We start from the raw sequence: 288,358 nt of genomic DNA on the forward strand, positions 1-288,358 counted from the left end.
TATTTAGATGGTAATAAGAAGGGACAGAGGTGCCAAGGTACACACATTTCTGGAGAGGGACCTGAGCACCCATATAGTCCCTATTAAGAATACTAAGTATTGGAGCCAGATAGAAATGCTGAAGTGGTGACAGAGGCATGATGGGGAGCAGCAATTCCTTGCCCTTGCTGGCACTAGAGAAATAGTTACTACAGGGATTTATATACACTAAAGAGCAACTTTGACTCGTTCTGTGAGTCATGTACACAGTATAGATTCTGAGGGAAGGTGGAATCTACCACAGGTAGCAGTCTTCCTAATACTCAGATTTGAGCCCCCTTCTATGATTCTCGTTGGGCTAAATAAAATCTGTCCTATAGTTGATGTCTAGTTTTCCTGAGTACTTGCAGAGGAACTGAGGGAACACCTTGGGGGAACATCAAATAGATACTGAGGTTCTCAGGTTTTCCTGAGCTGGGAACATAAAACTAGCTGATCTGGCATCTGACTTTCCAGCAATAACTTCTCTGAACTTAGCTAGGATGGTTCTCAGATAACAGGCATGCAGACCATCGCCTGGCTCATACTCTAAACAGCTGGTTAGGAACTGCTAGACCATTGTCACAACCTTCAGGAGCCCATCATCATGTCCACATAATAATGTGGCATGAGGAGAATGTTAGAATATCCATATAATTGGATATCAACTTGGAGAAATAAGGCATGGTTAGATTATGGAAGGCCTTGAATGACAGGCTAAAGAGTTTGTATCTAGGATGATTTATACTTGTAGGCTCTTGAGCGTGGAAGTGACAAGATGAAATAAGGATTTCAAGAAGATTAATATGTCAGTGTCATGAAGGATGGATCTGAGGAGCCAGAAACTATAGGTTCCAAGATCAGTCTGTTAGGAGGCCGCTGAATCAGCCTTGGTCAAGAGTTCTTAACTCAGGGAGTCTATGACCTTTCCTGTAGCTTTTTGATAACCATATTTCCATATAATTAGTTTGCTTTGTAATTGTTCATTTAAAAATATTATTCTGAGATGGGATCCACATGTTTTTGCAGACAGCCAAGGGGGTCCATGACATTAAAAAAAAGGCTTAGAGTGCTTCATGTGAAGACAACCTATAAAGAGAGGTTGTCACAAGAATGGAGATCCCATATATCCAAAAGAGTCTTCAAAAAAAAATAGCTTGCCTTTTTATCATGCCTTAAGGTTTGCAAAGTACTTTGTCTACATTCTCTGAGATGTGGGTGCTATTATGATCCCCTTTTTATAGACTGCAAAACTGAGGTAGATAGAGGTTAAGTGACTTGCCCAAGGTCATACAGGTAGTAAAAGTCAAAGGTAAGATTTGAAACCAGATCCTCTGATCCCAGAGTCATCATTCTTTCTATTGTACCATTGTCCTATCCATTGTATAGAGTGCCTATACTAGATGAACACAGTGATCAGCTAACACCCAAGTGGAGTTATCTTGAAGGTAGCAATAAAGCCAAGACTAGGGCTCAACGAGAGGTCAAAACTGAAGATCTTGTAGTCATTAATTGTAATAATAACTAATAATAATAGCACTTATATAACATTTTAAGGTTTGCAAAGCACATAGCATTTAATCCTCATAACAACCTTGGGAGATTGGTGCTACTATTATCCTCATTTTACAGATGAGTAAACTGAGGCAGGCAGAGGCTAACTGGCTCACCCAAGATCACACAGCTAGTAAGTGTCTGAGGCAGGATTTGAACTCAGATCTCCAGACTCCAAGTTCCACATGCTATCCACTCTACCACCTAGATGATAGCTGAAACCCTTAGAGTAGAACCCTCAGAAAGAGGATACTTGGGCAAAAGCAGCACGCTGGGGACTGGAACCTTGAAAGGGCTGGGGGATGGGGGAGGGTGCCCCAGCTGTGAACAGGAAGAAGAAGGACCAGCAAGACACAGTCAGGGAAGTCAAAAGACAACCAGGAGAGGGTAGCACCATGGAAACTAAAGGAGGGGAGTTTCCATAAGGAGGTGGCCAAATGCCACAATATGGACCACTACAGTGATTTCCATCTTCTCTCTCTTCTCTGTATGCCCACACATAGCTGGATTCCAGACTTTGGTGCTCCATGGTGAGTTTGCCCCATTTGTCATTTCTCTCTGTGGTTTTACCACTTAACAGGGCCTCCAATCTGACCCCAAGAGCAAAAATAAAATCAATTTGAGAAGGGAATTGGAAGCAAAGATGTTTCAATTGACCTTTGAAGGGGTTTTAATTTGCTTTATTACCATCAAATGGTCCTAAGTGAAGAGTCCATTGAGACTGCTTTTATCTCCTAATGCATGCGTTAGCTCATCCTGGCTACTTCCTGAAGCCCAGATTGCTACATGAGGGAGCTGGGCAGCAGGTGGGGAGAGAGACCAGGAGAAAGCAGAACTCCTGGGTCCCATTGCTATCCTAACACTTAGCACAGTCTCTGAAGTAGAGCTGGAGGTCACATAGCCTATTACGAGCTGTGAAACAGAAAACAGAGTCTCAGTGTTGAAAGAGACAAAAGAAAGGAAAGAAGAAAAGAAGAAAGAAGGAACTGAACCTATGCAATTATAATGATCAAGAAGCTTGGCCCCAAGGAATAGAAGAGAAAATGTACTTTCCTTCCTTCTTTGAATAAGTAGAGGACTATGGATTTGACACATGGCACATGTTAGACTTATTTGATATGTTGGTTAGTGTCCCCTCCCAAAATTAGCATGTTTGTATATGTATGTATATGTATGTGTATATATGTGTATATATACTCATACACATGTACCCATGTAAAGGAGAGAACAGATTAGGAGTCCCTCCCTCTGACCCCTACCTTTGGAAAGCAGGTATTGCCAATCTTTTCCTACCACTTCTCTTCCAGTAGTGTGACTTTCTGTCTAGTCTCTACCCTTGGGTCTTCCTCTCTACCCCCCACCAAAGGAGGGTTTCTTTCTGAGCCTGGGCAGAGTAGAACAATGGGAAAGGCCACATGCCCCACCCCTGTGGCTTGCCCAGTCCCCTACCAAAGAAAACTATTGCTCAAATCACCTTTTTCTTAAGGAGAAATTGGACTCATGCTTTTACCCACCAAGAATTTATAAAATAAAAATCAATAGCGTAATCTTTCATTTAGCCCCAGAGTCCTCAGGAAAAATCTTAGCAGCATAAAACAGAATCTAGTCCTCTGCGTCCTTCTCTTTGTGTGTGTGTGTGTGTGTGTGTGTGTGTGTATGAGAGATCGAGAGAGAGAGAGAGAGAGAGAGAGAGAGAGATGCCAGCCATTGTCCTTCTCTCTTGAATCCCATTCCCAATAATGGACTATATGAAAGTCAAAAATTGCTGTTGCCAAGGCCACTTTCATTCTATACTGGCTTTTAATACTAATTGAACAGAAATGTAAACAAACTTCAGAGGTAAGCTTTGGACTTAATATACACTCTACTTAGCAGGGGGATGGGGAAGGGAGGGAGGAGGGACAAGCAAACCACTATCTAGTATAAGTTCTCCTGAATAAAAAAATTAGTAGATTGGTCTGCCTAGACCTGACTCTTAACAACCTCAAATTGTTCTCCTGACCACCATGGGACTTCTGGTGATTTCTCAAACAAGAACTGCCTTCCAAGAGTCTGAGCCCACTCTAATCTCAGTCAAAAGTTATGCATAGGGTGTCCCAGTTCACCCCATTACTCATTCACCAAACCAGAGCTGTGCTGAAGCCAGCTTGAACAGGCTCATGAGAGCAGATTGTTAAATTTTCGGTGTAAGCAGCCTCTTCAAGCTGTCTAAACTTCATGATTCTATGACCTCAGCTAAGATTCTAGCCCTTCTATTTACTACCTGTGGACCTTTGACAATCATGTAACATCCTTGGTCCTCAGTTTTCCCAACTGTAAATTGCAGGGTTTGAATTAGATGGTTTTAAAAGTCCTTTCCACCTTTAAATCCTATATACCTAATGAAAGCACCTTGCAAGTGGTAAGCCCAGGATTTGGACTGGGCTTGTTGTTTTGTTTTATTTTGGTTCCAAATACAGTCTGCTTTCCACTTTGGTTATGTTTGTTCAGGAAGAGTTCCTAGGAGAAAGTGGACTTAGAATGACAGGGGAAGGAGCTTTGGGCACATAAGGGGATTGAAGGATATTTAGTGGGGATACCACAGAGAGGTAACTACCAGGATCTTCCACATTACATATGATGGTGCAGGCATCTAATTTGGGAGAACAGGAGATAATACTAGATAGAGAACATTCTAATAGCATACCTTTGTCAGTGGAGTTCCACCTACCTGTCTTACCATTCCTCAGTCTCCCTCTATTGATTCACCTCCCATGTCATGCTTACTAACTTTGGGTGTGCTCCCCAAAGCTCTTTCCTGAACCCTCTTCTCCTCTCCCTTCATACTCCCTCACTTGGTGAACTCTTCAACTCTCCTAGGTTCAATGGCTGTTTTATGCAGATAACTCTGAAATCAATCGAGCTATCTGTCTAGTCACTTAACCTCTCTGGATCTTACTTTCTTTATCTCTAAGATGAGGGTATTTAACTAGGCAGCCTCCATGGTCCCTGTATGTGTATGCATACACACATACACATGCACATATATACATATATGGATATGTACATGAACATGTATATGGATATGTACATGAACATGTATATGTATATGTACATGTATGCACACAATATATATAAATATATACGCATATAGGACATCCAATTTGATTTCAGACTGTGTGTGCATAGTGGGTATGTGGCTTGACCCTCTCCACTCTCTTTGGCTTCAAGATGAGACCCAAACTCTCTTCTGGCTTTTCTTTCCCAGAAGCCCACAAAAACCCAGTCCCAGTAATCCAAATTCAGAGAAATCATTATCTGATAAACTCTAGAATAATTAAGTCTTAAGTCTCTGGTCTCCTTAGCAGCAGTATGCTACATATGTATGTACTTAGGCACACGATGTCTTCCCCAACGTAATGGAAATTCCTCGTGGGCAGGCAGAGATGATTTCACTTTTGTCTCACCCAGTATAGTGTCTAGCACAGAGTAATGCCTTAATAAATGTTTGTTTATTGATTGATAGCACAATCCTTGGCACAGTATTTGGTTAATTGAAAGGAATTGACTAATGGATCAAATCAAGGCCCGCCTGAAGATTTTCAGGATTGAAATTTTACCTTCAATCTTAGTCTCCCTGAAAAGAGGGATTTTATTCTTGTTTAGGTCTGGGTAATCATAATGCATGCACATACACTTGTATATGAGGTAAGATTTATAAAAGGATGGAAGTGGCTTCATTAATGGACCAGAATTTAAACAGAAAAATTAATGCTATCTCTTCAATGTTTTACCTTTGCAAACTAAACATTTATTCCAACAATGCCCAAGACAGTTCCTCTTTTGGAAATGCTTCTCCTCTGAGCCTCGGTTTTCTCACTTGTAAAACAGGGTTAATGATACCTGCCTTGCCTACCTTAGCATGGTTATTCTGAGACTAAAACGAGCTAAGGTGTCATTGAGAATGAGAACCTATGTTGCATTGAAAAATTCTGCTAATTATAGCCAATGTATCGGTGAATATATATATATATATATATATCAATATATCCATGGAAAAACATCAACTATAATAAACATATTAAACTATGAAATATACTATCTCAGAGGGAAAGCACCAACACAAGTATAAAATATTATTATTTACATCACCTTGTATATATACATATATATATACATATACATATATCATCAAATGAATGAATGACCCACTGTGAGAAACATATACTTCCCAAGGCTATGTGTTCTCAAGGATCCCTGTTTGTTAATTTCACTCACTCATTTGATTAATTTCAAAAGGGTCCCTGAGGCCCTTGGTGTATGAGTACAGATAACAGCCTTTAAATGAAATTTGGCAGCTCAAGTTTCCCTTCCAGGAAAGCCAGATGGTTACTATATGAATCCTTCTTTTAAACTGAAGCTCAGCCCCTGGGGGCTCTGCAAAACAGCAGCAGCTTACCATTCCGGGATTGTACATTCAGAGCTGAAAGAGACCTTAAAGTCCATCTCTTCCAGCCCCCACATTTTACATGTCATGGAGGATTATTTTTTTGCCCTATCTGAGGAGCCGCCAGTTCCATGTTTTGGGTCACCAGCCCCTCCACATAAAGTCAAAGAGATAAGAAGAGCCCAAGGGGCTAAGGCAGAAATTGTCTGTCCTTCAGTCAATAAGAATTTATTAAGTGCTGACTACATAGTAAATATTGTACTAAGAACTGGGGACAGATTTAGCACTCTGATCTTTCATGGCACTTGATTTGTTCCTTGCTTTGGACAATTATCACATTTGGTCCAATTTATAGTTATTTGTGTATATGGCGTATCTCCCTTATTAGATTTGTGAGCTCTGGGAGGACAGAAATGTTATCTCATAGAATCAATCACTGGGTCTCAGTTGGAAGGAACTTCAGAGGTCATCTAGTTCAACCTATCCCTGAAAAAAAAACCCTTTTCAACTAACCCTACAAGTGATCATCTAGCCTTTGCTGAATAGGTGCTACACTCCATAAAGTCTTCATAATCATTGCACTTTTCTCCCTCTTCTCTAGTGACCCGTCTATAGGTATGTGAGTTGGGAGGATTTACCCAATGAGAACTCAACTTTAAGGCCCCCACCCACTGGTGAACCTCACTTCCTGTCTGATCTCACTATATTTCAGTGAATTGGGGCCATGTGACTTTGCCATCAAGAAATAGGCTCTCCACAGAGGCAAATACATATTCTTGGATATCACAAACAATTGCTTTTCATCTTAGCATCAAATCAATCAGGAAATAAATAATAAATATTATCTAACATGAGAGGCAGCATGGCATAGTGAATAGAACACTGGCCTCCTGGTCAGGAAGACCCAAATTTAATTTCTACCTGTGACACACATCATTTATGTGACACTAGGCAAATCACTTAACCTCTCAGTGCCTGCCAAGGCAATTCTCTCAGGCTATAAGTTTCCTATAATTTCCTCTTTTAGAGTTCCTTAAGTCAATCAAATCACAGGACCAGATCAAAACAAAACAAAATAAAATCCTACTAGATGGGGTGAAATAATTTTCCAGCTAAAGAAATTTAGAAAATCAGCAGGAAAGGTCTGTCACACCTGGGTGAGAGTAGAGCACAGTACAGTGCAGGTGCACCAGCACAGACCCAGCCCCAGCAAAACAGGAGCAGGCCTTGGGAGCCTTTGGAACAGCAGGGGTAGAACCTTCTTGCAGAGTTCTCAGCCCATAGATGTTAAGAGTCAGAAGGAGACTACAGGGGTCTCTTTGCTAGCACTGAGGCAGGACTCTGTTGCTTTGCCCATACACAGATCCAGGTCACAGTCTTGGGTATCAGTCCCAGGGCCAGGAAGAGCACTAGCACACTGGAGCTTGTCACAGTGGAATGGGGACCCTTGTCAGAGAAAAGAGTACCTGTGGTTACTCATAGACCACAACATAGGTCAGGAGAGTACTAAACACACCTCTTCTTAGCTCATACCTCCTTGGAAGAACTGAAAATTTACAGGTCCCTAGAAGTATCTCGGAAAACAACTGTGCAAAACCCTTGAAGCTTGGGACAGTGCCCTCCACCCTGGAAGCAGAGCCCTACTTTAACAAAAAATTAAAAGTCAAAAAATAGGCTGGGAAAATGGGCAAAGAACAGAAAAAATTCTGACCATAGAAAGTTATTATGGCAACAAGGAAGATGAAGACACATATTCAGAAGAAGATAACAAAGTCAAAGCTCCTAAATCCAAAGCCTCCAAGAAAAATATGAATTGGTCTTAGGCCATGGAAGAGCTCAAAAAGGATTTTGAAAATCAAATAAGATAGGTAAAGGAAAAATTGGGAAGAGAAATGAGAGTGATGCAAGAAAACAATGAAAAATGAGTCAACAGCTTGGTAAAGGAGACACAAAATAAAGTACTGAAGAAAATAACACCTTACAAAATAGACTCGGCGAAATGGTAGAAGAGATACCAAAGCTCACTGAAGAAAATAATTCCTTGAAAATTAGAATGGAGCAAATAGAAGTTAATGACTTTATGAGAAATCAAGAAGCAATAAAACAAAACCAAAAGAATGAAAAATAGAAAAGAATGTGAAATAATGGAAAAAAACTGCCCTGGAAAATAGATCCAGGAGACATAGTTTTTAAATTATTAGACTACCTGAAAGCCATGATCAAAAAAGAGTCTAGACATCATCTTTCAAGAGATTACCAAGGAAAACTTCCCTAATATTCTAGAGCCAGAAGGTAAAATAGAAATTGAAAGAATCCACTGATCACCTCCTGAAAGAGATTCCAAAATGAAAACTCCCAATAATATTATAGGCAAATTCTGGAGCTCCCAAATCAAGGAGAAAATGTTGCAAGCAGCCAGAAAGAAACACTTCAAATACTGTGGAGCCATAGTCAGGATAACACAAGATTTAGCAGCTTCTATATTAAAGGATTGGAGGGCTTGGAATATGATATTCTAGAGGGCAAAGGAGCTAGAATTACAACCAAAAATCACCTACCCAGCAAAACTAATTATAATCCTTCAAGATAAAAAATGGATATTCAATGAAATAGAGGACTTTCAAGAATTCTTGATGAAAAGACCAGAGCTGAATAGAAAATTTGACTTTTTTTGGATTAATTTATTTTTAGTTTTCAACATTCATTTCCACAAGATTTCAAGTTACAGATATTCTCCCCATCTCTCCCCTACCCCCACCCCAAGATGGCATGCATTCTATTACTCTTATTCCCAGTCTGCCCTCCTTTCTATTACCCCACTCCCCCACTTACCCCTTTCCCCCTAACTTTCTTGTGGGGCAAGATAGATTTCTATACCCCATTGCCCGTATATCTTGGAAAATTTGACTTTCAAATACAAGAGTTAAGGGAAACATAAAAAGGTATATAGGAAAGGGAAATCATAAGGGACTTAATAAGGTTAAACTATTTACATCCCTACATGAGAAGATGATACTTTTAACTCATAAGTACTTTCTCACTACTAGGGCAGATAGAAGGCATATACATAGACAGAGGGCACAGGTGTGGAGTTGGATGTGAAGGGATGATATCTAAAAAAAATTAAGGGGTGAGAGAGGAATGTACTAGGAGAAAGAGAAAGGGAGAGGTAGAATGGGATAAATTATCTCACATAAAAGAGGAAAGAAAAAGCTTTTATGGTATAGGGGAAGAGCAGGAGGGTGAGGGGGAGTGAGTAAACCTTACTCTCATCAGAACTGGCTCAAAGAGAGAATAACAAGCACACTCAATTGGGTATAGAAATCTATCTTATTTACCCTACAGGAAAGTAGGAGAGGGAGGGGATAAGAGAATGAGTGTGTGTGATAGAATGGAGGGCAGATTGGGGGAAGGAGCAGTCAGAAGCAAAACACTTTTGAGGAGGGACAAGGTGAAAGGAGAGAGAGAATAGAATAAATGGGCAGAGATAGGATGGAGGGAAATACAGTTAGCAATAGTAACTGGGAAAAAAATTTTCAGAGCAAGTTTCTCTGATAAAGGCCTCATTTCTCAAACATATAGAGAATTGAGTCAAATTTATAAAAATAAGAGCCATTCCCCAATTGATAAATGATCAAAAGATAGGAATAGCTTTCAGATGAAGTAATCAGAGCTATCTATAGTCATATGAAAAATACTCTAACGCACTATTGATTGGAGAAATGCAGATTAAAGCAATTCTGAAGTACTAGCTCATACCTATTAGTTGGGCTAATAGGACAGAAAAGGAAAATGACAAATGTTGGAGGGGATGTGGGAAAAATGAGACATTAATGCACTGTTGGTGGAGTTGTGAACTGATTCAACCTTTCTGTAGAGCAATTTGGAACTATGCCCGAAGGGCTATAAAACCATGCATACCTTTTGACCTAGCAATATCACTTCTAGGTCTGTCTCACAAAAGAGATAAAAAACAAAAAAGAAAAGGACTTATATGCAGAAAAATATTTATAGCAGCTCTTTTCTGGGGGTAAAGAATTGGAAATTGAGGGAATGCCCATCAACTGGGGAATGGCTGAACAAATTGTGGTATGTGATTATGACGGAACATTATTGTGCTGTAAGAAATGATGAGCAGAATGCTCTCAGGAAAACCTGGAATGACTTACATTAGCTTACGCAAAGTGAAATGTACTGTGTACAAAGTAACAGCAATATTGCGAGATGATCAGCTGTAAATGACTTAGCCATTCTCAGCAATACAGTGATCCAAGAGAACTCTGAAGGACTTAGGATGAAAAATGCTATCCATCCCCAGAGAAAGAACTCATGTCTAAATACAGAATGAAGCATACTTTTTTTACTTTATTTTTCTTGAGGGTTGGCTTATTTTGGGGTTTATGTTTTCTTTCACAACATGACTAATATGGAAATGTTTTGCATGACTGAACATGTATAACTTATATTGAATTGCTTGCCTTCACAATGGGGGTGGGGTGGGGGTGGGAAGGGAGGAAGAGAGAGAATTTGAAACTCACAGTTTTAAAAACGAATGTTAAAAATTGTTTTTAACATGTAACTGGGGGAAAATAAAATAATAAATTCAAAATATAATAAAACTCTCCACCCCCAAAAAATAATCAAGCAGTGTGGCGTAATGGCAGCGACGAGGTATAACAGCAGCAATGAGGTGTAAGGGCAGCAACATGGCAAGTTTGCCTGGTGACAAAAAGTCTATTCATGGCAGGGTTTCATGATGTGGTTCCTGCAGATGCTTGCCCAAGCTCAGGGAGCACCTAGGACTAGTTTGAGCCAATTCTGTGACTTAGCTTCTGCAGATTTCATCCAGAGAGGGAGCACAAAGGACTGTTGTCATGTCAAGCTCAGGGCACAGCTTGTTTGCTGGGCTTTAACCCTGGAAAATAAGGTGTCTCACAATAATAAGAAAAGAGGGGAAGGGTCTTGACACCTTCCACTTCTCCCCCCCTTCCATTTATCTATTCTTCCTTCCTTCTTCCCTCCCTCCTTCCATCTATCCTTCCTTCCTTTCTTCCTACACCTAACCTATCATAGAGCTGGGTTAGTGAACTAGCAGCTGGCCTAGCAAGAAACCTTCCCTCACCATCACTAGGGCATCACTCTTTCAGCCCTTGAGCATGGCATCTCTGCTCCCAAAGCTGTCGTATCACTTCCTGTTCCCAACTCCTCTCACTCCCAGCACTAACTGTGGCCCCCTTCCCCGTCCCATGCAAGGGCACTATTATCCTCTCTGCTTCTCCTAACCTTTGCTCTTAATTACACCCCATTGTGACTAGCTGAACAATTCTACTTCTTCTTTCATGTGACATCCCTTCAAATACTTGAATGCAGAGATGTTCAATATTTATCTTCATATTCTTCACTATGCCTTCATCACCAGCAGCTCGAGAATGTTTGAATAAAGGAACAAATGAAATAACTGATTAAAAAACAGTGATAATACTATGCAGAGATCCACTGGGGACATTTCTCAGGTCTCCTATGGTCCCTGGGACAGGTTTGGTTCAGGAAGAGGCCTGGGAGACTCCCAAGTAGCAATTTTGTATTAGTTTGCTATGCTTCACTCCAATGGCTGGGATTATGTCCTTGTGGGGTTGCTTCAAAGATGTCTGCATTGCTTTCCATTCTGCTGCTCTTGGGTCCATCTCCTGGAATGGTTACATTGTTCCTCATTCCTGCTACCCCCAGAACTATGTCCTGTTTAGTGAAGTTTCCAGGCACCAAGGGATACTTTGCAGGAGAATTTAGACCTTCAGAGCCAACTGATTATTTACGATTTACTTAGCAGTCTTTTTCCTAACCCTAAGTTGCCAAAATAGAGGTCTCTTCCACTGAGGCTATCCCATGATATCTGATGACAGCTCCATTGCCTTTTAATGTGATGGTCTCTCCCAAGGCTCAAATCATTTTCCTCACACAGGACATCTCCTCCTACTCTGGAGTTTTGCCCCATTCTGGAGAAAAGGGCTTATGACTAATGCTACATAGTTCATAGGGATCCCAACTAAGCCCTGTCCTGGTATCCTTCAAATACCCCCAGAATAAGCTTGAACAACTGTCTTCAATGTACTCTTCTATTTGTTGAAGGGTTAACAAGGATATGTCAGTTTATTCACAAAGCACGTGGTAGCAGTCAGACTGTGCACCATTATGATACTTTAAGTATCAGAGGAGTGCTGCTAGTGCCTAATCTGATGCCATTCAATGGTAAGAATCAGTTTGAGTCTAGCTCTCACTCTGGAGGTTACAGGACTCCATCCCAGGACTGAAGGAAAATAGGGAATTTCCAAGCTTTTCACGGTTCTTAGAAAGCAGATGACCTATCTCCTAGCTGCACCTCCCTCCGGGTGAATAAGTCCATTCGCTATGTAAAGGGATGGGCATTACTGTGTCATTTATCCAACAGAATCAACTCTGGGTCTCTATCCTACCACAAAGCCCTGTATTTCACTGAACTTTGATTATGTGACCTTGGCATTGGTCAAAAGGAATAGACAAAATGTGCTTAGATACCGTATACATTGTTTTACTCTCGCCATAGAATCAGTAAAGGCAATAAAACAATCCATAGCAAAACAGCTTCTCCCAGGGAATTCTCAGGTGTTACATATGCTACTTGAAATGTAGGAAATAAGGAAGTCAACAAGCATTTGTTAAGTGCCTACCATGTGCCAGGCACTGTGCTGAGTGCTTTATAAATGTTATGTCATTGAATCCTCACGACATTCCTGTGAAGGAGGTGCAGTATGATGCCCATTTTACAGTTGAGGAAAATGAGGCAGCATTTAAGTGAATTATCCAGTGTCACATAATCATTAAGGGTCTGAAGATAGATTTGAACTTAGATCTTGCTGACTCTAGATCTAGCACTCAATATACTGCGATATCTAGCTGCTTCACAAGTGCAAAGAAAAACACAGTTTGGTTTGCTTAGCCCCCATGGTGGCTCCTTCTGCAAACAGGCAAAGGAGCATAGACAGTACAACACACGTTTTCAAGTTACAGAAGACAAATAAGGAATTTCCAAATTCTCTACAATTCTCAGAGAGTATTGCAAGTGATGTCTGATGCATACACCCACGGGGCCCTTTAGATGAAGACTCAGGCACTTGGGATATGAGACCTTTCACAGGATGGGGCTTAGACTCCAGTTTCAGTGGGAACTAGAACTCTTTTATTTATGCTTGTTTATTTATTTTTAGTTTTCAACATTCACTTCCATAAGATTTTGAGTTCTAAATTTTCTCCCCCTCTCTGCCCTCCCCCCTCCCCAAGATGGCATGCAATCTGATATAAGCTATATACATTCATATTAAAATATTTTCACATTAGTTAGGTTGTGAAGGAAGAATCAGAACAAAAGGGAAGCACAAGAAAGAAAAAATAAAAATTTTTTGAAGTGAAAATAGTATGCTTTGTTCTACAGACTTCATAGTTCTTTTTCTGGATGTAGATAGCATTTTCTATCATAAATCTTTTGAAGTTGTCTTAGATCCTTGCATTGCTGAGAAGAGCTAAGTCTATCAAAGTCAGTCATTGCACAATGTGGCTGTTACTATGTACAATGTTCTCCTGCTTCTGCTCATTTCACTCAGCATCAGTTCATGCAAGTCTTTCCAGGTTTTTGTGAAGTCCACCTGCTCAACATTTGTTATAGCACAATAGTATTCCATCACATTCATATACCACAACTTGTTCAGCCACTCCCCAGTTGATGGGCATCCCCTCAATTTCCAATTCTCGACCACCACAAAAAGAGCTGCTATAAATATTTTTGTACGTGCGGGTCCCTTTCCCACTTGTGTGATCTCTTTGGGATACAGCCCTAGAAGTGGTACTGCTGGGTCAAAGGGTATGCATGGTTTTATAGCCCTTTGGGCATAGGGAACTAGAACTCTCGAGGGCCTCTGAATTTCTATTCAGGGTACATCAGAAGCAGGGACTTCTGGCTCCTTTTCATTGGGGCCAGTTCATCTCCCATAGACCAGGATGAGTGAAGCCAATAGTTGGTGCCACCAAGGTCATCCCTCCCACTGCCATGTCCTTGTGTCTAGCTGATCTTCCTTGAGGCCTCTTTCCTAGGCCCATTTCACGTACTTCCTATTGTACAGTTCCTCTTAGTCCCCACAAGGCCCACGCCTCTCCACTCTACACGACAAGGCTGTTACAATAACAATATTGTATTAATGAATATCTCTATAGCGCTTTAAAGTTTGCAACTCCCTTTGCCTCATAGCAACTCTGTGAATTAGACACTAGAGGTATCACTTCCCCCATTTTATAGATGAAGAAACTGAGGTTCATATTGGGGAAACTGACTTGCCCCTGAACACAAAGCTAGCCAGTGTCAGAAGCAGGGTTTGAACCCAGGTCTTCCTGACTTCTTGTCTGACACTTTCCATTATGTCACATTGCCTCTATACAATGAGAAAGGTATTGCCCTAGTTCAGCTCTCTGAGGAAATCATGGACTTATAGATCTCAAGAGTTCTATTTTGTTGTTTTTATTTTATTTAATATTTTAGTTTTCAACATTGATTTCCACAAGATTTTGAGTTACAAATTTTCTCCCCATTTCTACCCTCCCCGCCATCCCAAGATGGCATATATTCTGATTGCCTCATTCCCCAGTCAGCTCTCCCCTCTTTCATCCCACTCCCCACCCCATCCCCTTTCCCTTTACTTTCTTGTAGGGCAGGATAGATTTCTATGCCCCATTCCCTGTATATCTTGTTTCCCAGCTGTATGCAAGAAAAAAAAACCAACTTTTTTTAAGCATCTGCTTTTAAAACTTTGAGTTCCAAATTCTCTCCCCTCTTCCCTTCCTACCCACACTCCCTAGGAAGACAAGCAATTCAACATAGATCACACATGTATCATTATGTAAAACACTTCCACAATGCTCATGTTGTGAAAGCCCAACTATATTTCCTTCCATCCTATCCTGTCCCCCTTTATTCAGTTTTCTCCCTTGACCCTGTCCCTTTTCAAAGGTGTTTGCTTTTGATTACCTCTTCCCCCTATCTGCCCTCCCTTCTATCATCCCCCTTTTTTTGTCCCCTTCCCCTTACTTTCCTGTGGAGTAAAATATGCAATTGAGTGTGTATGTTTTTCCCTCCTCAAGTTGAATCTGATGAGAGTAAGAATCACTCATTCCCCCTCATCTGCCCCCTCTTCTCTTCCAACAGAACTGCTTTTTCTTGCCACTTTTTGTGAGATAATTTACCCCATTCTATCTCTCCCTTTCTCCCTCTCTCAATATATTCCTCTCTCATCCCTTAAATTTATTTCATTTTTCTAGATATCACCCCTTCATATTCAACTCATCCTGTGCCCTCTGTCTATATTCCCTTCAACTCCCATAAAACTGAGAAAGGTCTCATGAATTACACACACCATCTTTCCATGTAGGAGTGTGAACATAACAGTTCTCAACTTTATTAAGTCCCTTATGAATTCTCTTTCTTGTTTACCTTTTCATGCTTCTCTTGATTGTTGTATCTGAAAGTCAAATTTTCTATTCAGCTCTGGTCTTTTCATTGAGAAAGCTTGAAAGTCCTCTATTTTATTGAAAATCCATATTTTGCCTTGGAACATTATACTCTGTTTTGCTGGGTAGGTGCTTCTTGGTTTTAATCTTAGCTCCTTTGACCTCCAGAATATCACATTCCAAGCCCTTCGATCCCTTAATGTAGAAGCTGCTAGATCTTATATTATTCTGACTGTGTTTCCACAATATTCAAATTGTTTCTTTCTGGCTGCTTACAGTATTTTCTCCTTGACCTGGAAACTCTGGAATTTGGTGACAATATTCCTAGGAGTTTTCTTTTTGGGATCTTTTTCAAGAGGTGATCGGTGAATTTTTTCAATTTCTATTTTACCCTCTGGTTCTAGAATATCAGAGCAGTTTTCTTTGATAATTTCTTGAAAGATGATGTCTAGGCTTTTTTTTAATCATGGCTTTCAGGTAGTGTAATAATTTTAAAATTATCTCTCCTGGATCTCTTCTCCAGGTTACTGTTTTTTCCAATGAGGTATTTCACATCGTCTTCCATTTTTTCATTCCTTTGCTTCTGTTTTATAATATCTTGGTTTTTCATAAAGTCACTAGCTTCCACTTGCTCCAATCTAATTTTTAAGATGGTATTTTCTTCAGTGGTCTTTTGGGCCTCCTTTTCCATTTGGCTAATTCTGCCTTTCAAGGCATTCTTCTCCTCATTGGCTTTTTGGAGATCTTTTGATATTTGGGTTAGTCTGTTCTTTAAGGTATTATTTTCTTCAGTATTGTTGGGTCTCCTTTAGCAAGTTGTTGACTTGTTTTTCATGGTTTTCTTGCAACATCCTCATTTCTTGTCCCAATTTTTCCTCTATTTCTCTTAGTTGCTTTTCCAAATCCTTTTTGAGCTCTTCCATGGCCTGAGCCCAATTCATATTTTTCTTGGAGGTTTTTGATGTAGGCTTTTTGACTTTTTTGACTTCTGGCTGTATGTTTTGGTCTTCTTTGTCACCAAAAAAGTAATCTAGAGTTTGAGTTTGAGTCTGAGTTCATTTTCGTTGCCTGTTCATGTTCCCAGCCAACTACTTGACCCTTGAGCTTTTTGCCTGGATATGACTGCTTGTAGAGTACAGAGTACTTTGTCCCGAGCTTTAGGGTCCAAGCACTGCTGTTTTCAGAGCTACTTCTACTCCACTGTCATCCCAGGCTCTGTCACAACAGCGCTCCTCCTCCTCCAAGAACTGCCAACCAGGACCACAATACAGATCTGAGCAGCAAGACAATCTGCCTTTGTGCCCACAAAGCACTCCTTGCATTCCCGCTCTGATCCGCTGCTAGATTCCTCTCACCTTGTGAGCCAAGGACTCAGGAAGCAGCTGATGCTGGAGCTCCTGGAGCAACCTCAGGAACTTCCTGCTGCTGCTATGGCCACCACTGCACCACTTCGTCCACCTCCAGAGCTGGTAGCTGGACCGCTCTGATCTCGATCCTGCAGTTTCCCTCTAACCTGCTCTTTGGCATTTGTGGGTTGAGAAGTCTGGTAACTGCCACAGCTCACTGTTTCATGGCCCCAAGGCCTGTTCCAGCTGGCTGATTCCAGGTCTGGTCTGTCCTGGCATGGCCCACGCTGCACTGCCCTCCACTCCCAGCATGCGATTGAGCCCTCCCGGTGAACATCCAGGCTCTCCTGGGCTGGACACCTGTTTCCCTCTGCTATTTTGTGGGTTCCACAGCTCTAGAATTTGTTCAGAGCCATTCTTACAGGTGTTTGGAGGAATTTGGGGGAGAACTTAGGCAAGTCCCTGCTTTCTAGCCACCATCTTGTCTCTGTCCCCATCTCAAGAGTTCCAAGTCAGCAGTCCTCCACCTTGTTGGCATCAGGTTTCCTTTACACTCTTTAAATTGTCAAGGACAATCCCCTCCCCCACCCCATTGAGAGCTTTCTTTTATATACTTTATATCTATCTATGTTTGCCATATTTGAAATCAAAATATCTTATATAAAAATAGTTTTAACCTCATGGAACCCCACCCCCAAAAGATTCTCAGAATCCCCCATGGATCCTCAGATTACACTTGAAGAACCACTATTTCAGGTCAAAGTAAGGTAGGAAGTCCTGACATAGGAGGAGCCCATGGAGGTAGAGGCAGCCAGGATTGCAGTTCAAGGAAATCTCCAGTTTAGATACTTTAATTAACTGAGTCAGTATTAAAGCTTTCAAGGGTCTGGCCTCAGGAGGGCTCTGGTACCTTCTAATATTTGTGAATGATGAACAGATAAACATTATTATCCAGCTGCTAATCCCCATGTCAGAGCACCAGCTCAGGCCTAATATTTGCATTCGATGCTGATTCCTTAGCCCTGTTTCCCAAAGGCTTAACAGACCTTCTCAGCTCAATAATACTTTTCACTGCCATGAAGTGGGTGAGGAATGGACTGACCTAGTTAAATCATGAAAAAAGAACTGGCGAGCAGGAAAGGGCCTTAGACATGATGCCATCTAAGTCCTAATATTATAGGTGAGGAAATGAATGCCCAAAGTGTTTGAGAAACTTGTCCAAGGCCACTCAGCAAGCATGTCAATGGCAGAAGGGGCAAAAGGTAGGTCTCCTGATCTAAAGTCTGGAACACTTTCTCCTCTACCAGGGCTGACTCTAAATTTTAGCTCTAGAAATTCAAACTAGTATTCACACTGGTATTAGTCCCATAATGCGCTAACATTCAAGTAGCAATAGAGATTTTTTACAAACCAAAACCTAATGCAAAACGCTTGCCTAAGCATCCTCAAATATTATTCCTTCCTTCACTTTTTTTCTGTAGCTAGGTAGCAAAGTGGATAGATTTCTGAACCTGGAATCAGGAAGACCTAAATTCAAATACGCCTTCAGGCACTTAATAGCTATGTGACCCTAAGCAAGTCATTTTTCTGTTTTCTTTCTTTTTAAAAAAATAATACTTTATTTTGCCCCAGTTACATGTAAAGACAATTTTAACATTCATTTTATTTTAATACTATTTTTCTTATTACATGTAAAGACAATTTTTAATATTCATCTTTTAAATAAAATTTTGAGTTCCAAATTTTCTCCCTTCTTCCTTCTCCTCCTTTCTCCCTATGATGGTAAACAATTTGATATGGATTATTCTAAAAATTTTGAGTTCCAAATTTTCTCTCTCCCTCCCCCACTTCCCCCTTTCCTGAGACAACAAGCAATTTGATATAGGTTATACATGTTCAATCATGCAAAACATATTACCATAGTAGTCATGTTGTGAAAGAGGACACAAACCCAAAGGGAGAAAAAGACATGAAAAAATATAGAAAATAAAAAAATAGTATGCTTCAATCTTCATTCAGACTCCATCAGTTCTTTCTCTAGGGGTGGATAGCATCTTTCATCATGAGTCCTTTGAAATTGTCTTAGATCATTGTATTACTGAAAATAGCTAAGTCATTCACAGTTGATCATTGTGCAATATTGCTGTTATTGTGTACTATGTCCTCTTGGTTCTGCTTACTTCACTTTGTATCAGTTCATGTAAGTCTTTCCAGGTTTTTCTGAAATCCACCTGCTCATAATTTCTTATTGCACAGTAATATTCCATTACAATAATATACCACAGCTTGTTCAGCCATTCCTCAATTGACAGGTATCCCCTCAATTTCCAATTTCTTCTTTTTTGGAGAGGGGAAGGCAAGGCAATTGGGGTTAAGTGACTTGCCTAAGGTCACACAGCTAGTAAATGTGTCAAATGTCTGAGGCCAGATTTGAACTCAGGTCCTCCTGACTCCAGGATGGGTGCTTTACTCACTGCACCACCTAGCTGCCCCCAGTTTCCAATTTTTAAGCACCTCATTTAACCTCTTTTTGCCTCAGTTCCCTCAATTGTAAAATGATAGCATCTACCTCGCAGGATAGTTGTGAGGATCAACTTTCTTTAAATTTGTAAAATGCTTAGCATAATGCCAGACACATATTTTTTTTTTGTAGATCTAAGCATGTTTATTTTTTTTATTTTTTTATATATTTTTAAATTTTTTTTATTTTTAGTTTACAACACACGGTTCTACATAATTTTGAGATCCAGATTTTCTTCCCTCCCTCCCCCTTCCTCCCCAAGATGGCATATTTGACACTTAATAAATTCTTATTCTTTCTTTCCCCATCTTCCCCTTATTCCTCTCAGAACAAAACTGGTTTGTTCTGCAGAGCCACGTTAATATGTTTTCTCTGACTCTTAGTTACTTAAGACAATTCCTCCATAAAGGACAATGTTGAATAAAAGTTCATTTCAAGAAAGGATCATTTCATTCTTTTTACTTGTATCCCCAGTACCTGGCACATAGTAGGTGTTCAATAAATACTCATTGATTATTGTTGATTGATGAAGTTCTGATCAACATCAGCCAGAAGTGATTTTTCTGTACTCCCCTATTACCCTATTCACACTTTTCTTGTGGTAATTACCACAATTTTCCTCATCTTAAAGTCATTTATGGGCCAGACACTACAGAGTATACAGAAAAGTATAAGACAAAATTCCTGCCTTTAAGGGATGAATTGATCTAATCTTTCTGGACAATAATTTAGAGCTATTCAAGAAAAGTTAACCAATGGTTCATATCTGTTTAACTAATGATCCCATTACCAGGCATATAGTCCTAAGGAAACAAATAAACATCCATATATATGAAAATATTCATAGCAGCCTTTTCTGTGACAAAAAAAAACTAGAATGAAAATAGGAAACAATAGACTGGAGTGAATAAACAAATTGTGACATGGGAATGAAATGGATTACCACACTATAAGAAATGGTAGGTATGTATGCCCAAAAGGCTAGAAAACTGTGCATACCCTTTGATGCAGCAATACCACTACTAGGTCTGTATCCCAAAGAAATCATAAAAATGGGGAAAGGACTCACATGTATAAAAATATTTAGAGCAGCTCTTTTTATGGTGGCAAAGAACTGGAAACTGAGGGGATGCACATCAATTGGGGAATGACTGAACAAGTTGTAGTATATGAATGTAATGGAATACAGTTGTTCTATAAGAAATGATGAGCTGATAGATTTCAGAAAAACCTGGAAAGACTTATATGAACTGATACTGAGTGAAGTGAACAGAACTAGGAGAACACTGTACACAGCAACAGCAACTATGACAGACTTAGCTCTTCTCAGCAATACAATGATCCAAGACAGCTCTGAAAGACTCATGATGAAAAATGCTAACTGCATCCAGAAAAAGAAGTATGGAGTCTGAATGCAGATCACAGCATGCTATTTTCCCTTATTTTTTGTTTTTTCTTTCTCATGGTTTTTCCCTTTTTTTCTGATTCTTCCTTCATGTGGAAATATGCTTAACATGATTATACATGCAGAACCTATATCAGATTGCTTGTTGTCTTGGGAAGGTGGGAGGGAGAGAAATTTAGAACTCAAAATCTTACAAAAATGACTGTTGAAAACTATCTTCACGTGTAACTGAAAGTGCAAAAAAGATAGGCATGAAGAATTCAGAGAAACATGGGAAAACCATAGGGTATGATTAATCTAGAAAAGAAAATACTTAGAGGTCACAATTACCTGTGTGACCTTTGACAAGTCCCTTATTCTCTCTGAGCCTCAGTTTCCTCAACTGTGAAATGAAGGTTTGGTCTGAATGACCACCAAAGTCCAAGATCCCAGGATTTGCATATACTAATGCAGAGTAAAGAAAATAGAACCATGAAAATAATCTGTCATGAAGAAACTCTGAAAACCTAGCTGAGAAACTAGTCCAGCAGAGATGATACAGCGAAGGAAATCTTCATAAGTACTGTTAAGAGAGAAATTACTTCCAGGACCTACAATATCAGGAGTTGTGAATTGCCCTGGACACATGTTTCACCTACATTTGTCACATGCGTATCCTACATTCGTGCCTCACTACCACTCCACTCTAAATTTAAGCCCATTCTTCCCGGAGATGTTGTACGTTTTTTATGGAAGACTGCCATAAGTTTTAGGCAAAATGTTTTTATAGCTACTATTTCTTATTATAGCATCCTAGTAAATAAATATCTTTATTGAAAGCTAATGGCATCTATTAGCTAGCTGTTAATGGGAAACATACTAATGGGGGCTCATCATGACCTATAGTGTTAGAAATGCAACCTCAGAGAGTTACTCCTAAAACTCAAGATAGCAATCACCCACAGGTGATCTTTTCAAGGATCATTCAAGTCTGAAATGCAACAGGATCAATCACACTAAAGCACAAAGGAAAAGTTGTCAGAAAAATGAAACAATAATAAGACATGACAAACTATACATTGCTGCTGCAAAATCAGCTAATTAATCTTCAGAAAACAAGCAGAGACCTCCAGAGGGATCTGGCAGCTGAAGGAGTTGTTAAGAACATCAAGAAGACCAGTCAAAAAACACCTGCTAACCATTGTTATAAAACAAAAAAATGTATGTCATAAAGCAAGTCAATACAAAGACTGGAGTAGTGACAATTGGAAAAACGGCAATCAAAATCATTTTGTCATTCAAGGCTATACCAAAGTCATGTCAGAAATCTAAGTGAGCCTGTAAGATTTGGGCATCTTCAGCATGCCACAAAATAAGTACCCTAAAAAAGTGTTTTGAAGATTTTATTTCCAAAGGATATAGAAGTTTTATTTCCATTAAAATAGTGATGAACTCTGAAAAATATGTTGATATACGGAAATGCATACTTGTTCTTGAATTAAATTCTCAAAAGAGGGTGGAAGATGACAACATGACCTTGTAACATACCACATATCATGAAAGGTTAAGAAATTTATTCCAAAAAATGGAGATAATATTCCCCAATGGCCTGAGAAATCGCCAGATTTTAATCCTGTTTAAAGCCTATGGACAAGCAAGGGAGAAATTATCTTTCAGATCTATGGATAAAGGAAGAGTTCATGACTAAACAAGTGATAGAGAGGATCACATAAGATAAAATGGACAATTCTGATGATATAAAACAATTAACAAATAAATCTAATTGCAATTAGAAAGGAAATAGGCAACTCGGAAAAAAATCTTTGCAACAAGTTTCTCTGATAAAGGTCTTATATCCAAAATACTTCAAATTTCTAAGATAAAGGGCCTTTCCTCCTCAAGAAAGAAATGATGGAAGAATATAAACAGGTAGTTAGTTTCACTTCATATCCATCAGATTGGCAAAGATGACAAAAGAGGAAAATATTGGAAAGGCTGTAGGAAAACAGGTATACTATTGTACTATTAGCAAAACTGTGTCTTGGCCTAGCTGTTATAGAAAGCAACTTGGAATTATGCCCCCAAAGTTATTAAACTGTGCAACTAAATTGTTATTAACCTTTTGACCCAGTTTACCACTGCTAGGCATATATCCCTAATGAAATCAAAGAAAGAAAAAAAGGACCTATCTTCATAAACACACAAACACACACACACACACACACACACTATTTACAGCAGCTATTTTAGTGGTAATCAAACATTGGAAACCAAGGGAGTTTCCTTCTAATAGGGAATGGCTAGACAAGTTGTGGTATAAAAATGTAATGGAATATTATTGTGCCAAAAGAAATGATTAAATGGACAATTTCAAACTGGGAAGACCTCTATGAGCCAATGCAGAGTGGAGAGAGAGGAACTAGGAGATTAATTTATAAAATGATAATAACATTATAGAGAAAAACAATACAATGACAAATCTTGAGTAAAAAAGAATGAAGATGAAACAGCCCATTAGCCTCTTGACAGAGAGAGATGATAAAAAAGACATACATTTTCAGACATGGGGAATGTGAGGATTTATTTTGCCAGACTATGCAGCTATATATTGAGAGTTTTATTTGTTATTTTAAATTTTTGTTCATTGAGGGGAGAGAGAAATTGTGTTAAGAACAGATTAATTTTAAAAAAAGAATAAAATGAAAATCTATGGATATTTTATCTCTCTTTGGTTACATTCAAGTGAAGAGGGTGAACTGCTGTGAACCTTAGCATAAGGGAAGAGCCTTGAATCCTCTCTCACCCAGAATCACCAAGAAGCCATGGGCATATGGTCCTACCATTGCTTCTGTCTCTGTCACATCTCTGTCATACTAGGTCCTGCACTTAATGAAAGGAGTATTAGAAATGGCTATGACCATGTAAACTTTGAAAGTTTGGAAGAGTGAGCTGTCAGATGGCCAGGAATTGGAGTCCATACAGAAGTTCCTGGAAACTGAGTTGAGTGAGAAATGCCAAGGATTCAAGCCAGTAATTAACGTGTTCAACAACCAAGGCCGTTTTCCACAAGCAAGGGAATAAGTTTGTCCATCAGCCATGCAGTATTTGGAAATGAACTTGGTGGTAGTGAAAGCTTTGTAGTAACCTCTTTATATTTGAGCCTACTTTCCTCAAGGACTAAGAAGAGAGTGTGCCCTGGTTGGAGGGGAGGGGTGGTATTTTGTATCTCTGTTTTTGCTGTATTTTCTCTTTTCTTTCTTTCTTCCTTTTTTTTTGGTGAGGCAATTGGGGTTAAGTGACTTGCCCAGGGTCACACAGCTAGTAAGTGTTGAGTATCTGATACCAGATTTGAACTCAGGTCCTCCTGATTCCAGGGCCAGTGCTCTATCCAGTGTGCCACTAGCTGCCTTTTTTTGCTCTATTTTCTCAGTTAATATACCTTTGTAGAAGCTTTAAAAAAGAAAAAAAAAGAAAACCTTCATTGAAGGATAGATTTGAGAAAAATGGATTATTTGTAAAAATTACTCTTAATTTTCATTGTGATAAAAGCAGAATTTCATAATGAAGAATTAAATTATTAAAGAATTAAAGAATAAATGTCAAAATGTTGTGAATCTAATGCTAAATCATGTAAAAAAAGCAACTGAAAAGGACAATATTGAATATTAAAAGTATTTTAATGTTAAAAGTTGTGAGGTTTATTGTATGTCAATAAACTTAATTATTTTCTTTTGTCTCATTTCATTTGCAAACCACTAATGACATACTGCCTTTCTCTAAGCTCAAGGAAGACAGTACATGCACTGATATGGGTTACTTAGCATTACTGCAGTGTCCCATGGTGTACACAGAAATGTCACACACTATCTATAAATGTCACAACATAATAAATAAAATAATGTAAGTGAAAACAACATTAAAAGACTGCTAAACTTATACTAAATGCAATTATCTATATCAGTTCCAGAACACAGATGCTTGCTCTCTTCTTAGTCAAGAGGTAGAGGGGCTATGAGCACAGAACATTGTGTACTCTGTCAGACACAGTCACAATGTTGCTTGGTTTTGCTTTATTGTTTTTCTATGACATAAGGGAGGGCTGGGGTGGAGGGGATGGAGAAAAGAAAGAGGTATCGGGAAGTAACTGTGGCATTTTTAAAAAATCAACCAAATATTAGCAATTAAAATAAAAAATTTTAAAGTGGGAATCTCTGATGAGACAGAGACAGAGACAAAGAGAGAAAGACAGACAGAGAGCACTTACAGTTTAATTAAGTAGACTAGGTTATTCAGAAAATTAATCTTTTTTGCTCTGAATGCCAAATATGGCAAAAAAGATAATAAAATATCTTAACAACTGAACATTATCTATCATTTTTATTCCTTTAAATTTTACCTTATGGCATAAATCAAGTATTTTCATAATAGTATAATGAAAAAGATAATTGCACATGAAACTGTAAATCTATTATGTACAACTTGCTATTCCCTTTAAATATATAATAGTAATCATGTAAGTTTTTTTCCCCTTCCCTCCCTGAGATGGTTACTGTTAGACACAAATATGTATAAATTTGTAAAATCATACTATACGTACTTCTTTTTATCAGTTCTTTCTCTGGATGCAGATAGCGTCTTCCTTCATATGTCTTTTGTAGTTAATTTGGGTATTTATGATAAACAAAACGACTTATTCACTGAAAGTCACCCTTGTTGGGTTTTTTTTTTGGAGGGGGAGGTCAGGGCAATTGGGGTTAAGTGACTTGCCCAAGGTAACACAGCTAGTAAATGTGTCAAGCGTCTGAGGCTGGATTTGAACTCAGGTCCTCCTGACTCCAGAGCCAGTGCTCTACTCACTGTGCCACCTAGCCGCCCCTCAAAGTCATTCTTAAAACAACATTGCTATTAATGTGTACAACATTCTCTTGGTTCTGCGCATTTTGCTCTTCATTATTTCATGCAAGTCTATCCATGTTTAAAATGAGAAGAATAGTCCCTATCTCCCAGGACTGTTGTGAAGGCCAAATGAAAAAGCATATATAGAGCTTTGCAAACCTTAATGAAATATATAAATGCTATAGCCGCTGTTACCCTCTAACTAAAAGGAACTTCTCCTATTAAACTAGCTTTAGGACCATCACTGGACAGTCTCCTTCTTGGGGATGAGGGAAGCCTTGTGTAGCCAGCACTGGAGAAGGAGCTTAGTCAAGATGAAAGAAAATAGTTGAAGAAGAGGAAGAAGAGAAGGAGGAGAGAGGAGGAGGAGGAGGAGGAAGAGGAGGAAGAGGAATAGGAAAAGAGCAAGGAGAAGGAAGAGCAGGAGGAGAAGGAGAAGAAGAAGAAAGAAGAGGAGAAGGAGGAGGCAGAGGAGGAGGAAGAGGAGGAGGAGAAGGAGAACAAGAAGAAAGAAGAGGAGAAGGAGGAGGCAGAGGAGGAGGAAGAGGAGGAGGAGAAGGAGAACAAGAAGAAAGAAGAGGAGAAGGAGGAGGAGGAGGAAGAGGAGGAGAAGGAGGAGGAGAAAGAGGAGAAGGAGGAGGAGAAAAGCAATGTAACTCGGATTTTAACTATTTGCTCCATGTAGATGCTGGAAGATGCTGGAGTGATACTAAATCTTTGCAGTTCACAGTAGTTGTCTCAGTGTGAGGAGGTGGCAATAAACAGGAGTAGTACAAGGAACACTACAACCAGAGAACCAAAGATTTCACTTCCAACAGTTATTCATCCTCATCATGGGTCAGGTGTCTATGCAGGGAAGCAACAAAGATGTTGTTACCCTCTTGCCTGCAGCCTGTCCCAATTGCCAGTGTCAATACCAAGACTTTCCCTTTACCACCACATCCTTCCTATTCCCTAGCCCACCAGTTAGAACATCTGTCTCCCTAGAGAACCCCCTAAAGGGGGAGAAGATACCAAATCTGTGCCCCTTTAGAGGCCTCTGATGAGAGGTTGCCCATTTCTTCCATGGAGGGGCTGGATAAGGACTCTCCCTCATCTAAGAATTCAGGATTGCCACGAAGGCAACTATTGGGGGGGTCCCCTTTCTTCTACATAAGTAAAAGGTAGAGGTAATATTACCTCCCTCAAATCTTTAGAAAGCAACGCATTTCTCAACAATGACATAAATTGGTCTCACCCTTTTATGAAGGAACTATCTGAACCATACTGGCGGAAAGTATCACTGCCAACTTTGCAGAAAGAGTAGCTTACACTCTTTACCTCCATTTCCTTATCACCAACTAACTCCACAGCTCTCTGAAATCTGGCTTTGATTCCCATCACTCTATGGAAAGTCTTTCCAAGGCCATTGTTTACTTTGTTTTCCATAAATCTATTGGCCTTTAGTCTGTCCTCATAATAGTAACTTTTATAAAGTTGGAGGGTAGAGGGTCCACCAAAAACCTGGCCGTGACCAAAGGGAGAACATAACTCAAAAAACAGAATCATAGAATCATAGAAGAAATCTCAAAGGCTACTTAGATCAGCCTGTACCTTAAAAAAAGTCTCTACAACACATCTGACAAGTTTTTAAAAAAATAAATTTTATCAGTACCTTATGTGTTTACATCACCTACAGTTACCAACCTATCCTCACCTCCTTTTCTTCCAAGAGTACCATCCGTTATAGTTCATCGAAACTAAGAAACCCTGAAAAAATCTGAAGGTATTTTAAAAGCATTAATAATCCCATTTTATAAATATGAAAACTGATATTCAAAGAGGTTGTGACTCATGTATGGTCACATAGCTATTAAGTATTGGAACCAGGAATCTAACTCGTGTCTTCTGACTCCAACACTAACACTCTTTCCATAACTAGATCATCCTGCTTCATCTGTATTGGCCTCTATATAGAGTCTGACAGTCTTCCTGAATCCATCCCTCTTAATTCCCTCACCTTCTCTGAAAGAGAATTCATTAATTCCCTTAATTCCCTCACTTCCATGGTTCTCCTCCTACGTCATCTGACTGCTCCTTTGTATTTTTTTTTTTGCTAGCTTCCCCTCTTTCCTGCAAATCATTAACAGGGCACTTTCAAAGGTTCTGTCCTTGGTCCTCTTTTCTTTTGGAAGTCCCTAATAATAAGTCAATGGGGAGTCACCCTCTCACATGATTCCAATGGTCATTTCCTGAGGGTATTCAGTACACACGTCCATCCAAAACCAGAGCTGTAGCATGAGATACTGGTGCCTTTCCCCTGCCCACTGTTAGTGATGCCTGCGTACCAGGCTGTTAGGACCTAAGGTCCCCCAATCCTTTATTTCTCATATTGCAAAAATGAACATTTAAATATGTATTACATTTATTTGCATATACTTAAATTTATATACTTATTTACATATATTTATATGTTTACATATTTTATATAGTTATTTACATATGTTTATATTTTTACACATATTTATTATATGTATACAGCAAAGTGAAAAAAATTTCAGCTGAAGGAAAATGTCTGCCACCCCCACTATGGTATATCACTCATTTTGAATGAATCCACACAAACTCTCCACTGACTTTTCATTAGGACTTTCCATTTCCTCTTCCTCAAATGGGCATACCTCCAATTTGACGTGTATTGTGCTCATGTGGATGCTGGAGGATGGCTTGGACCAATGTGACAGTATGAGCAGGATCTGAGGAGTCAATGAGGGCATCATTGAGATGAACCACTACCTTCTGGTCCAGCAGGTCTCAAAGCTTCAAAGTCAGGAACCTCTGAAAGTCTAGAGGAGCACCAGTCCATGGGGACTTTGCCATGAGTCTATACAAATTAAGTTATTGCTGTTTTTCTGAACGGTTTCTCATGCTTATACAATGCTTGGTTCCCCTGCTGCTATTAATGAAGTGTTGACTTTCACCTACACAACCATGTTTGCTTCCTTTCTGGTTATTCTCTTGTGTTGTGACTGAGAAAAGAGTTACACTAGCAATTGTTCCTCAACACCACCCCACCCTTTGTCAATGAAACTTCCTATTTGGCAACCCTATGCCAGATTTGGGGAGCACGGGAACCCCAACAGTGACTGTATAGGCAACAAAGGGCTTACGTGTTTTTATATGTAGTCTGACTAATAAATCAGCATTAGCAAATAAGAAATCTCTACTGGCATGTTCTCTGATTCAACCTCCAACACCTGAAAAAGCCCATGAGCCCCTATCATATTGCTAATGCAGTCAGACCCTACAATGGTCTGAATATTGGACATAACCCAATATTCATACAGGCCTTAAGAGATCTGGCAGGCCATCTTCCAATCATTACCTCCTTTATATCTCGACCAAATTGTATGCCCCCTTGAGGTTGATTATCTTATAATTTATCCCATCTATAGCTTGCTTGTACTTGGTTTTTTGCATGTTTTTCTTCCTCATTAGACTGTGAGCTCTTTGAGAAAGACAGGGCCATCTTTTACCTTTCTTTTTATCTCCAGTGATTAGCACAATGCCTGGCACGTTGTAGTAGGCACTTGATGTCTATTGACTAGCTGACTAAGAAGGGAAGAGAACAGGTCATGTTTGGGCTGAGCATCTAGAAATGTTTTCCCCTCTTAGATGCACAGCAGGTCTGTTTGTAGGTTTCCTGATCCGTATTGATGTGGCTGCCCAGGGTAGCATGGTATTACTGGGGAACAGTCAAGATCAGCAAGCTTAGGAAAGCCCTGGAGGCCACCATAGCTTGTACCTACACTGCATGAGAGCCTGGAGTTTATTGCAAGAGTCAGGAAAATGTGGCCCGTTGGCCAGAAGGCGAAAGGTAGTCGAGGGCAGAGCTGAAGATGCAGAATAAGACATTTATTTTTCAGATACAGACAGTGTGGAAATTTGTTTAGCTTAACTATGCATATTTATTACAAAAATATTGTCTTTCTTTTTTTAATTTAGGGGGAGGGGAACGAGAGGGAGAAGAGGGCTAGGGCTAGGGTGGGGGGGAAGAAAATTTTAAAAAGCAAAAGAAGGTTAATAAAGCATTTTTAAGTGGATGGAAGAGAACAGAAGGAAGGCCAGAAAGAATCACAAACAGGACAGCTTTTAGCATTATGTGTTGAATTTATTATATACTTAGAAAGAAATACAAGCTGGACATAATAGAAATTTGCTGTTTCTCATACAGTCCTCTTTTTCTGTTCTAATATGTATAGAAAAATACCGATTTTAGGGGATATTTGTTAAGTTCAGAATTTTTAAAAAGAAATTTAGTCCAGTATTTGTCCAGGGATCACAAAGCGTCAGACATGCCTGAAATAACTGAACAATAACAACTGTCTAGCCACCTATCTATATATCATGTCTAGCTATATGCATGTATGTGTGTATGTGTATGTATATGAAACCTTCACACACATACATACATATAAACATCAATGAAACTTTCATATATACACACCTATGCATATATAGTCTAAATAGGGGAGATTGTATATGCATGTGTGTATGTATGAGAGCCTACTGAGAGCAGGGACTACCAGACTTTTCTATTTGTATACCCAGCTATTAGCTTGCCACATAGTAAGAACTGAATAACTGCTTCCTTATCCATTCACTCACTCCTAGTGTGTAGGCCAGGAGAACGAGGGAGGAGCCACCTCAAATCTGGCCATGACCAAAGAGAGGACATAACTCAAACACAGAATCACAGAACCATAGAAGAAGTCTCAGAGGCTGCTTAGATCAACCTACATCTTAAAAAAAAAGTCTCCACAATACATCTGACGAGTGATTATCCAGCCTCTGCTTGAAGACATCTGGTGAGGAACTCACTACCTCCAAGGCAATCAATTCTGATTTTGGATAGCTTTAATTTTTAGAAAATTTTTCTTTATTTGAAGTTTTGAGAGAAATTAATATCATATCATTATATTGATAACTAATTATTAATTTGTGATCCACTCTTTTTCTATCTATTTCCTATAAAGGCCCAACTCCCATTAAGTTTCTGAAGGGCACAGCTGATTGACGAGATTGCTCCTAGTCCTCGAGGAACATGCTCGTTAATTTTGGGTGGGACCCCACCCAACTAGGAGACCTGTTTTCTGTTTAGAGTATAAATAGAATCCAGTCTGGGGGAGCCCTTACCCTGAGGAAAGGAACCACTGTCCTTGATCTCCTCCATTAGAGTTTAGGGCAGGGGTGGGGAACCTGCGGTCTTAAGGCCACATGTGGCCTTCTAGGTCATTAAGTGCAGCCTTTTGACCAAGTCCAAATTTTACAGAACATGGACATCTATTATCCTAAAGGATTGATCATGATCAAATTAACTATGATCAAACCATGGTCTCAGTGGGAGGAGCTGAAGACTTTTAGCCCACCACCTCATTATTATATCCACCAATCACAGCTGATTTTCACTTGTCAGGGGAGTCTCCTTTCAGAAGGGATTTAAGGCATTTCAGGGTCTCCCTTAATGTCTTTGGTTGCCTAGAGAAGGCACTGACCATCAATTTATTGATTGTGAGCTAGCCTAATTAATAAATTGGTTATTAATTACCCAGAAACTCTGTCTCTCTGGATTTTCCTTCATCTCAGTTTGAATTTTCCTCTCTACAGCCTCCAAATATTGTTTCTAGCTCTAATCTCTGGGGTCAAACAGAATAACTCTAATCCTTTTTCATAACTACCCTGAAGGCAGTCTCCATCACCCCGAGCTTCTTCCTTCAACTGAGCCTTCCATTCTAGTAGTTCTCTGTACATTCTCCAGCTTATCATTAGATTGTAAACCCTTCAAGGGCAGAGATTGTCTTTTGCCTCTTTTTGTATTCCCTGCACAATTCCTGGCCTATAGTAAGTGCTTAATAAATGTTTATTGAATAGAATTATCATTATCCTTCCTATCCTGCCCCAAACTGAACACAAAATTCCAGATGTGGCCTAATTAGGGCAGAGTACATCAGATAAGTGTGGACAAGTCAATACCCACATCCACCCATACTAACTCACCGTGGATGGATGTGGCCATGGGCTCCAAAAATTGATCCACCTGAACAGGAATTTTCCCTGCCAAGTCCTTACTTCGGTTTGAAAGAAGATGACATATTCTGTAATAGTTCCAAGCCCCCACAGGAACCAAATAATCAATCAAGTTGCTGAACAGTTTTGGCTCTGAGGAGTTCAGAAGTATCCTTGAACTCCTGAAGAAGTATTTCTGCCATCACTAGATTATTTCCGCAGAGCTAGGGACTAGCCCAGCAAGCAGCCTCCCTGACAGATGGGACAACCCAGGGTCTACCTTGGCCTCCATGTGGATACATTAGGGGTGGGCATTCACCGGCAGATTGCACTGGGCTAGGAGCCCTAGGAGACCTTCCATCTACCGAGCAACAGAGTCGGACTAATATGAGATGCTACCTAAAGTCAGAGCCACCAATTTCAAGTTCTGCCTGAGCTAGAAGATTGTTGCCTCTAAAAAGATGATAATGTATCTTGGAGCATTATTAGGTTCTTTGAGGCCCTGATCAACAACCACTATGGTTCCATGGTCTATGACAACTTCCTGTTTGGGGAAAGGGAAGGAAAGGCGGACAAACATTTATTAAGTACCTTCTATGATCCAGGAAAAATACTGTCTCATTTGATTCTCACAACAACCCTGGGAGGTAGGTGCTATTATAACCCCCATTTTACTGTTAAGAAAAATGAGGAAGGGGGCAGCTAGGTGGCGCAATGAGAAGAGCACTGGCCGTGGAGTCAGGAGGACCTGAATTCAAATCCGGCCTCAGACACTTGACACACTTACTAGCTGTGTGACCTTGGGCAAGTCACTTAACCCCAATTGCTCTGCCAAAAACAAACAGAAAAATGAGGAAGGCAGAGGTTAAGTGACTTTCCCAGGGTCAAACAGCTACTAACTGTCTAAGGCTGGAATTGAACTCGGGTCTTCCTGACTCCAGGCCCAGCACTCTCCCCACTGTGCCACCTAGTTTGAAGCTTGGTAAGTGGCCCTGCCACTGTCGGCCAGATGCTTTTAGAGTCGGTCGACATTGAGATATCCCTGAGCCGAGGCAGGTGGGTGGTATAGCACACACACCTGGGCAAGGACAAGAGTATTGGCTCTGAATCCGAGGAACTGAGTTCAAATTTCAATTCTGACACTTATGTACTGTGTGACCTTGGACAAATCTCTTCATCTCCAGGGGTCTCTGTTTCCTCAGTTGTAAAATAAGAAGGTTGGACTAGGGGGCCTCTGAGGTCTCTTCCAGCTCTTGGTCTATCCGTGCTTAGGTGGAGAGGGGCAGAGGTCCCTAGCATAAACCAAAAGCCAAGCCAGGTGGACACCAAGAATTTAGCAGCGGAAAGCTACCTGACACTGAAAAGAGAAGGAAAATCATCAGCTGGTTCAGATTTAGCCTGGGGGAGAAATGGGGATGGGGGGGTGTGTGGAACCAAACTAACATTAAGAGACAAAATGCAAAGATTGACAAGCAACTCACTTTTGGCTGCAGGTGATAGAATGCTGAGCCCAGAGTCAGGAAGTCTGAGTTCAAATCCAGCCTTAGCCATTTACTAACTGTGTGTCCTGGGAAAGCCCCTTCACCTCTGCCTATCTCAGTTTCCTCAACTGTAAAAAGGGGATCATAATAGCACCCACCTCCCAGGGTTGCTGTGAGGGTCAAGTGAGATTCTAAAGTGTTTAGCACAGCACCTGGCACATGGTTGATGCTTACTAAACTCGTGTTCCCTCCCTCCCTCCCTCCTCAAAACCTCAGGCTTTTTGAGTAGGATGCTGGCGTTTCTTTCCCCATCACCCTCTTCCCCACCCACCCCCTTTTCCGTCCCTGTGGCATAATTGTAACAGCATGATCAGGACCACTGTGTACCCACCTGGCCCAAGCAGGCTTATGATGATGCTACTCAGTGGATCCCTGAACAGTCACATTGACAACGAAACTGTGCTTAACTCACACTCGTGGGTGACACCTTGTTGGAGGAAAATCCCAGTCTATACTTTTCTCTCCCTAGTCACATGCTTGAAGAACAAACAGACCTAAAGGAATCTCGTGTCTATAGACTTCCCTGTGATTTTACGGGACTGAAAAGACAGGACTTGTTATAGAAGATCCCTTTCAAAAAGCTGCTTGAGACTAAAAATAAAAAATCTAAACTTAGTTTGGAAAAAAGCCACTTGATCCCTTTCATCACAGCATTTAATACTTTGATTAGAAATGGATGAGCAAATCACAGCCTTAGATGCAAATGAGCAATCAGCCTGCAAGCACTTGTGGAACACCGAATGTGAGAAGCAGGTAAGGGCATCGTCATCTTCAGCAGGATCTCCAGCATTTACGTATAGCCCTTTAAGGTTGGCAAAGCACTTTACAGATATCACCTTCTCTGATCCTCTAGGAGGCAAGTGAGGTTATAGAGGAGGAGACCAAGCCAGACAGAGGTTAAGTGACTTACCCAGGGTCACACAGCTAGGAAGCGTCTAATAATGGTAGCTAGCATTTATATAGCACCTACTACAAACCAGGCACTATGCTTAATGCTTTACGAATATCATCTCATTTGGTCCTCACAACAACCCTGAGAGGGGAGTGCTATTATTATTATATCATATATTGTATATTATATTATATTATATTATATTATATTATATTATATCATATCATATCATATCATATTATATCATATTATATTATGTATTATTATACCCATTTTACAGTTGGTGAAACTGAGGCAAAAAGTGGGCAAGTAACTCCCCAAGATCACCTGACAAGCATCAGAAGTATGATTTGAACTCAGTTCTTCCTAACTCCAGGCCTAGCATTCTATGCATTGTACCACCTAGCTGCCTCAAGGTTGGGCTTTGCCTGTATGTAGAGGTGCCTAAAAAAAAAATATAGGCTGGGCCATCCAAGAGGGAATGAAAAAAGATGGGGACATAGAGTCTGAGAAAGATGAATAGGACTGCCAAGATAAATTATCCACTGATGGCTTCTGTGTCCACTTTCGACCTGCCAAGACCTCCCCTCCGAAGTCCTTGAAGAGTCAATGCCCTGATAAAGCAGGCAGCTGACACAGTGGGAAATGAGGTCTGATAGGTAGAGCGGGGCCACATTTGGGAGGGTTTTGACTTAATGAAACAGAGAGCCTAAGACTTCCATGGTGAACAACTGAGTAAGTATATGATGGTCAACAATGTTATAACAGAACTTTACATTTTCTTGGAAACCATAATAATGTAGAAAAGGCCACCCAAGATGTTCCATCCCAGCCAAGGAAGGATGTTGTTTCTCACAGGACGTAGCCTAACTCAGGAAGTGAATGGTATCCGGATGCTGCCATGGACCATGTGCTGGTCATGAAGTATTTTTAAAAGAGACAAATGTCATTAAATGTATTGACATTTTTCAGCTGAAGTAAATGGGAATATGATTGGATGTATGCTCTTGTCCTTACCCCTCCCCTGCCCAAAGCAGCACAGAGAATGCTCTGTTCGTTGACTCTTCTGAAGGAGTCGTCCTAACAAAACTTAGTGTGGGAATGTGGTTGTGATTTATCCTTCACGCTGGAATAGAGCCATGACATCAGGAACATGATGTCTCAGCTTGCAAGTGAATTGGATTTAAGTAAGGGAGGGCTGCCTCACTTCTTCCTCCAGAGCCATCTGGGTCCGGTGGCCAGATATAGATCAGGACCACTGGAGATGGCCCAGGATGCAATGGGGATCCTTGGCCTTTTCAAGCTAAGGTCTTTCCCAGGTCTCACTTTGATTGAGGCAATGCCCATTCAATGACTAGGGCTGTTTCAGAAGTGAACCAAGGGATGGCCCCTTTAGTCAAAAAATCAAATTGGGAGGAAAAGACCCTCAGGGTTTCTGGCCAAAAGAGAAACAATTACTATTTACATTCATTCTGAGCCATCTGGGCCCAAACAGCAACTATTAAATGGTGCTTGTGGGCCAATCAATGAGAGCCTGGGTGAACTGGGTTTTAGGCATGGTCTTTAAGGGGAAAGGATCCAAGGGGAGGACAAGGGACAAGGGGAAGTTCAATGTCATTGTCTTCTCTGGATGCTTTTTGAAAGATCAAGTTTCTAAGGGAAGAGTTTTGTTTTGTATTCACTTTGAAGAGCTGGATTTATCTGACGTAGTTGTTCTAGAATGGCACTAGAGTGGTGGGAAGGGGTTCTCACAAGAGAGAAGAAGGAGGAAAAAGAAGGGGAAGAAGAGGAGAAAGGGGAAGAGGAAGAAAAAGGAGAGGAAGAAGAAATTGAGAGAGGAGAAGAAGAAAGGGGAGGAGGAAGAAGGAAGAAAAAGAAAAGGAGAAGAGGAGGAAAAAGAAGAGAGGAGAGGAAGGGAAGGAGAAGAGGAAGGAGGGGACGGAGAGAAAGAGGAGGAGGAGGAAGAAGAGGAAAAGGAAGAAGAGAAGAAGGAAAAGGGAAAGGAGAAGGAAGAAAGGGAGGAAGAGGAGAAAGGGAAGAGAAGGAGAAAGGAGATAGGAAGAGGAGGAAGGGAGAAGGGGAAGAGAAAGGGGAGGAGAAGGAGAAAGGGGAGGAGGAGGAGGAGGAAAAAGAAAGGAAAGAGAAAGAGGAGGAGGAGGAAGGAGAGGAGGAGGAGGAAGAAAAGAAGGAAGAGAAGAAAGAGGAGGAAAGGGGTGGAAGAAGAGGAGGAGAAAAAAGAGAAAGGAGAGAAGGAGAAAAAGAGGAGGAAGAGGAAAGGGAGAAGGAGGAGGAAGAAGAGAAGTAGAGGAAGGGGAGGAAAAAGAGAAAAAGAAGAAAGAGGAGAAAGGAGATGAGGAAGAGGAAGAAAAAGGGGGAGGAAGAGGAAGGGGAGGAGGAAAAGGAGAAAGGGGAGGAAGGAGAGGAAGAAGATAAAGGAGATGAGGAGGAAGAGGAAGATAAAAGGTAGGAGAAGAAGAAAGGGGGAGGAAAAAGAAAGGGAGGAGGAAGAAGGGAGGAGGAGGGGTGATACTCCTCATAAACGTAGGCATGTGAATGATTCTCATTTTCTTTTGGCCTTTGTGCAATACAGCCTTGAGCCAACTGCCTTCCAGGTGAATTAAATGAAAAGTAAAAGTCTAAGAAATGGAGTGCTGCTCTCTGCAGATGCTGCTCATCCCTAAGTATGTCTCAGAGGCTGACAATGGGAAAAGACAAGCCGGCTAATGGAATGTGAAGTAGAGAGAGGAAAGTGGAAAGGAAAGGGGGGACAGAGAGAACAGCTGAGAGGAGGGGCCTTTCAGACATTCTCAGAGGGCTAGAGAGACCTCTCCCCCCAAATTCAATCTAATTCTCTGCCGATTGCTCACCAGAGAGAGCTCCATCTGGTTCCTGAATAGACAGGATACCAATCCCCAGGCAATTTGGTGGCTTTTCAAAGTGAGGACAAAAGGGCTCTTAAAAGCCTCAGGAAAATGTTCAACCAACAGGTCACTTAGTCCTGAGGTCATAGAAGGGGAACAGGCATGAATGGAGTCAGGCTTGGGCCCTTCCATTAAACCCATTTAACATCACCCAGGATCTGGCAAAGCAGGGCCAGCCTTTGACTGAATGAGCTGAGTGGGAAGCTATGTACTCGGGTGCACTGGAGTCCCACTTGTTCCAAAAGGTCAAACCCATCAGCCTGCCACAGAGAGTGGTATGGGGGGACAAGTACTTGTTCTGGAATCTAAGACCTGGGTTCCAATCTGAGATCTTTCATTTAGTATCTTTTGACCTTATATAGACTCTTTTTCCTCTCTGGCCTCATCTGTAACACGAGGGAATTGGACTAGATAATCACCAAGGTCTGTTCCAGCTCTTTATCCTACTCAGTTAAGGCATGAAGATCTTCACTAACATGTGTACCCCAGGATTCTACCTACCTACCACTGTCTGCCTCAGTTTCCTTATCTGTAAAAGGGCAATAAAAATAGCACGTACCTCCTAGAATTGTTGTGAGTTCAAAATGAAATAATTGAAAAGCTCTTCGCAAAAATTAAAGCACTGTATATGAGTTAGCTCTAGCTCAGATGTGGTTTGCCAAGGAGGGAGCAAAATGGAACTATCCCTTCCAAATCCCTGCCTGCCACGCCTTTCCTAATGCAGCCAAGCATGACATCTACTTGCCTGCCTTTCACACCAGCAGCTTTGACCCCACCGAGCTCTCCACAAAACCTCCTCTTTTTCAGCCAGATTGCTGCCTAACTGTGCTGTCTCCCCAGTCATGTGCTTCTAAAAGTTATTTCTTGAATTAATGCTTCAGATTTTACACTTAACCCTATTAAAGGCCAGCTAGAGGCAGCTAGGTGGCCTACTGGATGGAATGCTGGCTGGCCCTGGAGTCAGGAAGACCTCAGTTCAAATTCAGTCTCAAATACTTATTAGCTCTAAGATCTGGGCCACTCCTTTTAACCTCTGTCTGCCTCAGGTTCTTCACCTGTAAAATGACAATAATAACGCCAGCTACTGCCCAGGGTTGTCGTGAAGACTGAATGAGATAATATGGATCATAGATGTGGTGGGAGCCTCAGAGGATGTCTTAGTTCAACCTCCTCATTTCTCAGATTGGAACAATGGCTGTGACATATTTTTAATGTGTTCTTTGATTTTGCTGATTTTTTTCCCTTTTTTCTTTTCTCTTCAAAAAAATTATTTGTCAAAAAAAGTTATTTGTCGAAAGGAATGGAACTGTGGGAAGGGAGGGAGGCAATAAAGGAGAAAATCCAGGTGATTTTAAGAAACAAAATATATCAATGAAAATCTATTTTAAAAAGCACTCCTGAGACAAAGACATCAATAAAAGGCAAGAAAAGACATTGGAAACTGTTAGTAGTATACTCTAATCAGACTTGAAGTTCACATCCTTCCTTTCTGATAAATCACAAAAACTAGAAAATTATATCAGTACAAATCATGACCACAGGCAGTTTTGTATAACTATTTTCAGGGAAGCTGGTTACGGTAGGATTTGTTTTGTACTGGTAGGTCGTTTTGGGGGGGAATATTTGTTGGGTCAATATCTTTTAAACAGGTCTTGTTATTGTTCGGTTGGTTTTTCAGTCATGTCCAACTCTCCATGACCCCATTTGGGGTTTTCTTGGCAAGGATACTGGAGGAAACTGAGACAGAGTTAAATGACTTGCCCAAGGTCACACAGCTAGTGTCTGAAGCTGGATTTGAACTCAGGAAGATGAGTCTTCTTGACTTCAGGCTTGACACTCTATCCATTGTGGCACCTAGCTGCATTATTGAAGTTATAAATACATTTTAGTAAATACACTTTGTACAAACTCATTTACACATTTAGTACAAACTCATTCCAAGTTTGAATATTCCCAACACTAGTTTTCATTAGCAGACCAGATAGGTATCCTCATTAATTTCCCCATGCAGCCACCATCTGTAAATTTCTTTCCAATATCTAAGTTGATTGGTGAGTTCTCCGTGTACTCACATCAGGTTTTTCAAATAACTGAAGACATTTCTTTAGACTCAGTGACCTGATGTTCCTGCCAGCTCTAAATTCATGATCATCTGTCCCCCTTTTCCTCTTCCCTAGAATCATTCTCCTTTTATCTTTAAAATTTCATTGTTTTATGTTCTTTATGCCTATTTTTATTAATTAATTTATTTTTTAGTTTTCAACATTCACTTCCACAAGATTTTGAGTTCCAAATTTTCTCCCTATCTCTCTCTTCACCCTACCCCAAGACAGCATGCATTCTGATTACCCCTTCCCCCAATCTGCCCTCCCTTCTATCACACACCACCCTTCTCTTATTGCTTTCCCTTCTATTTTCCTGCAGGGCCAAGATAGATTTCTATACCCTATTGCCTGTATATATTACAAAATTTCATTCTTAAGAGCTTCCCATCCTTTCTCATTTGACTTTACTTGTAGAATTTTAGTCCATCTGATTCTTCCTATTATTTCTCTAAATGCTTTGAAATCTGCTCCCTAAAAATCAAGGGCTTATGTCAGACTGTGCTTGGTTGTCCTCTCCTTTGCCACATCTCCTAGAGGAGAGTGGTCACCTCTCCCAAAGTTCCCATCATTTCCACTACAGTGTACAATTTCCTCCTTATCAGAGAATCAGTTCCAGAACAGAAGGGCCCCTTGTTTGTTCTCCCAACATCTGAAGGATGAGATTGTCATTTAGGCAAGTCAAAATGCTTCTCTGCTTGTGGTAGAGATAGAGTTCACACATAGTAATAGCTAATAATAATAGCTACCATTTATATGATGCTTACTATGCATCAAACACTGGAATAAGCACTTAGAGGAAAAATGATTTATTATATTGTTTGGGGAAAATTATTGTACTATCTAAATCCAATCCTATGTGATTAAAAGTTGTCTGCACCCAGAATATCTCCTGAGCCCAGTAACTCCCTAGAAACGCTAGAGATGGTGACAAGGTACTTTGGTTTCCCCCATGTCCTGGATCTACCCAAAACTTTCTTATTTTGGGTTATGACACCCAGGACTTGTGATGGGTCCACCCAAGCCTGTGTTTTGAGTTCACCCAAATTTTATCATATATTTACAGTTACTCATATTTATCTCAATCTACTTTGCTTTCAAGCTGCCTTGGCAACTTTGCTTAACTGTGTGCACGTGGTTCTTGTACAGCCCCCTTGTCTAAATCCTATATATGTAAAACTTCTAGGGCCTTGATGAGAGGAAGCCACATCTCCTTTCTGCCTCTTTCTCTTCTACCAAATGACCTAATAAATTTCTTTCTAAAACCATTTCAGATTTTAGGAATTGCTTTTGCAAACCATTATTATTTCGTTTAATCCTTACAACAACCCTGGGAGTTAGGTTAATTATTATCATCCCCATTTTACAGATGAGGAAACTAAGACAGACAGCCAGTAAGTGACTTGCTCTGAGTCATATAGCTAGTAAGCATCTGATGGAGGATTTGAACCCAGGTTTTCCTGACTCTAGCCCAGCCCCCTATCCACTGTGCTGCCTAGCTTCCTTGGATATGTGTCTAACTGAAGTCCCATTACCTCTGTATTATGCTGAAAAAAAAATCAAATTGATTCTACTTCATAACTGATTTCATTCTCTATTACCACTGACATTTTTGTAACTGCCTAAGTCACATTTTATTGTCTCTGAGTTAAGTTTGGAAGTTCAGCTTATCTGTAAATTATACATTGTCTAAGTTGAGTTTAGAAGTTCAGTTTTCCTGGAAATTATTCATTGTCTCTAAGTTAAATTGAGAATTCAGTTTTTTTCTGTGAAATCAGTGATCTATTCTTATATCAAGGAAATCTACCATTTTTGTCCTTCAAGGAAGTCAGATTTGTTAACCATGTATCACTAACTAACCTTACAAGTGGATGCAATCAATGAGCAACAAGATAGAAGGAGGGGTTGTTGCTACCCCTGAATACCTGATCTCCAGCAAATCATATCGTTTTCCTCATTTATGATGTTACATTTTTCTATGGATGCTTCTCTTTTTGTCTATAAAAATGATTTGTAAGCCCACTCTGGGGTCTTAACTAATACCCTATTTATTGGCAAATTTGTACTTTGCTAATAAATCAATCATACTCATGCTTTGTGCTTCAATTTATCTGAATTTCTAATGTCATAGCTGGCAACTCCACAGGGACCAAGGAAGGGAGATGGGCCCCCAGGGCAACCTCCTAGGGGGACTCCCCCAGAACAATCTAGTGAAATTTTCACCAGGGGGATTTCTCTGTGGAGGACTGTGCCTGAGAACTGACTGTCCCCTTAGTTCCAACTCTTCTGAGCAAAGGTAAGGTCTCCCCATGGTTGGGAAAGTTGCAATTTTGCTTCTTTGTTTTCATGTAATGTACTGTTTGTGTTTTGAAACAAATGTTCGGTAATAATTGTCAATAGACACCCCAGGAAGTCCTCCTAAGGGAATTACCCCTTGTAGTCAAGAGAGACTCCTGGCTCAGGCAGGGAGTAATTGAAAGGCATGTGTGATAACGATGCCTCTTTAGGGAAATCCTTAATAAGGCTGGAAACAGATATTTCCCATTTAGGGAAGGGCTTGGAGAAGGCTGGAAACAGGGATTCTTCCCAGTTGGAAGGGGAGGTTAACTGAAATAGAACAAAATTGGCCTAAGATATAAAATTCAAGTCCCAAATCTGGCCTAAAAAGGTACTTCTACTTGTATACACCAATTTTTAAGTGTTCTTCTGTCTGTCTTATATTATCTGTGTTTTGTAAGTCAGACTAGCTTTTTTCTGTGGCCTGGTCAGCCAAAGGAGAGAGTAAAATTATTTTCTTTAGAAAGTCTCTCTCTCTCTCTCTGCCTTTCTAAACTCAACTTAGAAGGCAGACAAGAGACACAGATGAGGGAATCTTTGTTCCCAGTATGCAGAAATTTATGGCATCATAAATTAATTAGAGACTAAATTTGTGACTGAAATGTAATTTCTCCATTGGGAATTTCCAAAAATATGGTTTGAATGTTTTTCTATAAATGACGAAATGTTTTAGTGAGTTTTTGGGGTAACATTCTAGAATTTGTTTTAAGGAAAAACAAGAATAAAACTGAGGAAGTTACATGGAAATAATAATTAGACCTTTATCACTCTTTCCTTGAAGAATGACAGATTTATTTTTTTTAGTGCCGGGGGAAAGTGAATTCACTGATCAGAGAAAGAAAAAAAAGGTTGCAGTTTGCAGTTTAAATTTGTCTGGTACTTGAGAACTGCCTACAGAATTCTTTCTCTGGCCATGAAAAGAGAAACGTTTGTTTAAATCAGGGAGCAACTAAAGAATAAGTAAAATTTAATTTAGAAGAGTGTTTTGGTGTTATCACTATTTTTTCTTCTGAAAATGATACAACAGAACTAATTGCTTAGGTAAACTTGATGTAAAAACATCAAGAGACATTGGATAAGAACACGTTTGTACGCTCTTAAGAACCCCAAAGACAACAATATTGCGATTAACTGGGATTACGGAAGAAAAAAAATTGTACTAAATTTTAAAGAAGAAATTTAGTGGAGTGAAGATGAGTTCATAGATAGTCTGGGATATGATTGGGAAATGAAGAAGAAGAGAAACTGAAAAAGCGGGAGAGCATTGGACCAGGACATGAAAGGAAAACAAAAAAGGTCCAGTTTTAAAGGGCTTTAATCAAAGTCCACCAGAGGGATATACAGAGAAAGAAAGAAAGTTTCAGCAAGTCAGATTTGAAAGTAAATGACGTTTGGAGTTTTGGAAAAATAGGTTTGAGAGGTTTCTCTTCTCTTGAGATAAGAAAGTTGTGAGAAATGTTAGGCGGTTATTCTTTATGATATGGAAACATAGTAATATATTTGCAACAAGGAATTATTTGAGGGTAGTAACCTAAAATCATATCCTTGAAGGTCCATTAGAAGAGTATATTTTAATTGTTGTGTGAGGAATATAAAATCCTTGTGGTCCCTAAAAGCAGGGGGATATGAATGTGAGGCCCTCATGTAAAGTCCTTTCTGTTTAAAAAAAAAACTACAGAGACTAGTAGATGCCTTGGGGAAAGGTGAGGTCACCCTCTTTAAGTATTTGAGTAGATTTAGGTTAAGAAAACATAAATAATTGATTTACTCGATTTAAAAGGAAATCAAGAGAAAGTTATAGGTAGCTGGGAGTCTCACCATAAATCTTTGAAATTCAGCTCATTGATAACAATGGGCTCTAAATTTTTAAGGACTGCCAACCAATGCCCTTTGAGACTTTAAATGTCACCATTCGTGATTAAAAATCCAGATTTGGGGGTAACTAGGTAGCACAGTGACTAGAGCACTAGTCCTGGAGTCAGGAGGACCTGAGTTCAAATCCGACCTCAGACACTTGACACACTTATGAGCTGTGTGACCTTGGGCAGGTCATTTAACCCCGATTGCCTTTCTTTCCTTCTTCCCTCCAAACAAAAATTTAAAAAAAAAAATCCAGATCTGATTTGTATGAAATTTTGTTCCAAAATTAAATCGTATAATTGTGGTTAAATTAGAACCTAATACAAACTACATCTACTATTTGGCATTAAGATGATCATGGCTCAGAAAAAAAATTTGAGCCAAAATCTGGTCTCAGAGATTTGTTAACTATGTGACCTAGAACAAGTTACTTTGCCTCTGTTTACATCAGTACCCTGATCTATAAGGGGAAGGATAACCTACCTCCTGACGTTGTTGTAAGGATCACAATGACACAATAATTGTGGGATGCTTAACATAGTGCCTGGCATATGGTAAGCACTATGTAAATGCTAATTATTATTACTATTATTTTTCTAATTGAATGTAATTACTTCATACTCTATAACTCTACCTTGGGTTTGAAATGTGATTAGTATAAAATGCTAAATATGACAAAATGAGTAATTTTCTATGTAAGATAATTGAGAAATACGTTCAACTGAATTAATGTCATTTGACTGGCAATAAGTTTTGTTTCATGATATTAGGTAGTCATTATTTTCCTAAATTTTTTGTATTATGGATTTTGGGAAATCACTGTATAAGAAATGCTGTTGAGAAGGTGATGCAATTGTATCATTGGAAACTTTAACTCCTTTTAATCTGGATACTGTGAAATTATTAAGTTCTTAGAGGCTGTTGTCATATGTTAAAAACCTGTGAAGTATTTAATTGGGTATATTTTAAAAGCAAAGTATAATAATTATTTGTTCTGTGGGAAAAGAGAAAAAAGAAGACAACCTTGTAAAATCTTCTTATTTGTAAACTTGCCAGATTCCTTGGGACCATCTCCTTAGGCGAAATCATAAAATCTTATCAGCCTTCCTAAAAAATTTGCTGTGTTGTGAAATTCCAAATTAACAAATTGGTTTACTGAGAAAATGGGACCTCCTCTTCCATTACATTCTTTGAATGAGGGAGGAGAGATTACAAGTTCTTTTGTAGGATAGAAGTGATACATGGGATGATTTGTGATTATGAAAATTATGAAATTATACCTGGAATATTATATATTGAAATTACATCTTGAACAAATTTAGTCTTAACAGACTCCAGCCTTAAAGATGTGTTTTTGCCTTAAGGAGTTAATATGCAGTACTTTAATAGATGGGTATCTGTTAGTCTGGAGATTTACACTAATTAGCCAATGTATTTCTGAGTTTTTTGAGTGAATGATCATATATTCATTATTTATGTGGAATTCCAGAATGCAATTATTTTCTTGATTTTTAATGATTGATTTTTATACCAGGAAGAGTTTAAAGTAGAGAAGAAAAGGATGTTTATTCATTTTTTTGAAAGGCCTAGTAAACTTTTTATTGTTAACTGTTATTGCAACAACATGAGAGAAATAATAATAATAATAATTTTATCTGTCCCCAAGCTATGATTAGTGAAACTTGCTATTTGAGGCAAAAATCTCTTGGGACTGTAATTTAATAATGTTCTGAGTTTTAAATTCAGGCATAAATGTCTGAATTATCATTAAGTCAGAAATGCACCATTTGAGGGCAAATGCCACAAGCTACAGGTGAATGTCTGTGTCTGGGAAAAGTTGAAGGGATGGCCTTGGCATAGCTGAAGTTAGGATTCTATCGACTCAGTTTTCCTATTTTGTTATTTCCTTTTTAAACAGGACTGTTTCCCATCAGGTTAATCCCAAACCTGGATAACAGATATCTTATTATCTGTAATCTGTTCTCTCTATCCCACTAGTTGTCCTTCAGGGAAGTCTGATCTGTTATCTCTGTCTTTCAAGGAAATCTGGTTTGTTATCCATGTACCATTAACTAGCTTCATAGGTGGATGATCAATAATAAGATGAAAGGAAGGGTAGTTGCTAGTATATCCAATCTCCAGCCAATCATATTGTTTTCCCCATCTATGATACTACCTTTTACTATGGGATGCTCCTGCTTTTGTCGACAAAAAATGGTCTATAAGCCCCCCTTGGGGTCTTAGCTATTGATGAGGAGGCTAAAACTCTATTTATTGGCAAATTTGTGCTTTGCTAATAAAGCAACCATGCTCAGAACTTTGTGCCTCTGTTTACCTTATTTTCAATTGCAAAAGTGTTTATGTACCAGGTTTGTGATGGGTTTCCCAAACTCTTAGTATGTTTTTATATAAGTGATCTGTGGTTCTAACCTGATAGCTAAAATGCTTGTTTGTTCCTCCATTGATCTACACCCAAAGGCTTACCATCATTCTTTTCCAGGCCCTTAGTTTTTAGACTTCCTTATATGAGTTTACTTTCTGGCTTCTATTTGTAGCAACTGGCAATTGAAAAATGTCTTGATACACGGTGCATTTCCTATCGAGTTATGGAGACCATATGTATTTTATCTATCTAGTACTGAGGTACCACTTGGCTTAACACACAGAGGATGTGGTACTCATCCTAATTCAGCCAGTGGACTGGGTTAGATCCTATGGAGCAGGCCTCTTCCCCTTTCTTATGCCAACTGGCTCATTAAATCCCCCATCTCGGCTTCCCAGGGGAAATTTTAATTATGGTAAATTAGATTATGACTCACAAGTCTAAGAGATTTCTCAAAACAAGGGAGTGAAAAAGGTACTAAATGAATAATATTAATCCAGTATAGGATAGGTAATTTATTCCTACACACACATACAAGAAAGGCTATACATATCCCAATTCACAAGTATGCATTAACAGGACAGGATTCAGTAGCTTAGCTTATAACTACCAGTACAATCTGTTAGGAAGGTGGCACTTAAAATTCATCAGAATGTGAAATAGTTTGCAAAGTTGCCAATTAAACATTTTATATTTCATATCAACCAAATATTGTCCAAGCAACTCTTGGTATGTATATGGTTGTAAAATGGAACAGGCTTGGACTAATTCTCTTTTTGGTTCTCTGATGAAGAAGCTTCTCTTTCCTCCAGCCAGCTCCAACCCATGACCCCCAGGTCTTTCACACTCACAAAGTGGTCTTCAATCCTAGACACACCCACAGTAAGATATTTATTTGTCTAAAATAAGGAAAAAACAAATCCAAAGGGGGAAAAGACAGCTAGCTGAGTCTATGTTCCATGTAAAGAGTAATGGCCAAGTTGTTCTCTATTGAGATAGAGAGGGACTTATCCTTCCCTATCCCTTCACTGGAGGCACATGATGCCACTTGGAGGGTTTCAGCTAAGAAGACCCCAGCCAGGAGCTGTCTCTTCTTTTAAAGGGTCCACGGAAAATAGATGATCTCTGAGAAACCTGGGAAGACATGAAATTATGCAAAGGATAATGAAAAGAACCAGTAGAAAATATTTATATAATAATAACATTGTAAAGACAACTATGAAAGACTTAAAAACTCTGATCAATATAACACCAAGAAAATTCTTGAGGAATAATGATGAAGCATGTTACTTACCTCCTGACAGAAAGGTAATACGTTCAGAGTATAGAATGAGATATATTTTTTTAAACATGGCCAATGTGGGAATTTGTTTTGCTTGGCTATGTATATTTGTTACAAAGTTTTTGGTTTTTGGATTTCAATAGGGAAGAAAGAGGAAGAAAGAATTTATTTTTTATTTAAAAAAATATAAAATTTTAAAAGAGTCCATTGGGTCATCAGGTCCTTCACTCATCATCCAATAAGGGGACTCTTCATCATCTCAGAGTACAGGCCCTTAAACACTGAATCACACATGGTTGGAAGCTGTCCCCAAAGTTTCTATAGTCAGCTGGAACCAGGAAGGACATCTCTAAATACTTGTTAAATCTGGGAAGATCTGTAAGATCTGTCATCTATGGAGATGACAGAAAGAGAGAAGGTGAGGATGGGATTATTTCTTGTGAGAACTGTCTTAAGTGTTATTTTATGAGGATTGTACAAGAGATTTATAGAAAGAATTTTATGAATAGTCTATGAAGAATTGGCAAGTACAGTTTATTTTGAAAAGACTGTTTCCTATTATTACTGAAGAGAGAACAAAGAAAAAGGACCTATCTAGATTATCTTCTGAGAGACTAAATTTAGCCTTGGGGAGAAATTTGAAGACTCATTAGAAACTTCAATCAGTATCTGAAATAAGCTAAATGGTATGCAAGTGTTTCCAGACAGGTAAAGAGGAATCAGCTACAGTTATATCAAGGGTTTAAGGCGATTCTGATTATAAACTTTCCAAATTCAAAATGTTGTAATAATTATATATGACTTCATAATTATTACTGAATTCATTAATACAATTTGTGTCCTCAATTATTTTAATATTTAAAAATTAAGAGTAATTACTCATTCAAAAGTAGGTTTCTTAAGCTCATAAAATAACTAATATTTAATGGATTTAGGTGAAGGCTAAAACTAATTAAGCTATGAGAAAGAGATTACAAGTTTGTTAATGATAAATAAATTATTCAAACATAGCCCCAGATAATTCTAAAGCTCAAGAAGATAGAAGTAAATAAGAAAAATGAGCCCAGTGGTAGGCTAAGGGAAATTTGGTCAGACCCCATAATATCTTAATATATATGAGGCATCTTTTTCATACGTGCTACATCTTCTTAAAATGCAGTGCTACCTTGCAGAAACAAGGTATAGATCAACCCTTTTATACCATATGCCAAGACAAGATCCAAATGGGTACATGAATTAGACATTAAGGGTGACATGATAACAAATTAGAGAAGCATGGAACTAAGTATCTGTCAGACCAATGGATGGTAGAAGAGTTTGTGGCCAAACAAGGGAGAGACAGACAGAGACAGAGAGAGAGAGACAGACAGAGAGATTTAGGATGTAAGATGGACAATTGTTATTACAATTTTTAAAAAAATTTTTGCACAAGCAAAATTAATACATCTGAAATTAGAAGAGAATTAGGAATTGGGAAAAATTCTTCACAGCAAGCTTCTATGACAAAGGTCTAATTTCTAAAATATAGACAGAGCTAAGTCAACTTTATAAGAATAAGAGCCATTCCCCAAATAACAAATGATCAAAGGAAAAGAATAGGCAGTTTTCAGGGGAAAGAATCCAAGCTATTAATAACCATGTTTTTTAAATGCTCTAAATCACTAATAATTAAAGAATTGTGAATTAAATCAACTCTGAGGAATGACTTTACCCCTATCAGATTGGACCAAATTAGTTAACCATATTGAAGATTAAGGAAATGATGAACAGAAAGAAGACAAGGAGAGCAGGAGAACTAACATGGTTGTTACACAAATCATGAACCTTCCCCAAGGGCAGGGTAACTCTAAGATGGTAGAACAAATGTTCTTGCCAACCCAAAGTAATCAGATCACCATAAGGATCCAGTGTGCAAAAAAGCCAAGTGTTCTGCAACCATCTGAAGCATGTAGCGATCGGGGGACACCATGAGTTGCTGCTAGTTTCTTTTCTTTCTTTCTTGTATTTATTTAGTATTTATTTTTCCCCCAGTTACATGTAAAAACAATTTTTAACATTTGTTTTTAAAACTTTGAATTCCAAATTCTCTTCCTTCCTCCCTCCCCAATTCCTCTCATTGAGAAAGCAAGCGATTTGATATAGGTTATACATGTGTAGTCATGCAAAACATATCCATAATAACCATGCTGTGAAAGAAAACATAGACAAAAAATACTGAAGAAAAAGAAAATAAAAAAATATGCTTGAATCTGTATTCAGACACCATCAGTTCTTTCTCTGGGGAAGGATAGGATAGCATTTTTCATCATGAGTCCTTCAGAGCTGTCTTGGATTATTGTATTGCTGAGAATAGCTAAGTCATTCACAGTTGATCATCTTACAATATTGCTGTTACTATATGGAATGTTCTCCTGGTTCTACTCATTTCACTTTGTATAAGTTCCTGTAAGTCTTTCTAGTTTTTTTGAGAGCATCCTCCTCCTCATTTCTTATAGCACAAAAGTATTCCATCACAATCATATATCACAACTTGTTCAGCCATTCCCTAATTGATGGGCAACTTCAGGCTTGGCTTTCTGGGGCTCTGACACTCCTGTGTGGTAAGTATTCTGTTTCTATAATCCCTGTGAGGGAGGATGGGCTGCATTCTCTCCCCCACCCCATCCTCCCTGTCACCATTTGGTAGAACATAAACTCAACCAAGTGAGATTGCACTGGGCCAAAGGCTGCTTTTTGCATTTTATGTTTCCTTTCCTGAGCAACTGACAAAACATGGTTCTTTAAGTAGACGTGTATAAGCCTGGGGTCAACCTTGTAAGTTCAAGGACTCCAGAGATTCTGGGTCCAGTGAGAGGAGCATTTGGTTGTGATGGTAATGGAAGCACGCTGGCATCAGGGAAAGTCTATGGGTCAGAGAGGATGGCTGCTGACAGGAGAACTGGCCCAAATCTGACTATTTCATCAACAGATGTGTACCAGGAGCTTTTGGGACAATGTCCAACCAGAGTGAAATGTAAAGGGCCTAATTAGTAGTGCTGCAAACTGCGTTATATTCTGATGAAGTTTAAGCATCAGCCTCCTGGCAAACTTTAACAAGTCAAGTTATTGAATCCTGTTTTTGTTACCTTGTTAAAGTGCACTGAGTCTTTTATATTTAACATTCCTTTTGTGTGTAGAATCCATCTCATGCTTGATTCTTTGCATGGAGCATCTTTTTAATCTCCCTTTTTAGGTAAACCTTGGGATAAGCTATAATCAAAGCTATAAGTAAAATTATCCCTAAGATCACGGGTTACAGGTTTAATGAAAATCATTACAATAAGGCTCCCAGACTCCTTCTCACTGGGGGACAGGCTCCCAAAAAGGACCAAACCTGGTCCAGATGTCCAGATGCCTGGATTTAGAATAGGGTATGACTTAGCCACTGTGGGTCCAGCAGCACGTCCCTCAAAGACATATGTGTATATACATATATACATGTATATACAGACATATGTACACATACATGAGTGTGTTTATGTGCATACATACTCGCACATGTATGTGTGTATACGTGTATGCCAATTAATGGATGCTAGAAGAGGAAAGAAGAGATTTAAGGGACGAGAAAAGAAGCAGGGAAAGCTAGAGGGAAAAGAAGAGAAATATTTGGAGGGAGGAAACAACCAACCAGCAAAAAAAAAAAGGAAAGGAAGTAATAGGATCAGAGAGAGAGAGAGAGAGAGAGAGAGAGAGAGAGAGAGACAGACAGAGGATGTCAGATAGAGAGAGACTCCATAGGTCTTAAGGAATTAGATGTGTCACCTTTTTGTTGATTGTCTAAACTTAAGAAAGCGATGTTAATAATGCGGATGAAACATAAAAAATGGCATGCTTTTTTTGAGAGTCAGTTGTTAAACATTTACCAGCACACCCCTGGTTACCCTGAAAATCAAACACTGATACATTGTTGGTGGAATTGTGAACTGGTCCGACTATTCTGGTGAACAATTTGGAACTGTGCCCGAAGGGCTTTGGGTCTCAGAGTATTCTCACCTATTATAGATTGCCCTCTGGAATGGTGATCAGCTGGTTTATTTATTGTTCATAGTATTCAATCATTCTAAGTAATTACTTCAGTGGTTCCACACCAAATGAACTACTGGAAAAGCCTCTAGCAAGTGGAAATTATTCTCAGAGACACAAAAACAGTGACCAAAGAAATATCCTCACCATCTCCATGCCCAAACTACAAGAAATCAATCTAATGACTGGATCTGATTTTGGGACTGCCCCAGTCTAAAAGCTAGGTATGAATTGGATATCTTTGCTGGTAACTGAACAGAAAATTCTGCACTCAAGGTCATCTAGCTTCTGGCAAAGCCTCTCTCGAACCTTCTCTAGCAGGGTAGCATCAAACCCTCCTCAATTGTTCAGATACTGTTTTCAGACTCTTTTTGGAGACTGAACTTATAATAAGCAAGCTAAGCAGTAGAGAAAGGGAGAACAAATGTTGAAGCGCAGCTGGGCTAGGATACAAAAAGCCATCACTGGTGAGTGAAGAGGGGCAGGAGGAGTCCATTAACTGGAACATACGCAACAGTCAATGGAATAATGGGGGGAGAGCAAGAGACATTTACTGGAACACATGACTAAGGACACTAAAGAGAGGCTTCTGTTCAATGAGTCATCAGGTCTGGCAAATCGAATTTCTCCCCAATTAATAATAGCCTGTAGATTTGAACTTCTACTTGACAAAAAGTCTACATACCATGAATCATAGGCTGATGTAAGCATGGCATCATTCCTGGGCTTCAGTTCTTAGGCCTTGAGACTTGGTCCTAGAGAAAGCAAGTCAGAGCCATGCCAAGGAAACCCATCAATGAGTCTGATCCAAACTGACTTCCTGACCCATGATATTTACTTAGTTTTGAAGAGATACCTTCCTGGTCAGGACAGCAGGCTTGGAAAACAACATACAAAATAGGATTTCCTTGACAGGGCTAAGGGAGGTTACAGAGTGACTTGTCAGGAGAGAATAGGGCTCAAGTGGGCTCAGAAGCCCCAGGGAGTTGGGGTGGGGGAATCATCCAGAAGAAGGTACATTATAGCTGGACTCAGCCTGAACATCACTAATCAGATATAGAGACAACTAGGGTATAATGGAAAGACCCCTAGTTCTGCTCCAAAAAAGATTTGGGTTCAAATCTGGTTCTGTCACTTTTTGACTGTACTTTGTGGCAAATTACTTCAAATATAGAGCATTTATTAAACACTTTCTATGTTCCAACTACTGGGCAAAATGCTGAGGATATAAAAAAAAGATGATGTTTCCTCTCAATATGTTTATTTTCTAACTGTTGTTCGGTCGTGTCTGACTCTTCATGACCCCATTTGGGGTTTTCTTGACAAAGATACTGAAGTGGTTTGCCATTTCCTTCTCCAGCTCATTTTACAGATGAGGAAACTGAGGCAAACAGGATTAAGTGATTTGTCCAGGGTCACACAACTAGTAAGTGTCAGAGGCTGGACTTGAACTCAGGTCTTCCTGAGTCTAGGCCTGGCACTCTATCCACTGAGCCACCTAGCTGCCCTTATTTCTAATAGGAGAAGATAAAACATAAAGAGGAATTTGAAAGCAGAGAGGGGAGAGAGGAGGAGGCAGGGGTGTGTTGGTGAATGTTTAACAACTGACTCCTCCCCCAAAAAAGTCATGTCTTATTTTTATGTTTCATCTGCATTATTAACATCACTTTCTTAAGTCTAGACAATCGACAAGACAATAAATGAAGTCCTGATTTACAGCTGATATTTGAGATGTAAATGCTCACAGTGGAAATCAATAACTGACTCTCGAGTCATTTCAAGCTAGTGTCTGCACGTCCCTGACAAAGGGCTGGGCAACTATTGTGAAGGTGGAACAGACTAGAGTGATGGTGGGACAGGCTACAACATGAGCCAGAAATGAAGATCTCTCAGGGTGGCTGGGATTTCTTATGGTGGTTCTAGGCAGGGACTTGTCAAGTATTGAGTTGGTCTCATTGTCCCTGTGGCAGCTAGGTGGTACAGTGGATAGAGCACTGGGCTGGGAATCAAGAAGATTGATCTTCATGAGTTCAAATCCAGCCTCGGACACTTACTGCCTGTGTGACCCTGGGCAAGTCACTTAACCTGGTTTGCCTCAGTTCCTCATCTGTAAAATGAGCTGGAGAAGGAAATGGCAAACCACTCCAGTATCTTTGCCAAGAAATCCCCAATCAGGTCACAGTCAGACAAATGAAAAATGACTCAATAGAGTGGTCCCCAAAAGGCCAAGCATTTCATGCCTCAGCTCCTTGTATAAACTATTTCACAGGGCTGTAGGGAAGCTCAAATGTGATAATATCTAGCCATCACTGCTGTAACAAGGTGATAGAGGAAGCAGTCGGGGCATTGGATGGGATAATTTTTCAAGATCAAGATTAAGATGATGTAACCAAGACTCTCCCTTTACATAGGTGAGGTTCAATCTCAGAGCTTTTCAGTCGTTCCTTTTACTTACATGAATTGATGCTGAGTGAAGTGAGAAGGACCAGGACCAGGAGAACATCAGACACCGTAACAGCAACGTTGTGCGATGACCAACTATGAACGACTTAGCTCTTCTCAGCAATACAAGGATCCAAGTCAATTCCAAAGAACTCACAATATGCTAACCATATCCAGAGAAAGAACTATGGAGTCAAAATATAGATTGAAGCACACTATTTTCACTTTTTTGTTTTTTTTTCTTTCTCGTGGTTTTTCCCTTTTGTTCTGACTCTTCTTTCATGACATGACTAATGTGGAAATATGTTTAACATGATCGTACATGTATAGCCTATATCAGAGAGGAGAGGAGGGAGGGAGAAAAATTTGAAGCTCAAAATCTTACAAAAATGAATGTTGAACTATCTTTACATGTAATTGAAAAAAATAAAGTACTATGGGGGTAGGGGAGTGGAAGTTGCTCCTTTTGACATGTGTCCACAACCAGCTCTCTTGCCCCTCCCAGATAACCATTCCGGGAACTTCTCTCTTCCATTACAAGGCTCCTCTTCCAAGAATTGCTTTGTTACTTTGCTCTCCTCAGTCGCTATATCTAGAGCCCAAAGTTTCCTTCCTGGAGGCTTCATGGACAAGCAGGCTCCCCTCCCACTCCTCCAACCCTAAGTCTCCTCTATTTCTAGATGCTCTCCCCACAGTGTTTCTCAGATCTGTCTGTCCCTTTTAAAGACCAAGGCCAAAGGCTCAGCTGCTTATTAGTCACAAATTCATCAGTCATCGTCAATGGACCAATAGAACCTAGGCAAGGATACTTCACACCTTATCAAGGAAGGATCCTCAAGGTCCCAGATGTGGCGCCCACGGGGAGGCTTACATCCTTACAAGGAGGCATCCTCAACAAGGAACTCTCAGTTTTGCCACCCTTGGCCAGGGGTGGAAATTAATGGTCCCAGATCTGGGATGTAAAGGCCAATGAGGGGCAGCCGATAAGGAGGCTAATTCATTTAACATCCCTGGACAATTCCCTGGTGCCCTTAGGACCAGAAGGCTTCAAACGCCATCTTACTAGAAATAGTCCTCTGAATGTAGGACCATTCTGCCACCTGGTGGACTTGAAGGGTAGCGAATCCGAGCAATTGTCACTTTCTAGCAAAGAGAATGATAAGATTATAAAAGAGGTCTGGGAAATGAAGGGGATTTTAGAGCTGGAAGAAATCTTAGAGGGCATCTCACTCAACCCCTTCATTTTACACAAAAGGACAGTGGTGCCCTGAGACATGAAGAGACTTGCCTGCCATCACAAAGGTCTTCTAACTCCAAATCTAGGGCTGTACCCACTGCACTACCCAGCTTCCCCTTGCTTGAGGAGACACAATCAGTGGAAGTTCCTTTTCCGTCACATTTCATCTTCTAATCCATTGTGCTTTTCCCCTAGTTCAGCTTGTCTCTCGGTGCCACTGGAGGAGAAAACGTACCCAAAGAAGACCTAACCTTGAACCTGGCTTAATTTTTCAGGTTCCTGATAGTCTATCCCTTGAACAAATTCAAATTATTTTTCTATAACTTAACTTCCCATGTGACTTTGGGCAAGTTGATTCTCTGGGCCTCAGTTTCTTTATCTGTAAAATGAATAGATTAGACTAGATGGCCTTTAAAGGTCCTTTCAAGATTGAAACCAATGATCTTATTCTAAAAGGAATATATTTTGTCAGAGCCCATGTTCTGATCTGGGGCTCAGAAAAAAATATGGTTACCCCAGTAATAGGGTACCAGTGGGTAAGTCTTTGCTCAGCTCTTGAGAGTTAGGAGGCAGAGGGTATCATGCCTCTCTCTCCCCCTGCTCACTCTCCACCCCCCATGCTGTGGTGCTACAACAGTGCCATGAAACAAAAGCATTGGTTAAATGTCTATTATAGGCCAAGTACTGGGGTTTTGAGACAAATACAAACCAGTTCTACACTGGCAATGATGGGAAAATGGAAATGAATAAAGGGCAGCTAGGTTGCACAGTGGCTATGGCCTGGACTTAGAAGACCTGAGGTCAAATTCTGCTTCAGACACTTATTAGATGTGTTGACCCCGGGCAAGTCACTTAACCTTCTGTCTCAGTTTCCTCATCTGTAAAATGAGGATAACAATGGTATCTACCCCCCCCAGGGTTGTTGTGAGGATCAAATGAGATTTAATTTTAAAAGGGCTTAGCAAAGTGTCAGGGCACATAGGGCACTGTGTAAAGGTTAGTTATTATTGTTATTAATTATACCCTGAGTTGGAATACAATAACAGGTCATGTTTCACTCTGCCGGTAGATACCAGGGAGTAGCTACACAGTGTAACAGCTGGGACTCCAGCCTATACCCAGAATGGTTCTTGTTCTTGGTAGGCATGCAACGTGCAAGGGGCAAGTGGTATTCATCTTTCTATTTCACCCTCCCCCCACCATCCCAAGTACCTATCAGTACTTTCTGCAAGTGTTCAGTAAATATTTGTTGAATGAATGGAGGCTGGGCAGTATGCAATTCCACAAACATTAATTAAACGCCTTCTACCAGCTGTGTGACCCTGGGCAAGTCACTTATCCTTGTTTGCCTCAGTTTCCTCAACTGTAAAATGAGCTGGAGAAGGAAATGGCAAACCACTCCAGCATCTCTGCCAAGAAAACCCCAAATGGGGTCACGAAAAGTCAGACAGGACCGAAAAACAACAACAACAACACCGTCTTCAAGCACCATGATCAGAGTCTGAAGATACAAAGGCAAAATGAAAACAGCTACTTTTCTTAAGGATCTTACGTTCTTCAGGAAAAGTACAGTTAAGTAAAAAGATACACAACATAATTTGAGGATAGCAAGAGTACTACTAATAATAGCTTTAAGTTTTGCAAAGCGCTTTTCAAATACTATCTCATTTGAGCCTCACAACAACTCTTCGAGGCTCTGTTATTTACCCCCACTTTACAGATGAGAAAACTGAGGCAGAGGGTGACTTGCCCAGAGTTACAGCACCACCTAGATGACTTAACTAACAACTGAGGAGTACTCACTCACAATTAAGAAAGATCGGCAAAGGCTTTTCTGTAGGAATTGGCTCTTTGCCAAGCTGTGCTTTGAAGGAAAAGATCCTGAGAACTAGGGGTAGGGGACGAATTCCACGCAGAAAGGTCTACCTTTGCAGAGATAGGGAGGCAGGAGATAGAGGGCCCTAGCAGGCTGGAACACGGGGAGGATGTGAAAGGCAGTAATATGAAATGGCAGTGCAAAGGTGGTGTAAGCTAGGTCGGGGAGGGCTTTGCCCACCACGCTGACTTTGTATCTTATCCTAGAGATACAGTGGGAAAAGCACTGAATTCATAGAGTTGGGTTCTGTTCCTGGCTCTGCCACTAAGTATCTGTGCTACCTGAGGCTAGTCGCGTCCGCTCTCTGTGTCTTCATGTCCTCATCTGTATGTAAAATAAGTGTGCCTAGATATGATGCCCTTATCCCCCTTCACGGGTCTCCTGGGGATAGGGAACGTGGGGTGTGGCAGGAGCAGCTTCATAGAGTGCAATATCTCTGTAGGCCACCAGGTGGCGCTCCAAGCTCAAACTGGCCCAGCTAGCTTGGACTGAGCATGTGCCACCAGACTGTAGCCTCAAGCTTAGTATGAAGGGCCTCCCTGTAGTTGCCTTTCCGAGATTCTTAGCGAGCCTTAGGCGTATAAATTAATTCCCTCAGAAATCACGCCTATAGCTTGGCACATTAGCGTCGTCCCACAAGATCCTATTCACCCAATTTTGCATGCCTCCGAAAGGACTACGCAGTTGTAGATGAAAGAGCATTTGCTGAAATGAAATCAGAAATGAAACATACAGGGTTTAAACGTGACATGGCTTGAGTGAGCTACGGCCATTTATGTTTGAGTCTGAACTTCCCTCTCTCCCCACCCAAAGACCTCTCGCTATCAGAATCACACTAGAAGGAGAAATCATGTCTCGCCACCACTGGCTCCCCTAACTGATGCTTGCTCTGTGCCTTCATAGGCTTGCTCAGTGTGCTAGCTGTCTTCTCTCTGTTTCTCATCTTTTCCTGATGGACTGGGATGGGGGGCACTGGAGCAAAACAGCAATCGCCCACCCACCGCTTGCTCAAATCTTGGAAACAGCACAGCCGTAAAGGGAGAAATGCTGTACACTGTTTCTCCCTTGTCAGATTCCAACCAGAGCTTATGACTTCTTGCAGTCTTCTAGCTTGGTCCTTACATCGGCAAAAGCCATCCACCACCCTCCATTCCAGCCCCCCACCCCAACTCACACTTGGCACCTTATAGAAGATGGGGCGGGGTGGGGGGGGAGGAGCGGGAGCAAGAAACACTACAGTCAGGACTCTCAATAGGGTTTGTCACCAGTAGGGCTTTATCAAAATGAATGAATTCGGCTATATTACCCAGAAGCTCCCTTAGGAGTTATGATTATTTGGGGTAGACATTATGCTTCAAAGTTGGAATGTTAAAAAAATGTTAATGTTAATTGTTTAAAAATGTTTTTAAAAATTATATGAATAGAGGAAATTATGGTTCCTTGCCAGATGATCATGTCATACAATCATCTACTCAGAAGAGACCTTGAGAAAAAAATCAAATCCACCACCCCCATATTTAATAGGGAAGGAAATTAAGGCTCAAACAAGGCTTGCCCAAGGCTGCACGACTGGTTAGTGCCACACCCCCACCCCCCCCCCCCGCCATCTCACTATTTCCTGTGAATACTAAATGAACCTAATAGATTTTATTTCACAAACATTGGAATGAAAGTCCTCAAATTGCTTGACATTCACACTGGGAAACATCCAACATGACCAACATAGGGCTTGGAATACAATAATAGTTCCCATTTTACTCTGCCAGTAGATACCAGGGAGTAGCTCCACAGTGTTACAGTTGGGACTCCAGGTATACAGCCTTGGCACATGGGAAGGTGGGACAGAGGATAGAGCTCTGAACTTAGAGACAGGAAAACCCAAGTTCAAATCCTGTCTCAGACACTTGCTAGCTGTGCGACCCTGGGAAATTCACTTAACCCATCTCTGTGCCTTATTTTCCTCATGTGTAAAATGAGATTAGTAAGAGCACCTACATCCCAGAGTTGTTATAAGGTACAAAAGAGATAATATTGTAAAGTACTTGGCACATAGTAAGCACTTTAAAAATGTTTGTTTCCTTCCCTATGCCCCTTCCCATACATAATCTTTGTTGGGAAGGGCTATCAGAAGAGTATTTCTCTGCTTCTCACTTCCTCTTCCATCTAAACACATCAGTTTACCTGCTCTTCCCTGTAAGCTCAGGGCTGTCCACACCCTGGCATTGGTTTCCACCTTGGCAGGAAGCCTATGTATAACCATAGAAAGACTTTGTGTTTTGATCATGGCAACAGCAAGTGATAGAAAAGTGGGCACAACTATAGGGGAAAATCCAGAGACTGATGGGAAAAATCTTTCTCCTCCTGAAATGACTAAGCGAGAGTCTCTTTAGTACCGAAGATAAAGTTTTCCACATTATGGAGGGGAAAAAGGCCAAGAACCCATTTCAGTAAACATTTATTCAACAGATATTCATTCGTCCCCCAACTGTGGGCCAGGCATGAGCTAGGAATGTAAAGAAAAAGACAAAACCTCAAGAAGCTTATATTTGATCTACAAGGTTTCATGCCACTGAAATCACAAAACCTTCCCATCTACCTTCCTTCTTCTTCAGTTGACTCATTTCTGAGCCAAGGAACCCACTTGTAAGTTCAAAATTATTGAGATCAGCTTGGGTATGGTATCATGGAAAGGATGTAGGGCTGAGAATCAGGGTGGTCTAGTTTCCACCTCTGCTACAAACTAGCCTTGTTACCTTGGGCGAGCTGTCACTCCTTAGGTTCCTAGGCTTTAGGTCAGGAAGAAACCCTGCAGATGATCTAGTCTCATTTCCCCTTTTTATACCAGGGGAAATCAGCCCACAGGAGTTAAATGACTTGCCCCTGCTGTACTCAACAAGTGACTAAGCTGAGGTTCTTTGGCATCATCAGGTCCAGAGCTCTTTCCACTATAGGCAGCTAGATGGCCAGTAGATAGAGTATTGGACTTGGATTAAAATCCTGCTTCAGACACTAGTTATGGGACCTTGGGCAAATCACATAACCTCTCTCTGCCTCAGTTTGCTTCTCTGTAATATGGGGATAATAATCACAGCACCTACCTCCCAGGGTTGTTGCGAAGGATCAAATGAGACAACGCAGGTGAAGTGTTTTACAAACATTTGGTAGTTCAGTCATGTCTGATTCCATGATCCCTTTTGGAGATTTTCTTGGCAAAGATACTGGAGTGGTTTGCTATTTCCTTCTCCAGATCATTTGACAGGTGAGGAAACTGAGGCAAACAGGGTTAAGTGACTTGCCTAGAACCACACATCTAGTAAGTGTCAGAAGCCAAATCTGAACCCAGAAAGATGAGTCTTCCCAACTCCAGGTACTTTATCCACTGTGCCACCATTTAAGTGCTGATATACCACACTCCTCCCTGGGCCTCGGTCTTCTATCCTGAAAAGTTAGAGGCTTGGACTTAATGACCCCTAGGTTCCCTTCTAGGTCTTATAGTGTATAGCTTTAAATAGTGAATGAAATCATAGAAATAGTTCATGGTCTCAAAATGGCAGAGTTGAGATGTTGCAGGAAATACCTTCGGGCACTGACTCGGCAACTATTCACTTGAACAGCAACAGAGATAATGTTTTTCTACGTAATGGGGAAAAGTCACAGGAAGTCATTTGACGTGTGTAGTTTCAATTCATTTTCTTTATTTAAAAAAATTGTACATCTTTTTCCTTTTTCTGTGTATGATTCAGCAGGCATGGTAAGAGGAAATAACCAGAAATATCATGGATTGGTCATCCTGCCTCAAGTGTTCTCTGCTCCAGATTGTCTTCCACTCAGCTGCCAGATGGACCTTTCTATTAAGGGGATGCCCATCCATTGGGGAATGGCTGAACAAGTTGTGGTATGTGAATGTAATGGAATACTATTATGCTATAAGAAATGATGAGCAGGTGAATTTCAGAAAAACCTGGAAAGACTTACATGAACTGATGCTAAAAGAAGTGAGCAGAACCAGGAGAACATTGTACACGGTAACAGCAACATTGTGTGACTATCATCTATGATAGACTTAGCTCTTCTCAGCAATTTAATGATCTAAGACAATTCCAAAAGACTCATGGTGGAAAATGCTATCCACATCCAGAGAAAGAACTATGGAGTCTGAATGCAGATCAAAACATACTATTTTCTCTTTTTTTGTTTTTTTCTTTCTCGTGGTTTTTCCCTTTTGTTCTGATTCTTCTTTCACAACATGGATGTAGAAACATGTTTAATATGATTGTATACATATAGCCTTTTTCAGATTGCTTGCCATCTTGGGGGTGGGGGATGGGAGGGAGGGAGAGAGGGAGGGAGGGAGAAAATAATTTTAGAACTCAAAATTTTATAAAAGTGAATGTTGGCAACTATCTTACATGCAACTGGAAAAAAATAAGATACTATTAAATGGGGAAAAAAACCAAAACAAATGGACCTTCCTGGAGTGGCTTGCCATTTGCTTCTCCAGCTCATTTGACAGATGAGGAAACTGAGGCAAACAAGGTTAAGTGACTCGATCAAGGTCCACAGAGCTAGTACGTGTCTGAGGCCAAGTTTGAACTCAGGAAGATGTCTTCCTGCCTCTAGGCCTAGCACTCCATCCACTTCACCACCTAGTTGCCCAATAAAAATACTAGCTATTAGTATTAATTACAGTTTGAACTCCAGCTATACTCATTCCCCTGAGCGTCAATCACTTTGCCATCATTTGCATTACTTACTTCATGTAAGTACTTAGTTTGTGTGCGTATTCATTGTTCCCAAGGAACTAACTGTCCCCCATTAACATTGATTCACCTAACACTGTGCTTTAACAGACTCAAATAAATGGTATTAAGCAAGAGATGCCTGTATTTCATCCATTGGGAGACCCAAGTTATTCTTGGAAATTCCAGGGACCCTGACAGACAGTATAGTGTAATGAAAAGACTGCTAGGCTTAGAGCCAGGAGCTCCAGTGTTTGTATGCCAGCTCTGATACTTGTTAGCAGTATGACCATAGACAAACCACCAAGTCAACAAGCATTTGTTAAATGTTTACTATGTACCAGGCACCTTGTTAAGTAGTGGGCATTCACACACGAGCAGAAAGACAGTCAGTCCCTGCCCTCAAGGAGCTAACTTTGTAATGTGGGAAGACAACACGTAAAAGGAAGGTGGAAAGCAGGAGAGGGAGAAGGAGGACAGAGGAAGTGGACACCGGGCTGGAGGGTACTTCCAGTGTGAGAAGTCTAGGAGGAGAGTGAACTGCCAGAGCGAAGAGATTTCTGTGCTGCTCATGATAGAGACAGTCCAGAGAGGCAGGGATAAACCCTGGCAAGGAACACTGCCTCCATGAACAAATACACAATGTTGTGTTTGGCATTAAAAGCCCTACATAACCTAGCCTCTGCCTACCTTTCCATTTACACCGCACTCCCTACCACATACTCTTGGATCCGATGACACTGGCCTCCTTGCTATTCCACAAACAAGACACTCCTCTCTCGGAGGTTTGGGTGTTCTCTCTGGCTGTCCCCCATGCCTACAATGTTCCCCCTCCTCTACTTACACTACTGACCCCACCTCCACCCCACCAACTCCCCAACCCCACTTTCTTTACATCCCAAACAACTCCTTTTCATTCCAGTGTCTTCCCTCTGCTAACTAGCTCCATTTATCCTGTCTATAGCTTGATATATGTATATATATATATGTATATATATATATGTATACATATATATATGTTTGCATATTAGATTGTAAATTGCTAGAAGGTAGGGATTGTCTTTTGCCTCTTTTATCAACCCCAGCACTTAGCCCAGTTCTTGATACATAATAAGTGCTTAGTAAATGTTTGCTGTTTGATAGATTAAAAGTCATTTAACCTCTCTGAGCCTCAGTTTCATCATCCGTGTCACTGAATCCCAAAGCCCATTGATATAAGACTCTCTCTTCATTGGTGGTCAATGCCTTGCAGTTGAAGAACTGCCCAGGGAGGGAGAAAGAAGTTTGCATTCTTCCAACTTGAGAGTCTTAAGGAAGGCTTCTTCAGTTTCTTCTGGGGCTATTGGCTTCTACCTTGGAGAGAGAAGATGGACAATGTCAACCACACTTCAGGTCGCTAAAGGGAAAATAAGACTGGGAAAGACATGAGAGGAGCTGACAGTCTCCATCATGTCCCTATCACCAGCTTACAACACTATAGACTGGGGAATTTTCCCTTCCCTTCCCTTCACTCTTGTATTGTGTGATAGATATTCTCCTATGTATAATTTCACTGATCTCGATTTTACTACCTACTTGAATAGATGTCTTTCTTGTTCTATATGTATTCATTGAGGAACTTGTATTTGGTGGGAAAGGGGTCAAGTTTTGGATATAAAGTTTGGGATCCTGCTTCCTCCCCCCCCAAAATGAACATTGACCAGAAGTTTAACTTGAACCTGAAAACCACATCCTAGACTAACAATATTTAAGGGAACAGACGGATATAATTCTAGGCCTATTCTCTCTGAAGAGAGTGGAGGGACCAAGCTTCTGGCCCCAAGCTCCTGCTTCTCCCTCCTGACAGGAATTAAAGTCTCTCTTGAAGAAGGGTTGGGGGAGAAGAGACCAGGAATATGCATTCTGCCACAGGATACATGTGGGGGACAGCCCCTGCTACACATAATATGAGTGTAATAAAAGACTCATAGAATTTTAGAATACTTATGCTAACACAATTTACAAAGTTGTTCTGAGAAAAGAGCTTTGTAAATTTAGAGGTATATAAATATGATTAATTATATAGAGATTCTGATCTCTTGGTCTGATCTGGCTACTCTAAACTCCCCTTAATGAGTGACTTACAAATTTTATGTAGTGACACCCATCCCTTTTTTAAATGTGATATCCCCAACACTTTTCAAAAAACAACCCACACAATAATCTTCTTAACTCATATTTTGTTAAAATAAAATTTAAAATATGTTTCTGTATTTCTGCTACTTAAAATATCTCTGCAGTTTCAGCCTTTGCAATTTCAGCGGCTTCTATAGATTTTCTTCTTCAAACCAGTTATATATTTATCCATCATGAAGTGGTATTTTAAAAAAACAGTAGCAGAGGAAGTACAGTGTGTGGGATTCAGGGAGATCCTTAGAATCAGGAAGACCTGGGCTCAAGTCCCCTTGCCATACATACTGGCTGCGTGACCTTGGGCAAATCACTCAACCTCTCAGTTCTCTAGGCAGCTCTCTAGTCAAGACTATAATTTGCAAAGAAAGTCCTGACTAGTATTATCAGAGGGAGCTCCTTAATGGAGAGCTCCCTGTATTAATGAAGTCACAAGTCTGGTCCAAAATGGAAAAAAAAAATGGCAATAACAATTTTATTTAAGAAAATTACATTAATATGTAATTATTGAGAATTTTATGCAATTGTCTATAGCGAGTTATTTTGTAAGCTGAAGTGTTTTTTTAAACCAGCTTATTATATATTGCAATTAACCAAAATGAACGATGTTGAGCAACATAACAGAATCATGATGCTTTCAGCCCATATGCGTTTCAGAGGTCAGGAATGCATATTGGCAATCAAAAACTGACAGGTACATTTGACTCATAGTTTACCCACTTCACATTGAGGTGCCTAAATTGCATGACAGTACAACTCATACATGTTCTGAGACTACACCAACTGACAGAAGTGGTGACAGATCTTGCCTGTATGGAGATTCAACAGGAGTCGGACTCAAATTTGACCTGTCTCAAGTTTGACTTCATTTGCACATTGGTTGTTGTTCAGTCAGTTGTGTCCAACTCTCCATGACCCCATTTGAAGTTTTCTTGGCAAAGATACTCCTTCTCCAGCTCGTTTTACAGATAAGGAAACTGAAGCAAACAGGGTTAAGTCTCGGGCTGGATTTGAACTCAGGTCTTCCTGACTCCAGGCCCAGCCCTCTATCCATCCCACCACCTAGTTGCTTCCATTTGCACATGTATCAAATAACCACTGCTATACTTACTATTAGAGTGAACTTTCCTTGTTAGTCTCACTTTCGTTTACTTTGATTTTAACTTTGCTTTTAGTGAAAAAAGTGGTTGTCACTGTTAGGCATAAGGTTGCTGCCAGAGAGTCTCTATACACACCAAAATATTTATTGCGGTATTTACCACAAAGTAGGTGTCCATTGATTGAAGAACGGCTAAGCAAATTGTGGTAGTACATATAATGGAATATTACTGGGCTGCAAGAAACAAGGAATCTGATGAAATCAGAGAAGAATGGAAAGACTCACATGAACTGATGAAAAGTGAAGTGGAGCCAGGAAAATATATACATAATGACTACAACAATTTAAACAGAAACACCAACCGCCACAAAATGATCAAAATGTTGCAAAACTATGAAGAAACAACTTGGCCCCAAAGGTGAGATATCAGAAGTCACTGCTCTCTCCACCCGCACTGCTTTGTAGAGGTTTGGGAATGAGGTTCTATGGGTGTGAAACATTGTACATAATGTCAATTTTTTTCAATATACTGATAGGTTTTAGTGGATCTTTTTTTCTATTCTTTTATTTGTTAGGAGGGATGGATGTGTGGGTGAGATACAGGGGGAAAGTTAAGTGATTGAAAACAAAAATCTATTTGAAAAAAGTGAGTCAGAGTTGTCCTCAAAAATATGTAATAATTTTGGTAATTGTTTTAACCCTGCTCTTCACCCCCCAGAATCTTATGCCCCTGCAGTGGTGCATGGCTCCCCAAGGTTGTGAAATTCCATCTTATGGTCTTATGGGTAGAGTAGTGTCATGGAAACAACGGATTTGGGCCAGATGATCTAATTTGAATCTGGAATTTTCTACCTGGGTGATTTGGGGCATATAAATCACTTAACCTCTAGACGCCTCAATCTTCTCATGCAGAAGTAGGGCAGTTCAAAGCCCGGAGGGCTTGTTGTAAATATAATAAAGGTGTCAGTATTAGCCAGGAGGGAGACAATGACCTTACCCTCTCAGCTTAGCTTTTGCCCTTGCTCAGACTCTTTTGAGTGGCAAGACTAGACAGATTTGGGAGATCCTAAAGAAACCATGGTGCCTCAGCCTCAGACAGCCTTTTGCACTGTATTGTGAAGTAGCCTTTAAAATTATTCACATAGGATGCATGCACAGAGTGGATAGGAGTTAAAGGGAATATTCTCACCCTAAATCAGGTAGAGAATTAGAACAGAGAAATTGATCCTGCTAGCAAGAAAGAAGTAAGACAGGCTAAATGCCTGCAGGCTTCAATTAGTTGGCTGGATAACCAAATACACCTCTTCCCTCAGGGCAGAGAGTGAGGGACTGCTAGGACAGAATGTTATGTACATTGCTTGTCAAACAAGGTTTGTTTATTGGATGTCTTTCCTTAATTGTTTCCTTGGTCAAATGTGCAGCTTCAATCTGGATTGAGGGATAATAGCTATATTATGAAAACAAAGTACATCAACAAAGTGTGTTTTTAGACAGTTAAAAGAAAAATCAAATAAGAAAACAACTAATTGACTCTGATATTTTGAAATAAATACTGTGTCTAGAATAATAGAGGCATCTAGATGATAGATAGACTGCTGGGCCTGAAGTCAGGAAAACTCTTCTGCCTAAGTTCAAATCCAGCCTCAGACACTTAGCAACTGCGTGATCCTGGGCGAACCACTTAATCCTCTTTCCCTCAGTTTCCTTGTCTGTAAAATGAACTAGAGAAGGAAATGGCAAACCATTCCAGATCTCTGCCACGAAAACCCCAAATGGGGTCAGGAAGAGTCAGATACAACTAAAACAACTGCAGTAGTAGTAGTAGTAAGAATAAGTAGCTGACTGGCTATTTTTCATTCTAAAAGAATGTAGACCTTAGAGGTGAAGACCACGAAAACCTGTAGATCCTTTTCCTTTATGGAGAGAAGTATGCTAAGTTGTTCGTTCCTAGTCTGATTATTAGATGTGTGAGAAGACCTGCTGAATAGTAGAAGCTTAGGATCTGGGGGCTAAGCTGAAACAGAGATGACACAACCCACTCCTCATCTTACGTGGAAGAGGTAGCACCTCCCCTAAGGATTCCGGGTAAAACCTAGCAAAGGTGGAGGGGAGTGGGCAGAGAAAGGGGAGAGAGAAAAAGGTGAGGGAGAGAGACAGAGACATGGAGGGACAGAGACAGTGACGGAGAGAGACAGGGAGAAAAGACAGAAAGAGAGACAGACAGAGATGGAAAGGGAAAGAGGAGAGAGAGACAGACAGAGAGACAGAGAAACAGAGGAGGAGAAAGAGGTCAAGAGAGACAGAGGGAAGAGGAGAGACAGATGGAGAGACAGAGACAGGGAGAGGGAAGAGGAAAGGTAGGAAGAGAGAGGAGGGGGAGAGGTAAGTACGAGAAAGAGCAAGAGCAAGAGAGAGAGAGAGGGAGGGGTAGGAATCAAAGACTTGATACTCAGGCAGGAGGAGCCAAGAACTTCTTGTTCTTGTTTGTCTTTCATTTTTGAAGAGGACCAATGACATCATGGAGTGACATCTCGACTCGTGAGTGAATTGGATTTAAGTGAGGCCAAGGTGCACAAAGCCATCAGCCTCACTCTTCCAGTCATTGAAGTCTAGTGGCAAGACAAAAGTCAAGATGACCGGTGATGGCTGGTTTGTAGTGGACGACCTTGGCATCTTCAATGTCTGATCAAGCCTCAAGTGTTCCATAGTACTAATTCAGCTGCCTTGATGGCCCTTGGAACAAATTGTTCACATCCTCCCATTCTGCAGGGGGAAGTCTTCACATGCTTGGAGTAAACATCCCCCTAACCTGTCAGTTACTCTCAACCTGGTTCAACCTATTTGCAAAGAAGGTTTTGGTTTGTTTTTGGTTTGTTTTTTTTTTTTTTACCAGGGTGCTGTCACTGCACATGCTACAGCTTCTTGGAGCCACAAGTGAGAGTTGGGTGGCAGGTGGATACCAAAGGTGGATAAGCAGCCCTCAAAAGGTCTTGGCAAGCCCTCACCCCAGAGGGGCTAGTCCTCCCTGAACACCTCATACAACCAACGTGGAGCAACAGGGATACGATATAGTACCCAGGAACAGGCCCAGTGGGGAACAAGAGAGAGAAGTATGATGACATCACGAGAAGACACCCTACAACGTAGGAGATGTGAGTTACACCTCCACAAATATTCTCTACCCATGCGAACTCATGTGTGATCGTCATACATGCTCTTTCCATTAATAATATGTTAATTTATGAGAATCTTTGTCCTAGGTTTATGGAGGGTGGGGTGCTATGTTTTATTGCTTCTTTTCTTACTATGTTATTTCACTAAATGTCTTATGTTGAATATGTGCGTCCCCTGATTGACTAGTAGGAGTACACACATTGGTGGAGGCTCAAGATCTATGCTTTTGAGTAGAGCCGCAAAGCACCTTGATCATGGGCTAGATTTTCTGAGGCTCTTACCTGTAAGAATGGAGTGATCCAGATATTACATGAAGAATGAATAATAAATGGAGTAAATTATCTCCAAGATCCTTTCCTTCTCTAACAGTCATGAAAAATGATGGAGTTGGTCTATCTAGATGACCCCCAGCTTCAAATTCTAAATCCTGCATTCTTTAATTCAGCATTCTGAAGCTGGCATACCTTTTTTCAATTCTGTCCCTCATTTCTAGCTATAACCACAAGAGGGCCAGAAAACAAGTCTCCATGATCACCCCTCCCCCCTACCCTCCTCCTATTCTGGCCCTAATCACCTCACCCCACCCCACTCCACCCCTGAAGTTTTGTCCCAGAACCCTAGAAAAATATAAAGCCTTGAACTTGAGAGTGAAAGAAAATTCTGAGCTGAAAAAAAGATGCCGGATTTCTAGGTGACCTGGAAGAAGAGGAAGGTGAAGGAAAGATAAGTGTGTTTGCCCAGGGAAGACATTGTGCAGTAAACCATGATCTGATGCTAAGGGAGACAAATCTGGATCCTGAGCTGGGGCCTGCCAAGCCAAGAGACGGATAGAATCTTCCTGGAGGAGGTTGGGGTAGGGTGGGAGGGGAGAGGGCCATAGGGGAGATAAGATAAGGCATTTGGCCTCCCTGAGGGAAACAGGTAGATAGGCCTAAAAAAATCACTTTGGTAAAGGTGGGGAGGGGTAGAATCTTCCCCTTTCTCTCCATCTGCCATCCAGTCATAATCTGGCCCCCACATGAACTTCTTAACCTCCACATCAGACTACCTACTTCCTGTCAATACTTAGGCCAGTGTTGAAATCTTTTCTGTGCTGGGCTTGCCCCAACAATCAGTCACCCCTGGTTGCCCTTTCTGGGTTAGGACCTTCTTTCTGGAGAGCTTATCAACTATGCACAGGACCCAGAGCTGGAAGGACAGTTTATATCTCAGATCAGAATCTGAAAAAGTCTCCCGAGGCTGGAACAATGGACTAAAGTTAATCAAATTAAATTTAACCAGAATAAATGGGAAAATGTTTTGCATTTGTGTCCAAAACAAAACAAATTCCAGAAGGAAAAAGCATAACTTTGTTGTTTAATCATTTTTCCCCCAACTCTTTATAACCCCATTTCTTGGCAAAGATACTGGAGTGGTTAGCCATTTCCTTCTCCAGCTCATCTGACAGATGAGGAAACTGAGGCAAACAGGTTTAAACGACTTGCCCAACATCTCGCAGCTAGCAAATGTCTGAGGCTGGATTTGAACTTCCTAAGTCCAGGGCCTGCACTCCTCCACTGCTCTTCCTAGCTGCCTACCTGACTAGTAAGAGCAAGCATATTTGTGTGGACTCATGAACTATACTTTTGAGTGGGAGAGGGTGAAGAACACTTTGAATTCCAGTCCCAGCTCTACTACTGCCTAGCTGTGTAAGCCCAGGCAACCTCACCAGGCCCCAATTTCTGTAAAATTGGCCCCTGATCTGTAAAGAAGTAGAAGGGATCTCTAAGGTCCTTTCCAATTTTGCAACATCTCATAGTTTCACATTGCACATATTTAGAGCTACAAGAGACCTGAGGTCATCTACTCCAAGCCCCTCGTTTGTAAAATGAGGAAGCTAAAACCTAGTTCCGTTTTCTCCAAATCCTGTGCTTTCTGCCTTCTATACACCCCTCTCACCACAATCTCCTTGCCCCCTTGCAAAAGAGTGAGTAAACTCAAGGTGGGGAAGAATACTCTAGAAATATAGAGAAAGGGACTGGGCTAGTGACATTATTGTTATTGGGTTCTGCCAGAAGAGGAAACTCCTTCTTTTAATGCAGGGCAGTACCTTTCTCTGGATCTTGAATTAGAGAGCTGTCTAGATCAGTGGTCAAAGGTAAGTGACTTGCCCACAGTCACACAGACAGAAGTGGGACCTGAACCCAAATCTTCCTGGATCCAGGGCAGGCTCTCTATCTACTATACCACATTGGCTCTCAGAAAAAAAAATACATATACATATATATATATGTATTATATACATATATATATGTGTAACTATAGAGTTACTCTTTGTGAATAATGGACTTTTGGATCATGATAGCAATATGAAAGCCACTTCACTGTGGAAACCAGCCTTGGAGAATGTGAGTGAGGATAGGTATGGTCTCTGAATTTGGAGTATTTCAGTTCCAGCTCTTTCCCTCCAGGCTAGGCCAAGCCAGTCCAGGTGCCTATGTCTCTGGCTACAGACATGGGACAGGACTCTCTCAGAGAGCAAGGCAGGATATTCTCAGAGAAGCTTGTGAAAGAACTGGGCCTGAGCCCTGAACGGAGGGAGGAGGATAAAGAAACGGGGCAGATTCACCAGCCCCAGCATCTTTGCTCTTGGTCTCTGCACTGGGCGCCCTTTGCTATGCAGAATTTGAGAGCTGAAAGGGACCTCAGCAGCCATCTAGTTGAACTCAAACCTAAAAAGAATCTTGCACAACCTAATGAGTGTCTGTCCAGCCACTAGATGGCATAGTAGTTAGGGCACTAGGCAGAAAGATCAGAAAGACCAAAGTTCAAATTTGACCTCAGACACTTGTTAGCAGTGTGACCCTGGGCAAGTCACTTACCCCTTGAGTAGAACTAGGGAAGAAAATGGCAAACCACTACAGGATCTTTGCCAAGAAAACCCCACGGGGTTATGAAGAGTCGGACATGGCTGAACAACAACAAAGACCAGCTTCTCCTTGAAGATCACCAATGATGGGGAGCTCACTATCTCCTGGAATAACTGACTACACTCTGGGACAGCTGTAATAATTGGGGAAATTTCCCTGGAAACAAACCGAAATTTGACTCTGCATCTTCTAACCATTGCCCCTCGTTCTGCCCTCGGGGACCAAACAGAACGAGTCTAATCTTTCCTCAGTGCATGACAGCCCTCTAAACACTTGAAGAGAGCTCTCCTGTCAGCGCCCTCCTCCACTTTCTCTTCTCTGATTCTTCTCTGATTCCCTCTCCTCCCACACACCAGGTGCTTACACGAAGGGCTCCCACACTCAACGGTATAAATCCACCTACCACCTTAACCTCCTGGGAATTTCCATTTCCCCAACCCCCACACTCTTATTCTTACCTCCCTCTATCCTACCAGTGTGCATGTACCTCATTATCAAACCTCAGTGGACCCTCCCAACCAAATGAATCTCATCTGCTCCCTGCTCAGGATTCTCAGCTCCCACTTGACCTGGCCTCCTTGTCAGCTTCCTGGGAAGAAGGCACTCTTTCCCTCCATTCAGAGAGCTCAGGCCCTTCTAGTCCCTGGAAGGACAGCCCCAGCATCCCCTTCACCAGGGTGCTTCTGAGGAGCGCCGGTGGTCTGGTTTCTGCTCCAAGATCCACAAAGGAGTTCACCAGAGCTATTAATCCAATTGAACTGATTACAAGTGAGTGACCATTCACTGGATCCCCCAATACACACACACCACCGTGACTCTGACCCCTCCAGAACCACTGTTGGCCTTGAGCTTGACCTAGGCTAGAATCAAATGGATCTCTTCAAGCTTATCCAACCCACTCTCCTCACTCTAGGGACGGCTAGGTGAGCTAAGAGACTGACCTAGCTCTATTGTCGGTCAAAGAGCCAGGACTACAACCCCATTGTGGATTCCCAGTCCACTGCTCTTGGCATCAATATCTGTTAATTACCCACTTTGTAATATCACAATATTTATAAAGTGCTTTGGAAACCTTAAGGCACTATATATGCCAGCTACAGAGGCAACAGGGTGGTTCAGTGGACAGCGTGCTGGACCTAGAGTCAGGAAGAACTAAGTTCGAACATACCTTCAGATATTTACTAACTATGTGACCCCGGACACATCATTTGACCTCTGTCCACCCCAGGTTCCTCAACTGTAAAATGGGGATAATGAGGGGGATAACAACATAGCATCTGCTTCCTAGGGCTGTTATTAGAGTCCATGGAGATAATATTGGTCAAGAACTTACATAGTGCCTGTCACATACTAGGTAAATGCTTGTTTCCTTCCTCCCTCTCCCTGGCCTCATTTCCTACTCTATAAAATGAGAGGATTGGACAGAATGACCCCGGAATTGCTTTCTAGCTTTAAGATTTATAAAGAAATAGTCATTTGGGGGTGGGGTGAAGAGAGAGAGACGGCCAACAACAACTGGAGAGATGAGGGACGGCCTTCTCTTGAAGGAAGCTAGTGATGCCAAGAGGCCAAGGTGAGGAGGGAGGGCATTCCAGGTGAGGAGGAGGATTTATGCAGAGGTAGAGAAACACAAGGAATGTCGTATATGGATAATAGCAAGGAGGCCTGTTGGACTGGAGCACCAAGTGTAGGAGAGGGGAAGGTAGACAGGAGCCAGACTGGCTAGTATATATTGAGGAGTAGATAACCCTTAAGGGCAGCTAGGTGGTGCAGTGTATTGAGTACCAGGTATGGAGTCAGGAAGACCTGAGTTCAAATCCAGCCTCGGATACTTACTAGCTGTGTGACCCTGGGCAAGTCACTCATCTGTAAAATGAGCTGGAGAAGGAAATGACAAATCGCTCCAGTGTCTTTGCCAAAAAAAAAATAAAATAAAATACAAAACGGGGTCACAAAGAGTAGGTTGTGACTGAAAGGACTGAACAGCAGTAACAATACAATCCTAGAGATAATAGGAAGTCACCGATATTTCTGGAGTAGAGAAGTGACATGATAACAACAATAGCCTTCCTTTATGTGGTGCCTTAAGCCTTATAAAGCAATTTACACATATTACCTCATTTGGTCCCCACATCCAACCTTAAGACACAGACTTCTCCAGCTCTTCAGAGGCCTTTCCCAGTCCTGACCCACTTTTGACTGGCAGCTCTTGTCTACAGTGAAACAGGCCTCCTGGGCATCCCCAAACACAGCATCACCACCTGTTAGCAGGCTGAACCTCAAAGGTGGGTCCTGAGCATTCTATTCACTGCCTTTCAAGAGCCCCTCTCCAGAGCAGAACCAGGAGAACATTGTGTACAGTTATAGCCACATCGTGTGACAACTAGCTTTGATAGACTTGGCTCTTCTTAGCAATGCAAGGTTCTAAGACAACTCCAAAAGGCTCATGGTGGAAAATGCTATCCACATCCAGAGAAAGAATCACAGAGTCTGAATGCAGATGGAAGCATACTATTTGCTCTCTCTTTTGGTTTGTTTCTTCTCATGGTTCATTCCACTGGTTACAATTCTTCTTTGCAATGTGACTAATGTGAAAATATGTTTAATGTGAATGTATATGTAGACCTTATATCAGATTGCTGGTGATGCTGTCTTGGGGAGGGGAGAGGGGAGGGACGGGGAGAAAATTTGGAACTCAAAAGCTTGTGGAACTGAATGTTGAAAAATAAAAATAAATTAATTTAAAGAGAGAGAGAGAGAGAGAGAGAGAGAGGCCCCTCTCCAGCCACTAGTACTCTGCCTGGACTTGGTCCTCCATGTTTACATATTCTCCCACCCCTCCCTGTTCATACTCTACCCAAAACCAGTGATTCTGTCCCCATCTCCAGCTGTCCAGTCCTTCACAACTATCTCCTTCACCGCTACCCCCAAATGTCCCACTTCAACTCTATCCATCTCTTCCACGGTGCTCCCTTACCCTTTCTGCTAATGGTTGTATTTTTGCTCCTACCCCTTGACTGATTCATTGTTCATGGTGGAGGAGTCTGAATACTCCTTGCTGCCCATTGCCACTTCCTCTACCGTTATCACTCACATCAACTCCTTCCAGGTTCACACTGTTCAATTTTATCACTTAAACCAGATCCGGTCAGCTGTTACCTATCAACTCCCACAAGGCACTCTCCTTCCTTCCTCAATGAAGTCAGTGTCTGACTCAAAGTCTTTCTTTCCTCCCCAGTGCCTGCCCCCATACTAGGGGGCTTCAACATTCATACTGATACTCTCTCAAATACCCTGACTTCCTAGTTCCTTAACTTATTTACTGTGATCTAGTCCTGCCCTAAGGGCAGCTAGGTAGCGTAGTGAATAGAACACTGGGCCTGGAATCAGGAAGACTTATCTTCCTGAGTTTAAATGTGACTCAGACACTTAGTAGCTGTGTGACCCTGGGCAAGTCACTTAATCCTGTTTGCCTCAGTTTCCTCATTTATCCTATGAGCTGCAGAAGGAAATGGCAAACCACTCCAGTATCTTGGCCAAGAAAACCCCAAAATAGGGTCACAAAGAGTCAGAAATAACTGAACAACAAAAGTCCTACACTCCATCTCAGCTACATACCCTTGATCTTGTCATCACTGACAAGTATTTCATTTCCATATTCGTGAACTGGGAGATTCCTTTATCTGTGCTTTCTAACCCTTAAACCCTGTTGATCATCTTCACTGTGACCTCCAAAGAAATGAGGTAATATCTGTGAAGCACTTAACACAGTGCCTGGCACATAGTGAGCATTCTCAGAAATGGATTGGATATGTGAAATAAATGTGAGAGAGGAGTCAATGATGATGCAAGATTAGGTAAATGGGAAGATGGTAGTGCTCTCAACGATAATAGGGAAGCTGGGAAGAGGGAAGGATTTTTTGGACGGAAGATAATGAATGCCATTTTTTTCATGCTGAGCTTGAGATGTCTGTGGGACCTTCAGTTGGAGATAGCCAAGGAGAAGTTGGTGATGTGAGACTGGAATTCAGCAAAGAAGTTAGGGCTAACCACGCAGATTAACTTAACACAGTGCCTAGCACATAGTGAGCATTTAATAAATGCTTATTCTCTTACCCTATCCCCTTCATCCCCCAATTCTTTCCCAGGCTAGCACCCCTTTCCAGGCTACCCTTTCCTCCTTTCTCTGTCTCAGCAGCTTGGTAAACTAGTTTGGTTCTACACTATCCTTTATACTCTAGTCCAGGGGTGGAGAACCTGCTCTAGTCCCTTGCCCCTTGGTCTTATCACAGATCATGCTTTGCCAAATCCCAGTTTTGGATTACTCCTAACATCCCTTGCCTTTTCTCTTATTCCTCTGTTGCTGAGCAAAGCTGGAAAAGTAGCAATACTGAGGTGACTGAAGCCAAGCAAATCCGTTCCATAAGTTTACCGCCTCACTGTAGCAAGGCAGCCCTTTTCCACCTCGCTAAGAGATTCACTTTCCCACAATGGCTATTCCAAACCTTTCCATCTCTCCTCAGGCTCCCATGGCACCTCCTCACCTGAGAGCTTTGCCTGAAACTTCACTGAAAAAATGAAGGCCATTCAATGAGAATTGTCTTTTCTTCCTGTCTCCTCATATCACATCATTCAAATGTCTTTCCCCATTATCTGTCCCCCTCTCTCTTTCTCTCTGTCTGTCTATCTCTCTCTCTGTCTCTCTCTGTCTCTGTGTCTTTGTCTCTCTGTCTCTCTTTCTCTCTGTCTCTCTCACTCTCTGTCTCTCTCTCTCTCTCTCTCTGTCTCTCTCTGTCTCTCTCTGTCTCTCTGTCTCTCTCTCTCTCTCTCTCACACACACACACACACACACACACACACACACACACACACACAGTCTTCCTCCCCAAACTCCATGCCGTGGTACAGGCTGTCCACCATGCCTGGAGTGTTCTTCCTCCTTACCTCTGCCTCCTCTTGGCTTCCCTCAAAACTCAGCTCCAATCCTACTTTCTTCGAGAAGCCTTTCCTGGTCCTCCACCATATTAGTGCCTTCCCTTTGGGATCACTTCCCATTAGACTGTATATATTTTCTCTGTACATAATTGTTTGCTTGATGTTTCCCCCATTAAAATATCAGCTCACTAAGGGCAAAGACTTTATCCTTTCTTTCTATCCTCGGCTCTTAGCATAGTCCCTTGCACATAATAACTTCTTAATAAATGTTGATTGGGGGCAGCTAGGTGGTACAGTGGGTAGAGCACCAGCCCTGGAGTCAGGAGGACCTGAGTTCAAATCTGGCCTCAGACACTTGACACATTTACTAGCTGTGTGACCTTGGGCAAGTCACTTAACCCCAAATGCCCTGCCTTCCCCCCTGGAAAAACAACAACAACAAAAAATAAATGTTGATTGATTGAAGGGACCTTAAATGTCATCTAGTCTGACCCCTTCATTTTATAAATAGCCAATATCTATAATCAATCAACATCTTTTGTAAACATGGACATTAAGGTAAACTTTTAAAAAATCCAACAACTAAATCATCCCAATGCTTACTTCCCAACTATGTGGTTGTATCATTGACATGCTTAGTACAATGCCCAACACAGAGTAGGTATTTAATAAATGTTTATTAATTGATTGATTATTGGAAGGATAGAGGGGGTGGTACAGAACATGGTCCTGTCCCATTCTAGGCATACACAGGTTATGGTAGAATCAGAAATTTGGGGTTGAAATTTAGTCACAGCATTGAAAGCATGGGGTTGTAGGGGCCAGTCTTAACCTTTCAATGAATACTTTCTGGGACAGATAGAGGGTGAAGGAGGGGGAGAGGTAGGCTGGAGTCAGACTGAGAAGAGCTTTAAATTCCAAGCAGAGGAGTATGTATTTTCTCCTAGAGGCAATAGAGAGTCAGTCACTGAAGTTTCTTGAGCAGAGAAGTGATGTAGCCAGATCTAGGGTTTGGTGAAGACTATTTTGGCTGTTGTGCGGCAAATGGATTAGAGAGGGATCACAGATCATAAAAAATTCAAAAGCAGTAGCCACTTCTCCCACCCTGAATTCCACAAAGGTGTCACAGTCATCCACAGAGTAGTTCAAATGCCACTTTTTGCACGAAGTCTATCACACATCTCGGTAGCACAATGAATGGTGCACTGGTCCTGGAGGCAGGAAGAGTTAAGTTCAAATCCAGCTTCAGACACTTATTAACTGGGCAAATTATTGAACCTCTCTTGGTTTAGTTTCCTCAACTGTGAAATGGGGATAGTAGTAGCACCCACCTCCCAGGGTTGTTGTGAGGATCAAATGAGAGAATATTTGTAATGTGCCTAGTATAGTACCTGGTGCATAGTAGGTGCTAGATACATGCTTTTTTCCTTCCTTCCTGGTCCCTACCTTGCCCAGATGCTAGTGCCTTCCCCTCTGAGATCACCTTCCATCTTTGTAGACATCTGTTGTCTCTCTCATTAGAAACTGATCTCCTTGTGGACAGAACTAGTTTGGCTTTTTTTTTAATCTTTCTTTGTATCCTCAGTGCTTACCACAGTGCCTGGCACATAGTAAGCAATTAATAAATGTCTATTAACTGATTGTTCTTTTTTTTTTCTTTCAGTGCAGTGAGAGATGTGGAACGGAGAGAAAACATGCCTATTAATTGAAAATTTATTTTAAAAAAAGACTTTTTAAAAAGCAGGGCAAAATACAAATCTCTCCTTTAGTTTAGGAAACAATCTCCTAATTACCAAGGTGCCCCCTCTGAAGTCCAACTCTATTGCCACAGAGCGATGGGGTTGGAAGGGACCCTGGGTTCTCAAAGGCAAAAGAGATAGTGTGGAGCTGGGTCCAAATGGACCTTTCCTGGCCTTGCTTCTCCAAGTTAGCACCCTGCTTTCCCCCTAAAAAGTCACTTTATTTACTTCACATATATTTTGTATTGATGTTTCTGTGTCCTCATCGATTCCTTCTAGTAGAAGGTAAGCCCCTCAAAAGCTGATTATCCCCAGTAGCCAAGCATTTTAATAACACTTAATAAATTCTTTTTGAAGTTGCAAAAAAGGGAAAGTTAACCTTATCATCAGGAAGAAGTGTCCTAATAATTAGAACTATCCATTAATAGAAGGAGGGTGCCATTGGCAATAAGGAGGTGACAGTAATGGGTTCTCCTTCCTCAAAGGAATTTAAGGATAGACTGGATACATATGTTATAGTAAGGATTTTTTCCAAACATGGGCTAGACGAGGTAGCCTTTGGGGTCCTTCCCAACCCTGAAATTCTATGATTCTGTCCAGAGGCCCATTGCCTCTGGTCTGGCACCAGGGGCTGAATTTTGTTCAGCTCCAGCAGCTCATGATGACCATCCCCTAAGGCATGGAGGCTCACCCTGGTGAAATTGCAGATCTTTGAAGGATTGAAGTAATCCTGGCCTAATCCCACTGCCACAGAAAAGGAACTACTGGCTGGTGTCCAACTGAGCACTTAGGTGATAAAAAATGCAGCTGTGACCTATCCAAAGGGCCTCGGGCTTTGAGATGAGGTAGGAGAAGATGCCAGCCCCAATTTGTGCTCCATCACAGAGCTTTTTCAGAATGGCAGGGAAGGAATAGACATCACCTACATGAAGCAGTACCTGGGAGGGAGGGAAGAAGGAAGAGAGACAATGCAAGAACCATAATCTTAAAAGAGGTTCTTGCCAAGGGCAAGAACCAATTTGCCTGTCTCTTACACTAATGTCCATCTCTTGGGCAATCAAGCATTTATAATTTATTTATAATTTAACAATTATTTTATTTTATTTGATCCAGACCTCTGATTTCACTGGTGTGAAGGGATCTCCTTGTGTGGAATCCCCCTCCACCAATGCAGATGGACAACTCACATGTAACTGATAGCCTTCTGAGTTGTCGAGAGGTACTGAGAGGTACACATCAGTGACAGAGCTTGAAATCAGGTCTTTCTAGGCTCTAAGACAAGTCCTTTTTATGGCACTTGTGGGGAAATATAATAATTGTTGGGAAAACCTTATTTATTATATTGCTTGAATGTAGCTTTATGTGGTTAGGAAATTGTCTAACCCAAAAGCTTACTGTAGAGGTCAGACTGACCTCAGAGACCTCCAGGGAAACCAGATGGCAGAACCAGGCTTCAAGCTCAGGTCCTCTGACTCCAAATTCTAACCCCCTTTCCCTGTGCCAGGATGCTTCAGAAACTAGAGAGTAGCGGATATCATCAAAGAAATAAATGGGTGCGATAAAGATGGGCTGGTCATGTGCTGAGAGTGAAGGGTTAACAGGTGTGTAGACTATAGGCTCCTCTGGTAAACCTTCAATGGGAGGAAAAATCGAGGAAGGCACTCAGCACTTTGGAGGAACCCACTGCAATGAACTTATGGGAAAGAGTTCCGTAAGATGGGCTGGCATGGATAACTTAAGATCTGCAGTGCTGGAGAGCAACACCCACCCAAACGATAACACAGATACATCGGCCTATTGGAGTTAAGCGGTAGATGGGAAATTGAACATTAGGTGAACACAAGTGTGTCAGTTTGTACCATGTACACAGGCCAAGAGGCCAATGGGAGCTTGTGGCAGGGGGCTGGGGTAGGGGAACCAAACTACATCCAAGAAGGAGCCGCAAGACAAAAGGACGTTATTCCGGTGATTTTCGGTTTTTCTTTTTGCACAAAAACAGTCCATTTATTCAAGTGTTCTCCAGCACAAGTACATTAGAAAGGATCTTTATTATACTCTTCTGGGCACCAAAAAATGGGATGAAGGCGGAACTGACAGACTCTCTACATCTGCTGCACGCATTGACCTCTTTAATTATTTCATAAACAGCTATGTCACGAGCATCACTTACACAGAGATACAACAGAACACCAGGGGAGGGCTGAGGGCCGAGGGCAGAGGGCCAGGGACTGCTCCCGCCAACCACCCACCCACCTACCCGCGGGATCCTCTCACTCACGCCCTCTCCCTGTGATGTCGCAGAATCAGACTGTGAAATGTACACTATTTATTGTCAATAAATAGAGAAGCGACCTGAAACAAAATAAAACAAAAATAAAATAATGGAAGGATGCTGAAACCAGAACAGAAAGGGAAAAGGTGTTTTTTTGTTTTTGTTTTTTTCAAAATAGGGAACTTTTAGAAAAACAAAGTTGGGGTGGGGGTGGGGGGAAAAACGCATAGTCTGGGAAAAACAAAAGTCCTGCATTTAGCTGCATGGAATGTGGAATCAAGCGCTCTGCCTCTGGGGCCAAAGCCAGATCTCTGTAACAGTAAGAGTTTTGTTGTTTTGTTTTGTTTTAAACCAAATCCTCTACAGAGTTTATTCTTCTGTATGAATACATGATTTCCCACAAATAGGTAAGCACCCGCTACTTCAATGCCTCAGCTAAAACACATGAAATCGCTCATTTAGTTTTCAAGTACAAAGTTAAAATGCCTTTTTAATAATAATATATCAGAGTAAAATAATAGTCTCTTTTAAACTCCACTACAAGAAAACAAAACAAACAGTCATTGTCCAGACAGCAGACTTAATTTAACAATATATATTTTTAATAAAATGTGTTTTTTTTTGTTTTTTTGTTTTTTTTAGCACCTTGTTGATTCACCTACTTCCGCTGTGTCTTCTAAGGAATTTAGGCATTTCTTTCCCTCTCTCATTTTGTTGACATCTTGGGCTGTTCAACAAAATTACTTTACAAAATGAATTGTGACATGTTTCCAATTTCCCTGTTCATCTCCCCAGGTTTGGGGCTGGAGACCACTTGATCTGGTGTCAGGTAAAGCTACCCCCTTCCAATCTGGGCTGATCCGAGGTGAGAATTTCCAGTTACTGGAGTCAACAGGGACTTGCCCATTCCTACTGGCCTCCATTTTTGGGGAGCTGTTGGGGAGACACAAATTGGCAAATCACAGATGCTAGTCATGGGACCTTCTCTGACCCCACTGCCTCTGAGCCGCCCATTCCTCCCTGCCCCAAAACTCCACTTTTTTGGGGCCACAGCTAAGCAAGAGGCCACCAGAGGCCAATCTTAGTTGGCATTTCTGAAAAACAGGTGCAAGGGAATGAGTAGACCCTCTCCCTTCCCTTTCATCCCCATCCTTCCTTTACCAAAATGTAAAGATTTAAGAGCTGGTGCTTAGGGCAGTGGGGTTGATCCTTTGTGCTATGTATCCTTCAGCTGTCTCTCCCCTTCCAGATACCCCTGGGGTCGACCACCCTCCATGGTCACCCAGAACAGCTGGGTGGGTGGAATTCTCACCCAACTGGCCCTGATGAATCCACAGTCTTAGTAGGGAATGAGAAAATGGGAAGCCCCCTCCCTGATAACCTTCTCTGTCCTACTTGGTACTGGAGAAAGGACCTGGGTTCCGGTCTGGTTATGTAACCCAAGGGGTCCCCATTACCCCATATTTGCTGAACAAGGGCAGTACCTGCTAGTCATTTAGATTAATGTCTCCACCATACCAGAGGACGCCTGACAACAAGGTCAAACGACTGATCCGCCAGGACCAAAGCACCAGGTTGGGGTAGGAACAGAGATCCTACCAGACAAAGTCCTGGGGGAAAGCAGGCTTGCTGTCTAGGCCAGCTTTGCCTGTGGAAGTCTCTGGCGTTTGTTTTATTCTGTTCGTTTCAGAATGTTTTCAAGACTCGAAAATGCTTCCCTCCCCCCCCCCCGCCCCCAAACCCCAAATGATATCCAAGATGTCTCAGTACCACTGCCCCAATGCGGGCCAGGGCCAACCCTATACTATGTCCAGGGGGTTCCTGGGAAGGCTTCTGAAAACAGCTCTTTAGAGACCCCAGCCCCAAACAAAGCTCAGCACCAGGCATAACAGTGACAGGAATTCTTAAAAACTGCATCCAAAATCAACTTTTATACATATACACATATATATATATATAGAATCTCATATAGTTAACTACTTATCTAAGATATGAAAACTAATGATTGCAGTGTTCCTGTAAGAACGTTCCCAAATGGCTCAGCTGAAATGTTTCCTTCTTTTGCTCCCAATTGTAGTTCCCGGACTGTCTTCTTAGCCCGGGTTGTATTCCTATCTAGGGTTCCTCCCCACTAGCAAACTCTGGATCTTCTCACTACCAGACAAGTAAGAGAAGATGAGAGCCGGCTGCTCCATACGGGAGGTGCCTTTGAAGGCTTGAGGGGAAGAAGCCGTACCTTCCCATTGGGATCTACCTAGACCCAGCATATAACCCAGGCCAATTTAATGAGCCCACCAAAGTCACAAGACTCTGCCAGTCACATATGAACACCTGCTCTTTTGGTGCCAGAAACTATCCTTGGGAGCCCACCTCAGGAGCAACTTTGCTTTCCAATGGGATGTTCAGCTGCAAAAAAAAAAAAGAAAGAAAGAAAGAAAGAAAAAAGAAAGAAAAAGAAAGAAAAAAGGAAAAAAGGCATTTGCTTTCAGGTATAAGGAGATCAGAAGTGGCAACTCGGCACCCCTATTCCATCTTGTTTTTTAAAGGGGCTGGATCCAGAAACTTGGATCTGCCTATTGGTTTACCCCCACCACCACATATAGGTTATCTATTTCCCTCGCTCACCCTGACCCTACCCGAGGGTTTAATACCAGCTAACATAAAGCCCCTTGGGTTCTCAGCAGCAGCCCAATAAAGACTAACTTCCTCATTTGCTCTTTGCCTCAGTCAACAGCTGCATTCTTTGGCACTATGCCCTACCAAGCACTGGCAGGGTGGCTGGTCTGTCCCCTGAAGCCCTCATTTCTACAACATTGACAAATGTGGCATCATGGAAGTGACAGAAATGGTAGGAACAACTTTTGAGTTGAATCCTGTCCCCTCCCTTTCTGTGGTTCCTACAGACCACTGTTCCCTTACAGACAAGCTTCCCCCATGAATGAAACGAGCTGAGAGTGCTCCCTACCCTCCGCTGAACTTACCGAGCCCCCTACGAACTTATGGAGCTTCATCTCCCTACTTCAAGGCACTCACCCTCTCCTTTGTTACCACCTGCAACCATGACTCAACACAGTAACCCAGAGGAGCCTGCAAATGCCTGAGGGAAGTGACTTCTTACGGAAGGCTCCCTTCATTCCAACATTAAGGCTTAGCACATTCAACCTATTTGCCCACAAGTCCCTGCATCCTGATGCTCCCTGTCAATCATGGACTCAGGGGCCATTTGGGCCAGCCTCTGATCTGACCGGAGGGAACAGGTTTGTGCAAGCAGCTCCCAAAGCCACTTTGCCCAGTACTTTATTCAGCCAGATCCAGGACTGGCCCAAATGCCTCCTGAGTTGATAGTTTTCTCCTGCCAGGCAGGGGGATGTTTCCCTTTAGAAGTTTCTGCTCTCTAGGTCCTCATGGCATAGGAAGGCTAGCCACTGAAAACCAAGCCCCTAAGATAGTCACAGTAACAATCCCTTTTTCCAAGACTTCTCTTCTGAACAGCCATCATCTAGAAAGCATAGCCTGGTCACCAGAATAGAATAAAAGGTAGGGTGAGATCCTCTCCCCTGAAGGGGCTAGGGAATCGAAAATCAACCCCCTCCAGGGCAGAATGAATGCATTCTGGGAGGACCAACTCCTCATAGAAGAATCTCCAGGCTGGGATATGGGGCCAGGACTGTCCCCAAACCTAAAAGCCTAGCCCATAGGATGATGGGATAACATGCTTGGTTGGAGGGCTACCAAGAGTCCTCCTTCCCTTAATTAGGTTTTTAATACCAATATCACTGGGAAGGACATAAGGCTTGGCTAATATGAGCTCAGCCCAAGTCCATCCAGATCATTTTTTAAAAAAATTCAACATTTTTAAGCACAAGTCTGGGAAACGTACTAGACTATGTTGTATCAAGAGCAAGGAAGAGGCTTTGGTGCTGAGGAGCAGAGGATTAGTGAGCAGGGGTTGGGAGGGCCCTGCTGGCGTAAAGCTGGGCACAGCATGAAGGGAAACAGTGAAAAGACACTGGGGACTGGGAAGACCTTGGAAACAAGTGTCGGCTATGAGGGGAGGGAGCACCTTGGACTACTCAAGAGCAGCCCACCTCCTCCACTAGCCACTCTTAGAGTGGTGCTGGTGGCCTCCCAAACCAGGATGGGATGGGGTAGGGAAATGAAGCCCAGCTGGATAAAGAAGGGAAATAAAGGGGAGCACCACAAAGAAGAATAGGAAACCCAACACCAAACTCATCTCCAGTGGAAAACCAGTCATGATCCAAGAGGAGAAAACATCCAACACCAGTCACAATGCCATCCCTAGACTTAAAGGGATGGGTATCTTAGTGTAGCTAATAGATGCCAATTTAAACAGAAGTTGGGTCTAGACTATTCGGGAACCAAGGCCCAGACAGCCCAAATGACAGCAGGAGTCTTTGAACATTGTCCTGGATGGACACCAGCTGTGGTGTTTAAAGGCCTGCCTCAGGCACCTATCTCCCCCACCACCACCCAGTTACTCTGCTTGTATTAGCCCAAGGCTCACTTTCCTATTTCCTCCAAGAAGTTCCTTAGGCTAAGGTGGAAAGCCAAGAAAGATGGATGAGAAGGTTGACTTGGGTTGCACCTTGGAATCAGATGTTGGGATCCAGGGTTTGCTAGCTCAGGACCTTCCCGTACTTTATGGGAGGCATTAAAGAGAAGTGCAGGCTATCATTTGGATTGGGGGTGTCTCTTAGCAAAAACATCAGCTGATCCAATCTCTCCCCTACCACCTGTAGCACCTTGGGAACTCGACAGCTCCTGGATGGCATGGAGAGCCCCCCTCCCCAAAAAAAGGTTAACTGCATTCAAGAGGACAGCAGGGTCGAGGTAAGTGGTTGTACGGGGCACTACTCCATGAAATATTGGATCTTGGGGAAAGGTTATGTCTGTGTGTATATAACAGTGCAGCTGTAACTGTGTAGAAGTATGTTTGTATGTAAGAGATAGATTGATTTGTATGGGGCTATCTATGCCTGTGGCAAGGAATGAGAAGGGTAGAGGCTTAGCAAAAGTCATCTGCCCCCTCTCCCCCACTGCATTATATTTCATATATATGTCCCTATCTATGTATTTATATAGTGCCTATCACCAGAGGTCCTATCCTTCTGGGGATGGTAATATGGGACCTTGAACTTTAGAGAGTACCTCCCATCTCTGCAGGTCCCAGGAGGCTCCATCCCCCCTCCCATTATAAAATATATATCTCTATATGCCACATATCTACACCCCATCTAGCGAGGCAGGCATCTGCCCATTGGCTCATACCCTGGAGCCACTGAGTGTTTCCTCTTCCTACTGCCTGGGCTGGGCCACCGGGCCCCTGTCTGCCAAAGTAGGAAGTGGGTCAAGTCTCTGGAAACAGGACTTGAAGCGTGGCTGACTCGAGGTAAAGAAAACAAAACACAACAAAAAAACAAAAACAAAACCCCAAAAAGACGATGAAAGAGTGCAGCCATCATCAGACCAAGTACTAGGAGGAGGGGGTAGAGTAGAAACCACACATACAATTCACATCACATTTAAAAGGAAGGAAAGAGAGAGAGAAAGAGAGAGACTGCCCTGTCCTTCCTCCCTCCAACTCTTGATATTCCTTAGACTTGAGAAGAACAAAGGGAAAGCTGAAGGAGGAGAGGAGTGACGGAATTCCAGAAGGCAGACTTTCAGGGACTGGTGAGCTGCCAAATTAGCACTGTATAAAGGGGATCTGGGCCTGGCCTGAGAAGGGAGGGGAGGGGGAGCCAGGATTCCTAGGAACCAGGGCACTGAAGCCACTGAAAAGAGAAAAAAAGCACCCTGTTTTCCCCACCCTGCTCCCTGCACCTTAATATTTAACCTAAAGGGAGGAGGGAGGGTAGTATTGGGCTTAATTTTATCCCAAAGGAAAAAAAATTTAAACAAACAGAATCAGAATCATAACAATTATAATAAACCTTGTCATCAGCCTCCCAGTACAAAACTGCAGCCTGTGTTTGGAGATGACCAAAAACATCACTCCCCCTGAAGTCAGGGGCTGCCTTGTGCACGGAAAGGGCAGATGGTAGCAGGACAGGGGGCAGGTGGCTTCTCATAAAAGAACACACAAAAGGCGACTTAGACAGAAAAGCACCAGTACTTTTTGTATGTTTTTTTATTTCCTCCAGGATGGGGTTTTAGCTGTACATATCCCCAAACTCTGGATGGTTTCCATGCCCCTCTATGAGATATCCTCCGGAGTCAGTGGAATAACTCAAGTAGGGGAACTGGAAACCTAGCCCTCCCGTGCCCCTACCATCTATCTGGCCCAGGGAGTTTTCCTTTTGGGAAATTAAAAAAAAAAATTATTGCATGACTCAGGAAAGGTTGTCTCCTGTTAGGGCGTCTCACTGTCTTTAATACCCTCAACCTTAACCTCTTCCCTACCCCTTTTGGCAGGGAGAAATGGGACATGGGGGATTATTTCCTAACCCCCTCTCTTCACCATTTAAAAAATTAAAATAACATAAAATAACAATGTTTTAAAAAGAAAAAAACACCATCTCTCCCTTTTCTCCATCCTTGGTTAAAACCCTTTGCACATAAGGCAACATGGAAGGTGATGTTTTTACTCATCTCGCTGTTGAAAAGCACCATTATGAAGTCGGGTTGTACAGTAGTAACAGTACCTTTTTATATATAGATATATATCTTGTATCTATCATATATATATATAAACTGTAAACAAGAGGTAACAGCGGCTTCTACAAACTGATTTTCTTCAAGGTTTCCTGTGTGGTAGGCACCTGAAATACTGTATAAAAGTGTATTGTGGGGGTGTTTTCATCTTCCCTGTTGCTAGTTGGGTTTCACTTTGCATCACCAGGAATGGTGCTGGTAAATTCCCACTCAGTGGCTAGAGGTGACCTTGGCTGCCGCCGCCTGCCCGAGTGTCTCCCTAGTTTTCTCTTCCTGCTTGTGCTCCTAATCTAATCAGACCCAAGCCAAAAAAAAAAACCAAAAAAAAAAAACCAAAAAAAAAACCCCAACAAAAAACAAAAAAACAAGACCCCCCAAAATATATATATATACACATTATATATATATATGATAGATTTCTATAACATATTTCTTTCCCCCCCTGCCCCCCTCCTCATCTCTCTTCTGCATGGTAGAGTTGCTGTTTTTATTTTGTTGAGTATCTTTTTTTTTTTTTGCTGTAGTTCCCTGTTTTCCTACTCCTCCTCTTACAGCATTAAAAAAAATTATAAACCCTCTTATTTCAGTCACAGCGAGAAGCCAAAACCGAGACAAACAGAAAACCCTTCTGGAAAGAGTGGAAAACTAGAAGGTTTGACCCAAATAATAATAATAATATTAATAATAATAATAATAAAGAGGGGAAGGGAAGCTTGGTTTTGTTTTTTAAATAGGATCAAAGTTTAACATTGAAAAATCAGGAGATGACGTCCAACCCTTTTGCTCGGCGATGCCTTTGCGGATGTTTTCGCATCTGTGGTGGTTTTTCGTGTTTTGTTTGTTTGTTTGCTTGAAATTCCTTTTTTTCTCTTCCGGGTGCTGATACTTCTCTCCATCCTCTCGTTCTTGGTGGTTTTGCTTTGATTAGATGTCACTATCCCAGTTCACTTCCATGTCCCTTACACACAGGCAAAATATTCCTTCAAGGGGGCGAAGAGGTGGCGGATCACAGGAACGCTCCATGACCGGCCTAGCAGTCTTTGCCTTGCCAAACGGCTCATGTTGGAGACATCCGTGTAATGGACTGGGAAGCCAAAGACCCTAGAAGAAGATATTAGCAAAAAGGGTAGGAAGGGGTAAACCTGGAGGTCCCTTTCTTTCAATCCTATACAACTCAGCAAATCTGTAATTTGAATACATGCCACAATTTTTGAGGATTGTGTAATCAGAAGGTATATGAAACACTTTGGGAAATACTATTTAACACACACACACATCTCTGTTAAGCATGATAGCCTGCAGAGTTTTAATTTAATTTCTGAGAATTTTGGTCTGGGTTGACCAAAGCTATTGTTTCTCAAGTTCCCAAAGTTAACTTTTAAAATTACCACTGATAAGTTTCTCATTACTGTCACCATCTGTGAAAACTCATAAAAATGACACCATTACTTATTGCAAATCCTGTGGATATGACCCCTAAGGGAGGCAGTGTGGGAGAAGAGAACTAACACTGGCTTTGGGGTTGGGGCACCTGGGTTTGAAACTCATCTCTCCCCTTGCTCAGTTTCCTCATTTATAAAACAAGGCGGTTGAACAAGGTGATTTCTAAGGTTCCTTATAAATCGATCTTAAAAATCTAATAACTTATAAATCTATGATCAATCAATTAAGCACCTACTATGGGCTAGGCAGCTGGGGATACAAATAAAGGAATGAAATAATCTTGACTCTGAAAGATCTTACAAATGCTGTGATCAAATGAACTTTATTAAACCAATACAGGTTATTGGGAGGCTCTGATAAAAAGATCACAAACCTAAACCTGGGAGTGACTTTAGAGGTTATAGTCCAAACCACTCATGGTCAAAAGGAGGAAATTCAAATTCCATAGTGTCAGTTAGCCAGTCAATAAACATGCATTATCAAGCACCTTCTGTATTCCAGGCCCTGTGTCAAGTGCTGGAGAAGTGAGGTGAGACTTGCCCAGAGTCACACAAAAGTAAGTAGTCAAGGCAGGAATTGAACCCAGATCCTCTTGGTTCCAAAGCCTTTTCTGTTATATCACTGTCTCTCTTAGGTGAGAGATTCATGGGATTGGATTAGTACTAGTATTGTTTCCCTAGTAATGCATATTGGGATATTTCCCCTTGTACTTTTCCCTCTCTTAAGAAACCTAAGACTCCAAAATCTTGCCTTACTCTAGGATTTCCCAGTAAAGTTTACTTTGTTCCTGAGGGTCTATATTTATGTTCTGGTAGTTAAGCCCATACTCAGTAAAGAGTACGAGAAAATGAACCCTATTATGTTCCTATGTGTTTCCTGGAAATCTCAGCTTTGCCAGTGTCTAGGTCAGTCCTACTGAGTCTAAGAAGGAGACTCAAAAGAGCCAGACCATTTTCTGAATTCTGAGACCCTCCTTACCCCCGCCCCCACCTCACATACCACCCTCCCCCCCAAGGAAATCTGACTGAAAAGGAGAGGGAGAGAGGGAGGGTACCTCTCCATTTCAGTGCACCATAAGATGTCCTCTTTCTCATTCATGAAGACTGGAAAATGCTGGTCTTTGCCCTGCTTGATGGAGTTTGACCTAGTTGTGATGGTCCTCACTTTGCTGAACTAGAAAAAACCAAGAAGAGAAGAGGTGTGAGTATCATGGTACTACTGCTATGCTCTGAGCCTACTGAGGTCTGGCCCAATCTCCTCTGGGCAGGGGAACAGGGTCGGTTATTCAAGCTGATTCCAATTATGAGGCCCAAAGTGCAGGACTGAGCAGAATGCTTGATTCATCCTGTGCCTCCATGCCCCTCCCTCCCTTTCCCACTCTCCTGTGCTGGCCTTGACCTTTTATTCTAGCTCAGCTAGCTCCTAGTTTTAGCTTCTCTTGCTCCCCTTCTAGACAAATAGGTCTGGTCTCCAAAGCATTAAACTGGAGGTCAAAGAAGGGCACTGCTTTCTGCCCCTGGCACAAAGATGCCTTAAGTATCTCAAACTAAAAGTTCTTTAAATGGTCAGAAATGCTAACTCCAATAACAAATTCTCAGTAAAAGTGCTTCATTCAGCTTCTGGTGACCTTGGAATCTGAGGGTCACCTGGGAGGCTGGTCTTGCACAGAGAGCAGATGAAGTTCTGGCCAGGAAGCCTCAACAAGTACTCAATGTCCACTCGGAGACAGGAGGAAAGAATGACAGTGAACAGGCTATTCCTGGCCGTGAATGTAAAGACAGGGAGAGCAGAGCACGTGGCTGGACCTTAGTTGGTCCCAGGTACCTTGCTTTTGTCCTGCCAATCATTCCATTTTCCAGGCTGGTTGGGTACCCACAGTGATGACATTCTGTGGCCCTACTTCTACTTTCCTGCTCCAGGACACCTTTCCTTCTTCCCCAATGCTGGTAGTTTTCTAAAATACCATTCTAACCCACTGCTCAGTCCAGGCTTGCCAGGAGAGAAGATGGATGCTTGGTCCCTCACCTTTGCTATCCTGCCATGCTCCAAACACTCCTGAAGCTCCAGCTTATCATTCACGGTAGATGCCAATGGCCTAGGAGACAGAAGAGGCAAATCAACACAGAGTTAGGCTTGGACACAGCCACTTGATAGACAGACTCCAGCCAGCCCCTGACAATACACACGAAAGGTCATACAGTTGCACAAACCCACTGAAGGATTGTGCTAAGACTATGTAGAGAAATTCACACTCGCCCATCTGTGTATTGGCAGATGAGGTCCTGTGAAAGCTAAATACAGGATTTTAAAATGTACTTCCCTGAGTTTAAAAAAAAGAGTCCTGACTTTAGGATGCCTGTTTTAAGTTAACAGAGTTGAAAATTTAAATAAGATTGTTTCAATGTAGATCTTTACACGTACATTTACAATCTTGTGAATCCATACACCGAAGATATGTCCAACACCCACATTCTAACTCTTATTCTCTCTTCTGTGTGTATCTGTCAGTTTTTGCACTCACATACAAAGAATAATACAGTATTGATCCACCTGGAACTCATTATTCCAGGCTGTCTACATAGTTTTTCTTCTAGTAAGTAATATGTGCTTAATAAAATATAGTGATTCCAGGCCTTAGGTTAAGACCCCACAGAGAGTGGAATGGACACCGTCGGCTAGCTTATTCCCTTGGGTGCCAGAGAGTCGAAGTAGGCTAATATCTCTGGGTAAAGAAAACAGTCCTGAAAACTTGGACTTAGATAATAAGATTCTAGATGGTACGGTGGAAAGATCCCTGAGCTGTAGTTCTAATCTAATGCTTTGCCTTTGGTCTTAGGCAAGTCTCTTGGCTTGCTTCTCTGGGCCTCCTTTCCTTATCTATAAAACATAATAAGTTAGATAACTTAGGTCCCATCCAGCTGACAGGGCATGATTCAACCCATCCAGTCCAGACACCTAAGATCCATCCCATGACAGAATACCTAAGATAATATAAAGGAAAAGAATGCATACATAGAAAATCCTTGAGGCATTGTAATGACCAATCTTTTCCCAGAGAGAACAGATGACTCCTCTTTTTTGGTGGGGACATCGTCACTGCCCAACTTGGGCTTTGGCTTTTTTGGTCACATACATGGGAGGGTTTGATCTCAGTGGGGTGGGGGTGGGGGGGTGGTAGGGTAAGGTTGGTATGTAGAAGTAGAAGAAAAGCAGCCTTATACCCTGGCTCTCCATTTTTTTTTTAAACCAGACCTGTGATTTCATATACTCAGCTCATGGTGGACTACTTCCTCTACCATTCCTGCAGGGCAAAAAGCAATAAAATAACTTGTCCAGGGTCAACAGATCAACAAGCATTTACTAAACTCTTACTGCAAACAGTGCTGGCCCTTAAGGAGTTTACATTCTAATGGGAGAGACAGCATATACATAAATAGGTACAGATTAGATGATTTCTTGTCTAGCCTTAATCACCTAATGGGTGTTGCCTCAGTCAAACTGAGACCGGGATAAAGACCTTAGCTTATAAAGGCCATGGCCTCACACTGCATCCAGAGCCATTTTCAGTTGTCCTGACCTATATCTTGCCACTGAGCCCAGATGGTTCAGAAAGAGAAAGTGAGACACAGCCCTCCAATTATATTTAAATTAAACCCAATTCACATCATAGTCCTCTTTGAGAATGAAGGACAAACAAGAATGACAACAGACTAGATCCAAATTAACCCCACAAAGTAAGGTAGTAGCAGCTGGGGGGGAGGGGGGGCAATGAGGGCTGGGAAAGGATTCCAGGAAAAGGGAGTGTTCTTGCTGAGTCTTAAGGAGAGCAACTGGAGCATGGGAAACAGCCACATACTGTGTGAGGATCCCACAGCCAGTATGTGTGAAAGGCAGGACATGAACCCACATGTTCCCAGCTAGGCCACCTCTAGTAAATCACACTGACCTTCAATACTTTTTATATGTATTTAGTATTCATCTATCTATCATTGTCCCTCTATCTCCCCCAGTCCAGTAGGGAATTAGTTTTGTTTTAGTCTTTGTAACCTAATCCCTAGAGTTTGATAAATGTTTGTTGAATGACTTTTAAAAGTATAAGAGTATAAGTTTTTAAAAGTTCATTGATATAAAAACAGACTTCCCTGATCTCAGTGTGAGAGCTGGTCTCCCAGCATAGTTCAGGACTGATGATACCTGCAGTCACTGGCAACTCAGGAGTCTAGGGTACAGTTATAGTATCTGAAGGACCAGATTCCCAGGGGCAGGGAAATGATAGGGGCAGGGAGGAACACACATACAAAATATGCATGCCATACACATAAGCCATTCACATGCAAGTTTATATAGACTTCACAAATACACATGCAAACCAGTGATACATGCATACACCCTGCACAGAGTAGGAATAGGAAACACACACATACACACACAGCAACTCAGTCATTTCATCCCCATGTGCTCTAGTAAGTCACTGTTATAGGAGACTGGAGGAGGGAGGTAGGGAGGGAGAAAGGCTCACAACAAGGTTGGCAGCACTTGTGTGGCCTTCAGAAGACAAAATTTACAGCACACTAGTTTGGGGGTTCCCTCCCCCAAATCAAGTCCTATGTGAATGTTTGGCACCAGTACTGAACTCGACCCAATTTCTTTACAGGCCCCTCCTGGTTGCCAGAAAATTCAGAGCAAGAGCAAACATTTCCCAAAAGGTGTGGTGAGAGGCAGGTAGGGAAGGTGGACAAGTTGGGGAAAGAGATCCATCTTTTTTTCCCCAATGAATTGCAAATTCCAGCAGGTGTGGCTTTCCCCACCCCGCCAGCCAGGGAGGCATCAAGATATCTTTTTACATCTTACAGAGAAGAAGGAACAAGACCTGTTTGGCAATGAAACTGAAAGTGCTTTTCGTTCTAGGCCGCAAATTATCTTCATCTGTGCAAACACAAGTTTTAAATCCTTCAAAAAACTGGTCTAGGGCTGCCAAGGAGGTGAAACCTTAATGGATTAAAGCAGAATTCTTTCTGCTTTACCAAGGTGCTAAATGTTCACAGCTGGCCCTAACCCCACTAGGCACCTATGTTGTCATTGTTGTAGTTGTAGCAGTAGAAGAGGGAATAGTAGTGATAACTACTACTTGTGATACCTGGGGCAAGACATCTTTACTCCTTGGGCCTTAGTTTCTTTATCTGTGAGGAGTTTGGGTTAGATGCCTCTGAGGTCTTTGCCAGCCCTAGGGCTGTGATTCTCTGAACTGAAAAAAGGCAGTAGGGCCTAGCCACTGGAGGGCCAGCCTTGAAGTCAGAACAACCAAGGTCAAGGTTAGGTCACTTAGCCTCTTGGTGTCCCAGGCAAATCTTCTGGTGCAGGGGAATGTACGGTAGGACTGGGGAATCAGATTTCAGTTCTGCTCTTCACTACCTATGTGAACTTTGGTAATTCATTCAATCTCTCTAAGCCTCAGTTTCCTCATCTGTAAGATGAAGACTACGTTGCCTCAATGGTTCCTTGCCACTCTAAAAATCCATGATCTTGTCTGTGATCATAGTATTATGGGCACTTATTAGGGAACATGATGCAATGACTCCTCTGGAGGCAGGGGGCCTGAGTTCAAATTCTGACTCAGATGCTTACCACCAGTGTGACTATGACCTCCTGGGCCTCGGTTTCCTCATCAGCAAAATGGGGATAGAGAGAATAACATCTACCTCACAGAGTTGCTGTGAGGATTACACGAGATAATGTATATAAAGCACTTGGCACAAAGCTTGACAAGTTATATAAACATGAGCTGTTAACCACCTTTATTGTTATAGACAAGTTACACATCTGTGGGGAACTGCCATAGACTGATAAAACCCTAGGTTTAGACTCTTGCCCCTGCTGTTTCCTCATATCTCCCCCCCACCCCCCACCCCAAAAAAACCCCTGACATTTATATAGTGTTTTAAGGTTTTCAGAGGCTGCTCAATGTAGTGGATAAAAGACTTGGCCATGAAGACCTGGGTTCAAGTCCTACTTCTAACACATACTGGCTGAGTGATCTTGGAAAGCCACTTAACTTCAGCACTTTAGGCAACCCTTTGAGACCATAAATGGTAGAGAGGGTGGCAACTTTCATTGGCATTGGTAGAGAGAATTTCTTCACCTGGGAGTCCCTCATACCAAGGAAATCACAGGTCTAATCCCTTTACAATTTGCAGAGCACCTTACATACCTGATCTCATTTAACAAGATTACACATACGGTTCAATCAACACAAAATCAGCCTCTCTACTAGAAAAAAACATGGGCTCCTGGAAGGAGAGGACAATTATTTATACCAAGTAATCAAACTGTGCTGAGAATATGGCTTAACTGCTGTAACCTTTGTGGGTCCCTGTTCCCCGTTGTCCTTTGCAGACATAAAAAGGAGAAAGGCTAGAACAGTGGCTAATGAGGGAAGAGAGGGGGAAGGCAAACAGGGGGAGGAGAAACCGAGGTGCGGGCAGGGGAGAGGGAAGCAAAGTCCATTCCGAGGGTCCTGAGCCCTTCCAAGCCATGCAAATCACCCCAAATGTGCTGGTGCTCTCACCCTGCTCTCACCAACCTGTTCATACCGGGAAGGTTACCCCAGAAGTAGCGAGCCCTGTGCGCCGCTGACACTTCTTTGGCATCAATCATCACAGGGTTGGACTACAAGACAGAAGATAAGAAAAAGAATCAGGAGGGTTGTGAGGACCACTGACAAAACCCCTCCAAGCCATAAATGGAGGCAGGGCAGCTTCCATTCCTGCTGGACCTTCTTTAGCAAGGCTGAACCTTCCACCAGCTCTTACACCTCAGTCATCAAACAGAACCAGAGCCACACACCTGTGGGAAAATCCAGGATTGATCGAAAGATCAAAAGCTGGTACAGGGGAAGAGAACTGGATTTGAAGCCAGTGGAGCCAGGTTTGAATCCCAGCCCTGCTATCTGCTTCCTCTACAACCTTGTGTAGGCCACTTAAATCTCTGACCTCAGGTCAATCACTTAAGCTCTGACCTCAGGTGACTTAACCTCAACCTCTGACCTCAGATGGTCACTTAACTTCTCTTCTTCTGTAAAAATGAGTGTACTGGATTCAACATCCTCTAAGGACCTTTCTAGCTATAAATCTACATCTGGTGACAAAGTCAGTATCTGGTTGCTTCTCCCCACTCAAGAATTACCTTTCATTTAGTCAGTGTATATTGTGTGCTGTTACTGTTATTCATTTGTGTCTGACTCTCTGTGATGCCCATTTGAGGTTTTTCTGACAGAGATACTGGAGTGGTTTGCCATTTCCTTCTCCAGCTCATCTTACAGATGAGGAAACTGAGGCAAACAAGAGTTGAGTGACTTGCCCAGTTACTAAGTGTCTGAGGCCAAATTTGAACACAGGTCTTCCTGACTCCAGGCCTGGTGCTCTAACCACTGCACCACCTAACATTGCATAAGCCGTACTTACATATCTATATGTTGCTTTTTATCTTTTTATCATCAGAATCTATCCTAGTGCCTGGCAGAGTTGAATGATTAATGCCTGTTAATTGAGTATATGATATGTCAAAATTTAAAACTATTGGGATCAAAAATAAGTTAGAGAAACTGGGATTTCTTTACTACCTGTGTAACTTCACCTCTCTGGGCCTCCATATTTTCAACTTAAAAATGGGGGCCTTTGAGGTTCCTTCCAACTCAAAAACATTTCATGATTTCAGAACCATATTACTCTACTTTTCCCCAGTGCAGCTTTGCAAGAAAACCAAGTGATGCTGGATCTGTCATGAGCACCATTCCCTAATGCCTTCCACCAAAAAACTAGGTTTGGCATCAGACAGCATTTAGGGAGGTGGGATCACAGGCTCGTAGATTGAGAATTGAAGAGAACCCCAGAAGCTGTCTAGTCCACCCTCCTCATTTTGACACATGAGGAAACTGAGGGCCAGGATAGTGAACTGCCTTGCCAAGGTCACACAGGTAGTCAATCAGGGTCAGGAACCCAGGTCCACTGGCTCCAGCAGCAATTTTTTTGTCCACCAGGCCAAAGATTTGAATCTTGGCTCTTAATGGCTATGGGACCATGGGGAAAGTCCTCTATTCAGAATTTCCTTCTTTGTAAAATAAGAGGGTTGGACTGGCCCTATGATAGATAGCGGGCGCCACCTAGATTGCTTACCTTTAAAATACAATGACGAGAATGACCAACATAAGAATGCAACATGTGCCAATGATAACACTATGGGGCAGTCACATCTACATGGGCAACTGTTCTCAATACCCATGCTTCCCCTCCCACAAGTCTCCATCCTCCAAGTAAAGCATCCCAACTACCACCCAGGGAATTCTAATTCATCTGTTCTGGTCCAATCAAAATCCCAGATTATGCAGCAGAAAAGCCCTGACCTCAAGAACATGAATGAGAGACAAGAAACTAATTTCTACAGGCCATCCTGACCATGGAAGCATGATTTGATTCCACCTTAATTTTTTGACCATAAGAATGGTTTGGTTGGTCCTTCCTGATACAGGCAAAACGTTGGGAATAGAGCAAAATGAATGCAAGATTTGGGAGTTAGGAAGACTGGTGTTCAAATTTTGCCTTGGACACTATTAGCTATGTGACCCTGGGCAAGTCTTAGCCTATCGGGGCCTCAGTTTCCTCATCTGTAAAATGAGGGGTCTAATTTAATGCCCAGTTCTCAATTTATGATCCTCAATAACCACAAAATTACTTCTTAGCAATTCTTGTGACAAGTTTCCAGAGGCAGGAGCAAAAGTCAACAAAAGAGATAATTCAGTATGTTCTCTGGAAAAAGTTCTTAGCAAGCCCTCAGCAATGAGGCTCGCCTGCCACTGATCCCTTCCCCCAGCTTTTGCTCTGAGAGACGGGATGAGATGAAGCCCAAGGTAGGAGAGGATACTATCCAAGAGCTAGCCAAAGCAGCATAAGTAACCAGCCTCACCTCCAGAAAGCGTGAGATGTCCCGCTTATCACTGACTCCCATGGCCACCACATTTTCAAAGAGCCAGAAGAAGGGGCGGTCATCACCCTCCTTGGGCCGGGCCTCATGCAGAAGGCGGTAGAACTCAAAGAAGAGCCGTCCAGTGCCCTCTGGAAGAGCATAAAACCAGATTATCAGCTGGGACCCAAGGGAGGGTCAAGAAGCAGAAGAGAGAGAAAATCGAGGGCCTGCACCAGAGGCTATTGGGACTGGGGGTAAAGGACAAAAGGTCACAAAGACACCAAGGAGAGACAGCTGAATCCCAGGTCAGAGAATACAAGTATTACAGGGGAAATTAACTGAAAATATCAATAAGGAAAAAAGAGCAGAGTGAGGACCACCTACCATAGAGACCCTTCCGAGCAGGGTTGACAATAGAAAGGTCATTGCAGGGACTGCCTCCAATCACCAAATCAAAAGGGCCCCATTCCTGTATCTGTGAAGGAGAGAGAGGCAACAATGAGCCTTTGGCTCCATGATAGAGGAGAGGCAGCATTCTGAAGATCAGGAGAGGCCTCTGAAGGGCTGTCTAGAGGCTGAGCAGCATTCTGACTTCATCAGCCAGGGAGCCAGCAACATCCTGGAACAGGAAGGGCTAATCCTCCTGCTTTGAACTGGGCCTTTGAGGGCCATCGAATCCACGCCTGTCTTATCCACACCTTGAAATCTGTGGATTCTAGAATGAGACAGCCATGGGACCCAGGCAGGCAATACAGATAGATCCAATCAGGCCGATCTCCCTTCCTGTACAAGGGTACGGGAAGCTAGGGACAAATCCTACTCTATTCACTGTCAGTATTGTGTGATGTTGGGCAAGTCACTTTCCATTATGTGAGGATTTGGCCCCTTAGGTCCCTTGTAGCCCAGGATTTATGATCAAATGATTCCAGGATCTCATTTTATCTAAGTTCCAGGGGACTTCTAAGTCCAGGTTAGGACTATCCATCTGTATCACCGGTCATTTTAAGGACAAAGAGTAACATTTAAATAATTGTCAAAACCCCTGAAAGTTGGAAATGTGGAACTATTCCAGTGTGAGCCAACTTTATCCAGGCTCTTCTATCTGGCTGTATCCAAGTCTATTGAGTATGGTATATATAGTAAAATGACCACTGGATTTGAAGAGGACCTGGGTTTGAACCCTAGCTCTGACTGACACTTGGGCAAGTTGCATCCCTAGGCCTTAGGCTTCTCACTTGTAAAATGAGGAGTCTGGTCTGGATGGCCTCTGAGGTTCCTCCCAGTTCTTAATCTATAATCCCAGGACTCTATCTCCACCAGGACAATCCCTTTCTATCTCCTCCCATAAGGGTTGGACGGTTCCCTTGGTCTAGTCCTGTTGCATTTGGCCAAACTCCTACCTGCCAAAGGCCCCAAGGAGACAGACTGGGAGAAAGGGTGAAGGGTAAAAAAAAAAACTGGCAGAGGGGCAGTGTAGCATGATGAATAGTTAGGAAGCCATGGGTTCTAGTCCCACTTCTGATACATACTAGACATGTGACTCTGGGCAAGTCACTTAACCTCAGTGGTCTAGGATATTCTCGAGGACTAAGATGCAGGATAGTGCTAGATCAGCATTGGCAGAGGGTGTCTCCATACGTAGGAATCTCCCATACTACTTAAATCATGGGTCCAAATCCCTCCTCTACCCCCCACAAAAAGAAGGGACAGAAAGACAGGACAGAGAGTAGGAAGGACAAGGTTTGTTTTTGTTTTGAGTGGGGGGAAATGGGAAAACACAAATAGAAGGAAAGGAGATAGCGAGCAGGTAGGGTTCCTCTGCATGGTGACCTACGTGCTTCTGTGTGACATTGCGGACGTCCCCCACGTACATGATCTTCCCTTGGTGCCGCACCATGCCCACAGTGATGGAGTCCTCACACACCTCTGAGGCAATGTAGCGGTCTACCTGGATCCCCAGGTCCTTCAGCACCAACAGTCCTGTGGTCAGCCAGCAGAGAATACTACCATTGGCTGTTGTCCGTGGCTTTGAACTTGGAAACCAGCCCAAACACAAGCCTCAACAGTCTTCCTAGCTTGGCATCTTTCCCACCCTCTCCACCATTCCCAAACACTGCCAGGGGCTATTCCCAGAGCCCTGGATTATAAGGAGCCCGATTCCAAATCACCAAGCTGCAGCTCAGAGCAAGGATCAGGATTTCACCACATGCTGTGAGTCTGAATTAGTTTGTGCTGAGCCGGGCCAGACGATGGAGTGAGTTGACCAGGTTGTCTGAATAGCATACTAGATGGCGCTTCAGTGGGACCTGCTGATATAGGACATGTCCAACCTGGGGCAAAAGCCTCTGGCTGACTTAAATTGAAATTGGGTCTGCAAAAGACCTGGAATTACTCCCAATTGTGTAGCCTCATCCCCAAGGAGCTGAGCTCTAGAGAGAATATCTTAAGTCAAGTCTGATCTACAATCCATTTCCGAGGCCTCAAAGTAGTTTAGAAGCAGCATGGTATGTACAGTGGATACAGGAAAGAGTGCTGGACCCGGAGTCAGGAAGATACCGGATCAAATCCAGCTTCCAACACTTACTACCTGTGTGTAACCATGAGCAATGCTTATAACTTCTCTGAGTCTCAACTTCCTCAGCTAACAAGATGGGGATAAATATTACCTCAAAAGGCTGTTGGAATATATGTAAATCAGTGTGCAAAATTTTAAGTGCTAGATATATGTTATTAACATTATTCAAACTGAAGACTAGTCAGGGAGCTCACCCCTTGAGGTTCACATAGCATGTCAGTGCAGAAGATGTAATAACTAAGCCAGGATCCTCATCTTTGGGTGTTTGTAGCTTCCTCAGGGAGCTGTAGTTAATATTAGGATCATGATCTCTCCCTACCTTCTTTCTAACTCTTGTGAAGAAATGAAAATTCTGAAAATAGATACTTCTATCTCAAGGATGATCACAAATATGTTTTACATGATTGCACATGTATGACCTGTATTAGATTGCTTGCCATCTTGGAGAAGGGAAGGAGAGAGGGAGAAAAATTTGGAACTCTTTCAAAAATGAATGTTGAAAATTGTCTTTACATGTGATTGAGAAAAAATACTATTAGAAAAAAAAGGAGGGTGATCACAGCGTAATGGAAAACAACTTTGGAGTCAGAAGTCATGGGTTTAAATCCCATCTCTGCCACTTACTAGTTTTATGATGACATTGGACAAGTCACTCAACCTTTCTGGGCCTCAGTTTCCTCATTTGCAAGATGAGGAGGTTGGACTAGTTGACCTCTAAGGTTTCTTCCAACTCCATATTTATGATCCCTGCCCTAAGAAGTCCATATAAAGAAATCAGGAGTCCCAGTGTCTAAGACCTCAGCCCCTTACCCACCTGTGGCAATTCCATCAAAAAGAGATAGCACCCGGATTGGTTTCCGTTTCTCAGCTGGGACTGGGGGATAAACTTTGGGAGGGTCCTAAGTAAGAAGCACAAGAAACTAAGTAAGTATTGGGGCATAAGACTTTTAAAGAGAGGTTTACCTTCAGACAATGTTTGCCTATCTTATAGCCAGAATCATCCCACCTCAGCCTCAACATCTTCAGATTCACCAACCCCAATTAATTCCTGAGCTCAGGTTGGTTCCTCTTGTTTATTCCATCTAATGCCAAAGAACCCCAGATTGAAGGGCAGGAGCTTTGATTGTCCATAGGAAGATAAAGGGAGAAGCGGCCCCTGGGGGACACTCACAAACTCCTGGTCATGGTTATTGGCGAAAAACATCTGGAGGCGCGATGGCCAGTCTTCTCGCCGCCGTAGCAGCCCGTAGGTGCCTTTGTGCCCACACATGTAGCAGTTCCAGGGGTCTTCTTTGATGGCTGCCTGGGCAGCACCTGGTCCAACCAAGAGGTCCACACATTCCACACAGAAGCACCTGGGACCCCGGGGAAGAAGAAAGAAAGATAATTTTAGTTCTGCTGGCTTCTCTGAACCCTAGGGCGGAGATCTGGAAATGAAATGGACAAGGCAAAAAGCATGGAACTTGGGACAGGGTGTCAGCTGATCCTAAGAGGCAGGAGAGCCAGCCCGGGGCTAGAGGCAAGGTGTGCCTGGGGACATGATGCTAAGTGTTGGGGCCAATGCCAAGGCAGGAGGACCCGGGATGAACATGTGTTTGGTGCTGGGGATTTGGGGACTGCCCTCACCTGCAACAGTTGTTGTTCCCACACATGAGGACCTCTCGGCCCCCACAGCAGATAGTACAATATGACTGGTAGCCGTCATCGTCGTACTGATAGGCACACTCCAGGAAGCAGTTCTATAAGCATCAGAGGCAAAACCCAAAAAGTACCAGCATGAGGGCCAGCTCCCCCAACCTTCAGGAAACCGGGGCAAAAGCCAGGCCCAGAACCCAAACCCTCAGCCCAAGACTGTCTTCGCTGGTCCTAGCTTCATATGCCAGCCTTACCCGGGAGACTTCAGCCAGAACTAAAACGGGGCAGTATGCTGCAACAGGAAGATACTAAAGTGGGAGTCAGAGGAGCAGGATCAAATTCTGTCTTGGCTATTTACTCCCTTGGTTAATTTGGTAAAGTCCCTTATTTTTTCTGTACTTTCAGTTTTCTCTCCTCTGAAATGAGTTTGAGCTAGATGGTCTCTATGGTCCCTTTGAGAAATAAATCTGTGGGGCAGCTAGGTGGCACAGTGAGTAGTGCACCAGCCCTGGAGTCAGGATGACCTGAGTTCAAATCCGGCCTCAAGACGCTTGACACACTTACTAGCTATGTGGCCTTGGGCAACTCACTTAACCCCAATTGCCCTGCCTTCCCCCCTCCAAAAAAAAAAAGAGAGGGAAATAAATGTGGTTCTATGTCCCCAAGTCCAATCCAGGCTCACAGGGCAAGGTGGGAGCAGGTCATTCTCTTGATTCTGTCAAAATAACCTCAGAATGACAGGGCTGGATGAGATGGCCTCTAAGGGTCCCCTCTAGCTCTAATAGGGAATAACAAGAAGAAATCTGGGGTGATGACGACTGGTCAGCTAGTTATCTTTGATTCGGTCAACCCTGCTTCCTTAGCATTTTCCCTTAATCTTTCCTTCTGTCCTTCACTCACCAAGGCCCTGGGGTGGGGACAGCCCAAGAAACAGGGTTCCCAATAAAAGAGAACACAGGACATCAAGGTAAGAAATTTTTCGAAGGAGAAAAATAACAGGGAACCCAAGGAGAAGTCTTGGATGGGACAGAATCTTTATCAACCCAAAAGAAGAAACTCCATGCTTCCATATCTTCTTCCCATCATTACAAGAGGCCCATAGCCCCTCATCCAACCCTGCCAAGGACTATGAAGAGTGGAAAGTAAGGAACCACATTTCTGGAGTAGGGAAAAGAGTCTCTTGAATTTTGCAACATGACAACACTTGTTTCTTTGTCCCCTACCTTGCAGTTTTGGCACATTCCTCCGATGAAGAGGGGGTGTTCCAGGGTGACATTGAGGCTCCCACACGAGATGCAGATGTCTGAGGACAGATAAGGCAGGTAGGCATCTCAGTGGGATATGACTAATGCCTTGCCCAGTCTGGCTCAGCATGTCAAGAGGAAAAGGGAGAAAGGTGTGATGCATGAAGGAGCTGAGAGGTCATGAAAGAAATGGAAAAGTTCTCCAGGGCACTAGAGGGGAAAATGTGTGTTCCCTAGATCTAGGATGCCAATTCTTATCTCCTGGAGCAGCAATGTCTACTAGAAATAAAAACAAAGCCATTAAGGAGTATTCACTATGAGAAGCAAGATCTCCAAACTCAGGTCATCAAGAAAATTCATCCATGGCCCATCTCCAATCCTACTTGGCCTTAACAGGGCTCCATAGAACACAATGAGGATGGTATTGTTATTACTGTGTTAAATTTAACATATGCTTCTTAAAATTAAAAAGAGAAAAAAGCTGTTTCATACCCAACACTTTCTTGTTCTTTTGGTACTAAAATGTTCATGTTTATGATTAAGTTCATAATAATAATTTTTAAAAGGACATTTGAAAGGAAGCCAAATAACAGAAATAAGCCTCTTCTCGTAAAGTTTCTGTAGGATGCACTGGCACATCTAGAGGCACAAAACCATTGTATTCAAGACAACCTTATAGAAAGAAGGCAGCTTTGCAGTTCCATTCCTGGGCTTCTGTTTCCAATAGCCCTAGGAGCTGGGGGTGGGTGTATCTACTTTGATGATAAATAACTAGGATGGGGAACGATTTGGCTTAATTCAGATAGTCTGGTAGCATCGCTAATAGGAATACGATTCTGGAACCCAGAATCTTGGCTCTCCTCTCTTTCAGGGGTTAAAGCCAGGGACTACATTTCTGAATAGGGACTTGGAAGAAGACCCTGCACACTTTGGGTTCTCCCCCTCCCTACCCTTCAACTAATGAAGAGATTTATATAGAGGTAACAAGGATATTTGTGGATGCTTTCCCCTAAATGAGTAGGGAAATGCCTGTAGGCTTGGTAAAACAATGTGTCTATGTAAATAGCAGCTGTATACATTGGGTTCCTAGCAAGTATCTTCTAAGTAGATTCCCCAAGAAGCCCAGAAGATGGCAGAAGACAAGTCGTCCCAGCCATAATCCACTCACTCACCTTCAATATTCCTGCACTTCTGCCGCACCTCATATACCAGCCGCTCTGCAGAGATAACAAAAAGAAAAGAAAGTGTCAAAGAGTAGAAAGTGTTTTGGTGGCTGTCCATGCCCAGTGGCCTATCAACCCCCTCCCAACAGTCTCCAGCAGGCAGTATATCCTGCAGCCACGGCTACCTCTTGTGCGTTCGTCAATGATCTCTTTGATCTTGGGCTTCTCTGCTGTGCTCTTTCGGGGCTTTTTGGCTGGTGGAGGTGGGGCATAGGCAGCAGCTTCAGGTTCTACTGGGGCCCACATGTCAGTGTAAACTTCCTTGTAGGGATTTCTCTCTTCTGTACAGGGAGGAGGGTAGAAGAGCTGGTTACTGGCTAACAAAATGCCAGGTAAGGAACAATGAGACCCAAAGCTGGTCTCTAACCATCCCAGTCCTAGCTAGAGTTGGGCTACGGTCTCAGGTCTAGCTCTAGTTTCTAATGTCCAAACCCTCTGGAGGGGGGAAGCAGGAGAAGTAGGGTGAACCCTGGGGTCCCCATTGGGCCAGCTCCCCCACCAAGCTATTGCTCTGATTACAGAAAGAGGGGAGGCCTATGGCAACTACCACTGGTTTCTGAGTGTACATGCGCTTACTCTCTTGCACACTCTTTCCCCCCGCCTTCTCCCCAATCCTCTGCCTAGTCCAAGCTCTGTCCAGCTGGAGTACATGGCTTGGACTTTTGGCATTTACCTTCTGGTGGCTCCAGGCCCTTGGGGCCAGAGGGCTGGAAGCCACCCAGAGCCCACTCGATCATTTGTTTGTTCTGCACCTCCACGGCCTTGGCTGTGTCACTGTCATCGTTCTCAGGGCAGGCCGGAAACAGCTTCCCGGCTCGGCTGCTGGCCACCTGTGGGGCAGCACGTTAGGGGGGGAGCGTCATGGCCAGGTTGGAGTAAGGGAGAGAATCGCAGGTGCACAGCCAGACTAGAGGAGAGCAGTGGGAGTGGACATAGCCAGGATATGGGAGTAGAAGGGGGGCGGGCGGAGCACAGATCAGGTGGAGTGAAGGAGGAGAATGTCTGAGGAAGAACAGAGTAGAAAGGGGGTGAGGTGAAGGGAAGAGGAGGGACTGCAGCCAGAGGGCCTCACAGACCACAGACTTAAGAGTTAGCTGGAAGGGCATGTCAGAGGTCATCTGGTACAACCCTGGTCCAAATCATGAATCCCTTCTTTGACATCTGCAACAAATGAATATCTAGCTTCTCCTTGAAGACCTCTTGTGGTAGGGAGCTCACTACCTCTTGAAGCATTCCATTGTACTTTTAGACACTACTTATCATCAGCAGACTTTTGATTACAGTGAACTGAAATCTGCCAGCTACTTCCATCCATGGGTCCTACCTTTGCTCTTCAAGGCCAAACAGAAAAAAGTCTAACCTGAACTGTTTGATTGGGGGCTGTTTCACTTTGGGCTTCATATCTATCCCCAGAGCCTAGCACATTGTCAGCACTTAACACCTGTTAACTGATCACTCTCTACCATGACATGCCCCTTACTTGAAGAAAAAAGATAGCAAGTGTTTTTCCCTAACACTCAACAATCTATCCCCCACCTCCCCAGCTTTTGTCCTCTAGGCTACCTACTAATAGACCTTGTTTCTTTGGAAGATCCTCCTATGAATGGACTCCAGCTTGTTGGCTAGACCCTTTAAGATCTAAGAAAGGTCTATTCTCTCTCTACTAGTCACCAACTTTCCAACCCTCCAACTTCACCTTTCTGGCCTTTCCCTCCCTCTCACCTTTCAGCCTCTGACACTCACCTGAAGGACCTCATAGATGGCTTTCCGGTACATAGGCTGCTTGTTATATGTGGCCTGGTGGAAGGCGCTGCAGAAGGAGCTCAGTGGCATCAATTTCTCAACGCAAACCTGAGAGAAATACCAAGTCAACAGAGTGAAGGTCGGGCAAGAACTCTTGAGGTTGTGGAAGACCACAAACCATCACCTTGAGTTAGAAAGGATGCAGGAAATAGCAAGCATTGTTAAAGATCATTCCCATGCCATTCAAATTTCAGATGCTACCCACCTCCGTCTGCCCCCAGGCTGAGGGCTGGAGGTCCTGTGCCCAAAGTGGCACCCTCCCCCAACAGCCACGAGCCTCCAAGAACTCACCACTGAGAACTTGCCATCTCCAAACCACATGACCCATCGAGTGCCTTCAGCCGCCCGACTTCGGCCTGTCATCCACCAGGACACAATGCGGCCAGGCCACCAGGAGAAGCCCCGCAGTTTTCCCCATACCAGTTCCCCAATGCCAAAGCCCCGGCCATCCTGCAGCCCAAAGAAGTAAAAATTATTATTATAATTGTCATCAGGATACCACCCCCATTCTCTCACTGCAAAAGATCTCTCATTTACTTTCTGTGACAGACATGGGGCAAAAGGGCATCCTGGAGTTGTTGAAATGTGAAAGCAAATTTAGTATATTGAGAGGGTGAAGGACTTAAGGAAGATAAAAGCTTGAACCTTGGGGGAGAAGTCAGTGATCAGTGGGAGAATAAAGAGGCTAGAAAGAGGAACTCGAAGAGCCCAGCGAGGTATCAAGTTAAGTACAGGAAAGAACTAGAGAAATTATCATGACCAATCCTGGCTCAGGGAGGAAAAGGTGAGGAAATGCACTCCCTCCTTTCACTGAAGAGATAGATGGACTATGAGTATAGTATTATTGATAAGAATGATTCGGCTTTTGTTTTTTAAATTATGAAATACACTGGCAGGAGGAGAGGAGTAACTGGAAATGACTATGACATGAAAAGAAAAGATATCAACAAAGTTTATTTTTCCTAAAGAGATGGACTGCCCCAACACTCACCTCATATTCAGGCTCATCATCAGTGGCCTTAGCATTATTCTTGTCCCCAGCATCAGCCCCCACTGGCTCAGGTGTGGTGGCCACAGTGGGGGAAGCAGGATCAGTAGGTTGCTGTAAAGCAGGAGGGCTGGCCTCCTCCACCTTCTGCGACTCTCCAGATCCCTGGGTTTCTTCTACGACATTCATCACTGCAATGACCTTGGCTTTCTTCTCAGCCTGAGGAGGACAGAGAGAGAAATAGCCAATGTAGCTGTCATTGCACTTACATCGAGGTTTCCCAAGGGAAAGCTTATTCAGGGCTTTTGCTTTCAGAGAGAAGATTCCCTGAATATTGAAACTGCAAAGAGAATGGCAGGAAGATAGCCACTCCTCCTAGATGTTGTAAACTTCATGAATCAATTCACTTAGTAAAAAAATTAAATAATACTCCCAATTATAAGCCATCCTTCCCAAATTGAATGTTACCCCCTTCATTTCTTCTCTAGGGCTCTTTTTTTTTTTCAGTTAAGAAATCTCACTCCCCAGTCTCATCTTTAATTAATCTTCATATAATCTCTTAACAGGCCAGGAATCTATTCTCTCACATTTGAAGAGCCCAAGGTTTTGAGTCCCTCATAGAGGAGCTTTGAAAAATTAAAAGAACCAAAGAAATGGGAGTTATCATAAACGTAGAAGTGATGCAGCAAGACAGCCCTGAGCAGAAACAGGAGGTTACAGGTGCCAGGTGGGCCAAACCACTACCAGCAATGCAATTACCATTCCCCTTGTTCTCTGGTGGTCCTAGCACAGACCAAGACCCCAAGAAGTCTCAGGAATTGCAGTGTCTATGGCAGAGCCAAGAGAGTAGATCAGTAGCAAGCCAGCTGAACTCTCTGAACATTCTCCTTCAAACAACTTTAGAATAACATCTCAAATCAAATTTTGGGGCAACAGAGCCAACAAAAGATTGGAGTGAGACATTTTTCCAGCCTAAGAAAATTAAGGAGGTTGGAAGGAGTTTGTGACACCTGGGTGGAGGCCTATTTGGCACTCCGTGGCAGCAGCTTGAGGAGATTTCAGCCCAGAGGTAGTAAGGGAGTCAGACAACTGGTCAGAAAAATTACCGGGGATCCTTTGCTGGCACAGGGTAAAGCTGGCACCAACTGGCAATTCTATTGAGTATATGCAGTTCTGGGTCACAGTTCCAGGGCACAAAAGAATGCTAGGGGTTGGTCCCAAGGACCCTTCCCAGGCAAAGACCAGAGTGCAAACCAAGAGAGCAGTGACCATACCTCTCCCAGGATCACACTACCTTGGAAACACCAAAAACTTGCATATCACTAGAATTAGCTCTGAAAACAGCAGCATAAAAAAAAAAAAGCCTGAAGCTTGGGACAGTGCCCCCCCCTCCCAGGTGAGCAGAGCCCAACTTTAACATAAAGTTCAAAATTAAGAAATGGACTGGAAAAATGAACAAACAACAACAACAACAACAAAAGAATTTGCCCATAAGGAGTTGGCTGTGGCAGGCAGTGGTAAGACCAAAACATAAACTCAGAAAATGACAGCAACATGAAAACAGCTACAAGCAAAGCCTCCAAAAAACCACTAATTGGACCTAAGCCCAAGAAGAATTACTGGAAGAGTTAAAGAAAGAGATAAGAGTGGTAGAGGAAAAATTGAGAAAAGAAAATTAACAGCATGGTAAATAAGCACAAAAAAAATTGAAAGGAAATAACACCTTAAAAAACAGAGTTGACCTAATGGTAAAAGAGGTACAAAAATTCACTGAAGGAAAAAAAAACTCCTTAAAAAGCAGAATAGGTCAAATGGAAAGAGGTAAAAAAAATCCCACTGAAGAAAATAATTCCTTAAAAATTGGAATTGGGCAGGTGGAAGCTAATGACTCCGTGAGACATCAAGAAACAATAAAACAAAGTGAAGAGAATGAAAAAAAAAAGAAAACGTAAAATATCTTACTGGAAAAACAACTGATCTGGAAAACAGATCAAGGTGAAATAATTTAAGAATTATTGCACTGCCTGAAATTTGTAATCAGATAAAAAGCATGGACATGATATTTCAGGATATTATCAAGGAAAATTGTCCCAATACCTTACATCCAGTGGGTAAAATAGAAATAGAAAAAAATCTACCAATCACCTCCTGAAAGAGATCCCAAAATGAAAATTCCCAGGAATATCATAGCCAAAATCCAGAGATCCAGGTCAAAGAGAAAATACTTCACACAGCTAGAAACAATTCAAATATTGTGGCACCAGTCAGGTTCACACAAGATTTAGTGACTTCTACATTAAAGAACTGGAGGGCTTGGGATATTCTGGAAGGCAAAGGAGCTAGGATTACAACCAAGAGTAATCTATCCAGCAAATCTGAGTATAATCCTTCAGGGAAGAAAAAAAAGGCTGTTTAATGAAATAGAGGACTTTAAAGAATTCCTGATGAAAAGACCAAAGCTGAAGAGAAAATTTGACATTCAAGTACAAGATTCAAAAAAATCATAAAAAAGATAAACATGAAAATTTTCACAAGGGTTTCAATAAAGTTTAAAATGTTTACATTCCTATATGGGAAGATGACATATATAATTTCTAAGAACTTTATCATTATTAGGGTGGTTAAAAGGAGTTTATGTAGACAGAGGGCACAAATGTGAGTCGATTATGTTAGAATGATCTCCCCCAAAAAAGGAAGGGGTAAGAAGGAATGTATTGGGAGAAAGGGGAAGGGACATGTAGAATGGGGAAATTTTTCTCATATAAAAGAGGCATACAAGGAAGAGTTTTTACAGTGGAGCAGAATAAAGGAGGTGGGGATGGCAGACAATGCTTGAATCTCATTGCAACTGGAAATGGTTCAAAGAGAGAATATATATATACAGTCAGTTGGGTATAGAAATGTAACTCACCAAATAGGGAAATAGGAAAGGAAGAGGATAAGAGAAGGGGGAGGGGGAGATGTTGATAAAAGAGAGGACAGGTTAAGGGAAGCAGTGGTTAGAAGCAAAATAGACTTGAGGGACAGGATAAAAATTAAAAAAAAAAATGGGATGGGGAAACTAGGTGGTGCAGTGAGTAGAGCACTAGCCCTGGAGTCAGGAGGACCTGAGTTCAAGTCCAGCCTCAGACAGTCGCCACACTTACTAGCTGTGTGATCTTGGACAATTTACTTAACTCCAATTGCCCTGCCTTGCTGCCTCAAAAAAAAACAAACAAAAAAGGAAATGGGACAGAGGGAAATACATAGTTAGAATCCTAACTGTAAATGTGAATGGGATGAGTTCACTCATAAAACAGAAGCAGGCAGAATGGATTAGAAATCAGAATCCAACAATATGTTGTTTACAAGAAACATATTTGAAACAGAAGGACTTAGTTGAAAATAAAGGTCTGGAGCAGAATCTAACGTTTCAGCTAAATTTAAAAAAAAAGGCAGGGTAGTAATCTTGATCTCAGATAAAGCAAAGCAAAAATAGACCTAATTAAAAGAGATAATCAAGGAAACTCCATTTTGCTAAAAACCATAGACAATAAAATCATATTAAAAAATTTTACAGCAAGTTTCTCTGATAATGGCTTATTCCTCAAATATATACTGAGTATAGAATGGAGTCAAGTTTACAAAAATAAGAGCCATTCCCCAATTGATAAGTGGTCAAAGGATATTAAACAGGCAGTTTTCAGAAGTTGAAAATTAAAGTCATTAAAAAAATGTTCTAAATCACTATTGGTTAGAGAAATGTAAATTAAGACAACAGTGAAGTACCTACTTCACACCTATCAGAAATGACAAATGCTGGAGGGAATGAAGGGAAAATGGATCCACTAATGAACTACTGGTAGAGTAGCGAACTGGTTCAACCATTCCGGAGAACAAATGGAAACTAGGCCCTGTCTGCATCCCAGAGACAAAAGAAAAAGGTAAAGAACCTCTATGTACAAAAATATTTATAGTAGCCCTTTTTGTGGTGGCAAAGTTGGAAATTGAGGGGATGCTCAACAACTGGAGAATGGCTGAACAAGTTGGGGCATATGACTGGGAGAGAGTACCATCATGCTCTAGGAAATGACAAGGGAGGTGGTTTCAGAAAAACATGGCAAGACCTATATGAACGGATGCAAAGTGAAGTGAGAAGAACCAGATCATTGTGTACAGTAACAACAATGTTATAATGATGATCAACTGTGAAAGACTTGGCTACTGATTAATGCAATGATCTAAGACAATTCCAAAGGATTCATGATGAAAAAATTCTATCCACCTCCACAGAGAGAACTAATGAACTGAGTGCAAAGTGAAATATAATTTTCTCACTTTCTTTCTTTTTCTTGCTTTTCTGGGGAAATACAGCTAATGTGGCAATGTTTTGCACAATTTCACATTATAACTGATTTATTACTTACCCTCTCAGTGGGTGGGGGTAGGGAGAAAATTTGGAATTCAAAATTTAAAAAGAATGCAAAAATGAATTTAAAAAGATTTTTTTTTTTGGAAAAAAAAATTACAGTTGTCACCAATATCACTGGTCCTGTCCTCACAGCCATCACTGAGGAAATTAACCAATGTGGAGAAAGGGCTCACCAGCCCTGCCACCACCAATACCAACCACCCGTTACCAATAAGAGTCCCAGGAATTACAGTCCCCCCAATCCCCATACCCATACCCATACCCCCCCCACTACTTCTGATACCAGCCTGGCACATACATCCACTGTCCAAGGCAGTAATACTAGTGGAGATGTGGCTGGGAAGCTGCCTCTACCCCAGGCAAAACCACTGAAGACCCAGACAACAAAATTCTTAACCCCAAAGTCTTTGGCATTGTCAAATGCCAAATCAGAAACCAACATGGTTTTATTCATGGAAATGGCATTGAAGATGTATTATCATCTACATGGCTGCTGCACCCTAAGGACTACAGGTCCTTCCCATCTAACTTGAAGCTGAAACCTCCTGTGTGTTGCCTCCTATTAGAATGCGAGCTCTTTGAGTGCAGGGACTGTCTTGTTTTCCTACTTTTATTCCTAGTGCATAACACAGTGTTCATACAATTTGAGAGCTCAATCAATTATTTTCTTATTCACTCTTTCACTCCTGGCTAAATTCTTCTCTAGATTTCCTCTCACAGTAGGGTCCACTAATATATTAGCCTACCCCAACTCCCCAAGCAATAAATTTCTTGTAGACTCAATCTCTAATGGCACAGTTTCAGACTTTGATGCTCTTTCTACTAATGGGCAGGCAACTGCACCTAAATTTCTAATGTCCAAGTCAAGCTCCCCCTGGTTCAGGCAGAAGGCTGTGCTGACAGTCTCTGCATTCCCCAAACCTCCCCAATCACTTTAAGGCATTGCCCACTCTACCCTTGCCCCACTCCATCTTCCTGCTTTTAATTTTGGAATCCTAGGATCACACATAAATTTAGAGCCAGAAGGGACCTCAGAGGCCATCCGGTCCAGACCCCTCATTTTATGAATGACAAAACTGAAACCCAGAGAAGTTAAGAGACTTGCCCATGATCACACAATTAGGAAGTGTCTAAAAGAAGTACTTGGACCCAAGTCTTCTAATTCCAAGTCCAAGTCTCTAGCAGAAATTCATTGAGAAGCCTCTCCAATTATAAGTCTACTATAGATCAATCAACAAGCAATTAGTATTAAGTGCTTTCCACTAGCCAGGCATTGTGCTAGATGCTAAGGGTACAAAGGCAAAAGTTAAACAGTTCCTGCCCTCAAGGAGCTTATGTTCTAATGGGAGAGACAAAACAGGGGAATGATGGTTGGCAAAGGCAGGTATCAAGACTATAGCTGTGTCTTAAGGAAATGAGAGATTCTAAGAGGCAGAGGTGAGAACAGTGGGCTTTCCCAGAAAGGGGGGGGGGGTGGGGACAGCACGTGGAAAGCTGAGATAGGAGATGGAACATCTTGTATGAGGAACAAGATGGCCAATTTGGCTGACCAGAAGCCAAGAAAACCCCAAATGAGGTTGAGGAAGAGTCAGGACACAACTGAAAAGACTGAACGACAAAAGACTATATGAAGAAGAGTGATGTGTAATAAGGCTGGAAAAGTGCGTTCCTGTTGCCAAATTCTATGATGTCAGTCTAGCTGACATGTTTCCTTTCTGGTGCATAGAGATCACAATGCCAAACTCAAGTCATCTCCCACAACACTTTCCACATCATCTCTTAAAGTGTTATTCTGCAACCTTGTCTTTCTTATGTGATGCTATAATTCACATTTAATCCTCGTCTTTGAAGCCTTCCCACTGGTTCCCCCATCACCCTACACATCAAGAAAATATTCTTGACTGGAATCTTTGAAGATCCATTTTAATCTCCTACCTTCCACTCCTCCAAGGATTTGGGAAATGTCATTTAGCAAGCTTAAGGATGTCCGTTCTAGATCTAAATCTGCAACCCTATTACGTATCAAACACCCTAGACAACAGTCCTAGGTGATCATATTTCCTTGGAGGAATACAGCATTTATTCATTAAGCTGGGGATGCTAAGACAACATGGGTGATGGTGATATAAAGACAAAAATAACATAGACCTTGTCCTGTAAGAACTGACATTCTTATGGGGAAAGATTATGTATAGATAAGTCAATAAAGTAACGAAGGGATTGTGGTAAACTAACAGCTGGGGATGGGCAGGAGATGAGAAAAGAATGATGTGAAATCAGTCAGGAAAGAAAGGATGGAGTCAGATTGTAAAAGGCTCTAAATGCTCATCGGAGGACTTTGAATTTGATGCTAGTGGAAACTGCGAGTCACTGAAACTTCCTAAGTGATATATACATGTACACTGAGAGGTATGTTATACAAAGTATCACAAAAATAGTCATTCAAAAAGAAGAGAGCACTGGCAGTAGGAAAGATCTAAGCTGAAGTGGGGGAGGGCGCATCCAAACAGTGTGATGAAGGGGTGGAGAGTGGAAAAAATTTAAGAAGCCCTGTAGGAAGGGACAGATTCTAAGTCATGGAGGTTAGGAGGGAACAATTTCAAACAAAGGGGATCACCTATGCAAAGACAGGAGAGGTGAGACATTGAATGCTGAACACCACAGGGGAAAGCAAGCAGTCCAATTTGACTGGAAGGGAGGGAAGGTACATAAAATAGGAAAAGAAAGATAGGTACAGGGAAAGACTTACATGAACTGATGCTGAATGAAGTGAGCAGAACCAGGAGAACATTGTACATAATAATAGCAACATTGTATGATGACCAACTTCCATAGACTTAACTGTTCTCAGCAATACAAGGATCTAAAACAATTCCAAAGGACTCATGATGGAAAATGCTATCCACATCCAGAGAAAGAACTATGGAGTCTGAATGCAGATCGAAGCATACTATTTTTTCTCTCTCTCTTTTGGCTTCTTCTTTCTCATTTTTTTTCCTTTTGGTTCTAATTCTTCCTTACAACGTGACGAATGTGGAAATATGTTTACTATGATTGTACATGTATAGCCTATATCAGATTGCACGCCATCTTAGGGAGGGGGAAAAATTTAGAACTCAGAATCTTATAGAAGTGAATGTTGAAAACTAAAAAAACAAATAAACAAAATTTAAGAAAAGAAAGATGGGTACAAGCTAAATTGTAGAGAGGCTTTCAAAGTCAGGCTGAAGAGTTTGTCTTTTATCCTAGAGGCAGTGGGAAGCAGTTGAAGAATTCATTCTTTACACTCACCTCCATATCTCAATTCAAATACTATTTTCCACATAAAACATTCCCTAAGTGGAAAAGGTGTGTACTCACAGCTACCTTCAAAAACCAAAATGACACAAGGCAAGTCCAATTTCTTTGGACATCGGTTACTTCCTTTTTTCTTCACTCATGCCGTCTCCTAGAGTTTGCCTGGAGGGTACAAATGAAACGGCTTCCTACCCAGCACCATGCCCGGCACTCAAATATTAATTAAGGATGACTCACGGGGAACCTCAACACCCACTCATAAAAAGGGATAATGTGTACTCTTCCCCCACAGACAGCTGGAAGAATAAAAATGCTTGTAGATTGGGGGGGGGGGGCGCGCGGGGGAAGAGGAGGCCCCTCGGCTGTGCATTTGGGACATCAAGTACACTTCAATTATTCCTCCCTCTCCGACATTCCTACATTTAGTTACCTAGCAGGGAATTTACCCTCAATTCTACTATTCGCCTGCACATGGGGCAAGCTTAGACAAGGGCACTGGCATTACGGTCTCTCAAACTTCTCCCCTCCTCTGCTCCCTTCTCCTATTTCACCCCCTTTTCTTTGACCTTCCTGGGAACCTATAGGAGATTCCATTCCACCACTCTTACTAAAGGAACAAACCTCTTCTGCCTCAAGGCCTCCCATCCACAAAAGATGGTGGAGAGGAGGCAGTGGGCTCAGTCCCTAATGACCTGACCTACATTAGGCCACTGACCTAGAAGACCCAAAGGATCCTTTTGCTCAGAAGTTAATGAGCCACTGGGGCCCAAGGGCAGCACCTCTCAGTCAATGCAGAGGACAGAAGAATGGGGGAGGGGCACCAGGGGGAGGAGAGAGTCTTCCCATCAGCCTGGGAAAATAGATGGAAACTTTCATTACTTGAGGGTGGTCAGAGAACGAAGAAGTCCATGGGGTGGAAAGAGGAGAGAAAAAAAAAAGATTTTCTCTCAAGCCTGGGAGAGTTTGAAAGACAGCAGGGATAGGCCCTCCCGCTCTCTATCACTAACATGGTGAAACGATTTATTCCCCGGCTAAGGAGGCCTTAAAGGGAATTGCGCTTGACAGAAACCTCTCTGCTCTATCCTCACAAGCATTTTGTCGTTTCTCAGACTTTCCCTGCTAAGCTCTTGAAAATTCTTCCCCTCAACTTCCCCAGCCAGGAAGGCTCAGTGGCTGATATCTGCTGGCTAAATTGTAGTAATCCCAGTACTCTGAGCACAGATAGTCTCTGCCCCTGGGCTGGACTCGGCAGTCATCTGAGAGATTGTAGTGGAAGCTTGTAGCTACAGTGGAGGTGGGGAGAGAAGAGAGCAAATAGTTGGAGACTGGGGTTGGAACAGTGGGGAAGAAGCAGATTTGGGGGAGTGGGGGGTGGAGGAAGGGATAAGAAGGAAAAGTTGCAAGACAAGAGAGCCAAGGGGCAAGTTCAAGGGAATAAATCCTTCAATCCTTGCATTTTTCAACCCCACCCCAGGGTGCCGAGTAAACAATAGCTGGGAAAGAAAGACCTAACTCCTCTCCCGCACCTTCAGCCCATTCAGATTAATGGCTACCATTCCACATGCTTTTCATGAGCTCAATTAACCCTCAACCTGGACTGCATTTTCTACTCACATGGCAGGTAGAGGAAATCAGGCATAAGAATGCATTTCTCAGGCCCTTTTCTCTCTCCCTAGCCTTAACGTACCAACTCATAAAACCGAGCTTCAAGGCATTGGCCAGCCAGGCAAAGCTAGCAACGAGCCAGCAATTCACACACCAAGCTCTAGCCAACCCCAACAATACCAACCCCCATCATCTGTCACCCCCAGTCAGCTGCCTGCTGACATCAGTACAATCCACTGTGTGAATCTGTGGATCTCCCTCCCCACCCCACCCCCAACCTCCTTGGTTCTCCAGTGGCAGCAGCAGTCAGGGTTCTGTTGTTCACCATCCCCAGCCCTCGACATTTCAAGAAAGCTCCATTCATCCTGACTCAGATCCCACCACTGCCCCTTGAATTTGACTCTGGGCCCCCCTGCCCAGGCTTCTCTCCCCTCACCAGGCCCCTGTGGCTGAGGATCTCTGCTCAACTGTGCCCACCCTTGTTACGAGTCAGGACCTCCCTATCTCCTTCCCTTGCTCTTATCTGGCTTGGCTCTTGCTCCAAAGAGAACTCAGGAGTGATGGAACTCCTGAGCCCAGCAGGGCCAACCACAGGCGCTGTCTCACCAATCTCCATCCCACCAGCCCCCAATCCCCAAACACAAGTCAGCAGGTTAATAGCAGGAGATCAGAGTGAACCTTAGATCAACTCTATAAATGTCAGCTGTTAATATCACTGTTGTCTCCCCATCGAGCCCAGCAAAACGTGAGAAGAAGCTGTTCCCATTTAAGCCCCAGGTCCCGCTCAGTCCCCAGCCCACTCAGTGGCCCAAGCTCACTCCTCTGGCTGTTTCTTCCCCTATTTCCCTATCCTCTCCTAGACCTTGCTGCTCAGCCTGCCAGCCCTTTAGCCTCGTGGCTCTGCCCTGGCTGACTCGGTGGGCAAAGTCAAAGGAGTCCAGAGAAGTAACGATTGGCTGCTGATCTAGTGCTAGCTGAGCTTCTCCAAAATAACTGAGCCAAGATTTGGGGGGAAAATAATCACACATCCCTTCAAGACAAGGGGTGGCAAATCTTAATCTTTGCAGAAATGCCAAGAGACTTCCCATCTCCTCCCTCAGCCTGGCCCCTCTGCCCCCCTCCTGCCCCAACCCCCAGTACACTCCAGTGGTCAGCCCAAGCACCTACCCATAAGGCCAGGTGCAAGCTCTGTCTGGTCCAGCTCAGGTGTGAGCCCCCTTGGCCCAGAAGCTCAGACTGTGGCCGCCCGTCTTGGGGGAGGGTAAGGGGGGAGATGGGGCTGGGGGCGGAGGGGTCCAAAGGGGGGGGAGGTTGGGGAGAGGGGGGAGGGCCTGAACATTTTCTTTGTCTAGGAACTCCAGGTCACGTGGGTCCAGCTGGAGTGCCTGGTTGGCTAGGAAAAGGACCGGGGGAGGGGGCCGGCTCACAGACGCTGGCAGCGGGCCAGCCCCCTCTTGTCTGGTCTACCAGGGGTGGAGTATTCAGGCATAGGGGCCTGGGGACAAGGGCTATGGGGGCGGATCCCTCTCCTTCCAGGGGAAAGGGAAAGCCCCTCCCCCACCCAAAGAGGTCCTTCCCCTCCCTGCCCCCACTCCCACTTCTGGAAGAGATTAACGGAGAGAGCCTGGGGGCCAGGCAGGGATCCCACTGGGAGGAATGGAGGCCGGGAGTGGGGCTGAGGGAGAGCCAAGGGGGTTGGGAGCTGGCCAGCCAGCAGGATGGGCCCGCAACCTTCCCGCAGGTCACCTGAACACAGGAGAGCCCAAGGCCAGAGAGAGAGAGGGAAGCAGGGAGGGAACTGAAAGTTAAGAAATAAAGTGAGACTGGAAGAGGCGGAACAGGAAAAGAGACCTCTTGGCAAGCGAGAGGCCAGGAAGGCAGCAGGAAAGCCCCAAGAATGCAACATCAGCAAGCCCCAGCCATTTGAGTTGGAGCCTTGGGAGGAGAAATGAAGGGTCACTGCTAAAAGAAAGCCTCATACTTCGTATAGTTTGAACTTAGGATATCCAGAAGCAGAGGATGGCTTACCAGTGACAACTCACTCCTTTACAGGGCTTGACTTTCTAAGTTTGCTTATGCCTTGCCAGGTCCCCAAACTCCTTGGATCCCTTAGACTTAGTCCCTGCTACTCCAGACCCCTGTTTTTCCATTAGGGTGGGGCATGGTATGTTTTGTCTAGAAAGTTCTGAGTGAAGTATTCACGGAAATACATGCTGATTCTAATTTCTCTGAGGCACCCTTTTTCCTGATTCATCAATTATTATTAAGGGATCATAAGATCACCAATTTAGAGCTGGAAGGATCTTAAGGGTCACCTAGTCTAACTCTCTCATTTTACATACGGGGAAACTGAGGATAAGAAAAATGTGACTTGCCCAAGGTCACACAGGTGAATGAGCCAGTGGCTAAGTGATTATTCAAATCCAATATGTGACCCAACTGACAGGGATCTCCAGATTCAACTCAGGAGTGGTCCTGGTTCCATCTTAGGTGGGAAGGCTAGAGTTGAAAAAGAAAGGATCAGGTTTCTCATTCTCCAGCTCAGTATACCCCTATCTGTAGTAACTTCAGAGAAGTCTCTAAAAGAAAACAAATATGTGTGTGTTGTATACGTTATATGTCTCCTCCAAAGTAGGTTAACTGGGTCTCTTCTAGAAAAGGTACTCAGTGTACAATATAGTTATGGGTATAGGAAAGCTATTTTCAGCAAGCTTCTACACCGTCAGGTCTCAACTAAGGGTCTACCATGTGTTATTAGCATAGTGCAAAAGAGCTAGATATGGGGATGGGCAGAACTCAAAAGACAAAAATATGAGCCCTGCCCTCATGTAGATTATTAAAACCTCAAAATGATAAAGCACTCAAGATCAAATCTAATTAGGACAAGATGTAGTCTGTGAAAAGATAAATAACAAAATAGAGGCAGTAAGGAATTAGATGGGAAAATGGTTCAAATATAAATGAATGGTACAGAACAACCTGTGTCCTAGGAGGTCAGAGGTGGGGCTTGAGCTGGGCTCTGAGGGATGAAAATCCTGGGAACAGTAGAGAGGTAGGAGGAGCATTTCAGGAGACAGAGAAAAAGCAAAGGCTAGCCAGAAATGGGCATTATCTGAAGATAATGGGGGGAGGGGTTGATGACTGGCTGAACTGGAACAAAAAATCTGATTAATCAAAAAGCATTTATTTAAACACTACTATAGAGGGTGTCCCTAAAGTCTCAGTGCAGCATACACTTTAATTGCTTAAAACTGCATTAAGGTAGGAATTGTGTTAGGAGCTAAGGATACAGAACCAAAAATGAAACGGCAACTGTGCTAGAGATCAGGGATGGAATGTAGTATATGAGGAAGAGCAAGAAGCTGTGTGGCTGGTCTGCAGAGGACATGAAGTAAAGCAATGTTAAATCATTCTAGAAAGATAGGCTGGAGCCAGATGTAAATTCAAGTTGGGGGAGCAATAATGTTGAATATGGGGGTCAGAGATTTTTAACTGGAAAGGTCTTGAGAGGCCATAGAGTCCAACCCTTTCACTTTACAGATAAAGAAACAGGTACAGAGAAACTAATGGATTTGCCCAGGGTCACATAAGCAGTAAATGGCAGAGCTGGACTTTGAATTCAGGACTTGTAACTCCAAGTCGGGCGCTCTTTTCATTGAACTATGCTAAAGGTTTAGAAGTGGTAGGCTCTATGGAGAACTTTGGAAGAGTGTAAACTTTTAGGGGAAAAAAAAGGTACTGTTCTTCCCTCCCAACCCGACTCCAATGTATACGTGGATAGGAGATTATGTCCTAAGGTTATGGGTGGAATGTTATATTTTGGTTATTCTTACTTTGCCTTCTGTTTAGTAAATGTTTCTAATCAATAGTTTAAACTAGGAATTCTTAACCTGGGGTATATGTCATCAACTTGTTTTAAAAAAATATTTTTACAAATATATTTCAAGATAAGTGGGGTTTTTTTTGCAACCCTATGTATTTTATCAAATGAGATAATACAGGTAAATATTTTTGCAAACCTTGAAACACTATATAAATGTTAGCTATTATCATCATCTGTTTTATGAATTTAAAAAAGCATTCTCCTGAGAAGGCTTCTCCAGATGGCCAAAGGGGTCCATGACACACACAAAAAGATTAAGAACCCTGGCTTAAACAAGAAAGAGGGAAAGAAGGAAGGAAGGAAAAAGGGAGGAAGGGAAAGACGGGAAAGAAGGGAGTGAGAGAAGGAGGGCAGAAAGGAGGGAGAAGGGAGAGAGGAGGAGAGAAAGGAAGGAAAAGAATGGATGGAAGGAAAGAAGGAAGAAAGAAATTGTACTCTATTCAACAAACACACTGGCTGACAGAGTCAGCTTCTCAACTCAATCCTTATCACCCTTAGCTAATATGACTTGGCCTTGCCAGTTTAACACCCTTCCTCCCATGTATACATCTACTAATAGGAGCTCCAAAAACAACCCAGGCTCTGGGAATAAGGGGGTAGACTGTAAGCTCTCTTTCCTGCCCCCTCCTCACGGATGAAACTGCGCCCCACAAAACCCCCAGCTTCAGCCTTGCCATCCTGGGGAGGAGCCAAGAGCTGGAGAGGACAGCTAGAGCCCACCTTCATGTGCTGGCTACCTACAGAAAGAAATGTAACTCAATCCAGATTCTCAACTAAGGAATCTCAAGCCTGAGGGAAGAAGCTGATGCTGGGGTATTCCTGCCAAGACAAGTGATTTGTAACTAAACCAATGCAAGGCAGGAAGATGACAGGAGGAAGGAGAAAAACTACCTGACCCTTTCCAGGGCTGAAGGCATTTTGAAGGGAAGAATGAAGAAAAAAGCATTCCTGGTCTCTTCATCTTGGCTTGGAGTTATAGGAAGACAGGCACACTGATGTACTGTTGGAAGATCTTTGAATTAGTCCAGTCTTTTTGGAAAACAAGATTCAGAATTATCCAGGAACTTTCATACCTCTTAACCCAGGGGTATCCTCAAGGAGGTCGAAGAATAGAAAGACCCCCATATAGACCAAAGTATTTAGCCTAGCACTTGAGCAAAAAACAAAAAAAACATAGTGACACAGTGGGTGCCCATGAATTTAGGAACAGCTGAATAAATCGTGGTATATGAATGTCAAATAACATTATTACTAAACTGTAAGAAATAAAGACTATGAGGAATTCAGAGAAACATGGGAAGGTTTGTGTGAACTAATACAGAATAAAGCAGAACCAAGAAGACAATATACATTAACAGTTTTATTTGCAATTATATAAATGAAAACAATACTAAAAAGCAGTTGCGCTCAGAATAATAACCATGACTAATCTTAGTCCTGGAGAACAGATGATGAAATACATTTTCCTTGTCTTAGTGATGCTAGGAGGTGGGGATAAGGAACGGTACATTATATTGTCAGAGAGGGTCCCTCCTTAGGTTAACTTAACTTTTGCTTTGTTACAAGGGAAGGTTCCATAAGAATTGTGAGAGGAATGTACTGGGAAATGATTATTGTGTAAAAAATAAAAGACATCAGAGCTGGAAGAGACTTTGGAAACCATGTAGGTCAACCCCTCACTCTAGCATGGAGGAAAATGTGGACCAGTGAGATGAAATTATTTGCTCTGGGTCTCCATAGGTTCCTTACAGAACATCTGGGATTTGAACCCATGCTTCAGGTGCCAAGTCTGGAGCTCTTTTCCACCATATCACTTTGACTCTTTTCAGTCTCTTCTTATTGCTGCCACTTCTACTGCTGCTTGAGAAGACAGGAGTGGCTAGAGGTCCATAGATGCATTCCATCACCACTAGATAGTGTAAAAGTGTCTTGGTAATTCCAGTTTTTCTTTTTCCTCTTCTCCATATGCATGATGTGAACCTCAGTTGTTAGTAACATTCATCTTTAACTGAGACCTTCCAGACACTGGAATAAATTTATTTATAAAGGGAGTGCATGACTAGCCCAGGTGGGTATGGAATAGCAAGCCTGGCTCCCCCATCTGCTACCTTCCTGTTTCCCTTCATCAGCTCAGTCGCAGCTGGAGGTCAGAATGATGATTTTGCAGAGAAGGCTTGAAAGCCAGAAGACCCCATGCCTGCAGCCTCCCACAACATTGGGAAGGATCAATTGCCTTTCTAGTGATGAGCTAAGGGAACTCGCCCGAAGATGGAGCTGAGAAACATTGACACCCCCTCTGGCAGGAATCCAGGAAGTTATGTAAACAAGTCAGACCTTGCAGAGGGTGGAAAGCACTGTGGGAAGATCAATCCAGGGCAGTTAAAAAAGCGCTTCCCTCCAAATAGGAGTGAAAGGGAAAGAAAGTACTCTATTCTCCTTCACATCCCAACCAATGGTCCACCCACACTGTCTGGCTATCTTCCTGCCACCATTGCCCAACTTCTCCCCACCCTGGCCAACACCCTCGGCACCCAATCTGGACCTCTGCACCATGGACTTCCAGAATCTTTGTCCCAAGTCCTGCTCATTCTGGGGGGCTCCTGCTCTGACATCCAACCTTTGGAATTAGAGACTGAGAGAGTGCAAAAGAGTCCACTTTATCTAGATGGCCCAGTCACTACAGATTCATTCACCTTCACATCCCAGCCATCCACTCAAGTCACTTAGATACCTGCCTGCTTCCCTCCCTGGGGACAGTAACAAAATCAATAGCACCAAGGCTTCTGGAAAAGACTTCAAAATAGGCCATCTATGCATCAACTCAACACCGTGCCTGTGACTTCCTCAGACCCAAATTTTTTCTCCTAGTCACCTATCCCCTATATAAGTAATAAGTAAGCTCTAAAAGGTTACTGGTTGTCACTTTTTTATAGCTAGCTGTATCCCCAGGGTTTAGCCTTGGGGATACAGTACTTAATAAGTACTTAAGTACTTAATAATAAGTACATAATAAATGCTGGTTAATTAATTCTAGGAAACACAGAAACCTTGACTGGTAATGGAAATTCAAGTCCTGGTTTACCCTAGCTACTCCTTTCAGTCCAGTAAACCTCAGAACTTGAAGAAGAATAATGAAAAGACCGCTAGAATAAGTCCTTGGGGGTAGGGGTTGTTTCATTCTTTGTATTTGCAGTCCCAGTTCCCAGCATGCGACAGAAGCTAATAAAAGTTTGTAGATGAATTAATTGTTATTTGGAATCAAAGAACTTGAATTCAAAACCTGACTGCCACTTACTACTTCTGTGATCTTATTTCCCTACTAGGGGCCTTAATTTTCTCATCAGTAAAATGAGAGGGGCAGATGACAACCCTTCCCTTCCCTTAGGTTCTCAATCTTAGAATCATCCTCAGCTTCTCTCTCTCTCTCTCTCTCTCTCTCTCTCTCTCTCTCTCTCTCTCTCTGTGTGTGTGTGTGTGTGTGTGTGTGTGTGTGTGTGTGTGTGTGTCTCTGTCTCTGTCTCTCTCTTCAAATAGCCAATTGGTTGCCAAGTCTAATCAATTTTACCTTTGCAACATCTCTTCTATCACTCCCCTCTTCTTTCCACCCATAGCCCACCACTCAAGTTCAGGCAGTCATTACCTCAGCCTAGAGGGTTGGTTCCATTAGCCTCCTAATTTATCTCTCTGCTTCAAGGCCATCCAATGCCGAGGTACCACAGTGCTTTTCCTAAAGCACAGATCTGACCATGTCATTCCTCCCCTCAACAAACTCCACTGGCTCCCTATTTTCTCACAATGGCCAACTACAAAACTCCTCTGCTTCACATTTTAAAGCCCTTAAAAATCTAGTCAATCTAACTTTCCATGCTTATTATACACGACTCTCCTTCATGCATTCCACAGTTCAGCCAAGCTGGCCTTCTTGTGGTTCCTCATACAACATTCAATCTTCTGGCCTTTGCTGGAATGTTCTTACTCCATCTCTTAGAATCCTTAATATCTTTCAAAGTTCACTTCAAACACCATGAAGCAGGAGCTAAGCAAAACAATGGATAGGCTTTTCCTTCCTGGGCAAGAAACTCACCTTACTTTTGTTTTGAATACATCAAACATATACTTAATATATGTGAACGTGGTCTCCTCCCATAGAAGATAAGCTCCCTGATCCTTACAAACTCTAGACTTGGTGTTCAGGTCTTCACATGCAAATTTCAGGTGTGGAACCAAAGAGCCATCCATTTGTCTTAATTTGGACACCTTTCCTCCCATTTTTATCCACCCTCTCCCTCTGGGACCTGCCACACCAAACTCAGATAAATGCTTCTCTCCAGGCACAGTCCCAGAGAAGGGCACATTTGACCCATCCACTTCTCAGCCTCAGGACAAATCCACACTTCTGGTTTTAGTGGCCTTTTTTATACATTTTCAATCTACCTAGTTAACTCCCAATCCCCATCCTTTCACTTTGGCCTGACTAAACTCCTTAGATGAAGAATTTGACTGCAAGAGCTTACTTAGGCTTCTTCAGTTTAGACTGTTTCTAGTCCAGTGGCTATCAGCTACAAACCTCTTGTTTATAAGAGTTGCAATAATGCTGGTGCCTGACCTTTGTAACCTGATATTCCTCATTCTCATCTTTTACCTTCAGCCACAAAACAGATTCCTTTTCAACATACAGAGGCAGTAGAGAGAGCACTGGACTGGGAGTCAGACAGAATCTTGCTTTAGATAATTACTAGGTGTATGACCCTGGGCCAGGCACTTGACTTTTCTTAGTTGAAGGTACCACATCTATAAAGTGAGGGGGGTTGCCTCAGTGTCCTTCTGAGTGCCCCTCAACCTTTAAGTCTATGACTCATTGTAACTAAATCCTCAATAGAAATATGCTATTTTAAGAATATGAGTTATTCCCCATTTGATATGAATGGGGTAGCTAGATGGCACAGTGGATAGAGCACCAGCAATGGAGTCAGGAGGACCTGTGTTCAAATCTGGTCTCAGAGACTTGATACTTATTAGTTGTGTGACCCTGGACAAGTCACTTATAACCCCAACTGGGAAAAAAAAAAGAAAGGACATGAATAGGTAATTTTCAGACGAAGAAATTAAAGCTATCTATAGTCATGAAAAAATGCTCTAAATCACTATTGATTAGAGAAATGTAAATTAAAACAACTCTAAGGTACCACCCCATACCTAGTAGATTGGCTAATATAACAGAAAAGGAAAATGACAAATGTTGGAGGAGGTGTGGGAAAACTGGGACACTAATGCACCAGTGGCAGTTGTAAGTTGATTCGACCATTCTGTTGAGCAATTTGGAAGTATCCTAAAGAACTATAAAACTCTGCATACACTTTGACCCAGCAATACCACTACTAGGTCTGTATCCCAAAGAGATTTTACAAAAGTGACTTCTATGTATAAAAGCATTTATAGCAGCTTTTTTTGGGGTGGCAAAGAATTGAGAAGAAATTGAGGGGATGCCCAACAATTGAGGAATGGCTGAACAAGTTGCAGTATGTGATTGTGATAGAATACTATTGTGATATAAGAAATGATGAGCAAGATGTTTTCAGAAAAACCTGGAAAGACTTACATGAACTGATGCAAAGTGAATTGAGCAGAACCAGAACAATGCACATAGTAACAGCAATATTGTACAATGATCAACTGTAAATGACTTAGCTCTTCTCAGCAATACAAAGATCTAAGACAATTCTGAAGGACTTAATGATGAAAAAATGTTATCTGCTTTCAGAGAAAGAACTGATGGGGTTCGAATGAAGATCAAAGCATACTATTCTTTTCACATTAGTTTATTGTGGTGTCATTTTTTGTCTGTTCTCTTTCATAATATGCCTAATGAAGAAATATGTTTTGCATGACTACACATGTTTAACTTATATCAAATTGCTTGCCTTCTCAATGAAGGGGGAGGGAAGAGGAGGGAGAGAATTTCAAACTCAAAATTTTTTAAAATAAGTTTAAAAATTGTTTTTCCATGTAATTGGAAAAAATAGAACATTAAAAATGTTTAAAAGAACTATGCTGTCAGTTTAACACAGCAAGGGCAGCCAGCATATCCTTAGTCAGTCAATAAACATTTATCAAGTGCCTATTATGTGCTAAGCAAAAGATAGCCCCTGTCTTCAAAGAATTCAGTATCTAATGAGGGGGTCAACAAGCAAGCAAATATATACAGACAAGTTATAGAAAGGGGGAAAAGGAAATAATTAAAAGAGAGAAGGCACTAGAATTAAGGTGGGTGGTTGGAAAAAGCTTCCTGTAGAAGATGAGATTTTAGACTGGACTTGAAGGAAAATAGTAGAATGGAGCTGCTCCTCTCTAAGCCTAGTCTCCCCTAATTAGAATGTAAATTTTTCAGACGCAGAGGCTGTCTCAGTTTTGTATTGTATCCCCAATGCCTAGAACAACACCCGGCATTTTCATTCATAAATCCAACTTTGGATGTGTAGACATGTTGGCTCTGTGTCCATCTCATTTGTATGTTCCTTCAAGACGATAGATTTATGTCTATTTTTCTCAGTGAACAAAGACCACAAATTAAGATGGATCCCAAGAGGTAAGATGAGATGATTAAAGGCAAAAGTTCAAGGAGCTACTATGACATCCAGGCTCACAACAATTTAGAGACCATGTATGTCATACAATGTGTCCCACCATTAACTTTTTTTCAATTTCAATTTAATTTTATTTCAATTCACAAAAATTTAGTTTCTCTCCCTCCACTAGAAAAATTAAGAAAAAGAGACCAATGACATTTTAATTGCTAAATCCACTGCACATTAATTGTTCATGGGAAACATTTCCACAAGTAATATATCCTAAAGGATGATTTGCCTATATTCAGGATCACATATTCAAAGCTAGAAGCAACCTGAGAGACTATCTAGTCCAGTGGTATCAAACTCAAATAGAAGTACATCCCTGCTGGCCACAAATTGACTTAGAAAACCACAAAGTAACATTATGTTCTATTGTATTTTAATAGATTTTGTTAAACATTTCCCAATTATATTTTAATCTATTTGGTACTGCACTCACGAGTTTGATACCTCTGATCTATTCTAACCTCATTTTATAAATGACGAAGCTAAGGCCTAGAAAGAGTAAGCCACTCGTTTGAAGTTATCCAGAGAAAAAGAATAGAGTCTGAATTTGAACTCAGGACCTCTCATTCCAAATTAAGCACACTTTTCATTGCACTGGGTTAAAGCCAGATTGTGGTGTGCATTAAATACCAGGATCAAAAGTTTATAATTCATTTGGGAGGTACTAGGGAGCCACTGCAGGTTTTTGGAGTACTGCAGTGATATGATGAGATCAGGGCATTAAGAAAATTAATCAGGCAACAGATAATAGACTGGAAGTAAGAGGACACATGGAAACTCTAACTATGGTCCATAGAGAAGAGATTTTGTTCTCAGGGTGGCTGTAGTTGGTGTGAAGGAGGAGACTGACAGATGTGAGTTTTACAAGGCAAAATCAACAGAACTTAGTAAATGATTGGCTGTAGAAAAAGAATTGAAGAGGTGACCCGGGTTAAGGGGTAGAGCAGTAGTCCCATTAACAGTTCTAGAGAGACTAAGGAGAAGGGCAGGTTGTGGAGGAGAGATGATATAGAATTTAGCTACAAACTTGGAAACTCTGAGGTGTTATGACTGTTAGTTGAAATGGTCATTACTGAGCCAGAAATAGAAGTCATATTGGAGAGGAAAAATGCACCCATATCCCCAGTACTGTACAGAAAAGAGGGGTGAGCTGTCTGTCTGTCCTAAGTATATGGTTTGGCTTCCATGTTCCCATGGTACCCTAGTGAACAGGGTCAATTCAGCAGGCTAGTGTGGATAAATGGAAATTACTTCTCAATAACATAATGTTCCCTCACCTCTGAATCCATATTCACCAAGCAAATTTCTGTTTATTAATTAGCTTTCTGAATTACCGAAATACCAAGAAGAAGCCAAATAAACTAGGTGAGGGTGGGGGAGGGAAAGGAGCCTGGTCTGTGTGGCAGGCATGAATAATTTGGTACTCTGGCTTACAAGTCAGTTTCCAAGTTTGAAACATGTAAGCCAGATCTCTCCTATGAAGATATAGCATATAGTATGTCCTAGTAAATAGAGTGCAGACATGGAAATCAGAAAATCCTGCCTCTGACACCGATCTGGCTGTGTGACCCTGGGCAAGTCATTTGACCTCGAAGCTTCCCAAATAATTCCCTAAGACAATAAGTTGTAGAGCAGATGCTCTGGTTCATTAATAGCGTCAGTTTCCATACTGGGAGTCACTGGAAATCTGATTCAGTCCAGTAAAGCTGATGGTCAAGATTCTAAAACGCAATAGCCAACAGAAATTTAATCCCTCCTAGGAAAGGACTCCTAAAGAAGTCAGGTCTGTACTTTTCACCATCACGTCTCACTCAAGTCCCTTAGAACTATTCAAATCTATTTCATCTTGTTCTGTCTGAAGTTGAAACAAATGGTCAGGCAGCTAGGTGGTGCAATGGATAGAGTGGAGTCTTCCTGCAGTCAGGAAGACCCTAGTTCAAATCCAACCTCAAACACTAGCTGTGCAACCCTGGGAAAGTCATTTAACTTCTGTTTGCCTTGGTTTCCCCATCTGTAAAATGGGGATGATAATAGCACCTACTTCCCAGGGCTTTTGTGAGGATTAAATAAGATAATAATGGTAAAGTGCTTAGGACAGTGCCTGTGACATAATATTAGTGATGATGATGATGATGATGGCATGGCCTAGTGTTCAGAGCATTGCATTAGAAATTCGAGGACATGGGTACAAATCCTGGCTCTTTTACTTACTAAAGGATCCTATATCTAGAACTAGACTGGACTTCAAAGGCCACTGAGACCAATCTTTTCATTTTAGAGATGAGGAAACTGAGACCCAAGGGGATTAAGTGACAGGACCAAAGTAAGCATCAGAGCTGGGATCTGAAGGCTGATTCTTTGGCTTCCGAACCACTGCTCTTTCCAGTGTACCTCTGGGCCTCAGTTTTCTCATCTGTGAAGTGCAGATAATCATAGTATCTACTTTTCAAAAGGGATCTATAGCATTTTGTGAGTTTTGAAGGACTACATGAACATCAGTTATTTTAAATACTATGAAGACCCCCTAAAGGTAGAAATTAAAGGAAATCCATTCACTCCCCAACAATGAAGACCCAATCCATCGGCCTTTAAGGCAGGGATCGTTTATTACTGAATCCATGAGCCCCCTTGGGATCCCCAGAACCCGGGAAATGCAATTCAACTCAACAAACATTTATTTGCTGAGTTTTTACAGATGTTCAGGTATGAGACATAGCATGATCTAATTGTTGAAGAGTCAGCCCTGAAGTCAGAAAGACCAGTTCAAATCCAGCCTAAAGCACTTATTAGCTATGTGTCCTCTATGTTTCAGTTTCCTCAACTGTGAAATGGGGATAATACTAGCACTTATCTTATTGGGTTGTTCTGAGGATTAAATAAGATAGTATAAACAAGCTCTCTCTCTCTCTCTCTCTCTCTCTCTCTCTCTCTCTCTCTCTCTCTCTGTGTGTGTGTGTGTGTGTGTGTGTATGTGTGTATGATTGCTATTATTGGTAAAGGGAAATTTCCTCACTGGGAATTCCCTATACTGATAAAATCAAAGGTGAGGACTTTTTTAAAAAAAAGTGTTAAAATGAAAAAATATAAAACAAAAGACTCAGAGATAAGAGGAAGATCATCCTCTTATCACTACCCTGCAATGGCTAGAGTAGGAGAGGGATAGCAAAGCCAGGATCTTGGCTTCTTCTCTCCCCACTATATATAAGAATATATATAAGGTCCTTGAGGGTAGGGACTGCTTGGGTTTGTTTCTGTATCCCTCCCTCCACTTCCACCCCCCCCCACCCAACCCAGGGACAGGCATACAATAGACACTTCATAAATGCTTGTGGGATCTGACTGAATTTTAGATGCCTGCTTCCCCATCCCCCAACCCATCCACATGGATGTTGTGAACAACTGACCACAACAGGGCTGTTGGCAGCGTGGCTAAAAATAGACACTGAGCCAACACCAAGGAGTCAGTAGGACTTGTTGCTAGGGAGACTGAGCTTAGAGAGAGCAACCAAGGAGAGAAAGTGACAGCCCAGGACCAGAAAAGCAAAGGACATTAGCTGGGGGCTTCCAGGCTGACTTGACTCTCAGGACCTACCCCACCCACCCACCACCCACCCCCACCCAGGAGAGGCTCCTGCTGCCTGTCTACTCCTGCCTACAGCTCTAAGGAAGCATCTTCCACCCAGAAATCCATCTCCCTGGAAACCATGCTACCAGGGTGAAGTCTGAGCCTTTGGAAGGGAGAGGCCTCTGCCTAGAACCAGTTGTTATAGCAACCCCATCCTCATCCACTCCCCTGTACCAACCTCTCTCCTGGCTTTCCCTGAAGATGGGTTGGGACTCATTTTCAATACCAAAAGACAATACCAAAGGGTCTTTCTGCCCAGTCAGTATCCCCCAAACCCCAGCTGTAGTTGGGGGCTTCTGCCCCCAGAACTGAATGGCCCAGTGAGACACAAGGGAGAGCAACAATTTCCCAGTGTTCCTGTTGGGCAGGACCTTCCCTAGGACAGAACTGACAGGGACAAATAGACTCTCAAGCTCAGAGCCAGCAAAGGAGAATCATCAACCTCTTTCCTCCCAAGCCTGTGTTCCTAATTTGCCCTGAACAACCAGGTGTGTGCCCTCTTCAACAGTGGAAAGGTTTCCCTTTATTCATAGAGAGAATCCAATCCAATCTAATCTAATCCCTATGTGTAAAACATCATCCCAGGCCCTGGGGATAGAAAGACAAAATGAAAAATAACTCCTGTTTTTAGGGCGCTTACTCTCTACTGAAGAGAAAATAGGCTCAGATTCCTCCTTCCCTAATCCCCAACTTGAAAATGACAAGTTCACACACTTCATCTTACATTTGCGGGAAACCAAGGCGAGGAGAGATGAAATGATTTGTCCAAGGGCATACAATGAGCTAGGCACAAAGGTGGTACCAGAACCAGCATTCTCAGACCCTTTGCATTACGCTTTCTTTCTCAACATCAAACATCAAACTATTCATCAAAAGTTGTGGTGGGCTTGGATAGGGTCAGCCCCTGTGCATGGGCAAAGGGGCAAAAGATTATGAGATTTGACACTACAAGTGACCCACTTGTCCTCAGAAATCTCCCCCGGAAACCAGATATCCCGCTGCCCCCCCCCACACACACACACACTTCAGGATGACAAATGAGTCAGATAACCAAGGATGGAACATTGTTTCACCCAAGCCATTGTAAAAAGATACATATTCTTTCCTTCAGCCCTTCTAGTCAATTTCAACAAAGGAAAGTGAAAGCATAGAAAAGAGTGGTTCCTTTGGCCCCTTGATTTTTTTTTTTGGTCCAAGTTGAAGAACTTTTTAACTCAGATCCAAATATAAGTGTGGGCACAAGGAATTTAATTTGACCGCTCAAAGGCATCCTGCTCTCCAATCAGGCTTATAAAAGATGGGCTCCATCCAAAAAGACCAAAGGACAAAAATAATAGCAGCTAAAATGTACATAGCTCTTTAAAGTTTGCAAAGGATTTTATATGTGATACCTCGTTTGGTTCTCATGACCATCCTGTGAGGCAGGTTCTATTATTACCCCAGTTTTCCAATTAGAGGTAGCTAGGTTATGATTTGAATAGAGTCTGGAGTCAGGAAGACCTGAGTTCAAATATAGCCTCAGATACCGGCTGTGTAACCACGGGAAAGTCACTTAACCTCAGTTTCTTCAAGTGTAAAATGGGAACAATCATAGCACCTGCCTTGAAAGGTTGTTGTGAGGATCCAATGAGACAATATTTGTCAAGTGCTCAGCAGAGCCTGGCATACAGTAGGTGCTATATAAGTGCTTATTTCCTCCCTTGCTTCTTCCATTTCATGAATGAAAAAGTTGGGGTCCAGACAGGTTTAAACGACTTGCCAAATGCAGGTCTTTCTAACTTGAAGTCTAGCATACCATGTACTATGCCACACATGAAAGAAATACACAGGAGAGACACACAGAGGTAGGTCTTCCCCACGAAGGTCTGTAGGACATGATCTGTTACCAATATCTGAGTTCACATGATGAACACCCCACCAACAACTGGAGTGACCCATCTCATAGCCTACAATATCTTTGATGGCCCATAGAGTTGCAGCAAAAATGATAATGCCTATGGTAAATATATATAAGAGCTTAAGAAATTCAATTGATAAAGAGTACTGCAGAGAGAGTTGAAGGAAGAGACTTCTCTGAGGTGTATGGGGGGGTTCCCTTGAGGAGAAGGGAACTAGCCCTTCTCCTATCTAGCCCAGATGTATCTGGTTCACTCTTCTTTTTTTGGGCAAGTGACTTGCCCAGGGTAGTAACTGTCAAATGTCTGAGGTCAGATTTGAACTCTAGTCCTCCTGACTCCAGAGCTCTATCCATTGTGCCACCTAGCTGTCCCTGATTCATTCTTGCTAATGATGTCTCTTCCTCCAGAGCTCTCGCTCGTGTGCGTGTGGCACAGCTCAGAATGAGAGGCTTAGCCAAGAGTGCATCTTTACACGGGGCTGGGCAAAAATGGAATTTCCCAGCATGCCTTCCATTTCCCTGTGCAGTTTCATATAAGTTTGGTCTCCATTTTGCTCCCTCAGGGTCCACATCCTCCCCACTCCCCCTGTACTCAATGCTCTCACACCATACTCTACAGCAACCCCAGCAGACATAGCTAGACCATGGCATGGGGTGTGTGGGTAGTGATGCACCAGGGCTTATGGAGGTTGTTACCCATCCATTTTGCCTTCGTGATGTCCACCTGCTGGCATCAATCTGCAATTAAAAGGTGCCATCAAACCCCATAGTGTTGGAGAATCAAATAATGTGGCTGCCGCTGCTCTTATTTCCTATTTCACTGATCTCTGACCATAGATCACTGGACCTTCTACTGCAATGGTCTTGTGTTTGGTCTCCCTGCCTCAAGTCTCCTCCAATTCCAGCTTATCCTCCACTAAGCTGCCAAAATAATCTTCCTAAAGTGCAAGTCTAACCATGTTTTCCCCTCTACTCAAATTCCAGTGGTTCCCTATTACCTCCAGGATGAAATATAAAATCCTCTGGAGTTCAAAGTCCTTTATATCCTGCCCCATACCTTTCTAGTTATCTTATGCATTGGGGGCCATCTCCAGTTGTCCTGATCTATATCTTGCCACTGGACCCAGATGGCCCTTGGAGGAAAAAGTGAGGCTGGTGACTTTGTACAGCCCTCCCTTGCTTAAATCTAATTCACTTGCAACTCATGGTATCACCTCCCTAATGTCATGGTCCTCTTCAAGAATGAAGGACAAATAATCTTACATATCACATCCCACCTGGTACTCAGTTATCAGTGGATACTGGCTTTTCTCTTCCTCCTTGAACAGGATACTTTATCTCCTGAGTGTGAGTTGAACAGGCCATACCCCATGCCTGGAATTCTCCCTCTCCTCATTTCTGCCTCCTGGCTTCCCCCATACCCTAGCTATAAGAACCTTTTCTAGAGTGCCCCTTAAAGCTAGGGAAGAGGAAAGGAGACAGCAACAAGTATTTATATCACACTATGCATTTTTCCAAATATTATTTCATTAGATCTTCACAACACCCCTGTGAGGTAGGAGTTACTATTATCTCTATTTTACAGTGGAAGAAACTGAGTCAAACAAAGGTTAAGTGACTCACCCAGGGTTACATAGCTAGTAAGTGTCTGAGGCCATATTTGAACTCAGGTCTTCCTGACTCCAGGCCAATTCCTTTAGTTGCCTTTTCTCTGTCGATTATCTCCAACTTATCCTGTATATATCTTGTTTTCAAGAATTCTCTACTCACACACCAAAGTCTATCCCATTAGACTATGAGAAGCTTGAAAGCTGAGACTTTGGGGTGTGAGAGTGTGTGTGTGTGTGTGTGTGTGTGTGTGTGTGTGTGTGTGTGTAGGGAATTCTTTATATCCTCAGTGTTCGCTAAAGTGCTTGACACACATAATGGGTACATAATGTTTCTTGATAGGCTCATTGATCATTGATTTAGAACTGGAAGCTACCTTAGAGGTCATCTACTCCAACCCCTTCATTTTACAAACAGGAAAACAGAGATGGAAAGAGCTAACAGGACTTGTCTGAGGTTACGCAGACAGTAAGTGGCTCAGTGAACTCAGTTAAGAACTTCATTTCTAAAACCATGGCTCTTTCCACTGTAACACACTACTTTCCAATGGAAAACACTTGGAGAAATATTTTTTGTTGTTGCTTTTGTTCGGTTGTGCCCGACTCCATTTGAAGCTTGCTTGGCAAAGGTACTGGAGTGGTTTCCCATTTTGTCCTCCAGCTCATTTTACAGATGAGGAAACTGAGGCAGAGTTAAGTCACTTACCCAGGGTCACACAACTAATAAGTGTCTGAGGTCACATTTGAACTCAGGTCTTCCCTACTCTATCCATTGGGCCACCTAAGTGCCCCTGAGAAATAATCAGATGTCATTAATAATGAATAGTTCCCACTTGCATACAAATTTTATCTGATTTTCTCCTCACAACAACTCCGTGAGGCCCTTTGTGTGTTTGTGTGCTATGTATAGTATAGAGACTGGATGCTCAGGTCTTCAGTGCTCCACAAAGGGGGCTTCTGCCAAATATGCTTGGAAAGAGGGGACATGCCACGTGGTTACAATGGCCTGGCTCTGGTCATGGTCATATTTGACCTAGGGCAAATCACCCCCACTTCTCTGGCTCTTATCTGTAAAGTGAGCAAGCTGGAAAGCATTTCGTGCTATAAAACAGCAACAGCTTGGTTCCCCACTGATTGGGGGGTTGGCTGGAGACCAACTCAGGCACAAGAACATAATGCAATATTACTGTGCTATAAGAAATTATGAAGACAAAAAACTAAGAGAAGCCTGAGAAGAGGCAGCCTGACAGGGCACTGGGAACTGGCCTCTAGACCACAAGGGCTTGGATTCCAATCCTACCTTAGCCATTGCCTGGTTTAGTTACCCTGGGCAAAGTCCCAACCTCTTTGTTCTCCTAGCACCTACAAAAGACTATAAATTGCAGAAAAAGTAGGAGGTCAGCATCAATGAGAGAAACCTATGTCCCCTGGGAGCTCACTTTACTGACAATTCACAGGCCCCAAACAAATGGAAAACGGGAAGGTTTATATGAACTGATGTAAAGGGAAGTAATCAAAACCAGGGAAATACTATGTTCAATGACTACATAAAGGGAAACAGAAAGAACACTTTATGACCAAGCTTGACCCTGAAGAGTCCATAAAATGCACACTCCCCCCCACTTACTTTGCAAAGGTGAGGAACTATGAATGCAGGAGACTGCATACACTATCGAACATAGTTAAAATGTTGGCTAGTATTACTGAACTGATTTTTTAAAATCTTTGTTTCAAAGAATGGCTCTCTGGGGAGGGTAAGGAGGGGGACATGTATGAAAAGTGCCCATGATGTAAAAACAAAAGGTGCTCATGAAAATAAGATAATTTTTTTTATTTGGGAGATTAGACTGAATGGCCTTTAAGGCCTCTTTCAGCTCTAAACCTCAGATACACTTGAATAGACAAGCTAAAGTCAACATTCTAGGCTCATTGCAGCTAGGCTAATGAGCTGAAAAAGTTGCTCAATCTCAGTGCCTTAACATCCCGAAGATCTCAAGAACCAGCTGTCTCTTGGAGCAGAAAGCACATACCATAATGGCCTACAAATAGCCCTGAGGGCAAGGCCACAGGGGCAGGGGCTCAGGTTTTCTGAGACGAGAGGATGCAGCAAAACAAGCAGCCCTGAAGGAAGAGGAACAGATAGCCTCCTTCAGAAGAGAAGCATTAGTGTTACTATGGCAACCAGCAGCTGGGTTGCCTGGGCTGGGCACCGTGCCATACAGGCCCTCGAGCTCAAGCCTTGCAGAGGCAGTGCTTCCCAGGACTCGGAGGAAGGAGTATGGACAGGATGGGTAAATGCAAGTGTTCAGAGTCCCTCATCCTGCAACATTCCATGGTGGGGGGTAGACGGGTGGTGTTGGGGGCCTATGATCAATTCTAGATCCAAACTCTCCAGCTAAATTCAGTTCAACATGTATTAAGCACCTTCATTGTGGAAACAAGCAAACAGTGCTAGGGTGGGGATAACAACATAAAAATAAGACTGATCAGGTCCTCAAGGAGCTTATGTTCTTGGCAGGGGGGGAGGATATGAGACCTAAAATTTGGGAATCAACAAGCACTTGCCTATTATTTGTTCAACACTGTACTAGAGACAAAGGAGAGGTAGAAATCATGGCTTCTGACCTCAAGGAGTTGAAAATCTAGTTGGGTAGACAAAGCTAGCACACGGGAAACAAGATTGAACATAAAAATACATAACTAAGAATTTTTCATCATTCGCATTCTCCCCATTTTTATTTAAACAGTAGAATGCAAGTTGCCTTCCCATAACACTGTTATCCCGTCACTGCTCCTGGTCCAGGCACCACCTTTCCCCACCCCCCATTTTACCTCCAGACTGGCCTTGGTTCTCTGTTCCCCCTCCCCCACTGCCTGAGTCTCCCCTTCCTTTTCATTGCACCCTCATCCTCTCTCCCTGGCTGCCCACGGTCCTAAGGAGACTTCATAAGATCACAGGCTTAGAGATGGAAGACATCTCAAGGACCATCTAGTCCAGCTCTCTTTTTATGACCGAGGAGACTAAAGGCTTGTGGAAGGGAAAAGATTTGTTCAAGGTCACATATAGTGACAGAGACAGAGCTTGGACCCGAGTCCTGACTCCAAAATGATCCCAATAGTTCCTGATGCCACATTCCTGCTCTCTGTGTCCATTTTGCATTTCTTAAGGATTTCTACCTCTCCTGGCTTCATTGTTTCAACAGTTTTCCACTACAGAGATGTGTATGGTTTTACCAAACACATTTTGCACCCAAACTAGACTCCTAGGTGTCTGTAAAGAAGTGGAATGTACACAAAGAACTGGGCTGGGAGATTGGCCCTGGGTACTAACTAATCCCAGCTTCTGCTCCTTCCTCTACTCTCCCTTCTCAGAGTCTCAGTTATTTTATCTGTAAAATAAGTAAAATAATCCCCATCTAGCTCTAGTCCCAGCAGAATAGAGATGAGAATCAAATGAGATCAACTCTGGAAAGTGTAAAGAACACTGTCCTCATTTAGTCCCATGAGTGTCCAATGTATTGTGTTTTTGCCTTCTTCCCTTAAGGAATCAGAAGGGGGGAGGGTTGGGGAGGGTGGTGATCAGTCTTATTTAAAGCTTGTTATAACCTGGTCTTTCCTAATCTTTGAGGTATTTTTACACCTTACTAGGCTCCTTTACAATCTGGCTTTTGGGGCAGCTAGGTGGCAGACACACTAGCTGTGTGACCCTGGGCAAGTCACTTAACCCTGATTTTCTCCCCAAAACAAAAACAATCCATCTGTCCTGACCTACTAGTAGTTCAAGGAATCTCTATTTCCCCTCTCAAATGCCTTTGCCCTGGCTGTCTGTCTCTCACCCCTGCAGGTGCTTCTCTGCCCCATCATCATCTCTACCTCTTAGTTTCCTGGGCTTCCTTCCACATTCAGCCCAAATCTACCTTTTGCAGACCTTTCTTAATCTCCTCAGATGTGAAAGACTTCCCCTCCCTCTACTTTGATCTTATCTCATATGTATCTAGTTATTCCCATGTTGTCTCCCATACTGGAATATATATACACTTTGAGGACAGGGACCGTTTTTTGCCTTTCTTTGTAACCCAAGCACTTAGCACAGTCCCTGGAACACAGAAAATGCTTAACAAATGCAGGTTAACTGATTGACTGAGAGAAAGATAATTCAGTGCTTGGAGAATGGGAGTCTTGCCTCTGCTTTAGGGGACAAGTATCCCTTGGACCTCATCTGCCCCTCATTGGGGTGATAATCATGGAAAGGGGGGCAGAGAATCTAGGTTCAAGTTTCATCTCTGATGACTGATGCCTGGGCAGGCTCTTTAACCTCCCTGGGCCTCAGTTTTTCCATCTGTAACAATGAAGGGGTTGAATTTGCTGATCTCTGAGGTCCTTTCCAGCTTTAGATCTATCTGTGGGAGTAAGCAAAGCTAGAAAGCTGTTCTTAAATAGGCTTACCAAGTGAGCAAGTAATAAACCCTTATTAAGTTCCTAGCACCTACTATGTGCCCAGCACTAGAGCTGCAACGGCAAGAATGAGACAACGCCTACAAGGGGGAAGAGCAGAGAGAAGACTTAGAACCATGAATCCCAGGTTCTAGGCTTGCCTCTAACATCAGCTTAGCTCAGGAACCTAAACCACTCTAGAATGCAGTCTTCTCTTCTGACACTTTCCTTTTCCCATCTTTCTATCTCACAGTCAGGAAATAAGGGAGCGTGGACATCTTGGAGCCCAAAGGGACTTCATGAGTTCAGTTTAGGATCTTCTGAGTTTGAGGCATCCAAAGGAAAACTGAGAAAAATATCATTGTTTTCCCCTGTTGTTGTCCCTAGAAGCAGAGACAGAGACAAAGGGATGAGGGGCCTTCTTTACATTCCCCCAGCTGCAGCTCAGCTCAGAAATTCCCACCAGGATGCCCACTAGGCCCTAAGGCCAGACACTAAAGAAAATGGTGAGGGGACTCAGGGAGATAAATAGCAAAAGATGCTTAACTCTCCAGGAAGGCAGACAGTTTGGCATTTAGGTTAATTTCCATCCCAAAGAAAAAAAGATTACATTTCCAAAGCCAAGTCCTTTCCCTCTTTCTCCACCCCAGATTTGGAAACTTCTCCACAGTCTTTTGGGGGTGGGGAGGATAAAATCTGCCCTAGCTGAACCAGACCTAGCCATCAAGCTATCGACCTATTAGAGCTGTCTTCAAAGTGAAGGCACTGCTTGGGTGGGGTGGATTACCCAGGCTGAGACTGGAGGACCTTTTGTCTGGAGTGTGGTAGAGGGGACTGTCCAGGTATGGGTTGGACAAGATGGCCTCTGAGGTCCCTTCCAACTCCTAGATTCTGTGAACCCATTATGTACCAAGCATTGTGTTAGGCAATATAGAAAGCAGGCTGAGTAACTAACGGATAGAACCCAGGACTTGGAATCTGAAGACCTGGATTAAAATACCACCTCATACCAACTGTGTGACCCTGGGTAAGTCACCTAACCTCAGTAAACCTCAGTCTCCTCATCTGCAAAATGGAGATAACACCACTACCCACTTCATAAGGTTGTTGTGAAGATTAAGTGAGATTTTGCAAACCTTAAAAACCCAACACCTCCCCTCCCCCAGTCTCCTTAGACTTTATCCACAACCTTGTGCTCTTAGATAGAGTGACACTGACTTTCTTGCTGTTCTTCACACCAAACACAGACTCTGGGCATTTTCACTGCCTGTTCCCCGCTCCTAGAAGGCTCCCCCTCTTCATCTTTGCCTCTGGGCTTCCTTCAAGTCTCAGCTAAAATCCCACCTTCTTCTAGAAGCCTTTCCCAGTCCTCAGTGAACACAGTATCTTCCCTCTGTTGATTATGTCCCATTTATTCCGCATAAATCTCGTTTGGACATAGTGGTTTTCATGTTGTCTCCCTGATTAGACTGTGAGCTCCCTGAAAGCATGGACTGTCTTTTGGCTTTCCTTGTATCCCTGGTGCTTAGCACAGGGCCTGGCACCTAGCAGGTGCTTAATTAATGCTTGTTGACTTGAAAACGCTATATAAAATTGAGCTATGATAAAGTGGAGTATGCCAAGAAGCCTTGGCAAAGGTCTTAGATTTACAATATAATAGCTATCCAGAATCTAGGGGGAAAAATAAGCAAATCAAACAGTTTTGGCCCAACCAAACTTATTCTGACAGTAATCATCTCTAGACATTTTTTCCTTATGTTTGTTGAAACTTCTGTTTAACCCTTCTCTGAGTTGGAAGGGTAAATGAGAAACATCTAGGCCTCTGGTCATTCACTCCAGAAGCAGGGGAGACAACTACAAAGGGGAGATGTAGGCACAGTGCCAGATAGAGAGAAAAGTACTGGAAAAGCTTTGGTACAGGTGATCCCCCAAATTTTCCAAGAACTATTCTTAATTGGCTTGTTACGAGTAGGTGTCTCTTCAGCAAGGTAGGTGTTTAGAGTTTGGGAAAAACTGGTCCACAAATATTTAGGTAGCATCTGCTCTTGAGGCTGCAGGATACAGGAGCAGGGGCCCTGGCATTTGAACTTGGACTCAGGAGCCCAGAGTCCAAATCCTGGCTCTGAAGCTAAGCTATGCAACCTCCCTGACCTTCAATTTCCAGAGTACTCGACTTTGAACTTGGACTCAGTAGCCAGGGATTCAGAGCCAGGCTCTGCCACTTACTAATTGTGTGACCTCTCTGACCTTCAATTTCCTCCAAGGGAAAAATGGAATAATAAAACTTGCACTACCAACCTGCCAGGTTTTTGGTGAGGAAAATGCTTCATGAGGCACTTCATAAATGTGAGCTATTATCATTAATTGGAGAGGGAAGCTAATTAACAATACAAAGAGGTATAAGTGCCCCAGTGAGTGGTAAAAACAATTAACTGCCTTCAGAATTCCGAGGTGGGAGAGAAAGCCTTGAGGGCTCAAGTGAGCCAGGGCTGGCGGGTAGAACTTAGTCTGGGCAGGATTCAGGAAGGTGTAACTATAAAGGAAAGGAGTGAGCGCTCATTCACCCAACCATCAAATACTTAATCCAGGCTAGGGGAAAGGTTCAACTTACCTCTTTTCCAAATTCTATTCTATACCCAGACATAGTACTCTGTTCCCTAATCTTGGTGAAGATGATAGTGAGAATCCTAAGGTGAAACTATGAGAATGGTGTGTGAGGGTGAACAGCCCATCTGTGTAAGAGCCTACGACTGGGGTAGCTAGATGGTGCAGTGGATAGAGCACCAGCCCTGGAGTCAGGGGAACTTGTGTTCAAATCCGGCCTCAGACAGTTGATACTGGCTAGCTATGTGACCCTGGGCAAGTCACTTAACCCCAATTGCCTCACACACACAAAAAAGCCTATGATCATAGTTTTACATCTGCCTTTGCAAGGTATAATTCTCTGGCATGTCAGGATTAGGCTAAAAATTAAAAGTTTATAGGCTCATAGATTTAGAACTAGAAGGGTCCTTGGAGGCCATCTGGCCCAAGCTAGGGTTAAGTGACTGACTCAAGATCACCTAGGTGAACCTTGCCTTTCCTTGTGTACTTAGCGATTGGCACAGGACCTGGTATATAGTAGGTACCTAATAAATGCTTATTCGATGACTGCTCTTTCTAGGGTTTGTTTGGGTTGTTTGTTTGTTTGTTTTTCTGGGCACACCCAGAAGTCAAAACTATCATCTAGTGTGTATCCTAGCAAAGTAAGGTAGCACAAGACAAGACAGACATAGCCCCACTCTGCTCTGCTACCTTGAAGCTGCCTGGGGAGGACAGAGCTGGTGACTGGCCCCATCCAATAATTCCTCACCAAGATCAACAAATATTTAATAGATAGAGGTGGGGAGGGGCAAGGTCTAAGAATTACTCCCTCAAGGAGTTTGCAATCTGGTTGGGGGAATTCCTAGTGCTAAGAGTTAGTTGAAAGATACTGAAAATAGCACTATATTATTAGCTCTCTTTTCCTAGACAGTTCATTGAGTCATACCATTCTTCAATTAGCCCTACCCCTCAGGCCCAGAGAAGTTGGGCTAGGGCTAGGTCCTCAAATGCTATCTAATATGATGCTATCTAATATCGTGTCCTAGATAAGGCAATAAGAGGCCCAGAGATTTTAAAAGACTCATTCAAAGTCACCTGGACAGAAGCAGAACCATGATTCAAATCCTGGTCTTCCAACTACAAATCCAATGTTCTTTCTGCCGCATGGAGAGCTGGTTTCCATCTGAGGCATAGATGCTGGAATGCTGGCCTTGAAATCAAGAAGGCCTGGACATTTAAATGCCATCTCTGACACTAGCTGCGTAACCATGGGCAAATCACTTACTTAACCTCGACAAGCCTCAGCTTTCCATCTGTAAAATGGGGAGAAGAATATGGGCCATCTCTTTTAATATGTAACTCAATGGACTACTATGAGACTCAAATGAGATAATGTTTTTGTATCCCCTGTGACTAACTTGTAGTAGACACTTAATAACGGCTTGTTGAATGGCTCTTTGAATTTAACTGAATAATTGAAAGTAAAGCACTTTGCAAATGCTCCTGTGTACCATGTAAATATCAATTATTAGGATTGTTTCACAGTCAGTTCTCATTCCCAATGTGCTTCAAGGTAGATTCCTCCTCTCGGAAAAGTCCCAGTAAAATTTGGCTGAACACCAATCAGGGACCTGGACCTTGGGCCAGAATCTAGGGTTGGTACTTCCTCCCACTAGACTGGGAGTAAGGAACCTGTGGCCTTGAGGTTACATGTGGCCCTCCAGGTCCTCCAAACTCAAAGGGCTGCACTTGAGGACCCAGAGGGCCACATGTGGCCTGGAAGCCACAGGTTTCCCATCTCTGCACTAGGCAAAAAGCAGCCTGCTCTCCATGGAAGCAAGTCATCCTCTTTATAGCTTTGTGTTGCTTTCTAGGTATTTTTATGTTTTATTACCCCAGAATCAAAGAAGGAAGGGCCAAGCAAATTGGGAAAATGCCATGGCCCTGGAAGAGAGAGTCATAAACTATCAGTCAGATTTATGTAAGGGGGATAGCAGAAGCCATAGAGAAGCTGGGGTAAAAGGGAGGTTGTGGCCAGAGAAGCTCCCCACCACAGCTTATAAGGGTTTAAGGAATGCCAAGCAGGTTACAAAGACTATCCCTGCCCTCAAGGTGCTCACCTGCTAGTCAAAGGGGTAAGATTACCATACAGGAAACATATGGTGAATGCAAGACCAGACCTCACACAATCCAGTATTGTTAAATCTCCGGATGCCAATAAAAAGGGGGAATTGTGAAAAGGGAGGGCTCCCTATGGGCTGCCTGGAGGAGGTGGCTGTTTGAAAGAGCTTGTCTCCTAACCCTCATCCCCTACGAAGTAGAGGAAGGAGACCAAACCATGTGGAATTCCACACAAGAGCAGTCCCATCTTACACACAGATAACAACGGGCCTCTTTGAATTCATTCTCATTATTTACTCTTTTAAAAAAGAAAATTCTTTGCACACAAAAGGCTTATTCTTTTCAGAATTATCTGAAGTATTAATACTCTAATACCTTTGTTCTTTCTTCAGTTTCGAATTCATTTTTACCTTCTTTTTTTCCTAGTTGTGTGACCAGTACAATGAAAAGAGTGCTTGTCTGGCCTTCAAAAGACCTTGCTCTGAGTTTCAGCTCTTCCATTAAGTTACTTGCATAATCTTGGGCTTATTCTTTCTGGGGCTTTAGTTTCTTCATTCTTAAAATTAGGGGGTTGAACTAGTTCATTTCTGAGGTTCCTTCTATCGACAAATCTCTGATCCTAAAGACTATGCTATGGCTTTGGTCAAGTCACGCAAACTTTATGGGCCTCAGTTTCCTCATTTGTACAATAGGGTGTTGTATTAGGTGACTTCTAAAGTCTTCTAGCTTCTAGTTTGGAAGCTCAGCTTTATAATTTCTAAAGCTTTAAGCCCATGATCCTAAGACATCCTAGAACCTTGGGCAAATCCTATAACCTGATTTGCAAAATGGAAATATAATAGTTTCATGATATACTTCATTATGAAGAAATTACTAGTAAGTGGGGACTAGACCCTAGGTTTTCTGTCTCCAAGTCCTATATGCTTTCTATGACTCAGAAAAGGCTTCTCAAGCTCCCTATGAAACTGGGACCTAGAGGCAGTATGACTTCAGTCAACCAAACAACGGAAATCCTCTCCAAGGTGAAATTAAAAAGCATGGAATCATAGTCTTAGAGTTTGTGGGACCTCAGAGATCACCTAGTCCAACCAGTACCTGAACAAGAACCTTCCTCCTCCCCCATAACATATTTGACAAATGGTCATCCAGCCTTTGACTGAAGGGGGGACTCAGGAACTAATGACCTCCTAAGACAGCCCATTTCACTTCTAGATGGCTCTAACTACTGGGAATTTTTTCCTTAGATGGAGCTGAAACCTGCCTCAGCAACTTATACCCACTGCTCCTACTTTGATCATCTGGGGCTCAGAAGAATGTCCAGTCCTTCTATAAAACAGTCCCAGGCAGTGATCTGGTTCCATTAAGTCTTTTCTTCTGCAGAAGTTTCTTCAAATAATCCTTGGATGGTTGGCATGGTTTTCAGGCCTCTCCTTATTCTAGCTGTGTTTCTTAAAATATGGCATCCAGAACTGAACACAATTGGGCGATCTAGAAGTAGTCTGGTCCCTGTCCTCATTCTAGACACTGCACATTTGTCAATATAGCAGGAGATCACGTTAGCATATCATATTGACAGACATAGCTGACTCTCATTGAGTTTGTAGTTCACTAAGACCCCTAGGTCTTTTTCATGTGAAGGGCCATCCAGCTACTCCTCCCTCATTTGTACTTGGATAGCTGACATTTTTTAATTGAAATATAGAACTTTACACTTAATCCTAATAAATTCCATTTCAAAAAAAATTTGGCCTATTTTTTTAGCCACTTGAGACACTTTTAGGCCCTGATTTTACTGTCCATGTTAGCTCCCTGTTTCATGCAATATGCAAATTTATTAAGCATATCATTTCTACCTTTATGTAAGACAGGAGTGTCATGGATGATCTTTTTTGTGTCATGGGGTCCTTTTTTATAATCTGGTAAAGCCTATGGCCCTCTTCTCAGAAGAATGTTTTTAAATGCATAAAACACAACACATTACAAAGGAAATCAATTATATGAAACATAGTTATCAAAGCATTAATAAAAACAAGTTCACAGACCCCAGTTTTAAGAAACTCTAAATTTAAAAAAAATTTTAAAAAACATCTCAAATCACCAATAAACATCTGTCAAAGACAGATTTATTCCAAGCCTGGCCACTAATTTGTTATATGACTTTCACCAAGTCGGTTGGGGGCCTCAGTTTTCTCAACTGTAAAATGAGCAATTTAGACAAGATGAATTCTAACATTCCAAGAACAAAGCAGCTTGGTATAGTGGGAAAGAATTATTGTTTTCAAGTCACATGATGGGACTCAGAATTCCATCTCTTCCACTTACTATCTATGTGACTTTAAGCAAGTCAATTTCCCTCTTGGGGCTTCAGTTTCCTGGTTGGTAACTTGATAAAGCTGGACTCTAAGGTCCCTTCCATTTAGAATCCTAATCCTGTGAGTCTATGACCCTGATTTCTAGGCCAAGGGCTGGAGAAAAGGAGGGGAACTAAAGGGGTTAAAAAAAGATAGAAAATACTCTTGGCTTGGGGGGCATGGGGGAGTAAATAAACTAGCTATCCCTTGGTAAGTAGAACAGATTGAACATGTACATTTCCATTCCAAAAGAAAAGCATGAAGCCAATTTCCTTCACTTTGTCCCTGGTCCTCCCTTCCCCCTCCTGACCCTATAGGTCTTGCTCACTACTGGTCCCCCTTTGTTCCTCCCCCATAGGACAAAATGCTACAATCACATGCAAATCAATGAGCCAATATTTATTATCTATTATAGGGGTATCAGTAGGAGCATAAAGGCAGATAAGGTTTAAAGGGTTGGTTGGGGCTAGATACTGGAAAAGGTTTGGACTTTATGATGAAAGGGGGAAGGGGAAGGTTAGGAAATTCATCTGGCCAGCATGTGGAGGGGAGAAGGGGCTGGGGGCAGGAGGCCGGTTAAGAGGCTATTGTAATAGGCCCAGGGATAAGACTTTGGCAGGGGTAAGTTCGTGACAGTCCATCCAGGGAACAAAAAATAGAAAGAGCTTACGACTCAGCCAGGTTATTGATATATGAAAAGTACTGAATTAGCAGAAAAAAACAATACCCCACCCTCTTCTGGCCTCTTTATTCTAGGAGCGAGTTCCTTTTTCTTACCCCGAACTGAGTGTAACAGCTTTGTTGATTCATTCATTCTACTCGTCAGTCCTCTCAGCCAAGTTATGACTTGTAAGGGGGGTGGAGGTGGGGGGTGGGGAAACAGGGACTAAGTCACAGAATGGAAGTCAAGTAACAGAGTTGGGGGAGAAAACTAAATCACAGAAAGAAAACCATTCAATCTGATTGAACAAAAATAATTTATTGTGAGAATTTGTTAAGCTGTTACGAGCAAGGCTCTGTGCTAGGCTCCAGAGAATCCTGAAGACTGGAGTTTCCAACAGCTGCCCCACATAGGGCAAGTCACTACAGCCCTCCGTGCCTGGAGGCAACCACCTCTGGGGCTAAATGGAGAAGCCTATGCTGATTTGCGACACTTTCCTCACTGGTAGTTTCCTACACTAATGAAATTTCAGATGTGGTGAAAACAACAAGAACAAGAAAGAGCCAGTCTTCAAGGAACTTAGATTCTACATCTGTAAAATGGGGCTAATAATGACACTATCGATTTCCCCGGGTTGCAGTGAAGACAAAATAAAAATTTGTAAAGCACTTTGCAAACCTTAAAACGCTATATAAATGCTAGTGAGCTAGGATTACGGTTATCATCACTATCGCCATTATCATCATCACTGGAGGGTGCGGTGCAGTTAAGTGTAATACCAGCTAGGGTGGGATTGGAGGGACCCAGACAAAATGCTGAAGGAAAACTTGAGGATGATTTTACACTGGGAGGGAGGGGCTGAGGGGGAGAAGCAGACAACTAGGGAAATGGCATCTGAATGGTACCTTGATGCAGAAAGAGATGTTCCATTTCCAGGCCCATTTTGGGAGCATAGAATGAAGATGGGGAGGCCCAGCATCCAGCCCAAAGCCACCTTACCTCTCGTTTCCACCGGGCCAGCCACTCATCTCTCTTGCGTTTACTGATGTAGTAGGGATCCCCAGCCTGGAAGGTGAGCCGCTGCATGGGCCGCTGTCGAAGACTGGACTCCCATCCCAGACCTCCCCGTAACCGTCCCCGAGCTCCCTAGGAAGGGGAGAGAGGCAAACAGACAGAAAGACAGACAGACGTTCAGGAAGGTCTTGACACTCTCTCTCTCTCCCTCTGCCCAGGGTCCACTATTGCTAGAAGGCAAACAGAGAAGGGACTAGAAAGTCCCTGCAGAAAAGGGATGGAACCACCATAACCTGCAGACTACAACCCTTGATCTTGGGCCTCAGAGATCCTCCAGAGCAGTACTAACTCTAACAGTTAGGGGCAGATAAGATGATACGTGTGCCATCATCACCACCACCATCATCATTATAGATGAGGACTTTTGTGCATAGACATCTACCAGCTAGAAGGGAGAGGGCCGTTTACTAGTAGTGTGACCCTGGGTGAGTCCCTCAGGCTCTCCTAACCTCAGTTTTCTCACTTGTACAACGAGGATAATAATAGCACCTACCTCCCAGTATTATATGTGCAGATAAAATGAGATATCTGTGAAGTGCTTTGCAAACCTTAAGGCACTCTATAAAAGTTAGCTGTTATTATTAGGAGGGGAGAAGAGTGAGAAGCCAAACTGCAGGCCTTTGAGGCTGTAGTCATTTTACAAATGAGGATGCTGAGAGATGAACTTGACCAAGAGTCAGGATTTGAACCCCAGTCTTTTAGCTCCAAACCCAGTGCTCTTTCCATGACTAACAACTAACTCAAACAATTCCCTTACCCCTTTCCTATATAGTGATTAAGAATGGGGAGGGTAATTAGTCCATCCCCAGTGCTCCCCGACAGTAACCTGTCTGAAATGATGGCCCCCTTTTATGGATCTCCTCCCTGTACCCCCTAGGCACAATCAAGTCCAGAGGATGGTGAAGGAATCTCTCTAGGCTTCTCTCTCTTCTTAGGATTAGGACCCAGAGACCAAACTGCCCTTGTGAATTGGGAGCAAATACTTGCCTCCATTTTCACAGAATCATAGTGGGTTTCCTCCTTCTCTTCTTTGCCTGTGGAGAGAGAAGAGCAAGGGCTTATCATATTGATCCTCACTCTGCCTGGACTGGCATAATTGTGGGTGCAAGGTTTGAGGCCCAGGATTGTACCCAAGCAGCACCTGTTTCTGGGAGGCCTCCCTCAGTCACTGGCCTGGGTAGATTGAACCCTGCCCTTCCCCCATTAGCTAGAAGTAGGCACAGAGCAGAGGGATTTTAGGGAGAAGGAATTAGGACAGAAGCTGCTGAGGGGTTTGGAGCTAAGTCCTGAGTGGGGGATCTGTAATTCAGTCAGAGTTGTGGTTTCCTGTGCATTGTCTGTCTCAGACACACAGAAAGCAGCTATAAATAACTGCCTCTCACTGCCCAGGTGCAGAGAAGGGAGCACAAAGGTGGGAGTAGGGAGGAAAGATCAGGGTATGGAAAAGAAATTGAGGAGGGCTCACATGCTTGTGAATACCCTCCAGGCCTTTCCATAGGCTCCAAAAGGGATTGTTTGCTCGTCTGTTGTTTAGGAGTCTATGTGAAGGTGCCTGAGCCAGCTACTGTGTGTGTGTGCTCTCTCCTGTCTGATAATAGATTTTCAGACCTCTTGCAAATACTGTGTAGGGAAGAGATTGGAAACCAAGAGGGCTGGTTCCACATTCATCTCTGCTGTTAATTGGTTTTATGACCTCAGGATCATAGATTTCGTAGCTAGAAAATATCTTAGCAACTACCCAGTCCAACCCCTCTCCTTTTATAGATCAAGACACTGAGGCTCAAGGGGTGAAACATTTTGCCCGAGTGGCAGAGCAAGGATTGACACTCAGATCCTCAGACTCCAAATCCAGCCCTTCCCCACCCCTCCACCCCCCTTCCACCCGGATAGGTCACAGCCTCTTCAGGGCTGTGTAATTAAATGTATTCTATGTTCAATTGGCAGATAGGTGTGGATCCTTTAATTCTGTAGCCTGTGTCCCCCAAGCACTAGTTTTGTCCTTTTGACAAATGGCCCATAGCAATTCTCTCTGGCCTGAACTCATTCTCAGACTGTGCAATAGCTTTGCGTTGCTTATCCATCCAGGTTTCTGAGAAATCTGATTCCTGATAGTAGTAGTAGCCAAAGAACCTTGGCTACCTCGGCTGCCTCCTCATTTTACCATGGTCACTCTCTTGTGGTCACAATTCGGAGGGGAGATTCTTTTGGAATCCCCACGCCTCCTCTCCTACTTTCTCCAAGGGCCCTCAGCATCTCAGGCTGCATCTCTGCCCTTCCCAGGCCCAGCCTTCTAGCTGGCTCTGGAGCAAGGCCAAGTACTGCTCTGTGAGGCTGCTGCTTCCTCCCTCCCAGCTCTTTTTCTCTAGGTCCAACCAGCTGGCTTCAGGATTAGGTTATTTACTCATTCCCCAGTTTCCGGCCAGGGGCTCATTCCCTTCAGTTCCCACTTAGGGGCCCTGGCTGCTTTCTTTCAGAGAGGGAGTATTTGAGTTGAAGTCTGAAATTACGGCAGGACGCTTGTCTCAGAGGCTTCTGGGGGTGGGTAAGAGCAGGTGGGAGGTGGGAGGGGTGCAAGAAGCCTGTAACAAAACAAAACAGCCCCCACTTGCTACTGCATCTCCAAGGCAGGAAAGCTAGAAAATCAGGCCAAGTAGGACGTGAAGATCTCCCATAGGGACCTCTCCCACCTGTAAACTCCACTTGGGGTTCTTTCTAAATGCCCACTGACCTCACTCACTGCTCCCCTTCTGGAGATTGTGCTCCCTGGGACTCTAAACCTCTTCCCCTCAAATATCCATAACCCATAGCCCCCAGATATCAATAATTACATGACCCAAATGAGTTGTGAAGATTCACTATGCTATAGGTTGGGGTGGGGGGCTAAGTAGAGAGGATCAAGAAAAAACAGTGGGCCAATGGGTTACATTCCTCTCCACAGAAGAACCCCACAAAACCTCCTAGGTCTATAACCCCAGAAGCTGTGCCAAGCCTGGAGAGTGAGGGTACACATGGGAATAAGAATATATTTGTGTATATTTGCCATGGGCTAGCATGTGAGTGCTAAGGGAGGAGGGTGTGGAGGTGAATTGTGTGGATGTTTTGAAACTCTTAGGTGATTTTTCATCCTTATAGACCTTTATGGCTTTCCCCTAGTTTATCTGTTTCTACCTTCCTCTGTTTTACTTCCCCTCACTCTAACCACAGCTGTCTCCCTAACTTTTCCTCTGGTTTCAGCATGGGCCTCCTAGAAGACTTCCTTCCCATGGTTCCTTTCTTCCACCCAAGAATATTTCCTGGGGCCCCCACCTCTCCTCCCAGGCTGCTTGAAAGGGCTTTGGTCACCCCCTTCTCAGGACACTGACCCTTCGACCTGGAAAGTCTTGAGCCGTAATCCCAGCTCTGCCACAGTGGGACCCAAGACCAGCTGTCGCTTTTGTACAGCTGGAGGGATTTGATGCAGGAGGAGTCTGACAGAGCATCTGCGTTGGATCCAGGCCTTAGAGCAAGGTCACTCAGGTTCCTACGTCCACCTTCTTTTTTGTTTGACCAAGATCTCAAACTTTTCCTACATTGAAAACATTTTTGTCCATTGACTAAATGTCAGGCTCCCCTTCTAAATCAATTTTAAAGTTTTCCCCTTCGTCTCACCCCGCCCCAGTCAGAATTCTGATCCTCTAAGAAGTTCTCCCACTTTCTTTTCTTCCCAGATGACCCTGATCAAAGAATCATACATCTAGAGATGGAAGGGTCCTCAGAGGCCATCTAGGCCAACCAATACCTGACCTGGAACCTCTTCGGTAACACTGATAACCAGTGGTTACTGGACTTTGCCTAGAGACATTGAGTGAAGGGAAATCTACTACCTATAACAACTAGCTATTTGGAAGTTTTTTCTTGCATCAAGTCAAGTCAGCAAACATTATTAAGCACTTATTAAGCGCCAGGCACTGTGCATCTGCTTCTTGGCTTCTTCTACCCAGTATTCCTAATCTTGCCTTCTAGGCCCAAGCAGAGCAAATCTAATCCTTCCACATGACAGCCCTTTAATTACTTGAAGACATCTGTCACGTCACCCCCTGGGTCTTCTCTCTAGGATGCATAGTTTCAGTTCCTTCAACTTCTCTTTGTATGGCACGGTTCTTTAGTTCTTGCTCTACTCTGACCATCCTTCTCTGGACAGCCTCTAGCTTATCAATATCCTACCATATGCCAGGTAGGTTCTGACCAGGTTAGTACACAGCGGAATTATAAATCTCCCCTGTCTTGGTCCCCCTTGCTTTCTTGATATAGGCAAAGATGCATGTGTTGTCTCTTAGGCACACCCTCCCTATCTTGGAGAAAAGAGGTCTTTTTCAGCCTGATACTATCATGCAGCAAGCATGATATACTTGGCATGAACTAAAGGCACTTTTTCTTTCGATCTCACATCTATCTGCTCTCTAGTTCTGAACTAGGCCTTTGGGGTCAAGGGTGGCCTCAGGTGGGTGTCTGCTTTCTAGGAGGTTGACTCATCTGAACCCAATATCAGTTCAAGTCCTGGGAGTACCAGGAAGAGGAGTTTGGTTCTGAGATCAGTCTGGGAAATTGAGCCTGTTATATGGAGGGCCTGAAGAACAACCACCTTGGCCCTATTTAAGATGTAACTAGATCACCAAGACTGAGATGGTACTAGGTCAGCTTCGAAGAAGGAGTAATATTCACCCTAGTGATAGCACTCAGTCCAGACCTCAACTATTTTACTAGCTAGGAATTAAGGGGTCAGCTAGGAAGTTCACACCTGCCCAAATAATGGCTCTGGCGCCTCCCAGTGGAGTATCCGTCTTTCAGAGATCCCTGATCGCCTCGAGCCCATTTCCTCGTTCTTACACTGATTCTTTCTAGGCCTAAGGTCCCTACACGGATGATAGGCAATGTTTGGATGCACTGGGAGAGGGTACCCTCGATCCCCTCCAAGCAATCAGTTGACTGATGGATAGATCAGCAGCAAAAGCTTCTCAGGCCCATTAGAAAAGCCTCGTCTAAGAGCCTCACAGAAGGAGAGAGCTTGTGGGGTTGGGGCTAAGTACTCTGAGCACAGAGATTGAGGCCCACATCCTAATATTTTTGGGCAAGTCATCTGACCACTACAAAGTGAAGTCTCTTCATCTGTCAATTGAGAGGAATGGACAAGATGATCTCTAAGGATCTCCAGCTTTCTGAAAACATTCTTTTATTCTATGAATACAGAATGCTGGCAAAGTGGGATTATTTCAATACCTCAACAACTCCACAACCCACCCACATAACCACTGATGTGTCAATAACAACCCTACACAAAGCCTAACCATCTCTGCAGTGGCTCGGCGATTCCCACTTTCCAAACATCTAAGCAAGCGGACTAGGATCTTTAGTCATCCCGCAGCAAATTAAGAACAGAGAACAGCCCAGACTTGGAGGCAGCTGGTGGTGATACGGATAGACTGCTGGACCTGCAGTCAGGAAGACCGGAGTTCAAATCTAACTCTCAGACATTTACTAGTTATGTGACCCCGAGAAAATCACTTAAGCTCTCTGTGCCTCAGTTTCATCATCTGCAAAATGGGGATAACACATGGTAGGGTTGAATGAGATAATATTTGTAATAAACATTTAGCAGAGTGCCTGACAAAAAGTAAGTGCTATAGAAATAAATGTTTATTCCCTTCTCTTCCCTTCCCCAAATCTTTCTCCTCAATCTGACAGTGGCAGCTCTAGGATCTTTGCTTTTAGGTAGTGGAAGGCCTGGACACCTCTTCCTAATGTACTCAGCACCAAGACAAAAAGGAGGCCAAAGACTCTGGGAGCCCTTGGGAACAGGGACACAGGCAAGACCAGAGACAGAAACCAGACTCTTCAAAACACACACAACGAAGAGAAAAATGGCCAAGGTCAACACGATCACAGAATAGCTTTCCTGGCTCTGAGCCTATATCCTAGTCCTAGCAAAACGGTGCCCCACAAAAGGAAGACTTCAGTGAATACACCTGGGACTGTCCAAATTAAATGGTGAAGAAGTAAGAAGGGATCATAGGATGGGAATAGGATGGCCTGTTACAGACCAAATCCAACTCCCCCACAGGTGAGGGAGAACTGAGACCCAAAGAGGGGGAAGGGCTTGAGAGACCATTTAATCAAAATCTATCATTTTACAGCTAAGGAAACCAAGACTCACAGAGATTAAGTGATTTTCCCATGGTCACACAAGTAGCAGGCTAAGCATCAGAGCTGGGATTTGAACCCAGGGTCCTCTGGGTCCAGAATTAGTACTCTTTCCACTATTCTATGCTTACAGTACCTTGTCTAAGTACTTGCTCAAGAGCACACAGAGTAACAGAGGTCAGCAGCAAGTAGCAGAAGGAAGATTTGAACCCAGGTCTTCTGACTCCAAATCTAGTATTCTTTCCATAGACATCATACCAATGGCCTAGATAGTGATGCCAGGCTCCCCCTCCCCTTGCTCAAGAGCTCAGCAGCCACTCCAAGGTCAGCTCCCAACACCCCTTCTTCCAGGCTCTCTTCCACTTACACCGTTCCCTTACTTCTTTATCCTACGAAAAAGGTGATGGATCCAGGAGAACTCCCTGTCAGTCCCCCCTAGTTAAATCCATAATCTAGAGAATGGCGCCTTGCCTGCCGGGATTCCATCCTCCAAAGGGAACTAAGAGCTCACTCCTAACCCACTAAAAGAGGATAGTTCTATTTAAAGGGAAGCCACAAGCCGGAGGCAAGGGTAAGGCCAAAGGACCTAGGAGGCACTTTGAAGGACCTGCCTCTCCCCTCTCTTTTTCTTCCTAAATCGGAATATGATTCACTTGGTTCATTTTTGAAGACACAGGGTCATGGTGTTTTCTCTAAACATTGGGTTTGGATACAATTATAATGGATTATACGAATTAATTTACTTATTTCATCTTATATACTTTCAATGAGGGCCTCTGGAAATTGAAACACACGTAGGCAAAACAACACTCGAATTACTAATGATTCGACAACTCTGCCCAGAAGTGAGTTGGTTGAACCTGAAAGGGAAATTGGGGTTGTAGTCTAGAACTACATAAACAGAAGCTACCAGGGGGGAACAGCATTCGATCCTCTGGGCTCCAGACCAGATACAGGACCTCCAGATACAATTCTTCGCCTCCTAACCCTTCCATGACTTAATTTCCCACTTTCCAACCAGGTAAACTCACACCCCAAGTACAGCAGGCTCAAAGCATCTTTGCTGGGAAAGAATACAACTGCCCTTAACTTTGACAGCTTCATCCAAGGCCTAGGGGTAGGAAAGCTGAGCAGTTGGACTGAGAGAGCATCTTCAGAATCTACTACCCCCAAACACAGGGCCCCTCCAGATCCCCGTACCCAAACTTCTGCTGCTTCCACCTCTCCTAGAAGGCAGAAAAGAAGGACAGACCATAGTCTAGGGGCGGGGATCCTGCAGCCTCAAGACCCTTAGCAGCTTTTTCAAGCCCCAGCCTGCAAGCTCCTTCTTGTTCCCAATTCTGGATTCATTGCTAATTCCTCCCCTAGGGCATCATTGAAAGCCATAGCCCCAGTCCCTTAAGAATATTCCTGATACCCAATGGGGTATAGAAATCTATCTGGCCATACAAGAAAGTAAGGTGGAAGGGAATAAGGGGGGGTGGTGGTGATAGAAGGGAGGGTGGACTGGGGAAAGGGGCAATCAGAATCTTGGGGTGGGGGGGAGGGTAGAGATGGGGAGAAAATTTGCAACTCAAAATCTTGTGGAAATGAATGCAGAAAACTAAAAATAAATAAATAAATAAAAAGAATATTCCTGAGAAAATTTAGAGACTAGAGGTATATAATACTCAAGTTGAGACTTGACAGCTGAGGACTCACCACCCACAACAGGGGCTTCTTGCCCATCCTTGGGGGTACAGCAGCCATTCTCCAGGGTACGGGCAGCCTCTGGGGTGCTTTCTGCCTCTGTATCTCCCTCTGCCCGTGTCCCGCCCTTTCGCCCAGCAGGGGTCCCTTCCTCTGGCTGGGGCTCACTGAGTTTCTCCACATCTCCATTGGGCAGCAGCTCTGCAGGACTGGTGTCCTGAGCCATAGAGGGGGACTTGGAAGTCGCGGCAACGTCCTTAGGGGTGTCACTGTTTTCCACCTTAAGAGATGAGAGAGAAAAAACATGGCAAGGTATTAGACAAAAGAGCAGAAACTTTACTGACCTGGATTCATGGTTCCTGATTTATAACTTTGATACCCACCGAAAGCATACCCACCAAAGGACTTCAGTGCCTCTCGATCTAAGGCCCTAATCCTAATCTTAAATCCAATGCTTCTCAGACTACTGGAACAATCACTCTGCTCTCCTAGTCCAGTCTCGATTGGATTCGAATGTCCTCAGTTTGCTTCTGGTGTTCTCCCTTCTAATTTTAGTGCTTGGGACCCTCCCCTTACACATTCCCTTCTCTTCACCTTTTCAAGGCCAAACCCCAATTCTAGGCAATGATTAACTGCCTGGGAGAGTAGGAAGGTCAGGGCCATAAAGCTAAGTTGTCCCATAAAGGGGCTTACCGAAGGGCCTCTCTGATCCCCAAATCAATGAACTCAACTCCACCCAGCCTAGCCCCAGCCCCAGCCCCAGCCCACGGTCCTTTAAAATAAGTGTGATAACTAGATTGACTCTGGAGTGGATAGGGGTGGGGGTGGAAATCTCTCTCTTATCACCTGTTGCCTTAAAGCTGTTCTTATCCCTAAGAAACCATCTAGGGGTTACAAGTAGGGTGACTGCTCCTTGACACACCTACTGCTGCTCAGACCATTGGGACCTGGATTACTTTAGGTCCTCCAGGATCTAAAAGGTGGGTCAAATTATTTACTAGGTAATATTTATCCTCAGCATCGAGGCAGATGAAAGAAAGAAACGTGAGAAAGCATTAGACAGACAGCATCAGGTTTGCCAACCTGTAGTCACAGTCCACGAGCCATGATCTGAATGTCCATTAAGAGAGTAGTTTGCTTCTCACAGACTCCAGTGCTTTCCAATGTACAGATCCTGTGCCTGGACCCTGCCTTGTCCTCTCTGTCCACCTCCCCACCCCCCACAGACCTCCTTCCCTATCAGCATGATCCAGTGGGAAACGCTGTGGATTTGGAGTCAGGGCACCTGACTGTACTGCTTACTGCCTGTGCAACCTTGGGTAAGTTGTTTAATCTCTCTGGGCCTCAGTTTTTTTTCACCTGGGAAATCGGAAGGTTGGAGTAGATGGCCTCTTTCAGCCTCTTAACAACAACAGCAGCTAGCATTTATACAGAGCTTTAAGGTTTGCAAAGCCCTTTATATTCCTTAATTGCTTTGATCCTCATAACAACCCAGAGAGGTGGTTGCTATTACCCTCATTTTACACTTGAGAAAACTGATTCCCAGAGAAATGAAACTACTTGAAACTACCCACGGTCACACAGCTAGTAAGTGTGTGAGGCAAGATTCAAACTCAAGCCTTCTTGACTCCAAGTCAGCTGCCCTTTGATCATATGAGTCCTAGGATGGCCCTTTTTGACCTGGCATCTTCTAACTGCTTTCCTGTATCTACCCTCTTATTACAATTTGCAAATATCATAATCTCATTCCTTCAGGGATCAATAAGTCAGTGAACCAATTGGATACAAAGACAAAAATAGAAACTTGTCCCTGCCCTCAAGGAGCTTATGTTCTAATAAAGGGAGGGGGGAAAACAACTCATACACAGACAATTAAATACAAACTGTATAAAAAGTGCTTTGGGGAGAACACCAAATACTCAGCTGAGGGGATATGGATGCAGAAAGGTCTCATGTAAAAAGCAGTCCTGGGTTAGGGCCTTAGAGGGAGCTAAGGATTTTCAAAGCCAGAGATGAGGTGGTGCAGCATTGCATGAAGATGAGCAGAGAAGGTATTCCAGGCATGCACAACAAACAGAGCAAAGGCAGGAAGGTGGGAGATAGAATAATGCATGTAGAGAGAGAGAGCAAATAGGACAATTTGCCTAGAACATAGATTTCATGGGGAGAGGGGTGTTAATGGGAAATCGGATTAGTAACAACCTTTTGCTGAACTAAAATGAAAGAGAGGGAGGAGCCAGATTGCAAAGGGCTTTAAGTACTGTCCCCCCAAAAAGAGGCTAAAAAAAGAGCTTGTGTTTTATCCCAGAGCTAATGGGGTGTTTATGGAGTAGGCTAGTGCCAGGGTCAGATTTGTGCTTCAGTAATATCACAGGCAGCTGTGAGGAAGATGAGGGCAGCACTGGAAGCAGGGAGAGCAAAGAGAAGACTATTATTATAATAATCCAGGTAAGATGTGAGATGGGCCCAAACTTGGGTGGTGATCATGTGAATGGAGAGATGGAAGTAGATTCAAGAGATGTTATGTAGGTAAAATTGACAAGACTTGACAAATGATTGGATTCGAGATGATAAAGATGAGTGAAAAGTCAAGAGTGACAGAGAGGTTGTAAACTTGGGTGACGAGGAATGGTGGTATTCTCAACAGAAATAAGGAAGTTAGAAAGAAGCTTGGGTTTAAGGGGAAAGATAATGAGTTCTGTTTTGGAGATACTGAGTTTGATATGCCTATGGGGCATTCAGGTGAAAATGTCCAGCAGACAGCTGACATGTGGGACTGGAGATCCAGAGAAATGAGGGTCAAATGTGTATATTTGGGAATATCTGCCCAGAGATAATGAGATCACTTAGAGAAAAGGTATGGTATGGTGAAATAAAAGGGGGTAGGATGGCACTCTAGAGGCATAGATGATGATGTAGTGTGGAGTACCTAACAGGTAAGTCAGAGGGCACCTAGTGCTTTGAACAGACAGCCTCTCTACAATTAACCTGACAATTGAAAATGACTCCACTGAATTTTTATCCTCAGTCAGAAAGAGGAGGGGATATTGGCAGGTTGAGAAGGACCCTTCTCCCCTTACTCCTTAGAGCTCCAGTTCAGATATATGGGCATGGGGGTGGTACTGATATGGCTGGATCTGCTTGTGTTTCTCTATTTTCTATTATAGTTGCCAGTTAGGAAGTGGCCCTTGAATCCCCCACCCTGTGAACTTGTTGGTGGCATGGTGAGTTATTCAACTAGGTTGGAAAGAAGAGAAATATAATGAAATGAAGTTAGAGATAGATGGTTGAGAACCTTGCATGCTAGACTAAGAAGTCAGAACTTTTATTCAGTTAGCAATGGGGAGCCACTGAAGTTTTTGGGGCAGGGAAGGCAGCTTTGTTTTAAGAAGACTAATTTGGCAATGCTGTATAAGATGGATTGGAGGGAGGGAGACTTGGGGAACAATTACAATAGTCTAGGGCTCTCCTATTACCTTTATCCCCAAAGTCAGACTTTTCTAGAATTTTAGAGTTAGAATAGAAAAAGACTTTACACATATAGGTAATAATAGATCATTTCAACTACCACAGAGTTAAAAGTGAGAAGACACTTAACTCACTTAGAGACCTTGAATCCCTCATTTTACAGATAGCAAAACTGAGGCCTGGAGAAAAGACCAGACATTCCCCAGTTTACATAAATTACTAGGATTTGAACCTGGGTCCTGACTCCAAATCTAGGGTTTTTTCTACTAGACTACCTTAGTTCCCATAAGAAGAAAACAGTCTTCTCCCAACTTATTATCTCTAAGGTCTGTTCCAGTGCTAAGATTTTCAGATTGATTACTGCTGTCTAATCTGGAGCTATAGAAGCCTGACAGGTAAAGTAAAAGACGGGAATAAAGAATCAGTCATTGATTCAACATCCCAAGGGTATTAGGTCGAACTTGAAGACCAATCGATCAATAAACATTTATTAAGTTCCTAATATGTGCCAGGCACTGTGCTAAGCTCTGGGGATACAAAAAGGGGCAAAAGATAGCCCTTACCCTCAAGGAGCTTATAATCTTATGGGCAAGACAACATACAAACACATATATACAAATCAAGCTACATACAGGATAAATAGGAGATAATTAACAGAGGGAAGGCACTGGAATTAAGAGGGTTTGGTGAGGGAGGGGGCATATTTGAGAGATGCTGCAAAGGTGAAATTGGCAGACTCTGGCAACAGCTTGGATGTGTGTGTGTGTGTGTGTGTGTGTGTGTGTGTGTGTGAGAGAGAGAGAGAGAGAGAGAGAGAGAGAGAGAGAGAGAGAGAGAGAGAGACAGAGACAGAGAGAGAGACAGAGACAGAGAGACAGAGAGACAGAGAAAGAGAGAGAGGAATCCAGTGTGATTCCTTGGTCATGAGCCTGAGGGACTGTGGGGATATTCTTGCCCTCTGGAGTAACAGGAAAGGGAGGAGGGCAGCACAGTTTAGAGGGAAAGATAATGATTTCCCTTTTGGACATGTTGAGTTTAAGATTCTTACTAGACGTTCAGGCAGTTGGAAATTTGAGATTGAAGGTCAGCAGAGAGACTGGGGCAGGAAAGGTAGATTTGAGAATGATCAGAATAGAGATGCTAATTAAATCCATGGGAACTGATGAGATGATCCCCAAGTAAAATAGCATAGCAGGAGAAGAGGGCCCAGAAGAGAGCTCTGAGGGCCACCTACAGTTAGAGGATGTGATCTGGAGGAGGATCGAGCAAAGGAGGCAGAGAAGGAACTGTCAGATAGGTAGGAGGAGAACCAGGAGAGAGTGGTGTCCCAAAAACCTAGAGAGAAGAGAGTGTCAATGAAGAGAGAGTGATCTGCATGTCAAAGGTTGCAGAGCATCAAGGAGAACAAGGATTGAGAAAAGGCCATTGGATTTGGCAATTAAGAGATTGTTAGTAACAGGAGAGAAGTTTCAGTGGAATGATAAGATTGAAAGCTGGATTACAAGGGGTTAAGAAGAGGGTGAGAAGAGAGAAAGTGGAGGTACTAATTGTAGACAGCTTTTTTGAGTTTAGCCACAAAGGGCAGGTGAGATATCAGATGATAGCAGGAATGGAAGGATCAAGAGAGGATTTTTTCAAGATGAGGAGACATGGGCACGTTAGTAGGCAGCAGGAAATGAGCTAGTGGACAGGAAGAGATTGAAAATAAGATGACAGAGGGGGCAATCTGTTGTAGGAGATGGGATGGGATCGCTTGAGCAAGTGGAGGGATCATCCTTGGGCAGGACTAAGGCCACTTCATCATGTGAAACAAGGGTGAAAGTGTAGAAATCGGTAGAAGGTGCCTGAGTGATAGGAGATGAAGAAGAGGGGAGAAGAGGAGGTTTGTGGTGAATAGCCTCAATTTTTTTCCTGTAAAATATGAAGCAAGGTTCTCAGCTGAGAGTAAGGGGAAGGAGAGCCATGGGAGGTTTGATAAGGGATGGAAACATTTGGGAGAGCTGCTGTGGGGAGCGGGATAGTAAGTTGAGAAGGGAGGTGTGGTAAGATTGCCCAGTTAGGGCAGTTGGGGCCCAATTGAGGCTGCATAACACAAATTTGTAGTGGACCTGTCAGCATATGTTTTTTTCCATCTCATTTCAGTAGCATGTGTCCAGGAGTGAAGGCAATGAATGGCAAGAGAGATCCAAAGCTGAGGCTTGTTTGGACATAATCGACAATATAAGGGGGCTAGGGATTCAAGAAGGGAGGACAGTATAGAGTTGAATGGATTCACCAAGGGGTCAAGATGGGGAGAAGAGGAAAGACTGGTTAGCACAGGGAGATATGGTCTGGGAGAGAACTTAGGGGTCAAAGGATTGGAGGTCATGGTGTGGACAAAGAGTAGGGTTTTGTAAGGTAAGGTAGAGGGAGAGCTAAAAAGCCAATAGATTATGGTCAGATAAGGGGACTTCAAAATTCTTGAACATAGAGGTGGTAGTTTTATGGGTGATGACAAGATCAAGGGTATGAGTATCTTTGTATTTGGCTGAGGTAGGGTGGGGGTGTAGTTCATGGGAGGTGAGTAGGTCATAGGAAGTAAGTGGTTAGGAAGTTTGGGGGAGAACCAATATGTATATTGAAGGTCCCCTAGTATGAGGGCAGAAATTAGGATGGAGAGAAAAACAAATGTGAGCCAGATTTTGAACTCATTGAGGAAGAAAGTGGAGTGACCTGGGGTCTGTAGACAACAGCTAAAAAACAAAACCCACACAGAACACTCAGTGTGGATAGGATTGACAAGGCAGATCTGGGTTTGGCATGCAAGCCTGGAGTCCCTGTTACCAGGGAGGCTGAAGCTGGTGGATCTCTTGAGCTTGAGGGTTCTGAGCCACACTGAGGCCAAGCTGATGAGGTGTCTGAAAAGAGTTCCAAAGGAAGCAGAAGGCCATCAGGTTGCCTAAGGAGGGGCAAAATGCCCTGGTCAGAAATGGACAAGGCTTCCACACTAATCAGAGTGAGATCAGCCCATGACTGGTCCCTGCACTAACAGCTTAGGAAAGGCAGGGAGAGTCAGTTTTTGTTTTGTTTTTTAAAGAATAAGTATGGTATAGTGATGTACCAAAGCTCTGAAATCAGAGCATCCTGCCTCTAACACTATCTGTGTGACCTACCCTCTCTGTGCCTCAGTTTGCTTATCTGCAAAATGAGAGGGCTAGACTAGATGTCCTCTGAGGTTCCTTCCAGATCTAAAGTTATGGCCCAATAACTGAGGACAAGGAGGAGGGACCTGAAAGAGGAAATTGGGACTTAGAAATTCAAGAATGAAAAAAGGATTGTGCCCTATGGGTCACAGCAGCTTCAGTTACTGTTGGTCTACTGTAGCAGCTCCTCCAAACAGACATCCAACAAACCTTAATGAATGGGGTAGAAATGGGAGACATTCATAGAAAAGGAATGGAAAGGCTATGGTGGGTGGAAGAAGTCCCTGACAGGGCTCAGAGTACAGGAGTGAGATGTAAATGGGGAGGGTTGAGGGGGGAGGTGGAAAAAAGTCAAAGCTGAGGGGTAGGACAGGGAGTGGAAGATGCTAACAGAGCTGGTAGGTTGTGCAAGACCTATTTCTAGATGAGAAAGCAAAGTCTATAGTTTCCTAAGCATTAGTTCTAGGTTTTTCCACCTTGCCTCACCAAGGGAAATCCCCTTGGGTCATGTCTGTCCTCTGACCTCAGGAGGCCTCTCTATGGTCATGTGGGTCAGAATGACAAGACAGCCTGAAACTTGAAATATGCCAGACTCAAATGGGACCAGCTGTTCCAGGCATCTCTTGTGGCAGACAAGTACAGGCAGGCTCATACATGGATGCCACTGATACAGGAAAACATCTTTCCAGGTGTTCCCCTTGCCAACTTCCTTGGCAGCAGTGAATGCCATACCTGGGTGTACCTGGTCCATCCTCCCACTACTGGGAAGCATCATAGTGGGGTCAGACCATCCATTCTCTTACCATGATATGGTCCTCCGGCTCCCTCTGGCCACTCCCTAGCACATCAAGCTGCCAAAGCAGCTGCTGGGTTTCTGGGCCCCACGAAGCTGCTCCCACACACACAAAGCTTACTTTTTATAGCTCTCTTGTCACTTCCTGCCCAGTGCATCACAGTGGCTTTCCTCACCTCAAGGACTCACTTCCTGTTGATTGCCAGCTCCATGGGCATAGAGCCCTAGGAGATATGGCTTTCTGACAGCGCTCTCCCCTCCCACCAGATCCCTAGGATCCTCATCCTCCCTCCCTGTTTCCAGACAGTTTCAGCCCAGTCCTTTTTTTAGCATCACACTGCCTTCATCACCCTCGTACAAGCTCATCCCTCCTCAGGACCACTAGCCTTACCCATCTATGTCCCATTCTCCTATTACTCCTTGCTCCAACATTTTCCTTGCTATCTTTACTTTATTTCCTTCCTGGTTCTGCTTTGGACTCTCAGGACTTGGATACCATTCCTCAATTACTCACTCAACCTGGAACTTTCCCTCACACCTGCGGCCTCCTTGCCTGGGAAGATCCCTCTGTTCTTTCTAGCCCCCTATTCCCACTGTTGAGTTCCTTCCAGAGACTCCATTTTGGGTTTGGCCTAGACCAGCCATGCTTCATTCCTTTCCCACTGTCCAACTTCTGACTCTCAGGACTTGCCTACCGTGTCCTCTAGTGAGTACCTTCCCCATCCTCTTTTCAGCTCCCTTGCATGTTGTCTTCTCCTATTAGCATGTAAGCTCATTAAGGGCAGGGACTGTCTTTCTTTTTGTATCTTGGGCACTTAGCACGGTGCTTGGCACGTAGTAGGTGCTTAATAAATGCTTCTTGTCTTGCCTTGTCTATTCTCTAGTGCTGGGCAAGTGCAAACCAAATCAAACTTCCCTTCCTAGGTGAAGATGAAGACAAGCTCCTAAGGTTACCCTTTATCTTCTCAATCAACACTGACTTCATAACCACTGTGAGCCAGATGCAGGGCACTGCCCCCCACACTGCTTCCAGCCTCCCGCTGAGGCAGGGCTACAGCTGAGTCAACCAACAGAGAAGTCCTTATTAAGCACTTACCCAGCACTGTGATGGCCTGTGGGAAGATGTGGGGGGAAGATCAGCGGGAGGAGGGTTACAAAAGAATTAGAATATGGCTCCTAACCTTAGGAATTGACAATTTAGTTGAAATGATAGAATTAACACAATGGAATAGCAACATAAGTGGAGCTGAGCAGAGGAGATTACAGAAACTGTGTCAGCATGAAGAAATCCCCTTTCTGGGCCTCAGGGGATGGACTCTGGATGACATTTAAGGTCTCTCTCAGCTCCCATGATTCAAATTCGCTAATTCATCATCCTCACAGATGCCAAATGGACATAACCTAGTAACTCTCCTGCTCAAGAAGTACTAGTGACTCCCTATTGCCCTGAGTGTAAAATACAAATTTTTACATTTGGCATCTGAAGCCCTTCACTATCTGGTTTGAGCCTATCTTTCAAGGCTGATCACACACTCTCATTCATGCACTCTTATGTTCCAGACAAATCAGCCTCCTGGCTGTTCTTCCTCCATAACGTTCCAACTCCCCTCTCTTTACCTGTGCACAGACTGATGTTTCCCATTCCTGGAATGCAGTCCTTCCTTCCTCATCTCTTTAGAATCATTAGCTTTATTCAAAGTTTGGCCCTAGTGCCACCTCTTCCACATGATCACCGCCCCCCTCCCCAGCTGATTGGGCCTTCCTCACCAAAAGGTTCCTTGTATTATTTTGCATGTATTGTACCTTTATTTATCCTGCACATACTGTTGTACACTGATAGAATATAAGCTCTCTGAGGGCAAAAACTGTTTCATTTTTTGGTCTCTATCCCCAGAGACTAGTGCAGTGTCCAGAAGATAGTAGGTGCTCAATAAATGCTTGAGCATGTCTGAGCTGAGCCTGAGCATAAGTTTGGAGATAACTTTTACAATTCCAATTGACCATAAAAATGCCCATAGTCCATAGCCACCAAAATGTTCCTCTAACAGGGGCTTTCCCATGCCCCACTAAGGATTTTATGAAAATCATTTCATCAAATACCCTCAATTGGTCGATAGACACAGCACTCCTTACCTTCCCAATTCATTTAACAAACATTTATTAAGCACCATTAGGTGCTGGAGACATTAAGGCAAAAACATAGCAGTCTGCTCTCAAAAAGCTTACTTTCTACTGGGGGCAATACAACATGTGCACCAGGAGATATATACAGGGGTAGCTAGGTGGCGAAGTGAGTAGAGCACCAGCCCTGGAGTCAGGAGGATATGAGTTCAAATACGACCTCAGACACTTGACACACTTACTAGCCTTGGGCAAGTCACTTACCCCCAATTGCCCTGCCTTTCCCCCCCCTGCAAAAAAAAGATAAATACAAAAATACAAAGTAATCTCAAGAAGGGCAAAGCATTAAAAATCTGGAAAATATATTAAGGAGAAGCTGACACCTCAGCTGTGTCCTGGGGAAAACAAGGCATCCTAAGAGGTAGAGGTGAAGACGGAATGCATTCCAGACATTGCAGACCATTCAGGCAAAGGCAAAGAGGAGGCAAGGGGTGAGATATTCTCTTTGGGCAATAGCCAACCAACTGCTATGATTGGAAAGGAAAAAGCTCTTAGAGCCAGGAGTGACAGAAGACTAGAAAAGTAGATGGGAGTCACATTGTGCAGGATTTTATTTTTTATTTTAAAAAAAATTTTTTTTGAGGCAATCAGGGTTAAGTGACTTGCCCAGGGTCACACAGCAAGTAGGTATCGGAGGCTGGATTTGAACTGAGGGCCTCCTGACTTCAGGGTTGGTGCTCTATCCACTGCTCCTCGTGCAGAGTTTTAAATGCTTAACTGAATATTTGAGACTTTACCCTACAGCAACAGAGGAGTCATCGAAGATTTTTGAGTAGGGGAGTGACCCGGCCAATTTTTTTTTTTCCTGGAGGAGTAAGTTGGCAGCTATCTTTAGATCACGAATCAACGACCAGCCCTGGGGAACTGCAATTAAGACTCCTGGTCCAAGGAGATGGCACCAACAGTAGCTGTTGCCACAAGAAGCTACAGGTACCAACTCCAGCTTCTCCAGATTTCCATTAGTGTGGAGAAATTAAAGCAAAGCAAGAAGATGAAAGCTGGTGTGTAATGTCCATTCCTTCTCCCCCATCATGAGCACCAGCAGAAAGCCTGTAATGCTAGTGAAGTGAGAAATTACCTTTCCCCACACCACATGTTTTATCTTACTTCCCTTTTTCCTTCCAGGCCTCCTCTAGTGATCTTCCTGAAGTATAGATCTCATCATCTTACCCCTTTCCCACCTGCCTCAATAAACTTCAGTGGCTCCCTATTGCTCCTAGGATCAAAATATAAAATCCTATTTAGTTTTTAAAATCCTTCCCAACCTGTTGTTGTTCAGTTGCATCTGACTCTCCATGATCCGTTTGGGGTTTTCTTGGCAGAGATACTAACTAGAGTGGTTTGCCATTTCCTTCTCCAGCTCATTTTACAGATGAGAAAACTGAGGCAAACAGGGTTAAGTGATTTGCCCAGGGTCACACAGCTAGTGAGCGTTTGAGGCCAGATTTGAACTTAGGAAGATGAGTCTTCTTAATTCCAAGCCCAGTGCTCTATCCACTGCACTAGTTGTCCCTTCCCAGCCAAGCCCCTTCCTAGCTCTCCCATCTCAGACTTTACTCTCTTCCACATACTCTATGATCCAGGAACACTGACCTTCTTGCTGTTCCTCAAACACTGGCCTCCATTTCCCTACCTGATCTTTTCAGTGACTGTCTTTAATGCCCAGAATATTCTCCCTCCTCACCTTCTCCTCTTTCTTTTTTATAAGACTCAACTCAAATCTTACCTTCTGCAAAAGGCCTTTCTTAGTAATCTCCAACCCGTCACCCATATCGACTGCTAGTGCCTTCCCTCTGAGGTTTTCCTTTTGTATCATATGTATCTTGTAGGTATGGTTATTTGCATAGAGTATCCCTCTATTGGAATATGAGATCCTTGAAGGCAGGGAACATGGTTTTTGTCTTTCTTTGTATCCCTGGCACTTAGCACAGTGCTTGGCACATAGTAGGTGCTTAATAAAGTCTTATTGCTTGACTGTGGAACTATTCAGTCTAGATTTCAAAGCTGTGCTTGAAAAACCTCCCTCATATACACCCCTATCACCACCATCACCAAAAAATTTTTCTCCCTTTCTGACCATTTGGTTGGCTCAAGGCAGTGCAGAATGATGGAGAAGGTGTTTCATCTTGGGTAAGAAGAGCGGGGTTCATATTTAGCTCTGTATTTGCTACTATTGCTACCATGGGCAAGTAAGTTTGCCCTTCTGGGTCTCAGATTCTGTATCCATAAAAAAAGGAGGTAGGATCAGATGGCTTCTAAGGTCCCTTCCAGCTCTAAAATTAGGGTCTTATGTATGAAACTGAATGGGCATCTAGGTGGTGCACTGGAGAGAGTATTGGGCTTAGAATTGGGAAGACTCATCTTCATGAGTTCAATTCTGGCCTCATACATGTACTAGCTGTGTGACCCTGGGCAAGTCACTTAACACTGTTTGCCTTAGTTTCCTCATCTGTAAAATGAGCTGGAGAAGGAAATGGCAAACCACTCCAAGAAGACCCCAAATGGGGATCACAAAAAGTCCGACATGACTGCAACGACTCAACAACAACATGAAACTACTCTGTCTTTTTTCTTACCTGTTCCCATATTTGGTTCTAAAACTTTCATCCACACTGTCTCATAAACCTGGAACTGTTTGTCTATTTCCACACACCTGTCTCTTTTCTTGCTTAATATTCTCATGTTAGAAGACATGGCAAATACAAAGAGAATTCTAGCCTTTTCCCAAATCTCTGTTTACCAATTGTTCTTCCCCATGGTATCTACTTTCAGGCAATCGTATTAAAAAACAAACAGAGAAAAAAGGGCCGAAATCTAACTATTACAGTGGGGAATTTGTGCCTTCTCACTCTTTCCAAATTATCTAGTCTAAGGGGTGGCTAGGTGGTGCAGTGAGTAGAGCACTGGCCCTGGAGTCAGGAGGACCTGAATTCAAATCTGGCCTCAGACACTTGACACACTTACTAGCTGTGTGACCTTGGGCAAGTCACTTAACCCCAATTGCCTTCTCTTCCTCAAAAAAAAAAGAACACCCCCTCCACCAAATTATCTAGTCTTGATTTTGGATCTATTATGTATATACGTAATATGTCTCCCCCTAGATAGAATGTAAACTCCTTGAGGGCAGGAACTGTTTAAAAATTTATTTTTGTCTCTGGGACCCTGGTTTAGGATAGCCCTTGGTACATTTTAAGTACTTAGTAGATACCTATTGGTTGGTTGGGATTGATTTTTATATTTGTATCCCTAGAACCCCTAGTACAGAGTAAGCACTTAAAAAATCATTACCTCCACGTTCTCCTGTCCAATCTTGCTTGTACATAGTTGTTTGCAAGTTGACCTCCCCAGCAGACTGTGAGCTCCTGGAGAAGAAGGTCTGTCTGTTGCTTTTCCATGTATCCTCAGAGCTTAGCATAGTATAGATGCTTAATAAATGTTTATGGACTCAGCTATTGACTAAATACCTGTTTTTTGGTTGTTGTGGTTGTTGTTGTTGTTGTTGTGTGTGTGTGTGCTGTTCATTAGGCAAAAGACACCAGCTTCACCCTCAACCCCACCCATTTACCCTAAGTTTTACAAATTTGTTGGCCCACAACCCAGACAGTCAAGCCTAGCTAAACTTCTCAGGTGTTCACAATGCCTGACCAGCTGGCTGATTTCATGGCTTCCTTATAACAGAAATTTTCAACCCCTTCCCTGCGATGAAATCTGAGTGGCAAAGCTAAGAGGTTCCCACAGTACAGTCTATTGCAAGGAGGCAACCTCACCCATGGCAGAAGGCTCTTATCCTTCCAGCCTCTGCCAAAAGAAACACTCCCAGCATCCATCCATTCTATGTGGCTGGTACCCAAGGGTCCTCCCTTCTTGTCCCTGCCACCCCCCCTACCCCACAACCCCATTTGCCCTGTGTACTCAGCAGCTGTTTCTTCCAGCCACTGTTTGCTAACTAAGTCTTCAAGGGCTCATAAAAGTCTTAACTCCTCCTTCCTTTCTGGGTTTGTGTTTTTACATCTCAGCATAGAAACAATTCAGGTTCAGAAACAAGGGAACAGTGATTAGCAATCCCAGTGGAGGCCTGGGATTTGTGGCGCAAAGGAACCCCCCTATCTGGCAGGAGGAAAACAGCAAAAGGCCTATTGGTCATCCCACTCATCATCCCACGCTCCTAACATTTCCCCATCTTACCCCGCTCCCCAGTTGCCTACCTGAGTCATCATGAGCTTTGCTGATGTGCAGTTCCTATGGGAACCAAGGTAGAAGAGATGCACAGGGAAAGTGATGAGAGGTCAGGTTCAGGCAATGCCATTCCCCAGAGTCCAAGTAGACTGCTTCCCTCCCCGCTCCTGCCTTGCTGCCAGCTTCTTCTACAACCCCTGGGCTAGCCTGGGGACTCCTTTGGTTCTGTTCCCAAGAAAACCTCCTCTGGGAGGGTCCACAGGATGCTGTGGATAGAACCCAAGGAACAGGACCAAGGCTAGAGGGTGTGGCCACGGAAAAGCCCTTCCCCCAGCACCACAGGGGAGTGGATGACGCAGGGGCTAAAATGCCAGGAAAAAAATATTTGGGGCTGCCTCAGTTTGTGGCCCCAGCTGCCCGGATGAACAGGCACGAAGAGGGCTTGAAATTCACAGTCATGGAAAAGACACAGGGAATACTAGCTGGTGGGGCGCATAGGAGGCTTCTAGGGGCTCACTAGGCTCCTCCCTTCCATCTCCTTCTCCAGATTCCCAGGCTCTCCATCAGCCACGCCCCCCTTCCCCTTCCCCTTCTCAGGCCTCCCAGCCTGAATTTCTACCCCCAGCCTTCCTGCCCAGGCCTCCAGTCCTGGCTCTCCCTGCCAGTGAAGGGGCTCCCTGCTCTCACAAAGCTTTCTCCCCTGGGGTGACACTGTGCCTTTAAGGCTCCCACCCCAGCCTATCAGGCAGATGGAGAGGCCCTGCAGTGGCTCTGCTCGGTGCCATCCGGGAACCCTGGCAGCAAGCCAGCTGCTTCCCTGTGATTAAAGACACACACACACCGAGGTGCATGCAGGAGCGTGCACACTAACAGACCCACATCTGTATACTTAGAGCTAGACACACGTATGTGTGTGCATGCACAAACTACTCCCCCACTTCCCACCCCCACCTTCTCGCTTCTCTCCTCTCCTCCCTGCAAACCCATCAGCTCCCGAGCTCTAGCTCTAGATTTTTCCAGGTTGACTCTAGTTTCAGGAAACAGCCGCATGTCCACGTAAGCAGTGTGGCCCGGCCCCCAGAAGAGACTGGAAAGGGGCCAGCCACTCTCCCCCTACTCCCAGCTCCTCCAGCCCCAGCCCCTTCTCACAGCCCCTCTTCTCTGGCATCTGGCTCCCCAGATCGTGTTGCAGCCAGGAGAAGAAGCTTCTGGGAGGCAGAGCTAGCCAGAGATTCAGAGCATCCATCACCCCTCGACTCCTCCACCCCACTGACGCCCTAGCTGAGCAAGGCTGCTAGCTCTGAGCCCAGTTGCCTAAATCCTGCCCCTGGTGGGGGAGAGGGTGGGAAAGGAGGGGTTGCCCAGAGAGGATACCAACAGGGGAGCCAAGCAAAGGAGCACCCTCCCTGGGGACCATATGGTGTTCAATAGCCAACCTCCAGCCACATGCTGCACCATCCTGGGCTGGAGGTCATCAGCCTTAGGACAAGCCAAGGTCAGGGTGGAAAGGATTTTTTGCTTGGCATCCCCTCCTGAGCTGGATGGACCATGAGCTTGATGTAGCACAGCATTTCTTATTATAACCATTTTCAGTGTAGTCGGGGTCAATGCTACTGGGATGCATTAATTGAGCATCTACTGTGTGTCAAGTATTCTGAGCTCCTACTGTGTGTCAAGTATTCTGAGCACCTACTACGTGTCGAGTATTCTGTCAGGGGCAAGAGACAAAAATACAAAAATGAAATAGCCCTTTACCTCAAAGGGCTTACATTCTATTGGGGGAAGAAAATGTAAACAAAAAGGGCAGAATCAATTAAAAAGAAATATAAGATAATTTGGAGTGAGGTAGGTCCTGGCAGTGAGAAGGAGGCTGCAAGGATCAGGAAGGGCCTTCTCAGGAGGCAGTGTCTGACGAGCTTTGATTTGATCTGAGCTAGCCCTAACCCAATGTACAAGTTACTGTGGCAGTGATGGATACAAAAACGAATAAAAGGCAGTGCTTGTTTGCCCTCTCTGGGCCTAAAACCCGGTGGAGGAGGGGAGAGGCTATAATGTATACAGAAATTGTAAAACAGAGGGCTGTAGTAAATCACAGGCAAGGTCCAATATGAGAAATCTGAAGATCACGGGGTCGTAGACTTAGCACGCAGAAGGAACCCTCTCATTTTACAAATGAGTGTATTGCAGAGATTAACCTGGATCTTCCTGCTTCTGAGACTGACTCTCTATCTACTGTGTCAGGATACCTCTCACTGAAAATACTCGCTACATTTTGTAGATGAGGAAACTGAGCTTCAGAAGCAGATTTGCTATAGATCACGGAACTAGTAAGTAGGTGGTGAAGTCAGGATTTGAACTCAAGTCCTCTGACTCCAAGTCAACGCTTCCATCCCTCTGCCATACAGCCCTTTTAAGAGATTCTGTGATTTCATCAGCAGTGGAAAACTTCCTATAGCATCAAGGCAAATAACTCAGTAGGTCTTAAAGCATTGTCTGAGCCACATAAAGATTGAATAACTTGCCTTCGCAAGGGCAGCTAGGTGGCGCCATAGTGTACAGAGACCAGGGTCTGCAGTCAGGAAGACCTGAGTTCAAATGTGACCTCAGATATTTACTAGCTTTGTGACCCTGGGCAAGTCACTTTACCTTGTTCACCTGAGTTTCCTCATCTGTAAAATGAGCTGGGGGAGGGAATCCCTGCAGAATCTTTGCCAAAAAAACCTCAAAAAGGGGTCGCAGAGTCAGACATGACTGAAATCAAAACAACCACCACCACCAAGATCACAAAGCTAATAATAAATCAGTCAACAAGTAGTTATTAAGCACCTATTGCCAGGCACTCTGGAAGCCTTTGGACATGCAAAGGTAGAAGTGATGTAGTCCCTGTCCTCAAGGAGTTTACGATCCTTGGAGTTCCCTTGGAGGCGAGACAATACGTACATATGTAGATATAAACATGGATCTAAAATAGACGAGGCGTTTTTTCAGGGGAAAGTATTAGAAGATGGGGGAACAGAAAATGCTTCATGTAGAAGACAACCCTTGAGCTGAGCTTTGAAGGAAAAAAGGGATTCTTACAGCCGACGGTGAGTCAGGAAGTACATTCTGGGCACTAGCCACTGCAAAAGTTTGGAGGTGGGAAATGGAATGTTGAATGTGAGGAACAATCAGAAGACCAATCCAGCTGGATTGTAGTGTGCATGGAGGGAAGCAATGTGCAATAAATACATCTGGAAAGGTAGGTTGGAGGCAGGCTGTAAAGGCTGTATTGTATTTTATTGTAGAGGTAATAGGGAGCCATGAGGGTTTGAAGGAGTGACACAGTCCAATCTGTGCTTTAGGAAAATCACTTTGGCAGCTGTGTGGAAGATGGACTGGAGCCCAGAGAGACTTGAGGCATGGTGGCCAATTAGAAAGCCATTGCAGGGGAGAGGTGCTGGAGACCCGAGCTTGGGTGATCTCTGTGGGAGTAGAGAGAAGGGACTTTTGTGAGAGGGGTTTCACAGGGAAGAACAAGAAGATCTGACAACTGCTTGGATATTTGAGGTGAGAGTACGAAGTTGTATATGACACTAATATCGTATGCAGGTAGTTAGAAAGGTGGTAGTGCTTTGAGAAGAAATGGGGAAGTTAAGAAATGGGAGAGATTTGGGGAAGAAAATGATAAGTTCAATTCAGAAAGTATCAAATGTGGGATTTGAACTCAGGTCCTCCTGACTCCAATGAAGCATATCATTCCAAACAGGCTACATCTCCTGCCCCTTTTTGTCTTGCTAAAAATAGCACTTTCATCACTCCCTTCCTCAGAAACCTTCAAGGACTCCCCACTGCCAACTGGATAAAGTCCAAATCCCTGAGTTTATCATTCAAGGCTCTCCCTGATGTGGCCTTAACCCACCTTCCCCACCTAATCACTTACTTCTCCCATATTCTCTTCAACCTTCTCACTTAACTCATTCATTGGTCCCCAAACATATCCTGTACTTTGATTTTGTTGGAAAGCTTTCCCATCCCCCTCTCAGCTTTTGTGAATCTCACCCATCCTTCTGGGGCAAAGTCCTACAGCTTCTGTGAAGCCTTTCAGGAGCCCCAGACCAGCCCAACCCACAGTGATCCCCCCTCCTCTAAGCTCCTAGAGGGCTTATGGCCCCCCATACCACACACATAGCTCTTTGTATAGCAAAGCAGGTTATCGATTAATGTATTTATGTTCTGTTGCTCAAATAGATAACAAACTCTTGAAGGGAGGAGCTGTGTCTCCTGTTCCTTTTCATTCCCCATACAGAAGGATCTAATCCAGACTGGTCCTAAGAAAAAGTTCTAACCAGGTGCCCCTATCCTCACACCTTTGAAAGCCAGAGAAGGCTGGAGCGAGAATAACTTTGCTGTGATTTGATGCTGGGGATCAAGAGGAATATGTTCTGAGAACATTCAGTAATTTAGGGCTGCTGACCAGGCTATGTGGGACCAGGAAAGGGAAAGAATCAGCTAATGATAGGAGGAAATCCATAGAGGATTCAGCCACTAAATTCAGACAGATGTCATGAGAGCAGTTTTGACCTGCAAACAAGTGGTCAACCAGGATCTGAAAAACAAGAGGGACTTTGTGTCATCATGAATCAAGGGAGTAAAGAGAGAAGGAGTGGAGGAGAAAATAGCCATAACAATAGTGAGAAAAATAAACACGACAATAACAACATACCCGGCATTTTATAGGGTTTTAAGGTTTGTAAGGCACTTCATATACATGACATTATTTGAGTCTCAAAACAATCCCCTGAAGCAGGTGATATAGAGATCATTATCCACACTTTATATATGGGTGAAACTGAGGATCACAGAATCTAAGTGATTTGCTCTATGTCACCCAACCAGTGAGTGTCAGAGGTGGTATTTGAACTCAGGTCTTCTCAATCCAAAGTAAAGTGTTCCATTCATCATACCACACTCAGCAAAAGTGAAATTGGGAAGTAAATCTGGAGAGGAAGTTGGATTCATGAATTTATCTGCCTCTAGCAAGTTGAAGTCAGGAGAACATAAATTGCGTGTCTGAATCTAATTTGTGACTTAAGGTCCTCTGTGTACACTGAAGTGGATGAATTCTGCACTGAGCTAGCTATATGAGCGTACACTGTGCTGTAGTCAATCGCAAGGAATGATGGAAGAGAGAAGAGAAAGAAATAATGACCTGAATGGTCTTTGGACCCAAGCTCTTAAAAGCACTAACAACAAAGGCAGGGAGCAAGAGAGATGCTGGACAAGCCAGGGGTGAGAGGAACAGGATGTGGGGAGAAGGAAGAGGGAAAGGAGTCTATTTTTAAGCTTATGAGTTTGAAGACTGTAAGATTATGGGGGAGGGCAGCTAAAGCAATAGATTTCTTTATCAAATTTATTCAATTTTCTTTTTTAAAATTTAATTTATTCAATTTTCACAGTCACTTCAGGAAGAGAAATAGTTGTTGTCCTCTGTGTTTGTATATCCAAGTTTCAGCATGTGAGTGTGGAATAGTAGAGAGAATATTGGATTTGGAGACAGAAAGATCTGGGTTCAACTCCTCCCTTGGATACTTACTAGCTCAGTAAAATCATATAACCCTCTGAATCTCAGGCAATTCTCTAAGATTTATCTACTGAGTTATATATTAGTTACAATCTGATTCTTTGAAAGGAGGTCCTCCACTGATGTAAGACCAGATCTTGGCTGAGTTGGGTAAGCTGGAGGTATCTTTGGATGGATGTAGAGTACTGAGGAATGTGTGGACATGTTTACATCCCTTCGTGTTCAGTTGTGTGCAACTAGAAGCATCTGTTACCACATAGGGCAGTCATTTGCTCCATGGCTTTTGCTGCTTTGCATTTTTCCAGTCCATTTATAAAGACCAGAGATCCTAGGTATCAATCTTTATTCTGCTACTCACTCCCTATATGACTTTGAACATCACTTCCTCTCTCTGGGCTTCTGTCCCCTGATCTGGAAAATGAGGTGGTTGGACAAGACAGCCTTGGATGGTGTTTATGATCCTATGCCCCACACTTAGATCTCCATTGCTTTCATCTACTCTTTGCAACAATTTCTGCTAATATCCAATAAGGTGAGATAATTTCCAAGGAAGGCAAGAGAACATGTGTTCCAGTGCCCACAATGCCACTCAGAGCACATCACTCCCCTTCATCACCATCTTCTTGCCATGCCACCCCAAAACTGAACCACCAGCTGAACCCTGGGGCTGGGCTACTCTGATGGGTTTTCATTTATATCTAGCTAACCACAACTACCTGACATTCTCTTCCTGGAATGCCTTGGCACATGTATATATCCACCCCTTCTACCTCTTGCTGTAGGAACAGTAATCAAAATGATTATTGCCTCTGAAAAGAGCTTGTCAATAAATTGCTCCATGGTTCTTATCATCCCTGTGACTTTCTTGACCAAAATACTCTTTCCTGGCCACCACTCCCCTATATTTATTATCTCCCCCAATTAAAATGTAAGCTCCTTAAGGGCAGGGACTGTCTCTTTTTTATCTCTATATCCCCAGAGATTAGCACAGTACAAAGATTAATAAATTGATTTGCATTCATTCATTCATTCATGGATAATTCATTTATTCATTCTCACCATCAGGACACAGAGTGTTCATAGAAAGAAATTTGCCTTACAGTAATCTAAAAAACAATCTTCAAGAACACAATACATTTAAAATCAGGTAGCCCCTATAGTCATATTAGGTCTTAGTAGAGATATAAATATGTGTTACTGCAGAAATCTGTGCCAACTTCAGGTATGACTACTGAGAGATACCTAGTAGGGTCTGTGTATACCTGGAGATTAGGAGGAGAATGGGTCAGTACTTGTAGTAGTAGTAGTAAATTTATATAGTGCTATGTGCCAGGTATTATGCTTTACAAATATTATCTCATTTGATTCCCACAACAACCTTGGGAGGTAGGTGATATTAATATTATTATCCCCATTTTAGAGATAAGGAAATTGAGGCAGACAGTTGACCCTAAGTGACTTAGGGTCAAATAGCTACTAAGTGTCTAAGACTATATTTGAATTCAGGCCTTTCTGACTCCAGGTCTAGCACTCTATCTACTGTACCACCTAGCTGTCACAATGTAGCAATAACTAATACAAGGTATCCCTAAAGTCTGGATACACAGAAAAAATGCATATTTTGAAATATTTGGAATATTAACAGACCTTAGCCCCCTTGACTTCTTTTTCTGGGGTATGCTAAAGGAGAAGGTATACTCAATGAAAATCACAGATGCAATACACTTGATTGAATGCATAAAGAATGAATGTGCTAAAATTGATGGCAATGTGGAGTTATTGCATCGAGTTCACGTAAATCTTGCGAAGTGCATCAACCTTTGCATCACAAATGATGGAAATCATATTGAAGATGTTATTTGTTAATATTCCAATTAAATAAAATGTTGTTGAAAATTTCATTCATTTCATTTCTTGAAAATATGCATTTTTGCCTACGTGTCCAGAATTTAGGAACACCCTGTACAACACCAATGGGGCCTTGTCCTAGGGTGTTTACATCTGGAAGTGGGCATCGAGGTTTTTCCTCTCCAGGAAGGGACCCTTCTTCCTTATGACAATTAATTCCCTACTGCTTTCCTCCAAGGAATGGTCCCTGGGATGCCACTACTCCCAAGGTCCCATTGCAGTGGTACCCTTCTCCCAGACCTGTCTTCCCCAAGATCGCCAATTGAATAAGGGCTACACCTTTGGGGAGACAGCCTGCCCCTCTCTGGTCTTGACTGCAGCTATAGCCTGACTGCTTTCTGTGTGCCCAGTCCTCTCCAGCCAAATGCCCAGAATTTGTTCCAGGCTCTGTGACAGCTAACTCTCTGTTTTGGTAGTAGATACCACATAGAGAGGTGAGCAGGGTGAGGGCCAATAGGGTATGTGGCTATAGCAAGACCCTGCAGGGCAGGAAATTTTAAGTGAATGCTATGATTATGATAGATGAAGCTACTAGAAGACCAAGGGGAAGAAGGAGCAGCTATGATAGGATGTGGTTAGGGTTAGTGAAAGACATTGCTATGTATGTATGGCATCCCTGGCATCTGCCTGGGAGCAGAAGTCCCGGGATGAGTGAAGCTCCTTGGGTTCATTGTCTCCTACATGAACTAATCAACTTTTGGCTTCAGGTCAGCTCAGCCCAAGCTCCAGAGTTCCGTACTTCTTCCTCCTTTCAGTTATTTTTAGCAACTGGTGACCTCAGCATGCTCCTTCCAAGCAAAAATAAACCTCTTGGAAATAATCAGGGTATAAATCTGAGATAGACAGATGGAAAGACAGACACAGACAGAGAGAATGTAACCTCCTGGAGAACAGGGACTGTTTGGGATTTTGCTCATTGTTTCTCTAGCATCTAGCACAGTGCCTGACACATAATGGGCACTTTAATACATGCTTGTTGAGAAACTGATGAAATAGCTAAGTAGAGACTGTTTTGATTTTGTCTTCATATTCCTACTGTGTGCCACAATGGCTGGCACACAATAAAACTTTACTGAATTTAATCAAATTTATTAAATGCTGCTGCTGATGAGATAGATAGAAACTCCTTGAAGAGATATATAGGAAGGGGGGGGGAGAGAGAGAGAGAGAGAGAGAGAGAGAGAGAGAATGACAGAGAGAGAGAGAGAGAGAGAGAGAGAGAGAGAGAGAGAGAGAGAGAGAGAGAGAGAATGACAGAGAGAAAGAAAGAAAGGAAAGGAGAGAGGAAGAAAGAAAAGGAAAGAAAGCAAAGAAATAAAGGAGAGGAAGGCAGGGAGATAGGTAGGAAGGATGGATGTGGAACCTATAAATCCTTAGTCACCACTCTTGCCCAACAAACTTAAACTATCAGTTCCCAGGGCCTGGAACCAGCTCTTGGGCCTTAGACTCAAGGAAGCGGTGGCACATGGAGAATAGGGAAGAGTTACCTAGGGTTTGGAGGGATGAAAACAAGAACTGTATATTTAATTGTCCTGGGGACTCAGCAGTAGGTGACAGACCTGGGAGTAGCATCTTCTGGTTATGTTACCAGTAGCATCTCACTTTTGAAGATGCCCTCAGTCTTGAGAAGGGGAGGTTCCCTATTACCTCCTACTTGAAACCGGGAGAATACGAAAGTGCTGTTCCTCATACTGCAATAGCAGCTTTCAGATACTACCCAGTTTCCCTTCTCCTTTGCTTTTTATTTACTAGACAATAACAACAAAATAATGGTCCCTGGAGGGTCATTGAGCCCAGAATCTTTTCACTTCCCATTATAACTCGGTTCTCCAATGGCACTCTGATATAATCCCCAAATCAGAGACTATTAGAGCTGGCAGAGACCTCTGAGGTCCATCCAGCCTCACTTCCTGTTTCAATGGTTTAAATGCCAGCTCCGTAGAAGAGCTGGTCCCTCCCACACCATCCAGAACATCTCTCCCCTAAGACACACATCCGCGGCTGTATCTGAAGCTTCACAGCAAGGTTCAAACTACCAGGTCCTTCCATTCCAGCCATTCTATCCCATCCTACTTAGAGAAAAAACTCTCTAGTTGGTGTTCTAAGTAGAAGGAAGCTCTTCCCTGACTCCCCTGACCCAGATTCCAGCGTTCCATCCCAATTGCACTTACAATTCTACTAAAATGTAACACTACTATCTCCATTTCCATTAGTTTGAAATATTTTCTTTGCGTTGTACTCCTCTAAATTTCTCAAAGACTAAACCCTCCATTTTCATGGAATTATAACAATGGGGCCCTAAAGATGATCTAGGCTTAAGGATAATGCATTTAGAGAACTGGAAAGGACCTTGAAGGTCATTAGCCAATGTCTTCATTTTAGAGATTAGGAAACTAAGAAAATAAGTGATTTGTCCTGCTCATGCAGCTATTACACGTCAGAGCTGGGACTAGGACAAAAGTACCAAGCAGCCTAATCCAGTCTTCTTTCCACTTTTCTTTTGAATATCCCCACAATCATTCATTCCTGCATGCATGCATTCTGTATTTATTAAGCTTGCATAACAGTCACCTGGGCAGCCCAGGAAGAGCTAAAGGAAGCATGTTGCAGTCTCCACACAGATTTAAAATTTAATTGGAGAGATGAAAAATGCATACATGAAACAGCTAAGGATCTGTGCCAGACAATACCAGGTTTCATGCCAATGTTACTGGCATAGGCAATGAATGCTCCAGGAATTTTGAAAAGGGAAGGATCTGGGTGGGCTAAGGTGATGGGCACAGACTGTGAAAGAGGTAGACCTTGAGCTGACCTTGGAGAATGGGCAGATCTGGCCTGGGGAAAAGGAAGAAGAAGGGCATTCCAGGCTGGGGAAACAGCACGATCGAAGACACAGGGGAGCGCAGAGGGGTTTTGCACTGAGGAACAGTAAGAGCTAAAGTTGAGAGGCTGAGTGAGTTTGGACCATGGAGGTTTTTGAATTCCAGACTGAGAGGCTTAGAATCAAGGGGAAAGTAAGCTTCTTCAGGGCAGGAACTATCTTGCTTTTGAATTTGTATCTCCAGTGCCTAGCACAGTGGTATATGCTTAAGAAATGCTTGTTGATTGATTAATCACACTCTACCTTAAAGACACAGGGAGCCACTGAAGTTTGTAGAGCAGAACAGTAATGTTATCAAAGTGGTGTTTCCAGATATTCTGGTGGCCTATGCAGGACAGGCTAGACTGGGGAGAGACGAGCATCAGGGAAGCTGTTACAGTGACTCACATCAAGGACCTGGACAAGTGGCATGTGAGAATGAAAAGGAAGTCCCTCTTCCAATAAAGACTGGCAACTTAGCTATACTTTACAGTCTTAGAGAGTTGAATATAAAAGAGAGTTTTAGTGACTTGTCTAGGGTCATATGTTATATGTCAGAGACAGCACTTGTGCCCAGGTCTCGCCGGCTTCAAGTTCAGCTCTCCATCCATTCATTACACCACAATGCCTCTCACAGGAGGATGTTATGAAGGAAAAGTCAACAGACCACGGGGATTGACTGGATGAACATAGGGACTAACAGAGTGAGAAAAGTCTTCAATGTAAACTATTAGAGAATGATCCAGGCACCATTGACTAGGAAGTACAGAAGTTGTCTCTTATAGGAAGTAAACATATCAAGTAAAGGTGGTCACCTTTCTAAGGCACAGATCGGACCTCTTCACCACCCTGCTCAATAACCTCCAGTGCTTCCCTATTACCTCTAGGATCAAATTCTAAGCCCTCTGTTTGGCATTTAAAGCCCTTCACAATTTGGCCCCAAGATACTTTTCCAACCTAATTAGATATAATTTCCCTTTCTGTACTCTACAATCCAGACAAACGTGTTTTTAACGATCACCGTAGATGACATTCCTTCTTCCATCTCCGAGTCTTTGCACACTCAGGTTATTCCTCAAACCTGGAATACACTCCCTCCTTCCCTCTGCCCCTTAGAAGCTCTAATTTCCTTTAAAGCTCAGCTCAAGTAATGTCTTCTACACAAGACCTTTCTTGATCCTCACCGTGTCCTGCTACTAGTGCCTCTCCCCAATGATCACCTCGCATTTATTTTAGAATGTATATTATATCTACTTATATAAATACTTATTGTCTCCTCTATAGAAGGGAAGGTCCTTGAGGGCAGGTATTCTTCATTTCGGTCTTTGTACTCTGAGTATGTTGCATAGCGCCTAGCAAACATTGGCACTTGATAAATGCTTATTGATTGACTGATCAAACAGCCAATATCCTTTTTCTCTTTATTTCCTACAGGTCCTGAGCCTCTCCTTTACTGTTTACATCAGCCAGATATTTATGATAGGTTCTCACTCCTCCCTCTCTCTCCCACTCCCAGAATTAGCCACCAGATGACACACATTCTGATGTTCTATGTGGGTGGGTTGGGGGTGGGACAGTACTCATACCTATCTTAGAGTCATAGATTTAGGGTCTAAAAGAGCCTTAGGAGACATTTAGTCTACCCCCTTCATTTTACAGATGAGAAAAATGAAGCCCAGAGAGGCTGTGATTTGCCCATGGTCACACAGATTATAAGCATCAGAGATGAGATCTGAACTCAGGATCTGTGACAACTGAACCAGCACTCTTGGCACTAGACCATACTGCCTCCTATCAACCATAGTACTCTCTACATTGCTTCCTCTAAAGTGCTTTATGCCCTAACAGGTCGGATTAATCTGAGGTGGCCAAAGCTGTCTGAAGGGCATGGGCCTTGCCTGCTGACCTGCCCTCCACTTTGGGTTTCAGAAAGTCCAGTCTCTAGGAATGTTCTCCCCTTCTTTCCTAAATTCCATAGACACTTCTCCAAGACACTGGTGGCCTGACATTAATTTATTTTCCATTTCTTCTGTCCCCTGCTATATAATGCCACACCAATCAGGCCTCATTTGTTTCTAAAATACATTCACACATTCAACATTTATAGTATAAGAACACCGACTGTTTAAGAGCTAGAAGAGACATAAAAAATCAACATGTACAAGGCTTCTTAATTCTATGTTATGGCCCCTATGTTTGGCAGGCTGGTGAAACCTACATGCATGTTCCTTCTTAAAAGAATGTTTTTTTATTAATAAATTTATTTTTTATTTTTAGGTTACAACACTCAGTTCCACAAGTTTTGGGGTTCCAAATTTTCTTTCCCTCCCTCCCCTCTCCCCTCCCCTCAGAGACAGCATGTATTCCAATGTACGTTCTCATATACCTTCACATTGAACTTATTTACACAATAGTCCAGTTGTAAAGAAGAATTATAACCAATGTAATAAATCATGAGAAAGGAGAAATGAAACCAAAAAAGAAAGGAAAAAAAAAGAGCAAAAAGTTTGCCTCAATCTGCATTCAGACTCCGTAATTCTTTCTCTGGATGTGCATAGCTTTCTCCATCATGAGTTTTTTTGGAGCTGCCTTTGAACCTTGTATTGATGAGAGGTGTCAAGTCTATCAAAGTTAGTCTTTACAGAGACCGTGTGTATGTAACCATGTATAATGATCTCCTGGTTCTGCTCCCCTTGAAAGAATGTTTTTAAATGCATAAAATACACAGGATTATGAAGGAAACCAGTTATATTGAAATACAGTTATCAAAATTTTCTTTTTAAAGTTCCTACACCTCAGGTTAACTGATGTACCATTAGAATTGACACTAATACTCAAATGATATGAACTAATACTCAAAGATATGAGGTGATTTTCCAAAATCACACAGTGGAGGGATTTGAATCTAATACAATGCCCTAACCATTATGGTATACTACCTCTCTTTTGTTCTTTCTTGGCCTCACTAGTCCCTAATATAGTGGCTAGAACAGAATAGGAACTTAATTGAAGTCTGTTTTGTGAATTAATTTGATAACCCAAATCCACACTCCATTCTCCACATACTTTTTTCTTCTATCTTTATAATACTAACCTTATCCTCTCTCGGACTTGGATGAGGGGCCATGTCAGTCCTCCCCAATTTTGCTCTGAAACTCCCACCCCTCTTGCTTCACTATTAGTAAGTGAGTTTAACTCAAGAGAAACAGCTAGAGAGAGAAGGCTCCAGTCTAGCACCTTTTCTCAGCTGGGGTGTTAGAATGAACAATCTTTTTAGTTTCTGGTCCTTATACTGGGAGAAAGCTTCTCTCTGATTCTAAGAAAGTCATACACTGGGGAACAGCAAGGCTGTGTGGGAGGTGCCACTCAATTCCTTGAGGCTCCGGTGATCACAGCCTGATATTCAAATCAGATTTAAGTGGTTATTAGAGAAGGTACAGCAGCAGCACTACCACGGAAATGCATTTACTAGGTAAGTAGCATATGCAGATCGTTTTATAGAATCAGGCTGAAGAACCTTTTAAAAACATTAGTTTAATAGATCTCTCTCTGTTTCTCTCTCTGACTCAGTCTCTTTCTTTCTTAAACATTGCCTCCATTTCCAAATACATCCCTTCCCCTTCCATCACCCTATTCTACCATCCCTAGTGACAAAGAATATAAAATAAAGAGAAAGACAGGTTCAACAAAAAAACTAACCAATACATCAACTGAATCTAACATTCATTCTATTCGATGCTCCAATCCCCATGAGCCCCACGTTTTTAAAGAAGGGAGGGAGGTATATTTTCTCATCTCTTCTTTGGAGTCAAGCTTGGTCATTTTAGTTTCAGATTACCTATTTTCTGGGTGGTTTTTTTAATCTTTCCATTTACATGGTTGTAATCACTGTATTTTCCTGGTTTTGCTACCTTTATTTTGGATCACAGTTCAAATAAGTCTTCCCATGCTTTGCTAAAGTCTTTCTATTCATTGTTTCTTATGGTGCAGTAAATATTCCATCCCATTCATGTACTACACCTTGTTTAGCCTTTCCCCAATCAATGAATATCTGCTTTGTTCTTTGCTATCACAAAAAAATGGTACTATGCATATAATGATACATATGGGGTGGGCCTTTTGTTTTTTTAAACCTCCTTGGTGTATACATTCAGCAGTGGGATCAAGGTAAAGTCTTAAGAAGGATGAGGCTTAGCTCCCTCCAGCAGATGGATCCAGCCTTAACTGTAGTTCACTGTAACCACTGACTATGGCCAACCCATTGGTAATTGATGGGGGTAGGGCTCCACTCAAGAGGATCAATGTCTTGAGGATGTAGCCTGGCAACATGCTGTCAATCTCTCTTAAAAGAGTCTCTAAATCCCTCAGATCCAAGATCCCACGTCCTTTGTATGGCTAAAAGGCGGTAAACTCTTGCCTATTAGGGACAAACATACTATACAAGAGACACTCCCAAGCCCCATGAGAAATTCTTTCCTTTCCTCCCAGAGTTAGAACCATTAGTTATGATGCAATTCCTCTCCTGATATTTCATCTGCATTTTGTGAGCCTCTCTGTTACACCCAAAGATGGGTAGAAAGGCAATATGTATAGTGGCACATAGTAAGTGCTATATAAATGCTGGGTAGTAGTAGCAGGAGCAGCAGCAAGAGGAGGAGGAGGAGGAGGATTTGAACACTGGACCTGGAATCAAGGAATGTGGTCCAATGGGAAGAGCATCATCTGAGTTCAGATCTCAACTTTGCCACTTTCTAGCTATGTAACCCCGGGCAAAACCCCTTAACCACTTGGGTCTCAGTTTCCTCATCCATAAACTAATATTGATCTAGATGACTTCAAGGGTATCTTCCGGTTCTAAGTCTATGAAACCATTAGACCTGCCTTTGAATCTCAGCTTTGACATCCAATTATGAGTGTGAACTGGGCAAGTCACTTCACTCTCTGAGCCCCAGTTCTTCATGCGTAAAAGGGGTGTGTGTGTGTGTGTGTGTGTGTGTGTGTGTGTGTGTGTGTGAGAGACAATATTGATATTACCTCCTCCCCAGGCTGCTATGGGGAAAGCGTGCTTTGTCAATCTTAAAATGCTAAATAATCCTAACAAATGTAAAACAGTATTCATCATGGTCCTACTTGATTGCAGGGATCAGTAGGGTTCTTAGTACCTCAGGATTTGACTTCACAATAAATAATGTTGCCCTGGATACGGTGGTATACACTGGACCTTTGTGCTCTTTGAGGGGAACAAAGAAATGGAAACAAGGTGGAGGCTTACCCATTGGGCAATGGAACAAAACATTCTTATTTGATACCTGAATGTGCAGTAAGAAATAATAAATATGAAGAATTCAAGGAATGTGGGAAGATACATATGAACTGATGAAGAAGAGGAAGAAGAATCAAGAGAACCAGATACACCAGAAACTACATAAAGGTAAACAAAAAGATCAGCAAAAGGGAGCTGAGTTTGGAGCAGCTAAAAAGCCAGCAAAGGTCCATTAGAACAGGTAAATGATACCTACCATACCTCCCTTCCCACAGCAGAGAGGCAGGGAACTACCAGGTCAGGATGTGGTCTACATTGTCAGAAGATCATCGTATCAGGTGTTTTTGCTTAATTGTTTTCCTTTGTTGTGGGGGGGGGGAGAGGCTGGGGTAGGGGTTGGGGAGTGCATTCCCAGAAATTACTGTGATAGAAAAACAAAAGGTATCAATAAAACCTTAAAAAAACAAAAAAAACTTCATTTCCTTAGTCCTCAGTCATGCATTTTCTCAGCTTCATAGGCCAAATGATGGCTTCTCTGCTCAAGTCTCAGCTGAGACATCCTCTTCCCCCCCCCCACCAACCACCCCCCCCAGTTCCCTCCAGCAAAGTCAGATGCTACAGCGTCACTGCTGCTGACACAGGCAGGGATAGTCAGGGCATGAGAGAAGAATTAACAAAGGCAGCTCCGACTTCTAAGGCCAGAACCCTGTAGGCATCTCAGCCCCGGCAGGTAATTTATAGTGCTTTCTGATGGCTTCTTCTACTTTATTATTATAATTTTTTACGTAATAAAAGCACATTAACATTATCCCCACGTGTGGTAGGCTAGGCTCACACTAGACATTTAAGGACGTCCCTTTCCCTTTCCCTTCCTATCTTAGTCTATGGGAATGTCATCACACCAGAACCCTCAGCCCTGAGCTTCCTCTGGATCCCAACCTCTCTTATCGATAACCCAAAGCTCCTTTTGTCTTTCCCTTTTGCATTTCAGCCTAGACACCAGAAGTCACTCATGCCTCCTCTCTCCTAGCTTTGAGTTCACTGGATAATTTCCCAACTTTCCACCCTGTGGATGTATCTGTCTACACACACATGCACACACATGCACACTCACATATATATTTATAATGGCTTGGAAACCTGGCCTTGGGTCTTTATATGCAACCCCAGGAAGATTAAAAAAAATTCTAAAATGCATCTGTGATCTCATCCATTTGGAAGTTCCCTCCAATGAGGTGAATCACAAGCTAGCTAAGAGATATCAAGGAAGGCCTCTAGCATAATGGATGGACCCTTTGGAGCAAATTATAGAAGAATATGGACAGGAGTCACACAGCATGGGAAGGGCAAGCATGTAGGGACGGTGATCCAGGCAAGTTATAAATTGGGATGCCTCCTGACTATGCTCCTGGAAAACTGCCACCATTGCTGGGACTTTCCGAACAGCCTCGGTCCTGAAACTAAGGCATGATACAACAAAAGAGTGTTGGACTTGGAGTCAGAAGGCTTGGGCTAGTATTCTGGCTTTGCCACACACTACCTGAGTGGTCCTGGCCAAGTCATTTCTCTCTGACCCTCAGTTTTTGTAAATGAGGGTATTGGACCAGATAGCTGATCTATCTAGAAGAAAAGTATTTTCCATCTCCAGATCTATGGTCCAGACATGAAATGACTCCTTTTTATTTCATAGAATATCAAAATTGGAAAGAGCCTTAGAATTTGATCTGGCTCAGCTTCAGGCAGTCAGCCAAGAAGCATTTATTAAAAGAAAGGCAAAAATAGTACCTGTCCTTAAGGAGCTTTTACTCTGAGATTTCTCTCATATTACAAGTTTACATTTTAAAGAAACTGAGGCCCAGAAAAGGGAAATTACTTGTCCAACGTCTGGACAATGGTAAAGCCAGGATCTGGACCCAGGTTTTTTGACTCCAAGGTCAGTGTGACTTCAAGACAATGTCTATACTGCTGCCTCATCTGACCCTGGAAGAAGCTGATACCTGTCCCATTTTAGCTTTACTGATAGGTAGGCCCCTGGAACTCTACCTGCACTATCTAGTACTCCTGAGGTGGCAGGTAACTCACGTTCTATGCCTGTTAAAAACAAAAAGGAGATGAACACAGCTCCCATTCAAAGGACAACTGATACCTTCCAAAGACTGGAATACTCTCTTCCTCTGGAATCATAGGATTTTGTACTTAGAGCAGGAACCTTTAACATCACCTAGTCCATCCCACTAACTTTCTTTTTATTCCTCCCCCACCCCCAACCAGATCATCCAAAATAAAACATAAATTCAACCGAAAGTTAAATAAACAAATGCAAAATTTATAGATTTCCTAACAGGTCTTCAGTGATCGAGTCTTATCATCGATGATGGTGGAACCAACCACATTTGCACTATGCCTCAGCAACCAAAATGAGAAAACAGAAATGGCTTTAAAAACATGAAGTCAAGAATCAACCCGCTTATTTTAGAATTGAGTAAACAGTGGTTTAGAAAGGATGGTGACCTGTCAACTGTTATAAAATGTAAGAATTATTTCATTCTTTGTATTTTTATCCCTACTGCCTGGCACATTGTAGGCCCTTGAAAATGTTTGTTGATTGAATGGTTGATGAGGTAGAAAGACCAGTAGGGTAGAAACCAGAAATCTTGGGTTCAAAATCTTGGCCCTACCATTTACTAACCAAATTATCTTAGCTAAATGACTTAATTTAGCCTTCAGGATCTTTGGTTTCCTCATTATAAAATTGGGCTAATACCTACCATGACTTCCTCAAAGAATCCCTGGGAAGCTCAAAGACAAGAGAGGTAAAAGTGCTTGGTAAACTTCTAAGCACTATCAATCAATCAATCACCAAGCATTTATGTAAGCACCTACTATGTGCTAGGCTATGGACACAAATGCGTGTGAAACAATTTCTACTCTAAAGGAGCTTACATTCTAAGGGAGATAACACAACATAGATGTACACACAGAATAAATAGAAAGAGAATAAATACAAAGTCATTATATTTAAGGCGGCTCAGGAGGGAGGGGACCACCTGGTGGGGTTAGGAAAGGGCTCCTATAGCAGATATTTGAAGAGAAAGAGAGTGTGAAAACTTGGATGAAAGGAGAGCGGTCTGAAAAGGCCTCCTGGATGAGGTGGTACCCAAGGGGATTTCATAAGGTACTGGAGGTAAGAAGGAGAACATTCCAGGCATGGCGGGGTGGGGGTGGGGTGGGGTGATGAGCTGTGCAAAATACAAAGGAACATGACCTCCCCTATTTGGTTCATTGTATATCTCCAACATCTGGAGACCTAGTATTTCAACTTTTCTACCTCACTGTCCTGTACCAGCCCTCTCTTCTTGGACCTCTTTTGTTCAGTTTCCCCCCAGAACACAAATGTCAGGGTGATCTGGGGCAGGGAGCCCCTAAGCTCTGTTTTAACTCTTTTCCCCCCCCTCCCCCCGACACACACACCAGACTTCCCAGTGCACCTGTTTTCACCTTAGGGTTTCCCCTGGCTCAGGGGCTGGGCAGAGTCCAAGGACACTCACCAGTGGGTGCTTCCGCTTCCGGCCAGGTCTTCCCACCTTCCTCATGGGAGTGCTGGAATCCTGTCGCTCCTCCTTGCCCCTCTGCTCCTCCAGCTCTTCTTCCTCCTGTGGGCACAGATATATACTACTCAGCCAAGAAGTGGGAGGCCCAAAGCAAGACTCTGAGATGACTTGGGAAACCTTTCTCCTCCTAACTACCAGCCTCACTTAACACCCACTGGCTGGCCACAAACCACCCCACAAGGCACTTTTGACTCATCCAGTCACCAAACAGTAGCCTTGGCTCATCATTACTGATAACAATGGAGATTATGGAAACGGAGACAGGCCTTCTGGGTCAAAAAGCTCCAGGGGTTGCCTATTCCCTCTGGATAAAAAACACACTCCTCTGACATTTAAAGCCTTTCACAACCTGGCTCCAACCTACCTTACTCATCACTCCCCTTCATGTACTCTACTTTCCAGCAAAGCTGGCTTACCTGCTGTTCTTCCCACGACACTCCACCTCTCATCTCTTTGCCATTAAGGGCTGATCCCCATGCCTGGAATGCCCTCCCTCCCAATTGCCACTTCTTAGGACCTCTTGTTTCCTTCAAAGTTCGGCACATGTGCTATTTCCTATATAACCCTTTCTTAATGGCCCCAGCTGCTATCGCTCTCCTCCCACCTTCCAATTACTCTGGATTTACTTTGTATGCATTTTATGGGTACTGTGTTGTTTCTCCCTTTAGAATGTCAGTCGGCAAACATTGGTTAAGCACCTATTAGGTAAAAGGCAGTTCCTGCCCTCAAGGAGCTCACAGTCTAACGAAGGAGACAACATGTAACAACTATGTACAAACAAGCTATATTCAGGACAAACTGCTGATAATCCACAGGGCAGAAGGCATTAGGATTTAAGGGAATTTGGAAAGGCTTCCTATAGAAGATGGGATGTTAGCTGGGTCTTGAAGGAAGCCAGGAGGCAGAGATGAGGAGTGAGAGCATTCCAGGCACAAGGGACAGATAGTTAGGAGATGGGTCTTGTGGAAGGAACAATAAGAGGGTGAGTGTCATTGGATGCAGGGTATGTGGGGAAGGAAGGGTGCAAGGAGACTGGAAAGATGGGAAGGAGGAGAAGGTTATGAAGGGCTTTGAACCCCAAAGAGAGGATTTTATATTTGATCCTGGAGGTGATAGAGAGCCACAGGAGTTTACAGAGAGAGAGAGAGAGAGAGAGAGAGAGAGAGAGAGAGAGAGAGAGAAAATATGTGTATGTGTGTGTGTGTGTGGTGGGGGTGGAATGGCATCATCAGACCTGCAGTGTGAGGGATTGAAGCAGGGTGGGGGCAGCATCAGAGCAGAGGAAAGATGAGTATATGAAAGGGATGTTCTGAAGGTAAAATTGACAGGTCTTGGAAACAGATTGGATATGGGGGTGAGAAATGGTGAGTAGCTGAGGACAACTCCTAGGTTTCCAGCCTGAGTGACTGGTGGGTTAGTGGTACCCTCAACAGTAAAAAGGAAGTTAGGAATTAGGAATTTAAGCTTCTGAAAAGCAGGGACTTTTTAGATCCATTTGCATCTGTTCAGATAGATTTTTTTATGCTCAGCATATTAACTGATGAATATTAGCATATTAGATACATTTAGATACATTTGCATCTATTCCAATGACTATAAGCATATAGTGGAAGCTTAATAAATGCTTAGTAAAAAAAACTTATATGGGATGCTTCTAGAAGGGGAGGGGTGGATACAGAGGAAAGTTAGGCAATTTAAAACAAAATACATCAATAGCATTTATTTTAAAAAATAAATGTTTAGTGATTTAAATCGAAAGACCTCAGTCTGGAGCCAGAGGTCCTAGGTTCAAAACCCAGATCTGGCACTTAACCAACGATGCATATCACTTAACATCTTTGGGCCTTAGTTTCCTTAGGAGAAAAGATGAGGAGGTTGAATTAGATTCTCTCTAAATAGATAACCCTGTGAAATACTGTTGGTTTTGACCAGATGAGCTTAGAGAGAACAGTCTTGACTGAGTGATGAGAGCAGCACCCACGTGAAAAGGAGGTGGGGGGTGGTGTAGGTGTGGTGGCACAATGAATAGGGCACTGGTCTTAGAGTCAGGAGGACCTGAGTTCAAATCCAGCCTCACACACTTTTTAGTTGTGTGACCCTGGGCAAGTCACCTAACCCTGATTGCCTCCCCAAAAAATAAATAAATAAGGAGGTTGGGGAAAGGCAAATAAAAAGATGATGAGAAAATTGAGGCTGTAGGACCAGGGCATTGATTCAAAGAGTTAAGCTGTGAAAGGAGGGAAGGAGAGTCAAATGACTCTTGTTTGTTTTTCAGAACAGGACAGGATCATCCAAAAAGACAGAGAGACGCTAAAGTGTTATGCAGTGTGAGAGTACAAGAGTGAGAAACAGAGCTCTCAGGAAGTGAGAGGAGGCTAGGCACTGAGGTAGAAGCACTCCCACTTCTGATGCTTGCTAGATGAGTGATCCTGGGCAAGTCACTCAACTCCCCCAGACCTCAATTTGCTCATCTGTAAAATGGGTTTATATGGCATTGTGGCAAGATGGATAGGGAGCCAGGTAATCAAGAAGATCTGGGTTGCAGTCTCAGTGCTGATACATAGTTATGGATAATTTGCTTTCCTTCTCCGTGATCCACTCTGAGACTAAATTGCCAAGCAGGCACCAATCTGCACCCGCATCAGCAGAGTTTCCTCACTGAGTGCTTAGTACTCTGGAAGTTGGGAAGAAATGCCCAAGGGATGTGGACCAGTTGGGAAAATGGTCCTGCAAAACCAAGATGAGATTTGTGAGGAATACAAATGACACAGAAAGAAAAAAAATCCTGGGGAAGGGTCATAGATATCTCTTTCTCTCTCTCACACGCGCGCACACACACACATTATATATAAGTCAAAATACACGCATCCAGCTGCGTCAGCACCCACCCCTGGGTCTGAGTAATAACAAAGCACTAAGAGAGTGTGCAAACACATGCATACCTACAGATACACTCTTCTCCAGTGAGATATAATGATCTCCAGGTATCCCCACATCCCCATGCACATTGACTCCACACCCCATGTTGATGTGTAGGAGCTGAGTCTGCAGGAAATCAAATACAGGGAGGACTGAATTTGGATCAGAGGACCTGGGTTCAAATCCTACCTTTATCACATATTACACATGGGACCTTGTGCCTTAGACTAATCTCCTCCTTTGACAAATAAGGGGGTTGGACCAGGTGACCTCTGAGATTCTTTACAACTCTAAATCTATGATCTCAGTATAAATGGAAATTATTCAGTCATTCAGGCAAGAATTTAGAGTGGTTTTGTTTTTGTGGGTTTTTTTCGACATGGACTGATATATGGAGTACCTGTCCAAAGATACACACTCATCAATAATGACAGATTCCGTATATCAGCACACCTGTATACAAGCCCAGGGAGTAACCCATTTACCACACTGTGTTCAGGGAACGGGGCAAACACCTGTCTTATAGCTAATCCTGTTACACCAGACTGTGTCCTCATGCAGCTGTTAGGTTCCCAAAGGCATGATTTGACCTGAGCTGCCTCCAAATCTATGTACTGATAAGCTGTGTTATAATAATGTTGGACTACAAACACACACAAATACATGCAGAAAATATAGTCTGGCATTTAAGAACAGATAAACACATGCAGAGAACACAGATGTTGGTGAAAATCATGGTGAGAGCTGATTTTATATAGTGCTTTAAGATTTTCAAAGTGCTTTACAAAAGGTACATTTTTTTAAATGCTTTTGAAACCTAGTTCCATTGTCCAGGTTATAACTGAGGACCATAGGTTTAGAGCTGAAAGGGACTTCAGGTATCACCTTATCTAAGTCTCTAATTTTACAGATTTGGAAACTGAGGGCCAAGGAGGTTAAAGGTCACAGAAGTACTAAGTGGTAGAACCAGGATTCTAATGCAGATTTTCCAGCTCCAAATCTAAGTAAGTCCCTTTCTTCTCTTTGGTACTGGCTTAGATATATATCAGCTGAATACAGGCCGCCACAGACAGAGCCATAGTTCAATAACCACACATAGAAACATACCCAATCTCAAGAAATATGTATTTGCACAGAGATATGCAGGCACTCAGGGAATCAGAGACATATACTCATCTAGTCCTTCATAGGTAAAGATGATGTTACTGACACCCCATAAGCTGAGCCTTTAGGGGTTTGCCATAGTGGTAGTAGATTAGCCTGATTCAGCCTCAGTTTCCTACTTTGTTCCCCTTGTGAGTAAACAGACACCTGAAAATGTGGGTTAGGGACTATTGCTCTGGGGCAGGGCTGGGGAACCTGCAGCCTTGAGGACACATGTAGCCTTCTAGGTCCTTGGGTGAGGCCTTTTGACTGAGTCCAAGTTTTGCAGAACAAATCCTTATATTAAGGGGATTTGTTCTGTGAAGTTTGGGTTCAGTCAAAGGGCCACACCTGAGGACCTTGAGGGCCACCTGTGGCCTTGAGGCTGAAGGTTCCCCATTCCTACTCCAGGCTATTGTCACAGAGCACAGCTGAGTGAGCCAGCTCAGAGAAGGGTTGCACCCATGGCCTTGGCCATGTTAGAACTGGCACAGCCAGTCTCAGTCTTAGGCAGCATGGGTGGATAGAGCACTGGTCTTGAAATCAGGAAGACCTGGATTCAAATCCAGCCTGAGACATTTACTAGCTGTGTAACCCTGAGTAAGTCACTTAACCTCAGACTCTTCAACTATAAAATGCGGATAATAATAGCACCCACTGCCCAGGGTTATTCTGAGGATCGAATGAGATAATATTTTAAATCCCTTAGCAGAGTGCCTGGCACAGAGCAGGCACTTAATAATACTTGGTTTTTTTTTCCCTTCCTCTCAAACAATAAGTTATAGAACAGATGCCAGTTTACACTGGTGAAGTTTCATCACCAAGGAGCTCCTTGCACTACTCAATTCACAAGACCAGGAAAGAAAAGTCTGCAGTGCCTAGAAGTCCCTTACGCGTAGGAGAGACTTAAAAAAAAGTCTCTGTTTATTGCCTGCTGTCGTTGTTGGTCCTTCGTTCTCAAAGAGGACCAATGACATCAGGAAGGTGATGTCTTGACCTGCAAGTGCATTGGTTTTAAGTGAGGCAGGGCTGTGCAAAGTCACCAGCCTCACTCTCTAGTCTAGAGCCATCCGGGTGTCTGATTCATGGTGAATTGACTAGGACAGAGGAGTGGGTTAGTGGTTAGTTAAAAGATCAGTTTTCCTCCCAGTCCTTCTTGCTTTGTCTCTTTTTGTTTGTTTGTTTTTGGAAGAGGGAAGGCAGGGCAATTGTTCAAGGTCACACAGCTAGTAAATGTGTCAAGTGTCCGAGGTCAAATTTGAACTCAGGTCCTCCTGACTCCAGGGCTGGTGCTCTACTCACTGCATCACCTAGTTGCTGCGCCGCTGCCACCGCGCCCCCCCCCAACTCCCCAACACACACACATAGAGTCCTTCTTGCTAAAGGCAAGGAGGGTAGATCAATTAATTAGGGACTGGAGTTTACCAGGCAGATCATTCCCTGGATCCTCTCCCACATAACACCTGACAGGTGAGCCATGAGGGCCATCCTTCTCCACCTCCACCCCCATCACTTTCCATTTCTCTACCTTACCCCAGAGTACTCCATCACTTCCTAGAAACCTCAGATATCACTCTTCCTCCTGAGTGACAAAACAGATAGAAAGCTGAACTCTGAGTCAGGAAGGCTTGAGTTTAAATCTTGCCTTAGACACTAGCTGTGTGACCCTGGCCAAGTTAACCTCTGCCTCAGTTTCCTCAACTGTAAAGTGGGGATAATAACAACACCTACCCCATAGAGTTGTTTTGAGGATCAAAAGAGATAACACAGGTCAAACATTTTGCAAACCATATACATGCTAGTTATTATAACTTTATTATTCTTTTGGGAGGTGGGACACCAATTGTCCTGCCACCCCCACTGAGAGGCCTTTGCAGAGGTAGACTAGAATCAATCAGCCCATCAATTAACAAGTATTTATTAGACACCTACTACGCACTGGGCACTATAGCAGGCACCGGAGATGCAAAGAAAAAAATGACGCGATCCCTGTCCTCAAGCAGCTGATATCCTACAGAAGGAAACAACTTATGGGTATGTCAATACGTAACGAATAAATACAAAATAAATGAAAAGCAATTCAGGGACCTTAGAGATTATCTAGTCCAAGCCCTTTGTTTTGTCAAGGCCCAGAGAGGGCAAGTCACTTCCCCAAGTGCAACAGTGAGTTAGAGGGGCTCCAGGTGTTGCCAGGCCCAGATGCTAGAGGAGGCAGGGCAGTCTGGGGCTTGCTCAGTCAGCATTTTTCCCCTCTCCCAGTCTCAGTGGAATGCCCCCCTCCCAGGGCCCTCCTACTCCTACTCTCTTCTGGGCTCAGTTCAACATGTGCTGGGCCCAGGGCAATTCTGGACTCCACCTTCTTGGCAGGCACCCCAGCTGCATCCCTCCCCACAGTCCTTTCTGGACACCTTCAAACATGACTCAATCCACTCTCCTCTCCAGTTCTTACCTCCCAGTGTCTGCTTCACTGCTGGGAGCTTAAAGCAAGAAACCAAGACTTAAAGAGAGAAAGCAAGACCAAGATCCCCCACCCCCACCCCAGCTCTCTGATGGGGTCATGCTGGGGATGCTTTAGTCATAGAAACAATGCCCATCGATACAACCACTGCTAAAGCCAGACGGGAGCTGGGGAGCACTGATTACTGGAGTCCACAGGCACAGCCTTGATGCATGATCCCTGAGCCAGAGATTTTGTTGCCCTGTTGCCCATTCCCCCCCACCCCCCACCCCATTTGAGAGAGTAAAGGGGGCTGTTGATGGGGGTATGCAGAAAACAAATGAGACAGCCTGGTCTGCCAACATCTGGTGGAAGCCTCAGAAGAGATTAAACTCCCCTTATCCTCCTTGGGACTGTACATTTAAGGGCTGAATTCCACACTGCCCCCTTGCCCTCCCATTTCACAGATTAGGAAACTGAGTCCCAGAGAGGGGAATTAACTTGCCCAAGGTCACCCAGTTAGTATATGGTAGAGCTAGAGATTTGAACCCAGTCCCTCTGACTCCAAATTCAGTACCCGCTGTGCCAGACCAACCAACTGACTCCCTTGTTTTATGTAGCTTGCAAACTCCAGGTCAGGCTTACCCCTTCTCTCAGTCTCTCTCACTCTTGTTTTGATACCAACAAGCACCCTGGAGGAAGACAATGCTAAAATTAAAGTGACCTCCTTCCCTCTCTCACCTATTCCTTCTCTTCATTTTTCCCTCTTGCTCTCTCCCCTCTGACTCAGTATACATACATATATAGATGTACACACATGTAAACACATGACTACAGCTATAAGGCATGCCTCATTCTAAGTAAACTTGACATACAACATTTTAAACTTGAACAATCACTCAATGGACTACTAATTAATCAATAGCTGCTTTTACAGAACCTGGAACTTGACACTTAGGGAATTTTCAGAGTACAGATGAAAACATACTTGGGGTTTTGGCAACAGCTGTGTTCCTGAAAAGCTATATGTGCATCTTCTTCTTGCAAATACATTACATGCACCAAGGGAGTTGCTATTTAAAAGAATCCTAATGTATTGGGGCTATAAAGTGATCTGTCACACACACACCCATCCATCCCAAATAATTTTTTGTGTCTCTTTAGGTTTCAAGAGGTCTGTTTTGCTCACTGCTCAGCTATGACTTTTGAGCTCCATTCTAATCAGCTTTGTCACCCTCCAGGGCCAGGATAAAAGTGGGGACAGCTAGGTGGCTCAGTGGATAGGGTGCTGGGCCTGGAGTCAGGAAAACTCATCTTGCTGAGTTCATCCTCATCTGGCCTTGGACACTTACTAGCTGCGTGATCCTGGGCAAGTCACTTAACCTTGTTTGCCTTAGTTCCTCATCTGTCAAATGAAGTAGAGAAGGAAATGGCAAACCTCTCCAGTATGGGGGTCATGAAGAGTCAGACATAAATGAAAAACAACTGAAAAAAGGCTAAAAATGGAGAGCTTAACTTCAGGAGCTGTGAATAAGGAACCAAGGAATGCCCAGAAATGAAAGATGGTCATTCTGCCCAAAGGGATAGAGCTGGGAGAGGACTGGGGGGGATTGATGGGAAAAGGGAGCTCCCAGAGCTGCGAAAGCACTGAAAGTACTTCGGAAGGAGGAAAAAATGTGAATTGCTAGGCAGAGCAGAAACAGGATACGGGTAGGCCAGCCAGGTATCTGCCTAGAGCAAAACAGACAGAAAGCAGTGATGAGGGACATGACTGAACTGTATAGTGCAGGGTGTCCCAAAAGTCTTACTGCAAGCTTAAAGCCACACTAAGACTGTTGGAACAGCCTGTGAATAATGGCAGACCCGGACTGGAATCCTGACTCTGACATGGCCACAGGCAAGGCAACTCTCTGAGCCTCAGTTTCCCCATCTGTATAAAGGGGAAAATAAAGCTATAGAACCTTCTTACCAGGAATCTATGATCCTATCGAATCTTTTCTCTTGAGTATCAAATGTGATCATCGAGCTGTTAAAATTTCAAGCATTAAAGGGCCAACATGTATATTATGTTTATGTATATGTGTATGTATGTATATGTGGATCTATCCATCTATCAATCCATGCATACTATTCTGGATCTGTGACTTCATTCCATGATGGGAGCTCCAGCTGAGGAAGTTCCTCTACTAAGGCAGATCACCACTTTTCCTGAAACTTATTGTTTTAGAGAGTTCCTTGGGGGCACCAAGAGGTTAAATGACTGACTGGCACAATGAGCCTTCACATTGTTAATGTGTCAGAGGCAAGGCTTCAATCAAGGTATTCCTGCTTTAGAGGTAGGCTCCCTATCTATGTCACACTGCACTGTATATTATTTTTATAAATGTACATTTTTTAATGTCAGAAAAAATCCCACTTTATTTTTTTGGAGGTAATTGAGGTTAAGTGACTTGCCCAGGGTCACACAACTAGTAAGTATCTGAGGTCAAATTTTAACTCAGGTCCTCCCAACTTCAGGACCAATGCTCTATCCACTGCAATACCTAGCTGCCTCCCCCCCAAATATTTAACTTTAGCATACCCACATAGGAATTTATTTTGTGTTAAGTCCAATTGGATGTGCTCATAGTAAAATGATCAAAGCTTTTGGAGGATAATATCACACTTACTGTTTTAAGAGGTGAAACTGTTGATTTCTTTTCATAGTGGGGGAAAGATGTAGTTGTTGAAACTGGAGTGGATACACAGAGGCCTTTCTAGTTTTGTTGCTAAGTGGGGACAAGCACAAAGAGACACCTAGACAAGGAGAGGTGGCACCAGATATCCTGTTCTTACCCTGCTGAGTCAGGTGACACTGCCAAACAGAGGTGTCTGAGGGTGCCTGAGGAATGGGCTGGGGGAGATGAGGGGCAGAGTAGGGTGGTCCGTACAGAGCTGGGAAGCAAAAAGGGAGGGTATGAATTCTCACAGAAAGAGGGGGAAAAAAGAGTTGGGGAAAGAGGAGGCTGGGTCAGAGTCACAGATCCCCAGAGCCCTGTGGCTTGGAAGATTGCCTCACAGTCAAAGTATCCAACACTCGCATGCCAGACTAGTCTAAGTCACTTAGCTTGGCCCAAGTACTGAGCAGCAGTTATAGACTTTGTGATTGGTCCTGGATGTGTGATACCTTCCCATTAGGTTACCTAGTCTTGAGGTGGTCTCAGACAAGGGGACAGGGACAGGACTCCCATCCTGTGTCAATGACATGGATGATTCTGGGGTTACCAGTAAAAACTGCTCTTCTGGACTCACAAAGAGAGGTAAAGGGATAGCTTACCAGTGGGCTTCAGAGTGTAACCACAGAAGTGTGTGTTTTGGTGAGTGTCTGAACTAATTCTTCTGACAACCCTGTGATATTATGCCTATTTTATGGATGGAGGAACTGAGGCTCAGTAACTTCTCTAACATCACATAGCTAGTAGGAACAGAGCCTGTCTGCAGTTCCCCTCACTGATGGTCTTCAAAGGCTGGATGACTACTTGTTAGCTGTGTTATAGTGCTGGATTTTTCTTTGCTTTGGGCTGGGCTAACTCTGGCTAACTCTGAAATTCTGGGATTCAAACCCACATCCTTTTGACTCCAAGTTCAATGCTCTTTATACTGACCCACCCTGAGTAATAATAGATGGAAGATGAGCTTATCTCCAGCTACACCAGAGGAGATATAAGCAATGCACCTTAAGGTGCGACATGTAAGGTAAGAAGAACGTAAGTTGTAAAGTCTGGGAAGCACAGGGCAGATTCATAAGGTCATAGATCTACTCAGGGGTAGGGAACCTGCGGCCCTGAGGCCTCAAGGCCGCAGGTTCCCTACCCCTGAGTTCTAGGTCCAAAAGAGACCTTTGGGGTCATTCTGGTCCAACTCCTTCCTTTAAAATACAAAGAAATGGAGGTCTGCAGAGGTTAAGGGGCTTATCCAAGGTCACACAGGTAGTGACAGAAACAGGATTATGCATAGGGATACTTATAAATCTCCAACTCTGATTGGCTTTGAGGTTGGGAAGGATACCTGCCTTTCTGAGGTCAGGTGCATGTGGTCCCACATACACAAGGACTAAATGCCTTATGGTGTCCCTCCCACCTGCCAAACTCTGGTTTCCAATCTGCTCCCTTTTCTCATTCTTCCCTAATTGGTTTTCCTCCATTATCCTTTTCCCCTGGACAGTCTTTGCTTCAGAAAGTTGGTGGTTTCCTCCAACGAAGATGTGTTAAAACCTCCCTCTTAAAACCAACTCCTGGCTCTTTGCCATTGTCCTCCCCTCTCTTCTCACCCAAGCCCTTTCCCTTTTCTCACTCTGAGCTGTCACTTCCGCTCTCTATCTACCCCCTCCTTCTGTCGGTCTTTCCTTCCTTCCTGTTCTTTCGCCAGATGCAGAATCACAACACTGGACTAGGGATCACAAGACCAAGATGCAGAATCCAAAGCCTGGTTCAGCCATACTTGCTAGCTATACAGTCGTGGGCATCCACACAACCTCTCTGAGTAGCAATTTCATTTTTTTTTGGTACCAGACCTGTGACTTCATCAATGTAGGGAAGTCTTGGTGAGGAAACTCCTTCTAGGTAGATCAGTACTTACTCAGTAACTTAGGGCACTGAGGTTAAGAGACTTGCCCAGGGTCACACAAACAGTGTATGTCAGTTGGCTCTAACCATTATGATATACTGTCACTGCAAAACTTGTTTAATTGTACCTGTTCTATTGACTTCCATGATTATTGTGAGCCTCAAATGAAATAATATACAAGCATATCTCACCTAATGTCATTAATTGATTTCTCTAAGACAGGATACTATCTGAAAAAATGTTAATGAGGGCAGTTAGTTCCATAGGAACAGTGTCATAAATGTAACTAAATTACCATAGAGATTTGTGACATTGGAATGGAGTTCAGTTATTATATATTAATGGCATCATGAAATGATATTGGTTCGGGCAGTACTGGGTATGTCTGTAGAAGAGGATGCTTTGTAATCCTTCAGGCACCGTCCAAACGTACGGTATCATGTTCTATATTTCTCATCTTTCTTCTCCCCTCCATTTCTAAGCAACCTGAGCTCATCGTTTCTCAGCATCCCTAACCTGCTACGGACTCTTCTGGCCCTGCTGACCTTGCCTTTGCCAAAGCCTTTGGGGGACCTCTCTAAAAGGAAGTGCTCTGTAGTCAGGCTTGACTTTACCACTGCCCCGAGAGAACGTGTGGCTTTGGACAAGTCACTTACACTTTTCTAGGTCTCACCTACAAATCGAAGGTTTGGACAGGATGCCTTGCAGTTCTAAATCTATGATCATGTGCTGCCAGTTTTAATCTATGATTGTGTGGTTCTCTTCTCCCAGTAAATGAATGTGGAGGAGGAAGGGAAAAAAGAATTCTGCCTAAATATGAGTCCAGAAAGAAATAAGCCCCTTCTCCCCACACACATACAAGCCCATGTCATTCAATCAGCCAACAGCAGCACCAATACCCCAAACTGGGCATCACGCTCTTTTGTTCCAGACTGTTTTTGTCCTTCTTCTTTGCTTCTCTTCTTTATGTTAACCACTGACTCTGACCTGTCACTTCTCATTTCCTCTTAGTCTTTTCCTGTCCCCAGCCTCTCCCACACCATTCATCCCAATTCTTCAGGTTCCCTCAGACCCCTCTGCCTGACAGTGTCACCTCAGACTCAACTTGATGGGAACAGATTACCAGGAGAGTTGCTCTGACACTTTCAGATCTCTGTGTATGTGCTTGTGCATGGGGCTTTCTTAGCAGCTGTATATGCCTCTGTATATGTATTTTGGCAACTGTGCTATCATGTCCTTGCACATTCTCTGTGTCTTGTCTCTTCTATGGATATCTCCAATACTACCTTCCAACCCAACCTTGAGGCCACACATCATGGAAATGTGTGTGCCTCTGCAGGTGGAGGCAGGAACTAACACGGGTGATACCAGATCTTATGGCTGCTCCCCACTGACACAGGCCAGAGGCTATGCCAGTCAGTGAATACACATCTAGTGATGGACTTGGGAGAGGGACAGAAAGAAGAGTCAAGAGTTATTCCAAGGAGTAGGATCCCTGGGGTGACCGTAGCCCCTGATTCCTTCTACTCAGGGACATGGGACCTCCACCCCTGAGATCGTGTCCTTCCCTATCTGGTAGAGACAACCTTTCAATCTCTTTGAAAAACCATCCTACCACCTATGTTATATTTATTATACCATGTTTGCATAGTCACTTACAGTTTTTCAAAGCACATCCATTACCTCATTGTACCTTCACAGCAACAGGTATTACTGTCCCCATTTTACAGATCAGAAACTGATGTTAAGTGAAGTTAAACACTTTGCTCAGTAGCACATAGCTGGAGCCAAGATTAGAAACCAAAGGTCCAGTGATCTTTCCACTGTATTAGAACATGAGGGTTAAGCATGGCTTCTTCAGTTTGTCCCGCAGGATAGACTGTGGGTTCTGTAGTTCAGTAAGGCTCACCAGTCTTGCCAAAATTCAACTACTTTCCCCCAATATACCTTTAGGGAGTCAGCCAAGCAGCTGGGGGAGGACAGGAAGCAGGGAGGGCTAAGCAGCAATGGTGTGGAATAGAGCAGGAAGCATCTATGTAGGTACCCACCAAGCATCTGGTTAGTTTCCTTATGTACTTCTATGCCCTCCCCACCCTCTCCACCATGCCATGTGGTACACCCTTCTCTCCCCTCCCAAGTTTCTTCACTACCAAGAGGCTCCAAGGCATTTGGCCCGCAGCAGCTGCCTACCTTGCGGTCCTCGTCCCTCTCCAGGCTGGAGCTGCTGCTATCCACGGTGGTGGCACCACTGGAGGGCATCGTGGGCTATCTGAGAGGTAGGAGGCCGGCTGGGGAGGGGCGAGCTGGATTTGTTGGCTTTGGGTAATTTTTTTTAAAAGAAAGTTTTAAACTTCAAAAAAAAAAAAAAAAAAGCACACACATGCAAATCCACAAATCCCAGCGTCAAGCCCCTGGTAAGATGCAGTCCGTCTGTAGGATTGGGATCCAAGCGGCTCCACCTGCCAGAGGAGAGGTGGAGGGGTCAGCAGGGGATAGTGGGGTCCATCTGGATCCTAAATCATCTTGAAACCCTCATTTGTTGCCTCCAAATTCACTCTTAGATCCCAAGTTCCCACTCCTGGTCCCAACTTTTCCTAACACTCACATTTGCTTGCTCTCCTTCCAGCTCACTTTACACCCGTGACCTCATTTTACCCTTCTTCAGCCTCATCACCCTCCCCCATCCCCCAAGCCCAGGCAGGAAGTCCCCCTGACTTCCCTTCACAATGATTTTGGGGAAAATACTGACTACTCCACAAACATGGCTTTCCCTTCCACCTCCCCAGCTCCAAAAAGCTTCCTGCCTTTCAGGCATGCCAGCGTTGCCCTGCCCACCTGCCGCTCTGAGGCCATTGGCTCTGTTCCCTAGGGCCTGTTGCTGTGGGCACAGCCCAGGCAGGCTGCTTCCAGAGCCTTCCAGCTGCTGCACTTGCCTCCTCTCCTCTCTCTCCTTCTGCTCTTTTCCTTTCCCCTCCCACACGGTGACAAATTCCACCCAAATCCAATTGCTATGGGGAATTCTTAAGATCCTTCTGCCCAGTTCCTTTCCCACTCCTCCCTTCTTTCCAGAGCCAGCTAAACCCCTTGATGGATCTTTCTGACTTCTTTTCATCCTAGCCCCTTCCCCTCTCCCTGATCGGGCCCATGAACTCATACAGCTACCTACCTACCCACCCCCACACATACCCTCCACCACCAACCCCTCTGGAGGAAGTGAGCCACAGTCACAGGATGTAACAAAGAGAATGTTATTTCACATAACCCACTCCAGAGGAGACCAGTCAGCAGCTAGGGCAGCCTCATGACAAGACCCCAAATCTGGGCCTCATTGTGAGCATCTAAATGTGCCTGATGAAGACTCAAGCACCTGGACCAATTTCCAAATCTATTCCATCTGCTCAGAGTCCCTGGTACTGGGAAGGGATTGGGGAGACTGAGGCAAGAAAAGAGATCTATGTGGATGTCCAGTGACCACCCCCAAATAGGGAAAACTCTCCCCCAAACAATCCCAGTCTATCCAGACTCAATTCTTCTGGGCTAAGAAGCAAGACCTAGTACACCAGCTATGAAGGAACAAGAACTGAAGCAAAAGATTATTAATCTTATTTCCCCATTCCCAGTTTCCACTACAATGCAACCACGTCAATATGAGGACTTAGGTGGCCACCCCAGGCCTATCTGCCCTCTCCACCCCCTACACACACATATGTGAATGCATACTTGTACATTCACACACACATACACACACACACACACACACACACACACACACGCATACAGAGACACAGAGGATTTTAAAGTCTTCTGTTACTCTTAAGTGTTACAGGGTTATCCTAGTGGCTTGTGCTTGGGCCAAATTATAGCCTCCAATTGTACATGGAGCGGGGAGGCATCCCAACTGCTTTGACTCACTTTCCCTACCACACTGTGCACAGAACAGAAATGCATTCTAATGTCCTGGATTTGGGCTGAGGACACCTGGGGTTTAACCTACCTCAGCCACCTAATAAAATCTGTGTAACTTTGGGCAAGCGCCTTAACCTCTCCAAGCCTCTGTTTCCTCATGTGCAAAATGAAAGGCTGGACTAGAGAGCCTCTGAGATTCCTTCTAATTCTGGTTCTGTAATCCTAGGACCAGATGATCTCAAAGGCCCCTCATAGCCCTAAGTCTATTGTCCTCCCACTTCATCTCAACAGCCAAGAGAAGGGAGGAGGTGGGTGATGGTGGTGGGTTCTGGAGCTTGCCCCTCTTTCTCCAGAGCCTTCTAATGAAGGGTGAAGGAGAAATTACTCAGATAGAAAGAAGGAAAGTGGAAGCTACTGAGAGCCCTTAGGCAGGAAATGAAGTTAGCCCCAGCATACACCCACACTCCTTCCCCCAGTCTCCCTGTTCCGTTTTCTCTCCTATTCTGCATCTCTCTCTGCCCTCTCTACTTCTTTTCTTGTGCTCCTCCTACTTGAGTTCCAAGGAAAACCCAAAGCAAGAGTTCCCATATAAAACACTGCTTGGCCCCAGGTTCACTGTCTTTCATAAGGAGCTTTCTGGGGTAGCTAAGTGTCTATCCTCACAGGACCCAGCCCCAGAGGAGGCAATTCACCCACTGGGTGCTGGGAAGATATGTCATGTTTTTGGGTCTGCATGAAAAAGAGAACAAGAGGACAAAGTGCCATATAGTTATGGTTTTTTATAATCAGAAACAAAGGAGAGAGATAGGCACAGATGTGGGCAAGCCCAGAAGCAGAGGAATGGAGACCAGAGCCCTGAAGACAAAGATGAAAAGTTCAAATAGGAAATAGAATTCTCCTAACTGGTCATACCAACAGGAAGAGATCCCTTTTTCAGAAGTAGCCTGTATTGGTTGGAAAAAAGTAATACAAATAGGGGCTCTTAGGCTAGATATGTGTGTGGTATGTTACTAAATCTTCATTGATTTTCAACACAGTTTCTTAAATCAACAATGCCCTCATCCAAAAAGATGGGGATGGGGACAGGGAACTTCCATATCTACCTAGAAGTCTGTTTGAAGAGAACTGGAAACATGGGAAATGAGCAAGAGACTTCTCTTTTACCAAATAGGTTGGGGGAAGGGGCCAGCTCAGATTTGAAGGGAAAAAAAGCCTGGAGCTATGTAGAATATCTATAGGGTCAGAGATGGAAAAAGCCAACTAGTAGCTCAACAAGAGGCAATGTGATGTAATAGATAGAGTGGTAGACCAGGAGACAGGAAAAATGAGGTTAGAATCCTGGTGCTCACACTTGTTAGCTCTGTGACCGTAAGTAAATTACTTCATCTCTCTGAGGCTATTTCCTGATCTGTAAAATAGAAATAACAGCTATAATATAATACCTCTGTCTTAGAGAGTTGCTGATCGATTGTCTGATCATCAACATCTCTGTCAACTGGAGCACCACCAGGACTTGAGCCACCAGTCCCATCAACACCAGTGCTCTACATAAGGCGGTTTGGAAATTCTAAAGTTACTGTTATTGTTGATGACGAGGATGACGAGGGTGAGGAGGAGGATGATGATGATGAGAAGAAAGAAAGAAAAAGAAAGAAAGAAAGAAAGAAAGAAAGAAAGAAAGAGGAAGAAAGAAAGAAGGGGAGGGAGGGAGAGAGGGAGGAAGGGAGGAAGGGAGGAAGGAAGGAGGGGAGGAAGGAAGGAAGGAAGGAAGGGAGGAAGGGAGGAAGGAAGGGAGGAAGGGAGGAAGGAAGGGAGGAAGGGAGGAAGAGAGGAAGGAAGGGAGGAAGGAAGGAAGGGAGGAAGGAGGAGGAGGAAGGGAGGAAGGGAGGAAGGAAGGAAGGGAGGAAGGGAGGAAGTAAGGAAAGGAGGAAGGAAGGAAGGAAGGAATGAAGGAAGGAAGGGAGGAAGGAAGGAAGGAAGGAAGGGAGGAAGGAAGGGAGGAAGGAAGGAAGGAAGGAAGGGAGGAAGGAAGGAAGGAAGGAAGGGAGGAAGGAAGGAAGGGAGGAAGGAAGGAGGAGGAGGAAGAAGGAAGAAGCCTTTCTATAACATCCCCTGACAAGCCGTAATATAGCCTTTGCTTGGAGACCTAAGGTAGTCGTCTTCAGGCCCCAAAATAGCATTCCAAATGGCTAGTCTTCTAGAGCTCCATACCTTAGAAGGCTTCAAGGGTACTTACTCCCTCTCCCTCCTCACTAGGCCCTATAGAGCTTATTACTGTGGAATGTCCTTGTCCCAGGTCTCTCTCCCTCTCTCTCAGGGAGGCAGGCTCCATTTCCCAAAGGATATTCAACAGAAACTTCTCTTCCCCTTCAACTTCTCCTTTCTGTGTCCTTCTCCCTCTTACTTCCTTCCCAGCCAAGCCTGATCCAGGAGCGAGATAGGCCATCTTAGTAAAGGAAAACATCTACAAAAAGAGGCTTGGCTTTGGAGTCAGAGATCCTTGAGTTTCATATTCCTCATCTGTATGGCACTTAATATCTGTATGACCTTGGGCAAGTTAGTTTACCTCTCTGGGGCTCAGTTTCCAAAAATGAAAAATGGGCAGGTTGAACCACAATTCTCCTTCCATGCACAAGAAGTGAATGGGGGGGAATGGGGGACAGTAAATGATTCTAAAGCAGAAGTATCGGACATGGTAGTGAAACGAAGGCATGAGGAAGAAGCTGTGAGGGCTAAGAGAAGCTAAAGGAAACTATGAGAGGTGTGAAGGGCACTTGTCCTCCTCTCCCTCCCCCCATTACTCTCCTGCACCAGAGAGCCTCAGGCTTTGCTTGACTCTCTCCTTTCCGATTTCTGGCAGCAGCATCTACTGCTGCTGCACCAAAGACACTGGCTGCAAACCCTCATGGCCTTGGTTTAAAATGTTTATATCTTTTGTAAATTGAACTAACAGTGTGACTGTTACTCTAAAGCACCTCTCCGGCACCTTGGATACAGGTCACTTAATGATTCTTGGCCTAAAAGAAGCAGTGCCCTTCCATCACTGTTATCCTCATTTCCTTCCTTCATGCCCTTTCATGAAGGCACCAAAGGTTTCACCCTCATCTTTGTTAGAGCTGGAGCATTTTGGACTCTCATTTCTGCCTCCCAGAATCCCTCTCTCCCTTTAAGGTTCAGCTCAAAGTTTACTTTCTTTAAGGCCTTTCCTTATCCTACCCCACCCCCATTGTTATTATTCCTGCCCATATCACTGAATGTTTAGTCTGTATATTCTGTATGTATTTACCTGTGAACATGTTATATACCATCCCCATCCCCACAGTAGAATGTAAGCTCCTGGAAGGCAGAGACTGTTTAGTTTTTGTATCCTGGTATATAGTAGGTGCTTAAGTAATGTTTGCTGGTTGATTATCTGATCATCAACATCTTTATTAACTGGAGCACCACCATGACTCAAGCCACCAACCAGTTCCATCAACACCAGTGCTACTTTCCTTGCCAACAAGTCTTTGCTGCACATCACCATTCACCCCCAAATGAGTCCTACCATCACTACTAATATTGGCATCAGTGCCAAAGAAATCCACAGAAACACAAATCCCCTCACATTATCCAAGAAGAGTACTGGCAAAAACCTTAATGTCAGAACAATGTTGCCCAACACCATAATCACTTACATCATAGTCCCAACTCAAGCAGCACCTTTGGCAAATCTCTTCACGTTTCCAGGCCCTCCATTTCTTTCTAAAAATGATGAGGTTGGACTAAATTATTTCTAAGGTTCTCTTCAGCTTTAAATCTATGATGATAGGGGCTGCTAGGTGGTACAGTGGATACCGTGCTGGGCCTACAGTCAGGAAGACCTGAGTTCAATTCCAGTCTCAGACACTTACTGTGTGACCCTGGGCAAGTCATGTAACTCTGCCTCAGTTTCCTCATCTGTAAAATGAGTTGCAGAAGGAAATGGCAAACCACTCCAGTATCTTTGCCAAGAAAACCCCAAATGGGGTCACAGAGAGTCTGGCACAACTGAAACGACTGAACAACAATCACAGCAAAACTTCCTAACCTCTACCTCTTAGAACCCATACTTTCCTTCAAAGTTTCTCTTTCATGAAATCCTTCCTAATTCTTTCTAGCTGATGGTGCTCTCTCTACAATGAAAACCATTTTTATTTATTTTGCATATATTTTGCTTTTACTTACATGTGTATATGTTTTTGTCATCCAATAAAATAAACTGCTGGAAAGCAGAGGTTTATTTTGTTTTTTGTAGCACAGTGGCTGAAATAGGGTAGGCACTTTATAACTGCCCATCGATTGACTGATACCCTGATCATCGCTATTAGCCTCAATACAACAATAACACTAGCAATAGCCAATTACAACATCCCAGGTGCCACTTTAGTTAGCACCTAGCAATACTAAGGTCCCTAACAATATCATTGGTGCCAACCATCCTAACGACATAATACTATTCACCTCCTTAGTCTTAGACTGATCATCTTAGAGTAATAAAACTTATAACCCCATTCTGACCACCACCATGTGATCCCTACCAAAACAGCCCCAAATTTATTAGCTAGTCAAATGCACTTTCCCTATCTTCACTATCAAATTCAACACCAGTCCTCCTGACATAAAAACAAACTTCATCATTGGCAAAACTGGGAACCATATTCTTCTCCCCCTCCCCTCCCAAAAAGATTTCACCCTCATCTTTGTTAGGGCTATAGAATGTTTGCCTCATGCATGTCAATAGTCTTAACTTGACCATAATTACCAATTGTCTCTAATCAGATTGTTCACATCCAAAACAAGGCATCGCCACCCCTATTCCACCCCTCTTTTCAAACCCCATCCACCCTTCCATACTCATCCAAAGTCCCAACCACTTCATGAAAATCTTGCCTTTCTTGGAACTCCCAAATCCCATATTGTCTGTATCGCATAGGTTGACAAGTTAACTAATTTCCATGTGCTAATCTTATTTCCCCAAGTAAGTTAAAAGCTCCTCGAGAGCAGGAACCATGCCTAGTATTTTGCTTTTGTTTATCATAGTTCTGGACACACAGTAGTGTTTTAAAAGCACTTGTTCAGTGGTTGATTAACTTCCAGACCAGTTTGGGCATTGATCAATGACAAAACCAAAGTTTTCAAATAGTCCTGCCTTTCCGGCAAGGCACTCTGCCTACACAGGGAAGGCCAGGTATTTAGCTCTTAACAATAAAATAAGAGTGTCCTCTTCAGCTGGATGGCTAATAGCACCAAACTGATTTCATGTCCTAGTCAATTTCCTGGGCACCACGCAATTCATTGTGTTAAGAAAAGAAAAACTAATAATCACCCAGTAAAGACTGATTTACTGCAGTACCCACGAACTTGATTTTCTTTCTCCACATTCGTGAGGCAGACCAGGGGCTCTTAACCTGGGGTCCATGTACCCCCAAAGGGTCACAGATTTCAGGGGACCTGTGATCTTGAACAGGAAAAAAAATCACATCTTTGCTAAAATATAATCGGTTTTCTTTTGTAATACTTTTGCATTTTATTTTATGCATTTAAAAATACTACTCCAAGAAGGGGCCTCTAAGCTTCACCAGATTGCCAAAGTAGTCCATGGTATATACAAAAGATTTGGACTATTTCTTGGGTAACTCAGGCCCAAACTGTTTAGGATAGACAAAAAATGCCAATAGAGTATTATAGTTGGGGCTTTAGATAAGGATTGAAAGGTGGATGGGGTTTGAAAAGAGGAGGTGAATGGGGTAGTGGGGCACTGCTGCTTTGAATGTGAATAATCTGATTAGGGCTATCGATACTTATGGTCAAGTTAAGGCTATTGACATGAATGAGGAAAACATTCTACAAAGATGCAGGTGAAATCTTTTTGGGGTGGGGATATGGTTCCCAATTTTGCCAACAATGAAGTTTGTTTTTATGTTTTTTAGTTATCACTGAAGTCTGTAGTGTCCCTCTCTAGATATTCCCAGTTCCATTAAGGCTCTCTGGCAATATTCCAGCTGTGGACACACACCATGGTCTCTCCCCCTAAGGCCCCCCGACCAAACACATAACAGGACAGGTTTTCTGTTTCCTTTCCCAGCAGTAAAAGGGGCCATTGTCTTCATGGCACAGTCCACAATGGCTCCTGGGTTGATCCCTTTCCCTGATCATAACTAACAACTCAGAGATCACAGCATCTTAGATCTTGAGCTGGAGAGGACTGCAGAGGCCTCTTAGTTTAATTCCTTCATTTTATAGATGAGGAAATTGACCCAGATAAAACAGCTAGCCTTGCCAATCTCTTGTCAATTGCCAATTTAGTGATTATAGCCTTCCAATTTCATGATGGGCATCAGGAAAGGGGTCTAAGAATCCACTCCAGAGGATAAGACTTTTAATAAATTCCCTGAGGGTGACACCAGGCCAGAGATAATAGCCTTCAGCTAAACTTCCTCCTTGACCTCAGGGGATGTTAAAACAAGTTGACTCAGCTTGTAGCAAGGGTTCTTAACCTTTTTTGATGTCATGGACCTTTGGCAGGCTGGGAAAGCCTATGGACCCCAGAAGAATGTTTTTCAAGGCATAAAATAAAATACAAAAGATTACAAAAGTAACTAATTATATTGAAATACAATTATATATATATTTTTAAAAAACACAAGTTATGGGCCCCAGGTTAAGAACTTTAGCACTAAAGAAGAGAGAAGAAGCTCTTACTATGCCTAATAGATCTTTTGCTAGAGTCAAGTCCTGAATGATTAGATGAATACAGCCCTAAGCACCAAGAAAGTACTCAAGAAAGCTAAGGGAGGTCAATAAATGTGACCCTGAGAAGAAGGGGTAAGTCTGCCTACCAGGTACTCCCCCTCCCCACTGGCAGTGAGGGTTATGCTGCGTAACATAGAGCTGCTTTATAGTGACCCTGAGCCTGAGGAGGGTCTGTGTATATTTTGCGGGCATGCAGACTGAAAATTAGCCATGGAGTAAGTAAACTTGAGTTCAACTCCCAGATCTGACATCCATTACCTGTGTGATCATGTGCAAATCACTTCACCTGGGCCTCAGTTTTCTCATTTGTAAAATAGGGATAATAACATTGGTTGTTCAGTCTTTTTTTAGTCATATCCAACTCTTTATGGCCCCATTGGGGGTTTTCTTAGCAGAGCTACTGCAGTGGTTTGCCATTTCCTTCTCCAGCTCATTTTACAGATGAGGAAAGTGAGGCAAAAAGGGTTAAGTGACTTGCCCAGGATCACACAGCTAGTAAGGGCCTGAGACTGGATTTGAGTCTTTCTGACTCTAGGCCCAGGGTTCTATCCACTTCACCACCATTGAAGCAGGTGGCCACATGTGGCCTTCTAGGTTCTTGGGTGTGGCCTTTTGACTGAGTCCAAGTTTTGCAGAACAAATCCTTTCATTAAGGGGATTTGTTCTGTGAAGTTTGGATTCAGTCAAAGGCCTCGAGGCTGCAGGTTCCCCACCCCAGTTGTAGGGTCTTTCTGGCTTTAAGGCCAGATCTTTGTTTATGATTACACAGCTCCCAAGACCTCTTATGGCGGGTGAGGTTTTGTAAGTCTTTACGCACTACATATTATTATTCTCAGGCGTGAGGCTGATAAACATGTTTATCCCCTCTGGAATCTTACTGTGGGATAACACAGTGGTTAGAGCATTGCTTTTGGAGTTAGAGGACCAGGGCTCCAACCTGAGCGAGTCACTTTATCTCCATGGGCCTTAGTTTCCTCATCTGTAAAACAAAGGGGTTGACTACATCAAATTGCCTGCCATCCCAGGGAGAGGTGAGGTGAGAGAGGGAGGGAGGGAAGAAATTTGCAACTCAAAATTTTAAAAAATTGAATGTTAAAAATTGTCTTTACATATAGTTAGGAAAATATTTTTTTTTTTTAAAGAAAGAGGTTGAATTAAAGCTTTTAGCTCTAAGTCTATCCTACAATACAATTCAAGTTTTAGGGGAGAGACAAAGTAGATAGCCAAGAATGCTTGGGGTAAGAAGGCACAAATGGGTTGCAATCTGCATTGTGGGAGGGAGTGCCCACCTTAGTGAGATCCTGGATTCATCAAAGCAGAGTGGAAGCTTTCTCTGACTAGAGCCTTCTGACTAACCATCCCTCTCCTTTCCAGGGCTGCATGTCCTTGTCACAACCTCTCCCTGCCCCTAGTGTTCATCAATATCCCTACCAGTGTGGCCTTGTCCTGACCTCCACCATCATGCCTCACAGTAAAAACTGCTCAAGATGGACCTAAAGTCACCTAAGTTGTGGTTTCTCCTCCTCAGCTGGGCTGCTGCCACTAAGGCTCCTAATCTAATCTGCTCCAAAATCATGCCCAGCTCTCACCATGGCCTTTAAGCTTTTGGCAAAACCCTTCTCAGAATCACCACAGTTTACCCACAAACAGCCTCTAGCTTTGTTAAACAAGCAAACAAAAACATGGCAGCCATTTTAGCCAGGAATTAATAGGAATCCCTCTTCTATTATCAAGGGCCAACACAACACCATTTATCAAAGACTTCCTAGGACTAATGTACTCTTGTGGAGCTGAAGTTATCAGGGAAGACGATGGGCCCATCAAGGCCCCAGCTGAGTGGAACTTTTACAACACCAGTCTTAGGGCATGGGAAGAACCTTGATGGATTGATTAGTTATGACCATAGGATCACAGAAGCACAGCGGGAAGGGATGTTAGCGGCAGTCTTGTCCAATCTTGCTTCCCATTTTACGATAAAGACTTGCCCAACGTCACACAACTAGCAAAGAGTCAAGATATGAATCTAGGTCTTCTGACCCTAAATTCAGGGCCCTACCTCCTGAACCACCCTGACCCTCAGTCTGGCTTCCACTAAATATCTCAGGGTGTATGGTCTGCAATATCCGTAGCTGTGCAATAATGAAGACTTTCAGTGCCATTTAGTTGGGTGACCATCAATATATACCTTCCCCTCATTGGGCCTCTGTTTTCTTATCTATACATTAAGGTCATTTCTAGTTCTGTGATTGTATTTCTAGAAGAGCCTAATATTAGAGTTCTCTTCTGTGTCCAGGGGATGATTTCTGTGTCCTCAGGTGATTTCAAGGTACTCCTACCTGGCTGCCATGTCACTGATCAATTGGAATTACAGAATCATAAAAGATTAGGACAAAAAGGTGGGAGGTCACATAGTAAGTTGGTGGCAAAACCAACATTAAACACAGAATACTTTGCTCTCAGTCCTCTCCCCAACCCCCCTCCAGGACCAGAGTGAGGGTAACCATGGTCCCAACAGTTACATGAATATCATCACGTATGTAAAGTAATCTTCAAAGCACCATATACAAATGTCAATTTATAGGATTTTAATTATATAATAATTATTATAATTATTCACAGGAGCCATAGTGTGGTCTATAGTAGGCCCTTGAAGCCAGCTCCTGAGACAGAGGAGACCATGGAGCAGTTCCTGGCCCTGGCTGCCTTCAGTGCTCTTTGCCAGGGTGTAGGCCAAGCATCACACTTCACCTTGTATCTTCCCTTCATGCCTTACCCCAGACCCCTCCACCAAACAAGTAGGGCCCCAGAGACCTTCCTTCCTTGGTGAGTCTGCCTTGCTGGTCTTAGCAGGGAGATTACGTTCCCGACAGATAGGAGTCAAAGTGATGTAGGGGAAAGATCCTGGGTTCAAAGCTCTGCCCTGCCCCAGACCTCCCTCCCCCACCATGTGACCTTGGGCAAATCACTTCATTTCTCTGGGCCTCAGTTTTCTCATTTTAAAATGAAGAATCATAGTTCAAGAACAGGAGGGAACATCAGACGCCTTCTAGTCCAATCCCTTCATTTACTGCCGAGGAAACTGGGGCGGGGGAGAGGGAATGGGGAGGGGCCTAACTATATTCAGTCTAACTCTAAATCTATGCTTGTGCATCTGCCTCTCCATGACGGTCCTTTGGCATGGGCATTTCTTATGGCTCTTCCCTTTTAAGCTCTCCCACTTTCAACATCATTCACCCTGCCTTCTTAACTCTAATGCTGCTGATGCCAGAACTTCCATTGTGCATATTTCATGGAATTAAGGCTACTACAAGGGGTCATACCACTTTGTGGTCACCAGTACAGCCTGGTATCTGATATCATCTATACCAATGAGGAGCAGAACTGCACAGCTTACACAAGACATGCTGAACATAAACAGGTGCAGCTAGAAGTAAGTGGCACCAGCCCTCGGCAAGATGGGGCAGTCATAAAAAAAATCTGACTCTAAGGCCTCTAGCTTCACCTTCCTGAGCCCTTTTGTCCTATCTTGGTCTTTGCTGCCCATTCCCCAGATGTACCTTGGGCCATACACCCTATAATCCTCTTTACCATCATAACAGGAGAGAATCTTTTTCTTTTTGATTTGTTTTTTTTTTTGGCAGGGCAATTGGGGTAAAGTGACTTGCCCAAGGTCACAGAGCTAGTACATGTATCAAGTGTTTGAGGCTGGATTTGAACTCAGGTCCTCCTGACTCCAGGGCCGGTGTCCAGGAGAGAATCTTAAGAGCAGTCAAGGACATTGCCTTCTCCACCTTCCTCTCCCAAGTCAACCAGCTGCCAAATCTTTTTGATTGTACCACCTTCTCATTCCCAGCCACCCAACCCCCTCAGCCACCCTAGTTCAGGCACTCATCACCTTTTGCCTGGATTGTTATAACAGCCTCCTAATTGGTCTCCTGACTCAAGTCTCTCCTCTCTCTATCCCCTGGAGAAGATGAGATGTAGAGTGTGCCCAGCAGTGCCTGACTACCAGAGAGCCTCTCGGAGGGAGCAACTGGGGATGGAGAGCTGAATGTCCCAGGGTCATAGGCTTCTCTTAACTGTGGCCATGAAGCCTGGACTGTGCCCAGACTGAACATGTCTACTTATCCTCAGGGCTCCCTCTCTCTCCATCTCCTCACCCTCACTTCCCTTTCAGAGACCAATTAGGGCCCCTGATTTCTAACCCTAATCCCATGCTTCTCACGTATCCCAGGATGTTCACATGCTAAGAAACCAGAGCCCACTCTCACTGTGCTCCCTTCCTTCCCCTCCACCCCATCTCACGTCTGCTTCTCTCTCACCCCACCTCCACAATGTAGTGACTATATTGTTTCACACCCCTCCCTCCCCAGCAGGCCATCCACACTCCCTTGACTCTGAGTTTTCATCTGGCAAACAGCTCAGGGATGGGAACAGGCAACAGCTGGATGTGCCATTCCAGAACCCTTCAGGTGTGAAAAGGGGATGTAGAAGAGGCCTAGGGCTGTTAGGAGGACATGAAGCAAGCACAAGAAACCTTAGTCCTGGGCCATGGGTTCAAGGAAATAGCGAATGAAGGATAATGTAGTTGTTAGGGAGTCATTTAACATAAAACACCCCAAACCATCAGAGCTTCAAGCTGAGCTATCACGTCTTTAGGGATTATTTAGTTCAAACTCTTCATTTTAAAGGTGAGACAGAAGCCTGGAGAAACTAAGTGACTTTTCCAAAACCACACGGCAAGTAAATAGCAGAGGAAGGAGTAGAACCCAGGTCTTCTGATGCCTGATCCACTGTCCAATTTCCTACATTCCTTATGAATGTCAATGTGTATTTATGAGAATTAAAGGGTACACTGTAGTGAGTAAAGCTGTCAGGTCTGATACTGACTATAGACACTGGAGAACTAACAAAGTGAGAAAAGAAAAATTGTAAAATCTTGGCTTGACTGTGAAATAATATTACTAATCATTGTCACTGATGTGAAATGCTCTCCATTTGTGCCTAATTACCAGGCAACAAAATAGCACTTATGTATATCATTCAATATGCACAGGATTAGCTGTCTTGTTTTATTAGATTAGGACAGTAAATTCTGTTCATGTACACTCAGCCTTTATGGTACACTGCTCATGTAGTACGACTGATTGTGCACAACTTAAAAAATCAGGGATCACTGCTCCCCCTCCATCTGGACACCTGTAGCAGGACATTGCAGAGCCAATATCTTGCTGACGAGAATGAAACCCTCCACCACCACTACCAGTGTGGTGACAACCACCAAAGGAGGGAAGATCACACCAGGGGATCAAAACCAGAAAAACTCAAGTCACATGCATATTGCACAAAATGCCCACAGTATCTCCATGCACATGGGTGCACTCAATAAATTTCTCTGGATGGCACTCTCCCCTTTCAGTTTCCTGAATCCTAGCATCCCAGCTCTGCTGAAGAGGGCACAGAAACGTTTGTGTGTGTGTGTGTGTGTGTGTGTGTGTGTGCTCAAAGATGGAAAAGGAACTAAATTTAGAATCAGTTGACTTGAATTCAAATCCAGAATTTGCCATTTACTATTTATTCTAACTTGGACAAGTCATTTACCCTCCTTAAGCTTCAGTTTCTTTATCTGTCAAATGAAAGGATTAGACTGGAATACCCTAAAGGCACCTTCCAGTTTTATATCTGTGGTCCTATGGTTCGTCTGGTCCAACTGGTACCTGACCAAGAATCTCCTCTTCCTAAATTCCCTATTGATTTGCACCACCATCAGCAATCAGTCAGCAAGAATTTATCTTTATCTTCCTATGTGCCAGGAGTGGCAGCTAGGTGGTGAATTAGATAGAGTACCATGCTACCTGGAGTCAGGAAGACTCCTCTTCCTCTGTTCAAATCTGGCCTCAGACATTTACTAGCTGTGTAACCTTGGGCAAGTCACTTAACCCTATTTGCCTCAGTTTCCTCATCTGTAAAATGAGCTGGAGAAGGAAATGACAAACCAGTCCAGTATCTTGGCCAAGAAAACCCCAAATGGGGTCATGGAGAGTCATATACAACTAAAAAACACCTGAGCAATGTGCCAGGAACTGAGCTAGGCACTGAGGATAACAAAGACTAAAGCAAAACTTCCCTTGTCCCTAAGTAGCTTATTAATGTCATCTAAACATCCTTCCAGTCCCCCAAGTTCACAACCTCAGAGTCATTCACAGCTCTTCATCTTCCCTCATTGGGTTTCGCTGCCACAAGTAATCACTCACTTGTGCAGTCTTGCCAGTTCTGCCACCATCTCTCGCATCTGTCCCCCCTTCCATTCACACAACCATATCACTAGCTCAGTCTCTGGTCACCTGGTGTCTGGACAACAGCAGCAGCCTCCTAACTGGTCTAGCCTCTTGAGTCTTTCCATGTTCCAATTTATCCTCTGGACAGCTGCCAAAGCACAGGCCTGACCTCACCGCCCCTTAAAAGCTCTAGTGATTCTCTATCACCTCTAAGATAAAACACAAACTCCTCTGTATGACATTCAGAAAGCCCTTTGTAGTCTGACTCAACCTCTCTTTCCAGGCTTTTTATACATTGTACCCCTTCATGTACTCTATAGCCAGACTAGCTTTCTTGCTGTTTCCTCATATACTACATTGTATCTCCTATCTTGGGGCTTTTCTAATTCCTGGAATGCTTTCCCTCCTTATCTCTGTCTCTTAGAATCCCTAAGTTCCTTCTAGACTCAGCTACATGAAGTCTTTCTTGCTAGTGCCTCCCACCATGAAATCACTTTGTCTTTGTGTATGTGTGTGTGTGCGTATACACACACACACATATATACATAAATATACGCATATATGCACATATATGCATACATATATACACACATATACACATATGTACACACATGTATGTTATTGTTCAGTCATGTCCAACTCTTCGTGACCCTATTTGGGGTTTTCTTGGCAAAGATACTGGAGTAGTTTGCCATTTCCTTCTCTAGCTCATTTTATAGATGAAGAAACTGAGGCAAACAGGATTAAGTGACTTGCCCAAGATCACACTACTAAGTCTCCGAGGCTGGATTTGACTTCAGGTGTTCCTGACTCCAGGCCCAGTGCTCTATCCACTGAGCCACCTAGCTGCCCCTGAATATATTTTATATCTACTTATATATAATATAATATAGGGTCCTTGAGAGGAGGGGAGGAGAGGTCCTTTTGTATCTCCAGCACAATGCCTAGAACAGAGTAAGAGCTTAATAAAGGATTGCTGATTAATTGACACACCACCACAAGTTATACAAGTTATAATCTAGCCTGTGCTAGAAGATCTGAGGCCACTAAATGGCTGTTTACAATCCTCGATCAATTAGATTGTAAACTCCTTGAGAGCAGCAACTGGTTTTTTTGCCTCTTTGTATCCTTGGCACTTAGCACAGTGCCTGGCACATAGTACAGTGTTTACTGATTCATGGATTAGCTGGACTTTCAGAGTTCCAGCCCCTAGTGAGCATTGAGGAGAATTTACTCTCCCCTTGTGGCCCTACAGAGCTTATTATAACTATAGAAAGTCCCTGTCCCATCAAAAAGTCACCAGATTTCACCTCAGAGGGGCTGGCTCCATTCCTCAAAGGACCTTCAGCAACTTCTCTTCCTCTTCTACCCCTTCCTATGCCCTTTCCCTCTCACCACCCTCCCTGCCAAACCTGATTGAGACAAACAGCAACTTAACATATATTTGCTCCTTTACAAAAAGGAAATCAATCTTCTCACTTGGACTCCCCTCAGCAAAAGCTACCATCCAGGCATAATAAGTGGAGCTGGGTTGGGAATGAACAAGGGCCAACAGCAGTAGCAAGAATGGCAGCAAAAAATAAAGACTGGGTGTACCCAGCTTCAGCTGACCAGGCCAAGGTGGGTGAGGGGTGCAGGACTGAGGGGGCACCTGGCAGGAGCAAGAAAGCAAGGGAATCTGACCCCAATGTGCATTATTTGTCCAAACAAATGCTCTCCCCTCCAAAGTAGTCACCTAGGAGGCTTGGTACTTATTCCGGAGATGCTACCCGTCCTCAGAACATTTTTCGACTAATGCCACTTTGGGAGCTGCCTAAGAGCTTCCACTCATGTATCATCTCACTTGATTCTCACAACAACCCTGTCAGGTGGGGGCTGTTATTAGTCCTATTTTACAGATGAATAAACTGAGGCTCAGGCAGGTTAAAGTGATTTGCCTGGTTACAAAGATACTAAGAATCGAAGGCAGGATTTAAATCTAGCCTAAGTCCTAAATTCTAACAGCTCCACCAAGCTGCCTCATGAGAAAAGTCATACAGCTATAGAATTTGAGCTGGAAGGGGGTTTCAGAGCCTGGGGCCAATCACAGGATACAACCTGGTCCAATCCTCTCATCTTTCAATGAGGAAACTGAGCTCCAGGGGAATTAAGAGGCCTCCTCAAGGTCATGTTGGTTGTAAGCCTTAGAGGTAGAATTTAAACTCAGGTCCTCTGAATCTCAAGTCCTCCTTCTGCCTCCTTAAATGCATCATCTTACTTTAGAATCACACCTCATCTCTGACCAAAAATTGTAGTCATGACCCAGTTTAATCATCCACCTCATTTATCAGACTGGGATCCAAGGGGAGGTTGGTAAGGCAGATAAATCAGCAAGACTCCCTATCCATTCCCAAATTACATGAGAAACTTGGCACTTTCCAGACCAAGACCAGAGAGGGTTAGTGGCATAGACTCATAGAATTTAGAACAGAAAGACCCCTCAGAGATCTAGTCCAGCCTCCTTAAGTCACTAAAGTGGAAACTGAGGTCCAGTCACAGAAAGTAACTCATCCAATGTCATCCACCCAGTTAGCCCTAGGGGCTAGAACAGCACCTAAAACATCCATTTGGTTTGAGGTAGAACTCCTGAAATTGATCAGACAAATGCTATGGGGCTAAGGTTGCAAGTTAGCCCACTGTCTCCCCTCTTTCCTGCTTCCATGCCCTCCCAGAGCTCTTCTCACTACATCTGGTTCAAGCAGAAGAGCAGCTATGTACACGACTAAGCCTAGCCGGCTCAGGTTTAAATGACCTCAAAAGCCCCCTCTGGCTCTAATAGTCTATGACTGATTCCAAGTCTCTCCTATTATGTGACTCCTGCCAACCCTCATGGGAATATATCACATCTCCAACACTCCTGGTGCCTATCAATCACTTTCTCTCTCTGGCTCCCTCTACCCTATCCCTGAGATACTGCTTCCAGTCTGAATTCAAAGAACCAATTGTCCCTATTCCCAGGTCCTTTCTCCCTGCAAACGTTTCCTACAACAAAATCCAAGGCCTTCCAGCCAATTATCTTAAGATTCCCCGAGGCTAGGGCCTGTCTTCTTTTTATTTTTTACTTTTATACCCTGCCTAGCCCCATCCAGCACAGTGCCTGGCCTATAGCAGGTGCTTAATAAATGAATGGGCAGCCAGGTGGTGCAATGGATAGAGTGCCCAGCCTGGACTCAGGAAGACTCCTCTTCTTGAGTTCAAATCCAGCCTCAGACACTTACTAGCTACGTGAACCTGGGCAAATCACTTAACCCTGTTTGCCTCAGTTTCCTCATCTGTAAAAGGAAATGGCAAACCACTCCAGTATCTTTGCCAAGAAAACCCCAAATAGAATCACAAAGAGTCAACTAAACAACAACAAATAAGTGAATAAATATCTAAGTGATTGTTGAGTAGAAATGAGTCAAACACTAGTTACCAAGGCTCCTGGGAAGGAACTACAGTGACCAAGGGAAAGTAAAGGGAGGGTTGCCCAGTGTTAAATGCCCTAGGTTAGAAATCAGGAGCTCCCAGCTCAATTATCACTAAATTGTATGGCATTGGGCAAGTTAAGTAGCACATGGGATGAAACAACGATCCTAGAGTCAGAAAGACCTGAGATAAAATCCTGTTTCAGATACTTACTAGTTGTGTGACCCTGAATAAGCCATTTAACTTCTCTCAGCCTCAGTTTCCTCATTTGTAAAATGAGGGAGTTGAACTTGGTGGTCTCTGGGGTCCCTTACAATTATAAATCTATGAGCCAATAATTCTTAACCACCTCCCTTGCTGGGCTTCTGTCTCCTCATCTGTGAAATGAGTGGGTTGGGCTGGATCATCTCTGAAGTCCTTTCCAGTTCTAATATTCTTAAGCAGACAGAATGGTGCAGACAGGAGAAAAACCCAGACACAATTAGTAAGCCTTATTGGACTTCCCAGCCTGTGTGGCCACAGTAGGCCAAGCCCCTCGGCCACCAGCATCTGGGAAGAGAGCCGCTGTCAGGGAGCTGGTGGCAGCAATAACCACATTGTTGATGGTAATAAAACTATTAGAAGTAATCACTGTGTGCCAGCTTCCAGGCCTGTGGTTTCAACCCCCTTGCTCCTCTCATTTGGGAGCCAAAGTACAGCCACAGCCACTGCCGAGCCCCAGGGCACTGGGGAAGAAGAGCAGTCTCAGCTCTAGACTTAGAAGGACAGGGTGGCAGTCTGCAGTCCCTAGGGACGACCAAAGACTGTTTCTAAAGCCATATGAGACAAATAGGACAGGCCAGTTGAGTGTGGGCCTTGGAAGGCACAAATACATAGAAAATCAAGAAGAACACAGATGCGAAGAAACATAGATTTAGGGCCAAAGAGACCTCAAGGACTATTTAAGTACAAACACCTCATTTTACACATGGGGAAACTGAGTCCCAGTAAGGTGACTTGCCCAAGGTCACAGCGAAGGGTTCCACCCCAGGTCCTCTATCTATCAATTGATCAAAAAACATTTATCACACAGCTATTATGTGCCAGGCTGTGTGCTAGGTTCGAGGGATACAAAGACAAAAAAACCTCATCTTTCCTCTCAAGATACTTACTTTCTATCAGGTGAAACAACATGTATATGTACGTCTGTACAAAATAAATACAGAATTACCAGATAATCAGATAATTCGGGGGGGGGGTCCCTGAATTCAGGGATCCAGTCTAACCTAATTTTACATTCAAGGTTTAAGTGGCTTACCCAAGGGCATGTAGGAGGTTAGGGGCAGAGTCTAGACTAGAAAAGCCAGGTCTCCTAATTCCCCTTAGGCAGCAACGTGGAGCAGAGGATGGAGGAAAGGGTAATGAAGACTGGAGGGCACTTACTAGCTGTATGGCCCTGGGCAAGTCACTTAACCTCTGTCTGCCTATAAAATGGGGATAGTAATAGCATTTACCTCCCAGGATTGTTCTGAGGATTAAATTCAATGTTTATAAAGCATTTAGCACAACACCTGGCATGCTGTAGGCATTTAATCCTTCCTCCTTTCTTTCTTCCTCCCTCCTTCCCTTCCTTCCTTCCCTTCTTTCTTCCCTTCCTCCTTTACTTCCTTCCTTACTTCCTTCTCTCCTTCCTTCCTCCTTCTCTCTCTTCCTTTCTCCTTTCCTCCCTCCAACCTACTCTATTCAGTGCTTTTGGATGACGTTGGGCTGCCTCTTGAAGGTGCTAAAGTGGTCCAGGGCAGACCACCTTTTTCTCTGACCTCTCCCCATTCAGTCCCAGTGTTCCATATGGATTCAAGAGTCCACTCAGCTTGAGTTAGAATCCTGACTTTGCCACTAACTACCTACAAGACCTTGGACAAGCCTATGGGACCAAAAATCCATTTCTTTGAAAAAGAAAAGAAAACACAAACAGAAGCCTAGTGCATACATGGGATCATCTCAGGTAAAGCACTGAAATGCTAAAACATCCGAAATGCTGGGGGGTGTGGTAGAGAGTAGAGAAAGAAGTTAGACCTGGTCCAGAAGATAGTCTCTGATTGTGGTGCCAAAGGACACGAGAAAAAAAGGTATGTCTTCCGGCCCCCCTACCCCGCCCCCTCAGATGTTAATGACAGAATGATAGGGATTTCCCACAATCACCCTAGTTTCCTTTAATGATTCATAATGACTTAGTCAATAACTTCTGAATCCTTACTATGCCTGCCAGAAGTAGTACTTTTTTGGTCCAAATTCATCCTCTTCTCATCTGGGGCCATCCCAAGAGGGGTGCAGAGCCTGGGGCTGATCACAGGATGCCATCTGTCTTCTCCCTCCCTCCCCCACCAACATTTTGTATCTGGGTGAAACCAGGATGCTGATCAACACCAAGGGCATCCTTGAAAGGAAAAAGAGATTACTAAAGGGCAAACTGCAGCCTAGCGGGTGGTAGGGGGTGGTGGGTGGTAGAACCAGAGGAGTGGGTGCTGTTGCCAGGCAGCCAGCCCCAATGACAGGGCTGATTGTGTGGGGAGGTCTTTTTTAGCAGCCACCTTCTCCTTCCCAACCGCTGCCTCTCTGAGTCACTAGTCCACCCCCCGCCATTCTACCCTACCTCAGCAGCAGCAGCAGCAGCAGTTCTGAGCCCTTCACAGAAGCTGGCTGTGGCAACTGCCTTGATTTACCATCACCTTAGCATTTCAGGAGGCGGTCTAAGTTTGTTCTAACAATCCCATTCAGCATACTATAGCCTTCAGGTCTACCACCAGCCCCCTGGGGATGGCATGGTGAAATGGGAAGAAGTTCTGGATTTGAAATAAAGGGACATAGATTCAAATCCTGCCCTGGCCACTCATTATCTGCATCACCTTTATCGAGTCATTGCACTATTGTAGGCCTCAGTTTCCTCATCTGTAAAATGGGAATCCTGAGACCTGTAGCACTTACCTCAAAGGGTGATTGTAAGGCTCAAATGAGTTAATGGATATATAAAATGCTTTGCCACTCCTGAAGTACAATAGAAACATCAGCTGTTCTACTATTCCTTCAAATATGGCACTGATATGTGTATACCATACAACACAGGTGAGAGCAATTTGCCTCTCATACATACAGTAGGAGGGCAGGTGAAATGTTTTCTCTTTTGTTCCCCATGGCCCTCCCATGGACGTCTAAGAGATTTGTTGGTCTTTCTGGCTGAACCTGAACGTTGGGCTGATGTCTCCAGAGAGCTGTCTACTAGGTCCCATTTCAGAGTCAGAACTGACAGTTCAGAGCACAATTGTAATGATCTCTCCCCTTTCCCCCCACCATCATGTTCCTTCCATTGTACATAGTCTGCCACCCTTTCATTCACAGCCTCATGAGACTTTCCTGCAGTTTATACCCTTCAGCTACTCATTTCATCACTTGAAAATACTCAGTGATGATAATAATAGCTAACATTTCTATAGCACTTTAAGGTTTGCAGTATTCTGTACCGAGATTATCTCCTCTGCAAGTACAGAGATGCTACTGTGTACTCTCTGGAGGGCCCCACTGTCCATCTCGTCTTCTCTGAGCAGAGAAGTGACCATTTCTCTCTATCCAAGGTTTTTGGGGTTTTCCCTCTCCATGACCAAACAGTCCTCCCTGCTCTTCCCCTCCTCCATCTCTAGAATGGAACCTTGTCAAAGGCTTTCAAAGACCTAAACTGATTCATCTTTCTCCACATGCTGATTTTATCCCTTTAGAAAATTCTAGCAAATTAATCAGGAATGATTTCTTCTTGAAGCAGCCCTTTCCCCAGTAGGTTGAATAGTATAAATATTCGGTGACCTTACCCTTTACTATAGATTTCATCAGCTTGCCTGGCAAGAAAGGAAGTCTCAATGGCCCGTCTTTAGCTCCCAGGATCCTCTCTGGATATAAAACCCTTGTTAGGAACAGGGGTGGGTGGGGTGCGGTAATCCATAAGTTGTCCAATATAACAAGCTACGACTGTTTATGAGGACAAGTTACATGTTTTCACCATGCCTTCTATAATCCCACCTTTGAATTTCTTTCAAAGTCAGATGCACCAGTGATTGACACCACACCTGCTTTGTTGATTAGGTTTAAATTGTCTCATGCATTTGCCCGTAGCTTGATTCAGCACCCCCAACCTATCTACTTCAAAGGTCATTGTAGGACTGGGAATGAATTTCACCAAAGAGGCAAAAAGTTCATTCAGTCTCTTCTGCCAGTTCCTTTTTCTCCATCTTTTGAACCATGATCATCAAAGCAGTCCCACTCGATATTGCAAGCTAGTTGTCTACTAACCACTGCCATGTGGCAGGGAGCACAGAATCAGATGGAGGCTGGATCATACTCCAAATGGCCTGGAAGACCGGGAGCCAAGAATCTACTGCCCTTCTTGAGAAAATTCACCCTTTTGTAATGTCCCCAAAGAAGTCCTGGGCTCAGTGTTAGACCCATCTCTAGTGCCTGCAAGTATAGGATTAACATTAGAAAGAAAAGTGGAGAGAAGTCTTATGTAAAGGCAAAGAGAATGAATATAAAAAGGAATTAGTTCAATGATATATACTTAGAGAAAAGAAGCTACATAGTGACTGGCTATGTATAAATAAGCAAGGCCGAAAAGATCCAGGAGTCAGAGTGGACCACAGGTGAATATGAAGAGGAAATGCAAATTATTGTTGCTGTTGTTATTTTAACCTAAAACCACAGCACATAGATAAGAGTATACTACTGTATGTGTACTCTTTCAGTCTGGGAAAATGCTAACAATATGAAATCCAAGCTAAGGAAAAGAAAGGACCTCTTCACCTCATTCTGTCTTGGAACACATCGATTTTCTCTCTGCCTGTGGGCAGCTAGGTGGCACAGTAGATAGAATGCCAGGCCTGGAGTCAGGAAGACTCATCATCTTCCTGAGTTCAAATCTGGCCTCAGACATTTGCTAGCTGTGTGACCCTGGGCAAGTCACTTAACTTTTTTTGCCTCAGTTCCTTCATTTGTAAAATGAGAAAGAAATGAGAAACTATTGCAGGATCTTCACCAAGAAAATCCCAAATAGGGACGAGACTGAGAACGACTGAACGACAACTGAGTAAATTGCATGCAAGCCCTTTTGCTCCAACTCCCCAAACACACTCCAGGAAGCTAGGGCATGGGATAGCCTGAAAACATTTGAGTGCTTAAACTCACCACAGATCATGTCCCCTTTCTAAGCTCAGTGTCCAGCTTCCACCAAAGCATCAGTGCCTAGGGGCTTGGTCGAAAGAATATTCTTGCCTATATAAAGCAGAAAAGTTGCATCACTTCCAGGAGAAACACAAGCTAATCTTTGCCTGCTTTATCTACCTTAGTACTGGTCAGTCCTTTTCTAGAAGGTTGTATCCATAACTGGGAGATTGTTCAGAGAACCACAAAGATGATTAAATGGTTGCAATACATGAATTATGAAAAGACTTAAAGAAGTCAAGATCCCGGACTTAACAAGCTCAAAGTCTTTCCTCCAAGTTCAGGAGTGGTCTAGCAAATTGCCCACTGAGGAATATATCCACTGTCATTAAGAATGTGGGTCGGCTCCTTGCTCACAAGGCTTAACCTTACATTAGCTTTGCTGCTAAAGGAGGGGCACAGAGGGTTATATGGGAGGGGAGACAGGGAGAGGGCAAGTGCCATTATTAAAAAATCACATTTATATAGTACCTTAGGGTTACAATGAACTGATCCTGGTAACAACCTTGTAAGGTAGGAACATGAAGAAACTGAATCTCAGAGAGGTTATATCACCTTCTCAAGGTCACAAAGGAAATTAGTGGCAAAACCAGGATTAAGTACCAGGTCTTCTGAGTCCAATCACGTGCCCTTTCCATTTTATTCCCACTGCAGCTCTGTGAAAGAATCACCACTGGGACAAGCTGTCCAGCTCTGTCCCTTCATAGGAGTCACACTATTCCCCAACACAGTTCAGCACAGAGTCATCTTGCACATATTGCTGCTGCTGCTGCTGCTGCTGCTGCTGCTGTGTGTGTGTGTGTGTGTGTGTGTGTGTGTGTGTGTGTGTGTGTGTCCGAGCGCGCGCATGTACAATTCTTCCCCCATTCCATAGCCTTCCACTAACCATAACAAGGGGTCTCTGCAGGGCTGCTTCCCACCAACATGAAAACTATCTAGGCTCTGCCGAGGACCGAACACAAGGAAAATGGTGAACAGCATGAGGGGCTCAAGCTAATGCTAAGAGAAACCTGCAGACATTAAGAGCCATCAAGCCAGAATGGGTTGTGTAGTCTCCCATACCTGAAGGTCTAGGATTGGATGGCAAGGCACATAAGAAGAACCAGGAGAACAATTTACATGATGACTACATCAATGTAAAGAAAAACAAGACTGAAAGACTCCAAAATTCTGGTCAATCCAGTGATCAAGCATGACTTCAGAGAAGTGACAGCAGAGGGGCTGGTGGGCTATAGGTGTGGAATTATCCATCTATCTATCTATCTATCTATCTATCATCTATCTACCTAGAGATAGATATAGATGTATAGATATAGATAGATATAGATATAGATGGATAGATAGATAAATAGACAGGCAGGCAGATAGAGAGACAGATAGATATTGATACACACACATTTTTGGATATAGCCAATGTGCTCATTTCTTCTCCTTGGCTGGACTCAGCTATTTTAAGGGAGGGCTCCATGGGCACAGGATGGGAAGGGAGCCATTGAGAAATGAAGATGAATTTTTTAAGAATATCAATAATGTACTTAATGAGAAAAAAGGAGGAATATTTATTTTCATCTGTCCCAGATCATGGCACTCTGGTTAAAAGATGAATTCAATGACTTCTCCAAATAACTTCTCCAAGTGCCTTCCTGCACTCTGATTCTATACATAGATACACTCATACTAGGTAAATCTATACACTAGGCATATCCATGTATATATAACCATGTCTACAGTATACACTGACACATCTAACTCACATGGACACAGTGACCAGATAAACACATATTCACTAAAGTCTATATGTCAACAAACACATAAATCTGGAGAGGCAGCAGTCAGAAGTCCTCTTCAAATCCTGTCTCTGACTCAGAGGAGCTGTGTGACCCTGGGCAATTCACTGGCTCAAGCAACTTTCAAAATTTTAAGTTACAGATGAATTAACATGTTTCCATGCTGGAAGTTCCCTGTGTCAACAAAATTGTCGATCTGACCCAAATACATGTATATATGGGAGAGAGAAAGAGACAGGGGGAGGGGGAGAAAAAAGGGGGAGAAGGAGGGAGGGAGGGAGGGGAGAGAGAGAGAGAGAGAGAGAGAGAGAGAGAGAGAGAGAGAGAGAGAGAGAGAGAGAGAGAGAAATGGGAGAGACAGAGACAGAATTATGAGAGAATAAGAATATTTTGGCCAAGACCTGCAATTTCATTGGTATAGGTTATTCCCAGACAGGTAACTCCTTCTATTAATGCATTTTAGCACTTCCTCTGCAGTTTATAGTCTCAAGAGTTGAAAAGAAACATTGAGAAGTTATGCTCAGGATCACACAGTCAATATATCAGAAACAGGACTAGAACCCAGGCCTTTCTGACTCTGAAGCTGGCTCTCTCTCAGGGAGACCCATATTCATATACAACAACAGACCTATATATATATATATGCAAGGCCCATCCCTGTCACCAGAAGGGTAATGGGAAAAGTCCTGGACTAGTAGTTGCTAATGCTTTCTCCTTACTCTTCCCTCCTCTACCAAAATTACTTTGTACTTCTCTCTGTGTTTTGTACACACTAATCAAAGTGCATAATATTTTCTCCACTGAACGTAAGCAATTTGAAGATCTAATATTTATTTCTACCTCTGTACCCCTGGTGCCTAGCACAGTGCCTGGCACATGGTAGATGCTTAATAAATGTTTATTACATTGAATAAAAAACTGATGGTATCCCAGCTCTGTCCTTTTCTAGGATTTGGGAAAGTCCCTACCAGCTCTGACATCCTGCAATCTACATTTAATCTACATCTATATCCTATAATCTATCATTTAACTTCCAAGACTCTCAGTTTATTCCTCTGTAAAGAGAGGCTAACATACCTCTCACCTCCACATGCCTGAGGCCAAGTATGGGAAAGAAGATCGTAACTATCAAGCAGTATTTAAACATAAAGTGCTATCATGATTCCTAAGCACACACAGGGGAACTGTTGGATGGGACCTTCTCTCTAGTGCCCCTTGGGTAGACATAAGGAGTTTAGGCTGAAACTGAGCCCTCCAGGTTGTATGAAAGGAAGAGGAATTTGGATACTTTATTTTACTATTAGGATTCCACATGGACACACCAAAGCATATATGTACACTCACACACCCAGCCTTCCACGAAGGCCACATGAGTTCCTGACCTGCTTTGCCTATCTTCCCACATCTCAAATGTAAACAACTCATGGGTCCCCCAGATAAAATTTAATCCAGCTCCTCTCATTGCCAGAAGAATAAGTTGAAGACCTCTGTGTGTGATAACAAACACACCCAGTCATTACAGGGGCAAGTGGAAGAGTGAGGAGGGGGGATGGGGTAGGAGGGATAAGGGGAGCTCCTCTCTTGATCTTGCTCTTCCACCTTCTTTCAGCTGCCCCCCTCCCCAACCAGATGAGGGTCGCTCCATGCCAGGAATGCAGAAGCTGGCTGCCCTTGGAAGCTGCCTCCTGCTGCGTCAGCAGGAAGGGCCTGTGTGGGAAGGGATCTTTGAGAGCAGGTCAAGTCAGTTCCTCATTTGACCCAAGGCCCAGCAGAAAGCTGCAAACCCAAGTAGAAAGTTGGGGCCAGTTTTAGTGGACTGCAGGAACTTTGACCTCCCCTCCTCCTTCCCTTTATCCCCCTGGCTAGTGGGATCGAAGGCCCCCCAGAACGGTTAATGCTTTCTCTTGTTCTCAGAACAAACTCCAGAGCTCTTATATTCTAATGACTCCAAAGCCAGCTCCAAGTGTAAGGGGGAAGCAGGGGGTGGCATTTTGCTATTTCCAGCATTCACATTTATCTGGACTAGGGTACTAACTAGTCAAGGAAGCGCCTCCGACCATGTTTTCTGTGTGCCTCAAACAGGAAAAATGTAGCTACATGCTAGGCCTGGCTAAGTCTCCAAGCCTCAGGAACCAGTGCCTGAGAGCCAGGAAGAGGTAACTATCTTTCCAGTGTAGGAAAATCAGGGGGGACAGAGCACCAAGAGGAGAATATGAATGCCAGGCTAAGCTCAAATACCACCACATACTGTCTTAGGAACGGGGCTATCCACTGACTTCTCTCTGGGCAAGGAGTCCCCAAGGCTTTTGCCCCAAATAAGCCCTTCCCTGGACTTTGTGATAAAAACACACACACACACACACACACACACACACACACACACACACACACACACATCTGCATAAGGATATACACAGAATCACCAATCTCCTGGTTGGAAGGGACCTTAGAGGCTGCCTTGTTTACCCCATACCTGAACAAGAATCCAGTCTTTGCCTGAAGACTTTCAAGGAAGGTCAGCCCACCCCTTCTCAAGGCAGCCCACTTCATTTTTGTATGGCTCTAATTAGTAGCAAGTTTAACCTAAATTTGCCTCTTTAGAACTTCTACCCATCACTCCTGGTTTTGTTCCCTGAGGCTGAGCCCAATGAGCTCAATCCCTCTTTCACATGACAGCCCAGCAAATACTTGAAGACAGCTATTGTGTCCCTCTTAAATCTTGCACAGTCTGTGCAAGGACTTCTACATGGTCACATTTTTACATTCACTATGCACTCAGGGCAGGAGACACTGATCTACTTGGTATGGGGCAATCATAGCATGTGTTTTCCCCTACCTGGAATGCCTTTCCCACTACCATTCTGCTTACTGAAACCCTGAGAGGTGATGTGACGGAGAGAAAAGAACTTACAATCTGCAGCTTGAAGCCTGGTTTAGAATCCTGCCACAGATATCAGCCAGCTCAGCATCCTAACCTCTTAGAGTCTCAGTTTCCCCATCTGTCAAATGAGGATAAACCACTCGCACTCCCTACCCCCAAAGAGTTGGAAACTTTCCTTTGCCAACCTTACAGCATTATAGGAAAGGCAACAGTTTTTCTCATGACCCAACTTTCATGGCTCAGCTCAAATCCCACATCCAAAAGGGCTTCCCAGATCCCTTTGCTGAAAGTATTATCCTCTCCCTCCTTTGACATTAAGGACAACACCTACCTAGACCACTTATCTGGCACATATCACCTGTTGTCTGGTATGACAGCCTGCACATGTTGTTTTCCTAATGAGCTGCAAGCTCCATGGTGGGATTCTGTCTACTCCTTTTTGTATTCTTCACAGTGTTTTACAGCAAAATAGATGCCCAAGAAATAACAAATTATTGTAACTGATAATGATAACTCATACTGACATAGAGGCTTAAGGATAATGAAGCACCTTCATCACAACAGCCCCAAGGGAGATAGTACAAATGTTGTTAGCCCCATTTCACAGATGTGGAAACCAAGCCTTAGAAAGATCAAATGACTTGCCCATAGTCACATAGCTAAGAAGTGCCAAAGCCTAGGTTTATAGAAAAATGACATTGTTGGAAAGATCCAGCTTTTCCAAGTCACTGCAGCCCATTAAGACGGCTCTGGTAGCGCTGGGGCTGGAATTTCTGGATTCCTTAAGTTGACGTGGTCATGGGAGACCACAGCGCAGTGGAAAAGCCAAGGTATTAGATAAACAGAATCTGTCAGTCATGCAGGATCCTAATGAAAACCCATTAAATAATAACCATGTTGACATAGTGCTTTCACTCCTTCCTCATAACAACCTTTAGAGATTGGTTAATCAGAGGTTATTGAATGATACAGGGCTAAATATCCTCTGAGGTCTTTTATTCCTCTAAATCTATGGTCCCCATTTTATAGATGGAGAAACCAAGCCCTAAAGAAGTTTAGTGGTTTACCCAATGACCCATAGCTTAGTGACAGAGACAGTATTAGATCCTATGTCAGCTTCCTCCCAACCCTGAGCTCTTTCTTTGCAGACCAGCTTAGATAAAAGGCAGCACAATGTGTTGGAAAGTCACCTTCACCGAAAATCAGGGGCTCTGAGTTCAAGTCCTGGCTCTCCTACTAATTTGCTTTGTGTTCTTGAACAAGAGATTTCACCTCTCTGGAAACTCAGTTTCCTCACCTGTAGAATGAGCAGGTTAGATATGATGTCAGAGTCCCTTCTAACATTCCCTAATACAGTACGTACATTCCTCAGAGGCAATCATATTTAAAGACACAAAGAGACACAAACACTGGAATCATAGATATCCTTGTGTAGAAACAAACCAGAAGAGCAGGTGTGAAATAGTACGTGTTGACAGACACACAAATAGGGAAAGGTACTGGAATATATGTAAAAACCAACCTTCACATGCAGAGAGAGATACCAAACAGCAGTGTGCAGAAGCAGATTTTGCAGGCAGTTTTAAAGTCTGATTCCAAGGATAACCCACATAGTCTCCCTCGCAAAAACATTTCCCCAACTTCCCAGTGCCTGCTATTCCAACATTAGCAATTAGAGCTTTCAAGCTGGGAAGGACTTATAAGACAGTTAGTCCCATCTCCTATTCAAGGCAGGAGTCCTCTCTGAAGCACTCCTGCCCAGTGACTATTCTGCCTCTACCTGAAGGCTAGAGGGTAACTTCCTCATTAAGCAACCTATTCCATTTTTGAGTAGAGATTTTACTCTTTGGGTCTAGAAGATCCTCTAGTTGACCCTGAAAGGGCTAACAGCTTAAGCTTTTCCTAAGTAACACCTGTTACACGGGTGGATAGATAGCTGAAGGAAAGGCTTTGCAGAAATAGGGCAAAAGAGGGACTGAGAGTGGGAATAGTTTGAGGGTAAGGGTCAGAGCCCAAATGGGGAAAGAAAGGCCCTTACAGGGAAATGGGGGGGGGCAAACCTGGCCTCTGGACCACATACACATCCACATGCTTTTTTTTTAAACAAAGTTTCCCTAAAGCAGCCTTATTAGATTATTGGTGGAGCCCTAAAGCAGAGCTGAGGTTAAGGCGGGAAGAATCTCATGTGCTGCCTGCATCCTTCCCCCCACCCAGGAGGACCACCATGTAATATTTCTTCTAGATCACCTAACCCCCAAGAATGAAAGATGGAGGTAGACTGGCTAAGGAAGCTCCTTTGAGACTATGATAGGGAAGCACCCTGATGAACCCCAAAAGAGAAGACAGCCATCTAGTTCAATTGTTACCCCTCTGGTCTCTCAGGTATGGTGCGGCGGCACTGCTGACAAAATCTATACTAGTTCCAAACTTGTCCAAACTCATCAAGCTCAGAAGAGACAGGGGCACCTCTAGCCAATTCTCCACTGAATACAAGTAACTGGCCAATGGTGGAGGACCGAGCTCAGGGTCTCCTGAAATATTGCCCCTGTACCCTAAGGCATAAGTCCGGGATGCTTCCTCACCGGATGCTGATACCAGCCCTTTGACCAGAGCAGTATGCCTTGGGCAACAGAGCATGAGGCATTAGTCTCCCTTGACCCATCTTTATTTCGGGGGTTGATGTCTCCTTGGCCATAATTTTGTTGAGTTCTTTTCCACCTCTGCTGGATCTTCCACTAGACTATGCCCAGCTGGAAGAAGAAGAGCATCTTGGGTTACTGCACTGATTGCCAGGCTATATGCTCAAGGAGACAAGGGGGAGGGGACCTAAGTTACTGGGGCGTCGACTCTCACCTGTACCCTTGTGTCCATCAACTGAGGAGAAGTGATTTAAAGAGTATGGGAAAAGTAAAGGAAAAAAGAAAAGGGAGGATAGGTAGTAGAAGGGGGCAAATAAGAGTAGAAGAGAAGGAAAGAAGGTGGGCCTAATAGATGGGAGAAAGGAAAAGAGAGGGGGGCCTTGGGAGCTGGGACCATGGCCCAGAGAAAAGCAGTTTCCCAGCCACAGTACCACAGGCAGAGTAAAGCTCGGAGCTAGGGACTGGGGGAATGGGCAGAAGGAGGGGTAAGGCTTTGGGATTGTGCCAGCTCAACCCCCGCCTCGGGATTGGGGGAGGGGTGCTCGAGAGGTGCGTAGAAGGGATGGGGAATGAGCAACAGAACTAGGAATTGGTGAGAGATTCCTCCTGGGCTTGGGCCCAGTCTGCTTTCCCTGGGAGGGGGCGAGAGACCAGGGGCTCTAGGGCAGAGGGGCCCAAAAGCCTCTTTCCCCCCTGCGCAAGGCCTCGTCCTTCACTGTGCAGATGCGAAGCGTTCAAGGACACGTCTGCACCAGCTCCAGCGTGTGTCTGTGTGTCTGTGTGTCTGTGTGTGTGTGTGTGTGTGTATGTGTGTGTATGTTGTTTGGGGGTGGGGGGGTGGAGGCGGAGGCTGCTGCAGGGGAAATGGGGGGCGGGGGAGCGACCCCCGGGAGAGGCCCAGCAGCTCCGACTTCACGGCCCCCAAACACCCGGCAGGGCCCCGCTTCCCCTCCCCCGCCACCCCCGCATTTTCCTGCTTCCCCATCCCCCAGCCTCTCCGATAGACCTGAGCTCAGGGGGGGAATCCTCATCAGCCTCCCCCGTCCTGTCCCCCCCCACCCCACCCGCTACACTGCGGCGCCGCACAGAGCTCCCTAGGCCGGGAGGGGGTGGGGAAGGCTGGGCCTGGGGCAAGACTCTCGACAACCCCAGTGCAGCTCCAAACGCCCCTCGAACCCGAGATGGGGGTTCCGTGTTGGGGGGATGGTTAGAACTAAAGTCGAGTGAGGGTGGGGAGAGACAGATCACATACACCGCCCCCCCCCAATCTCCGCCTCTTTCCAAATCCCGGCTCCTACCCCGCACCCTGAGCCACAGGTGGCCAAGGGGGGAGGCAAGGGCCAGAGACAACTCAGCCCTTCCTCAGTGCCCCCTCCTAGCTCCCGCGACCAATAGATACCCCCTCCCGGAGAGATTTCCTCCTCCGCCTCTTTCCTCCAGCCACCCCACCCCTGGGAGGCCCTACAGGGTCCCCCGCCCCCGCAGGGGGGCCGAGGGCCCGGAGGGGGCCGGGCCGGGCCAGCCAGGGAGGGGAGGAGGGAAGGGGGGGCGAAGGGTCGTGCCAGGCTGCCATTTTCTGCCGCGGCTACCGCTGCTCTGCCCTCAGTCCCCAGTCCTTTACCCCCTTCTCCTTCCCCCGCAGGACAGAGAGGAGGATTATCTGGGGAATGGGGATCCTAGCTCTCCTAATTCGCCAGCTTCTGGGTTCTCAGCCCGTCATCCGAGGGGCAGGAGGGTGGGGGGCGCAAGACGAATTCATAAGCAGCCAGAGTCAGGATGGGGACGGGCGGGGGGGGCGGTTGTGGGGGAGCGGGTTGTGGGTGCCCCCTCCCCATCTCTGACAGAGACGAGAGTCCCCAGGGGGCCAGATCGGCCCAGAGGACTGGGGCCAAGTCGTCCCTGTCTCCCCCCACCCCTAGCCCCTGCAGGAGAGCGGAGGGAAGGGATGGAGGAGCGGCCCCCCGCGGGCATTGTATGGACTTGAACTTGAGACTGGAGCTGGGGGAAGGGGAGGAGGGAATGGGGAAGGAGGAGGGAGCGGGGCGGGCGGGGGGGGGCTGGTGGTGGAGGGAGAGTCTCTGCGAGCTGGGGGTGGGAGCCGGGGACGGGAGGGGGCGCTTTCCGGATCCCAGAGGGAAATAAACAGACCCACAAATAAGACGTGCAAAACCTTCCCAACCCCCCGCCCCAGTCGCATCCACCCACCCAATGCCCAGTGCCCTCACCCTGGCCGCCCCGGGCGCCCAGCTCCGAGTTGGAGGGGGTCGGGGGAGGGGAGGAGAAGGGAGCTGGGGAGGGACGGCAGTTGCGGGTGTTCACGACCCGGGCACTGCCAGCCGCGGGGGCCGCCCTCCCCACCCCACCCCCCACTCCGCCCTGAGCGGCGCTAATTACCGTGTGGCCGGTCCGGCCCGGCCCTGCTCCGTCCCTCCGTCCTGCCCTGTTCTGTCCTGTCCTCTTCTCTCCTCCTCCTCCTCCGCCTCCTCCTCCTCCGCCGCCGCCGCCTCCTGTGCTCCCTCCCTCCCTCCGCTCGCTCTGTCGCGCTCCCTCTCTCCGCCTCCTCCGCTGTCTCCCCTCCCTCCCCCTCTTCTCTCCGCCTTCCTCCTTCCCTCCTTCCCGGCCTGGCCGAGGCCTCCCGCAGCCCCGCCGCTCCGCCCGCCTCTTCCCCTCCTTGCGGCGGCTCTAGCTTCGGCTCCGGCGCTGCGGAGCCCGGCCTGGGGAGGGAGAAGAAACTGGGGTGGTTGGGGAGGTGAGAGAGTGGGGATCCGGGAGCCGGAGCCCGCGTGGGTCCTAGCGCCCCACCTTTCTCCGAAGTAGTGCACAGCTCTAACCTTCCCCCTACCCCCCTCTCCCGACCAATATAGATATACACGCACACATACAGGCCAGAGTGGGAATTCCCCCAACCCCTCAACAGGAGAGACGACACACCCTACGCACCAAAAGCAAAGAAAAACAACGGGGTCATGTAGCCCTGCTCTGCAGTGCCCCCCCAGATCCTGCAGCGGGCTCTTGGGGAAAACCCCCTTCTCTCACTTAATTAACCCTTGCTGCCAAGGCTTCTCCAAGCCCAGGTTTCCTGCATTCACATTCAGTGCTTGCAGAACTCTGGCCCCTGGGCTCAGAGATTGATTGCCCTAACATCCAGCACTGAGCTCAGGGACAGCAGCCCCTCCTCTCCCCCTGGCCTGAGTCGAAAGCCTGCCCCACCAGCTTGCCTAGCCCCTGGGGCACGGCTTCTCGCCTGCAGTTCTTTTTACGTCCAGCAGAGTCCACTGCACTCTGTCTCAGCACTGAGGATGGGGACAGCAGCCCCACAGTCCCACTGCTTCCCCTCAAACCTCACCTCCCCCAACATGAGTCCAAGGGAGTACATTGCCCGGTTAAGATTTTGTGGAATAAAACCCCGCTGGGACCAACCCAGGTCAAAGGTCATAATTTTAATGCTTTTGGCTAAAGGCCAAGGCAGAGCCCAAGTGAGGCTCTAGAACTCTTTCCGTTCAGTCTCCCTCAGAACTTCTTGCCTCACACCCTATGCCGTCCTCCCTGACTTCAGCATCTATAGGAGGATGTCTCCCTTGAAACACCGACCTCAAAGTTTTTTGTTCTCTTACACTCCATTAGATACTGATCTCCACTACTGACCTCAAAGTTTCTAGTTCTGTTACACTTCATTAGATACTGATCTCCACCCCAATTGTTAATTTAACAGTATTAGAAAAAATTCTTTATATGTTTATTATATTTACTTATGTTGTTTTCTAGATGCTCTTTGAAATCAGATACTATCTCATCTTTGCTTTTGTATCCCTAGCCCTAGCATATGACCCAGTGCATAGCAGAAAACAATTGATAAATGCTTGTTGCATTAAATTGAGATGGAGGAATATCAGGGAAAACTTCAAAGAGGATGTGGCATCTCAATTCCTGTGTTGAATAAAAAGAGGAACTTCAATAGACAGAGGTTTCAGAACAGAGACATGGAGAATCCATTCAGGACATAGGGGTGGTATAACAAAGTCTCAGGCGTAGTAGAGAGAGGGCAATGCTAGAACAGGTTGGGCTGGAACATGGGAATTGTGAAGGGGACTATCATAAAGGCAATGACAGAGAGAGGAAGGCACCAGTTTACAAGAGTGGTTGTGAAAAAAAGCATTTGCCAAAATAACAGTACAATATTTATGAATTTCCATTATTTGATGCTTTTATAGATACACAGTCTCACTGATGTGGACATTCCCTCTGCCAATGCAGATCCCAACTCATTCACACTTCTTAATCCTTTGTGATTCTTGTTCAAGTTGTCCCATAAAGTCTCCATGGCATCATAGATTTGGAAGTGAAAGAGACCTCAGAGATTATCTGGTCTGATTCCCATTATCTTATAGATGAGGTAACCAAGATCCAGAGGGTTGAATGACTTGGTCAAAGTCATATAGGCAATAAGGAACTGGGTCTGGATTCAAACTCCAGTCTTCTGAATCCAAACCCAATATTTCTTCTACTCCACAACATCCTTGTCCATTCTAGGTATTTAATAATACTAATAGCTAACATTTATAAAGCACTTTAAGGTTTGCAGAGTGCTTTTCATACATTATCTCATTTGATCCTTATCACCACCCTGGAAGGAAGATACAATTATTATGCCCAAAATGAAGAAACTGAAGCTGAGAAAGGTTAAGTGATTTGCCCAGGTCACACAGCTTTTTGGTATCTAAGGTAGGATTAAATTCAAGTCTTCCTATCTATCCAATGAGCCACTTAATTGCCTACATTTAGGGGATATTAGTAGGGCACTCAGGCAGGTTTTCTTTACTTTTTAAAATTTTTATTTTCAATTCCAAAATCTCTCCTTCACTCTACCACCTCTTTTATTCATTGAGAAGGCAAGAAATAGATACACATTATACAGAAGAAGTAATGCAAAACATTTCCACAATATGGACAAGAAAAATAAATAAAGAAAAAAATGCTTCAATCTGCATTCGGAGTTCATTAGCTCTCTCTCTGGAGATGGATAGCATTTTTCATCATGAGTCAAATTATTGTGGATTATTGTAGTGATCTGAGTAGCCAAGTCTTTCACAGTTGATTATAGATCACTGTTACTATCAATGATCTCGTAGTGCTACACAATTCGGTTTGCATCAGTCTATATAAGTCTTCCCAGATTTTTCTGAAACCATTCTCTTCATTATTTCTTATAGCACAATAGTATTACATCAAAATTATATACCACAACATGTTCAGTCATTCCCCAATTGATAGGTGTTCCCTCAGCTTCCAATTCTTTGCCACTGCAAAAAGAGCTGCTATAAATATTTTTGTATGTATGGGTCTTTTTCCTTATTCTTTGATCTCTTTGGATCTCTGGGGTATAGACCTGGTAATAGTATTGCTGGATCAAAGAGAATGCACAGTTTTATAGCCCTTTGGGCATAGTTCCAAAGTACTGTCTAGAATGGTTGGACCAGTTCACAGCTCCACCAATAGTGCATTAATGTACCTATTTTTCCATATCCCCTCCAGTGTTTGTCATTTTCCTTTTCTGTAACGTTAACCAACTTAACAGATGGGAGGTGGTATCTCAGTTAACTTAATTAGTACCTCTCTATTTATTAGTTATTTAAAGCAGTTTTGTATGACTATTGATAGCTTTGGTTTCTTCTTCTGATGATTGACCAACATATCCTTTGATTATTTGTCATTTGGGGAATAACTCTTTCAAAAAAATTATATAAATGTGACTCACCTCCCGGTATGTTATTATTAGGATTGTAAAGTCCTTGAAAGCAGGCACTGTCTTTTGCCTCTTTTTGCATTCCCAGTATTTAACACTATTTGCCTGGCACATAGTAGGTGCTTAATATATGTTTATTGATTAATTGAAATCTTCTCTTACTCATAGATTCAACAGGTAATTTTTCTCTGTTCCCCTAACCTTCCCTAATGACCCTTTATGTCTAAATCATGTAACCATTAGCTTATCTTGGTCTATGGTATATGATATTGATCTAGTCCTAGTTTCTGTCAGTCTGTTTTCCAGTTTTCCCAGCAGTTTTTGTCAAATAGTGATTTCTTGCCTCCAAAGCTTGGATCTTCAGGTTTGCCAAACACTAGATTTCTATGGTCATTTACTACTGTTTCATTGTGTACCTAATCTATTCCATTGATTGACTACTGTCTTTCTTAACTGGTTTCAGATTATTTTGAAGCTTACCATTTTCTGGTATAGTTTGAGATCTGGTACTGGCTAGGTCAACTTCCTTTGCTTTTTTTAAAAATTATTTTTTATTGATAGTCTTGACCTTTAGATCTTCCAGATGATTTTTGTTTGTTTTTTTCTAGCTCTAAAAAACCAATTATTTTATAGTTTGACTAGTATGGCACTAAATAAGTAAGATAGTTTAGGTAATATTGTAATTTTTATTATATTGGCTTAGCCTAAACATGAGCAATTAATATTTCTCCAATTGTTTTGATCTTTTTTGTGAGAAAAGTATTTTGTAATCATGTTCATACAGTTCTTGTTTGTCTTGACTCCTAAGTATTTCATACTGCCTGTAGTTATTTTATTTTTGCTTGATCGAATCTTTTTTTTTTTAGCATTTTCCATCATGAGACTTTTGGCATTGTCTTGCTGAGAGGAGTTAAGTCAATTATAGTTGATCATTGCACAATGTTACTGTTACTGTGTACAATGTTTTCCTGGTTCTGTACACTTCACTCAGCATCAGTTTATATAAATCTTTCCAGGTTTTTCTGAAATCTGCCTGCTCATCATTTCTCATAGCACAATAGTATTCCCTTACATACATATACCACAACTTGTTCAGCCATTCCCCAATTGATGGGCATCCCCTCAATTTCCAATTCTTTGCCACCACAAAAAGAGCTGCTATAAATATTTTTGTACATGTGGTTCCTTTTCCCTTTTTTTATGATTTCTTTGGAACAAATCGACTAGTATTGATCAAAGTGTATGCACAGTTTTATAGCCTTTTGGGCATAGTTCCAAATTGCTCTGCAGAATGTTTGGATCAGTTCACAACTCCAATACCAATGCATTAAAATTCCAATTTTCCCACATCTTCTTTAACATTTATCATTTTCCTTTTCTGTCATATTGGCTAGTCTGATAGGTGTGAGTTGTTTTAATTTGCATTTCTCTAATTTCTAATTGTGATTTAGAGCATTTTTTATATGACTAGAGATAGTTTTGATTTCTTCATATGAAAACTGCCTGTTCATATCTTTTGAGCATTTATCAACTGGGGAATGACTTGTATTCTTACAAAATTGATGCAGTTCTCTATATATTGGAAAAATGAGGCCTTTATCGAAGACACTTGCTGTAAAAATTGTTTCCCACCTTTACTGCAATTGTTTTACCTTTTTAGGCTTTTCTTGGGTCTTGATATTGGAGATCAAATTTTTTGTTTAGTTCTGGTCTTCTCCTTATGAAAGCTTGAAATCCTTCTATTTCGTTGAATGACCATTTTTTCTCTAGAATTATTATGCTTAATTTCACCAGGTAGGTGATTTTTGGTTGTAGTCCTAGCTTGTTTAACTTTTGGTATATCATATTCCATGACCTCTGGTCCTTTGATGTTACAGCTGCTAAGACCTGTGTAATCCTGATTTTGGCTCCCCGGTATTTGAATTGTTTCTTTCTGGCCACATGCAGTATTTTTTTCCTTGACCTGATAGTTCTATGATCTGGCTATAATGTTCCTTGGAGTTTTTATTTTGGGATCTCTTTCCTGAGGTGATTAGTGGATTATTTCATTGCTTATTTTGCCATCTGGTTCTAGGATATCACAGTGGTTTTCCTTAATAATTTCTTGAAAGGTGCTGTCCAGTTCTTCCTTTTAATTATGGCTTTCAGGTAGTCCAATGATTCTGACATTGTATTTCCTGGATCTGTTTTCCAGGTCAGTTGTTTGTCTAACAAGGTATTTTACATATTCTTCTATTTCTTCAATCCACTTGCCCAATTCAAACTTTTAAGGAGTTGTTTTCTTCAGTAGATTTTTGTACTTCCCTTTCCATTTGGCCAGTTCTACTTTTTAAGCAGTTGTTTTCTTTTTTCAAGCTGTTAACTCCTTTTTCATAATGTTCTTGCATCATTCTTATTTTTTCCAATTTTTCTTCTATCTCTCTTATATGATTTTTTAAAACTCCTTTTTGAGCTCTTCCATGAATTTTTTCTTGGCCTGAGACCACTTCCACTTTGAGGTTTAGCCCATAGGTGTTTTGACATTGTTGTCCTCTTCTGAGTTTCTGTTTTGATCTTCCCTGTCACTATAATAACTTTCTATGGTCAGATTACTTTTTTTGTTCATCTTTTCAGGCCTTTTTCCTTTTTAAAAAACTTGAGTTCTTCCCCTGGGGCAGAAGAGGCACTGCCTCAGTCTTTTGGGGGCTGCAGGACCTGGTTATTTATCTGGGTGCTGCACTGATGTTACCTTGAAGCTCATAAGGGACCTTTATATCTGGTGCTGTGCTGAGAGGATGGGTGGGGGGTGGTTGGTGCTGCTGCAGGCCATAGGAGTCTGACAGCTTACCTGGTGCTAAGCTGGGGTCCTAGTGCTGGTGTCTGGTGTGTGCTAAGGCTGGTGGGGTGTTTCTGTGTTTCCCCAGAGCTACACTGATGCACAAGTCTGGCTGCTACAGGCTGCCTGTTTGCTCGGGGCTATCCCTACCATTATTTTAAATAGAATTTCTCTTTATATTTCTTCATGCTGGGTTTTGTTGGCAATATATAGAAATGCTGATGATGAATGTGGGTTTATTTTATATTCCGCAACTTTGCTAAAGTTGTTAATTGTTTTGACTAGCTTTTTAGTTGATTCTCTAGAGTTCTCTAAGCATACCATCAGTGATTGTTTTGTTTCCTCATTGCCTATTCCTATTTTTCAATTTCTTTTTCTTGTCTTATTGCTATAGTTTTTTTTTTTCATTTCAAGTGTGATCTTCAATAACAATGGTAATAATGGACATTCTTGCTTCACCTCTGTTCTAAAGGAAAGGTTTCAAGTTTATTCTCATTACAGATAATGCTTGCTCTTGATTTTAGATAGATAATACTTATCATTTTGAGAAATGTTACATTTATTCCTGCGCTTTTTAGTGTTTTGAATAAGAATGGATGTAATATCTTATCAAAACCTTTTTCCTGTGTCTAGTGATATAATCAAGATTTTTGTTGTTTTTTGCTATTGACATGGTCAATTTTGTGTATAGTGTTCCTAATATTGAACCAGCCCTGCATTCCTGGTACAAATCATACCTGGTCGTAGTGTATGATCTTTGTGATATATTGCTATAATCTCCTTGCTAGTATTTTATTTAAGTTTTTGACATCAATATTTATTAGGAAAATTGTTCTTTAGTTTTCTTTTTCTGTTTTTGCTCTCCCTGGTTTAGGCATCAAAACACCATTTGTGGTAGGACTCTTTCTTTGCCTGTTTTTTCAAACAGTTTACATAATGTTGGAATTATTTGTACTTTAAATGTTTGATAGAATTTGCTTGTAAATCCATCTGGCCTTGGGTTTTTTTTCCCTTTAGGGAGCTCATTGATGGCTTGTTCAATTTCTTTTTCTAAAATAGGGTTATTTAAGTATTCTATTTCCTCTTCTGTTAACCCAATCTCCAGTTGTCCTGATGAATATATGGCCACTGGACCCAGATGGCTTTGGAGGAGAAAGTGAGGCTGGTGAACTTGCACAGCCCTTCCTCACTCAAATCAAGGTGAACTGCAAATCATGTCATCATTTCCCTGATGTCATGGTCCTCTTTGAGAAGAAAGGACTCCACTCCTCTCCTTTCCTCTCCTCTCCTCTCTCCTCCCCTGCCCTCCTCACCTCACCTCATCTCACCTGAGGGTGTGCTCTGCCCAAAGGAAGGTACATTTTGATGACTGAAAGCTGCCTTGTTAACTTCAGGTTTACTGGCTAGATTGCTTTCTCAAAGACCAAGCCTTAAACCCAATTCACTCTGTAGCTCATAGATTGAACAATAGGTCTCTGCCCTCCTAGCACAGAATGAATATAAATACTAAATAGTAACTTTTTGGCCAGGAACCCTGAGGGTCTTCCACTCCTAGTTTGATTTTTTTTAAAAGGGGTCATCCCTTGACTAACTTCTTTCTTTCTTTCTTTTTTTTAATTAATAATTTTTTTTTAATTTTTAGTTTACAACACTCAGTTCCACATGTTTTTGGGTTCCAAGTTTTCTCTCCCTCCTTCTCCTTCCCCCTTCCCCCCAAGATGGCATGTAATCCAATGTAGGTTCTACATATACTTTTACATTGAACTTCCTTGACTAACTTTTTAAAGAGACCTAGTCACTCAATGGGCATTACCTCACACAAAGTAAGAACCCAAAAGACCTTAGCCTAAAAGGGCCAGGGTCTCCCATTGCATCCTGGGTCATCTCCAGTCATCATGATGAATATCTGGCCACTGGACCCAAATGGCTCTGGATAAAAAAGTGAGGCTGGTGATCTTGCACAGCCCTCCCTCACTCAAATCAAAGTCAACTGCAAGTTATGTCATCATTTCCCTGATGTCACAGTCCTCTTCGAGAATGAAGGACAAACACAATCAGAACAATTTATATTATAAATATTCATTCATTTCATTTGGATTGTCAGTTTTGTTGGCATATAATTGGGTAAAATAGCTCCTAATAATTGCTTTAACTCCATCTTCATTTTAGAAACCAGTAATTTGGTTTTCTTCTTCATTTAAAAAAATTTAATTAGCCAATGGTTTCTCTATTTTATTGTTTTTTTTCATAAAACTAGCTCCTACTTTTATTTATTAGTTCAATTTTTTTACTTTCAATTTTATGAACCTCTCCTTTGATTTTCAGGAGTTCTATTTTAGTGTATAATTGAGAATTTTTAATTTGTTCTTTTTCTAGTTTTTTTTAGTTGCATGGCCAATGCATTGATCTCCTCCTTCTCTCTATTATTGATACAAATTTTTGAAGATATAAAATTTCCTCTGCATACTGCTTTGTCTGTATCCCACAAATTTTGGTATGTTGTCTCATTGCTGTAATTTTCTTTAACAAAATTATTAATCATTATTATGATTTGTTCTTTGATTCTCTCATTCTTTAGGATTATATTATTTAGTTTCCAATTCATTTTAGTCTATGTTTCAAAGCTCCTTTATCAAATGTAATTTTTGTCCAAAAGAGCACATTTAATATTTAAGCTTTTCTGCATTTGTTTGTGAGTTTTTTATGCCCTAATACATGGTCAATTTTTGTTAACTTGCCATGTACAGCTGAGTAAAAGTTATATGCCTTTCTATTACCATTCAATATTGTCCAAAGGTCAACCATGTCTACCTTTTCTAAAATTCTATTCATCTCCTTAACTTCTTTATAATTTTTTTTGGAGGGGTGAATTGGGGTTAAGTGACTTGCCCAAGGTCACACAGCCAGTAAGTGTGTCAAATGTCTGAGGCCACATTTGAACTCAGGTCCTCCTGACTCCAGGGCCAGTCCTCTACTCATTGTGCCACCTAGCTGCCCCCTTTCTAATTTTTAAATGGTTTTTGAATGTTTAGATTTGTCTATGTCTGATAGGGGTGAACTGAGCCCCCCCCCCACTAGTATAGTTTTACTTTCTATTTTCTCCCATTATTCATTTAACATTTCCTTCAAGAATTTGGATACTATGCCATTTTGTGCGCATATATTCAGTATTGATACTACTTTATTGTCTAAGTTTCTTTTTAGCAAAATGTTTCTTTTAGAAAAAGAACATTTAGGACAATCTTCCTAGGTTATCTCTTTTAATTAGGTCTGTTTTTGTTTTTGCTTTGTCTGGGATTTGAATTTTTACTTGCATTTTTACTTCAGCTAAAGCATAATAGATTCTGCTCCAGCCTCCTATTTGAACTCTGTGTGTGTCTTTCTGTTTCAAGTGTTTCCCTTGTAAACATCATATTGCTGGATTCTGGTTTCTAATTCATTCTGCTATCCTATTCAGTGGGTTCTTCCCATTTGCTATCATAGTTATGATTGCTAACTGTGTATTTCCCTCCATGCTATTGTCTTCTTCTTATCCTTCTCTTTTTCCCTGTCCTCTCCTCAAAAATCTGTTTACCTTTTGATCACTTTCTCCCTTAATATACCCTGGCTCTTACAAAACCTCCCCCTTTCCTTCCCCTCCTATTTCCTTGTTAAGTAAGATGAATTTTTATACCCAACTATATGTTTATATATATTGTTCTCTCTTTGAACAAGTTCATACAAGAGTGAGGATCAAATGTTGCCTGCTCCCCTCCCATTTTCTCTTCCATTATAAAAACTCTTCCTTATGCACCTTTCTATGTGAGATATGATTTTCCCCATCCTTCCTCTTTCTTCCCCATTCTTCCAGTTTATCCCTCTCACTTTTTCATTCTTTAAAAAAAATAATCTCAGCATAATAGACTCATGTCCATCTGAGTAGATTTTTAACTGACCTAATAATGATAAAGTTTTTAGGAGTTACATGTGTCATCATCCCATTTGGGGGATGTAAACAGTTTAACCTTATTAAGTCCCTTGTTATTTCTCAATCATAATTAACTTTTTATGCTTCTTTTGAGTCTTGTGGTTAAATGTCAAATTTCCTACTCATCTCTGATCTTTTCATCAGGAATGCTTGAAAGTCCTCTATTTCATTAAATACAATTCTTTTCCCTTGAAGGATTACACTCAGTTTTTCTGGGTAGGCTATTTTTGTTTGTAATCCTAGCTCCTTTGCCTTCCGCAATATCATATTCCAAGTCCTCCACTCCTTTATAGTGGCAGCTGCAAAATCTTGTGTGATCTTGTCTGTGGCTCCACAGTATTTAAACTGTTTCTTTCTGGCTGCTTGAAGTATTTTCTCCTTGACCTGGAAGCTCCAGAAATTGGATATCATATTCCTAGAAGTTTTCATTTTGGGATCTCTTTCAGGAGGTGATCAATGGATTCCTTAATTTTCTACTTTGCCCTCTGGTTTTATAATTTCTTGAAATGTGATGTCCAGGATCCATTTTAAAATTATGCCTTTTAGGTAGTCACATAATTCTTAAATTATCTCTCCTAAATCTATTTTCCAAGTCAGGTTTTTTTCTAATGAGTTATTTCACATTTTCTTCTATTTTTCAGTCTTTTGATTTTGTTTTCTTGTGTCTCAATGTCCCATGGAATCATTAGCTTCCACTTGACCAATTTTAATTTTTAAAGAGTTGTTTTCTTTAGTAAGGCTTTATGCCTTTTTAAACCAATCTGTTAATTCTCTTTTCATAATTTTTTTTGTATTGCCTTAATTTCTTTCCCCAGTTTTTCTTCTACTTCTCTCATTTTATTTTTCCAAGTCTTTTATTTGTTTCTCTTTCTTTATCTCCTCTAGGAATTTTTGTTGGGTTTGTGTTCAATCTGAATGTGTTCTCTGAGCCTTTGCTTGTATATGTTTTCAAGTCATTGCCATCTTCTGAGTTTGTCTTGTGTTTCCCTGTCACCATAGTCAGTTTCTTTTTTTGTTGTTTGCTCATTTCCCCCATCTATTTCTTGACTTTGGACTTTATATTAGAGTTGGGCTCTGCTCATTTTGAGGGGAGGGGGATAGCCAGTCTGAGTCACTGTAGCTTGTTATGAGTAGCTTAATGTAGATTTTTGATGCTTCCAAGGTGGAGTAATATAGAAAAAGGTCTGGTCACTGCTTCCTATTTTGTGTTCTGATCCTTACCCAGGTAAGCCTCCTGCTCCCTTATTATTGTAACCACATGTCTCCATGATGGAGTTGTGACCTGGAACCATGTGATAGACTATTTAGCTGTCAAATGGCACCAGATCCTGTGCCCAGTGCTAACATAGAGGTCCCCTGTAATCCCTTTCTGACCAAGTATTTGGTCACTTCAACAGCCCTGTGCATTTGGCATGCTTGAAGTTCCTGCTACTGTTGCTGCTACAACTGCTGCCTCCAAGGCCCAGAGCCAGTGCTGCTTCCACCACAACCTGAACCTGGTCAGCACCCACTCCAGTGCCTCTTTTTCTTTCTGTCTAAGCTGCTCTGAGCTGGAACAATGACTCAATCATATTTTTTGTTAATTTTTCTGCTCAGAATTTGATTTGTCATTATCTGTGTTCATTTTGTAGGAGAGATCTTGGGGGAAGTTTGGCAGTTGTGACCCTTAACTCTGCCATCTTGACTCCTTCTTCACTCTTGACATACTTCCTTTTCCAATAACATATTCCCTTGATATTATCTTTCAGGATACTTCTTACATGCAAATCATCCTTAGCAATAGCCTACTTAGGCCCACTATGCCTCTATCTCTGCTCTTTGTGTCACCTATAATTTTGATTCTTCAAGGATCATGGTGTTCCATAATTCATTGTCAGACAGCATCACTGGAAGATAATTGTTGTTAAAAAGATGGGCTGTTGTGTCAGGGTGCAACTTGGGATCATTGAAGGTCCTGCATAATTTCTGAAATGTACTCTAGCCTCCTCCCTTTCTTCTATTCTTTAGGTTCTACTTCTCACCTTCCCCAGACTTCATTTCCTTGCCTGCAGCTTACTTACCCTAAAGATGTCTCTGACTTGAGGCCTGCTCTCCTGATTGGTGAGTCTCTAGCCCAGACCACAACTTCATGAGTTACTCAGGTTGTGCTCACATCAGTTCTGGCTCTATTCCTCATTTTCTGGGTTTCTTCACCTCCCCACCAATAATAGCCTTAGCTCCCTCCCTTGCTTTCCAGGGTCCCTTTATGTGTTGTCTCTCCCCCCCGCCTTTATATACATCTTCCCCCCACCCCATTATACACGTCTCGAGGATAAGGACTGATTTTTGTGCTTATATTTTTATCCCTAGAACTTATTGCAGTGCCTGGCACATAGTAAGCACCTAATAAATGCTTTATTTAGCTATACAATTCTGGGCTGTTCTCAGTTCAACTACAGTGTCCATTTTAAGATATATAAACTGATGGACTCATTGGATTGTCCATCTAGCTGCATGGCATAGTTTGGGTCATGTGCATTTATCATTTACTTGGCTATTCTTGTATGGGTCGTTTGTCCAATATCTTTTGAGAGGTCAGGATTTCATTGAGGATGTCCTATGGTTTTTTTGTGCTCAGCTCAATCAACACAATGTCATCCACAGACAGTAGTATCTGGAGCATTGTCAATTAAGAATTCTTCTTTCAATTGCACTATGTGTAGGACATCAACCATGTCAGTGACAAAAATCTTTGGTGAGCGTGTGTCTCCATATTTGATACCTCACTTGGTATTGATAAACTGAATTGTTAATAGTTATATTTGTGTTTGAATTAGCCTGTGAAGGAATCTTATTACTCTTTTGTTCAGGAAGCTTGTGCGAACTGAATTGTTAATAGTTATATTTGTGTTTGAATTAGCCTGTGAAGGAATCTTATTACTCTTTTGTTCAGGAAGCTTGTGTGAATAAACCATACATTCATCTGTTTGGTATTTAAAGCCCCTCACAATATGGCTCCTGCCTGTATTTCCAAATTCACTACACCTTACTACTCCCTCTCATGCATTCTACCTTTCTGCCTACTAGTTGGTCCCTGTTTATAACATCCCACCTCCTGCCTCTGTGCGTCATGCTGAAAATGTCCTCCCTCCTCTTCTCCATCTCTTAGAACTACTAGCTCCCTTTAAGACTTAGCTCAAGAACCACCTCCCTTAAGAGAATTTTCCTGACTCTCAATATTGTTAATATCCACCCCACCCTCTTTCACTTCATATATATTTTGTATGTATTCTGCACTTACTTATCTGTAAAAACATCCAAGTTCCTTAAGGACAAGGTCAGCCTCCCTTATTCTTTTTATCCCCAGCACCAAGCACCTGAAACAGTTACACTTAATAAATACTTATTGGTTGATTGATCATTTGAATAGGTCAGATTGGAGCTGTTATACAGTGTATACAGTATCTTCTGCCCCTCTTTATTTTTTAGTCTAATTTGTTGCTCATTTTGACCTTTGCTCTAACTAGTTGACAGTCTGCCTACATATAGACAGCTGATTTAGAAATGTCTCATTCATTTCTTGTCTGTGAAGACTGAGTCAATTTTATTTTTCATGGCAATATTCAGTAATCACCAGCTCTTCCAAATCAATTTTTTTAGTCTTATAAATACTTCTATTTAAACATAGTTTTCAAGGGTGGTGGTGTTTAGATAGATTGCACGAAGTTTTAAAAGGCAGTTATCTGTTCCTCCAGTATGTCTATTTTAACTTCATTATCTCTAACTACACATCAGATTTGGAATCTATTAATGCCAAATCCCACCAAAATTATCCTGATTGAACCATCTGCCTGAATGTTTCCGATACAATCCTCCCATATACCTGCTTCATCTGATCAAGGTTTCACTTCCTCTAAGAGGAAGGATTTGGCAACAAATGCGGGCTTTTTGGACTTCTTTGACGCGTACTAAGCAAGGCATTCTTATTTTTGCTTTCTTGCTTTCCTATTTCTTTTCCTCATCAGGTTTAAAGAGATCAAAAATTAATATTATCACCTCCTTTGTTCTTGTAGGTTCCACTTTTCAGTGTCTTCTACATCAAAGTCACACTACTTGTCCTTTACCTTCATATTTTCTACTTCATCCAGTCTTATCTTTTCAGGTTTCACCTGAATTCCTATCCAGCCTGGACTCCATGGCCTATTGCTCCACATCCAAGTCATAATATCTGTATGATCTCAGGTAAGTGACTTAACCTCTCTAAGTCTTAATCCCTTTTGTTTTTTTCTTTTTTCTTTTTGTAAAATAGAGATGAAAATAATGCATTTGGGTTCTATTTCATGACTTTTCATCATTAATATGTATTGTCTGTATCTTGACAGAAAATGACTGGTCATGGTCATTTCTGAATCTTGTATCTGCGTATAGTCAGATCGAAAGGTTAAGAGCCTCATCAAATTAGAAAAATGATTTTTAAAGGACAAGAAAATATGACACATAAATGCAAGAGCTTCAAAATAACCTACTGAAATGGACCACTGATGCTGAAAAATGGAAATGGATCAAAGGAAGACATAGACACAGCTTATCACCATTTTCTATGGAAGTTTAAAGTTTGAAGGTATAATAATTGCCACAGTGAGGAATACAATTCAATTTAAATCAACATACATTTCTTAAGACTTCAAGCTGCTTAAGCTGGGGTGGGGGAAACCCTAAATCTCTTTGCCAAGCAAAGAGATAGCAGTGGAGAGCAAGAGCAGTTCAGAATAGAAACTTTTAAAAAAATATTCATTCATTCTTCCTTCCTTTCTTTCTGATTCATAAAATGAGAAACCTCAACTCTTAAAGATTTATGCACTGATCAACTATGATTCCAGAGGACTAAGAAGAATGTTGCCTACTTCATGAGAGAAATACGATAGGCTAATATTGGAATGAAAAATGCATTTTTGGATGTGGCCAATATGGGAATTTGTTTTGCTTCACTATGCTTACATGATACAAGGGATCTATTTACTTTCCTTTTTCCTTTCTTTTTATCAGTGGGTGGGGAGAGAAATAATGTTGGAAAATTTAAAAAAGTAAAAGCATAAAAAAGAAAAAAAAGAAAAGCAATAAAGGGAGACATTAGATTGGAGCATGGTTACTGTGAAATCTGATTGGGACACACCATCACCTGTCTCCTCTCTAGGTTTCTGAATGTCCCAAGGGCAACTGCATTCCGAGGTGCTGCTTGTGGGTGTCCCAAGTCAATTTCCATTTAGCCTTTAAAGACTTCAAAAGCCTGATCACAACCTGTCTTTTTGGTCTTATACATTATTTTTCTTCCTGTTCTCTGCAATCCTATTAAATTGGTATTTTCTCTATTTTGCACACATATTTTGTCTTTAGCTTCCATGTCTTTATATGGACAGTCCACATGCTTGGAATTCACTTCTTCCCTCACTTCTGCCTCATAGAATCTTTTTCTTTCTTCAAGATGTAGCTCAAGTATCACTTTACACATGAAACCTTTCCTGGTAGCCACAACTGCCAGAGACCTCTCTCCCAAACTATCTTGTTTTAAGATACATAATAATAATTTTAAGACAAACAATAAGTAATAAATCACCAGCATTTGTATATGGCTTGAAGGTTTGCAAAATACTTTGCATATGTTATCCTTTTTCATCCTCACAAAAGCCCAAGAAATAGGTGCTATTATTATCTCCATTTTATAGCAAATTAAGGCAGGCACAAGTTAAGTGACTTGCCCAGGGTCACAAATAAATGTTTGAGCTTGGATTTGAACTTAGGTCTTCCTGACTCCAGGTCTAGTGTTCTTTTTACTGTGCCACCTAGCTGATTCCCTTTTATTTAATTATATTTATTCCACATATAATTGTATGTGTACTTATTGCCTCTTCCATTAAAATGTAAACTCATTATAAGGAGGAATCATTTAATTCTTCGCATTGTATTTTCAGCATCTAGCATAGTGCCTGGCCTAAGCAGGCACCTAATAAATGCTTGTTGATTGATTGGCTTACATTGTCAAGACAGCTGGACAAGAACATATCACCTCTTGTTTATGTCCATTTCAAAAGAGTCTTCCAGACATCTCCTAGAACACAGGGCAGTCAGTGGAGGGTTGCATTAAAACGTAAAAATGGACCTTGAACTTTCTACTCACTTGCCTCTATCAGTGGTCCTCGGTGATACTCTGCCTGGACCCATTCCCCAGTGGTTAGCATACTCCCATGCCTTCTTATTCTTCTCAACCCAGTGATAGTGAACTCCTGACTTGAATAACAAAACCCCTAACCCAGTCCCAGCTGTCCTCTCCTTTATCCCTATCCACACCCCTTCCTTGTTTGTTCCTTTCATTTTCTACTACTCACTGAGATCTGGTTCCTTACATATGACATCGTATCCCTGGCCATCCCTTCCAGTACTGGATGCATACTTTCTATCACAGTCACCTGACTCATTGGCTGAGATGGGGAAGCTAGAATACTCCTTGCTCCCTATTGTCATTTCCAGACTCTATCAATATCACTTAACAACTACTGCTCTTTTGAGGTTCATGCAATCCAAAATAATCACCCAATCCAGATTCTGGTAGCTATTATCTATTGACATCCAGGACATTGTCCCACCTTTCTCTCTGAGTTCGGTGTCAGACTCACAGTCTACTTTCTCTATCCTAATTCCAGTCCTTTTATCAAGGGACTTCAGCACACATGTTAATGTCAATCAGTGAATTCATTAAGCACCTACAATGATCCAGGCATTGTGCTAAGCACTGAAAAAGAAAGGTAGTTCCTTTCCTAAGGAGTTTACCATCTAATGAGAGAAGATATCACACACACACACACACACACACACACACACACACACACACACACACAAAGCTTAAAAGGGAGGCGGGAGTGGTAAGGTATGGGACATGGTGAAGAACTTCAAAAGAGCGTAGCCTACAGAGGAATGGGAAATGAAGAGAGAGCTGGCTTGCAAACCTTCCTTAAATAGAGGCTTTGGGAGGAGCTTCTTCACTCCTCTAATCAGAGATCTTAGTAGCAAGGCATATGTTTCTTTAAATGCTCTAACTTCTAAATTCCTCAATCTATTCAACTCTTGTAACTCACCAACACAAGGGAAGGTCATACTCTTGATTGTACTTTCATGTACAATTATCCCACTTCCATATTTAGGAATTCTGAAATTCTTTTATCAGATCCTTATCTTTTATTTCCCCATTTCCTCCTATTCCTCCCACTTTCTAAACCCACTCTTCATTCTCACCATGACCTCCAATCCCTCCAGAATTTGGTACTTTTACGGGCCATCACCTGGTTACATTGCTCTGGCTACACTCTCCTTCCTTCCCAATTTCCGCTCAACTGTTTAGTGAACCAGGTCAAATTTACACCATATTCTACCCTTGAATCCCTTATCTCTTGAGCTATCAATGACCATGCCTTACCGAATCTCTAACTTGGATTGCCTCTATCAACCATCCCCTTCTAACTTCATGTGCTGCTGAATGGAGCTAGAGGAAGTTATGAAACCATGCTTATTGGATTTGCTACAAATTTGCATTGTCTAGTCTCAACTGAACCTTTCCTGCAGTAAGGTAGTCCTATTACTCCTCTCTAATCAGGTTCCCACAGTAGTTCTTCCAAAACTTCTCTCCTTAAGCTTTCCACAGCCCTTCCTCCTCTCACTTTCTCAGCTAAGAACCTTGCTGGGTACTTCAATGGGAAAATTGAGTCCACCTACTGAAAGTTTCCTTCTCTTCCTTTCTCATCATCTCATATCACTTTGCTGTTATCCCCCACCATCTTCATTATAGTCTTTGAAGAAAAACTGTCCTTTCTTGCCAAGGGGTCAATTCCTCTTTGTGAACTGTTGTTTCCTCCCTTTACCTCTCATCTTATACAACATATTGCCCCCAATATTATCCTCACTCTCTAATCTTCCATCTCCTTATCTACTGGTTTCTTCCCTACTGCTTGAAAACATGTCCAAATCTCTCCTCTCCTTAAAAACCCTCATTAGATCCTGTCATCCCTACTAGTTATCAACCCTATCTCTCCTAACCTTTTTTAGATAAACTCATTACTAGACTATATGTCTTCAGTTCCTCTCTTTTCCCTCTCTTTTCAATAATCTACAATTTGATTTTGGATTTCATTATTGGTCTGAAATTGCTCCCTCCAAAGCTACTAATGATTTCTTAATAATAGCTAGCTTTTATATAGCACTTTAGAGTTTACAAAGCACTTTACCCATGTTATCTCATTTGATGATCACAAAATCCTATGAGGTAGGGGCCGTTATTATCCCTATTTTATAGCCAAGGAAACTGAGGTTGAAAAGGGTTTAGTGACTTGCTCAATATCAACATCTAATAAAGTACTTGAGGTAGGATTTGAACTCTAGTCTTTCTGACTTGAAGTCCAACATTCTACCCATTTTGCCACTTAGCTGCCTCCAACTACCAAAATCTAATGGCTTTTTCTTGACCTTGTTCTTCTTGAGCTCTCTGAAGCATTTGACACCATCAGCCACCTTCTTATCCTTGATACTCTCTTCTATCAGGGTTTTTGTGATAACACATTGCTTCAGTTCTCCTCCTACCTCTCTGACTGCTCCACATCTGACTTTGCTCCTTTGCTGACTTTTCATCCATGTCACACATGATAACTGCAACACCAAGGGCTCTGTCCTCAGCCCTCTACATTTTTTTCCTCTATACTCTCACTTGGTGATCTTATCAGTTTCAATAGATTCAATTATCATCTCTATGTAGATGATCCTTGATCTACATAAGTAGTCCCAGTCTCCCTGCTGACCTTCAGTTCTACATCACCAAATGTCTCTTGGTCATTTTGAACTGCTCATTCTATGAGTGTCTCAGACCAACATGTTCAAAACAAAACTCATTTTATTTACCTCCAAACTTGCTCTCCTTTCCGGTTTTTCTGTTTCTATAGAAAGCAACACTCTCCTTTCAGTTATCTAGGCTCTTAACCTCAGTATCATTGTTGGCCCCTCATTCTTCACTGTACATCTCCAATCACTTGTCAAATCTTGTAGTGCCTTTCTCCACAATATCTCTTGCATCTACATGGCTCCTTTGCTCCATTCACACATCCACTATCCCAGTTCAGTTTCTCATCGTCTCTAGTCTGGATTAGTACAAGAGTCTTCTGATTGGACTCCTGTCTGAAGTCTTTTTCTATTTCAATCCAACTTCAATCCAGCTGCCAAAGTGATCTTTCTAAAGCATAGATTTGACTGTATCATCTCCCACTCAATAAACTTCAATGGTTTCTTATAACATCTTCTGTTTGACATTTAAAGTGCTTTACAATCAGACACAATACTCTCCTTCAGCTATACTGACTTACTTGCTCTTCCTCACACATGACACTCCATCTCCCATTTCTGTGCCTTTGACTGTCCCTTTTTTCCCTGGAATTCACTCCCTCTTCAATTTCACCTCTTAGAATTCCTTTTTTTCCTCAGGCTTCAGCCCAAACACCACCTCATGTAGAAGGTCTTTCTTGGTCCCCTGAACTGCTAGTACCCTCCTTTCTGAGGCTATCTTCCATCTATTCTGTATACACTTTACTAATTATACATGCTTTAGAATGTAATTTCCTTTATGGAAGGGGCTTTTTAAAATTTTCTTTGTATTCTCAGTGCTTAGCACAGTGTTTGGCACATGGTAAGCACTTAATAAATGCCTGTCAATTGATTGGATGGTCCTTAGAGCAAAGACAAAAGTGATGGGAGAATAAAAAAAAGGCAGAAAAATTAAACAGGTCTCTGTATTGACATGAGTGACAGTGGAATTACCACATCTACGCTCTAGCATCTCAATCCTTAATGTGCCACATGAAGAGGTTGATGACTGAAAGTATAATAATAATATATGGAGAGATAATATTCCTCTCTCTCTCTCTGTGTATATACATGTATATATATATATATACATGTATATACACACACATACATACATACACACACACCCACACACCCATATATATTTCCCTCTGTGAGATTATCCTGAAGTCAATGAAGAGGAAGACTGAAGCACACTAAGCATCCACAGTGAAAATTCATGCTGGAGGTGTCCCAGTTTCGTGGCCATTGAGCAATCAATTATTAGGCTATTTGGTAGAGGGGAGAAAATACTAGACAACTGGAAAAAGCAACAGAAAGTTTTTACTACCAAAAAAAATCCAGATGACATCAATAACCCCCGACCCACATGCCTACTCCTTCATCTCTATAACAATTGTGGGAGGGATCCATACATGTGTCTAGTGCATCCTTGAGAGAAGTCTGAGGACAGTCAGATAACCTTCCCACACTCAGTTTTCTATAATAGTCCACACCTTTACAGCCACCCAATTGAATGAAAAGTGAAGGGAGTGCAAAATTTCATTGTGCTTATTGTTTGTTGACTATAAAAAAGCATTTGAGTCGGTAGAGAAAAGTGCAACCTTTTAAAGACTCTCCTCTAACAAAGTGTCTCCCGCAATGTGATAGGATCATGCAAGATTCTTTGGTAAATGCAACAAAGGTGATGACACGGTGCAGCACTTCTCTAATGATCAGTTATTAGTGTCAAGTGAGGCCAAAAACCAAGGCAATCCTATACTTGCTACAGTTATTTGCCACTGTCTTATAGGGTGTTCACCAAAGAGTCCAATTTGAGGAAGGATTTCCTGTAGATGGTGACATCTTCCCACCACTCTCGTTTGTAGATGACATTGTGCTGATTGTCCCATACTCCTGTGGCCTTCCTTTCCCTGTAAAGTTTTATCCAGGAGAGTCCTATCTCTGCAGCTTGTATTTTTCCTCCTACTGCTTTCTCCTTAGCCCCTTAAAATGTTACTTCTATAACAAAACTCTACTTAAGTTTCCATCTTGAAGGTCAAAAGAAAACAAAGAAAAATGGGGACCTGCGTTCCCAGATCTCTAAATATATAGCAATAATATAAATATATTATATATAAAATATATAAATACTATAATCTAAATATAAAGCAATAATTATCAAAACTATTTGGAACTGAATAAAATACAGGGGGAAACAGCCAAAGGCACAGATTAGATAATAATGATATTGACCTAGATTTATATAGTAGTTTCATGTTCATTAAGCTTCAGAACACAAGAAACTGGGCAAAGTAATCTCTGTAAAATAAAAATTGTTGGGAAAACTGGATGGAAATTTGGTTTAAAAATGGGAATAGACTAGCATCTCACACAATCTCACTAGCACAATAAATTCCAAATAACTCAATGATACCCATTTTTTAAACTTCTACCCTCTAGAGAAGAGAAGAATAAGTTTACTTTCTCTACCATAGGATTGTCCTTCAAATATTCCCCTCTTATATTTTCTCTCTTTTCCGGTTCCCTCATACTTTGCTCCACTCTGGGGAGTGAATATCTCTCACTGTCTTCTCTAATATCTGAAAGCCAAGCCTCTTTCAGTGTGGTGTAGTGGAAAGAACACTGGTCTTGAAGTCAGTATGACTGTTTTTAGTTTCTAGCTCTGCTACTTCACTAACTGTAAGACATGAGATTAACATATCTGGAATGCAAGGATCTAAGACAACTCCAAAAGACACATGATAGAAAATGCCATCCACATCCAGAGAAAGTACTTTGGAGGTTGAATGTAGATGGAAGCATACTCTTTGCTCTTCTTTTCTTTTGTTGTTTTATTTTGTTTCTTCTTTCTTATGGTTCCTCTCATTAGTTCTAGTTTTTCTTTACATCATAACTAATGTGAAAATATGTTTAATGTGAATGTACAAGTAGAGCCTATATACATCTTGGGGAGGGGAGAGCAGAGGAAGGGAAGAAAATTTGAAACTCAAACTCTTATGGAAGTGAATGTTGAAAACTAAAAATAAATAAATAATTATTTTATAAAAAGAGAATAACATATGTGGGAAGCAGCATCCTCATCTGTCAAAGTCAGGGCTTGGAGTATAAGATCTTTCAGGTTCTTTCCAACTCTAAATCTCATGATCTATCATGTTTTGAACAGTGAATGCAGTAATATTTTCTTCATCCCCATGTGCTTTGACCCTCATGGAGAATTTGACTCTGTTCATTCTCCCCTATTTCTTGAATACCTTTTCTTTCTTTTTCTCTGTGAAATTATACTATCATGATTCTTACCTTCTCTGGCCATTTCTTCTCTGCCTCTTTTGGTAGCTTTTTCCCTCTCCTAATTGTGGGCAGTCCTAAAAGTTTAGCCTCTCCTTTCTCACAAGTCTAGTCTCACAGCTTTAGTCATCACTTCTATGTAGAAGATTCTATGTGGCTAACTCATTAAAAGACTGGCGCTCTGGAGAGAGTTGGCTAACCCCTGAGCAGAATTGCAGTTTATCAACAAATTAAAAGTATTTATTGATCATCTCCCACACACTCAACACTGGACTAGGTGATGCGAAAGGCACTAAACTCTAAGACATGTCTTCTCTCAAGATTGTTCAGTCTAGTTGGGGAGGCAAGACTAAAATATACAAAACAAAATGCAACAAGATGGAACAATAGGAGATGTAGTTTTTCCTTTCCAAGTCCCTAGTCATCCTTCAAGACTCCAACCTTACTTTTTAGCCTTCATTATACTCCCGCTCTTCTGAAATCCTGTAGCATGTATAACCTCTGACACATTTCAATACTCAATTATGCACTATTTTATATTGTTCCTCACTCTTCTTTACCAACATATCCAATGAGCTGTCAAATATTGTTTCTTTCTCCACATTTCTTGTATCCATCCTTGCCCCTCCCCACATACACAGCTACCACAGTAGTTAAAGCCTTTAACATCTCTCACCTAGACTTTTGCTATAGCTTTCTAATTGGCCTTTCTGATTCTAGTCTTTTTACACTCCAATCCACCCTCTCCATGACTACTAAAGTGGTTTTATTCACACACACATATACACAATATAATCAGGAGAGATGGATGCATGTGTATACATACATATATATGTGTGTACACACATATGTACATACACACACATCTCTCTATGTGTATACACATCACTCACACACACACACACACACACACACACACACACACACGTCTACCTCTCCTGACTATATTGTAAGATCCTCAAGGTAAGGACCACTTCACTTTTGTCTTTGTGTTACCAGCATCTTGCACAATACCTGGCACATAGCAGGTACTTAAAGAGGATCTAGATGATTCATGAGTTCATCATGCATATGAAAAGTTTGATTTTTAAAGGAAAGAGATAAATATGGTGATTGCTGGAGGGATAGCAAGACGGATGAGCTCTCAAAATAAAAATTCATGAGCCAAAATATATAAATCTCAACAAGCTTACATTCTAAAGGGGGAATGTATATGTATATATGTATACATGTATACACACATACACACACATATATACACACAGATGTATACACACACACATATATATGTGTGTGTATATATATGTCTGTGGGGAGGAGATGGCCAGGGAGGAATATTTTTGTTTGGAAAATTACAAGGATAGAGAGGAGAGAAGGAAATAAACATGTATTAAGGGCTTACTATGTGCCAAGCAGTGTGTTAAGTGATTTGCAAATATTTCATTTGATCCTCACAGTAACCCTGGGAGGTAGGTGCTATTGTAATTTTTGAATAATATTTTATTTTTCCCCAATTACATGTTATAACAATTCTTAACATTTGTTTTTTTAAAGTTGTGAGTTCCAAATTCTAACCCTTCATTCCTCCCTACCCTTCTCCCTCCCTGAAACAGCAAAAAATCTGATAGAGGTTATACATGCACAAACATGTAAAACCATTTCTATATTATTCATTTTGTGCAAGAAGACTCAAAGTAAAAAAAAAAGAAAAAAAGTTAAAAATAGTATGCTTCAGTCTGTATTCAGGCAATATCAATTCTTTCTCTGGAAATGGATAGCATGTTTCATCATGAGTCCTTTGGGATTGTCTTGGATCATTATATTGCTGAGAATAGCTAAGTCACTCACAGTTCTTCATCATACATCACTGATGTATACAATGTTCTCCTGGTTCTGTTCACTTCACTTTGGATCAGTTCGTATAAGTCTTTCCAGGTTTTTCAAAAATCTGCCTGCTCATCATGTCTTATAGCACAACAGTATTCCGTTACATTTACATATCACAACTTGTTCACCTATTCCTCAATTGATGGGCATCCTCTCAATTTCTAATTCTTTACCACCACAAAAAGAGCTACTATAAATATGTTTGTATAAATAGGTCCTTTCCCCTTTTTTGAAGGTAGATGCTATCATCATCATCATCATCATCTTCATTTCACAGCTGAGGAAACTGAGACAGCCTTCCCCAGGGTCACACCACTAATAAGTGCTTGAGGCTAAATTTGAGCTCAGGACTTCCTGATTACAAGTCCAGTGCTCTATCTCCTGAACCATTTAACTACCTCTATGATTAGAGTTCTAGGAGAGCAGATTGTTACACCCTTTCCAGGAGCAATCATTGGATTATGGTTTCAGAACTGGAAAGGAGGATGTGAATACAGAGAAGCATGTGTATGGTAAGTGGCTGATGGGGAGAAGTCCAAGGACTGTAGTGAGCCATGATTGGAGCCAAGGTCTACATATAGTGAGGCAGTTAAGGCCACCACTAATCAAGTCACCAGGGCCCCAGAGCCAGAGTTCCAGGCATTAAAGCACTGACTCTTTCTGTGTATGGTTGAAGGCAGAGGTGAAAGTACCAATGGAAAGGAAGAGACTGAAAATTTTAGAGGAGAGAAATGTGGGAGAAAGGCAGGAATGTGCTGGTAAATGTATAGCAATGCGGTGGGGTGGAGGACAATGTATGCACACACACTTTTAAGTTTAATCTGCATTAATAACATTTTTTAAAGTCTGGACAACCTATAAAACAAAAGGTTGAGTCGTACTTTATAGACATTACCTATTTCTGAGGTATAAAGGCTTATATTGAACATTCAACAACAGTTTCTTCTAAGCCTTAATCAGTCAGAGCTGGTCCCAGCACACTGCTGGAGAAAGATCCCTTAACAGCTGGAAAGGAGTGGAAAGTAAGACAAAAGCCAAATGGGCTTAGTCTAAGAGAGGAGGGGCACCAAGATGCAGCTCAAGCATCGCTTTCTGCATGAAACATTTCTTAATACTCCAAAATGTTGGGGCCCTCCCCCAAACAATTTTTGCTTAAATAAATAAATATTTATATTTATTCATGTTTATTTAATTTATATTTGTTTATTATAATTTATTTACATAATAAATATTTATTCTTGCTCCATTTATTCTGTGTACATACTCATATATGTACTTGTTGCCATCACTAATTGAATATAAGCTTCTTGAGAGTATTGTATCGTTCTTGTATTCTTAGTATCTACCATGTTGCCTAGCATATAGTAGGAACTTTTTGGGGACAGCGTCTCCTCCTTTACCTTCCCATCCTCCCCTGGGGAAAAAAGGAAAAAAGAAAAGAAAAACAAAGCCCTTGTAACAAATATATAGGGTTTTTCAAAAATCTTAGTGAAATTTTAAGTTTAGCTTAAACTTAAGCTTTAAAAAGGTGGAAAACCTTTTAAGTTTAGTTTAAAATCACATAAGTCATTCAGGATGCCCTGCATATAGTCAAGAAAAACAAATTATAACATTGGCTGTGTCTGAAAATGTATGTCTTATTCTACCTCTTAAGTTCATTATCTCTGTGGTAAGAAGGTGTAACAAGCTTTATCATCAGTCCTCTGGAATCAAGGTTGGTCATTGAATTACCGGGCCTTTCAAAAACATTTTCTTTATCATTTTGTTATTGTGCAAATTGTTCACCTATTTCACTCTGCATCAATTCATTCTGATCTTCCCAGATTTTCCTGAAATCTGAACACTGCATAATTTCTTATGGCCCAATAATATTCTGTAATATTCATATATCATAATTTGTTTACCCATTCCCCGATATATAGGTGCCCCCTTGGTTTCCAGTTCTTTACAACTACACAAAGGGCTGCTATAAATATTTTTGTACGTATGGATCTTTTCTTTCCTTTTCTTTCTTTGGCATCCCATTTAAAACTTGAAGAGTAGAGGTGAAACTCTTACTCACTGGTCACTGTTCCATGCAGGTACCTTCTTCCAAGGAGTTCTTGTCACCACCATGAGGTGATCTGGGGTATAAGATGTGAGTATGGGGGTGCAGAATTTTCCCAGTGGCTCTTGATACTACTGTGGGTAATAGTTCTAAGGGAGACATAGTAGAGGGAGAGAGCAGAGTGGAAGAATGTTGAAGAATAATGTAGGTATTGTTATACTGGAGGCAAGCCCCATAATTGGGTATCATAGGGAGAGTGGGATGTGACACACCCTTCCATCTTCATCTTTGTTGATCACACACCCTTTGAAGTCAGTCTTGTTGTTTGTCCTTTGTTTTCTAAACAGACCAATGACACCGTGGGATGGGGTCTTGACTTCTGTGTGAATTGGACTTAAGTGAAGCACAATTACACAAAGTCATCAGCTTCACTCTTTCTTCCAAAGTCATCAAAGTCCAGTTGCAAGATCAAAGTTAGGACAACTGTTGGCGACCTGGGAAGCAGTGGATGATCTTGGCATTTTTGATGTCTGAGCAAGCTCTAAGCATTCCATAGTGCCTGATTCAGCCACCTTCATAGCTATTGGAACAAATTGTTCTCATCTGCCATTATACTGGAGGAAGTTTTCACATGCTTGGGACAGACTTCCCTCTAACTTAGAAACAGGTTTTACCCTTAACCTGATTTAGCTCATTTTCTGACACATTTTTACCAGGGTGTGGTTGCTGCAATGCTACCACATTTAGGAAACCCAGGGGTGAGCTGGGTGACTGGCTGGCCACCAAAGGTGGATGGGCAGCCCTGAAAAGGGCTCAGCAAGCCCTCCCACCGCAGGTGCTATTCTTCCTGAACACCCCAAACACCCCTGGAGTTAGTGTAAAGGCCCCTTGGAGTCAGTTCACAGCCCTGCAGGGGACACCGGCCCTTACTTTGGAGAATATATGGAGAATATGACTATAAGTTATAAAACAATTGCCTATCTGCCCTGGTAGAAGGAATTTCCTACCAAGAATTCTGCATGTTAATGAAGTCACAAATCTGGGGAAAATACATGTATAGACAGAGTAATTTCCAGGGAAAGGGTACTGGTCTAACGTGAAGGGCAGTTTGGCAATCATAGAATGCCAGTGGGCACAATGGAAGGGTAGAGTAGAGTGGGATAGGGACATAGCAAGGATGGGACTGACATGAATGGGTATTCTGTAGATACAAGTTCATCAAGGCAGGGGCTGAAGTAAACTAATTCTTCAGGTTGCTAAGTGCACCACCTCCATCTAGCATCAATGAGAAAACCTGGGGGGAGGGGGCTTCAGTACATGTGGCAGAGGCATTATCAAGATAGAAAACCTTGGTATTAAGCAAGGGCATAACTTTGCACAACTGAGGGAAGGGATCATCCACCATAGTAAAACCTCCTGCTTGTATGAATCCATAATACTTCTTGCCAACTTGTTTTGGACCACAGAATCTCTTCTTCTTCCTTTTTTGCTTTGGCATATCTACTAGTTGGCCAAAAGCTGCTGCTGGCACAGATGATGGAGGACAGTTACAAGCGATTCTGTTTCTTGTAGTAGCACAGGTGTAGATGAGAATATGATCACAACAACCTACCGCTACCACCCCTCCACTATCTCCAGTAGGTCTTGAAATGATGAATTCATGAATCTTTGAAAAGCTATGAGGGGCACTGAACCAAGTAAGGCATATGCATTTTAGGCATACTAGGTCCTCAAAGCTGTCTTCCAGTCACACCTTTCTCTATCTAGCCTACCCCTGGAGTTCAATTTGGTGAATATCAACATAGTTGCTTGTCAATCGGTCCACCAGATCTAATGGCAGCAGTACTGGATGGCGATGATGTTCAAGACTCATGACAGAATTTTAATTCCTCACTTTTTAAACAGTCTTGAGAGAAAGGTGGAAAGCTAGGTGAATTGCTTCTTTCAGTTCTTTCCCAAGAATTCTGTTAGGACCACCATCTCTGAACTGGTCAGTGAGTATAATCTGACTAGCTGGGATTGGGGTTTCTGGAACCTGTACTGATTGCACAATGACATATATCAAAGTGGGGTAACCTCTCTGCCTTGATCACTCTGAGGATACCTTGATAGTCCTGCTATAGGAGAGAGCTCAGTCTCATGATCTCATGGGAGAGGGGGGCAGGAAAGGGGATGGTGGTCAAAGCCGCAGTCTGCAAGAGGATAGTCACAGAATTACAAAGTTTTCATGTTGGAAGGGACCTTAAAGGCCATCTGGTTTAACTCATACCTGAGAAAGAATTCCTATCAGAACCCACTCAACACATTGTCATCCAGCCTCTGCTCAATGACTTCCATGATGTGTTCCCCCACTGAGGGATCCAGAACCTTCCTGAGGTAGCCCATTTCATTCTGGAATAGCCCTGGAGCTCAGGGGAGAGGCTAGGGCTGGATGTATAGATTTGGCAGTCATCTGCCTAGAAATGATAATTGAAGCTATGCGAGGTGATGGGATTATCAAGTGAGAAAGTATAGATTTAAAGGGAAAAGGCCCCAGGATAGAGCCTCAGTGGAGATTTATAATTAGTGGGCATGGCAAGAGTGATTCTTCACCTAGCTTCACTCCTAGCAAAAGGTGAGTTTGGATAGATAGGAAGTGAACAAGGAGAGAGAAGTGTCATGAAAACCTCAAGAGGAAAGAATATTCAGGAGAAAGTGAACAGTGTCAAATGTTTCATTGAATCAGGAAGGATGAGAACTGAGAAAGTTTAGATTTGGCAGCTAAAAGATCTTGGTAACTTGCCAGATTGCAATAAGAGTGAGGGGGGGATGACAGGAAGTAGAGGCACTGAGTGTCGATTGCTTTTTCAATGAGTTTAATTATGAGTGGGTAGAGAGATATAGGACAAAGCTAGAAGGCATGCAAGAATCAAGAGAGAGCTTTAAAAGGGTGGGCATATTTGTGGGCAGCAGGGAAGGAACATTGGAGGGAAAGGAGGATCGACAGGGAAAGACTAAAGACAGTGGAAGACAATTTGCTAGAGAAGTTGGGAGGAGATGGCATCAATGGTGTATACTGGCAAAGAAGAAGGACTGTCTCTTCATCAGAGACTTGATTGAAGGAGGAGAGAGTGGGAGATGATGTCTGAATGATGTGAGATGAGGGGAGGAGAAGAGGGAGCTCTTGGTGAACAGTACATTTTTTTCTTCAGTAAATAATGAGGATTCACCATTCCAGTTGTTCTCCTCTGGACATTGTTCAGCTTTTCTAACCCAACCTCCACCTCTCAACTCCCATCTCCATCCTTCCTAACTCTATCAAAACGATGTCCCATCTTAATCCTCCTCACCCTTTCCACTGTGCTTTCAGAAAATTCATTCCGTAATAAGAAACTCCTTCACCCTGGGTCTCTTTCTCTCACATTCCTTTCATGTACTAATCCTCAGTGAGATCTCTCTCTCCCTAATGACAGTACTAGCTATATCTTCTCTCGCATCCCCCAAACATACTGGTGCTGTCAAGGGCAATCATAATACCCCTTGTTCTCCAGTGCCACTTCCTTTACCTCCAACACTCAGTAACCTCTCCCCCTTTTAATTTTATTGAATCAAATTTTCCGCCCATCCAAATCATGGTGGTGGTAGTGTACCAACTCTTAGGTCATTTTCCCTCTTTTCACATCGAGTTCAGCATAAGGCTCATTATCTTCCTCTCCTCCCTGATTCCTGCCCCCAACTTCAGTATTGGTGGGTAGAAGGGAGAAGGGGAATAATCATTTATTAAGTGCTAATTTTGTGCCAGGCATTGTGCTAATCACTTTACAAATATTATCTCATTTGATACTCACAACAACTTTGGGAGGGAGGTACAATTATTATCTTCATTTTACAGATGAAGAAACTGAGGCAGATGAAGGTTAAGTGACTTGCCCAGGGTCACACAGCTAGTAAGTATCTGAAACTAGATTGAACTCAGGTCTTCTTGTCTCCAGGCCCACGGCTCTAGCTACTGTATCACCTAGCTGCCTCTGTTCCTACCAATGTTCCTTAAAAGTCCCTAGCCTTTCAATTCTTTAGCCTCCTTAAATCCCATGACCTGCTCCTGGAACTTATGGTCACACATTAGATAGGTCACCATTGGCCACAAATGTTCCACTTAATTAAAAATTCTAACCTTAACTCTGAGGAAATCTCTTGTCATCCCAAATCTCTCCTCTACCTCACCTATCCTAAACATATTCATTGACCTCACGGAGACCTCCAATCCCTCCACAATTTCTCAGGATATTAATCCTACTATGATTTCACTTTCTTCCCTTTCTAAACCCAGGAGTTAGCTATTTCAGCTCTACACTGTCCTTTGTTCTCAAATCCTTTCCCCCTTGTTCCATCGCAGCTCATTTCTTGCCAAACCTCAGTTTTCTATTATTTGCAATACCCAATTTCCCTATTTCTACCTACTTGCTGCTGAATGGAGTTGGAAGAAACCTCACAACTGTATCAACTAGGCACATTAAAAATTCACATTTTCCGTCTTCAGCTGGGTCCTCCCTGCAGGCAAGGAGTCCTTTTATTCCTCTCTAATTGATTCCCTATCCCATTCTTCACTGAAGTTATTCCAAAGATTCTCTTTTCTCCACAAGCCTCCCCTCCCCCTGCTCATTCTCCCTCAGCTAAGGACTTTGCCTCTTACTTCTTGGAGACAATTAGGACCATTTGATTCACGTTTTCTTTTCTCCAATCCTCCTTTTTCTTCTCTGAAAAGTAGCATTTTAGTGATAGATATGGAAGAAATAAATTATACATAGTCTCTCCCAAATAAAGAAAATACAAATGTTGAAATGTCAGTTTTACATCAGTAACTTCTCTCTTATAAGAGTTTTAATAAAATCACAAAAGGCAACTTGAAACAATTGTAACATGGACATTTAGAACTCAAGCTTTATGAGAATTTGCTGAGATGTTAGGACAGAAGAAGAGCATTTAATCATGCTAAAATAAAGGGTTAAATAACTATTCCTCATGGAAGATTTAATACATTTTATACTTTTAAAAATCCAATTTAGAAATTCCTATCACTGCTGCACCTCTCCATTTAGGGGAATGAAACTAGCTGTTCTCTGGGTGGGGGTTACTGTTTTGATGGCAATTTGCCCAAGGATTCATCAGACAGCAAGAAAGAGAATTTGCCTCAGGAAGCACTAGGCTTCCTGAAAAAAACAGCACATTCTTTTTAATGTAAGAAAATTTTTTCTTCAATTCTCTTCATCTAAAAACCCCATGACAGCATCCCCCTCTATCCTGCTTTCCCTCAGTCCCTGAAAAAAAGATAGCCTTTCTCCAACCACTCTACACATGCATTTGATTCTGCCACTTCCTGTTTCTCCAACAGATTGCAGACTCTTATCATTCCCCATCTACATTCCCCATCTTTAATCTCTCCCTAATCTCTGTAGTATTTTATTTTATTTTTTTCTCAACTGCCTTCAAACATGCCCAAGGTTTCCCCATCTTTTAAAAAAACCATTCACTAGACTTAGCAACCCCTCAAGCTATCATTCAATATCTTTCCTCCTTTTCTGAACAGGATTCCTTGAAAAACTTCTCTATGCTTATTGCCTCCATTTCCTCTCCTCCACTCTTCACAACCCTTTCTATTTGGCTTCCAACCTCATCACTAGGTGGAAACTGCTCTCTTCAGCTACCAGTGATCTCCTAATTGCCAAGACTGGTGGTATATTCTCCATCTTTTTTGACCTCTCTAATGAATTTGATGACATTGTTAATGGCCCTCTCCTTTTAGATAGTCTCTCCTCTTGGTGTTTTCATGACACTCCTCTCTTCTGGTTCTTCTCTTACCTCTCTACTATTTCTTCTCAGTCATCATGGCCTCCTAATTGTGAATTTTCCCCAAAGTTCTGTCTAGGTCTTCTTCTCCAACCTGTCTTTTCCCTAAGCTTCAGCCTTGTATTGCTAATTGCTTTTTGGACACATCAGACTGGATATTCCGGTGACATCTCAAAACTCAACATGTCCAAAATTCATTATCTTTTCCCCCAAACCTTCCCTTCTTTCAAACTTCTCTACTTCGGTTAAAGGCAGCACCATTCTTCCATTCTCTCAGGTTTGTAACTTCAGCAATATCCTCATCTTTTCCTTCACCCTATATATCCCACCTGTTTCTAAATTTTGTCCTTTCTACCTCCGTAGTCCACCATTCAATCCCCTTCTCTCTATAGACACTGCTACCACCTTAGCTCAGGCCCCCATCATCTCTTGCCTGGATTATTGCAACAGTTTCTTAATTAATCTTCCTCTCTCAGGTCTCTCCCCACTCTAGTCTATCCTCCACACTGCTGCCAAAATAATTTTCTTCAGGTACAGATCTGGCTATGTCCTGCCCCCTCCTCACCCAACTCTAGCACTTCCTATTGCCTCTAGGAGAAAATCTAAACTCCTTTGTTTAGCTTTTAAACCATTTGACAACCTGGGCCCAGCTTATCTTTACCGCTTTAATGACATCACTCTCCCTGTCCCCTGCTCCACACACATGTACACTCTGCAATCCAGCCACATTGGGCTTTTCTCTATTCCTCACACACTACAACCCATGTGTCCCTTCTCTATGCCTCTGCACTGATTGACCCCACTGCTGAGAATGCATTTCTTCTGCTTCATAGAGCTCCTATTTTTCTCTAAGACCCAGCTCAAGCAACCTCTTCTGCATAAAATCTTTATTAATCCTCCTAGCTGCTAGTGCTCTCCCTCACAAATTACTTTGTATTTAACTACTTTGTATATATTTATTTACTTTATGTTTACTCTATATATAAGTTTATACGCATTTGTTGTCTTCTCCATTAGAATGTAAACTCTTTGCAAGTAGGGACTGCTTTATTCTTTGTACTTGTAACCCCACACTTATCATAGTGCCTGGAAGAAAATAGATATTTGAATGTAATCCTTGACTCAAAGGGCCAATTGCATGAGACCATCTTCACTGGTGGGCACAGACTGATGAACCAGTGCCCCAAGCTTGCATGAGATGTGATGTTCATGAAAGCTAAAGAGGAGAAGTCCTAGTCTTCTGGCTTCCAGCTTGGAGTGATAAGACAGACAGTTGCAACCTCTCTTCAACTTGAAGGAAGAGAAAGCTTTTTCTGGGAAGAAGCCAATGTGTAGAGGAGCCAGTATTTACTGTTTAAAATGCTTGCTTGATCATCTATGTCCTTTCCAAAATACCATAGCCAGAATACAATGCTCCAGGAGTGGTCTGACAAAAACCAATAATCATCCCTTCATTCTAGGAATTTTCATCATGTAGCCTAAGCTTGCAGTAGCTTTTTTGGTTGCTCTGTAATGTTGTTGACCCACGTTGAGCTCATCATAGCCTAAAACCTTTAGATCTTTTAAAGATGAACTTCTGCCTAACCATGTCTCCTCCATCTCATGCCTGGGAAATTAACACTTTGAACCCTATGGTAAAAATTTATATTTTTCTTTTTTTAATGAGACTTCTGATTTCATCTGTAGAGGGCTCTCCTAATGAGGAACTCCCTTTTCTAAGACATTACAATTATCTCTATTAAGTTTACCATTCTTTGATCTCATCCAGTGGTCTAGCCTCTAAGACTTCTTTGGATCCTGTCATCCAAGGATTCCAGTTAGCCTGTTCAGCTTCTTCGTGTCATCTGCAAATTTGATAAGCGTGCCTTTATTCAAATCATTGGTATAAACACTAACTACCCTAAGGCCAAACATAGATCTCTGTAGACTTCCTGGACTATTCTTTGAGAATGGCCATTCAGCTGGGTCCAAATCTGTACAATTATCTAATAAAAAAAGTTCTTAACTTGGGGTCCATCAACTTCTTTTGAAAATATTTTGATAACTACTTTAATATAACTGGTATCTTCTGTAACTTTTTGTATTTTATTTTATGCCTTTAAAAACATTATTTTTAAGAAGGGGTCCAGGCTTCACCACACAGTTAAAGGAGTCCATGACATAGAGAAAGGTTCAGAACCCCTGCCCTAACCCATATTTTTCCATCTTTTCTACAAGAATAGTATGAGATGTTTTGTCCAAAGCTTTGCTAAAACCTAAGTAAACTATATCTATAGCATTTTGCTCATCTACTAATTTAGTAATCTTGTCAAAAAAGGAAATGAGGTTATTCTGGCATGACCTGTTCTTGATGAGGCTATGCTGGCTTTTTGTCAACACCACTTCCTTTTCTAGAGTTTCATTACTCAGAGGCCAGGGCAGGTCAAGAACCAGTTTCTCAGGGATACCCAAGTCCAAGACATTAGGGATGGAAATGGGAACAGGGGGTATTGAGGAAATTTCAATCTGGGTCAGTCTGCACAAGAGGGACAGAATAATGGTTTGGCTAACACAGTCTTTCTTCTTGTGGCTTTTCCCAACTTTCCTGAGGATCGTGTGCATATTCTCTGTTCTCACCTTGCTCTGATACATCAGCATGGTCACAAAGAGGTGGGTTTGTCACTTTGGTGATACTGTGAGATCGAGTACCAGACTTTTCTCTCTCTGTTTTATCTTGTCACTTCCTATCCTGAACCCATTACTGGGGGCTAATAGCCTCCCCTTTCTGGAGTCTTTCTGTAGCAGATAACTGAGATTAACAGAGGTCAGCTTCCCTGGATCTAAGGAGCTCAACTCAGACTGGATCTGCCTGAGGATCTAGTCAAACAATTTATCAACTGCCTGCATTTGCGCTCCTGTGCCTCTACTTCCTGGGTCCTCATAGTCCTAGGCATATTTTCAAATACATTTACCCATAAGCCCCAACCTTCCACTAACACACATATGGAACACTGTAGGCTAAGGAGATATTCCTAAAGCACAAGTACGACTATGTCATTTCCCTGTTCAAAATACTAATGGGTCAAAAATACAAAATTCCTATGTCTGGCATTTAAAGGCCTTTGCAACCTGGTTCCAACTTATTTTTAAAAGACTTTTTTATTGTGAACTTAACAACCATCCATAAACAAACATTTCAATATATGAAGAAGAATAAGAAAGAGGATTATGCAGGGAACTGTGAACTGTTACATGAGTTTTAAAAATAAGCATATGCTGTGTATATTACATTTAATAAAGCAATAACAAAACCGATCTATTTGTTTCCCTGTCTGCACTTTTTGTTTTCTTCTGCGCATTTTAAAAAATGGGGCAGCTATTTATTTCCTCTCCAGGGATCAGCCAGTTACAGCCAAAAGACCAAATCTAACCCTCCTCCTGTTTTATATGGCCCCAAGAGCTAAGAATGGCTTTTACATTTTAAAATACAATTACATTTTATTTATAAATGTAAAAGCCATTCTCAGCTCATAAAAACCAGGCAGTGGGTTAGATTTGGCCCAAAGGCCATAGTTTGCTGACCCCTGCTCTATACAAAAGACTTACAAGTGTGCATTAACAGATGACTTAAACAAGCAGCAGCAGCAACATAACTACTATTAATATTATCAACAGGTTGACACTTAAAACATTTAAGGCACGATACAGTTTGTGGAACTGCTAAATAAACATTTTATGGTTACCTCAGCTCTGTATGATTAAAACAATTCCATCCATGTCCCTACCTTTTGGCAAGTCAAATTCCTGTTGGAGCTTGTCTTCTCTAAGACAGAAACTTCTCTTCCTGATGCCAGCCAATTCTCATCAAAGGGACCCAAGGTCTCTGGCTCTCTGGACCTCTTGAACTCACCATGTTACCTTTAAGGCTGGACACATCCATCCTGCTGTGCATTCATCTATACTCAGGAAAGGAATAAAAGAGAAGTAGCAGCCATGGGCCCAAGGCCCATGCTCAGGTTCACCTAATCCCATAGCCCCTCCAGGAAGAGGCTCCTGCTATGCTCAGCATATAGGAAGAGCTGCCCTTCCGTTCATTTAAAAAGGTTTTATTGATGCTCTTTGTGTGTGTGTGTGTACTAACTACCCACTAACACTTCCCCCACCCCCATCCCAGAATAGATGCTCTCCTTTTTAACAAAGATGTATAGTTCAAATGTATAGTTCAGTGCAACCATTGAACCCATTGGCCATACTTGAAAATATCTCTGCCAAGGAGTATGAGGCAGGTTTCATCACCAATCTTTGAAGTCACTACTGTTTACTACTTTGATCAGATTTCTGAGGTCTTTCACAGTTGTTTTCTTCATATTATTATTATTCTGACAGCATAAGTAGGCAGCTAGGTTGTACAGTGGCTAGCATGTTGGATGTGCAGCCAGGAAGACCTGAGTTCAGATTTGATCTTAGACACTTACTAACTATGTGACTATAGATAAGTCACTTAAACTCAGCCTGCCTCAGTTTCTTCACCATTTATAAAGGCAGGTTAATAGCCCCTCAGGATTGTCATGAGGATAAAATGAGATAATATTTACAAGTGCTTAGCAAACCTTAAAGTTCTAGATATGTAGCTATTTTCCTGATTCTTCTCATCTCACTCTATATCAGTTCATTCAAGTCTTTCCATGTTTCTCTGAATCCATCAATTTCATCATTTTTATGGTATAATAATATTCTATTATATTTATATATTACAATTTATTCAGCCATTCCCTGATTGTTAGGTACCTATTTTGTTTCTAGTTCTTTACTATGATTAAGAAAAACCCAAAACACACTGCTATAAATATTCTTGTAAACATAAGTCCTGTAGCTCTTTCTTGTCCTCCTTGGGACATACGCCTAATAGTAGTATTGCTGGGTCGAAGAAGATGTACAATTTAGTGACTTTTTGGTGGTAGCTCCAGATCGTTTCCCAGAATGGTTGAATTGATCTTAACACCAACAACAGTGTATTGAGGTGCCTTGCCTTCCCCCTCACCTCCAAATGTTATTTTTCTCTGTTGTCACCCTTGACAATCTTATGAGCAGGAAATAGAAGTTCAAAATTGTCTTAATTTAAATTTCTCTTATTATTAGGACTTGGAGTATTTCTCATATAATTATAGATTCTTTGTAGCTCTTCATTTGAGAACTGTTCATTCATACCCTTGGACCAATTATCTATCGGAGAATGGTGTTTGTTCTTATATATTTATAATAATGACTTATATGTCTTGAATATTGGGTCTCTATCAGAGAAATTTACTCTGAAAATGTTTATTAGTTATTTAATATTAATCATTTTTCTTCTCATTCTTACTGACTTTGCTTGTGCAAAATCTAGTCCCTTTTATGAAATCAAAATTGTCCATTTTATTTTTTGTAATCACCTCTATACCTTGTTCGTGTAAGAACTCCCTCTCTCTAAATATAGCTGTGAAAGGTATATCCATTCCTTCCCCTCTAATTCTTAAATGATTGGACCTCTTCTATCTAGGATCCATTTGGAATTTATTGCCACGTATGGTACAGTTCCAAACTATTTTCTAGGCTACACCTTGTTCCCTTCTTACACTCTATGCTTTAGCCAAATTGGCCTAGTTGCTATTCCCTATACATCATTCCAGGTCCTTTTCCCTTGCCCTTGCATGTTCTTTCCCTTACCTAGAATATCTCCCTCCTCAGTTCTGCTTCTTGGATCCCCTAACTCCCTTCAAGGCTCTGTTCAAGTATTACCTCCTTTAAGAGAACTTTCCTGATTGTCCCAGTTGTTAGGCCTGTCTTTCAATTACTCCTCTGTATTTATTTTGTATACGTAGCACTCCTCCATGCTACCCCCAACTTGCACTCACTAGTTGGGTCCCCAAAGGGGAACAACTACCTCAGGTTCTTTGGGCCCATATTCATAAGACATTAGCTCACAAGCCCCCACTAGTACACTGATCTTTAAAAAGTCAGACAGTAGACACAATTGGCTTAATGAAGAGGCATATATAATGATAATGTCATTATAAGAATAATCAAACCAAAACATTCCCTCCAAAACCTAGGTACTCTCCCGCAACTATATATAGCATCAGTGGGAAGAGTGGGCACCTGCATAGGAAGGCATACATATGGGGAATATGGGGACCCAGTAGCTCATAGGTGACTTGTGGCACCTTAAGATCTTGACATCCTTTCCCTTCTCGTGGTGCTTTTTGATGAGTAGGTCATTCAGGTGGGATCCTTGGGCCTCTTAATCTACACAGATCAATTTCCCATGGTCCAAGGCTAGTTCTCTTCTCAACTCAGAGCTCATCCTCTTCATACTTATCTCTTGCCTTGATCTCTTGATTGACTTGGGGATCTCTGCTTTGTGTTTCCTTGTGGACCCATAGCTCTACTGTCAGACACCATGGTCAATGTTGTGAGATAGGGATGGGGAAGAGAGCTTAGTTCTTCCTTCAAAGTTGGCTCTCTTCTTTGCTACCAGTCAGTCAATACTCAACAAGCAAAGCAAAGGTCAATCCTTGAAATTGTTTCCTGATCAGTTCTTTAAAGAATGTGTCTTGCTTTCTAAAGGGCTGCCAGGAGTTTGGCCAATCCTTTGGTTGGCCAGGGCCTATTTGCCCTTTTATTCCATCTGGCTTAATGGAAGAATTTCTTCACACCTCTTAAAGAAGTAACAAAGTGTAACTTTGAAGTTATTTCAGTAAAGAAGTAACTTCTTCTCTCCTCACTGAAGACTTGAACATGTTGTCCCAGTTAGCTATCCTTTATATCCTATGATTTTATCACCTAGGGTGGTGGAGGAGGGGAATGAAATAAATTCATCAGGAGTGTTCTAACAAACTCTTTCCAATTATATATGTATTCTCCAATTACTTATCCATGAACACATTGTATCTCCCCAGTATAATGTAAACTCATTGAGGGCAGGACTTGTCTCACTTTTGTATTTGAATCCCCCTCACCCAGAACAGCAATTGGCATATAGTAGGTATTTAATAAATGTTTATTGAGTGATTGGCTGAAACTTGGCTGACAGATAACAATGCTCTGATTGATAAACATGCTTCAATAGCAGGCCCAAGTCTGGCAAGGCAGGCTTTCAATTGCACTCTGCTTTAAGACCAGGAAGGCAGATGGTCTGCATCTGTCATGTCTTCTGCTTACTTCCTTATGATGCTAAATAAGATGCCATAAAAATGATCTTCTGAGCCAGGTGCTTTGACCATATCCTTCCTTTGCTTAAAGTCTTCCCTTTTGCCACATTCTGTCTGGTTTGATGATTACTCATCAGATATGTTGCAGGTGGGGATTCTTTCTAGGTTATGACCAGGGCTATATGCTTACTTGAGGCCGCTTCTAACACTACAACTATGGAATTCTTCAATATTCCTCTTGTGGACTGTGGATGGGGCCAGAAGCCAGTGGGGACAATGAGCCAGAACACTCTAATTCCCTTTAACCGTGACCCATGAAGCCTCTCATTTTTTGTTCCTTTTCATTATCATATCTTAACCTTTCTAGGAGAAAAAAGTAATCAAAATAAAAAAGGCTTTTAAAGGAGTGAGCTGTCTCTGGCCTTTTGCCTAAGAGTATGTGAGAAAAGAGCTCCTGGTTGAGCCCTAGCTCCCTATGTCATGAATGCATCAGGAAAAAGGATTGGCTCCTTAGCCCCAAAGAGTCATCCCCTCAATTGGATTTCAGAGGAGTGGATTCCACCCTTTCTCACTCTGTTTTTCTCTTTTTCCATCTATGTCAATTAGGATTCAGGAACTCTCTCCCTTGGAATTCTCTCAAGGGGTGGGAGGGAACCTTTTCTCCCTCTTCCCAGTAGCTCTGGTAGCCAGCTACAAGTACATGATGGTAAACACATGTGCCGGCAAGGTGAGCCTGCGATTGGATCCCAAATTCTTGGCAGCTTCTTCTGCTGTGTGTTCTTTTCCCTGAACACAGGTGGCCAAACATTAATTTGGGATGGATGTTTCCAGGTTTGACAGCTACATCATGAACTCAGGAGGTTAGTAGCCACTGAGTCTAAGTATTGACTCCTTTCTCCATAACAACTTCTCAGAGAATTTGACTACCACCAGAAGGATGAGCTATTATGTCTTAACGATACTCAGATTCTGTGATTCAGTGATGATATGGATCTTAAATGAGTTGTTTAGACACTGCAAATCACAGTGAAGATGAAATGCATGTTCAATGATATCAGAATATGTTTCATGCTTTAATGATCTAAGTGTCAATTTCCTGAGTGAGTATAAGAGGTGTTATGTGTTATAGTTACATTTTAAGTATTTGTCAATATGTGCTTATGAGTCTTTTGTGTTTTAAGCATTTCTTTTGTGGTAGAGGAAACAGCTGTCCTATACCTCATCTACTATGCACATTGAAAGTGTTGCGAGAAATGATCTTATTAATCTCTTTTGATAGTAACTTTATATAAGATTTTTTTGACAGCATCTCCCTATTTCACTTAGACTGAAATGCAGTAGCCACTCACAGTCCTGAATCCATTGTTGATTGGTGTGAGAGCTTTGCTTGCTTTGCCTCTCCTTAGGCAGCCTAGTGGGTCCCCAATCTCAGAAGCTTATCATATTGGTGTTGAACTTGGTTGCAGATATTTAATTGGCTCACTAAACAGCAGCTCAGAACTCTCAACCTCAATCAATCCACCAGACTCAACCTCCCCAATAGGAGGGATTGATTACAGGCATGTACCTCCATGCCTACCTCGCATGTGAGCTACTGCTTAGTTTTGTTTAAGAGGCTTTTCTGGAATTACAAGGTAGGGACATAAAACATGAGAACGTTTAATAAAAGTCTGATCTTATGTCTTTGGGGGCAGATTTCCCAAAGACAGAATCCTGTGTACTTGAGCCCAGAAATCTTCACAGGATGCCCACTTATAATACAGATTTTCAAAGTTAGAAAGCACCTTAGAGACCATCTGGTTTACCACCTTATTTTACAGGTGAAGAAAGTGAATCCCAATTAGTTAATTCAACTGATTCATCCATCCATCCATCCATCCATCCATCCATGCATCCATCCATGTTTCCCTCCTTCCTTCCTTCCTTCCCTCCTTCCTTCCTCCTCCCTTTTCCTGCTTTTCTTCCTCTTCCTCCTCCCCCTCCTCTTTGGTGTGAGCAAGTATAAGACAATATATTTGGGAAATTATGTATAAAAATAGCATAAGATGATGTGTTTTGAGTTACAAATAAGGAAAGGGACTCAGGAGTTCACTTAACATAGTGGCACAATATGCTGCTATGGTTGAAAAGCAGAAAATACAGAGCCTCATTAAGAAACATATTTAAAGCCAGACAATTATATTATTGTTATTAATTACTATATTATTACTACCACTATAAAACCTAGATGTGTCCAACCAAGAATGTTGAAATTTCTCCCTTTCTTAGTCTCCAAAAGATATAACAGAATGGGAAAATATACAAGAAAGGGCAGCTTAAGCAATCAAATGTCTTCAGTTTAAGGACAGAATAAAAAATTAGGATAAATCAATCTGCAAAGACAAAAGCTATATAGGATCAGTGTTTATGAAATTATAGAAACACACATAGAAGTGAATCTGGGCTTGTTCCCCAAATCCTGAAACACAGGACTAATGGGGCACTTGAAACTCAAAAACCAGTTGGGGACAAATAAAAGTACTACTTTCTATGGCAGGCAGTAACTATATGGATGGTAATACCCCAAGGAGTGGCATAGGCTGAATATTAAGAGGTTCAAAAAGGACTTGGGAAAAAGCACATTGGTTACAGAATCATAACAGGTCATTTATTCACTCCTTACTTAGCTTTAGTGTCAGAAGCTGGACACTATGTCCCTGTGTGGCATTTAAGGTTTTATGACGTGAAAAAAAAGACTTTAAATTTTCACCATATAGAGTTCAAACTAAGATAAACTTACAAATAGGTCACAGAATCAGAATTGGAATGAACCTTAGTGATCTAGTCTAAACCTATCAATTGATTCTCATGTACATCTTTCTTTCTTCCTTCTTTTTATTTTAAAAGTGTTTCAAAATGGATTTAGATGAAATCACCTTCATTTCCAAATATTCTCATCTCCCTTCCTTAACCAAACATCCATCCCCTGTGAGAATGATTTAAAAATAAAAAGAGAAAAAAGCAGTTCAGTAAAATGAACCAACATACCAACTGCTTCTAACAGTATATATGATGTTCCACACCTACAGTTCCCAATCTTGGAAAAGAAGTGAAAGAGATTTATTTTCTCATTTATTCTTTGTGACCAAGCATGGTCATTATAATTATACAGCATTCAGTTTTTGTTGCTGTTTTTGCTGTTCTTTGCTTTTTCATTTCTTTCAAGCTTGTTGTTGTTGGATATATTATTTTTGCTTTGCATCAGTTTATAGAAATCTTCCCATGCTTCTCTGTAGTCTTCATAGTCATTTCTTGTGGTATAGTGATAACTCAGTTTCATACATCTACCACAATTTGTTAGCCATTTCCCAATTGATAGATTATCTATTTAATTTCCACTACTTTGCTACTCAAAAAAAGTGTGACTATGAATATTTTGGTCTATATGGGACCTTTCTTTCTATCTTTGACTTCCTAGGGGTATCTGCCTAGTGGTGGGATCTCTGGGTTAAAGGATATTGGCATTTAAATATGCTTTTACAACATAATCATTCCCCATATCTCCTCTAGACTGAACCTTCCATTTCAACCCAGAAAAACGTTTAAAGAAAAACATCTGAGACAGAAACTTTGTCTGACACTCTATATAATACTCTGGTAGCACCCTGTCTCTGTACAATGAGAGAGAAGATAGAATTTGATATCTCTTCTTCATAACCTTCACTGGTTTTTCCATTACTCAGAACCCAGCTTCTTCTTAGTGACCTTTTGATTTACATAATTATACCCACAATTCAATTCTTTGTCTACTATACCAGCATACTTCCTCAGTTGCACATTGTCATATCTGTTTATTAGTGATGCTGTTATCCTTAGCACTGAGAGACTGTTGGGCCTGGAGGGGGCTGTGAAACCAAGCCATTCCCTGTTGTGTACCCAGGCATGTAGAATGGAATAGGTTCATTTCTGAGGAACCAGGTCTATAATAACAATGATAGCTGACAAATCTCATTTAATTTCATCTTTATAACAAACTGAGGCAGATAGAGGTTAAATGATTTGCCCAGGGTTATGCAGCTAGTAAGTGTCTGAGGCTAGATTTGAACTCAGGTCTTTTTGACTCTAGGTGCCATACTTTACACACTGGGCCGCCAAGCTGCCTTTATAATGACAGAAGATAAGATCCCTGTTCTCACGTTGACCAGAGACTCAGGGAGAAATTGCTTAAGGCTTAGGTCATGGTTTCGGTCTAGACTTCCTCAAAGTGTTAAGTAAAAGGTGTACTCAGTGTGCAACATGAATTTGGTTTGTGACAGATAGTTGATTCCTACACACAAAAGGAATTCTGAACATAGAATATTCACAATTAACAAAGCAAACTTAAAGTTGTATTCGGTAACAACCTATAACTGCTGGCAAGTCTGCTAGGAGGCTAATGTATAAACCTCATCAGAACAAAAAGTAGTTTGTAGTACTGCTACTTAGCCATTTTGTATTTCACCTCTGCTTAGCACTATACATACAACTGCTGATAAAATGGCCAGACCTGGGCCACTCCTCCCATAAGCAGCCATCCTCTCTGATGCAGACGCTTGCCCTTCCACCAACCAAATCCAGCCAGATGAAAATCAGGCCTCTGGACCTCTTAAACTCACAAGGATATCTCAGGTACTTGTTCATCTAAGATCAGGAAAAAAACAAACACAAAAGAGGCAAAGGCAGTCAGGCACACAGACACAAACTTGCTTAAGCAGGGCATGTGTTCACAAACACATGGAGGCTAGGTGGGAGATAAGAGACAATAGCCCATCCCTCCCCCCCCCCCTCCGCAACTTTGAGGAAATAGCTTAAAACAGTTCCTCGCAGGCTAGAAAGAAAGAGAGGGGGAGGGGAGGGAGGCTGCTTCTAAAGAAGTACATTCACTATACATGCACTGAATCATTATCTTTTTTAGCTTCACAGATGAAACAAGGGATTCTTCTTCCTCTTCAAATCCCTCAATGAAGAGTCATATATAGTTGGAAGCAGTTCTCTCACTCCAAGCTTCCACATGGTTACCTGGACCCAGAAATGTGGATTGAGCATGCTCCATGGGAGAGGAAAAGAAGGGCCCCAACTCTAGTATGCCTTGACATCTCCTCTCCAAGATCATTGCTTTTTCCATTCCTCAGTTCCTTTTCCTTTCAGTGACCTTTCCACTTGCGTTATTGTAGTCACAATCTGGTGCTTTTTCCTACCAGGCCAGCTTCCTTTATCAATTGCATACTGTTAATTCTGCTGCTAAGTGATATTCCTCCTATCGTTCAATTCAACAAGCTCTTCATAAATGACTATTATGTGTAAAGTGCTCTGACAGTTATTGGGATAAAAGAGGGATATGGCTCATATCCTGTTCTTGAGATGTTTATGATAGGACATGTACCCAGAGCTGTTTTCCCCTCAAGGCACTAATTTGCACTGATTCAGACTGCCCAGATGCTCTCAGCATCCCCACATGTGAACAGTGATGTGCATTTGTAAATTTGTAAGAGGGCCATGAGACAATGATTATAGATATCACCATATTGTCATTTCTCAGTATGGGGGTTGGGGAGGGAGAAAGGGTGAGAAACAGAAGGAGAAGAAACAGAGTTTTCATCCTTTTTTTTGTCTGAGAAAGAAGCTCTAACTACCTACATGGCCCTGGGCAAGTCATTAACTTCTCTGGCCTTAGTCTCCTCACCTATAAAATGAGAGGATTATACTAGATGACATCTGGTGTCCCTTCAAGCTCTGAATTTATGAAACTATGAAACTAAGGCTGGTAATGTAGGTAGGGTCACCAACCAGGAAAAACTAAGATTCAAATTTAGATAAATCCTGTGTTCCTTCTCCCTTTCAAGTGTTAGAACATGAATTAACAAGGAATGAAGAAATGGAGCCATTATATGAAAATTCATAATTTATAGGAATAGTATGCACAGACTTAGAAGTTTCTGTAAAATGGGGGTGGAATGTCTTTGGACTTTGACCTATGCATTGTTCCAGGTCTAAGATTCTATGATTATTGCAAGCCTCCTTGCAATCAACAACCATACCCACATAATCTGGCAAACTGTTGTCCTTAAACTAACTCAGCATTTGCTAAGCACCTTTGTCTAAGGCACTGAGCTACACTCTCCCCTGTATATAATCTAAGAAAGCCAATGACCATAAGTGCCCAGTACCATGTGTAATTAGGTATTTAATTGCTTTTGATGATGATGGTTATGATGATAATACTAACAATAAATAGGGGCTTCTGTTATGCTGATTTTCTATTTCCCTTTTCCTTCACGGTCTAGTCACTATAAATACTATGCCCTCACTATATACTGCTATGAGCTTAATCAGGATTCCTGTCTTCTGTCTTGTGATTTACTACCATCTCCCAAACTATATGGGACTACAGGTCGTAGCTTCTTGACAAATCAGTACTAGAAGGGACCTTAAAGGTTATCTAGTTCAACTCTTTCTTTATATGGAGAAACTGTGGCCCAGGAGGTTGATAAGACTTCCACCCCAGATTACACAGAATGGTAAAGTCAAGATCAGAACCCAGGTTGGATATATAAGGAGCAACAATGAGTATGCCCTCATGAAGTAGAACAAAGGTCATTAGCTCCATTTTGCCCCTCTTGTTTTGCTTAGTGAAAGTCCAGGGTAATTTGCAGGGTCCTGGTGCTAAAAGTCAGAGACACAATGATAATTTAAGTTAATATTTTCCTAACTTTCTACATATCAAGTGGACCTGGAGTAAGTTCCATTGAATGTGAAACAGAATATATCTAAAAAAGGCAAATTTGATTTGAGTGCTTTTGCTGTGCTGGCTAGGTACTTTTGTAGATCTGAGTCACAAAAGAGCAGAAACAATCCTGAGGCTAAGGAGTGGCTCATAAAGGCTTGAAACACCCCTGCCATCTAGCAAGTGCCATTCAGTAGAGAAGCAGCAGGTGGCAGTAGCAGATAGTGGAGAAGCAGCCTATCAGCAATTTGATGGGGAAGCAGCAGATGGCAGTGGCAGGTTAGTAGAGAAACAGCTGATGACAGTGACATCTCAGCAGAAAAGTAGTCTAGCAATTCAGCACAGAACAGCAGATGACAATGTAAGGGAGAAAGCAGCCCAGCAGACAACATGAGTATCTCTCTAGGAAAATAGTCGAGAGTGTAGGAGAGTATGCTTCTTTGTGCATGGGGTGGATTTTGCCTTGTTCTCACCTCCATGCCTTCGCACACCATCCCTCACACCTGGAATGTAATTCCTCCTTGCCTCTACCTTATATAGCAATAGAGGGGCCCTGAGGGCCACAGTTGCACAATGTTGTAGTGGAAAGAGCATTGAACTTGGGAGTCAGAAAACCAGGGTTTGAGTCTCAGCTCTGCAACCCTAAGGGTCACCTTGTGCCTACAGACTCCTTTAGAACAGGGGGACCCTGGTGCCTGAGATGGAAGGATGCCGGGGGAGATTCTAGAAAGGCTCAAGTCTTCTGCTAAGACCCTAACATTTGGGTTAGAGATGCTTGCCATATTTTACCTTCCCTGTTGGGATGAACCTATGATCAAACAGGACTGAACAGAAGAAAAATGAAATATTTGAACAATTTATGAAAGTCCAGGTTCCTAGCTATTGTCCAGTAGTGATGCTCTGATGGGTATGAATGTTCCTGACTAAATAGGAATAATGCATTTTAAGGCTCACCCAGCATTTTTCTTACAATAACATTGGGAAATGGACATTAAAACTCCAACCATTCACATCTACCTTAATGGTTTACAAAGCATTTTAAACACGTTACTCTATTAGACCCTCACAACAGTCCCATGAAAAAGGTCAATGAATAAACTAGTCAGTCATCTAGCCGATGAAGTGCCCAGCATTGTGTTAAGTTCTGGTTCTGTAGGTGTTGTGATACCCATTTTATAAAAGAGGAAACCAAGCCTCAGATGTTAGGTGACTTGGCCAAGGCCAAATCGATGAGTAAGTGGCAAAGCCGGGGTTTGAATGTGAATCTGCGGACTCCAAGGCCATTGCTGTTTCCACTGTGACACAGCAGCTTCTATAAATCAGAATTTGTGCTTAGGTCCAAACATATACTATCAATAATAGCAGGAACACAAAGCTGCTTCAGAAGACCCAACTCTTTGGATACTCAGCAAGAAGGTTAAAGCCTCACTAAGCTCTGGGGAAAAGACACACCTAATGATGGATGGAAGCTTCATAGCCTTGCTCTGAGCAACAGAAGGAGTCCAAGACCGTGGACAAATCAGACAAAGTAAACAGGTTTCCAACTGGACAAGTGGGGATCATAGGCAAGTGTGCCCAGGCAGGCGCTAATGTCTCAAAAACAATTGGACGTTTTCATTTTCAAAGAGGCAACATGGAATAGTGGATATAGAGATAGCCTCAATAACAAGAAGACCTGGGTTTAAATCCCACCCCCAACACATTATAGATGTGACCCCAGGTGAATCACTTAAACGCTCCACATTCTACTTAACCCTTTAAAACTATAAGTTATAATGTAAATATGTTATGTTTGATATAACCACTTTGCCTTCTCAATGGAGGACAGGGAAGGAGGAAGGGGAGAATTTGGAACTCAACAATTTTATAAAACAAAGGTTTAAGATGGTTTTTACACATAACTGGGGTGGGAGGAATTAAGTATTAAACTTTTTTTTTTTAAAAAAGACTATTGGTTGTAGAAAAGGTCCAGACCTGCACTGGTAGGGGGAATTTCTTCACTTGGGAATTCCCTGTACCAAAGAAATCACAATTTCAGTATCTATCCCTACCTTTAAAGTTTAGTTGTTATTTTTTAAAAGTTAAGTTTAAACTTAGCTGCTGATTGAATAAAAATAATATTCTTTGTAATTCAGTATTTGATAAAAGTTCACCTTAATATAAAAAATAAAGTTCCCTGGGTGCACATTCCAGTGAAATGTACTTTGTATGCCTATGGGTGGGAGAGCGCGTATGGGTGGGGCAAAGGGGTAATTCAGATGGTAGTGGGAGAAGGTAACAGAAGCCTGCCTCCACTTCATCCATAACTCTCCAACCTGAACTTTGTGGTGGTGATGAACAGAATTCTTTTCTGATTAGCTGTATTGACCCAGCAATTCCAATTTTAGGTCATATTCCAAGAAAGTCAAAGACAGAAGGAATGGTCCCATATACATGGTGTTCCAAAAGTCTTAGTGCAATTTTAACTATTCACAATGCAGTATACAATATTTCTCTGTTGTTCTCTGAAGCTGTTATGGATACTTCCCCAGGACACCTATCCACCCAGCACAGATCATCGGAAGTAGTGATAGCAGCAAAGTAAGATTTATTTGGGGGTGCCTTCATTCCATATTTCAGCATTCTACTGTACTTATTCAGACTCTGTTCTCCCCCTTCTTTTCAGCACCACCCCTCCCATCCTTCTCTCTAGCCCCTTATCTCCCTGGGGCACATTCTTAGGGCTCAGCCTTCCCTGTCCCCTCTCTGCCTCCCATCAGCCATTTCAGATTTCAGCTTCCCCAACAAGGCTACCCCTATAATAAAAAGTCCCATATAACTGTGTGAATTCTATTTCTGTGGGGTGTATTTGGGGGCTGGGTTAATGGTATACAAACCATGGCTTGGAAAAGGATTCTGGCTTATGTAAAATCTCGTGACTTCCATTCACCTTTTCTCTTTGTTTCTTTCCTGCCTTCCTCAGACCACACACGAAGGAGAAACAGGGATGATAGTCCACAGCTCAGCAGAGTGGTCAGGCCCTAGTTGGCCTTTGCACAAAACATTAGGCCAAAGGTAGGCTTAGCCCTGTCTGCATCGGGGAGGGGACAAATAGCAGCCAGATCTGTCAGCTAAAAGGACCTTGGCACCTGAGATATCTCTATCAATATAGTAACTCTTTGTTAAGTGCTTATTGGTTGCTTTGTGTCTGGGTAGAGCTCTTGGCTTACTATTGACGGATTTATCTATTTTGTGGATTAGAATTTCAAGAATCACCTTGTGGATAGAACCCAAATTAAGAATCTTTGCCACTATAGTACATATGCATCAACCCCTTAGTTCTCTCTTCTATCATATCCTATGCCTCTCTTTATTCCTTATTTCATCCTCATTGTTAACCCTCGTCCAAAGTAGCCCCACTCCCCCCCGCTTTTTAGAAGCTCTCCTGCTTATTATTGAGGAAAGAAGATCCTTTCTGTCTGGACCCCAAGTCCAATCTGTTGTCTTACATCAAAAAAAGCTCTTTTGGCTTCTACCAAAAAAAAAAAATAAAACCAGCTTGCCTGGTTTCTATCCACAAGCTCTTTTGACATGGGCTCCTCCTTTCCTGACATGTAGCCCAGGATCAAGGTCCCAGAAAGGCTTCACAATCTGGCCTAACTCAAATCTGCCACTAGGCCCTGAAATTTCCAGCTTCTCTCTTATGTTTCTCTTGTTTCTTTTTTTCCTCCCCCCTAATTCTACACAGTCAACCCACCTAAGGGTTATGGAACTCAAATCTTGATCTCCAGTCCTCAGTCTCTTATGGGGTAAACATTAGCATAAACATTAACACAGTTAAAAGGATCCAAAGTCTAAGATAGATGAAAAGAATGTAAGATGGCAAACAGCAAGTTATTTTAAATGAACTCAAGTCTCCAGGTTCAGGTGAATTCTATCCCACAGTAATAAAAAGAAGTTACCAGTGAGAAATCCTTTGAGGGCAGGAACTTTGTATTACCTCTATCTTTGCCTCTTTTCCGTAGCCTTGTACAGTTGTAACGTACAGGGTGTTCCTAAAGTCTGGACATGTTGGCAAAAATGCATATTTTCAAGAAATGAAATGAATGAAATTGTCAACAACATTTTATTTACTTGGAATATTAACAAATAACATCTTCAATATGATTTCCATCATTTGTGATGCAAAGGTTGATGTACTTTGCAAGATTCATGGGAACTCGATGCAATAACTCCACGTCGCCGTCAATTTTAGCACATTTATCTGTGATTTTCACTGAGTACCCCTTCTCCTTTAGCATACCCCAGAAAAAGAAGTCAAGGAGGCTAAGGTCTGTTAATATTCCAAATATTTCAAAATCTGTATTTTTGTCTATGTGTCCAGACTTTAGGGACACCCTGTAGATGGATGCTTGCTAAATCTTTGTTGACTCAGCCCCAGAAAATGGATGATGAAATACAAATTTCTCTTCACAGAGAGGTAGGAGATTGGATGTGACATTTGATATAGGCCATCAGACACTATCCCTTTGCCTGAAGGTTTTGTCTAAATATTTTTCTTTGCTATAAGAGAGTATTTGGTGGTAGGGTGGGTGTGGGGAGTGGACTGGGGTAGGGGAGGAATGATTGCTGCATCTAAAAAGGCACCAATAAAAACTTTTTTAAAAATCCCACCCAGGATGTCCTCTGTGTAAATTGGGTGTCTCTCTGGAACTGCATGACTTTACTTGGCAAATTTAAAATAGAATTTTCCTTACTGGCTTAAAATATTACTTGAACATTATTTCAGAGGCTACCGTTGATAATCTTTGATAAATCATGGGAAATTAAAGCAATTGCAAAAGACTAGAGATTGGCAAAACTCTTTTTAGTAAAAAAGATTTTGGAAGCAACAGGTCGGCAAGCTTAGCATCTATTGATAACAAAATTCTAGCACAGGTTACTAAACAGACAGCTCATGAGCACCTACAAATGTATGTCACACACTCTCAGCTGGACTGTTACTGCTCTTAGGCAATTCTACAGCTCTCTTATCAACTCATGTTCCCACTCTCCATAGAGGCTCCTCCAATTTTTTTTTAATTCCCACTCAAACCTCCCATGGCTTTTTTCCCCAACCCCTCTCAGCTGAGAACTTTGCCTCATATCTTACAAAAAAAACCCCGAGGCAATTTAGCATGAGCATCCTCTTTTCCCCTCTTCCTAATTTCATTTCATATCATTTCATGGTTGTCTTGGGCCACTCTGTCCTCCTTTACCCTTCTCATATACAAAGATGTGGCCTTACCTCTCACCAACAGCAATCCCATTCCATCTTGTATCCTCCAACTGATTGCCCCTCTCTCCTGTCTCACTTATCTTCAATTTCTTCCTTTCTACTGGCTCCTTCCCCACTAAATTTGCTAAGTAAAGTTATGCAGTTACACAATTTACACAGAGGACATCCTGGGTCTGTCTATTCCTGTGAGGGGTGTCAACTACATAAACCCAAGAGCACATGATTAAGGCTCAGTACAACATAGCAAGTTCAAGAAAAAGACAGAGATTGCCTGAAGTGTGGATTTGAGAGCTGGTTTTGATTGATCCAGCCACACCCTCTACCTGTGAAACTGAGAAGGCCACCCAAGAAAAAGCAGACTTAGAGGACAGAAGGTCACTTCACTCACTCTCTGAGAACCACAGAGAGGCTGGCTCTTCTCCAGAACCTCTGCCATATTTACCAGGGTGAGTATGGTATGCCCAGTGGCAGACCTTTTCTGTTAAATTGTATCAAGTTAGCAACTAACAGTACCTGGTCATAAAACTATGAATTCCTTCACAGAAAAATGTTTTGAAATGCATAAAATAAAATACATAGGACTACAAAGTAACCAATTATATTGAAATAGTTATCAAAACACTTAAAAAAAGTTCATGGATCCTATATAAAGAACCAGAGGGACCAAGGAATGAGCGATGCACTAGATATGTTTTGAAGAATCGACTAGAGTCAAATGCAAACTCCTCAGCACTCCCCGTATTTCAGTTTCCTAAACTCATATATATTTCTTTGATTCTGAATCTCTACCCAGTTAACGATCTTCATCTCTCCTAGTCCTTCATCTCTGTTTTGTAGGCACAAGGTTACAAACCTGGGTTAGCCTTTCAGTTTACACTTTTTCTGCTTCCAATTCGAACTCTTGACCTCTTGCTTCCAAGCAGGAGCTGGCCTTGTCTCTCCTGGAGGTTTGAGTAGTACTCGATTTTGGCTCACCCAAGCTGGAATGCCACAGGTAGAGTTAACAATGTGGTTCAATGACCATTCTCAATGTCAAGAGGAATACTCCCAAGAATTCTTCGCTCAAGGCAGGAGAAAAAGAAATCTACTTGCAAGCAGCATAAGTCCTATCTACCATGTAATACCAGGCAATAAACAGAGCTGTCAATGCTGTGGAGAGCAGCCGGCAGCACGTAAAGGCACAGCAGATCCCCAGGGGCCATGTGGCTGCCGTCACTGTCATTCACTGTTTTTTTCCCCATGCAAAGCAATTATCATCCAGGGGATAAAAGGCAGAAGAAAATGTAAATGTCAACAGGCTTTGATATCAGGGGCCCCTTCTTCTCAAATGCCACAATGAGTATTGAAACTTGAGTACCATGTGTATGAGAGGTATCATTTATTCATCCCAAGTCAGAAAACTGAGGGATTTCCTCTGTTGGCAACTGTTAGGCAAGTACCTTTCTGCTCACCTGTGTGTGTGTGTGTGTGTGTGTGTGTGTGTGTGTGTGTGTGTATGCGTGCATGCGCACCTGTCTGCCTATCTGTCTGTCAGTCTGTCTTCTGCTCTACTTGGGGCTCATTCCAGGGCCTGCTGTCTGGGCTGGGAATATATATAAGGTAAAAGTCCTTTGGTAAAAAGCCTGTCATTCTGCTTGTCTGCAAGAAAGTATAGTGAAGCCAGGATCAGCCTATGACAGTGAGCCCAAGCGAAATTGGGTTATGGGCGACATATATACACTATGTCTAAGATATCTCATTGTCGAAAGGTTCAATTTCTGTTTTGTGGAGAATGCACTCTCAGGAAGTGAACAGTTTTCTCATTGATTAATGTGTAATGGGGACTGGCAAGTATGTAGGGTACATTAATGTGCTCGGCTGATGCAAATTGCTCATGTGGAAGAGGGCTGGAAAGCCTGCTTGTGGGACAGTCATGATGATGCCAAATGGAAGTGCTTTGGACAGATGTTGGAGTATGTGCAGACATTTTGTAACTGGCTCAGGCTGGCTAACTATGTGGCGAATAGGAAGTTCTCTGGCCATGGATGAATTTTTTTTAAAAAATAAGTTTTTATTGATGTCTTCTGTTTTTAACATCATAGTCATCCCTAGTATCCCTTTTTTTCTCCCCTTCTCTGAAAATCATCCCACATAATAGCCAGTATTTTTTTAAAGACACCCTCCCCCCCAAAAAAGGAGAGGAGGGAAATCAACACAACTGATTAATACATCGAAAAATTCTATAAATATGTACAGTGTATAACACCTGTGGACTTCCCACCTCTATGAGGGGGTAGATTAAGGGTGTCTTCTTGTATTTCTTCATATGAGTCCTGCTTGATCTTTATAATTTTGTTACATTCACTTCTGATTTTTTTGTATGTAGTTATTTACATTGTTATGGTTACTGTGTATACACTTCACTTTGCATCTGTCCCTGTAGATCTCTCCATGCTTCTCTGAATTCATCACTTACATTGTTTCTCAAAGCACAGCAATATTTTATTACACTTCTGTGCCACCATTTGTTTAGCCATTCCCCAACAGATGGGCATCTACTTTGTTTCCAGTTCTTTGGTATTCCAAAAAGTTCTGTTGTAAATATTTTGGAGTTCATGGGGACTTTTTTCTTATCAATGGCCTCCTTGGGGTATAAGCCTACCAATGGAGTCTCCGGTTTGAAGGGCATGACAATTTAGTTACTTTGCTTAGTTTCAAATTGCTTTCCAAAGTAGTTGTACCATTTCCTAACTCCACTAGCAATCTATTAGTGTGGTTATCATCCACAACCTTTCAACAGTGATAGTGCCATCCCTTGTCACTGTTGTCAATTTGTAGGATTGTTCTGATTTGATGTACAGTTCTATGATTAATAGTGATTTGGAGCATTCTTCATGTAGTTATGAGTATGTTACAATTATTTTGGGAACTGTTTGTATCCTTTGACCAATTATCTATTTAGAAATGGCTATCAAATGTATGTATGTACACACATATATACAGCATACATATATATAACATACATATATTATACACACATATACATTATATATACACATGTAAATATATATGTATATATACAATATGTGTACGTAGCTACAGATACACTTATTGTGTCTTGGATACCAAACACTTATCAGAGACATTTGATACAAAGATTTTTCCCCATTTGACCACTTCCCTTCTTATCATAGGTACATTAATTTTGCCTGTGCAGAAACTTTTCAATATCATGTAATCATAGTTATCTATTCTATCTTTTGTAATTTCCTCTATTTCTTGCTTGGTTAAGAATACACGTCCCATGCGTAGCTATGAGAGGTGGCTGTAGAGGCATTTAAAAAGGACTAGCAGTCAGAGGCATAGACATTTTCTCTTAAGTTGTGATTTGTTTGACCTCCGTTACTGATGTTGTCAAT

The 288,358-nt window shown here is 42.7% G+C and overlaps 1 protein-coding gene across 2 annotated transcripts; it reads right to left on the minus strand.

Moving 5' to 3' along the window:
• Nucleotides 1–79,846: 79,846 nt before the first annotated feature.
• DNMT3A (DNA methyltransferase 3 alpha) lies at nt 79,847–200,748 on the minus strand. 2 transcript variants are annotated; one of them, XM_036750279.1, is made up of 22 exons: nt 200,583–200,748; nt 187,226–187,330; nt 154,299–154,566; nt 147,408–147,454; nt 146,346–146,492; nt 106,240–106,455; nt 105,540–105,698; nt 105,189–105,296; nt 104,119–104,275; nt 103,571–103,726; nt 103,395–103,439; nt 102,202–102,281; nt 100,970–101,082; nt 100,515–100,698; nt 100,158–100,242; nt 98,603–98,748; nt 97,153–97,243; nt 96,769–96,917; nt 94,391–94,476; nt 89,836–89,905; nt 88,865–88,983; nt 87,085–87,468 (listed from the first exon to the last, which is right to left on the minus strand). In XM_036750279.1, the coding sequence occupies exons 1-22, from the start codon at nt 200,649–200,651 to the stop codon at nt 87,327–87,329; spliced, it is 2,742 nt and encodes a 913-aa protein (XP_036606174.1). In that variant the 5' UTR covers nt 200,652–200,748; the 3' UTR covers nt 87,085–87,326. The 2 variants fall into 2 exon arrangements, 1 of the variants encoding a protein (XP_036606174.1); XR_005009887.1 differs by lacking the exons at nt 147,408–147,454; nt 154,299–154,566; nt 187,226–187,330; nt 200,583–200,748 and adding an exon at nt 79,847–80,625 and having other exon boundaries at nt 87,144–87,468; nt 94,376–94,476; nt 146,346–146,475.
• Between the last annotated feature and the right edge of the window lie 87,610 nt (nt 200,749–288,358).

Source organism: Trichosurus vulpecula, chromosome 3 (genome assembly GCF_011100635.1).
Source record: "Trichosurus vulpecula isolate mTriVul1 chromosome 3, mTriVul1.pri, whole genome shotgun sequence".
Lineage (NCBI taxonomy): Eukaryota > Metazoa > Chordata > Mammalia > Diprotodontia > Phalangeridae > Trichosurus > Trichosurus vulpecula.

Excerpts from the sequence above, each read along its gene's own strand:
- DNMT3A (XM_036750279.1), bottom strand. The coding sequence starts at position 200,651 with ATGCCCTCCAGTGGTGCCACCACCGTGGATAGCAGCAGCTCCAGCCTG. Across the intron at positions 105,297-105,539 it reads GAGATGGCAAGTTCTCAGTG|GTTTGCGTTGAGAAATTGAT; the intron begins GTGAGTTCTTGG and ends TATTTCTCTCAG. Across the intron at positions 101,083-102,201 it reads GAATGTGCCAAAACTGCAAG|AACTGCTTCCTGGAGTGTGC; the intron begins GTAGGGGACAAA and ends TGATGCTTATAG.